Below are 244,854 nucleotides of genomic sequence, written 5' to 3'. Positions count from 1 at the left end.
ACAGTACAAACCCTGGAAATTTGTTTTAAGCGGGAAAAAAATCATAAATGTCAGGACAAATATCAAACTACAATATAAGATCCTGTTGGGAGTGAAATTCCAGCAGCTCACTTTGTAGCCAGGCAGCCTACTGCTGTTGATCTCTGCTCTTTCATTTGTGCTGTTGTTTCAAAACGTGTCAGATCAGAGATAGGCCTCCCCAAAGTAGTGCTTTGCCTGCTGCATGTACACAATCTGCTCTCTTTTCCTGAGGCGATTAATCTGAATAAATCCCCTCAAATCCCTCTCCTCGCCCTCCCTGTCTGTGTTCCTGCATGTGTCCTTCAAAATCACAACATAACAGTAAAACTCTCCGTCAACGTGTCTTTTTGTGGGATCTCTCCGGGCACATCAACGCTCTCATTTTTTAACCTCACATGACACCCTGATTCCGTCCACAGCTCCCTCTTGCACGGTTAACACCCTACATTGTTCTGGCCTCAGTGAAACAATGGAGGTGGACAGAGGGCGGAAGGATGTGGCTGAATGCCTCAGCATAAACCCCTGGAAAAAAAAAGCCTCACGTTGAAAAGAAACGAGTCCAACCATGAAGTCACTCGCGCCCAAACTGTACTGTACTGTACATCCTTACATAGAAGTGAATGCCATGAAAGACTGTTGATGTAGCTTCTAACGTTCCCAAAAAATGTTGAGGATGAGTTAGCTTGAATGAAAACAGCATTCCAAAGGGAATTGACTTTTAACAGGCCTCTTCCTCCCTCTTCCTTGAATAAATCCCTATTATATTTTGTTATTTCATAAGAGCAAAAAATGTTTTGAATCCAAATGGGGGCGCACAAGCTCCCCTATGAGAGCACATGGAGCTAATATTTACCCTGATGCCTTGTTGTTTTCCTTAAAGTAGCTGAGATTTGCAGTGGTAGTGCCACTGACCGACTAAGCAAACCGTCACTTTTTTATCCTCTTCTCAAACCACCGGTATTTCTTCCGTGTGTAAAGAACCATTGTAAACAATAGTAGATGAAACCACAAACATTTCAGATGCAACCTAACCGCGAGTATACACCACTCACGCCATTATAAAGCATTACGCTTCCGGATTACTCACTCAAAATAAAACTGATGAGGTTGAAATAAAAAAAACTCAATTGAAACATCTTACCATTAAATTTCAAAGCCCCTTTTACATAGTCAAATATAGTTGTAAAAATAGTGAAGATATTTATTTTGGAAATTAAGAGGAATAATTTAAACTTATTCTACAATAAACGATCGTTTCACACAAAACACTAAATTGTCTCTGCCTTTATTTTGAAGGCTGCACTGACCACTTCCGGTAGCCGTTAGCTTGACGCCAAGCTCGGCGCTGAGCGGACACAACCGTGAAAGTGTGGGAGGCAGACATTGTTGTGGTAGCATCCCAGACCAAGAGGCTGAACAGAGATGATGCTCTTACTGTAAGCGAGTAGAGGGAGCGATCGATTTTGGTTTTTATTTTAATCTGAAGAATGTTCCGTTTGTGAGACAAGCTACAAAAGCTGCTGCATTGTACGCGAACTCGTCATCCTGTAGCCAGCGCGTAACGGAGTTCATTCAGCCGGAGAGAGAGCGAAGCACAGCCTGATGAGGCGATGCCAGCGACGTAAAAAACACAACATCTGCAGGGTGTGCATCCAAGGCTGCTGGATCAAACCTCCGTGGATCGATCGGGCCCTCATACAAACAGCACAAGGAAACCCAGGAGGCGATTGTTGCCATCAAAATACAAGGAGAGGAGGTAAAATCAGGACAGTTGTGTTGTTTGAGGCCTTTGGAGAACGCGGCTTGCTGCTGAGGGGATGACAGATTGACATTAACGGGGCTTTGCGGTGCATCTTCATAATCAACCTCGTTAAGACATTTTCACAAGAACAATCAGTGGGTTCAGCCCAAAACAAGACTGAGGTCACACTTTGTTGAAGGCAGTCTCACAAATTAAGATATTGCATGTTTCTGCCATGATTTGGCCTCCGGTGCTGTCGTGATTGCACACATGACATCTGGAACACTCTTGGATGCAGATGAAGATAAGAAAATGTTGAAGCGTTTGCACTGAACATCAATCTACATCTCGGCTCTTTTGTTACATTCTCAGGTACCCCTAAGGTGAAAGGTTTATAAACAAGATGGGCAGCGAAGGCGAGGTCATAAATCGAGAACTGTCAAAGATTTCAGATGAAGATTTGCTCGCATGCTCCAAAGAAGAGCTGGTGAGCCGGCTGCGTAAAGAGGAGTCGGATAAAATATCAGCTCTGATCCAGCGAGGACGCTTGATAAAAGAGGTAAATAAACAGCTGCAGGGACACCTCCTCGAAATCAGGGAACTGAAAGTCATCAATCAGCGCCTGCAGGAGGAGAACGTGGAGCTGCGGGACCTATGCTGCTTCCTGGACGACGACCGACTCAAAGTGAAGAAGCTGGCCCGGGAATGGCAGCTGTTCGGGCACCACGCCGCCAAAGTGATGCGGGAGGACCTGGGTGGATACTTGAAGAAGCTTGCTGACCTGGAGCGCATGCAGGACGGGCTGGTGAAGGAGAACCTGGACCTGAAGGAGCTGTGCCTAGTCCTGGAGGAGGAGTGTGTGAGCAGAAGTGACTCCAGCCCCGGGGGATCCACCGAGCTCAATCTGCCCTGCATGGTGGCTCGGGACCTGGGGGATGGAAGCTCCAGCACGGGCAGTGTAGGAAGCCCAGACCAGCTCCACCTGGTGTGCTCACCTGATGACTGATGGCAGGCTTGGTTAAGCAATCAAGGGCTTCTCTCACTTGAATGAGAAACCGTGGGAGTTGATAGGGACAGAAGCTTTGTCAGACTACATTTAAAATGGTGCAAAAGCATAAGGGCCTTCTGAATGCTGCAAAGATGTGAGTGTCACCAGGTTTTCACTTGACAAAGATTCTACCACCGTGGACATTTTCAGGACTTTACAAAGACATTTCATAGATGTTTGCAAGATTATAATGTATCAAAATTTTACAGTGTTTTTTCTAGCAGTCCTTCTGTTTTGGGGGAAATTCTTCCTTTTCATCGGTCTGTTGTTGAAAAAAAACGGGACCAAAAAGTGGGTCACATATAAATTTATCTCATGCACTGGACTAGCCTACACTGGCAGACGCCTTTTTTCTATTGCACTGGACAACGTTATCATGAATCTTTTAAAGGTAGATCTAAAGATTCATTTCAATCCAGTTTTGAGCCATATTTAGTCCACTGAAGTCCAACAGCACTGAAATAGATTTAAAAAGAAAAAGAATAATGAAACTATTTGATACTTTTTTTTGCTTAGATGCCCAATAAGGTGTAATATTTGCACTCTCTTCCTCAGGACAGGATTGGAGTTGCCATATGTGCATGAAGTATGTCACACTTTGTAAAGGCCTGTTTAGCAGTCTGTTGTGAGGCCCCTTCAGGTTCACTGTGGGTGGGGCTGATGGTGCATGATGCACACGTGCTACAGCCGGGGCAGAGCCAGCACACGGAAGAAGGTTTTGGATCAGATGTGAATGAAAGATGTCCTCGGACCTCACTCAGAGCTGGACTGGACAAGTTCTGTCCCTTTTCTAAAAATCAGACTGGAAACTCTTTTTAACAAACTGGAAGGTCTACAGGTTTGAAAGATTTCTTTCAAACAGAGCTGTTAAAAATTCACTTGTGTTACATTTTTTATGGCGTTGTTGTTGAATCACCATATCACAGTATGTTTAAAGCTGCAACTATCAGCTTTATCCTCTGTTACTCATGCTTTGTATTTACCCCGTAACATTAGGAATTATCTTGACTTGACCCTTCTTGATCTTGATTTACCTGTATTAGCTAGCATTACTAACAGATTTCAGTTTAAATCATAGAAGATGCACATGCATTAGTAAAGCTTTATTTTGTCTTTAGCCGTTATTGGTTGGCTATACTCGTAGTGCATTGAAGAGCTTTAAATACAGTGAGTATGATGACACTGTGTGATTTTGGACCTTTTTTGTGTGTTTGACATTGCAGTAACAAGCGTTTACATTGACAAACAATGACAGATTGATTTCTGCAGTTTTGACCTTCATGTCTGAATCGACTTTGTTTGATTGATGTTTCCTTCGTGTCATATGGACTAATTTTATGGATGTTCATCAGTTTTATTTTTGGACCCTATTTGCTAGAGTCTGGAGAGCTGAAGAGGGCAGTAATGCTTTTATCCACTTAGCAAGGCTCTGACTTTCTTTGACAGTAGCATTCACTCAGAATTTTTTCCTTTTATGCTCTCTAGCTCTCAATCTGACTCTCATTTTGTCTGTATTTCCCTCTCTCTTGCCCCATTTTAGCAGAGTAGCCCAAAACCCTCAGAGCCACGTGTGTAAACCAGAGATTGACTTTACATTTTGGAGGAGCAGAGATCCGTGTCCATTGCTGGGGAGCATATAGCTGTCTTTAGACTTTGTAAGTGCATAGAGCAAACATTAAATCCCTTAAGTGAGAGTATCTGTCAAAGGCTAAAATTTGAACATTTTTACTATACATTTTTCTATATTTCATTTAGATTAATTATTAAATATTTAAAGATCCAGAATAAATCATTATATCTTCAGTTAAATTAAGTTTTTGTATCTTCAACAGTGATAAAGTCAGTTTATGATAGAAAAAAAAAAGCCTCACACTGGTAATACAAAAAGGAAAAATGGAGAATTATTACACATTATGACTCATTTTTGCTGAATAAAGCATCAAACAGTTGCTGGTTATGTTCTATCAATTGACAAATCATAGAAATGAATTCTTCTGGCTTTGTGTTCCGGTTATACTGATGTCTCTGTGTTAAACTTTTTTATGGACATCTTCAGTGATTCTTTCTTGATTAAATCTGTTGTTATGAAGATTCATGTCAGTCTAATCACATCCTGCATTGGTTTTTATCATTATTAAGCAAGAAATAGATACAATACACTTACACCCATCTCACAGCTGTGAACATTTTCCTTTATTTCTGTGGAGTAGTACAGCTTTGTCAAAAGGTAGTAAGGCACTGCCCACCAAACAGGTTCACTAGTCTGAAACATTACCAAAAATATATTAGAATTTGAAAAATAAATAGACAATTCTATCATCTGTATTAACTCCTATGGTCCAGCCTTAGTGGTCAATAGTTTTTATAGACAGTTTTAGAATTCTTTAAAGATTTTTATAAAAATAAGGACCATTTGTCTCTAAGTTTCCCTTAGTGCCAACATTAAAAAAAGTGTTACACAACTTGACGTAACAATAAAACAAGGTGTTTAGCTAAGCATTATAATGAGCTATCAATACATTAATAAAGTTATGTCATTGTAGGCTCTCGTAGTTCTTAATACATTTTTTGCATGCAATGCTTTCATAATAAACCTCACACATACTCATTCTTACTCGGTGGCTTTCAAAATTAGAAATAAGATAAAGACTCTTTTTATCAAAAGTATAAAGTGTAACATTCATGTTGTGATAATGCCACTAGTTTGCATCCCATCTACACACACAATCAGGATGAAATGAAGCAGATGCACACTGCTCATTTTGAAATGGTTATCATCAATTTCATTCCCACTATGTTTCCCACAGATGTGTCTTCCAAAACACACTTTGACTACAATCCAAGGGAACATTAGTGTTCTGTCAGAGTGAACATCACTATAAATCAAAGGGTGAGGATAGTTGGAGAGTGCAGAGAGTGATCTGACTGGTCCCCACTGCTGCTGCTTCGGCGATGAGCTATCCCACAGGGCTGTGGAGCTTTGGACTGAGAGGCACTACCCTGTTGTGATGAAGCATGGGAAGAAGTGGAGGCACTGGCATCCAGTGGGGCTGAGGGATAAGTAAAAACCATACTGGCTGTGAAGGGTGTGAGAGAAGGAGTGGAGGTGAGGACCGGGGTGTGGAGAGATTCGGATTCAGTAACAGCTGTAGATGAAGAAGATGCTGCAGGCTTGCTCGGGATGGTTATTTTCGGTTTGGGCTTCTCCATCTTTGTTGACATTTTGGTTGAGGGTCCAGGTAAAGAGTGCTCGGGCTCCATCTTGATGCCACCAAAAGAAGAAATTGATGAACGTGGGTCAGAATCAGAATCAGAGTCCTCTATTTTACAAATGGGACGATGAGCCTCCAGCACCAGCTCCAGCTTGTCTTTTTCCTTTTGTAGCTCAGCAATTTCCTTCTGTAAACGGGACTTTTCATCCTCCAGCTGGTCAGTCTCCTACACCAAGGGAAAAGAGAAACACACATTATAAAAAAATAAAAACATCTAATGCCTAACTGAGGCCAATCCCAGCATTAATGTGATGACATTTGTGAAATGCTTGCTCACATTTTGCAGTGTGTCAGTCAACTCCCGGCGGCGATTGCGGCATTTTGCTGCTGCTAATTTATTTCTCTCCCTTCTTACTCTACGTCTCTCCAGCTCTTCTTGGGACAGCTTTAATGAGACAGAGAAGAAAAAAGATTAAGATACACAAAACAGGTTGATTGATACATTAAAATAGCACGTTTAAACCTTTGACTTCATCTCTAGTCTAAAGCTTGATTCAAAACTGTCTTTCTTTGGGCTGATTTGATTTTTCATGGTAAGTACAGGGGACGTGTGGTAAGTTCAACACAGGAGAAACACTACCACCATGTGTGTGCCCTGAGTCATCACAGCCATGCTCGGCAGAATGGTTTTGAAATCTCTGAGCTTTTGTAACGCCTTAACTCTGACTTCATTTGACTTCGCCTTTCTGAATAATTGCAGTTGATCCAATATTTCCCGCCCTTTTGAGGTGATGAGTCACACTCAGACCCCAAGCGGTGACTCAGTCTTGAGTCACAGAAAATGACTTGCCCCTCATGAGTCACATGACACTCCACTTCCTGTACCATGAAATTACAACTCCAGGAATGAAACTGTGACGGGATGTGTGCCAACGTGTGCCTGATGAAAGCAAAGAAATCACACTGACGAACATGACAAGGGCTCTAAGGGTTAGTATTGGTCTGAATTGGGTCAGTTTTACATCCCTGCCATCTTGTTTGACAAGTAACTTTGCTCAGCTAACAAAAAGCAGATCTTTGCAAACACTGTCACAGGTGATCATTCACTGTGTCAACACTGACTCAAAGTAAACTCCATCTAAGAACATAAACAGTGTGTGCTTGTTCATGGAGGGTCAATTTCCTTTTTTAAAAAATTCCTTATGAATGGAAAACATACTGCATCAGATAACATAGTTAATCAATCATATCCATCCCATTTCTTCATGCATGCATTAGTTGTGTCAGTCCAAAGGAAATTGCACAGTTGAATCATCATCATCAGGATATTACACACCAGTGACACAAAATTATGGGCCGACTGGCCACATCCTTGCTTTGGAAATATATAGCTTAATATATCAACTGCATCTTTTTTAACAGCTAAAGTGCTAGTAATCCACATCTGTCTTGTTTCAGATTTTAGTTTCTTACATGTTCGTCATTCCTGCGCCTTGTGGAAGCAGTAGGGTTTGCAGCTGCTCTGATGACACCTGGTCTGAGGTAATGTGAATGTGAAGGTAGTGGACCCAACGGGCGAGCCCCTGAGAGGGTTGGGTAGGGTGGAGCAGGCGATCTTGAGGGGCCTGGTGGATGCATAAGGGAGGGCTGGACCAGCCACTGGAGGTCCTGGTTGGTTGTGATGGCATTGAGGCTTGGTACAAACTGACTACTGCCAGCCATTGTGAACTTCTGGGATAAAAGAGAGAAAAGCAAATTTTTATAACAGCCTGAGTAAAATGCCAATATGGCAACATATTGGCTGCCTAATGTGACATAGTTATCATAGTATGATTTATTACTGTATCTTGATTTAAAAAAGTTGTGGGACCTGTATAATATCATTTGGTATTATTAATTCACTTCACCCCTTATTATAGGGAATGGTAGAAAAAGTAGTGTAAAATAACAGGAGCAATAACTTATAATAGCCTATCTGAGCTCTAAAAAAAAGAAATAAAAGTAAAAAAATAAAAATGATGATCATTATTCTTTCAATTGTATTTGAGATAAACTTGCTTTCTTTTTGTGAAGAACAGTATGATAATAGTTTGAATAACAGAAATCTATATAACCAGCATCGTTTCAACTTTACTTGTCACTTTGGTTTTACTTTGTACATTTATTTTTCTTTAAGAATTGGTAACTCAAAATAATACAGTTCACCTGCCGTGTGGAATAATCTGTAATCCTTGTTTCAAAGAGAGCACACCTACCTGCTCCTGTTGTGTGGTGGAGGTGCTGGTGCTTCCCAGAGATGTAGTGTTTGCCCCGGAGACGCTGCCTGTGTACGCCGGGTTTCCTCTCCCTTGACTCCCAAAGTTTCGATACATCCCGTCCGTTAAAAAATACTGAGAAAACTGAACCAAGCTGTGATAAATAAAGAAACTCTAGTTCACTTTCGACCTGACTGGTGTGTGTCAATTCAAACTTGGGGCAAGCCCACCTTATTGCGGTAAATCGGTAGAGTCCACACACGTCTGCCTCCAAGGGGGAACAAGGAAGGAAATGTCGCCTAACTTTTTTTCAAATTGCCTTAAAACTTCCGAATACGACTTTCTGTACTTCCTCTCGTCCTGAGTCATACATCCACAAGCCAAAGTCTGGGAGTGATTGTGAGAGTGTAAAGTAATAAAGCGGCACTATAGGTACACCACGCCCCTCCGAAGTTACGGGAAATAGTGCTGTCTGGAATCTCTCACGAATGTTACCACGTGCTGAGACGTCATTGACCATATTTGGTGAGAGTTTCCTCCAGAGAGCAGCAGATGGAATCCCACAGAGCTCCCATAGACCGGTGTGCTCGAAGGTTTCTGTTCTGCGATGCACTTATTGAATTGTAAGACACTTTCATTCTCCAGCATCAACCTCACAATACTTTTAAAGCTAATTCTAAGGTTGTCGAGTAAAAGCCCAACTTGGTGATGTTCATAAGAAGTGTTTTACGTAAATTCATTGACACTTTCAAATTTAAAATATAAAACTTCGTAAAAGGACATTTTCCTCTTTATTATTCTACTTTAAGGAGCCCAGTAATTTTAAATAGTATTGCTATTATTCTAACACTTAAAGAGGGTTGGCCATATTTGTTTTAGCAACAATTAAATTTGTGCGACAGCTCACATCTCAGTTATACTTTTCTGAAAAGAGAGCTGATTATTATTCACATTTAAAATTATATGATAAATACAATAAAATAACTTTTATCAATATTTTTTTCTTCATTTAAACACATTTTATATAATTTGTCATGTAAAGCTGACACTACATTTCTAGTTGCAATTCATGGACCCATTTTAAAAGTTAAAAATATCAATAAATAATAATGCTTTGTGTTTTTCACATTGCTGTTGGTGACTTGCTTGTGTTGATCTAAGATAAGTTCTCTTAATCGTTTAATACTCTGATGTATAAATCTCTACTATAAGTATCATCAAACTGCCATGTCTCTAGAGACAAAGACAAAATTGCTGCTTTAATACTCACATCCTGAAAATGAATGCTGATGAAGGGTGAAGAAGCACATATACTTTTCAGTGAGATAAATTCAACATGAGAATAAGGTTAGGAATGTGTACTTAATTTTGCTGAGGTTTTTGGCAGTCACTCTCACTTCACAAACCACATCAATATGCATGCATGCCTGTGGAGATGAGTCAGTCAGTTGCCACAAAGCTGCTCAATTATTTCACCATCCGTTTCAACGACTGTTTTTTACTTGCAAGCACATTATAGCACCTAGTACAGATTCAAAAACTGCATGCAGTAGATTGAATGGGCTTAGTCTGACAGAACAGCTGCTGACCTTGCAGTCCCTAAGGACAGAGTTCCCGGCAAGGCCTGATTTCTCAGAGCTGCTGACTGTTATAACAGTGTCTCACGTTACTGCTAATTCTTCTCCTAGGAATAAGGATTGTCACCTATATTGATAAAAGAGTCAACACAGTTTTTTAAAAGGACAGTTTCTGTTCCACAATTTGTTTTGAAGAACAGGTGAAAAATGTGCCAGTTCATTAATGATTCCCAGCTCTATAGAAATAGACATTAAACTTGAAGTATCAGTTTCTTCATGACTTATGTATGAAAAGAGAGACAGTGAACAAAAACTGCCAGGAGCACAACATTTAACAAAGCCCAGACCTGTTAGTCATCAACTCATGAGACAACTGAGTCTCAGTTTTCACAACTCAACAGTATTGCAACCTATAACAATAAAGAATCACATGCAGAGTGTGTTTTCAACAATAGTGTGGCATCAAATGAAGGGTTTGTAGGGTAAAGGTGAACGTAAGATGAGTACTGCTTCAGGAATGCAATGATGACACACTTTGTATGTCCCTAACCATGACATGTCACAACATGTTGGACAACTTCGTACCCTGATAACCCTTTCATTTATCTAATATCTATTTATCTATTTTTAAATTATCATAATTACCTTTTTTTTGTCAAGAAAGTTTTGCTGTTCATGTGCTCAATTGGATTAATACCACCAAGTTTTGTGTTTTATAACCACAAACACAGTTATGAGTAAGCTGTTGTTTTCTATTTTCCCCTACATTTTCCCTCCAAAACTTCACATTTTTTCTGTGAGGGATGAAAGAAATTGAGATTCCATTACTGTTAACTCACCTCGATGAATCTCCACATGTATTCACAAAACTCACCCACAGATACCCACCCACTCACCCACCCACACACACACGTGCTTCACAGAGCACAAGGACAACCTGATGCCAAACTGATTTGGTTAAGTGGGCGTTGTAATTATCTACTTAGTACCATGGACACACCTTTGTCCTATGATGGTACAGTGCAGCTTTGAACATGCCTGTACAAAGACAGTTTTGATGAGATAATAGTTTTTAAGGTAATGGTGACGTACAGTATGTCAGCTAGTTTAAAATATAAACAAAGGATAACTACGTTGATTATGATAATTGAAAAACTATGACTTAAATGAAATGAAACCGTTTTGTTGAAAAAATCGGATACATTTCTCATACCAAGATATGTGTGTTATTGTTGAGCCATGACTGATATTGCTACAACTTGGGGAAAAAGTTATTGTAGATGAAAGACGCATATATCATTAAAACCGTACACTGTCAATATGATAATAAAGTAGTGTGAAAACAACTCCTGAATTATTCTTTTAGTTTAACTGTTTAGTTACAAGCAAATAAGTGTTATAACTGCAGTTGGTGTCATCACAGCAATGTGGCTTGGTGGAGAAGATTTCAATGTTGAGTAAAGGGTTACTGTTGAGATGTTTACTGTTACAAATTTACCCAAATGACTGTTCCGTCGCCTCAATTTAAGCACCTTCAAAGACTTGTAATGCCTTCTTTAGCAACGTTGTCAGTTAAAGTTCTTTTTCCACCCCCATACACTTCAAATGGACAGGAAACTGCCATGGACGTTAGTCTCACAAATGTTAGTACAGGCAATCCAAGTTGTAGTGTGTTAGTATAAGAGTGCACTCTCATGATGTGTATTTTTCACGGTGTGTACTTACACCGTTTGCTGCCACGCAGGCACACTGAAGACGACCAACCACCGTGGATGGGTGGGATCATCCAGAGCAGTCTGATAGCCACGTAGCTTGCTAACATCGTTAGCTGTGTAGGTAAGTGCTTTAAATGATTGTACACTCTGTTACTGTAGCAGTCTATGCCACAGAAGTTTTGTGGACATTTAAATTCTGTGTTTGATTATTATTGTGTCATATGTGGGACTAAGTTGGTTTGCTGCTCAAGATAAGTTGTTGATTTAGCTTGTCTTGCTAGGTAGCTAGCATCAACTGGTAGCTACAGTGGTTACCGTTTAACAAGTTTACACTGAACGTTTGCTGGATAACCAGTTAGTATGAGCACTAGCCTCTTATTTAGCATCGATAATGTAATGCTTTTGTTCTAAGCTGTGACATTATTTTAGATATGTATATGTTTACCAATCAAGATGGATCCTTAGCCACTGTTAAGCGTCCAATATATCGCTAATTTGTTATCATTTTTATTTTAGGCTAACGTCAGCAAACGTCAGCATGGAGCTGCCACATCACGGGTACCGAGCAAGTAAGTTGAAGATACTAGTCACCTTCAGTTACTATATTTGAAAAAAATAATACATATAAAAAAGTCAACCAACCAGCCGCAGTTTTAACTTCCTATTTACTTTTTAAAGCCAGACACAGCTCAGCTAGACTTGTCATATGAGTGGTGTTATCCATCAAAAATGAATTTCAGCTTAACACATACTTGTGCTTCTAGTAGGGTGATTAGTGAAGAAACACACCCCAGATCTGTTTGTACTAATGAGTTACCTACTACACAGTACCTCAAATTCTAAAACCAAAGCCTGAAAACTAATCGGCAGCAAGAGGCAGAATATCACTCATATCACTGGGGCTGCCAAGTTGGCTATAGTGTTTTGTTAAGTTAGGCCCACAACACCTCAGAGAGGCTCAACAGTTGGTTCTGGCGCCCCAGAGCAACCTCCTTCCATTTCAGCTCTCATAAAATCATAACCATCGCCTGAAACACTTCAACTGATAACCTAACCTAGTTAGGATTGTCACTTTCAATGGACCCAAGCTCTGTACATGCAAGCTCCAGGTACTAGCAACGCTGATGCTACCTACACTACCCTAAGTCACCCTGAACTCCTAAACCCATCAGAAAGAGGAAGAGTATGCAGTCAGAAGTTAGAAAGGCAATGGGAAGGCAGAGCTAGGGCAAGGGGCTGGTCAAGGCCAGAATTCTTCCCTGCCAGGCTAGTAACTTTGATTTTTGAGGAGAAAAGAAACAACTCTTCTGCTGTCTGACATTCCTGGACTTAACATCTGACCTATTTATGGGTATATTTTTCTTACCTGTGGTATACACAGAGGTAACAATCATTTGTCAGTATAATACAATCCAATTCAAAAGCACCTTAAGTTAAAGTCTTAAAAGTGCAAGACTTGATTTAGTTAAGAGTTCATTTTGATAGGGACAGTGTACAGCTGTTAAGCTGTACCAGTTTACTAATTTATTTATATTTGTAGGCCCTGGGCCTGAGACAAAGACAATTCCTCTGTTATTAAAATCAAACTTTACAGAACAGCAAATGTGATGTTAATGTCAATAGTGTCATTAAATGGTGCTTTTGTGGTTATTATGAAACTACACAAGTTTGAAGATAAGAATGCAAGATTTACATTGAAAGTAACGTGCAGGACTACTGTCAATGACACCAGTACAAGTGGTCTCAAAGCAGTGACTCAGCAAGTCTGATTTGATGGGAAGGCTGTAAATTGAAAATGAACAATATCTAGCACCAGCATTGTTGGAATTCAAACTAAACTTTCTAAAAGAATCACATAAAGGTGTTTTACAATAAACTACATTTTCAGTAACTAATATGCAATTCAAAACAATTTCTTTAAAGTTAAAAAGAGTTAAGCTAGATATAGTGAAGAAACTTTTATTTCTGTGTAGCTTAGGGAAAGACTTGGTGTTAAAGGATGTCTTTTTGATAAGTTATTAAACAATGATCGTAAATAACAGCATTAACTCATATTTTTGTTGTGAATATTGAGTAATCACTTAAGTAATTAAAAAAACATTGATACTAATGCCCTTCATGATTTCTGTTGTGTCTACCTTTTTCACAGCTAAACCGAGAGCTCGTGCAGCTCCCCCCACTGCAGATTCTGTTCTGTTTGAGGACACAAGCGCTGCTGCACCAGCAATGAACAGTCAAGGATACTACACTCCTGGGTACAATATGGGAGGGCCTTCAAATGACATGCAGGGAGGTGGTGGTATGGACAATCTGTTCGCTGACCCAATGGCCAATGCTGCCATCATGTACGGCTCTTCAATAGCCAACCAAGGAAAGGATATGGTTAACAAAGAGGTGAGAAAAAAGATCCTCATAAAGTTCTTTTGGATTTGGAACAGAATGAATGGAATGGAAGGTGGGTCAAGGCTTGTACCGGAGCATTTGATACCTCTTTATCATCAAAAAATGGGATCGTAGTAGAATACCATTTACAACACATATCCAAACACACCTTGAGGACATAAAGAGCAGTCTAATGAGGTTCTAGGCTTTTATGTAGCATTTTTTTTAAGAGGCAGACAAATCCAGACAGTGACATATTTTAAAGGAGGATCCAGACGATAAGAATCCTGTCAAATATTGCTAAAAGTTTAGCTGTTGAAATAAAGTTACCTTTGTCGCACCGTATGATATTTTTTCATACTTTGGGATTTCGTAATAATCTGTTTTGTTTTTTTTGTTGTTGTTTGTACCAAGTTCACTTTCTAGGATCAACCCTTTATTTTCTCATCTTAATCTACCGATCAGTACTTGAAACTTTTCCCCAACCTTTTTATCCAGTTCTAATCAAGGGTACAAAAATCATACAGAATAATGTATCAAATATAGGCCACACCACACATATGGCAGCACATTATATATCATCTATAAGAAGTAAGAATTACATTAATCCTTCCAACACCTACCAAACACTGAACATTCAATACAGCATTGAATAAATGTACAGGCATTTGTAGAAAAAATAGATGAATGAATGAGTGAATGAATGAATGAATAAATTAATACACACAGGGGATGGGTGGGGGGATTTAACTTATAGTTATGCCATTAGCATTACCAGGAGTAAAAGTAAGGCGGACCAACATTTTTACTTTTAAATAAAAAAGAATAATTTGCATCGATGTGCACACAGTTGGCACATGAAGGAAACTGATGTTGCTCTACTGGAATAGCAACTTTGTGAAGGTTTTGAAAGCACTCCGTGTCCAGCCAGAGTGATTCACAAACCTGAAGGCACAGCCCCCTTTAAAAATGTAAATGACTCAACATCATCTATTAACTTTGCCAGACTGTCACACCTTGTCTACGAAGTTAATGTGTGTACTTTTTTGCCTTTCAGATCAGCAGATTTATGTCTGTGAACAAGCTGAAATATTTCTTCGCTGTCGACACCAAATATGTAATGAAGAAACTAATGCTCCTCATGTTCCCATATATGCATCAGGTAACCAGAGCTACTTGATATCCAAGCAAATACAGGACAACACAAAACATCAAGGAGTTAAAGACAGCTTGATATCTTTTTGTGTTTCGTCTTTTCAACTTCTTATCATATTGAAACCATGCAAGTAAGATAATGAGCCATCTTATCACTGCTCAAGATAATTTATGAACATTCTAATGCTGGGACTGACGCTGTGGATATAAAAGCACATTGAGCTCATATTCTCAGACACTTTAACTCACTGAGATTAGAAATTGTGTAACACTACAGACATTCTGTGCCCTGATAATATTTGAGCTATGCAGAGTGCAAATTGTAGAGATGTCAAACATATAATGTACCTGAACATGGTTTCTGAAATGTGTGGTTTGTGCAAAAGACCTCCTCTGTTGTCATTATGGACAAAACAGTACCAGTGAGGCTCTAAGTTTAAGACACTGGACATGAGCACTGAAGTGAACTTTGAGTCAGTCACAACATTCACTGCTACTCCTCCAGAGCTTCTGTATTTGATCTTGTAGTAAAAATAACAAAGAGCATCATTTGTAAATGTGAAACTTTGAGTGATTCACTTTGTCTCTTTTTTTTTTTTGTAGGATTGGGAAGTCCGTTATCATCGGGACACTCCATTGCCACCTAGACAAGATGTGAATGCATCCGATCTTTACATACCAAGTAGGTTTTTTTTATTGGTACAAAGTTTTCAGTGACAGAGCATTGAAGAATACTTGTGTTAAGTGTACTTTTACATCTTTTAGCAATGGCTTTCATTACCTACATTTTACTTGCTGGAATGGCCCTCGGCATTCAAAAAAGGTGAGTAATTCTTCCTCATATTGTTAATGGTATGACTCATAACAGTTACCCTTGTATAACAAAACAGCAGTTAAAAATGGGGTTATGTATTGTTCTTCTGAAGGTTCAGCCCAGAGGTCCTTGGTTTGTGTGCCAGCACTGCCCTCGTGTGGATGATCATCGAGGTGCTGGTGATGTTGTTGAGTTTGTACCTGATGACAGTACACAGCGATCTCTCCACCTTTGATCTTATCGCCTACAGTGGGTACAAATATGTCGGGTAAATATCATACCATACTTCAGATTTTGATCCTGTTTTTCTGACAGAGAAGATCAGAACAGCAGTTATGTATATTACTTATTCTAACTCTAAAATCAAAATTAAGTGAGCTCAGAGGCAAAAAGGTTCCTTTGTGTGTAAGTGTAAATGGAGCTTATTAAACCACATGCTAAGTTCATGCAAAGATGATGGTGAGACATTGTAAGTACATTACTTTTTAATGTATTTCACTGATGAACTTGTAATCTTATATTTCTCTTTCAGGATGATCTTCACACTGTTGTGTGGATTACTGTTTGGCAATGATGGTTATTTTGTGGGCCTTGCCTGGTCCTCCTGTGCCCTTATGTTCTTCATTGTAAGTTTTTTGGTCTTTATTTACAACACCCAGCATGATTAAAAGTCTTAAGTTTGTGAAATGCCAAAACCTCATGACAGTCACCAATGTAGAGCAGTGCCATTCAGAAAGTAAGCTTATTAAACGACCTTGAACAGAAATTGCTGCTTAAAGCCTGCTTAATCTATGGATTGTCCTTGACAAAATTTTGTAATGAAGTTGTTTTCTGTATTGAGTATTCCACATGCCTCCTGACAGAACAGTGAAAAACACTTCTCCATGATTGAATACAGCTATTTATAGTTCCAGATGCAAGGCTTTGAATTCCCTAACCACAGCAGTATTGTGTTTCTGAAAAGTATCATATTTTTAGTTCATAAGTTACTGATTGTCTTTGTTGTTCCAACAAATTAAGTTCTGTAAGCAGGTCATATATTACATATTCAGATGTTTTAATTAGTGAGTTCAATTTTAATTGAACTTTTCTTTGATGGTTAATGATACAATCCTGAAAAAACAACAGACCTGACACACTAAGTAAAAAGGAGTAAACAAAGATCATCATATATCTGTAGGCAACTGTATAATAAAGTGAGTAAAGGGTTTATACCTCAGTGCGATAAATAACCCAGGATAATTAAATATGATTCTGGTTACCTTAGCAGTATCACATGTTAGACCACATCTTGAAACAGCTAGCATAACTTTTTTATAGTTATCACTACGACAAAGGAGTTTACTGCTTCTGACCTAGAAGAGTCCACAACTAATGCCCGCCCTTGGACTGTCTCATGTCCATATTTCAAGAAAGCAACAAAGTCAATTTTTCTAAAATATTGGAATTTTTCTTTTGATGGGGTTGGCCTCTTAACTTTTTTTGAATCTCCTTTTTTAGGTGAGATCTCTGAAAATGAAGATCCTTCCCTCTCTCTCCTCTGACACCATGGGAACAGGATCAAGTGCCAAACCTCAGTTTCGCCTTTATATCACCGTGGCGACTGCAGTCTTTCAGCCCATCATCATATACTGGTTAACCTCACACTTAGTCAGGTGACTGGGAGAAATGTAATGACCTAAAGTCCAAGTGCATTGGACCCAAAAGATGTGTTTGTTGAGTGTTTGTACACCTGCCTTTATATGCTCTTTTTTCAGTAAATACTTAATAGATGGTGTTTCACTGCAGCGCGTGCTGAGTTTGTCAGTTGGACATGTTCAAACTCAGTGGTTTCAGTGATTTAACCACAAAGTGTGACAGAAAATGGTTCATCTGAAGACGGTTGTCTTCCACAAGTGTATAGTAACACAAACAAATGCTTATTTTCGGCCCTTTACTTTCAAAACAAGGGCTGTCATTGTTAGATCTTTTAAATAAGAAAAAACTCTGATTCAGTTTAAGTTTTCTTTTTATATGATGTCCATTGACATGCTTTCAGTATTTACACACTTTACACACAGAAATGTACGTTACACCAGTGATTCAAGTGCCACTTTCCTGGCTTGGTAATGTTGCATTTCTCCCGTTTCTCTTGTGAGTTCTGGATTTTATTTATCTCCATTTGACAAAGCATGAAGGTGTTTGGATATTTTGTAGAAAAAATAAATATATTTCGCTTTGTGCATTCTGTTCTCAGAGTCTTATTCTTTTCAATTGTTTGCCTTTGTAATAATTTGATATCTGAGATGGTGATAATGCTCGATGCCAATAGTCGCGGACTGGACCTAACAAATAAGAAAAGTTCAGTTCAGTATCCAAAGTCAAAGTAACTGAAATAATGAAACTTAATAGGTTAGCATCGTTTAAAGCAATATAAATCAACAAAAGTCCACCATCAGAGAGAATGAATGTTTTCTGTAACATATTTATGGATAAATTATAGATATTTGCCAGTTTTAATCATTTCATTTGTCTCAAATTCACCGTTGTAAAGTTATATTTCTAAATATTGTGTAGGCTACCTAACAAAGTTTCAAAGCGTTATTAACCTACATTTGAACGGCTCAAAACGAAGAGAACATTCAGCACTGGATAGGTCTGTGTCTTTATTTACTGCTGTGTCAGCCAGTGAGCTTTACCCTTCAAAGTATAACACTGTACAGTATTTTCACTGTCGCTCTACCTCTGCTCGACACTTTTGCTTGCCCCGTAAAGTCGGTGTACGCGCTCGGGAGCGCGCACCACGCAAAGCGTCCTATTGGTTTCTATGGAAACCTCAGACAGCAACAGAAGACGACGCGCGAGGAGTCCTACCCCGACACAGGTTTTCAACCCCAACTTTTGATCTTTAACTTATCAAGTAGATCATGTACATCTGAAGATCCATTAATCCTGCCAGGATTTTCCTGTTGGTTTTTCGGTGAGTTTCTCGTTCATATTTGCAGTTAAAGCCTTAGCTTAGACCACCGAGTGTTACCTGTGAGGGGAAAAGACGGTGATGCTGACTAAATGAAACTTTATATTGTTCCGCCATTTGCCTACTGGACTGCATTGTAGAGCCATGTGGCTTCGGTCTTCGCTAGCTTTATAGCTTCGTTCATTTCTACACTGACTGTGTTAAGTTTGTTTAAAGCGTGTCTCGATACAAGTGCATATTTATATCTGTACCTGTGAGCACCGGTGGCTCTGAGAGAGCTGCACCTGTCCACTGTTTAATCTTTGTGTCTGAACCTGAAAGAGAGTGAACTCTGAACTATCAAGTTAGTGGATGATCACCAGAGGGGAACACAGAGCTAACATTTCACAGAATCGAGGTTAGATAGCCTACCTTTTTCCTCTCTCAATGAGTGACCAATGTAAAAAACATTTTCTTTTGGTTTGTTACGTTTAGATTACAACTTAGGAAAAAAAACAAAACACAACAAATACCCTACATTAATTCTGGAAATTTATGAATTTAAAGTTTTTGTATTTAAAATCTGTACTCAGCAGCACCCATCTTTAAGCACACAAAACGTCGTGTATCGAAGTGTTACTCGATTTTAAGCTACATTTATTTGCATATGGCAGTTTTGATATGAGCAAGGATAATTAAAGCACAAGTCATTTTTACCAAAATATAATTGGCCAAAAAAATTATTCTGTGCACCCTGAAAGAGATATGCGATTAAAGACATAGGTTGAGGTGCATTGTGATTGATTAACCGGATTAGTTTTTTTTTAATCATGACTTCTGTTGTATCTTTCCACAGTGGCACAGTTGAGTGACCCCTGAGGTTCCATCCTGGGAGGGAGATGGAGAATAGCTCTCACACACAGCCTCCCCAGACACAGTGTCTTGACACTTTCGAGGTTTCGCTGCCTTTCTATTCCTCACCCCAGCAGACAAACTGCCGTGTTTCACTCCCACTCTCCCCTGTATCATTTCCTTCATCCCCTTCCTCATTTTCTCCAACAACAGCAGATTCTAGTCACTCCTCCCCTCTCTCACACTGCACAGCTTCTCAGTGTCCAGAAGGAAAAAACATACAATGCCTCAGTCCAGAGACCACATCTGACCAAGATGACCTCACCTGCCTCAACTGGCTGCATCAGAGGGGCAACCTACTGCCACTACAGCCCCTCCCAAAAATATCACTGCCTCAGCTAGAGTCATCGCAGCCTTCCCTACCTCTGCCCCCGGCCCCGTCCAAGCCCCCGTATTCCTTCAGCAGTCTGATTTTCATGGCAATAGAGGACTCGCCTGACAAGAGGCTGCCAGTGAAAGACATCTACGATTGGATTGTCAACAATTTCCCATTCTACAGGACAGCCACCGGAGGCTGGAGGAACTCTGTACGTCACAACCTGTCCCTGAGCAAGAGCTTCCGCCGCATTCATAGGGACAAGAGCCAGGTGCAGATATAACACAATAATAGCATCAGGGTCATGTAATAACTGAAGGAGTTGTGTTTATATTATGTGGCAAAGGATCAAGTGTTTATATCTGAGGGTATCCATTACCCTGAAATCTCCTCAAGCAGCACACAGATACCAGATGTGATGCTCACAAGACGGCAATTAAACTGCCCCACAGGGAAATTATAGCCATGTAGTCCACATGTGTAGCAGTAGTTGTAGGGTTTCATGTGTCATTGTCACTTAACGTTTCTGTATTTGTAGTGTGCACGTTTACACATAAATTGTGTGTGTGTGTTTGTGTTTCAGTCAGTGGGGAAGGGATCTCTCTGGTGTGTGTGTCCAGAGTACCGGCCAGGACTCCTTGAAGTGCTGAGGAAGACCCACCGTTATCACAGCACCAACAGCAACCTGATCAACAAGCCTGCACTGTTCGTAACACAGTTCATTTCTACACCACACACTTTGTTAACAGATTTATTAATCTGTTAACAAATTAATTCCTTTAAGTTTAGCAGGAGTATTTTCTATTCTAAATTTAATTCAAAATGTATCGATTCCTTGAAAAAATAAAATTTTAACTCCGTCTTGTGTTGAAATCAGTGTTTAAAAAGTTGCCTTACTATCTTCCCATGTTGTGTGTAGACTGGAAGGAGCTGAATTTGGGACGCCTGCTGTTTGCGATTCTCTTGAAATCTCAGGTTAGTGATAAAGTTGATAATGTTGATCATTATTAATAAACATATTTGAACTTTAATGAAAAATTTTCAGGGTGCTAGTGCTTTATTTATAGAGTAACAGCCCTCTGTGACATTTTTATTGCACGCAGTTTTTCTGCCACTCTGCAGCTTTCTCAGCATGTTCCTGTGTTTGTGTTCTGTCCACATGGCAACAACCTTTATTACCTTGGCAACAAAGCAGTAGCCTAGCTCTGCCCCTCCATGTGCGTTTGTCTTATTTGAGAGCCTGAGTGAGCCTGTGCTACATGGGCTCACTGAAGTATATGACAAAGGCTGTTGAGCGAGGCGGTATGGAAACATATGAATATTAATGTTATGTCCTCCCTTTCATTTTTTGCTCTCATGCAGATCCTCTCTCTCACACCCTCCTCCTCTCCTCGCCTCAAACGCTGACCATTGATAACCCGTCTTTCTCTGACAACCCAACATGCCCTCTGACCCCGGATCACGAGGAGCTTGTCACCATGGAGTCAGTGGACTACCAGCATGAGGAGATCTGTGAAGAGATGGAGAAAGACCCTCTGAGTGATAGCGGGTACATTGAGTTACACTACTATGAGTCTCAGCAGTACCTGGTGCTGCCAGGTGATACAGAGCTAGACTTGGAGACCGTAGAGATCCTCCAGCTGGATGCAGAGGCTCAGGAAGCTGCTGGGTCACTGCTGGACCTGGCAGGAGGAGGATATTAATATATTGCATCAACAATCACACCTACAGCAACATCCATTTATAGATCCATTTAAGACACACATTCATACAAACCGTTTGAGATAGGGATTCATGTCCCACAGTCTCACTGATAATAATGCCTGGACATGATGTTTGTAAAGCAGCTGCTTCTTTCTGAAACACTGACACTGCCCTAAAGCTTTTTGTTTTTGTAGCTAATATTATGCAATAATAATGCATTTACTGATAAGACTGTGGATCATTCTCATGTATTCAGGCACTTACAATGCAGAGGATGACTAACAGAGTCCTGACTGAAGAAGTTGGTAAAACTGAGACGTATGGTTAAAACTGTGCTTTGAGATTTCAAGTATTAATACAGTACAAGCTTTATCAAGTTTGCAAGATTTCCACTGTGATTTTTTAAAACATGAGTATCAGTCTCAGGGGTTGAAGTTCTGCTTCCAGTTCAAGTAGAATTTATATTTTCCAATCTACTGACTATTTATACAGCATATAAACTTGTACAAGAAGAAATAACAGCTCTCTAGAGGCTGAGCAGCAAAGGGAATCACATTCATGTGATTGATATTTTGGTACAAAGACAGCTATCTGAGAAATTCTTTGCAATGATTCTCTTTTCTTCATACTGTTTTCAATGGATGCTTCAGAAGCATAAAATATTCCAGATAAACCTGTGTTTAATTTATTTTATCCTTCTTAACACTCTAATAGTTGCATACTCTGAAATTTTTCTTGTCAAAAAGTATGTTTTTGTGATTCTATATGATTTGTTATTTTCGTTGCTGCAATTGCAGATTGACAGCAAAAGTGGGAGAGCACTAAGTTACAATGTCTGTTTCAATGTCAGTTTCATGTCAGTCAAATTTTATATTTTAATCATTCCACTTAATCTAGTTTAAATATCCTGTAGCTTCCATGGAAGTCACAGTTTTCTGTTAACTTTTTGGGTAAATTCAGGTTCATTGGGGTAGTTTTTGTAATTCCACCTTGCAATCATATGAACCACAAAACAATCTGTGATACATAAAAAATTGTTTAATTATTTTTTAAAAGTGTGCTTGACCTTTCAATGTAGATTACACAAAATGTTTTTTTCTTGACATGTTTGGTAATTTGGGAAGGCAAGAAAATTTCCTTAATATAAACATAAAGAGACCTTGACTATATATTTTATTCTGTTACATCTAAACATCATTACCTAAAGCTTCCTGAGATCAACTTCTAGGGCTGTTTTCTTAATTTGCCCCAATTTACCCAAATCCACCCTACCTTTTGGTATATTCTTGTAACTAAGATGAAAATTTGTTAATTAACAAAAATAGAGTTTTATTAGAGTTGTAAATGAAATTGTTGAATTAGCGCACTGCCATTTAAACAACTTATTTCTGGTTATGATGGTTTCTTCCTATATATTGTATGTATTTTCAAAAGCTGTTTTTTAATGTAACAATAAAATATCTCATGCTAATGATGTAAATGAAACTTTGCTCATATTTTATTCTGAAAACTTTAGGGATTTCTCCCTTAAAGTGTTGCTGGATTTGTTTGAGGATTTTTGTCATGTGTCCTGTATCTGCATGTGTATATATATATATATATATATATATATATATATATATATATATATATATATATATATATATATATATATATATATATATATATATATATACATATACACCACTAGAGGGCCCAAAGTTTAAGAGAGAACAGGCGACTCATCGCACGGCCCGAGGAATACTTAAAATCTTCGTAAGTGCTGAGAGGTTAACGTTATTAGGTAACAGTGCAGTTTCATCCCGCATCTACAATCCAGATATTATGTGATAAACGCAAACCATCAAAAGTTATCGCTTACAAAACTTTATTTCCGTCTTCGTAACTTTACTATAAAAAATTCTCATACAGTTTTTGAATTTTAGGAACACTGGGTAATGTTGTTTTTGTGCACGTTAAATTAAAGCAGGGGAACTACAAAAGACTACATTTCCCACTTGATGACGCGCGAGCCAAAGACGGAAGTGCGTTGTTTTCGTGGTGGAAAAAAGTTCTCACAACTTGTTTTCATGCCAGTGTAGAAAAAGTCACGCTTCTGTCTTTTGTGGAGACTCATGAGGTTGCTTTGAGGCATTTTGAAGACGCCCAAGGTAAAATCCGCGTTTCATTGTTCTGCATTAGCAGTAGCGCTTTTAAGCTCATTCCGGGATTAATGCCGCATCTTAAAAGACGTTAGTTTCATAACAGTGGTTTCCTTGGCAGAAATGTTTGTGTTTAAATGAGACAAAAAAGTAGGATATTTGCAATTTGTATTTATCACTTGTTGTTGCCTTTACTCATCCACTGAGCTTTTTGAATCGTTTCTGCTTTACTTGACATCTTTAGCATAGCTATTCTGGTCCAGGCAGGCAGTGCCAGCCCTGCTAACATCGCTGGCAGCGTTTAGTGGCTGTTGCTTAACAAGGAACATCGCTTACAGAGAAGGGAGATCACAATGTAGTTAATCCGCCGCGGTGTATATTGGCAACAACAAATGGACAAGATAAGAAAACATGTTACAGTCAGTGCCCTAGGATTTCTTTGATTTTCACTGCATCAACTCGGTTCAACACACATTCACAGCACAGCAATGCCAGGCATGCTGCTGTGTGCCACACCTTTGAAGGTGGAGTGTTTTTAGTGAAGAAAATGAAAGGAAAGGTGGGACAGTGAGCTCTGGTTTTCATACTATAGACAAACTGTTATGAAAGCACCGCCCTGTCTTACTCATCTTGGGAGATGAGATCCTCCTCACAGAAATACAACAAAGGAGTGCATTGAAACTGCCAAAATGAACAAAGTGTATTGGAGATAGCATGCTCAGTTCACTCACATGGGGCAAACAGCATGACAACCTCATCGTATCCAAGTCATCTTCACACAGAGACAAAAATTATGTCCGAAGGGGGATGATTGCATGCACCAATTTTCTCTAGATGTGGGCATGATCATTTCTAGTTAAACAAATACTGAGTGGGTTTTTTTTCCATCTAAATGACAGCTTGGACATGATGACATAAAAATCTGCAGCATTTGTAAAATACTATTCTTGCTGTTCATTGATCAGAGTCTCTGTTTTGAAATGTCCAGAATAAGTGACACTTCTACAACCAGGAGTAACGAATTAACAAATTAAGCAGTCAATTTATTGTTGATGAAAATGTGAATAATGTATGCCCTGTGTGTTTTTGTCACAGGGACCATAACTTTATAAGAATGAAGGGGAAACCAGGCCCAGTTCAGATCGTCTCAGTGTGTAAGGAGGATCACTCCTTTACTTTGGACACAGAAGCTTTGGCTAAGGTTCTGTTGGCTCCTGAGGTCCGGGACAAACATGTGGTGGTGCTGTCAGTGGCCGGAGCTTTCAGAAAGGGCAAGAGCTTCCTGCTCGACTTCATGCTCCGCTACATGTACAGGAAGGTGAGTCAAACTCAGATTCCAGTGTTAGTGAGACACACTTCTTATTTTCATCTTTGCAAAAGTTATTATGAGGCAATAATGGTTGTTCTGATTCTTTTTCCATTCAAAGTTTTAAAAGTAAATTTTGAAACACAATACAGAACTGAGCTCAAGTGTAAAATCCTTGGCCCATGGACCAAAACAGGAAAATGTCTCCACTGCTGTAAAACTGTTTGTCAACCTTGTTGGATGGATGTACTTTGAAAGTCTTTTGTTTCCAACTAGATTCCCCTAAACAGATTGAATTTATTTTGGTACAACACAAAGCATGTAAAAACAGGTTAAATACAGTTACCTTTTTTATGTGATGTCATTTATGTAGTTGAATTGGGGTGGTTTTGATTATTTTCATACCAAGATAAGTAAAAGTAGTATTTGTACACAGATGAGACTTTCACCAGACTGACTGATAATAAATTTATTCATAGTTTTGCTCTATTTAGGTACAGAAATCAGAAATACTTTATTAAACCCGAGGGGATACTGCTTGTGTTATTGTGTTGAGTAAGGTAGACCTGTGCAGTATGAGTTCACTTTATCACTCTGACACTCATAGGCCACCACCTCTTACCTTAAGAGAACTTTTTTTATGCTGGGGTCTTGTCATGTTTCTAACTGACAGCAGCTTGAAGACAGAGAGGTCACAGCAGGTGATTCTGTCTTGTGTTGACGCCTGGGAACCCAATAAAGTCACCTAGACTCAGGGCTGGTAATCCTAGCACATGCCCCTCCCTCTTGCAACATGTGAACTGACTAGTTTCCTGAACAGGTAATTCAGCCATTAGATACTAAAACCAGAGGAGTGAAGGTTAATTCACCTTAAGATAACCTCACCCTTAGCATCATATTTAATGTTCTGATGGGGGAACTTTTTGATTTCATTACATTTTTATTTGCTTTGTTTGCTTTAGTGCTACGATAGGTATTAGTTATTTTTTCTCACAACCTTCCCACTGCAGCAGTCTGTAAAACACGTCGATAAGAATTCATTATGCCCTGTTTGAGTTCTCCAATTTAATTATGTCTTTCTGTGTTTAAATTATGCATGACAGTTGTAGCTCTTGTTAATAATTTACTGTAAGATGTCTGCTGCTCCAGTGCTACGTATATTTTTCTGAATAGTGGAGAGAACATGATAAGGCACGTTTCCTCATTTGAAAAAAACATAGGGTTTCAGGACAAAGCCCCAGCCTGCCCCTGACTGATCTAAAAATGTGTTTCTTCAGGGTGATGCAAACTGGTTAGGTCGGGAGGATGAGCCGCTGACTGGATTTTCTTGGCGAGGCGGTTCAGAGCCAGAAACAACAGGCATCCAGCTGTGGAGTGAAGTTTTCCCCGTCACAAAGAGTGATGGGACAGAGGTAACTCAGTTATATATTTGTTCATATATGCATCATGTATAGTCCTGTGTGTTGTGTGATCACTTTCACTGAAAAGCAAAGAAACTAAGAAAATTAGAGTATTTGGATCTGTAAAGTTAATTATTTTACAGAAAAATATGTAGAGACCTCTATGGTACTTGATTCAATGACTTCTTTTTGTTTCCTCAAAGTTTATGTCATTCTAAAATCAATTCTGATAAGTTAAACTTGACACGTGGAAGCAGCTTTATTTTAGCCCTGCTCTATACATTTTTATCTCATACTAACACCCCTCACCCACCCCCAATTGATTTAGATTATAAGTCAATGCCATATCAGTCCTATTCTTGATTTAGTATATAAAAAAATCTGGCTACAACCAATGTTCACACATTGCTTTTCTCTATCTGCACCTCTAGGTGGCAGTTGTGTTGATGGACACTCAGGGAGCCTTTGATAATCAGTCCACAGTGAAGGACTGTGCCACCATCTTTGCCCTCAGCACCATGACCAGCTCCATACAGGTGGCTGATTCCTACTCGTTACTGTTTTAAACATTACTAATGAACCACTTTTTCACCTTCACTGATGTAGTTCTTCTTTTCCAGATCTACAATCTGTCTCAGAACGTCCAGGAGGATGATCTGCAGCAGCTACAGGTGTGTTTACATAAGTTTATGAAGAGTCAGCTTGGAGGAGTGTGTTTGTAATGTGATTCAAAGCAGCCGAAGAAGCATGTCTGAAATTGAGGAGTGTGATATTTTATATGGTATTAATTTACTTTCAAGACAAGGATTTTAAAACTAAGGTCCTAGATTAAGGTGTTTCTGGATCAGATTCTCAGGTCTGTTTTGTGCTTTTTCTCATATTTACATCTGATTGTTATTTTTCTAAATTGGCTGCCTTTTTTTCACAGCTGTTTACTGAGTATGGTCGCCTCGCTATGGATGAAATCTTTCAGAAGCCCTTTCAGGTAGAAGAAAGCCCCAGAATTTCAGATCTAACTGCTGGAGATGTTTTAGATAGTTTTTGAATTTAATGTAATATATAACACAAAACAATATTTTTTCCTCTGTAATGTAAAAATGTTTTCTTCCTTCCTCAGTCTTTAATGTTTCTGATCAGAGACTGGAGTTTTCCATATGAATATCCCTACGGGTTTCGAGGAGGAAATGATTTCCTCGATAAAAGATTACAGGTACTGAATACTAATATAGTAGAAAGTGATAAATACTCATAACAGATCATAGATATTGAGTTTCACCTTATGTTTGGGTTGATCTTTAAAGGTTAAGGAGGCCCAACATGAGGAGCTGCAAACAGTGAGAGAGCACATCCACTCATGCTTCACCAAAATTTCTTGCTTCTTGTTGCCTCACCCTGGGTTGCATGTTGCTACCAGCCCCTCTTTTCAGGGACAGCTCAATGGTAAGATCTCCTGTTTTCTGCTATAAATTGATTAGAGTAAAAATAGAAAAAAAAACTTTTGATGTTTTTCTTGGTGTACCATTTATCAGAGGTGGCACCAGAGTTCAGAGAGCAGCTGGAGAGCCTGATCCCCAAACTGCTGCATCCAGATCGTCTGGCTGAGAAAGAAATCAACGGAAACAAAGTCACCTGTCGTGGTCTGCTGGAATTCTTCAAGGTAACATTTTCGTCATGTGTTTTTTGTAACTTCTCTTGAATTGTTTTTATTCTTAACATCTATTTTTTTTTTTACCAGGCTTACATAAAGATTTACCAGGGGGAGGACCTGCCACAGCCAAAAACTATGCTCATGGTTTGTATTCATTCATTCTCCTCCTCTCATTCTCGCTCTCTTCATCTGACTTTGTTGGACACATTTTTTAACATGAAACTTGAGCACCATGTATCGCTGCATATTTATTTATATCTATATACAATAAGAAAAATGAGATAAGACAAGAAATGTTAGCTCTAAAATTTTGTTTGCTGGTATGAACAGGGTTGAAATAATTATTTGATTTGTCTTTTTTGGTTTGTTTTTACTTTAAAATATGTTGTTTTATCTCACCAGGCTACAGCAGAGGCCAATAACCTGGCAGCTGTGGCAGCAGCCAAAGATCAGTATTACAAGAACATGGAGAAGGTGCGTTCACCTGTATGATCTGTGTTGCTAACAGTATTCTGTTGTTAAGTTTCATCAAATAATTCTGCTCTCCCCTTTTTCTCTCCAAGGTGTGTGGGGGAGACTTGCCTTATGTTGCCCCTGAGTCTCTGGAGGAGAAACATCACTTTAACTTCCGAGAGGCTCTTCATGCCTTCTCTTCCACCAAAAAGATGGGTGGACAAGAGTTTTGTGATCGCTACCAAGCACAACTGGAGAAGGAGTTGGAGGAAATGTGGCAGTCATACGTGAAGCACAATGAGGTAAGAAGCTCCCCTCTTTAAATCATATATTATCTTTTATTCATCTTGTTCAACCTGTTTGCACCAGACATGCCTACTTTCCAACCCAGTCTGAACCCTTATTTCAAAATAAGCAGTTATTCCACATTTAAAGAGTTTCATCAGCAACTAAAGATACATCTGACTTGTAATTGGCCCTAATAGGTTAAATTACATTCAGTTTTGTTTATGCAGTATTAAATCCTTTAATCACCTGCTCTCGCTTTTTCTTTCAAGTCCAAAAATCTCTTCAGTGCATTCCGCACACCGGCTGTGCTGTTCGTCCTGGTGTGCCTTCTCTACGTGCTGTCAGGTGTGCTGCTCTTCATCGGCCTCTCGACCTTCGCCTTGGTGTGCGATTGTACCCTTGGATTGGTCATGATGTCCATGCTGACGTGGGCCTTTATCCGCTACTCTGGTCGGTATCAGAGTGTGGGGGGAGCCATTGACCAGGCTGCAGGAGTCGTTCTGGAGCAGGTGAGAAAGTGTGAAATATTGTTCTCTGGTGTCTGTTCTGTTCAAAGCTGCTCCTTTTGTTATAGTAGCTTTTTTAACTGTATTAACCCATGACAGTCACTAGAGGGAGTAGTTCAGACTCAAGCACACAGCACTCCCACTGTAGAAGACTGCACCAGTAATAGACTGTTTTAACTTAAGTGTGTAGCATCACGTGCTGTGTCACATTCAGTCAGTGAATAAAAGCATAGTGACAGTCTTGATTTAAAATGCTCCCTCCATTCATTCAGACTCTGAAAGGTGGTGGAGTACAGGGTTGTAGATGCAGAATAACACAGGAATAGAGAAATACCACACACATTTTTTCAGGCTGGTTGTCAGTTTCTGAAAATATTCAGTGTATAGCTATCAGAGCAGGTAGTTTCCTGTTGCAGTTTGTTTTGCACAAAATGTATTCCTAACTCTATGAGAAAGATGATAAAGATTTTTTTTTTAGTGTCAAATTCTGTATTGATAATGGAGAATTGACATGTAGCATTTCAAACACATGCAACTTTATCCAGAATCAGCAAAGCAAAGATGGAGAATGAAACAAACATTAGCCATAGTCTACAAAGGGCGCTCAAAGTTGGTCTTTGACTTAACCTCTGGTATTAAGTCGAAGCAGAAGTGGTTTGTCTGATAGAAAACCACTTTGCCTTACAGGATGTGATACATGACGCTCAGAGGAGTCAGAGAACTAAAAACACAGCACAGAAAACGGAAGTCAGTAAATGTCGTAAGAATGCATTCAGTGAAAAGACATCTGTTCTTCCTCCTTTGCTTTTAGGCTACGGTGGTGTTGAACAAGTCGAAAGGTGCCATTGACCAGAAGAAATCCAGTTAGAGGACCTCTGTACGTCATAATCTTGATGCAATGCAACCAGCAGACAACACAAGCACACATTCTGCACTAAAGCCTTATCATGCCTCCCACTGAAACAAACAAGCAGCTGAACTGTTTGGTACAAGGTAAAAAAAATGATGCCAGTTCACCAGCATCTTTATTATGCACAGTACTACACCTGATAAAGTCCAGGCCTGGATTTGTTTGATCGGGGGCTCAAACACCCACAGCCCTCCTACTGGTTTGTTATGTCTCCAATTAAGACTGCCATCAGTTTACAAGTTTACAATTGGTCTTAAAAGACAAGTCAGTGTTTACCTTAAAAATACAAAACACTTCAGTTACTGTCAGCTTTTAATGCTACTTAACTTTTCTTTTTATTGTTCTGTCAGGAGCAGTGTGGGTATTTTTCAGACAATTCCTACTGTCCATCTTAAAAAAAAAACTACCTTTAGAAATGCTGACTTTCAGGCTCAAACACTTCTATGTGTTTCTTTGCGTCTATATTTTTTTTTACTTTGTGGCCTTAAATACATTCCATACAGTTGGATTTGCTTTATATCTGATATAAACTTACATATCTAAAAAGGGTGAACTGTCACTACTTTTAAAAGAGGAGAAGTTACGCAGTTTCTTTATTGCTCTGTAGGTTTTGGTAGCTGTATCTAATGAGAGTTCAGTAGAACCCTATTTGTTTCAATGCTTCGCAGCTTTATTTGATGGATTTATGTTACACTTTTTATATTTTGGTTGTATATCCTAAGCTTCTACAGGTGTTATGTATAAGAACTTCTCTTGTGCAAAGTTTTTCAGCTCCAAAGATTAAGCTTATATAGAATACTTGGAGATGTATCTGAAATAATACTAAGCAGAGTACTTGCCTGATCAAAACTAGCAGCCAAAGAGGTAGCTTTAAAGAAAGCCATAGATATTGTGTTTTGATCCAGTACCATTATCAATTAAAACTACAGTGTGTGGTGTAAACCCCATATTATAATTGCACTTGATGAGTAGTAAAAACCTAAAAAACAAAAAAAACAGCTCTGACGGATTTCCCCTTATTGATACATTTCCTGAGTTTTAGAAGTTTGTATGCAGTTACTGTACACGTTTAGCACTTTTACTTCCCTGGTGAAATGCCAATAGCAACTGTTTGTAGTTTGAGCAGTCAGATTTTTCACTGTTTTGCAGATTCTCAGTCTCTACAGGTGTTTGCATCTGATCATAAGTAAACCGTAAAAAAAAAAGAGAAATGGACCACTCGTTTTGATCCTTATTGATATCATAAACTGTGCTTGATACACTTAGTTGTCAGTCCAGCCTAAAATAGTCACACCATTTGGGCGGAAACGTAGTCCACAAGTAATGATTGCATGACATTAAATGAAATCACTAACTGAAAGGGAAAGAAGTACATATGGGGACTGACTTTTTTTTGTCTAAATTCATGTTTATTTGCAGTCGTTCGATCAACCTGATGATTTATACCCCTCACCAGTCACATAGAGAATGATCATGTAGAGGTGGACCATATAGGAGGTTTATTTGGCTTAAGGTTTCTGTAATGGGGCCAGACAGAAACTGAATCCAGCATTGGATCAAAAGACTGATTATAAACTGCCATGCCTTCTGTCACTAAATACAACATATGGCGTGGATTTAGTTTTTGGAGTTTTTCAGTTGCAAGAAAATTGTTCAACCTGAGACTGTAAATTGCATTCCGTCATCTGACTTTGTTGTGTGCAATTCAATAGCTAGAGATGTGTTTTCTTTACTTAATACAGGATGTAAGTGTTAAAAAACAGCTTAACTGTGCTTTAATTTCACAACAATTCAATGATGTAAGTGTAAGTCACAAGCATACAGGGCCAAACTAGAATTGTGAAAGAAACGAGGATAAGACCCTCTTGGATTCCAGGATTTTCGGCCATCCTAACACATTCCATGTCCATGTTCTTTGTCCTTCCACATACAAAGACAACAGATGTTATACAAGGATTAACTTTTGCACTTTTCCTCCTTCTTGGTGCTTTTTCGCACAGCTTGTTACAAGATAGATAAAATGCATGCAATATTGTAAAAATGGTAATTTACTCATGTTTTGCAGGGCTGTGGTGGCCTTGACTTGAGAAATGCTGTTTTATAAAGAATAAACAGAGCTTTAAACTGATCACATATCTTCTATGTGTATCTCTGATATTTTTTTATTTATTTAATTTTATTATTATTAATAGGTTATTTATCTTGTTAGACAGTGGAAAAAAATCATGTTTTTTCTATTTTATGAACAAAAACCACTGCAAGCAAGGCCTTATTCTTTTGCTTCAAAGTGAAAAGGATGTTTTGTATTTTCAGGTCTATCAGGACACAGAATCACCTGCAGGTTCACTAAAAACCTTTGTCCGGAGGTGGCTCATACTCCTCATTGCACCACATTTTACACAAATTTTACGATTTTCTTGGGGGTTTATTTTCATTCAGAGATTCAATTGCTACTACTTTTCTGCAATAATACATCCTGATTCATAGCCAATAATACATTAAATAAGTAAATTACCCTCAGTTAAAAAAACTCACTAGTCAGTGCAGGTGGTAGGGAAAAGCATACATGCACTATACCCATGTAGTATTATTTAGATATATTATCTAATGAAAAGTGTATAGATATGGCTGTGGCATGTAGACTACATTTTCTTTTTGTGTTTTTGTCTGTTCATACTGTCAATGTGGGTCACAGTTTACAGGCCTCCTGTTTACAACCTCAGCGCTGTTGCTTATCATAACCCACATGCACCATCATAAAAAAACAACACTGCTTTCGTATTTGACTTCAGCTGCGACATTAAACCAGCCGCATTTTATTCTGCGGATAACTGTGTAGATTCAGCTCCCTGCACAATGTGTCATTCTTGAACCGCATCTTCCTCTTCAGCTCGTCTCTAACAGACTCTCTCATCCTTTCTCTGACCCCTCTCTGTGTGAGCCCTTTTCTCCTCTCCACGAGATGCCGTGTACAAAAATCGGCTACAGCGAATTTCGTGTCCCTTGTTTCCTTATATGGTGATCAGCGTCGCGGCTCGACCCTCCTCGTGCTGTGAGCGAGGCGCGTGCACTGACCGCCGCCGCTCACCGTTCGCTTCCATATTTGGAAGTGAGTCCAACAAAAACCCCACGAAGGGGAGGAGAGAGAGAGAGAAAGAGAGACAGAGAGAGAGAGGCAAGGGGAGAGGAGAGAGATGGCGGAGAATTTCCTTCCATCCTGAAAACCGCTTTGTGCCTGGCTAGATGCGGGATTTAGGTGAGACAATCAGGATAACAGCATTAAACAGAGTGCGCCACGAGTGTGATGAATAACAATACAGTACTATCTAGCTTCGTCATGACTGTAATAGCGCAATAACAAAGACTGTTCATATTGCGTTTAAAAGGAGGTTGCAATATAAACAAAGGAATAGCTGCATACCATCATGAAATATGTGGTCTGACCCACTGCTTTAATCTTTTTAATATTTGTGGTAATTGCAAGCACTAACACAGCAATAAATCCTGAACATTTCCATCATTAGGAGAGATTTGTAGATTTGCGAAAACATCACAGACACATGTTCCCATCATGCTCCCTGCTCGTCATTTATTGGGTTTGTTTAGTTCACGCATGCAGCCCGTTAACGTCAAATAAATTAGATAATTGCTACCAACATAACACTATAATATCTAGGGAATTGAAGAGAAAAAAGAAAATACGAAAAAACAATTCTGTCAGAGAGAAGCGCAGGATTTTAGGAGATAAAATTACGTTTATAAAAATATGTATATATATTTATTTTTTGGTCTACCTTTTTATATTGGAGTATAATGCATACATTTGGTTAAGGTTTATTGATAAGTGGGTTTATTTTTCTCGTTCAAGTGATAGCATACATGGTTTATAACAAATAACGAAGCATAAACTCTAACAGCAGGTCAATTGTGGTTGGTTGACATGCGCTCGCGCGTGTGCACTTTCCTCACGCAGGCGCGCTCCTGTGCGCGTTCACTTGTGGTTTCAAGTGTGTGAGCGAGACCGACAATTCATCATCGCAGTCCATTCAATTTCTGCTTGACGCTGACCTATTCAGAGCTACAGCTATGGTAGGTGTAACGCTGTTTTTATTCTCCTCGATGTATTCCTGATGTTTAGACGAGTTTATTGAAACGTAATATCAAGAATTCTCTGATCATATTGTATTAATATTATGGGTGTTTATCTATATGGCATCAAACGTAGCAAGCCGGTTGAGTGCCGCAGGAGATCCTGTTAGCGCCGAGGCTAAATAGCTCTGCTGTCCGAGAGACTGGTCAACAAACGATGCTTTCATTCAGGCCGCATTTAACGTTCGTTACAATCAGCGAAATTAGGGAGCCATAGACCTACACATCGAGAACAGTGAAAATACGTCCGAGGGTACCCGTTTACTGGCGCCATTTCGTTCTTCTTTTTGTGTTTCGCCGACAACAAAAAAAATAGCTGAGAAGCAGATCGTCCGTTAACCCTCACAGCGTTGTCATGGCGCTGTTCAGTGTTCTCACTGCATCATGTTTCCGTCATTTCTCCCCTTCGCGTCGATGAATAACGGCGCAGCGCTGGCAGGTGCAGCAGCGCCCCGGGCTAACGAGCTAGCGGTATTGTTGGCTGATGCAGTTCCGTAGCAGAGGCAGAAAATGACATCCCTTTATGGATGGAGCTTGCTGTGATTTTCTAGTTCTTTGTCTGTACGCAGCTCCCTTGCTAACATTATTTATGACGCTGTCTGATTCAAGGGTTCAAACTAGGTCACTTTTCTTCTTCAGTGACGCTACATGGAAAATTTTAGGGTACAAAATCGACTTGCTCTGTGGTACTAAATGTGTGAATTGTCCACCAAACTGTTCCGCTGAGCAGTGCTTTGCCTTATATAGCAAGCTAACGCACACATGTGCGTGTGTTGCATTCATGGCCCCACCCTGAATTTGGTGCAAAGACCGATTCGTTTTCCACTCAATTAAAACGGTTCTACAATTTGGATAAATTTGCTGCTGTCTAGCTGCTTTTTCTTTTTTCAATGTGTGCATCAGGATGCTTCGATATTTGACGGCATTTTCATCATTATGTAACCCTGTGTGAATCTGCTAGCTACAGCTAACGGGCCGCTGTCTGAGAAGCCCCATACTGCGCATCTTTTTAGATGCGCATCTAATTCGTCCATACAAAGCCCTCCATACACACAGCACGCCCGTCACGCCATCAGGCCCTTACATTTTACCAGAAGGGTTTAATGAACGAATACCTATGTTCTTTTATACAAGATAGCCATAAACTAATGACAAGGCGTGTGTATGCCACAAAATGGAGATCATGGGTCTCTATTTGTGTACGATCCTTTATTTCAAGAGGCTTTATATTTTTGCCAAACCATACATTTTACTGAAATAGACGTATGATGTTAATTGTCTTTTATCATTTGACCAACATTGTTAACATTCTTACATAAAAAAAATCTGCCAACATCACACATTCTGTTTTCAGTGGAAGAGTTCAATAGAAATCAGCCTGTCTGTGGCTGAGACCTGCCTGTCTGTGGCTGAGACCTGCCTGTATGAGGCCTGCACAGTTAACTATTTCTTTGTGTAAATTAATTCTAGTCTTCACAGTTAACATTGTTTGAGTCATTTGACCTGAAATGCCCTTTAAAGTTATTACTCCTTGAAATCAGGCCAAGCAAAGCAGGGTAAGGGAGAAGTGGAAACGGGTATAAATGTTTAATGAGCTTTACCAGTGAAAATCATGTTTGTGTAGCGTTACACCAGACATAGTCAAGACCTCTGAGGAATAATACACTCAGACAAATGTGTTGTGCTGAGTCTGGAAATTTGTTAACATCAGCACATACACATTTATACCATGACTCCATATCACTGATAGGTGGTATGTAGAGAATGATTAACTTTATTAACTCATTGATTACTACTTTAATACCCTGAGCAGACTCACACCCTGAGCAAACATTCAGTGCCACAGATCTTCTTTGCACTTAGGTTCCTTTTCCGTCTTCCTGCCAAGTCATTTCCTCCCCACTGTTGTCTCTCTTTTTCCACTGAACCGCTGCTGTGAGATCGCAGTTTCCCTCCATCTTGTCCTGAGACTGCAAATTTCAGTGATGTTTTAAACAGAGTCAGAAGACTATGCAAGAGTCAGAAGACCTGATTGGGAGTGCTTATGGAGCAGCTGTGACTCCGCGACGTGACTTGTATTCTGTGTCTGTACAGAAGCCTCATTGTCTGTGACTGAACCCTGCACCGAAACTCTCTGCTTCTGGCCACGCCCTTAACCTCATGGTCACCTTTGTGGTAGAGATACATGGCTACTCCCTTAGCTCAAAGAAGGAAGTTGATATAAAGTTTTATAACCTCGTGCAGTTTTTGAAATCAAGGATGTCCTGTTTTGCATGGCGACAGTAAAAATAGCACTTTTACACCAAGATGAAGCGTCTGTCTGAGATAAAGAGATCACAACGAATTAGAAAGACGGAAACTGCAAAGCTTCTCTGTGAAGCGTAAAACTCAGTCATGTGAGACCTGTGCTGTGTTTATATCTCAGCTTCTGCTTCTGCATGCCACCAACCACACACGTTTGCATTTCCTCTGCCATTTATATTGATTTCATTGTTCAATGTAACCATTACATTTAGGGCTGTCTGATGGCTGTTTCTTTATTTTGATTAATCATAATGGTCCATGGCAAACTTGTAATTAATCTCAAATTAGTCACAAATTTTAAAATATTATAAATGCTAGCTGTATTTACATGTGTATCTTTCTTTATTAGGTTTAAAGTGCTGAAAGTATAACATGGCAACTCAAGCCCAACACACTTTAGCATCGCTTAATTTGAAAACAAGGTAGTGTCCAACTAAACACCTTTAAAGGTTGAATAAACAAACACCCCCTTTTTTATTTAGAAACTTAACACATAATGACAGACGCATGCATTTCAACAGACACACTGTACAAGAACAAGTCAGTTTGCTCGTCACTTGAGGGGAAAGGCCACAGTGGATAGTTTGGAGCAGAAAAGCCTGGACAACATTGGCGAGGAGGAAGAAGAGGAGACTTCTCTGAATCAGAGTGTTTTCTCAGCTTCCCATGGTATCAGAAGCTTGATGCACTCGTGGTAGCTCAGTTCAGGTTGGCTGTGAATGCAAATAACTTTTAATATTATTAAGAAGATCATCTACCAGGGCTTTGAAGCTGAACTGACCACTCACAAGACTCATTTTTGTAGGGTTTTGGTTTTGCTTGCCCTCTACAGCATCACCGCAGCATTCGATTTTGAGCTCTGTTTATGTTCTGTCACCAAGATGTGAACAAACAGTATTTACACACTAAAAGTCAACTTTAGACAGTGCTGGAGATGTTGTTTTTCCCTTTGGGTTCCCTACTTCTGACCAAAAAAGAGACTTAAAAGGGCAGCTCTAACTAGATAATCAGTTTAATTTCATTTGGACCGGCTGTGCTTACAATAACCTAATTATCAGACTACACAACTTAACCCTTCCCCTCAAACACCTACACGTCCAGCAGATGTCAGGGCCGCACCTTTGTGTTTCAGTCCTCCTTATCAGATGTCCTCCCACCAAACATTCATTTGTGTGTGAGTGTGTGGAAGCAGCGGTCATGTGCTGACCTCTTGGCCCTTACCTCAGCCTCATGTCGTCTGTGTGTTCTGTACGGATGCTGTAGGATTTTTTAAGATGAGAGCCACTATTCAGTTGTTAAGAATTATTACCACTGTGAATTTAAACTGCTTTTATCACAGTGTCTATTCTATTTTCCCTTTCATGAGATATTCAAGTTGATTGATTTGTGTGATACGCAGAGCAGCACCCAGAAATATTTAGTTTGACATCACTGAACTGAAAATCTGCCCTAGTTTAAAAAATGGGAAATTTGAATCACAATGGTAGACAAATGATAAACTGATGCAACCTTTAATGCATTATTTTCTTCTTTCTCTTTTAAAAGAAATGTGTTGAAATATTCCCTTTAAAGAAACCAAGACCATTCTAACACATCCACCTTTACAGCAATATGTTATCTTCTTAGAGCAGAAATAGCCCCTGCAGAGTGAAGTCTGAAATTTATTAAGCTCTAAACGAACACATTGTTTTTCTCCCCAGGCCTCTGGTGTGAAAGTCACAGATGAAGTTATCGCAGTCTTCAACAACATGAAGGTGCGTAAGGCTCAGGCAAACGAGGATGAGAAAAGGAAGAGGAAGAAGGCCATCCTGTTCTGCATGAGCAAGGACCTCAAGAACATTGTTTTGGATGAGGGCAAAGAGATCCTCCTGGGTGACCTGGGAACCACTGTCCATGATCCGTACCAGCACTTTGTGAAGATGCTGCCCCCAGAAGACTGCCGCTACGCCCTGTATGACGCCACCTATGAGACCAAAGAAACAAAGAAGGAGGATTTGGTCTTTATCTTCTGGTGAGATCCAAAACTTTAGGGGTTTGGGTCTATCATTGAGAAAAAATTTGGCTAAAATATTTTTCCCCCCTCTTAGGGCCCCAGACAGCGCTCCCCTGAAGAGCAAGATGATCTATGCCAGCTCAAAAGATGCTATCAAGAAAAAATTTGAAGGTAAACCACAGGCAGGGTATACCAAGTCTATGACTGTTTTCCAAACCACCTACTACATACTACATGTGAATGTAGTATGTAGTTGGCACTGCATATTGCCTACTGCTTTTGCATGTAATATGACTGTTGTGTTGTTTTGTAGTAAACTACAACAGCTGAAGGATTTTTTTTGCCTTTATTATGAACATACAAAACAAACTATGGGTGGATCTTGGCATTTTAGTTATTTTGTTGGTCATATCACAGCAGAATCATCATATTTGGTTCTTACTCTTGCACCAAAATTTAGATTGTTCATTACAAATAAATCTGGAAGGGTTTGACTTTTTATTCTTACAGCTGATTGAAAAAACACTTCCATATGATCCATGTATGGTTTTCAAAAAAGTAAATCAGTGGTTTATATGGGTTGTAATTCATTTTTCAGAAGTAAACACCTCTTTCTGAGATTTCAGAGTTTAGTAGGCAGTTTAGAAAACAGCCTTTGTTTGGGTGGTGGAAATGCTCTTGGTCACAGAAAGAAGCAGTTGCAGCTGGTTCCACCGCCCCCTTGTGGACAACAATAGTACTTCAAATTTTGTTACAGTACAGCTTTTCATCTTGAACCTAATACTCCTTATCTGACACATCTCCATGGCAGTTTCTTGTTTTTCTAAAATGAGCCGTTTTTAACACAAGTATTCCTCCAAAAAAAAATCTTTTTAAGCTGTGCCAAGAAGACATCCTACACCATACAAGGGAACATGTTTGTCCATGTTTGTACCACACTTTGATCTGTCATATCTGGAGCTTTAAACAACATGTCAGTGAAGGTGCTCTGGCATTCTGGCCTTGATGGTGTGTGCAGAGTCATCACACAGGACTTGTGGGCTTTTTCCCAGGTGTCCAGTTGTACATATCAGCCATGATCCAGTGCTAATGCAGATGCTCCTTTACACACAGAAGCATTCAGAGTATTAATCAATATGTATTCCAGCAGACCTACAAGTCCTGTTTGTGTTTGGACAGACCTTGTCAATTTTGCTGCTTCCATGATGCAAACATTAGACATTTGAGGTCTTTTAAAAATGTCTGCCTTTATACGTTCTTTTTTTGTGTTGAAGATTTTCAGTTATATTTTATCATAGAATTTTAAAGTAATATTCTCAAATTTCTGCCAGCTGATACAAATCTGATACATCACCAGCTCCTGTTGACCCTTGAGCTCCTGGAACTGGCAGCAGGAGATTGTTGTTTGCTGTTGATCTAAGATAAAGTGGCCTGACATGTGGCACCGTTGAGTGCCCCATCCATAAAGGATATGGTCCTCATCACAGCAGTCACTGGTTCAACTACTGGTCTTGACTCTGCAGCATGTCTCCCTGTACTCTCAATTCCCCACATTTCCTCTTTGGTTTTCTGTCTTTCTTTTCTGTTCAATAAAGGTGAAAATGCCTATAATAAAAACTTTTTTTTTCTAAAGGATTATAAAACTGTCCATTTTCCACCCACCATGTTTTTCTTTTTATTTAACATAATCCAAAACAGGCAAAAAAATGTTGACACTGGAAGACCATTTCTTTTTGTAAGGTTGGGTTTGAAAATGATATTGTGCTCAATATACATTTGTCAAACAGTAAGTTCCCAACATGGTCCATTTACTCATGTTTTCCACTGCAGTGATGAAACTGTGACATTTGTTTCTATCTGTATAATTACTTTGAGATTAATTTTTTTTTTCCTAATTCCAGGTATCAAGCATGAGTGGCAGGTGAACGGTCTAGAAGACCTCAAAGACCGGCACACCCTGGCAGAAAAGCTGGGCGGCTCGTCGGTAATCAGCCTGGAAGGAGCCCCTGTATAAATTTTGCCCCTCTTTCTCCCTCTCTGGTCTCAATGGAGACCTTTCAGACACATCTGTGGGGTTTAGCTGTTCATTCCAGTGTGATTCGGAGCAGGGCAAAAGCAGAACCAGCACTATTTTGGGGACTTTGGGTGGGATATTGTGGGTGGGTTTGGGGTCAAGTGACAGACAAAAAAGAAAAAACAAAATTCCACAATACAGACTGTCATTCCAGTTCACGAAACAAAAAAATGAACAAAACAAGAAAAAATTATTGAGATACAACTGAGGAAGGATGATGAATATAAACTTAAACACGTATTGTTCATGTTTAAGGACAGAGTTCTGTTCTCTTTGAGTTCCATTTGACTGAGTGCAGAGAAAGGGACAGGCATGAAACTTAAGTTTCCAACCACTGAATTTGACAAAAATATTTGTTCCAACTACATTTTTTTGCCAAACTTCTACAAACTTAGTTTTGTAAGTGTGTGTAGTTGAGACTAGGTGTAGTATGAACTAATTCCCTATTGATTGCACAAGGTGTATCAAACCTGCTCGGGGGAACACGGTTAGATATACATTTTTTTTTCTTTTTTGTTTTGTTATTCCATCGTTCTTTATTCTTTTTTTGAACATGCAAAATTCCAAAACTTGAGTGATTCCTTTTATTTCCAGTTCTGGGTCAGAAAAATATGGCATTTGATGTAGTAACAGACAACATTCCTTGTACTTGTTAAAACCAGGATCCTCTTGATTTAAATCTTTGGTGTTATGAAGGTCTGATGGGGAGCGATGTGTATATGAAGGACCAGCGGTCTGAGTTTAGACTGATTATTGAATGGTGGATGTTTTGTATCGTCTCCTTATCTCTAATAAAAAGCACTAAACTACTGACTTGTTGTGTACTTCGCCTACTTATTTTGTGAAACAAAGACTTGAGCTGTTGGTCTCTGTAACACTTCAGGATGGCACATATTAAACTCTTTTATTTCAAAGACGCTCAAACTTTACTGCATAAAAAGAAATTATCTGCTCCACTACTCAGGAGCTTCAAAACATCTACATCATCAACTTATTGTCTGCTCTTTGAAAGAATTTGACTAAAATAAGATTACTGTTGTATCTCATTGAAATTTAAAGCAGTTTGATCAAATATACTATTGCTGGATTATGGGCGACCATAAAATAAAATATTTAAATCTAAGAAGTTACCATGTGATTTTCTTCTTTTATTTTGCATTTTAATGCAAACACGAGTTGTAAATAGAGTCCTGCAGCTCTGGGTTCATATCAAACCGGAGCAGTATTGTCTCTGGTGTTCAGGTTAATTTACTCTGCAGAAATTCTCTTGACCACCAGAGGGACTCTGAGCACCACTTCTGAAACCAAATCAAGACTCCTCACAGTGTGTTAGAATAAATCTCTGTTTATTAAAATATATCAGGCATTTGTCGAAAATAAAATTAAAACTCTCTCATAAGTCCACACCACAAGAAGAGCAAACTGTCTGCTGGCACATGACAGGAAAAAAGGCATCAAGAGCGTCCCAAAAAACTGAATGAAGTGAGTGATCCTAGAAGAGCTTTGAGAGTTTTAAACCATTTCACCCCCAAAACAGAAAGAGAGTGGGAACACATGTTGAAACAAAATGTAACTCCACAACTGGAAAGTAACCTGGTGCTACTCACAGAGACACAGACAGACACACAAAGTAAAGTGTTTTTCCCTCTTGTAAAAGTGGCTTCAGTTATTAGCACTGTGGAAACACTGACTGAATTGATACTCTGACTGCAGACTTCAGCACATTAAAAGATGCCACAGTGATGATGTCAGAGATTAGAGGAACAACGTTTTACACATGAGAGAAATGATGAAAGACTGGGTATAAAAGTATGAAAGGTGAACATATCAGTGTGTGCTCTTTGCAGTCATTGTGCTTTTTTGTTTTTGAAAACTTCCTCCGTCCTAGTCGTGGACACAGTCAAGCCGGTTCCCATGCACCCAGTAACAGATCTGAGCAAACTTCAGAGGAGTGAGCCGCACAGCTACATTATAATCCCGATTCTCCCCATCAATCTCTAACCACTGGTGTCCGGAGAAAATCCCGATGACTTTCCTCTCCCAGCGCTCTAAACTGTTGTCCCACACTCTGCCATACACCCCTGAGCCACTCGCTCCAGGCCGGGCATCACAGTGCTGGTAGATCAAATCACTGGACTCTTCTTCTACTGGACAGAATCTGTACACTAGCTCTCCAGATCGGTCACTGTCAAAACCAGAGAAGTGGATTCTCTTCCCTGCCAGGTCATCAGAAGACGGGGCCACAGACATGCGCATGAAAGGACGCCGGTGAGGCCAGCGCAGCTCCAGCAAGGCATAATCAAAGTCCATGCTGACCTCCTGAGGACCCTGGATCCAACCTTTTGGTACACGGGTACGTTTCACCCTCACCCAGCGGATCACAGGCTTCTTGGAAGATGCGGCGCTGTCTTTAGTGCCATTGGTGGATGGAGGAATCAAGAAGCCCACCCTGAGCTTCCTAGCTCCCTTCACGTAATCCTTTCCATCATGCACACAGTGAGCAGCCGTGAGGACGTGCTGCTGGGACACAAGAACTCCAGTGCAGCCAGTGGAGATTCGAACAGCCGTAGAAAACGGGTAATCCATCAGGAAGTTGTTACCTTGGATGTTAAAACGACCGTCTGCTCCGTAGATCTGCCTTCGCACACGCCTGTGTCCCAGCTTTAACCTCCTTGGTGGGGGGTGAGCTAAGGGACCGTCAAATTCCTCCTCATCCTCCACATCCACAGTAGTGAGAGTGCGGGAGCCGTCGGCATACAGCGTCTCAAAAGCCAGCTTCTCCTCCAGCTGCTCCTTCTGCTCTCCTCGGTGGAAGCAGCTGGAGTTGCAGTGGGTGCTGAAGTCCAGCTGAGTCTGAGCGCTGAAGCGAGAGCGGAGGAGAGGTGTCGGCTGGTGAGGGACCAGGATGGGGACGTGAGCAGGAGAAGAGCGAGGTGGGTGCAGGGAGGACAGGGTGAGGGGGATGAAGAGCTGGATGAGCAGGAGCAGGTGAGTGAGGAGGGAGCTCTCACGAGGTGCCATCATGGTGACAGGAAACACTGCAACCAAATCAGAAAAACAACTTCTTACACAAGTTCGACAAGAAAACACCAGTGGAAACATTTTCACACACATATAAATCCATCATAAATCTTTCCCTGTTGATCAATGACTGTAAATCAGGGCTAATGCTGATTCGGGTGAGGTCAGCTTGCAAAATGTATTTAGAAAGCTGAGTTTCATGTGGTGCTGTAAGGCAACAATGGACTTCTTGTTCTTACATCATAGATTACCAGGGAAATAGGATTTCAGTCTAGTTGAGACAAACAAGTGCTTTAAAGTTGGTTTGGAACAAAACGCGAGGAGAAGTCCAAAGACTGGAAAATGTTTGATTAAAAAGGAAGCAAAGAGCTTACGAGCAGAGCTGAGTTCAAAGTACACAGTGGAAAGGTCAACTTTCTGAAAGTAAGAGACATTTTTAAAATGAAAAGTGCAAAACACAATCAAAAAGATAGATACCCTGCTTTAATCCAGACTGAGTGTGTGAACAGGACGTTGGACGTTTACAGTAAAAACCCTGCAGTCTCATATTTACCAAAGCTGAGAGCTAAGACGTTGTTTTCCGTCAAACATTAACTACTTCTCAGTTCGTTCAGAGCTTTCAGGGCAGATTAACAGGCACAAGGAGATACTTGATCCCCTCTCAAGTCTGTGGACCCTGAGGCACTCCTGGCACGAATCGAGCAGGTGTGTGAAAAGTGAAAAGAAACAAGTTGAGGCATGGCTGAAGAACAGAGGGTTATATTAACAAAGGGCAGGGTGGGGCCTGTCCACACACCTATGTGCAGCTCCATACAGCACCGGGTTTCTCCCAAAGATGATATGTGATGTTCTCTGTAAGCAGGGGAATGAACAAATCCCTCTCTGTGTTAATGTGTCAGAAACATGACAGCTTTGGAGAACACTCAACACAACAACTGAAGTGGAGGAAGAGGAGAGAAGGGGGTTTGTGGGTAGACTTTTAAAAAAACATACTTTCAAAATATTAAGCTCTGCTGACCCTGCTGTGAAGAAGCAACGCCAAACCATCTTTAGCTTTAAATGAAACACATCATCAAACATTAAGACACAACTTTAAGCTCTTAAACCTCCTCCTCAGGGCTCACACTGATGAAAAACACTGGAAAATGACACAGAAGGCATCTCTGTGCAAAATAACATGACTTTGTTGCTGCAGTTCTTTAGTAGATGATGGTGTAAGGCAGTACAAGCCAACAGACTATTTTTAGGAATTTTATAGCCCTTTAAAAAGAAGAATGAAAAGTCTACGACACAAATAACACAGGCAGGTATTCAGATCAGCCCAGTGTGTTGGTGTGTGGTATGAGAGACTCTCAGATCAGCTTGTTAATGTGATCCAATCGTGCCTCACAGAAATATGCAGCAGAGTCAAGTGGAGTTCAGCTTTCCTTAACATCTGTTAGACAACAAAGTTGCACAAGTTGCCTTTGAGTTTAAAATGAGAGTCATAAATTAGCCTAAACAGCGTGAACAGAAGAAGAAACATCTAACTCCCTCAAACACAGATCAGATTGTCAGCTAATAAAAAATTTTATGATTTGAAGCATCAGTAAAAAATTGTCAGAGAGAGGTGACCCCATTGCAGTCCTACACCCTACCCTTTAGAGTCCAGTACCTCCAGATCAGAGATCAACGGTCCGCGTTTACATCCCAGTCAGGTTTTCTTCTCCATCAGTCAGCTCCTTCGGGATCATTCCCCCAGTTTTCCTCATCCTCTCCGGTGTCAGGTGGGTCGTCCTCTCCCTAACAGACGCATGCTTTGTTGCTGTGAATGTCCGGAACCGTCAGTCCCACTTGTGAACCCCGCTCAGCTCAGACAGGGAGCCTCAAATAAAAACTGCCCGTGTGAAAAGAAGTGTTTGCTCTCTGTGAAGCGTCCTGCTGCTGCCTCACGGTCCTAACGTCCCGCCCTGTCTCCTCCTCCTCCTCCTCCTCCTCCTCCTGGGACTGTCTGCCTATTGAGAGGACACAGCCAGTGTTTGACCACTACAGTGACAGAGCAGCTCAAATAAAGCTCATTTTAAATTATTTATATCAAACATACACAAGTCTTCACGTCAAACTAATGAACGCTTTTTATAAAACTCATTGAGCTAAACGCTGAAGTTGAATAGCTGCCACGCTAGCTAGCTTAAACGGAGGTAATTAGCAAACTTTTGAGTAACAAAGAAACAATTTTAGTTACTTCAGCTTATTTTTAAAGTGCTTCACAAACACAAAACATACAGCAAATCAACGCAGAGAGGTAAAACTCATTGAGCTAAACTCTATAATTGAATAGCTGCCATGCTAGCTAGCTTAAACTGTACAATAAGTACACAGACTAACCAGTTAGAATTTAGTGGTGATACGTTGAGGTTTGAGTCAAATTTTACATCCTCCTGTGGACAAAACAGTAGGCTATATCCAGCATTGCTGCTTAAAAGATTGGAATCACTGGCAAATGTCTTTGCTTTCCAAAGGGTAGTACAGTTTAATGCGATTCAAAAACAGTTTAAATCAATTTCACAAACAGTTAATACGTAATCCACTGATTTTCTAGAGAATAATTCACATTTTTGCACAGAGGCCTATCATTAGCAACTGTTGGTCCTCTGCGTCATTCTCCTTGAGATGCTGCTTCTCCAAGTTATTCTTTTTAAAAGGCTAATTGATTATTATAACCAGGGCTTGACATTAACTTTTTTGCTCACCAGCCACTGTGGCTAGTGGTATCCACAATTTGTTGTTGGATAATTATGTTCAATATGATTAAAGCCGATGATGACATGCTAAAGTTTACTTCAAAAAGATTTACAACCTCTTTAAATGTAAATGACCCCTATGCACACTCAAAACAAGACTACATCAATGTTAAAATCCACAGGTCCTTAATCAGGTATTCAGCTCTGATAAAGTTGTGTGTAACATTGTGCTCCTTTCATATGAAAATATGCAGTCTATTAAGACATAGTAATTAAAATAGTAGTTTGTTATTGCTTATAATAAAATGGAAAAGGGGATTAATTGAACAGATAAAAACTCAGCAAGAGGCACTGTCTGCTTAAATATTTATTAACGATTGTAATCAGAAAATCATTTCTTTTTTCATGAAAATGACAATGAAGAGAGGTAGATTAAATTTCCTCAGAGCTTTCATAGTCAGAGTCATCTTTTGCTTGGCTCTCTGCTCCATGTTTGAGATAAAATTCAACCCGCCAAAGTGGCCAGTGGGAGCGGTGGTGTTACCAGCCACTGCCGAAATCCACCAGCATTTGGCCGGTGTTAATGTCAAGCCCTGATTATAACACAACTGAAAACTTTCATACTGACAAAGGAGCACATAAATAGCCTGGCATTCTGTGGGTTAATTTTTAGTGTTTGGTTGTTAGAAGTTTACAGGCACAAAAAAAAAATCCAGAAATAAAGAACTCTTGTCAGAGACCTGTCAGTCCATGTTGGACTCAGAAACGAAGGCCATTCATTGCAAGAATTATCTAGGAACTGCTCCCTCCAAAGAGCAGCGCCATCTGGCTCTAACATTTGTGAGATACGGATGAAATGAAATGATACAAAAACAGTGCTGAATACCATCAGTCAAGCATGGTGAAGGCAGTGTGAAAGAAAGTAGTCACAAGGTTTTGCAATGCCATGTGACACCCTGTCGACAACACTTGATTGGAGCCAATTTTATCCTACAGCAAGAAAATGATCCTAAACCCACCTCCAGTAAGTGTCAGCAGTATTTAAGGAGCAAACAGTCAGCCAGAACAGTCTGTATTAAAGTGACCAGCACAGTCTCTGAATCTGAACCCTTTTAAACTATTGTGGGAGCATCTTGTCCTGATGGTACGGAGGAAGAGTCTATCAAGTCAATCCATCTTTGGGAGATGCTCTGGAAAGCATGGAGAGAAGTCTCATCAGATTAAACTGACAGCTAGAATACCTTGAACATTTTCTATTCTGATTAATTTCATGAGTGTTTTCATGGACAACAAGACATTTTCCAAGTGATCTCAAACTTCTGAGCATTAATGTAATAAGTAAGCTGTTCTTTTTTGACAGCCAAATGCATCACCAATGGAAAGTATGGTTCATGGCCTCATCTGACACCTTCCCTGCAGTAGTGTATTAAAACGTACTAGAAATACCTGATGGAATATACTGACAGAATATTGTCGATCATGGATTCATCTGCTATTGTTTGACATATTGTCAAAGAAATTAATTTTCTGTTTCATATCCAGTGGAGACCTCCTCATTAGGGCTTTAATCTTAGTGTTTGAGATTGCCAAAACCAACTTTTCAGTCTGAACTTAAGTTCATTCCTGGGGCGTTTGCAATGCAGACTTTTCATTAAACACTCCAATTGTAACGAGGCTTCAGGTGCTTATTTTACAAAGAAAATATGTGGCAGTCAGCATTATTGAGCCAAGTTCAATCATGGAGTTTTGTTACATCTAAGAAATTCTCTGGCCTTGCAAAGTCAAGACTGCAGGAAAACTGAGGTTTGTGTTAAGAAAGTATGAATCTGAGGCACAACATTGCCATGTTGTTTAAATTAAGTCTTAACCACTGCAACATTTTTTTGTCATTGGTCTTATATCTCAAAAATATTCCAGCATTAAATCCATGAATCAACTGTGTGATGCTAGCCTCCTCTTTATGACACTTTTAGTGATCATAAGTGTTGCTGTTATTCATTAGCTTGGGCATTTGGCGCTTTTATTCGTCGCCTTGAGCTACACCCAAACAAGATAAGTCTTGTCTCCAGCATGACTGTTTTCAAATTATAATTATTGCCAAAAGCTATGACAGATCAAGGTTTGGACCAGCGTGTGTTCATTCAGATGGCAGCTGTCAGGACTGTTGGGGCATGTTGGCAGCAGCATTCACCTATCCTCGTCCTCAGCGGTCTTTCATCCCTCATTCAGGATCTCTGAAAACCTGTGGAATTTGAGAAGCTGTGCAAGTGACCCTCCCACTGGGTTTGTTGAAGCTTCAGGGGTGCTGAAACAGAGCTTCCAGTCACAGCGACAGTGCTTTCAGGAATGCTGAGGAATCTCCCAACAACGACACAAGTCAGGCTTTTGGCACAATGTAGCCGCTGTTGTCCTCAGAGAAAAATGGCACCCTGGAGGAAGCACCTACCTAAACCTGCTCCTGATCCCTGTAATGACATCTTCATCTGGTTTGGGTCTTACGCAGCGAATATTGATGCTGACAGATTAAGTGTCAGCTCTGTTCCTGCAGAAGTATGGAGGAAATCATTGTGGATTTAAAGGGATGTAGCAGGCAAACAGCCAGAGAGGTGTAAATGTGTAACTTTGTAAGCATGCTGTGTGTGATGATGGTATCACTGTCTGAGTCTCTGCTACAGAGAGCACAACAGGTTCCTTATGTGTGTGTGTTTGTGTGTGTGTGTGTGTGTGTGTGTGTGTGTGTGTGTGTGTGTGTGTGTGTGTGTGTGTGTGTGTGTGTGTGTGTGTGTGTGTTTGGCGCTGAGAAACTTGGCCTGTGTTTCTCTGTGGATTCCTCTCTTTCCGTCCTCTCCTTTTCGCTCTTCCTCGCTCTGCTCATGTTATGTTATTTTCCAGTGCTGTCAAAACATCTTGTGAAGAACTGTTCCTGGAGAAGTAGCTCAACCTTTTGGGAAAAAGAAACACATTTTTTTTGTAAATGAGACAAGTATTGATAGCTTTTTACCTCCTGTACTGTAAGGACTGAGCTAACTCATGACAGTCTCTGACCATGATGCAAGTCCAGCCAAAGCTCTCTAATAAACTATCACATCATGTTGTGTTAAGCATGTAAAGACCAAGAAGTTCCTTAACATCATATTACACTAAAAAAATAAAAAAAAAAGTTGTCTGCCAAAATATGACAAGCATGTGAATCAATGAGCGTTAGAAAAGCTGGTATGTGATCTGGCTTTTTTAGTTTCCAACCACCATGCTGAACTAAGCTGAGTAACAAGAAGGGATCAAAAACATATTTCACTAAAACACCAAAAGCTGATTAATCAAACCAGGTGTAGCAATCTAGCTCTGTTGCAATATTTTATGCTTTTTTTTCAGCTGTATGTTAATTCTGTCTTAATTTAAGTTTTAGTGACTACTCGACAACTACTTCTGATACAGCACAATAACAAAGTGGTTTTGGCAAGAAATATTTATTTAAAAGTGTTTCTTTCATTAAATAAAAATCCACATTATTACTTTACAATAGAGGAGAAGTTTAAAAGAAAAGAAACATACGGATTTAATATAATAAAACTGTTTTGTCCTCTCTTTGGCATTTCAGTCCTGCCTGTCCTCCAAGTTTTTTTTGACTGTTTTTCAGTAAAATATTGTTGCATTTATAAAGTCAAACGTCAGCCAAGAGAGGGGTTTTTTCCATAAAGTTGAGCTAATACCTTCAGGCCTTTATTTTGGTCAACTATGTCGAGGCTTCCTCCGCAAAACCTAAACTCCTCAGTGTATTTTGCTCAATGTGTCAGCTGGTGTGAATTGATGTGTACAGAAGGACATCTTCTCAAGATTAAAAAACCCTTCAAGGGTTTAGTACCCCAGCTGCCTCCTGTCTGTTATACGGTAGATTAGCGGTTCCTTGTCTGACACGTGTTTTGAGGTTCATTCATGGTTCAGTTTTCAGACAAAGCACCTGCAATATATTTGACAGTTTGAAGGAAAAATCTTCCCTAAACTGTTAAAGCCAGCTGGTGGTAGTATATCTTTCTTTCTGACGGTGGTCATTCAAGACTTCAGGCTTTGCCTCATTATTCCACTCAATGATCACAACAGGATGCAAGCATTTTGTAATGGAAAATAGTAAATAAACAAGTCAGACAGGTTTCTTGTCCACACACAGGGCTAATACAGCGACTCACATGAATTATTTTGGACTATAAATCTGCCTGGCTTTCATTACTTTGCCATTTAAGAGGACATGCAATTGAACCCAGGGAGAGCCTCCAGATGAAAGAAAATTCCTGGACTGAGAATCGACCCCGTGACACGGACACACTGCTTCCTCTGTTTGATGGTGAAGTTTGTTTCTCTACTGATCTGCAGACCACAAACTCCAAATCACAAACTGGGCTCATTTGTACACAGACTCCAGGTATTGACATTTTATTGGTCATTCTTTGGGGATATGGCAATTACTGGCTTTACCAGAACATAAAGCTATAACTGCTGCACTCAGCACTGTTTGAGTTTCTTGTCTTTAAAAACAAAAAATTTGCGAGAGAAGAAAAATGATCAAAACCTGGTCACCTCTTCACAAAATAACCCTGAGCACCTCAGATCAAAGATATTCAACAGAGTGACTTTCACACTGAGGTCCTGAAGGTCAGTGACCCCCAATTCTCCAAATTCTCAGCATTTGCAGTCACTTTCTCTGTGACATACTCGCACGCTCACACTTTCCAAGATGATTCATTGAGAAAACAAAAAAAGCGCCTTGAAGAATCACCTTTTCCATCCAGAGGAGAAGCGCCTGTCTCATTTATTAACATCTGGCCACTGTTCTGTGGTTATTAGTCTGTCACTGCATGGCTTAAGAGAGAAGAAAACGAGTGAGGGAAAGTGAAAATAAGAGCCAGCAGGTTAACAGCTGCCTGAGTCTCTTGTGTTTAGCTTTCGCCACATTATTTAATTTGTAGGACTCTCTACTACTGCATGTATGATAATAACTGGTAGCTGTCATGGCTGAGCTTGTTTGGGGAGAGATTAACGTGGAGGATTCCTAATGAATGACTTCACGCTGGGTATGTGTGAGCAGGCATACCTTAAATTTCCATGGCAGTATTGCTGTGGCATTGAGCACAAGTCAAAGCCTGTAAAACTTGCTTTAGGTTGTCATATTTGAACAGAGACCAAGTTAAAGAGGTCAGTATATGAGGAAAATGCTGTTTTGACACCAACATGGTGGCCTGGACGATGGAAGTATGTGTGACATGATATATGACCCAAAGTTCCTGTAAGCAATGGGGGTATTATTCACTGAATCATGGGTTTCTTAATCTGATAATTGCCTACACATTCATATGGCCATCTGAGCCTCGAAACAGTGGATTTAGCCTCTCTGAAACAATCCTGTCGCTCTTGACCTTCTCGTCCCAGAGAGCTGGAGCCTTTTCAGAGGACTGTGAACACAAAGAATGTCCCCTTTCTGCTCTCCAGTCGGTGCACCAGTCTTTCATGTCCCTTTTTTTTCCATCCAGATATATTTATTGCTTCTGCAACCCCTGTCCCTTTCCATCAAAAGCCTTCCCATCCCATCTGTGTGTCTTCCATCTCTCCTCATCAGCAGGTCAAAGCAGTGCAAAGCACATAGTTTCCACATTTTCCCTCCCCGTGTTGTTGCAGCACTTGATAAAAAGCTTCACGTTTGCCAGGATTTACCTAAGTAGACGTGATATTTTCCTCTCTGATAAATCTCTTATCCTCCTGTTGAGAAGATTCCCCTCCTGCCGTCAGTCCCTGGTGCTCCTGCAGGGCCTTGTGGGTACGTATTCATCCCGACTTCCCCTCCACATGATGTCATTTCAGTTTGGCAGAGTGAGCTGTAAGAGGGAAGAAAAAAAAAAAAGAGAAAAACACTGTTAATAAAAACAGAACCGAGGAATGCAAAGTGACTGCAATGTAATCCATCAGGAGAGGTGGAGAGTTTGTCTTCACAAATCTTGAACCAGTCCAGGCAGACCAAAGTGTGGAGAAGAGATTCTGCTGCTGGAAGCTGTCCCAAACAGGGATCTGTCGTTCCAACCTCTGGCGTCTTTTCACAGATTTAAAACATATATCTGGCCTGGATGAATGGAAAGGATAAGGCATCTGTTGGTTAAATCAAGTGATAAAATGCTTATATCAGACCCTGGGGTCCCAAAGGTCAAGATAAGGTCCCTTTTTAGTGGTTGTGAAGTTTGTCACAACACTGTTTTTGGTAGAGGCCTCCACAGATATCTTTTAATAATGAGACTACATTTGTGAAAGAGATTTCTCAGGGCCGTGGTGTTATTGTGAAAAAGGGCCAAATTAAGTACACTGGCATATTGTGTGAGCTCAAACAAATGTAAGCCCAACCCTGTGGTCTATGACTGTAATGTTTGTTTGGAGTCGAAGTCTTTTTATTTAAAATATTATTCTTTCACTGACCCCAAACAAATCTTGACCCTGGAAACACCGCTGCTCAATTGGGAAATTTAAAAGGCAAATAAATCTCACATCTTCGAATCCTCATGAAAAACTTTCCACAAAACTTCCCTGCACAATGAAAAGATCAGTGCCAAATATTTGATGGGAACTCAGGAACGACAGGCACGACCCAGTTGTGGGTTGAGTATTTGGGTTATTTAACTGATACCAGAGGAGAAATTACACAGGGAATACTTAATCTTGTGAGGTACGAGCTGATCATTGATACTAGAGACAAAAAAGACGAGTCTACCACGCTGACAGTTGAATTAAAAGAATCTGGAGGCCTAGACGGCCTCGCAGCTGTTACATATTGTGGAAACTGCAAAATGTCTGAGCCTCAAGTAGAATGACAGGGCCTATTCAGAGCAAAGCCTTCATCAGTCCAATATGGTTTTAATATCAAGAACTCATCAAAAGAAGCTGTGATCGAAAGACCCAACGTGGGCAACAGCACTCAACCATGTGAGGAAGATAAATCAAAGCTGTTTCCATGGAGGGGATAGAGACAAAAAGAATTTGGGTCATTTGAGTGGAGAACAAATCTGCTGTAAAAGACAAGGCAAATAGACCTAAATATTTACAGCCTCAGAGCGAACATTCCCGCTGACACTCTCCTGCGTCAGGCTCTCGCACAGAGATAGCTCAGGCTCAATAGTAAGTTTGACACTGGAAAGTCACTTACCTCCCTCCTGCATATCCCTGTTTGAAACATTAAGTGTGTTTGGTTTGTACTCTCTTCATCTCTGAGAAATCCAAACATTTTTCACATAATCTTCAGCCATGCCTGGTTGTGTCTGTCTTTGGTGCGGCATTCCACTGAGAAGATGTGTCTCAGTCACATTTGTTATCTCTTATTATGTAACCTGAACATGAATGCTTGGAATGAAAGAATTTGAAGCAAATAGAATAGAATAGAATAGAATAGAACTTTATTGTCATTGTAACAAGTACAACGAAATTGAAATTACAGCAGCAATCAAGAAAACAAAAGTAGGAAAGTGTATAGAAAGGGCAAAAAGGTCCATAAGAAAATAGCTGATGACAGCTTGTCCATCATTCTTCAGTTCAGCCAGCCTCCAACTCCACAGGGTCCAGAACTGAGCTTCTTCAGTCATACTCCATCTCTGTCTCCTGGATCCTGTCTGCTCACAGCAGGTGAAGCTCTTCCAACATGGCGTTGGTGTCTGATGTTAGCTCCGTTAGCCATCTCTGTGAATGCCATGATGCTCCCTCTGGATTCTCTCTGTTGCTGGGTTAGCATGGCTAGCTCGTCCATCTTATTGCCGATAGATCTCATGTTCCCAATAACAATGGAGGGAAGGACAGGTCAATGTTGTCACTTCTTAGCTCACACCAGAGAACCAGCACGTCATCTTCACTGCCTTCTCCTCACATCAGGCCTTACACCAGTTAGCATTGACATGCTACAGGCTGCAAACAGCTGAGTTCACATGTAAACAATGCAGCCATTGTTACATGAAGGATCTCCAGACAAACACAGGAGAAAAAGTAGTAAAAATATCACTGAAGCCACAAAAAGTTTGGTGTCCATGACCAACAAATGAGCCATACAAAGTAATGATCCACTCCAAATATAAAGATTACGAAAAAGAGACGAAAAAATTACAAGAAACGGACAAAGAAGAGAGAACTGCTGTAAAAGGCAGCCATAGCCAACAGGACAGTGCCTAGCAAATCTCTGAATCTGGCAAAGATTGGAAAAAGGTATTATTTTGTATCCATAATTTGTAAATAATCCAATTGTTACTGCCTTCACACAGATAAATGGTAAATCAGTGATAAGCTTAAAGTGCATTTTAAGACTAATATGAAAGTCAGTGCCAAAAGAGGTGAAAGTGCCCCTGGACAAAGTCTGTAAATAGTTGTTGCTAGACATATTATTGAGGTTGCAGGCATTGCCAGCACAAAGAAACAGGCTTAAAGGACAGAGGCCCTTACTATCCTATTAGCAGCTATCAGGTCGACTCATAAATATTTTCTGGCTCTTAAAGGGGCTGTGAGGACAATCCAGAAAAAGGTTTTCCTGGATAGAGACACCTTATCTCTATCTGGCACCCGCTGTGAAGCAGATAAATAGAGAGCAGATCTTCTTTTTAACACTACTTTTCTTTGTTCAAGACAACTTTTTACCAGACACAAAATAAGAAGGAAACGTATGAATTTGATGTCAAATAGTGCTGTTGTTTGAAACATGTCAACAAGCAAACTCTGTAAACTCAGTTTGTAGTGTAGTATGGTAACCTGCTATGTTTAGCACTACTCACAGCCTGGGGCTCTGAGACGCGTCTGTAATGTTAGTGAATCCTGGTTATGTCCTGCCAGTGCTCATCTACTAACCCCAACCTCATCAAGCAGAGCTAACATAGCCTCACTCTTCATTTTACTGATTGACTCTTAAGTTTAAACAAACCACTGCAGAAAAACTGCTGCATGTGGGTTGGAAGCCTTTAGCTCGTGTTTTAGCATCAGTCAGTGTTTTAGCCTGTAGCCAATGCTCTATCACTCTTCTGTTTAGCCTTTTTCTGCTCTTCTGTCCTTTTTCTTTTTGCCAGTCCAGCTTGAGCGTCCTCCATAACTTACAAAATAAATTCGAGATACCATTTTCAATAAAGAAAAGTTCACATATCTCTTTTTACTGCTAAACTGTGCTGGCAGTGCATTGTCAAAGAAATTTTACCATTGGTTGAGTTGTCAAAAAGAAATAACTGATTTCGATGGTTATTATCTCAAGTTTAAATGCCAATTATAAAAAGGGAAGAATATAAAACTTTAAGCTGCAGCGCTGTCTGTGTCCATTGTGTCCTGGATTGTACCACATTCCCCCCAACAAACTCAATTTTCCTTTAAGTTAGCAACATTTCAAAACAGATGCCAGTCTGTTTTCACTGTATTTCCTCTTGAGTCAATCAGCTCCTTGATGCACTGATTCCAGCTGAGGGGACACCTGAGTTCCGAATGGAATGCTCTGGAATGTTCTGGAATGTTATCACTGCAGTTATCTGCTCCAGAGAGCTTCCAAAGTCCCCGCCCACATTACAAGGCGGTTGCCTAGTAACAAAGAAGACCTGATACCAGCCACTCTGTGAGTGAGTGAGTGAGTGAGTGAGTGTGTGTGTGTGTGTGTGTGTGTGTGTGTGTGTGTGTGTGTGTGTGTGTGTGTGTGTGCGTGTGTGTGTGTGTGTGTTTGTATTTTTTACCTCAGAAAAAAAACACTCGTCAAGGTTTGTTTGTGGCTGTGCTTCAGTTCAGGTGTTTATTTGAATGTTTGTATAATTTGTGGCCCTGAATGTTTAAAATCCTGAAGCAGATGGAGATGAACCAAACACAGCTCTGCCAAAAAGTGCTAAGCAGCTGCCATATCTCCTCAGTATGCTGTTAGCAAAACACTAATTTTTGCAGAAGGCAACATGCAGAATTAATTTGTCGACACTGCTCACCAGCAATGTACAACAATGTTCATAATCACTGTCAGGCTCCTTGTACAGCCTTTCCAAAAACATACTCAAAGACTTGTCCCTGAATTAAGACAAACAAGGCCGACTTTTAGCCTGACACACCCAACCAACAAACAAATTCTGTTTGAAACAAAGCAAAGTTTTCAGAGCATGTCCAGCTCTTACTGCATTCCCCATGTGAAATTAAAGCATTGAATATACCTCATGACCTTTATTTAACAACTCGCTCTGCCAGAGCTGAGCATGTGAATAGGAAGCTGAGTGAGCCAGAATCCTGTGCTGTAAGGGTTGCATCGTATAAAAAAAATAAAAATAAAAAAAAAGGAAGCGAACGCGGCTTCTCTCCCTGCATTCTTTCCTTTATCAGGAATTCACTGAGGTTTGGCTGAGGGATTTTTACTGGAGCCCTTTCCTGTTCGCCTGGGAATAACAAGGTTGTCCATTTGTTGTCCCTGTGAGCTTTGAACAGAGGAACCGCAGACTGGGCTTTAAAACTGTCCAAGTGCTTAGGGCAACCACGCACTCACAGTTTAATCCTGTAAACACTGAATATCACGCAGAAACAAAGCAAGCTCCCTCTCTGAAAGTCTGAAAAAGAGCGCTGAGTGCCATAGAGCTCATAATACTCCGTATGCTGAATCACCACAAGCTTGGGATCAGGGTTTTGTCCCCCTGAATGGTTCCCTTTTCAGCTGTAGATAGATTGATGAAGCAACGACGCTCATAATTGGATTCCAGCACGGCACATCTCTGCTCTATGCTCAGCTGGAGCTTATTGTTTTTAATTCACGGCTGATTGGGGTCTATAAATCTAACAGACAGGAGATGGCACAGAGATTTACAGCTCCAAAATGATATCAAGGTCAAGACAAAACACATTCCAGTGACAAGTGTTTATTGTGAGCTTCTATCTGAAGGATACCCACAGCCAGAAGAACAAAAAATGCCTGAGAATCTTGGATAATCACAAAAAGCTTTGCAAGCACATGTCTGTTTATAATAAGTGGTAGAATCCAAAACACTGCATGAAAAGCCAACAAAAACTTGGAGAAAACATCAACTGTGTCTGACACCAGGGATCCAGTTGGATGAGACTCGGGAAGAGACGTCCTGTACCAGCACAACCAGTAAAAACAATTCATGAAGGCCTGTGCCTTCTCCACTCTTCTATTTGTCTTGACTTACCAAACACTGGACACATGTGAGCTTTCACTGTCCTCTCCCATTTCACTCAATGGCTTCTCAGTGACATAATGATTATGCAACCATGATAAAAAATTACAACCTGTTATAACCAATTCCCGAATCCCAATCATCTGAAACCAATTGTTCCTTCTTCTCCCGGAGCCCTGATGGCAGCTAAAGCTGTGTGGTGGCTCAGTCCAGGCAGCAGGACTCAGATAACAGACAGTTATCACACAGAGGAGAAGACAGAGTGGGCGAGGGGCATGTGAGGCGACTGACATGGTTAAAGTCTGGTCTCAGTACAGACAAGGCCCAGCTGCAGCTGTGTGTCCTCACGTTCAACTCCCATCCACATTCAGATTAGCAACACCATGACTCAGCCAAGACCTGCTCCCACTGACACTTGGACAGAACTTTACAGAGATATTCACTTACACAAGGTTCAGCTTTTATTAAGTTACATAACTAAGCACAACCTATCTTCTCACAATGCAGGATGAGTTGTTTACACTGATTATGGATCCACAGCAAGAGGTGCTTAAAGGTCTTCTAAGATTGTTTGATACATGAAGAGCCCAAACTTAAGAGCAGTTGGGACACTAAAATGTTGATAAAAAACAGAAACAGATGGTTTGAAAAAAATGAAAGGCTACAAACCAAAAGCTGAAACTCCTTTTTGATGCCAGCAACACATTTCAAAAACAATTGGGACAAGACAAACAAAACAATAAAACTGTCAGTGTTATGACTGGACCCAAAAAGAACATTTAAAGGTAGAGACTACAGAATTTTCCTAAAAAAATAAAATCTCAACTTTCCAGGCATTATCCTGCTCAATTGTTACTTCTATGTCTCTACACATGTGTGTCAGTGTCTGCCTTGAACCCTCTCCTCAGCCTGTATGTTGATGTTTTGGTTGTATCAGGATGTTTTGGGTGGGGAGTTAGCGTGGTTACTTTAGCCAGTCAAAGCACTCGGAGTGCCAAGTGACTATGGGAGTTGATTAACAGGTGGAAGAAGCTGTCCTGAGCAGATACAACAGTGGACATAGCAAAGCTCAAGAAAAAACAACCAAAGTGAAACAAAACGGCAAACACAACTTTCACAGCTTTCAGGAACTTGGAGGTCAGAGACTGGGGGTGCAAATAATTCAGCAGTTTGTAAACAAAATCCCTGAGCTTGGATTTTAAATGTTATCATTTATAGTGTACAACATCATTGATGGATTTAAAGAATCCGGAAGAATCTCTGAACAGAATATCCCTATAATGGATCATCCTGGTCTGGAGGTCTTCGGGTGGCACCATATTCAGACATGACTCTGCAGTGGAAATCACCACATGGGCTCAAAATCACAGCACAAAAACAATGTCTGTTGACATAGTTTGTTACTGTATCCACAAATGCAGGATAAACTGTGACACATGAAAAGGAAACCACGTATAAATCCAGAGATTCCACTAATTTCTAAAAATCCAAATTTGATAGTCTTTTTGGAAATCATGGATGCCACATCCTCCACTAAGAACAGAGTGGCCATTCAGCTTATCATTAGCACATAGTTTAAAAGTCAGTATAACTGTGACCTTATGGGTCTGCATAAGTCTGGGTGGGCACCATTAATGCTGAACAATAAATACAGGTTTTGCCGGCATCCAGTAACTGTCCTTTTTTCAGGAAGGACCTTTTGTAGTACAGAAAGAAGACACCGGAGTACATTTAGTTGGTGTTACAAAAGCAGGGCTCTGTAGAAGAAGAGTCCAGGTGCTAAATAGGCCTCGGTCCGTACTGTACTCTTGCAACTAAAACACATCACCAGAGCTGCAAGGGTATATTAGCATCACTTTGGGACATAGGAAGAGTGAAATTCTTCTGAACTGTACTCCAGGTTTCCAGAATTCACCGTGTGATAGGCTTACATTAGGCATCACAGAGTGTAGACAGAAACCATTGAGTTTCATTTAGAGATGCTGCATGATTTATAAAAAAACTTTGCAGGGTGCCTTACATTTGAACTGTTCCTTTTTACGTTTGACATCACAGAAAGGCCACTGTCTGTCTGCCTGCTAGCTTTTGTCCTGCTCACAGTGTGTGTCCCAGTCCCCCTCTCCTCTCATGCAGAGGCCACGTCGCCAGAAGGTGCTGATGAATTAAGAGCCAGTGACTTGGCAGCGTGTTGAGTGACTGTCAGCTTAAAGAGCGCCAGTTCACGAACTCCACCAGAAAATTGAAGGAGCTCCATTCAGCCGCCAAGTCCCCGGTGCCCTCTAGTCACCCACAACAAACACCCTGAGGACACACGGAAACCTCAGAGGGTGAAACCTGAGCCTGGCTGTCATTAGTTCCCTTGATAGTTAATCTTTTACTGTCATGAAAGATTGCATAACCATGACGGCATTTAGCGCGAAATCACCTCGTAAAAAGCTAACCAAGAATGTCCGTTCTTCTTCTCCAGCGCTGCTTCACAGTTGACAGCTGCCTGTAACGGCTCCCACGTGCAACGAGAGGCGTCACTGGAGCAGGCACGAGGAGACTGCTCAAGGTCTTATTTCCGGTTAGGAGGACACAGGCCAAGAGGTAACACTCTAAACCTGCTTTTCTGAGTTGATATACTATCTGAAATCCTTAAACAAGTGATTACTTCTCCTCACAATGTCTTGGGTCATCTTCTAGACATCACACAGCCCATAGAGTGCCATATTTAGGACTAAGGTGTTCAAGTTAAAAGGTGTCTTTGCAGTTAGTGCTCACCAAGGTTATAATAGGTTTGGATTTGTCATTATAGTTTAGTTTTAGTTAGTTTTGACATTTTATTTCCCATTACAGTTTAGTTTTAATTAGTTTTACAGCGGGCATTCTAGTTTTTATTTAGTTTTGATTTTTGCAACAAGGCTTCGTTTTAGTTAAGTTTTAATTTTTTCATACCTTATTAACCAGATGCAGGATTCAAAAAGGTCAGAGTAAATATTTTGTCATACTGTTTATTTTCAAGTCCAACATAGTGCTCACTGCTCAGTCAATGCTGATACCGAAATGTTGGCTGCTGCCTTAAACACATGAAAATAATATTAACTTAGTATAAAAAATATAGGCATCAATTATATAAAATAATGTTGACATAAATTACATAAAAATAATATAAACATAAATTATAAAAAAAATAATATAATTTGAGCTTCAATAAATAAAAACTTGGACTCTGTAACAATGAAGGCAGACTCAAATACAATAAAAACTTGGACTCTGTAATAATTAAACTATTACAGATGCTCTAATTCATTGCTCCACTACGTTTCGTCGCAGCACAGCGCACAGCCAGTCAGTGCAGTAAACAAGCTCGTCCCTATACGCCGCTATGATGGTGCTGGGCAGCACTGACAACTGCCTAAAACTGTCTATAATTGGTTGGGAAAATGTGTCGGATCAATTTAAATCCTAAAGGCTATTAGTATTGTCAAAAACTATAACTAAGGGAATTTTGTCTATCATTTCAGTTAGTTTCAGTTAGTTTTGTGAACACAAGATACAGTTTTAGTTTACTTATCGTTTTTGTTTTCTTTTCTAGTTTTTATTAGTTTGAGTTAACTGCAATGTATTTTAAATTTTAGTTTTAGTTTTTAGTTTCATTTTAGTTAACTATTACAACCTTGGTGCTCACTTGTTCTATTTATCAGCAAATGTATTAATGAGAAGACTAAGTTAAACTGAACAGTTGTTTGTTATTGTTAAACATAAATAAAGTTATCAACAAAAGGTTGGTTTAACCTGTGTCCTGCCCTGTTATCAGATCACATTGGCACCAGCAGCAGAGGTTGAACAGACTGTTCAGGACAAAGTCAGTGAGCTCTTTCCCAACTAAATCATATCTCTGTCTTCCTGTCTGTAAAGCAAAAATATGGAAACAGTGAGTGAGTTAAGGCACCACAAGCAAGGTGAACCTGCTGCCTTTAAATCACAGACCTGACAGCTCTATAACAATGGACTCCACCTGACCTTTCCTTGTTGCTGCTCTCAGCACTGCCGGAGCTGCTACTGCTGCAGAGGAGTTTGAGTCTCTAGAGGAGCTGAATTATAAAGACAGAGCGTCTGTGAGCAAAAAGAAAAACAGAAATCAAATCAAAGTACAGTCATGATTATGACTGATCCCATCTGGATGTTTATGCTGTTATTGCAGAAAGGATGTGGGGACAGACTCCCTCCTGTCACAAGAGGACAAAAGCTTGATGAGGAACATGCAAACAAACACAAATATGGAGTAAGAGTGTGCAAGCGGATGAAGAGGAGGCGGTGGAGCTGATGTCGTGTGGTTACTGAGCCATGTTGTTTCTTTTAAAGAGTCGCCCAGACGCCATGTGACAGACAGATGGAGCGTTAAGTCATGACTCACTCAGACACTTGATGTAGCGTTGCAGTGACTGAGCATGCTGAAGGAGGACAGAAACTGAAGACTGCTTTCTAAATAATGATAGTAACATTGTTCTGTTTGATGATATAATGATCAAAAAGACTTCTCCTCCCTACTGACCCCCTCCCTCCTCTCTTTGTAAGGCCTTCACAAAGAGACATGGGACTTATTCCACCCTCCTCTCTTAAGTAATCCTCCAAGTTCAGCCTTTCTCTCTGTCCTTTCTTCTTGTTTGGCTGTAACACTGGGAAACTCCAAACCATATCCAACAATGTCTTTCTAAGTCAAGTGGGTAGAAAGTTAACATTCAGCGTCGTCTCTCAGGAGGACCTGAGCAGCTCCCAGCTCTCTGTCATCTGATACTCCCTCATTGAGTTGCAGGCGGTGTAAAATTCAAACAGGTCAAGGCGTGGTGAGCCCGAAAACCTGAAACTGTGCACAGAGGCTGGATATGAGACACACTCCTAACAGCCTACATGAGATGAGCGTGTGTCCATTTATAAATCCGCCTCACATCGCTGGTCTCTTTGACTTTGAGTACCAGGAGATGTTAAGGTTCCACAACATATTTTCTACTCCCCACATGGTAAACGGCGCGTGGGAGCGAGTCCAGGTATCTTAATCCTCATCACCCTCGGGATTCCCCACCAAGAGATCCCATTAGTGGGGATAAAAGCTGTAATGTAGTCCGGGGAGGCTTGATGGACTTCTGGAGCTCTGAAACCCCCACAGACCAGCAGTGACCTCCATCTGATCCCTCACTAACTGGAATTACAGCTCCAGCTCCAGCGGGCAGTGTTAAAGACCAATGAACTGTAAAGCATTTTGATGTCTTAATGAACAACATACACACAGCAACAAGTCTAATAAAGAGCACCTATAAATCTGAAAGCACCAGCAGGACTTACAGATGCTGGAGAAACAGCTCCTAACACTTACAGTGTGAAGGAGTCAGACTCAGATGCTAAAACTTTGATGAAAATGAGGTCTTTGGTTGGAAAATGCTGTAAAAAGTGGCTATGTTTCATGAGATGTGTTTTTATGAGAGGAAACCCGAGTCCTGCACGTTGGAACTGAGGAATTTAAATGCAGAAAAGTGTCTACGTTCTCCTCAGACATAAAGAAGCAGCACGTAGACTTGGGTCAGCCTCTGGTGTCACTGAGCAATAATCACACACAACGTGAACATGAGAAATTATTCCACAACTGGATCCAGAGACCAGGAAATGTATTCACTTTAATGATGTCTGGGAGAGCGATCAGAGAGGGTGTTGGAGCATGAAAATGGAGAAATTAGAAACACTTGAACTTAATCGCAGAAATCCAGGAACAAGGATGAAAAGAAGAGGTCCCCTCACATGATGGAGTCAGCTAATGATCAATAATCATGGTTGTGTTATTTATGAGACCGGGCAACATGAAGCACCAGTGAAGGAAAGACGCCTGAAGTCCTCATCAGTGAAACACAGATTACTCTAAATATAAAGGATCACTTTAATGAGAGCAGCTCAGGTTTCTGATCCAAGCTGTTACATCACTGCAGGTTAACAAACAAACAGTCAGAGTTAAAGTGCAGTGACTGAAAATCTCTGAACCACTCTCTTCATGTTTTGGCTCCAGTTCTCCTGTATGTCATTACTCTGGTATGTTTCCTCTTAAGTTTATTTTGTGCTCTTCTTTTAAAGTTAAACTAGAGACAGAAAGTTTGCTCACCCAGCACTGTAAAGAGGTCAGTTGTCCTGGCTAAACAATGAGGACACAGTTTCCTGAGCCAAGAAATCCCAGAATTATGTTACTGACTGAAAATGGAAAGATGTGAACGTTTATGCAACATCAAACCCAAATAACCAGTCTGTTTGAGTGCCAAAAGGAACCGGTCAATTAGACACTGGACACCAGCACAAAGTCAGTTAGATACTTTGTGTTCAAGAGGGACTTTAATTACTCTCTAACTTTTTAATTTCGCCGGGTAACAAGAGTATGTATTGCTTCATAAAATTATTCGACCGAGGGTGTGCACAGACTTTTTGAAAGGAAGGAGTGGAAGTTTAAAAGAAGGCACATACAGCACAGTCTCACCACCCAAGAGGGCAGTTGTACTATTTTGCCTCCCATTGGGGGCTGACTGTACCCCCTGCACACCACTGATTTGAGGTGATATTCTCAAAAACAGCCCTGATTAGCTAAAGAATTTAAAATTACTGCTTTATTTTAGTTTTTAACTTTTTATTTGCCCAGCCTCTCGCCCAATGACAGCTGGGACAGGCTCCAGCCACCTGCGACCCTGAACAGGATAAACAGTTAAGAAAATGAACGAATTGATGAACTTTTTATTTAGAATACAGCAAAGGCACTTTGTGGCAAATCCTGATTTTGTTTCATGTTTTTTTTTTTTTTTGAAAAGGAAAAGAAAATTTAAAAACACATATTTTGTCAGTTGTCTTAAGTAATAGGAGTAATATTAGTTTATGGTCAGGCCCAGTGTTGGGGTCAGAGCTAAGTGAGGGTTAGACTTAGGATTGGGCCTAGTTTTATGTTCAAACCTATGTAGATTAACTTTAAATAGTAACATTTAGGGGCTAAAATTAACTGTTTTTTTTTTTTTTTAAATATAGTTTGTTGAGGTGGATGGGATAATATCACAATTGTTTGGATTGAAGATATCAGATGAGAACTGAGTAAGACTTCCTGTGCCAGAGAATCAATAAAATGTTTGTGTCTTTTCTTGTAAACAAGTGGCGGATATTTTCCAGGACACTAATATTGTTGTTAAATCTGCAGCTTCCAGAGGTAAATTACATCTGTCACATAAAAAGAAGTGACCTGACCTGGCCCTCAGTGCTGAATGCCTCTGTTACAGAGCCCAGTCATGGACCTGTTTCCCCTGTACGAACACACACCTGGTCAGAAGTCATCCTTCTTGGGGAAAACAGTGTCATTTTCCCAATTAAGACCAGAGAAGAGGTGTGGAGATGAAGAGAGACAGCAGCAGCTTCTGGAGTCAGCATGAAAGCTGTTCATTTGTGAACGCCCCGCTGGGTTAATTCAACCCCTGCATGAGTGTGTATGTTTTCACACTGTCCTACTGAACTTGTTCATTTCAGGCCGCTGAAGACCTCTGGTGTGGAAAAATAAACTCAAAGGAATGCACACATGATAAGACACCATGACCGCACATTCACACTTTATTATTAACTCTAAAGACACTACTTCCTTTCAACTTTTTGTGGGTCAAAAGAAAAGTCAAACTTCTTCGATTAAATGACAAGAATCAGTGGTTTCAGTGGCCACTCTGTACTGTATGTGCATGTGTGAGCGTTTTCACAGCTGCTTTTCATAAAGGAGGAGCTGGCAGATAGGAAAACGTCCAGAAGCAGCGAAGGGAAGAAAGGATTTAGAGGCCATAAAATAAAATAACATAAACCGCTACTCTGTTGATTCAGGCGTTTACTCACTTTCATCAGTCGAACACCTGAAGCAGACCAAAGATTCGCTTTGAAGATACCATCAGGATTCACCCTGAAGAAGAAGAAACACTTTTATTCTTTCGGCAACGGTTGATCCATGTGCTGGGTTTCATTTATAAATGTAAAGTTTAGAAACAGCTGAAATACCTTTTTTCGTCCTTAAAGCCTCAGTGGGGAACGTGAGTTGATGTTGATTTCAGCGCCTCCTCTTGGACAAATGTCATCCTATTCAAGCCGCAGACATGGAAGAGTTGAAAACTGCAGTTCAAGGAGTGAGCAGAAGCACCAGAAACAACATGTTTACAGCCTGGTTCGATGTACAACTTGGGTCTGAATTGCTCATTTCTCAAAAGGCACAAACTGAATGGTTTGAATTTGAAGATGTTAAAGTTACAAGTTTTGCTGACTTAAGAGCTAAACTGCCTTGATTGACAGTCAAAACGACCAGAGCTTGGCCTATACTCTACCTATTTGCCTCATAGAAGATTGACTGAAGTTGAATTGTTTGAGACGGTTATTTTTGCTTGTCAGATGTTAAATGGTTTGATTTTGCTTTTCTGTTCTGTCCTTGGTTTCTATCTTTTAATCTAATAGATGTTTAGAAAAAATAAGTCCTCATAAGAGCAACTTTAGTATGATAATACTTTGACACATGCAGAGCTCAGAAGGTATTTCTTTCCTCCAAACTGTGGGACGTATCTCTGCTAAAATGACAGATAATCTCTCCACATCAGGACTAGAGGGAGGCTCAGTATCTCAGCCCTCCAGGGATGCTGGTTGGACCACAGATCATCCATTAAACTGACAGCACATGTGCTCCAAGTCGTGTCAACCACACTTAAGTCATTTACTCTGCAGCGGCTCTAAATGTGGTGGATGTAAGTAGCAAAGGTTTCGACAGGCTGCTTCCCTGGACTCTCATTCAACGTGTCCATCACTTCTGTGGTCGGCTGCTGCTTACACATGGCTTTCTGTAAACGGAGTCAGTTCAGATAAGAACAAGTGGAAAATATAAAGAGACATTGCATGACAAGAATCTTTAACACAATAGAAGGTTTTGTGGAAGTATGCTGAGAAACATGTGGGTTGACTGCTCTTTTCCTAACTCACACTGCCAGTGTCAACTGGAAACCTGGACTTCTTGCAGCTACACGTCAGGAGCGGATTCTTGAGGCCGACGGGAGGAAAGCTGCTGAAAATCAGTTCAACACAGAAGCCCTGACCCAATTAGCGCAACACTGGGACTCTTTCAGCTCACTTTGAGTCTTGTAGAAAGTTTTTTTTTTTCATTTTCCTCTTCTTCTTAAATGTATGCTGTGTCATTAAGTTGTAACAGCCAGATGTTCTTTTTTTAATCCAAACTGTAATGTGCTCATATGTTAATTTAGTCATTGTTTAACTTTAGCTTCTACCTGTGAATTATACACAGCCAGAACCACTTCAATCCACTTCAGAAAAGCTCACCATGCAGGTATGTAAAGAAACAACGCCACCTAGTGGTGAAGAAATTAAACTGCGTCAACATCATAAACCTCAGTCAATGAGATGATTTTTTTTTTTAGCAGATGTGTTTAACAGTCACTGATTTACCCCAGATCTTCTGAAATTCAATATTTATGTCATGAAACATCTATCTTTCTATATCTACCTAGATATCTACCCATCTTTACATGATTTACTAAAACCCTCACTTTAGTCCCTGTCTGAAAAGCTTCATTTCTGCTACTGTACTCCAACATTTTAGGAGTCTCCTTCACTGTTGCATTTCTCTTTTTTTCAAATGACAACCTTACCTTTTAAAGGAGACTCATGTAGTGGTGATTCCCCTTTGGAGAAAATATCACACTGATCTTAACAAGTTCTTGTGTGGCTTTCTGAACGAACCGTTTAGAGCAACCTGCAGCCTCATCCAAGGATTACTCAAGCACATTACCTCACACTTTAAAACTTTGGCCAATTTCAGTTGAGTCATCTAACATTTCTAATTTGATATGTGCTTTTCAAACAGGAGAAACATATAATACAACCTTTCAAAAGTTCCTGCACAGCCAAGCAGTAAACAATAGGAAATGCTCTTCCATTGGTATTAGATCAATGAAAACTTCATGTTTATAAAACACCTGTGATAACCTCCCATGGAAAAATGCTTGGGAAGGATTTCAGCACAGTTTGTGAAGTGAAACCCAGCATTTTTCAGGAATAGTCAAATTTAGACAAATCAAATGTTAATTTCACAGTAAATATTAAAAGTGTCAGCCATGTTGTCGACCTGTTAATCCTGCTCAAACTCTCGGCAGCAGAAAGTGAACGAATGAACTGAAAGCACAGAAGATTTTCATCATCTGACCAGAGCTATTAATCTAAAATCACAGGGTTTTTGTCTATCTATGCATATTTTGCAAAAATTGTACAGTAATAGACAGGATTGTAAAATTCAGGAGTGCAGTATAAAGTGTGTTGTACAGGTCGGTTACCTCTGAAGGCCCTCTGTCATCTACATCATGGGAATTCAAATCCTGTTTCAAAATGCAAATGGGCTTTGTTAGGATTTGAATCACAGGATGGATGTTAAACTGGTTGGTCAGGTAATGAAAAGTCTATCTCACACCTGTTTGATAATTAACTTTTATGCTTAAAATAAGAATAAATTCTCAGGTTTCAGCTTCTTCCTTTGAATATTTTCCCTTTTACCCCAAAATTCAGACAATGAGAGTAACAACTTCCTCCTTTTCCTGTTACGAGAGGAAAAAAGACGCAGAATTATTTGCCTTATTTAAAGATTTATTAATTTATAATACAAGCTTTAATGTAGACCACATTGTATTTTAGTTTTTTTTTTACATTTATTCATACTGAGCTAAACTTCATAGCAGTGACACTTATCGACATGAACACAAACCAAAGGACACTCAATGGAAGGAATCAAAAGGTTTCCATCTGTTTCTGAAGAAACTGAGCCCATCAACACTCCCAGTGCACCCCCTTTTTTAAGACCACATGCCCTCACTAGTCCTCATACAGTATGCCACGTGCATCACACACCCTCAGACACACTCACACACAAACTCACCCACACTGAAGTTGAACAAATACCTATACACAAGATAAAAATTGATATATTTAAATTTCATTATTAATGATATTACTGAATTCCACGATAAAAGGCAAACAAGAAGTAAAGACAGCATCCAAATGAAAAAGGAGGTGAAACACCACCTAGATTTTCCTTTTGACTTCATCCAAGTGGGAGAAACACTCCCTCTTCCTTGTTCAGCGTCCAATAGAGTGAGGGAGAGTCTCACGTCGACATGCCCCCTCCCTCTTATCTTCGACTGCTTCACCTGTACGTGTTTAACTGGCCTGCCGCGTTTACATCCGACAGTGTAGTCCTTTTAAGTCAAAGCCGGAGACACACGAGCAATCCATTGAATCCTCTGACACCATCTTCGCAGAGCTGACAGGAGGTCCAGCACCTTGTGCATCCCCTCAGGTGTTTACACAGCTCCTCCAAAATAAAAGTCCTTTCTCCATTGGTCCAGTTTCAGGAACAAACAGGCGTTAAGGTCATGGCACTAATGCCACCGGTGGTGCTGATACAAACCAATCAGTTCAGTCACTTAGTCAGCGAGAGGCAGAAACAGTCTCATGAGGAGGATGGCACATTTTCTACCATGAACAGGAACAAAAGTCTGTCCCTCTGACCAAGAAAACAGAATTAAACAGAAGCAATCTGGGGGAGAAGGTGTAATGAAACACAGTAAACACTTCTGGATTAAACTGGTTAAGTGCAATGAGAGGGTTAACACCATTCAGTACGACCTGGGGAAACATCCATAAGATTTAGTAGGGAAGGGTAATAGCCCACAAATCCTTAAGTCCTTTGTGATAATTCTTTGTCCATGACGAGAGAAGAGTTCCTGACAGCTCTGGAAAACGCATCCAGGAGCAAAAATGTCCATGATACTGTTCAACATCATGAGCTTCAGAAATTAGATTAATAACAGCAAAAATCTTAACGTATTAGGGCTTAAAGTCCAAACAAATTGGCACAAAATAAGGACTGGTGTTCCACCAGAGCAGGTATCAGCCCAAACCATCTCTGTGATTCATTTCTAATCCAGATCTGACAGGATGACAGGCTGGAGAGAACGAAGTGTGTGTGTGTGTGTGTGTGTGGTGTGTGTGTGTGTGTGTGTGTGTGTGTGTGCGTGTGTGTGTGTGTGTGTGTGTTTTTTTTATTTGTCATGTGTCTGTGTGCATGTGTGCGTGTGTGTATGTGTGTATTTCTGTGTGTGTGTGTGTGTATAGTTAGGGTAGGGGATAAAGCGCTGTCATGTCAGTTGCTTTACAAGAGTAGGCAGCAGTTGCTCTCTGTGGTTTTTTCTCTGTTCCTTTGACCTACAAAATTAAGAAACAAGACACGTGAGGTGAGATTAGAAAAAGCTGAAGTGTGAAGAAAGCAAAAATCACTCTGCAGAGTTTCTTTTTTGGGCCAAGAAGTGTGAGCAACAACAGCAACAATTTCTAAGAAAATATGTATGAAAGCAACTCAGACAGTGCCTGAGCTTCCTATTGATCCAAAACCAAAGTGTTGTGTTCTCTCACGCCGTTCTTACTGTTCTTTGACAGCAAAGAAAACAAAGATTAGTTCCTTACCATGAGAGTTGGGCTCTGGAAGAGTCTCTCTGGCAACCAAGTGCATGACAGTGGTCCGGCCCGCCGGCAGTTTTAGAGCTGTGAACAAAGAGAGGATTTATTGTTTCTGTTTTTTTTTAGATAAGTATTTTCCCCTATGATCCTCTCTTAGCAAAGCACATATTACAGTTCTGACACAGCTCCAGATCAGATCCACAAGCTGAAGGCTATCGGGGTGAGTTTATGTCTCTGTGAAGTCAGTCCCAGCCTCTAGTCACATCTTTGCCCCATCCTTTTACAGTGAACAGGCAAAGAGCTTGATCAAAGTACGTCTGACAGACTTTCATCACTCAGTTAATCTCACTCCTTTCTTTACCTGCCTATAGAATAGAGCATCAGGACTTTCAGAAACCTTTTTTATGCAAGACCCCAGTTTCTGATATAACAACATAGATCCTCGTCCCTAACAGGAGGGGATTTTCTTCAAGTTTTCAGGTACTCAGAAAAATGATCCGAGTAGCTAAATGTATTGAACACATTCAGCAATCAAAGTCAGATGAGGGATATTTACAGCTGTGATTTAAACTCAGACAGCTGTCAAGTTAAGGTGCAGTGGTAAAAATCTGGATGCTCAGTTTGTACTTCAGTATTTATCTAATTTTTCTTCCTTTATCACTTTCCTTTTTTTAGAAAGTGAGGAGGAAGTAAAGCATTTTTCCTATAGACAATGGTGAAGAAGCTACAAAATCCACCTCGAAGGTTGAATGTGTAAAGGTGGCATCAGCTGTGTTTAAAGTTATGTTGGTGATAGTGCCTCTGAGCAGAGACAACCATACCTCCTAGGGTAACGTTGCCATGGAGAAAGCGTCCCTGGAAAATGAGGCGCAGTATGCTGGGACTGCTCACCCTCTCCTCCTCCCATCCTGTCACAGAGTAGAGAAACATGACATGACACACCTCAGCCACACCCAAACTGATTCATCAGGGAGATTCTGACGTGTCTTTAAAATCTAACACTATCAAAGATATATCTTTGAATCTAGTAGATGTTTAGAAATCGAAGATGGTATCTTCACTAAAAAAATCGCAAGAGTTTAATTTTACAGCACAACACTGTAAGTAGAAAATGATTTTAAAAAAACCAACACACATTCAGACCTCAGCTGAGTGACAGCAGCTGTGACACCCATTGATAACCTTTCAGAGCCAGACTTACATACTGGCTTTCACAAAATCTTCCAACTCTACTCTTGTATAGCTTCTTTTTTCAGCACAGGACAATTTGCTCTGTCAGAGGAGCTTATACTGCTTACGTAGATTAGCATCAATACAAGATTTTAGCTCTATAGAATAGACTTTATTTCTCTAAAGAAATGAAATCTGTGAATCTACAGCACTTTAAACTGATGGTATCAACACATACCTGCAGGCCAGTTTTCAAACACGTGCTTGGCGATGTCTGTGGCCGAATCATTTGGGGAGAAAGTGAAGTCTTGGGTTTTTCCACTGACCAGGATGAGGCGCAGGTGCACCTTTAAAGACAAACAATAACAGATTAACCTTCGTCCACAGAAACGTCACATCAGTCAACACAAACACCAAACCTCCAATTAAGTTCTGCTTCTTCATTAGTGGTGGATGAATCCCTCAACTTCCTCTAACCTCTTCAGACATGAGGTGACCTTCACAGGGCTGTGAAGAGACAGGCATTCCAGTCTAATTAGATTTATCCACCGCAGATCTCCACCCTGTGACTGGGCCACTTCATTCACTGAGAGCTTACACTGAAGTGAGCCCCTGTTGCCAGAGACGACAACAGATAAGGGTGGGGCTGCGGGGGGAACACTGGCCCTTCAGTTTCAGGGCGCCACGAGCCCCTCTCCGGGCTGTCAGCCTAATGCGATAACCCCAGGTGTCCCAGACAGCTCTGGGCCACGTTATTAAATTTACATGGCCAGTGCATAGCCCCGAGGGGGACTGTGCATATGTGTGAGGGAGGGTCTGTAACAGCAGGATTCCCTCCACATTTTATCCTCTGGGCACTTACACAAACTAATCTGTTGAAAAAATGTTTCTTGTCCAAAATGCCTTCAAGGTCTATGTATGACTAGAACATCATGAGAGGCATAAAACCATTACACCACACATCTAAAGAGCGCTCAAACAACTAATCAATAAATGATCAGCCATAAAGATCTGCACCGTTCTTGTTAATAAAGCTGTCATTAATTTTTTATAAATAAAATGCTAAGCAGTGTGGCCTGTTCCTGCTTTTTCTGTGTCTAATGAGGTACACCAAACAAAGACATATGGACTCTCCAGACCACTAAAAGTATCACAACTGTCCTGAGGAGCTCTGACAGACCAAATAATTAGAGAAAATGTGGGGCAGGAAACTACTGAAAGTTAATAATCTGATAAATTCTGCCAAATTAAATCCAAAACATTCAGAGAACCCAACTAAAAAAAGTTATGACACAAAACAAATGAAAGCACTAGATCAAAAAACTGACTTCAGTCTGAAATCTTTTTGGAGTTTGAGTAAACTCTAAAAAACACAAAAAGCCAAACATGCACATTAGCACATTCCTTCAAACGAAAGTCATATCTTTATTTAAAAAGAAATAATACTGTACAGGGGTCTTCTACATCAGGTCAAGTGTTTGAAAAATAACAACAAATAAAGCCAGGGAAAAATAGACCAAATATTAAGGTCCTTTAAAAACCGAAAAATCCTCTAACCTAAATTATTGATTCATTTTTTAACAAAGTCATCTAATTTATGCAGCAGCAAGTACTGTTCCTCATTAATCCATCATTTCCCGTCAATCATTCCTGTACTCTCAAATATTACTATGCGAGAAAGAAAAACTCATCTAATTTTTTGGGGAGTATATATCTCCACCCAGGAGTCAGAACTGACAGGAGCGACTGATTTCCACGCTTCAAAAAGGTAGCACATGAACTTTCTTTGGCTCACAAATCACAGCAAAGAACAAAGAGACTTAACCACGAGGTGTGACGTCAGGGAGGAGCAGCCCTGCTCTCTGATCTGTTTACAAATACAGTCCTCCCTTGGTGGTCCTATGCCCTCCCTCCCCCTTTCCCTCCCCCTTTGAACTGAATAACCTGAATGTGGGGTTACATACCCATGTCATCATTAACAGGCTTTGCCCTCATCCCCATCCCTATCCCTTTCATCCCCTACAAAATAAAAACAAAGTCAAATCTGCCTGGTTTCTCATGGCAACATCCAGTGAGGTTCTCCAATCCAAAGAAAGTAAATCCCCTAAACTGTGGTGTATCGCTTGTTTTAAGGGTTAACCGAGCTACAAACAGCTTATCCATTCTTGATCTTGGTTTGGTTTCCTAAAAACATTTGACCAACCACAACACTTATGATCTGGGGTAGCTGCCAAAAGAGATGAGCCATCAAGTCACTTTTTGCCTTGTTGTGCTGCTTTCACCTGACGTAGGTGTTCAAGATGAAACACTTCATCTTTGTTGTTAAGTGTATTTTTATATTCTGAGGCGGTGAACATATGCTTTAACAAATGTGTTTTAAAGCACAACACTAAGCAACACAGCAACACTGAGATTTATCTGCCAGCTTTAAGCCAGATCAGAGAATTTTTGGTTCAGGTTTTGTCTGACCAAAAGAAAAGAAGAACATAAAAGCAGAACACAGCTTACCAGCCATCGATGCTTGTTTGTTCTCATTATTTTTTAAATGTTTCACATTTCGTTTTTTGTTTTCAGTGTAATGTATGTATTTTTGTTTTCTTGATTCTTGTACAGTGTCTTTGAGTACCTTATACAGCACTACGTAAATATGATGACAATCATATTGAATTTATCAATCAAGCAGTGATCCCCATAATACATTTTAGGCTTAAAAATGTCAAACAGACAAATAAACTTCTAGGTAGTGATTTATCCTTTTCTTCAAGGGAAATAACGTTCAAAAGTATTTCTGCAGGTAAAACAGACAGAGGTTTGGATTAGAGGTAAACTGAATCTCTATTTAACTAATACTTCCCTTTCTCCCCTGTTTTCAAATGAGTGATGTCCATTCCTATGGTGGGGGAGGACGGTGACCAGGATTTATCAAGAGGCTACAATCAATTGGCGTCTAAACCTTGAAAGGAAAGTAGGGCAACGTTTTAACTGAGATTAGACAGATGGTGTTCACAGGACAGCAGTCACTGTCCTGGCTAAGTGTTAGTGCATTGTGGCTAATCCATGATTCCCCCTCCTTCCCTTGTGTTTAAACTGAAAATTATTTGAGCTGAGGTGAACATTTATGCAGAGTTATCACTATTATAGTCAAATAAAACACCCCTCGGCACGGAGTCGACAGACGGTGATAAACACACGAGTGTTTTTATTGGAACCTCACTTGGAAGAAAGGTGATAACCCCTCAGCCACTTACCATATCAAGATCCCTCTGAGTGGTCATGGCTCGGTGAGTGTGAGGGCCGTGGACGTGGATCAGAGAGGAAAGGACTGGTGTGCTTCAGCTGCGGGAGACGGGGCCAAAGCCCTGACACAAACAACACAAACACTGTGAGGCTGCTTCTCACTGCCTGGCACCATCACTGCACTGCATAATCCATTATCCAGAGAGCTAGCACCTCGCTAAGGCTACAGTCTGCATCGGAACACTTTCAGTCAGACACCGAACATACACAACTATAAAAACAGACTCACTGCATCACGTATGAACGCATTAATGTAACAAACGTAGCTTGTCTGTCTTTAAAGCTCATTATCCTAGCCCCTCCAGGATTCTGTTAACGTTAGGCTAATGACGCTAACAGGCTAACGTTACTTATGTGGTTTGCTGTTAATCCACCGACTAAAATGAATAAAATAGTCGATATTGCTGTGGTGAGACACATATCCCGTCAGAGCACTACTCCGAACATCGAGTTTCGTCCTGACAAATGTCGAAGCTAAGCTCAGCGATTTGAGAAAGCCTCTGCTATCCTTACCTATAGCTAAACTATTAGCCGCTGTCGCCTGCTGGCTGCGGACACGCTGTAAATGCACCTTTTAGTCCTTCCCACCTTACCTGCATCTGATAAATATGAAGAAATCTTGCATTCAGTTGGGATGAAGAATCTGAAGTGTGAGTTTTTCAGGTAGAAACCATCGAGTGTAGACTGAAATCGTTGACTGTGGGTATCGGTAGCTAATGGACGGGAAGACGCCGGATGTCAGCTGGTTGTAAACACAGGGAACGACCGCGCAGGCGTCTGGGAGTTGAAGTACGAAACTAGTCATTACAGCTTTGAGACGAAATCAATCATGTTTTTAGAAATTATCTACTCATATACATTCAGTCAAAACTGTGTTTCCTATATAATGCACTCAACGTGTATTTAAGCTTACAGTTAAGTCTACATTAAACAATGTGCCCAAATGTTATAAGATAGAGGGATTATTTAGTGGCCTGGAGGGTTTAGGGTCATGTTGTTGGATTTCAGTATTCATCAGCATTTATAAACTAACACCTTAGACTGAGGAGACTGAGGTCGTTTGAAGTGTGCAGGACTCTGCTGATGACATTTTATGACACTGTGGTAGCTTCTGCTCTTTTCTACGCAGTGGTCTGCTGGAGAACAGGGAGAAAAGAGAGAGAGAGACAGAAAGACTGAAAAGACTGGTCAGAAGGGTCAGTTCTGTCCTTGACTGGTCCTTTGAGTGCCTCAAGGAGGTGGGTGAGAGGAGGATGCTAGCAAAACTTTCAACCATTATGGACAACCCTTCTCACCCACTGCATAAGACTACGGGGTCTTTAAACACATCCCCTCAGCAGCAGACACCCACCCTATAAAGAGGAGCACTACTGCTGGTCATTCTTCCCATGTGCAATAAGATTCAACATCATCCTCAGCTCATCTTCCTGATGCTAACATTACTAAACTCACACCGTTATGTCATCCATAACACTATTGCATGTCTTTTTTTTTTACACACATTTTTATTATTACTACAACTTTTTTTTAATTTAAAACAAGTTTTTACATATTGCAAATCCTTTAATGTTAAGTTTTCATTACTGTCTTACTCTATTGCAATTTGTTTCGTTCTTTTATTTAAGCTGCTTTAACAAAACAATTTTCCCCTACTGGGGATCAGTGAAACAATATTTTGCTCTAGTCTTCTCAGGACTTGATATCTGAGGATTCCCTCTGTTTTCTTAGAAGTTTAAAGGTGTTGATGCCACCAGAGATCACATGTAAATATACACACATAAGGGGATCCAACTTGTGGGACACAGGGATGCAAAACAAAGCAAAATGTTAACTTCTACATGAAACAACTCAGCACTGGTGAGTTTGGTCCTTTCCAGTGCAGGATCCAAGCAACATTTTGTTTCTGGTCTTTCAACCTTTAAGTCTGGTGTTCAGAGAGCACAGAACTAAGTAAAGTAAAATAAACTACTATCTCATCAGGCAAATATACAAAAAATATATATGGAAGCGTTACATATAATAATATCACATTAAATAGAGTTACTGTGCAATAAAGGACATAAAGTAAGACAGCCTACAGTAAGATATGGTAAAGCCGGTTGAAAATAAAGCTTTTTTTTTTAACACACACACACACACACACACACACACACACACACACACACACACACATATATATATATATATATATATATATATATATATATATATATATATATATATATATATATATATATATATATATATATATAAAATAACAATAATAAAAATGAAATTAAAAACTCTAGAGGTCTGTCAGCCCCAAAACAACCGGTATTTACAGAAAGATAATCATTAACAGAACCACACTCCATATTTAGAATAACAACTCTTATCAATTTGTAACTCCTGATGTAATTACATAATCCATGCCAATGAAACAAAATGTCCAGAGATCTTCTGTATCAGCACTAAATTTGACCTTTGCCAATATAAACTACAGTTTTCTCCACAGCGGATCAGTGTGATAAAAAGGTTGAATCACATTTGACAAATGTTGTTGTTAAAAATACAGTTTGTTGGTGTATTGGCCTGATGTGTCAGTTTAAAATCAACTTTTATGCTTTGGTGTTACTCAGGATTTGAGAGTATAACTTTAAAAAGTTGCATGTAACACTAGAAATGGCCATAAAATTATTTAGATGTATAAGTACTTACATAGAAGTATTTAGGTCAAGTGCTGGCGCTAAAATTCTACAGTATAAATGACCTTTATGATTATTGCAATATTTGTTTAAGTTACTGAGTGAATAAAAAAATGAAAAGTTGGATTTCCTTAGATTCTTTTTTTCTTCTGCTGCAGCATAGGTTACAAGATGACTATGATGGGGATCTAACCGTTTCGAAGCAAAGATTTGATTATTTTCTAAATATGGCAAAATGTAATTGTAATCGGGTTATTAGTTTATCTGTTAATTTAAATGACAGTGGTACTATATGATATAATGCTTATTTTTTTATTGACCCTTCTGTTCACAACATTCTGGGAGACACCACATCTTTACCACAGCTATAATGACAAGAAACAAGCTGTAATTTTTACACAATTTAATTTATTGTAAATTCAACATATCAGTAGCCTACTTGATCCTGAAAATTTTTATAAGACTATTTTGATTAACTATGTATGGTTTTGCTGTCCAACTGGTGTGGTCTATTATTATCACTACTGTAATTGTCAGTAACAGGCTACCTTAAATGCACTTAGTGTGACGAGGACTTAGCACACTTTTTAAACTCTTACATAATGACCAATTACAGGGACATGTTGCACTTACAACCGGTGTTTACGCCGATTCCATCACATGAATGACTTCGTTTCCCAGAAATCCTCTTCGCGCAGGCGCAGAACGTGTTGCTTGACAGTGGTAAACAGACGTCAGAAGGGAGTCTTCGCCTCGAGTCAAAACAAAACAAAACAAGTCAAAAAGATAGAGAAGAAGATGATATTTGAGCGGCTGCAACGATAGAAAGTTTGGCGGAACCTTTCACTGATCAAGAATGGCTACTTAAAGGAAGTTTTCGGGAATATTTCATGGACTTTTCCGCGGATAGTAAACTCTGGAGTAGCAAGAGCTTAACCAGCTAACGTTACGGTGGCTATCGTGCTGTTTTCAAAGTGCGGCGAGCTGGAGCCGACAGACCTCTGGAGCGACAAAACTTCTCTTAACACCCTGGAATTCGCTTTCTAGTTCGTGTACAGGGACTGCGGGGAGAATATCCGCTGGGCTCCGGGCCTTGGTGTAGGGCTTTGACGGGCGCTTCTTCGAGCATCGTGTGCCGCGGCAGGAGTGTGGAGAAACATGGCAGATGGTGACATGCGCCTGGCCGCAATGTGGCGGATCGTTCAGACCTGAAGCACGGACTTTACTAAGGCACATCCCTGAGTTATTTTACCGGTGTTATTGAAACATCATTTAACCCGAAGCTTGAGCCAATCTGTCTTTCATTGTACGGCACAGGGCTTTGGTATTTTTTTTTTTAGTTTTTGTTGTTTGTTTTTTTACAGCTGCTCCAATATATAGGCCAAAGAGACGGCGACGGTCATCGTCTCACTGCTGTTTTAGATTTTTTTTTCCAGACAAAAGCGTTTTCAAATAGTCAAAGGTTGTACAAATTCCTACTCGGCGCTGGTTTAACCCGAGTCTATTTGTGGGTTTATTTCAGGATATTTTTTAAAGTTTTGGTTGAGGTTTTGCGGCTTGTAGAAAGCTCTGACATCACGTTGTTTACAAGTGGAGACGGACAGGGGCTGTCCTGAGAAGCTCCTTTGTAACAGTAGCTAGTTAATCCCTGCTGGTGGTCTACACACTGCAACCATTTTTAGTCAAACCCTGGGTTCATTTGTGTATGAATTGACATTTGGTACAAAAAAAAAAAAAATCCAGAATATTTTAAAACTTTTGAAACTTTCAATTTTCACATCAAGGGGATCCGTGCTGAAGAATCTGTTTACAACCATAGCTCACTCAGAAATATTTCCTTTTTTTCCGACAGGAATGGAAATATTTTATATCAAAACACTTGGAAGATTTTGTCGTTCATCCGAAGGTCAGCGCAAACCTCTGTAGATCCAGATGTTTTGGTGCTCTTTGCCACTCTGCCACTTTTGTTTTTTATTACGTTCAAACAAAGAGACTCTTCTCCATTCTACATAAATCGCAAGGTTTATGATAGTTACTATTAAGGAGATTATTTGGGTTCCCTAATCTCCAATCTGAGGATTAACCGAGGCCATTGGTGTGTCCAGATTATTACGTCTCTTTTCTAGGCCTCTCTGTTTACACCCCGCAGTGGCTCAAGCATATTGTTTTTGTCAGGACGTATCGTCCGCTCAAAGTGAACTGTAATTTTTTAAGTTAGATGTTTTAAGTGGTTCACCTCTTCGGTAGAGTGGACGTTCAGAGGACCGTCATGGAGGACTCGCCAGTGCCCCCGATTGACCCAGATTTCGAGCCACAGAGTAGACCCCGTTCCTGCACGTGGCCCCTGCCTAGACCGGACATCTCGGTTGTCAAACCGGAGGGGGCGGATGGCGCTGAGTCCGCTGCTGGGACCCCGCCCGCGGATGAGGAAAAGCCCGAGCCACAGCAAATCGCCTCCGAGCCGGAGAAGGCTGCAGCGGCAGCGGAGGGTGGGGTCGGAGCCGGTGTGGGCGGAGCCGGCGCGACGCCCCGTAAAGGATCATCCCGGCGCAACGCGTGGGGGAATCAGAGCTACGCAGATCTGATTAGTCAGGCCATTGAAAACTCACCTGAAAAGAGGCTGACCCTGGCACAAATCTACGAGTGGATGGTGAAAACTGTGCCTTACTTCAGAGACAAAGGAGACAGCAACAGCTCAGCCGGCTGGAAGGTAAGACAGTGTCAGAGTGGTGTTCGTTTTCACTGCACCTTTCAGGAGACGGAGGATCACTAAGTGTCTTTACTTTATTTTTAATTAAAAAGGCATTTCTGTGGCTGTACAGTCTGAGGAAGTTCAAATTCCATTGCAAAAAACTTTTCTAATTTAATTGCATGACTCATAATAATATTTATTATTGTTTTAATGGGTAGCACTAGTATTGGATTGAAGTGTAATGATGAAAATAATACGAGGTACAAAAAAAAATAAAATAAAAAAATAATAAAAAATAAAAAAACATAAATAAATAAACAAATAAATAAATGGAGTTCTTGTGATTTAATGACAATGTTGATCAATGTATCAACATTTGAGAATATGGCACTGAATCTGCTTTAGTTTTGGAGAACTGATTTATCACTCTTGCATCTCCAAAGGTGTTGATTTTGCAAAGATTGAGAAGCAAATGAAATGATGTTTACCAAGAGGAAGCCCTTGTTGTTTTACAGCTAATTTTTTTCATTCTTTTCCTTTTCCTTAAGAATTCCATTCGACACAACTTATCACTCCATAACAAGTTCTTGAGGGTCCACAATGAGTCAACAGGAAAGAGCTCCTGGTGGATGCTCAATCCAGAGGGAGGGAAAACTGGTAAAGCGCCTCGTCGCCGGGCGGCCTCAATGGACAACAGCAGCAAGCTGCTAAAGAGCCGTATGAGGGCCAAGCAGACCAAGAAGGCAGCAGCAGGTGGCTTGGGAGTAGCTGGAGGGGCTGATGGCAGCACAGGCTCAGGTGGGGCAGATAGTCCTAATTCGTCTCAACAGTTTCCTAAATGGGCAGTAAACAGCAGCAGTCCCTCGTCCCGTGGAAGTCTGGATGATGCTGACATGTGGACCACCTTTCGCCCCCGTACCAGCTCTAATGCTAGCACACTTAGTGGACGCCTGTCACCCATTCCTCCTGTACAGGAAGATGACGATAATCTGCCTGAGGACTCTCTGCTGGGGAGGTACGCAGCCAGCAGCTTAACCCCCACCCTCACAGAGACCCTGATGGAGGAGCTCGATCTGATCGATGGCCTCACCTTGATGACTGGGCCGCAGGGAGGAGCAAGTCCCAGCACAGCTCCACCAGCACCTCCCACTCCACTGCCCTCTGCCTCCACTCTGCTGCCTCGTGGCTCCAGCTTCCCCTCCTTCCATCAGCTGCAACCATCCAGCGTCCCACAGCCCCCCTCACATACTGGGACCCAGGCCTCCATTTCTCAGTGCAGTCCTGCTGGCAAGGAGCCGTCAACCTTTAGCAACTCCCTCTTCAACCCCATGCCCCCCTCCAGCTCTCGTGGAAGCAGTCATTACAGCACCCACGTCCCCTCAAGTCTGGAGGCGCTGCTCACCTCTGACTCCCCTCCACCCAGTGATGTCATGATGACCCAAGTGGATCCTCTCATGCCCAGTCCCGGAGGGGTGGGCCTCATGGGCATGGGATCTTCAGTGGTAGGCGTTGGGTCCAAACCCAACCAGCTGCTATTGGGTAAGAGCCTTAAGCAGAACACAGTGACCCCTATGGGTCTGCAGGCCCAAATGCAGCCACAGCAGCACCATCTTCACCACCAGCAGCAGTCGCAGCACCACCAGCAACAACCACAGCCACAGCACCAGCACCAGCATCACTCTCCCATGGGCTTAGGGATGATCCTTTCAGGTATGTCTCAGGACCTGTCACAGCTCTCTGTCCTCAAAGCCCAGCACGCCACGGGGCCAGCTGTGGGCTCACATCACGGGGCGCCTGTTGCCTCAGCCAATCCAAGTGTGAGTCTGCAGGGAATGAGTCCTTTTGGAGCTCCACCCTGCTTCCATCCCAGTCAGGACCGCCTGCCCACAGACTTGGACATGGACATGTTTACTGAGAACCTGGATTGTGACGTTGACTACATCATCAACAGTGACCTCATGGACGGAGACGGCATAGACTTCAACTTTGACCCCATACTGCCTGGAGGCCAAGGCTACCCGGCCACCACACAAGGCTCCGCCCACAGCTGGGTGCCCAGCTAATCTCCCAGCTGACCACATGGTTAGCCAGGTACACGACATATAATTCTAATGTTTGTGTAATTCTTAAAAATGTATTTCAATGTATGTTTTTTTCACTTAGAAACTTTTAAAGATTACAAAAATGTGTAACAGAGTGGAACGCCAAAATGTTTGCTCGCCGGATGTTTACTTCTTTTAGCCTTTAACTTATAGGTATTTGTCAGTGACCAGTCATAGTTTGAAGTACATCACTTATGTAACCTGATTTGTGAACCAAGTCAGCAACACCACCAGTGACAGGTTTTTATCATCTTGTCTTGCAGGAACTAATCTTCAATCAAGATAACCTCACTGAATAATCGATGCATTCCTCCTCCCTGCTGGCTGAAGATAACTATTTTCAAATACGATGCTTCTCTCAGACTGTAAAGACAAACCCAGACCTCACCTGTGTCATGTGCCAAGACATGCAGGGACAGGGAGGAGATTCAGGCTACTATGCACAGTTTTTTTTCTTTTTTTTTTCTTTTCTTTTTGTAAAATATAATCCAACAGTTTGGCTGCTCGCCAGTTTTTCTAAACCTGAACTGATAATGTTTAAAGATGTGTGACGTAATATTTTCAGAGTGAAAAGACAAATCATTGAGTACCCATTGCCGGGAGTTGTTGTTTCAGTTTTGTTACACCTTTAGGGTGGATATACGGTACTTGATGGCTTTGGTATCGACAGCTCAGATATTTTGAGAAGTGGCCAGACCAAATGCCGCGTGATGGCCTGTGTGAGGTTCACACAGAAATGAGTTTCACCTTAGGGAGTCTGAGGGATGTTTACCGTGCTAAGAGCAAATGGAGGTTAAAGACCAGATGACTGGAGGTATAAAAAAGTAGGCTCAACATCTCACTTAGAATTTGCATCCAGCTTTAAGTTTGTAATTTAAAGAACGTGATGCTTTTTTTTCTCCAATAAGGTTTGATGATTGAACAGTTAAACAGAAGATGTTTTTGCACTTCGGCATTTTTGGTGTTTTGAGGTAGACGTCAGTTAGAGGGTGTGTTTTCATTTTTTTCATCTTTTTAAATACCTGATGTGCAGTTAATCTAACAAAATGAAGAAATGTGATTGGTGAATTTTTACACGGGGCATTCAAGGGTTTAATGTATTTGCCAACAAGTGATTGGTTGGCCGAGTATTATCAGATAGCAGTATGCCTCCACATTCAAATGCTCTAAATGTACGTTCTTTTCTCAAGCATGTGCGTCTCTTAAAGCACTTAGGCTTTCTGCGACACAGGAACCCGCAGAGAATAATCCAGGTTAGGTTAAACCATTTCATTGAAAGAGAATCTCGTAAAACATGTAATGCACATGTTGCACATAAACATGATGACACACTATGCAGATCTATCAGGAGAACTAAATGAAATCTTGAAGGAAATTGAAATCACTTCTTGAAGGGTTTGATACTTAATATTTTCCTGATATTTTCACGTGTGAGAGTTTTTGAGGGCTTCATGTCAGAATATCCTCTCACTTTAAATATTCAGTACTTCAGTTATACAGCTCATGAACTTCCTTCACTGTTTAACAAGTGAAAAAAGAATATAGTTGATCATAGTTTTAATATACAGTTGAGATGGAGGTGATAAAGGAGATATTAATACATATGAATATATTACTAATAACAGGTGATGCTTTTTTTTACATTGGAAGAAGAATTTTCAGATAATTTCTAACGGTAATTTTCTATACTTTTATTTTTGTAAAGGATGAGATGCATGTAGATTTTTTACATAACCAAAGGAACACTAATATTAGCATTTGCATGGCATTTAGGGAGCGCTTGGGCCTGACACAGTATGTCAGTGTACATAAGCTTTGCAAAAGATGCACGCAACTCAAAAAATCTTGACTTTTGTAAGACGAGTGAGGCAAAGTGTATCAATACTTGACCATTTAAACTCAAATTCCCAAACCATCTGCCTCATTGTTTAATGCAATAATCATGCAACCAAGTAATACAGAAGAGCTGAACTGTGGCCGAACTCAGACGAAAAAAACTCTTATTGTATTCTCATCTCAAGACGAGACTAACACAACTGTTACCTCTTAGGGTCACAAAGAAAGAAACTCGACAGGAAACTAATTCTGCACGGACATGATCAGATCTTGTGTTATAAGCAAAGAAACAACATATTTATTTTACACATTTCCCTGTTACTGCAGACTGGAAATCAAATTTGAAATGCTTTTGTTTTCCTGGAGACGTTTCGGTCAAGTTGATCTCAAATTTTACCCGTTTTAGTGAAATGTTTTCTAGATCTACAGCAGCCTGGTATAAGAACTAACTTGTCCTTTTTTAATGCCAATATTTAGAACACTATAGCATGATGTTTCTCTGTAGCAAGATACACTTTATCTTGTCATCTTACCCCCTTTAAGTATTGTTTCTTGTTTGTATTCAATGACTTTGTTCGTACCATTTAAGTGATGACAACTAACACCCCTGCAGTTGAACTCTTTATGTTCATCATTTCACTGTAGCTATGTGAATATTTTAGCCTCTGACTTGTAAAAAGCACTCTTTTTTTCACAAATGTGTTTTTTTTTGTTTTTGAATGGTGCTAGATGTCATCTGTGATGTATCCAGGAGTACGCCATCATGCAAAAGCGTGCATATCAGGTTCTTATAAATTCCCTGGATACAGCACAAAGATCTTGATTTGGTGTTGAATGGTGGCACACAATCAGCAGTCTTTCTCCCCCCCCTTTTGTTTTTACGTTGATAAGCATATATATACACGTATAAACATGATCTCTTTGCTCCAACCCCCAAACTGGTGACTTAGATCTGGAAACAGATGACCAGCGTGTTAAATTGCATGATTATTTCTTATTACTCGAAATCATAACATGTTACTATTTTAGTAAGTTGTATACGCAACAACCCCCCTGGTGTTATACTCCCTTTGTATTCCCCCTCTGTGTTATTTTAACTTTCTACATATGTTTTTCTTCAATTTTCTTTGCTAGAAATTAGTCACTGTAAGTTTGCTTTGACATTTAAAAATTTCCCCATTTAAAACAGCATTTTACTTTTTGGCAACAGGTGGGTTTTTATATCTTAATTTTCCCAAAGGGGAGGGAGGGTGGGGTGGACAGGGAATGCTAAGTTGTGCATAAGCCAATTATGTTTGTGGATTTTAATTAATGTTGATAGTTTCTTTATTTCTCTCTTTTCCCCCCTTCAAGTTTTTTTCCTTCTCTTCATATTGTTAAGTCAGCCAGAGATGACAAACAGTTCTGAACAGCAGAAATAAATTCAATAAACTGTTTAACCCACTGTTTCTGACTCTTATTGTATTTTTAAAGGGACCATGAATGATATGGTGCAGTGGTTTGTGTTTTTACCTCGCAGCAAGAAGCTTCCTCTTTTGAAACCTTGGTCATGCAAAGTTTGCATGTTCCCCCTATGCATATGTGGGTCCTCTTCGGCTTCCTCCCACAGTCCAGAAACTCTCACAGGTTGAACGCTCTCTCTCTGAATTGCCTTTAGATGTGAGTGTAAGAGAATGGCTGTCTATCTGTACATGTTAGTCATGTGAAGGACTGGTGACTGTCCAGGCTGTACATACCTTGCTTCTCACCCAGTGAGAGGAGGAACGGATGATATTAAAACAAACAAAAGAAATATTGCCATTTAGGACCAGTTTTCTTCTGCAGTACAGATAACAGTCAAATCATCATAGCTATGAAACAAAAGCCAAAAAAGTTTGAACAGAAATATTTCTTTTTGAAATGTATCATTACAACCATATAAACAAGTCATTGTTATATTTAAATGTGAATGTTGTGAGACACAAGGACAGAAACATGAACTACTTTCAACAACACTTCTTTATTCAAGAGTCAAACCCTGCATCTGTTTGTCAGTGACTCAAATGTTGAACATGTACCGTGTCAGGATGACTGCCTCAGGGAGCAAACCACCTCATATCACCCTTCTCTTTCTTTGAAGAAGATAAAATCACAGATTTTGATCAGATGTGACTGTGTTTGGTAAAATGATGGGCTCAGTGGAGTTTGTAAATGTTGTTTTAGAGCTTTTTACATCACATTCATTTTGTTTTAGAGATGTTTTAAGTCCTACTTTTGAATTATATGAAAAAAAAGGTTCATCGGCTGACAGCAAACTTAAATTCTCTGGACGTATCAAGCATTAAGTTTTTTTAAATATAGATCTTTAGGGGTGTGATATGTGCTGGTGTTGAGATGTGCTCGGAAGATGCAAAAGGCTTTATGAGACAAATTTGAATATGATTCAAGTTATGCTAACTTCATTGAATACATACTTTGACCCTCTGCCACTGAGGGGCGCTGTTGTCCAGTCTCATCTGAAAACAACAAACACAGAGGCTGCATATAGAAGCAGCTTTGCTGTAATACAAAATCCATCACTGCTTATGTGCCATGTTTGTCCTCCTACTTCTGTACCAAGAGCTGCTTCACATATTTTCATTAATTTAACCTCAAACTTCAAGTTAGATTTCATTTCACACCATCTAATACTCCTACAGGCCGTTCAGTTTGTGATTTGAGTATGAGTGAAAAATAACGGACCAGACAGCAACATCTGTGCTACACCCACAAACATGACTGCTACACCAGAAAAAACTTCATACCATACTGAAAATATTTTGATGCACTAGATAAGATTATAATTTTTTGGATCATTTGTATTATCAAAACTAGTTCACACAAGCGAATGATTTAGATGTGCTGTTTTCCAAAAAATGTTGTTGAAATCATAAGATGCGTGAACAGTAAAATAACAGCCCAGGAGAAATATTTGGTGGAAACAGGTCAGACACCAGACAGTAGTGAAAAAAAATAACAGGACACTTTATTTTTTTCATAGAGCTTTTTATAGAAAACATTTCTTCACATTTTTCAAAAAGAAAAAAACACTTTTTTTGTTTTGTTTTTCAACTTGTTCTCTTTTTTTAAATTATTTTTTATCTTTAAATAATTGTCCTTTTTTTACTGCTCAAGTTGAACATTTTCACATCCATCTGTGTCAAAGGCTCTTCGCTGAGTTGCTGGGGCTTGTAGAAAGTGTCTGACTGAAAACACGGGCATTCACAGGCTCAGTAATCTTAATCAGAACTGGTGCAGACCAAGTTTAGGAAAAGAAAAAAACAGTTTTCCATTCATGAGGGGAAAACCACAAGTCACACCAGCTGAGTGTTTTTATCTGCAGAGCCCGTATTCAGCCTCCAGTAGTCACATCCCTTCACTTCAGCAGCACTCCAGTCAGAGCCTTAAGGCACCTCTGTGTTAACAGCGCTTTGCTTTAGTCGATATGCATCTCAGTTTCTTCTCTACATGTCCAAGTTACTATTGCCTAACTCTAAAGAGTCTGTCGCACCTCTACATCTGTACAGGTGGCAGCACAACAAGCAGGTCCTACATCACACCCAGAATCTTAACAGAAGGACTCTAGAATTTACAAAACTGTAAAAATAAACTTAAAAAGACAGAAACAAGAAGTGTTAACGGATCTTTTTTCTTTTAAACACGTTGTTTGCTCTGAAATCTGTCCGGTAGATTTGGACTTGATAGTCAGCTTTGATACAACTCTAAAAAACAATTTCCACACAAAGCATGGAGTGAAAAAACTGTACTTGACCTTAACTCATGGGCAGTGCAGCTCTGCCTCTGGACTTTTTTAATCTTTCAATTCGTCATCAAGGTTTTAAAGAGCTTTGATCTGATTTTCAGTCGTTCTTTTGATCATTTCTCATCTTGCTTTGATCATTATACGAACAAAAAAAAATCATTCTGTAAATGGCTCAGTTTAATTGTTGCTCTGTGACCTTTTAACTTAGTTTCAGGTTGTTATACTCTATTTGTTTACCCTCACAGTTTCTCCAATAGTTCACTGAAATATCTTGGAGTAAGTGTCTTCACTCAGAAATCTGGGGTATATAGCAAAGTCTGAAATGTTCAGAGACAGACACTAAGAACTTCTGTTACATGTCGTACAGTGGAGAAGAAAGGCTTCAGACCAAACACTGTGTATCGTTTTAATGTCCACTAATGAGCTACTTAGCATTATAAATATATAAAGTTTTAAAAAAGTGCTTATTAAAAGAAACTATGGTGATGTGATAACTTTCAGCAGAGTCACTGTTTGTTCTTGTACAGCGATAATACGAAATGTTGGGGGAGCAAAACTGTTGTCCTTTGAAGTACATTTTTAAATGTCGTCCTCAAACACCGACAAGGATTGTCCAAAAAACGGCCCTTTGTCTCTCCACTAAACATTCAGTGTAGACCTGTAACTTTTAGGTTTTTGGGGGCAATCGGAGTCAATACAAAGGGACTGAACAAAAACGTAGTAAGAGTATTGGCCACTGCAACACACTGACTGAACTGGAACAAAAAACAACAGGTAGGAACTAAAACAAGTCTAGTTAATGATTGCACATAACCTTTGAGAGCTGAGATGACTTCACAACAAGCTGCTAGAGGGGGAGACGGAGGAGAAGGATGTGGCACATCATGGTATAAATACATTAAATCTGGAACAAGGAAAAAGGAACATTCATGAGGCACAGCTTCAGACTGCAAAGGTCTGTGTCCTTTGTGCCGCTCTCCCGCTTTGCCGTCTGCTGCTCAGCTTCTTCATGTCTCAGGGTCTCTCTGTACCGGCGGAAAGTTATCGCTTCGTGCCTCTCAGGGCTCTCAGGCGATCATGTACTGGGTGATGGCTCTCAGAGCGTAAAGCAGCTCAGCCTGCAGCCGGGCCTCCATGATGAGTAAATTCACATGTATCTACAAGAAGGTTAAAAAAACATGAGTGAGACTGAGTGACAGAGATGTTTGAGGTTTAAACATGAGAAAAGTCTGATTGTTCATACCCGTTCTGAACTCTTTAGCAGAGCCCAGCTCAGCGGGCACACTGGAGTTTTGGTGGCATCTGGAAAGCAGGCTAAATTCTTTATGTACAGCTTCAAATCTCGCTCCAGCAGCTGATTCACTTCTCCGTAATCATAATCATCGTACCTGTGAAGGAGAGGAGAATGTTTCACTACTGAACACAAAGAGCAGAGTTTTTACACCGTGGAAAGAAAGGAATGATTGCTCACCGTATTCCTAACACACAGTGGATGTAGTTCCAGATCGCCCTCTTCAGGTCAGGACTGTGCAACGAGGGGAGGGTAGTCACACTCCTGAACCGGTCATCCAGGAGGTGTCCGATGTCTGAATACAGCCTGTTAACTAAGGAGAAGCCGTGGTCCTCCCATGAATAGTCCTGCAGAGCAAATACAGCACAGCTTACAAAATGACTCCTCAAACACCCAAGAGAAGCAGTGGTTCCATAAACCTTCTGACCTGTCCAACCATCGTAACAGATTCAACTTCTTTCCTTTTAGAGCCCTGTTTTTTTTTGACCCCTAAAAGTCATAATCACCTCAGAAATGCAAATTTAGCTCTAACATATCTGATTTTAAATTAATTCATCTAAATGCTGTGAAAGCTTTCAGGGTTTCATAGAAGGCAGCCTCATACAGAGATCAAAAGCATTGACTGTAACAAGTATTAAGCCTCCAAATGTTTCAGGTATCCCATTACATCATGACCAGCCAATCAGAGAGAGATTTTCCATTGGTATCTGTCACCTGCCTCTTGATAAATTCATTCCGCATTGTCCTCACCTGAACTCTAAACACTTGAAAGTGGTCCTCCTCCCTGCGAGCAAACTCGTGATAGCAGAAGTTGGGATCTGTGATAAAATGAGTCGGGTCTGCGAAGCAAATCATCTCCTCCTCTTCCTCTGTGTCTAAAAAAAGACATGATGAAAGCACATCAGAGGACGGGGGAAGAAGCAGGGAGTGAGCGTAAATAAGGGTAACGAGTGGTAGTCAAGTTTCACGCCATGTGACTTAGCTACCTGTTTGCTGGAGTGTTTGGGTCTGCAGGAGACGCTCTTCTCTCTTCTCACACTCCTCCTGAGACTTCTGGATCCTCTCCTTTAGACACACCATGTCACAGCTGGAGTCCAGGGACTGTGGACAGAGATCAGGAAAAATTCAGAGCTGGCTAGACTAGAGCTGGCATTTATTGTGCCAAGAAATAATCTGCACCTATATTTGTCATCATAAAATGTGTGCTTCTTTCGCTTTGTGTGATAGATTAAAGAATATCAGTAAAAGCATCAAAAAGGTAAGAACTTGTGAAACAGTGTTTTCTCTTGGTTCTTCTCAGTAGCTTTAAGCTGAACAAAAACAGTTTGTTTTTATTACCCGTCGTCGTGTTTTGTGTTCAGAAGGAGCAGCAAGAGACTGAGGCACGTTGGTGTTGCCGTTGGCAGCATCAAATGGGCAGAAGGTCGGCGGGGTACCGTTGGGAGATTTGGAGAGAGGGACAAAGTCTGAGTCTGTTTCACAGCCAACTACAAAGCTGCAGAGGGCATGGCAATGAGCCAAGATCACCACGGCTTGAACTAGCTCAGCTAGGGACCAGCACTGCCCGCCTGACTTCAGCAGAGTCTGGAGGATGAGACAGGAAGAAGAAACTGTTTCAGCTGGCATCCTGAAAATGATAACAGGTGACTTTTTGATTTCGTCTCCACACACAACAATTCTCCAGAATTGTTGTGTGTGTGTTGTGAGTTGCTGTACCTGGATGTCTGAGCAGGCAGTGAGCCAGGGTTGATGAGCCAGCACCTTGTTGATGTGGTCAAGGAGACGAAGGCGAGGGGGCGCCGCCTCCAGACCCTCTAGCCACAGAGGGTCGCCACCCACCCTCAGAAACTGAGCAGAGTGCAGGTACACCAGGTAGTTGCAGTGATGTCGCGCAGCAGCCTGGAAAAAATAAGAAAGGAGAAGTTTAGCTGAGCGATTTGGGAAACAAATATTCAAGTTGGTTATTATTCAACTTAAAACAAAACTAGTGTGACCCCTAAAGAGGGAAGGAGCACACTTCTTTGTTTGTTCATCTACAAGTGCAACGGGATGACTACAGCAGCCTGGTGACTGACCATGATGGCAATGTAATGGCGATATGGCAGTGGCAGGGGGCCGTCCATGTACAGGATGTAGTGCTGTGTACGCAGGAAGCTCTCCAAGTACTGAGGGTGAGAGGCCATCTGCTGGGAAACAGCGTCCACGCTCCCCCTGCTAACCAGAGCCTTCATGAACAGCAGCGACACTCGCTCCTTTTCACCGTTCACCATCACCTGAAAGACACCGACACAAACAGGCAGCTGAAGATTTGTTTTTGGAGGTTGAGGACAGGTTGGGATGAAGAAAATTAACAAGACACTTTCCAAGCAACATGTCTCCTAAAATCAGTGACTCCAGTATGACGTTTTTTTTTGTTTGTTTGTTTTTTTAAATTACTGAAGTACACCTGCATAAAACTGACATCTTTGTTTTGAAAGCCTGAAAATGTGACTCTAACAGCTTGAGCTGGGAGTCTTCTTACATTCAACAAACAAATAAAATAATCTGCTTATCCAAGTCCTGATGCGCAGATAACCTAACAAGGAAAATCAAAGCAGTTTGGGTCCTGGAAACATACATCCAATCAAGAACTCTCAGTGATGGTACTGGAGGTCTTTGTGAACACTGAACGTCAACCAGTAGAAATACTAGAACTCATTTTGTAGCCAAAGCAGGCTGGCTGTGGATCAGGCTGGACTTGTCCACACCATGTGATGGCTCAGACGGCACTTTGGACAGGAGTCATGTTCCACGCCTAAATCAGATGAAGACAGACTCTCATGGAAGAAAAGCCGCCACAATGCTGTGATACAGGCGCCGCCAGCAACAAAGACAGTCTTTATGTTATTCTTTCTCTGAACAAGGCCTGGGCGATAAATCAGTTTCACCAATAAGTCGAGTTTTCTTTAAAAAAAAAAAATGGAATTATTTCTCCCTCGCTATTGCACACCTTTTGTACCCTAGTAAGCACTGATTTCTGGTGTGTACAGACTGTAACAGTAAACTAACAAAACAACAGAAACCTGAATTTCATAAAAATGTTCTTGTGTGTCTTTGACATCCAGCACCTTGACGGACACATGTTCCTTTATGGCCCATATCATCAGCCCGAAAAGTTTAATAAAAACTAGACCTCTCATCAGCAAATGTTCAAATCCCTTTCCTTCAATACTCTGTTTTATATCAGTCACTTTTCAGGAGTTTGCTTAAAGATGCAATGAGGAGGACCTGTTATTATTGGACTGCCCAGTAGGGCTGCAGCTATCGAATATTTTAGTATGCGATTATTCTACTGAAAATCCCATCAATTAATCGAGTAATCAGATAAAATACATTTTTGTTTAATTAAAGAGCAGTTATTTTTCGAATGAAAATTTTTCTCTTTAAGAAATAGAATTTTCTGATATAAAATGTCAATAAGAGCATTTGCTTTGGTAGCTCCAAAATTTGTAAACACACTCTGACACATTTTTTGTGTCTTGTACATCTCAGAAAATGTTGCAGCCCCAAATGGCACCCGTTTCGTGTAATGACCTATTAGTCTCCAAACTCCAGAGAATAGATTTGTTGCTAGTTGCTAATTTGTATAAGAGGTAGCTTGAGTGGTCTGAAAACTCTCTTAATATGGCCTCAGCTCTATTTGAAATACCACTCTTTGATCTTCTTAAAAATTTAACGATTCCTCGAGGCGGAGAAAATTACTCGAGTATTTTTTGTAATCCAGTACCTCGAATCATTAGAGGAATCGTTTCAGCTCTACTGCCTAGCCACCTTCTGACCCAGAGTCTTAAGCACACGGTTGTAAAGACGTGACTTTTAACAAGACTTGTTTGTTTTTGAACAAACTTTCTTTGTTCAAGACTACTTTTTGCCTGATACAATGCGACGAGGTAAGGTCATTTATCAGAAGCTACGTAGCACTGTTCTTTGAAACTTGACAACAAGCACACATTGTAGGTTTGTACTGTACATCACTAGCCGGCTCAGTGTAGCGCTACTAGTAGCCCACTTTTAATTTTTGCTTATTGGTCTTAATTAAAATTACAGGTTTAATGGGCTACAGCTTTAACAAAAAAATAAAACTAAACTAAAATAAAGCGTTTCTCAAAAAATCATTGCACTACAACTGAATAGTGCTGCAAATTCAAAATGTTTAAAAAGAAGCTGCTGTCAATGTGAATGTAAACAAGTCTTCCTCCTTTAAAACTACAAAGTGAAGTTTTTAAAACAAAAGAACAGCTGAAACTTCAATTCCAGGAGTGAATAACAGGTTACTTTTATTAAGCTTTGAGTTCTCTCTGTCATTTGTACTTATTGTTTTCTTTAAAGGTAGGGAAAAATCGTCAGAAATTGGAAATAGAATTTTATGAAAAAATCTGATTTTTATTTTCAAGCCATATTGCCGAGCCTTTCTCCAAACTTAACAACCCAACAAACAGTGCAGCTCCATGATGTGAACATGGTGCTCTGTTGAACAGGTAGACACTTCTCTGAGCTTAGTGTAGATGCAGTAAATCAAACTCAGATACACCTGATGACTTGGAGCTGAAACTAAAGACCTAAAGTTATCCTTTGTCAGGGGATTTTGAAGTTCGCAGGAACCACTGATGAAGAAAAAACTGATGTGAAAGTTGCCTTGGAGACGAAGCTGCAGCAGCAAAGAAAGTGGATGAAACCAAACACACAAATGTGGGAGGGAAAGGGGTGAGGTGCCTGAAGCCAAATGAAACAGACCCATGTGGGGAGGGAAGTTTGCTGCCCTGCCCCTGTAACCATTTAATGCCCCTCTTACCATCATACAACGGCCTCTAGGAAAAGGTGTTTGGGGAATCGGTGTCGGGCGAGGGCTCAGTTCCCCTGAATGTGAAACCTGAGCGCTCGGCACTGATCAAAGCCAAATGGTTTTCTGCAGTTTGGGCTGTGAATCTTGGCGCAGGCTTGTTTTTTAACACTTAAAACTGCAATCGAGTATCATCACCATTCTGTCAAAACACAGACTGAGTCTCAGAGTCACAGACAGAGTCTCATGTGGAGGGGGGTGGATGGAAACCAGCACACCTTGCTTCATTTTCTTGGCGCTCAGCCTCATGTTTATGTGGCTGGTAGCTCCTTGTGGTATTTCACTCTTCCCTGCAGCGGATGAGGGTTTCCTCCTGATCCTCTAAGAGGCTCCACCTCTCGACCCATATAGAGTCAGATCTCTGCAGACACACTTTACACATGATGCACGGACACATTCAACAAACTCATCTCTGGCAGATGTTTACGACTCCAATATCTTATTGCTTGAGTGAAGAAAAAAAGCTAAAGAGGAACAAGACCACTACAGAAACAGTGAGCAAAGGAGGAGAGCATGCTCGGCCACTGACCCTCACACGTCAGCTGCCGTCCACTGGGAAATGCAGAGTGCTTAGAGCACACAGGTGCCTGCCAATCATAGAGCCACCAACAAGAGCACATTTACAGAAGTACCTCTCTGCAAACACAAGAGCAACTGATTAGTATGCTGAGTTGCAGAATCTAGGTTACTGCTTGTCTGTGAAAAAATGGAAGGTTTTGAGAGGCCAACATATGACTGAAAACATGCTCAGAGCTCAACTTAAAAACACACTGCACGTTTATTTCCAGGTAGGATTAAAACATCTGATCATGATTTGTCCAATTACTCAAATTCAACTCTCCAATCAGTTCCTTATGCAAATAACACACATCACAAATCCCCTGAGTTGGCTGTTCAAGGCATGTATGTCCAAAATGTTGTAAATGTTACCAAAAATGATTTGTGTCTTTTATAGATGACAACAGCAGTTTCTAAAGTGAGTACAACAAAAGATGTAGTATTAAATGTCAGAATCAGAGTTGTTTATACTAGGGATGCACCAATCCCAATCCTGGTATCGGGTATCAGCGCCAAGGTAAAAATAGTTTTGGATTTGTCATTATAGTTTAGTTTTATTTAGTTTTGACATTTTATTTCCCATTACAGTTTAGTTTTAATTAGTTTTAGAGCAGGCATTCTAGTTTTTATTTAGTTTTGATTTTTGCAACAAGGCTTAGTTTTAGTTTAGTTTTAGTTTTTTCATACCTTATTAACCAGGTGCAGGATTCAAAAAGGTCAGAGTAAATATTTTGTCATACTGTTTATTTTCAAGTCCAACATAGTGCTCACTGCTCAGTCAATACTGATACCGAAATGTTGGCTGCTGCCTTAAACACATGAAAATAATATAAACTTAGTATAAAAATATAAGCATCAGTTGTATATAATAATGTTGACATAAATTACATAAAAATAATATTAACATAAATTATTTAAAAAAAACAATATAATATGAGCTTCAATAAATAAAACCTTGGACTCTGTAACAATTAAGCTATTACAGATGCTCTGATTCATTGCTCCACTACGTTTCATTGCAGCACAGCGCACAGCCAGTCAGTGCAGTAAACAAGCTCGTCCCTATACGCCACTGTGATGGTGCTGTATGGCGCTGACAACTGCCTAAAACTGTCTAAAACTGGTTGGGAAAATGTGTTGGATTAATTTAAATCCTAAACGCTATTAACATTGTCAAAAACTATAACTGAGGGAATTTTATCTATCATTTTAGTTAGTTTCAGTTAGTTTTGTGAACACATGATACAGTTTTAGTTTACTTATCGTTTTTGTTTTCTTTCCTAGTTTTTATTAGTTTGAGTTGACGGCAATGTGTTTTAAATTGTAGTTTTCAATTTTAGTTTCGTTTTAGTCAACTATTACAACCTTGATCAGCGCCGATCCAGTCCCTCAAAGCTGGATCAGCTATTGGTGGAAAAAGATCGGTCCAAACTTGACACTAAGGCTAAACTATGATTTAGTCTACAAGGTATAAAATTTTACAACCAAATATTAATTTCTATAAATTCTGATGCATTTTTCTAACCAAACTTCTGTTTAACATTTAAACACTTATAGTTTAAATAAATATTAACTTCAGTAATTCCATATGTACTATTTTTTGTCTTTTACTCAAAACATTACCAATCTTATCCCACAGTGGAGTATGCAGGTTATTATTTAACACCGGTATCGGATCAGGATCGGTTGGTACTCAAAGCCCAGGTATTGGTATCAGTATTGGGACCAGTAAAGCTGGATCAGTGCATCCCGAGTTTATACCCGAATCTTTCTATATATGTCATCGGCACTGATAATGTTGCTATCCTAACCACAAACACACATCTTTCATGAGCCTGTTGCTAATTTTTGCAGAGGTATAAGTATGGATGGGTACCGAACCAGGTACTTTTATAGGTACTGACCGAATTCTGTCAAAAGTACCAGGTACCGATTCACATAAAATCAAAAGGTACCATGTTCAGGTACCTAAATGCATCCTTGTGACTGTTAAGGAGTGGAAAGTTGGGGATTTTCCATGCTAGGTATGAACACAGCATTGTAAGGTAATATATTGTCGAATAAATATGTTAAATTGAAAAAAATTATATTTTATTCATAAATAAATTGATATTTTTTTTACCACATGAACACATAAGGTACCGAAAATTGTTACCGTTGAGTACCCGTACCGATTGCCAGGTACCGGGTATCGGTATCGTTTCAAATGTGAAAGGTACCCATCCCTAGATATAAGCCTGTGCGGGGTGTTAAAATGCTTTTTGAACCACCAAATCATTGAAAACGTCAGACTTTTATAGAAAAAAACAGCTTTCAAACATCTATTGAAAATATTTCTCTCTGGTTTCTTGTATTAAAAACAACAACAGACTGCTCAGATCTCACTGAGGCCGTCACAAAACCTTATCAAAATGGGACATCATGAGCACAGGTGTTCACCCAGCTGAAGGCTAAGCAAGGCACAGAGGGTTCCTTGAGGGATGAGCTGCTGTATCAGCAGATTACAAGGAGCTCCAGTCATAAACTAAATACACATATACTAAATTATAGAGAAACCAGTACAAATAAAAGACACTCGTGTCAAAAAAATGATTCAAACATAAAGTTATTTAACAGACCTTTTCTTCCTTCTCACCTCCAGCTGAGACGCAAACAGTCAGATAAGCAGCAACACTTACCCCTGTGCAAAGTGGGAGGGCAGGATTTGTCATCACTAGAATCACACAATGAAAAAGAGGAAAGTAGTGCTTTGTGCAATCTCATAAACATGTCTGGACAAATGTGACAAACACAAAGTCAACGTGAAACAGGAACTACAGTTAATGGCAGGAAATGACAAATCCTACAGCTTTGACCGAGTCTGCTGACACTTTGACAACAGCTAAATAACAGCTCAGCTAAAATCGACTGTCTGACACGCACATATAGCCAGTCTATGAAGTTTTTCTCAGCTTTCATATCTGACATTACCAAGATATCAAATCAAACCAGATATAGCCCGAGCAGGTAAAGTCATATTCAGAAAGGTATTTCAATACTTTTCATGGATATGCAGCAAAAAAAAAGTTTTAAGTAAACATCTTTCCTCCAAACAAAAATGAAAAACAACAGACACGTCATCTGATAAGGCGATGCACTCCTTGTTGTCCTCCCACACGAGGAAACAACCGCTTGAAAAGAAAAATAATCTGCTAACAAGCCTGCGTGGGTGGATTTATAAAACAAAATGGAACAAATCATCAGAAGGCAACCGTGTGTGGTATTACAAAGCACATTTTGATCCAAACAGTCTGACCGAGCACATGCACATGAGGGCTTTGTGCACATAAACCTATTGATTCTGCATACAGTACGCTCAGCAGCAACTGATTTGGAAACAAAGCAATTTCTTCCTGGTAAACAACAAGCTTCAGGGTGACAAAGCGAGACGGATGTGTTGATATTAGAATGCTGCCGTATTCAAATCACAAGACCAATTCAAACTTGTGGCTAAGTGGCAAAAGATCCAGAAAATAAACAAGGGACAGGAGGCTGCTTGTTGGTAGAAATGCACAGGTGCAGATCATTTGACATTCAAAAACAGAGAAAACAAAACAAAAAAGGCTCACAGGAGAGGTCATTTGGTTATTGATCGGAGAGGAGCAAGAGGCATGGATGAAATGAAAAACAGGGCTGACGTCACTACAGGGAAGAAAGGTAAATGGAGACAAAGACAGGCTTTGATGGCAGGCTGACAAGCAAAACAGTGGCTCTGTGCAGGCAGAAAGAAGACGAAGAGGAAGGAGATGACACACAAAGAAGTGAGAAAATGATGCCAGCAGTCCTCCAAGGGTAAATGTGTCAGCTTGAGATGAGACGTGCATGTGCACATGTGCACATGTGGTGTGTGTCTGTGTGCATGGTGTTGGTGGGCTGCAGGGGGCGGCTGCAGACACAGGAGGATGACATTCAATCTGCATTCCAATTGAGCCTGGAGGGGGGGGTCCGTCCTTATCGTGCACCGGCGTCCTGGCCGGAAACACAGGCAGCTGGGGGTGGGCAATTTTTGTCCTGCAACCTGAACTCAGGGAGTAGCGCAAAAACAAACCAGCTGAAGCCCAAAGATGTTTGGAGAAGGGAGGAGAGGAGAGGGGAGGGAAGAGAAGCTACTGGGCAGGACGGCGCATACAACACGACCAAGACAAACAAAACACTGTGCTGCAGGATGAAGAAAACAAGACAGAAAAGTGAGGCCAAATATAGTCAAAAGGTGACTGGACCTGTCAGAAAACACGGCTGGCAGCAACAACAAGCAAGAAGGGTGTGGATGATCATATCAAAGGCTGGTGCAAAATATTTGGTTCTTGTTTCAGGAACCACCTTTGGGGTTCAGGTGCCTTAAGTAGCTGTAAACTTGCTGGGTTAATTATTGTAACAGCACTGGTCTCAAGACAATACTGATTGTACAAATAATTAGTCAAACACATGTACAAACACTGTCAGTGGTGATGAAAAAAAGAAACCAAACAATGCAAACTGTATTTGAAACCACAGTAGGGAAGTTTGAATCCCTAGCTGCTCACATTCCTCCCTGTTTTGCTCCATTTCTGGACTCTGATCTGCAGCAAACATGTATTTCTGGACTGCACTACTCAAGACAGCGCCCCCCTTCGGTTGCAAAATGAAAAAGCAGCGACACAGGAGAAAAACAACTTTGACTGGCAGTCCAGTTCAGCCAGCAAGAAAACAGCACAATAAAAAACAGGCCAGCGTAAGATATATGTTAGACCTTGTGCAATTTAACCTCTGATGTCAACAATCCTTATAGATTAGAGCTAATCCGTGCCTTGTCAAACCCCTTCTTCGAGAATATATATGTTGAAGAAATGGCTCTGCATTGCTTCACAGCCAACAAGCTAATTGACTGACACTTTCTCCAAATCCTCAGATGATGTCATCGTCAGGCTTCTTTTCATACTGCAACCGCATAACCTACACTGCATACAAGCCTTAGTATTTCCTCAAATCTGCGCCAATAAAGAATATAAACTCGTCAGAATAAGCAGCAGAGAGAACAAAGCCAGTCATCTTCACATTACAGTACAAATACTGTAAACGACACAGAACATATGAAGCCCATATTTCAGGATATCAAACGTTCATTCACTAACGGATTCTTAACGTTTAAAACAATGACGACGTTAAATGTCAGTTCAACGACTCGACATGAAAACGTTTCTTGACGGAGAAGGGACAAAAGCACTCTAATGTGGACTATGTCGCGTATGTCTTCTTTAATGCAGTGAAAACTATAATACCAATCCATGCCTTTCGATATACTGGATGTTGGCTAAGTTAGATAGCAACCGTTCGAAGTTTTAACGGCCACTTCTGCTCATCAGCTAACTGCAGCCGCTGGTTGACACAGAGTCAAAAAAAAGTTTGGAGACTTGAAGAAGTGTTAACACACACACACTCATCATTTACAGCTGCCCCAAACTGTCCCAACGGATATTTAAAAGCGAAAAGATCCACCGACAGCGAGAAATGAATGCCAGAGGTGGTTAAAATAGCAAGCTCTCTTTCTGACAGAATATAACGCCGTCGGTAAATGAATGGATGTTACTTGGGCTATCAAAATTAGCTGCTAGCTTTAATTGTGTCAAACTAACTACAGCTAACTCTTTTCTTCTTTGTCAGTTTTAACCTACCTGCTTCTGGACTCGCTGGTACTGGGTTCTCAGGGGGTACTCCATTTTATTCGTACAGAGGATCATTTTCCAATAAAGTGTGCTAATGCATGGATGCGGCTCCTTGTCTTTTTTCTTGGTGCTTTCTAAGCTAGCGAACAAAAGGCAGCAGAGAGGCAGCCGCTGCCTGCGAGCCAGTGGGTCTGTAGGTGGCTGCTGAAGACTGGGCAGGCTCAGAGACAGAGAGGGGGGAGAAAAGCTTCCCGCAGCCGGGCTGACAGCTCCAGTAACAGTGTGTCCAATCAAAAAACGGGAGGCGGGGCTGACGGCCAAATGCTAATGAACATCTGCAAACAACAGCGCAGAGGGCAAGAAGAACAGGTTACAGCAGTGACATGGGGTCAGACTACCAACTCCTCTCTGACCCCAGGAACGGGACAACTTGTCAGGGAGAAGCACATTTCTGTGTGCCCATTTTAGTTTATTTATACAGTTTACTGCAGAGTGTCAGGTCAAATAAAGCAGAATCATCCTCCTGGATTACCTGAATATGATAAACTGGAAATGTGCTGCCTTGACACACACACACACACACACACACACACACACACACACACACACACACACACACACACACACACACACACACACACACACACACACACACACACACACACAAGTGTTCCAGCCTCTTGTGACCAAGATTATAATAGTTAACTAAAAAAAAACTAAAAACGAAAGCTTAAATTTAAAAAACATTGCAGTTACCTCAAACTAATAAAAACTAGAAAAGAAAACAAAAACGATATGTTAACTAAAACTGTATCTTGTGTTCTCAGAACTACAGAAACTAACTAAAATTATAGAGAAAATGCCCTTAGTTCTAGTTTGTGACAATGTTAATAGCCGTAAGGATTTAAATTATTCCACGTTTTCCCAACCAATTTTACGACAGTTTTAGGCAGTTGTTAGTGCTTTCTGGCACCATCATAGCGACGTACTAGGACGTGCTTGTTTACTGCACTGACTGGCTGTGCGCTGTGCTGCCACTAAACGTAGTGGAGCAATGCATTAGAGCATCAGTTATAGTTTAATTGCATGTGAGTCTGACTTTAATTGTTTTTAAGTCTGTCTTTCTTGTTAGAGTCCAAGTTTCTAAAGATTTAGGCTCATATTATATTGTTTTATATAGTTTTTGTTTATAATAATTTTATGTAATTTAGGTTAACATTATTTTTTATATAATGTATGTATATATTTTTTATATTATATATATTATTTTTTGTGATGAAGGCAGCAGCCAACAGTTCAGTATCAGCATTAACTGAGCAGTGAGCACTATGTTGGACTGGAAAATAAACAGTATTACAAAATATTGACTCTGACCTTTTTCAATCCTGCACCTGGTTAATAGGGTATGAAAAACTAAAACTACACTGAAACTAAACTAAGACCAAGCCTTGTTGCAAAAATCAAAACTAATTAAAACTAAACTGTAATGGAAAAAATGTCAAAACTAACTAAAACTAAACTATAATGACAAATCCAAAACTGTTATAACCTTGCTTGTGACAGATCCAAGCTTAAGTGTCCCGATACACTCATGCAACATAAATTGGTGTCTGTTTGTTGGACACCTTCATCTTTAACCTCCAGGCGTTACTATGAATGCAAGAACAATGGTGTGTGTATTGCAGAATACATTCAAGATATTGCAAGGTAGATCATGAGATTTTGCACACTGAGCATCAGTGTTTTGCCTGTTTCTAGGTAAAGAAAATGGAAGTGCAGGAGATGTAGAACAAATCCATCACCTCAAGATTTTGAAAAGACTGCAGGAAATGTACTGCTCTAATGGGCTGAGCTGTACTCCTCTTCAGAAGGAAGCTAAACTTTAGGTGTCAAAATCTGTGCACTTTATATGCATTGCTACTTCAGTGAGAACAGTGATAACCTGGAATGTGTCCTACAAGGTGTAGCAGTATGACACCGGTATCCATAGACTTTTTGTAAAGAATGTATAAACTTAAGCTTGGAAGAGAACATAGGAGCCATGTGTCATCATTTTTCAGCTGGATTATTGACTTTATTGTATCACATCCAGATTTAGACCTCAGAAATAATTTACCATGCATCACAGTCGTTTTAGATGAAACAGGTCAGACTCTGAAGACTTTCTTATGTTCAGGTTGTAGATCGGGTCATAATCATCCCAAAGTCCAAAACAATATGTCTCATTCATGTCATCCTAAACAAACAAAAAGCATTGATCAGTGTGAACCACTGCATTCAGGCTGGTTTGATTGACCCCCTACTTTGACCCAGTTGTTCCTTTTTTTAAATAGACTTATTCAGTTCACTCTTGCATGTCTGAATGATGAATGGAAAGTTTGTTCTTTAATAGATATCATAGAATTAAGCTGTTTTTCTGCCAAAGCACAGGAATCACGACTTTCCCATCAACTCCTTTCAGACTACTCTCTGTCTTCTTGTGCTCTCTCAGTGACCTTTGGATAACAAAATCAAAGCTCATGTGTATTGTGGCACATCTATCAAAGGTACAACTTTGTCATGTGAATGGCCTGTTTGTGTTGAGCTCATGAGCGGAGCGGCATGATATACAACAACTTCAGGACTCTGTACAGACAGAGATTTAACAATGCAAAATAAAAAAAAACAGCTCCAATGTCTAAAATGCATAGAAGTTTCAGTGGAACTCAAGGCTGACAGAGTCACTGTGGGGAGAAAAACAAGAGACACTGGACTTGTGTCTATTTCTATTAGATTAACATGAAGTTTCCACAAACATCATGTGAACCATCCTGAAGTGGCAGGCAGAACCAGTCCAAACCAGATTTCTGAAAAGTTGAATTGATTCGGAGAGTAAACATCACAATGTTCTGGGTTTGAAACTCCCAACTTAATTTTTTAATTCATCTTCTTATTTCATCCCCCAAATAATCAAAAGTATTAAAAATAAAATTGCATAATGACCTTAAGTTGATCTTTAATTTGGTTTTCCAGCTGTCTGACAGACAAAATGTAACTGCTAAAACATACAACAAAGAAAACCTGTAAAAGGTATTTTCTAAGATGCTGCAGCAGGTTTGCCAGTTTGGCTTTAAAACTGGTGGCCACAAAAATGTTGTTGATAATAAATATCAAAGCCTAACTTATAACACCAGAAGCCCAGGACCTGGCTTGAAACCACCCTGGAAAACTCAATTTAAATGTTTGAAACAGTCAAAAGCATTTTAGAGATATCAGAAACAGCATTACAGCATATTTGTGACATAATAAAGTATGTGTGTTTCACTGTGTGAAAGATGCCCCGTCAGGTGGATTTTTTTCAGTCTGTCAAAAACAACCACTTCCTCAATTCATCTGGTGTGGTTTAACAGCTGTTTAGTTGAACCACAGATTCAGAAACGGAACGTTGCAAAGTTCAGAGGAAGACATTTAAACATTTGTCTGCCGTCGCACCTTTCTCTGCAGGGAAGATCCCAAGAAAGTTTCTGTATACAGTGATTCCTCTTTCAGAGATAAAATTTGGGGGCTTTCCAGAGAGGAAGTTAGTTTCTGTATTGTTTCTCTTCCACAGTAGTGAATTAACCTGAAGTACTAAAATATTTTCTGTATGAAGCTGCCTCAGATGAAATCTATACCAAGAAAATTATATCGAAGAAACATTAACCATTTATACTGTTGTGTAACTTAATGATGGTGAAACCAATCATCAGCTTGACATACCTGGTTCTATAAATTTTAAAATGAGCAGCTGAAACTTTCTGTCTGAGCAACATCTGAAAGAAAACAGACAAAAATATTTCATACTGAACACGGCTCAGAGGTCAGTCAAGACTACGTGCTGCTTTTCACTCATCACTTCCTGTACCAATATCTCTTCTGATGAAGAAACTGTAGGTCAAAGAAATGATGAGCCAACACTATTGCACTAAAATGAACAACTTGCCTAAACTGTGCTTTGTCTCTTCATTTGGTGATTTTGTTAACTGAAATGTCTCACAGGCTACAAGAGACTGAAAAGGATCTAAAAATGTAAAAGGCTTTTCTTTCTGAAAAAAGTCAAGGCGCCTTAATAGAAATGGATGTATTTTATCTCCATAAAAAAATATCAGAGAAATAAATGAACAGAAGAGTCACCCTGATGAAGATGAGCTCAAGCAGTGGATTATCCAGGTCAAGAGTTTCAGATCTTTAGTATAAAGAAAACTCAAGTTGTTGTCTTTACTGCACAAACATAGCCCAACACTTTCAACTTTCTTTGAAAGTGATTAATGACTTTACAACCCATGAGCTGATAGTTCTTTTTTCTAATATTACAGCACATGAACAAATGTAACGTATGTGGAAATAAATCAAAGCACATATTAGTGCAACAACAATGTCAGAGCAAAGTCTCTTCTACAACAGCTATGCTAAGTAGTCCTGTAGAATCAAAATGTCACTGAACACCAAGAGCTTTGTCTAAAAAGTTTGCAAAATGCTTCGGCTGTCCAGGCTGGTAGGGCTGAAGGACAGAGAGGTCCATGGTCTTCAAAGTTTCTGTCAGGGTGCTGAAAGATTAAAAAAGAAGAACTGTTAACTATTCTTTGAGCTCTGTAGCCTCACATGTTTACTCTATACATATGAGAAACACACACCTGCATGTGCAGTACAACAAGTGGGAGTCCATGTGGAGCTGCTGGGCCAGCTCCAGCTGGTGGTTGTCCATCAGTTTGTCATTTACTACGACCAGCAGAGGCTTGCCTGCTCCGAGGGCCTCCAAACAACTTCCTGCTCCTGAGGAGGAAAACAAGATCCTTATTCATGGGTGCAACTTAAGCCTGTCTGAGATCCTGCAACCACTGGTTAGTGTTCATGGAGTAAACAACATCATAATAAACACTTGGTTGAAAAACAAGATGTATAATCCTTTCCTGTTTTAGGTAGTTTAGCTCATATTAAGGTCAATCTCGACTTTTACTGAAGTTTCATAAGTGTTTTTACAGGTTATTAAATGGTCAGCTAAAATGTGAGCTGTGAGATATTTTGCACAGAACGAGAAAACACTGTGACAGACTTTTACACAATTAATATTGAATGAGGATATAAGTTAAAATTCATAAATGCACTTTTATTTACAGTTAATCTATCATTTTATACATTTTATAAATGCTTGTGTTCATAATGTCTCGCTCTTACTCAAAAATACCTGGAATGGCAGGGATGTTTGATGACTTGTCATCAACTGGATTTCTCTTTCCCTTCCTTTCTCCACATAAATGACCTCAATTAGTCTGAGAGCAGCTTATAGCTAGCTGTGGCTTGGTCTGATTGGCCAAATGCTGCATGCTGGGTGTAAATACAGGGCACTTGTATCAGTATTCATGTGTTGCATTTCAGGGAGATTTCTGTCATGTGTTTATTGTGCTTGCTCAAAAAAGATGGGGTTGAACTACAAAACCATTCCTATGACACATTAAAAACATGGTCGTCCATGCCTTCAGCGCTTCATCCTCGTTTCTGTAAATATTGACTCTGGCCAGCTCCTCTTTGTGTTCTTGTGTGCCTGTTGTTCTGTTGAACTGTAAATCCAGCCAACTGTCTTTTCACCATCCTTTAGTAATCTCAAAGTAATACTGTAACAGGTCACTGATTACAGAGATGTACAATGAAGCAAGTTTGAAGTGGCAGGCCTTCTTTTTGTTAGCCGGCTTATAAAAAATATTAAAACCAGAGATAAAAGGCTTGAAACATGGATGTTTCCCTGTGTTGTCAAAGATTGACAAAGAGGAGTTCCCATTAAAGAGTCATCTGATTTCACTGAGTGATCCACTGCTACTAACAAGATGAATAGAAAGGAGTAAACAATAGAAAGCTGGGACAATTAAAATGCTATTGCAGCAATGACAAGAAGAAGATTTAAGAGGGATTTAATTTTCTTTCATCACAAACTGACTCGTTCAGGTTCCTGCAATGCAGGCATGATGGATGTTCACAGTCTGTGCTACTGTAACTGCACAGCTTTGTTGAGGTGGTTTAAGTAACCTACAGTTGAACATGCTTGGTAGTATAATTCATTCCCTTAACTGAATAAAATTATACTACAACAAAACAAGATGAGAAAAAAAACTTTGAATGATGTTTTTGTTGTAAGAGTAACCTACTGTATGATGCAATGTGTCATCCTGTATCAAAATGTTTGTTTTATGACCTCAGGTGGCCTGGTGTTTTCACAACCTGCTGTATCATGTACCTGTTTAATGTTTGCACAATGATCATATGCCTGTATTTACTTTGAATTATTCAGTCATCATTACTGTCTGAGCTGGCAATGACCAACATGAGACAGCCGGCTTTTGCAGTACTTCACAAGAAAATGTGCATTTATAACAAAACAGTTATATGAGGTTTTGGCCCATGTTGCAGGATGACCTGAGTTTGATAAAACAAAATAATTTTGTGAAGTGCTCAGAGGTGTGAGTGAGTATTGTTCCAAAGCTTTTGATATCACACTCACCTGCATGGCTGATGACAAGGTCTGCCTGCTTCATGTCCTCTGCTATTGAGTCTTTGAATCGAAAAGCCTCAAGTTTGACATGCGGACAACTATCAGCCTCTGGAAGAACGGATCCTCTTCCAACTTGAAGAACCAGATGCTCATACCCACGAGCTTTCAGAGCCTGTATCGAAAGACACGTTATTATAAAGATTCTCAAAATTCACTCCTTACGTTTATCATCATTTTACATCAAATCACTGTGTAAGATGATTTTTTAATCCATATTTTCACACTCAAGACAAAGAGCTCATCTAAATCATATGCCCCAATGCATCTCGGAGAGCATCACAGTTTTATGCTCATCTTTTTCATCCTGTTGTAGGATATAGGACATGGGAGATTAATAGTTGTGCTCGTATAGCAGCACCCTCATACAAATGCACGCAGAGGTTGAGACTAGGGATGCATGATATTGGATTTTTGCCGATATCCGATATGCCGATATATCTGAACCCCTTTTGGCTGATACCGATACCGATAATCACAAGTTTTTTTGTTTTTTTCACTGTAAAGAAAGCTGAGTCTATCCTGTACTGGCATTTATATGTTACTCTTATTGTCTTATTATTTGTTTAAGAAACACATAAAACAAGACAAAAAAACATTTGATTTTACCATAAATAAGAAATGTATTATTTTTTCAAACTCAAGACATTCAGTACTGAAATACAGAAAAATAATTTCTTTAGATCACATGAACTTTAAATGTACAATGTGTCTTTAAACATAACCAAGTTGCATTTGATTATTTTAGAGCTACTGTAATAATCTGGTGACAGACACAGAGCTCTGCAAAGCAATGAAGTGCAACATTTTATGTAAGGAGCTTATTTTTCAGATGGAAAATAATAATAATCCTAACTGAGTAGCACCTTATCGGCTGTGCATATCTGCAGAAATTTTCATATCTGCGGATACCGATAAACGTGTTTTTAAACTTTTATCAGCCGATACCGATATTGTGCCGATAATATTGTGCATCCCTAGTTGAGACATACCGGCCTTTTTTTCTTTTCTTTTACAACAAGGAAATATGAGCATGCAAGAAACTTTTATTTCATTTAAAGATAGTAGTTTTCATAACAACTTTTTTTCAAAATCACAATAATAACTGATATCACCCAAATGGCCTTCATTAATAGTTTACGTACCCTTGAAAGTTTGGCCTGATAATAATAACATTGGTTGACACCTGAACTCTGCAGTCAGCTGCTTTTGTTAGAGAGCCAGTTCAGTGCAGACAGCCCAGGCTCAGTAAGAGATAGGGGAGGAAGCTCTACTAACACTGTTTTTGGTAGAGGGGGTTAACCAGGAACCAGTTATGGTAAACAGTAGTCTTTAACTTCAACCCATTTTTCATGTGCAAGGACCTTAACTGAACGTATTTCTTTGATTATAAACATTGTAGTTTGCCACACTGACTTTACAGTTTAAGCATTTCAATAGTAGTTATAAATACACAGAAAAAATATAGTTTAGGTATTCTTGTTTAAGTTTTCTTTCCTGCAAGCTCAATGCTTAAATTAAATAGGAAAAACACAATATCCCATAACCCTTCTCAATTTAGAGACAACTTATTCCAGTAATGATAGTTTTCTGCATTAGCTTCGTCTCCAAATCAACCGCCGTACACACCTGAACGGACTCTGGGCACGTGATTGTTTCGATGAGATCATCAAAGGATGTAGTGCCAACTGTTACAAATACTGTCTTCATGTCTAAACTGAGTCTGGAGAATTATTTGGACACTTTATAGCCTTTCCTGGCTCGGCGTCATCCCACTGAGGTCTGCAAACACTTCCGCAACAAACCTGGTGACGTCATCGGCCTGAGCGTGTTACGTACCGTGCTGCCATCTAGAGGGCTGGAGCTACAACAGCTCACCTACATGATGGAAAAATATATATATTTCTGTGCTTCCTTCTGGATTTTAAGAAATGTGACACCTATGACAGCCAGGAAAGGTTCTTGTAAAATAGAGAGAGAATACTCCTTTGATTTCTGTGCATGAGGTAGGTTGGGCATTTACCTTGTGTTGACCATATTCCATTTAGCGACGGTGATACAGTGTCACACCAGCGTCCTTTTCAGCAAGCCTTCAAATCAAAGCAGAACTGGATGCAATAGATGAAACCAGCAATACCAGAAAACCTTCCGACAAAGCCTCACAAATGAATCAGAACATCATTAATGCTACTGGTCAAGTTTTCACTTGACCTCACATAAACCCAGAGGAAACTTCTGATGAGCTTACTCTGGCGCAGGTGGGGCATTTACTGCTTTATTTAGTTTCCTATCATTCTAAAAAAAAAAAAAAGAAAAAAAAAAAAAGCAGAATTTGATTTAAAACTGGCTTTTTATTCTTAAGAACAGCTGAATCCAACCTAGACCATTCTATTAAGTTTTCATCAACATATACATTGTACAAAGATAGTAATATTTTGTTGCTTCTGAACTCTGCAGGCAGTTGTTTCTGTTCACAGAGCTCCAACTACTGGGTGTGGAAACAGATGAAACCAATCAGGAACCAGGACAAGATGCTCAACATGAGATATTTCTCCCTGAAAGACCCTGGACAAGGTGAGGTGACCCTGCTGATTCAGAGCTGTTAGTCCCCCAACCAACACCACTGCTGTCACACAGCAGCTGCTACCAGAAAGCCCAGGCTCAATGAGAGGAAGATGAGGCAGCCCTGTGCTCTTCTGCATGTGAAACCTGCAGTACAGCATGATGACAAATGCAAGAAAAAAGCTTGCAAAGCAATAACCAACTCAAGTGCGCTGTGCAAGTCTGCTGCATGAAAACATACAGCAGTGCAGCCTGGTTCTTCTTGTTTTTACTCTTTGGGGACAGGGGGAGCCAGCAAGTGCAAAAATGTCTATAGCTGTAGTCTCATGGGTGTGCAAAAGCTTGACTGAGCAAATTGCTTTGTTATTATAGGTTTTGGTATTTTTAATCATCGACTTAAAAGCATTAAACATTTGAATGATTCTCATCAGTAGGAAGAAGTAGATGTTTTCAAAGTAAAAGACAAGGGTGGAGCATTAGATAATCAAACTACACTAAATAAGTTCAAAGAACTGCTTTAAATTTGTGAATTCTGTGTAAAACCTCTCACATGGCAGCAGGTATATTAAATCGGTCCATGATCTCTGCATTTCTCATGTATTGACTATGAAGTAACGGGCTCACTGTAAAACAGATCAAAGAAGAGACGGTCAAATGCTGTTTAGAGTAATAAAATCATCTAGGTCTGAAATAAAGATTTCGTAAAGTGGGTTAACCATTTATCATGAGCTATTAATTATTAGCCAGTGTTACTTATGGTAATATAACACCAACGCATTGTAAAACCAGAGGACTAAAATTTGTTGTTTTGATTGCTGATGCCTTATTAAGAATCATCATAAAGAAAGGTTTTGTTTAAAGACACTGTTTAAAATACAGGTCATGAGTAACAGGAGTCAGATGCATTTCTCCAGCACTAAACTTCAATGGTCATCATCATTTTACAAGTGAAGGATTCAGTGTCATTTAAAGTGATGTAAAACACACAAAAGTCCCTTTTTACAGTCAATGTTTGGTTTTCTGTTCAGGGCTTCTGAAGAAACAGGTGACTTAAGGACACACCTCTGTAGACTCTGATATAATAACAAGTTTATAAACCAAACAGCTCTTATGTCAGAGGGTTATCTAACAATGACAGTGGAGTTATTATCATTATTTTCATTCCTACGAATAGTCACACCTTATTGTCACAATTCATCCTCCAAAAATCATGTTCTTATTCTTACAATTATTTTTTTTGTAAAACCTGCTGAAAATATTCCCCTGAAGCACAAGGAGTTAAAGACACTTTCACATATCTCCAGCTGTTAAGGCAATGGTAAAATTGTAAGCAAAGAGCTTCATACTTTCTTATCAAGCAGATTTGGAGCAACATTACCATATGTCTCTGGGTCCTGTCTGCCAATTTTCAGAATTCAGGTCTAGTATTTGAGCTTTTTAGTTTTGGTTTGGTTCTCCACCATGTCCTCAGTAAACACGAGTCTGTAGCAGCTAAATGCTTCACATTGTTTTAAGGCCAGACAAAACTTTCACATCTGTACTCATGAGAACATTTTTAGAGACTGCTTCAAAAATCTCCTACTTTAAGTATTCAAACCTTACATCTTTTTCTTTGTTGTCAGTCTGTAGATGTATAGTGGGAGATCACTGAGCATACACTGTATATGAAAAGTCAGGATATCACATCACAAGCTTACTGTGGAAGCCACAGCTTGTCCACAGCCTGTGTGTTTGAGTACGGCTAAAATGTCTACCGTTTAGTGCTGTGAGAAGGGAGAGGAAATAGAGGACTTTTTTATTTACACAGCACAGCTAACTGCTTTATAGAGAAACAGAACCACATGAACAAAAGAGGAATAACTTTTTGTTATTGATTAATCTGTGGATTATCCGGATTAGTTTTTCTGAGTAAAATGTCAGTCCTGTGATACATTGTCTTTTGGGGTAGAAAACAAAACACTTAACTGATAAATCAAACCAGTTAAGAATTCACTTCTGTTACAGTACCATGACCATGTTTACAAGGCAAAACTCCTCTTGTTTTTGTTATTGGTGTCTGAAGCCAAAATGAGACAATGAGAGTTTAAATCATTGGAGATAATACCAAGTAAATGCTGACACTGTTAAAAAAAACAACAAAAAAACAAACAAAAGCAGAAAGGCCAACATGTTTATTACCAAACAATGACAGCTTTTCATCTTTGAAAACAGAAAATAAAAGAAACATGAGACCAGGGTGCAACAGAAATTGTTTAAGGCTCTGTTAAATCCTCAGCTTCAAAAAACAAATGATGTACCATGAATCCTGAAAAGTCACAAAAAGCCAACTAGTATAAAATCAAAGGTTTAAAACTGGCTACCCATTGTCATTAGTTTTCAATAAATAGGTTACAATACGAAAAGGAAAAATACAAAGTTAAATCTGATTAACTCCGCCAGAACTTTTATCAAACCACATTGCAGCAAGTTATTGAATGAAAAACGGAAATCAGCGTCTCCTGAATTTAAAGCAACACACGTCATATAGTCAAACACTAAAATATGCACTGTGAGCTTCCTTTGGTCATTCCAAAATCATTCTCCCACAGAGAAAACTGAAACTGGAAGACCTGCGTCCACACGGTTCATGCCTTGTAGAGACTGACAGAATTCAGGATAAAAATAGTAAAATGGCTCTTCCTTATCACTTCAAGTGGATTTAGTAGAACATTTTTCAATTTAAGCATGCATGTTTCGGATGAGTTTAGCTGCTTCAGGCTCCTGCCATCATAAGAAGGTAAATTAAGGTGCAGCAGAGGGTGCTGCTGGAGAAAGGATTACTTGAATTAAGTTTTTAAGGTTTCATTCACCCTGTCTTAGTTTCCTCGAGCTAAACCTGTCAGCTTGTGTCTCACACACTGCTGTCAGTTGTGTCTATAGAAAGAAAGTTTTACACAAGATTCTAGAGAAAATGAGCAGTGTGCCTGGGCAACAAACTGGATGAGTTTTAAACATGCATGCTTAAAAGTAAAAATGTTTCATTAATATGAAATACTTTGTCAAATTCAAAACTTGAGACATAATACAAGTAATAATAAGGTATATAATAGTGATTAAAGCAGCTTTAAAAAGAAGCTGCAACCTCACAAACACTCCTGCTTATTATCTCAGAGATACTTTTGACTAAAAGATAGAAAAAAAAGACTGAAATTCACAGATGGCCGTTCTTGCTTGTTAAAAGTCCTTCCGTCTGACTCCATCCTGGGTCATTTCCAAGGCCGTAAAGGTTGCAGCAGAAAAGTCTCAACAGTTATGATATCAAAAATAGAACCAACGTCTTTTCTGCAAGATGCATCGTGAACAGAAATCTTACCAGCTATGGTAAGTTATATCAGTAGGATCAAATGTCACGTAGTCCTCGGGTTCATGGTTCATCAGAATCTTTGTGGTGATCCAGACATAAAAGTGGATCTATAAACAAGAAGACAAGAACAAAACAGCTCAATACCACAGCACGTTTAATAACTAATTCTAACATGATTATCTGTGCAGGCAGCAGGCAACTGAAGCAACATCTGTCACAGAATCTTAAGTCAACTTCCTGTTTTTACACAGAAGCTCCTCTTTAGGATGTCACATTTTCTCTCGCTTTCAGAGTTTACTCTCTTCAAGTTACTGCTCTGTTAGTTTCGACTCTTCAGGCTCTTTTTCTTCCTGGCCCTAGAGCTGTTCTTGCAGTTGTGTTCTTCATGCCACATACTTTCTGTGATCCTATTATAACAAGCTAATTCAACAGTTTTTTGCGCCGCACGGCACCACCCACACGTCGTTCTCACTTCCAACCAAACCTCTCTTCTGCCTTACACTGCTCTGAGACTACACAGTCATCCATGTGACAAATTTCTTCTCAGCTTGTGAGCTGAATTTACACAGACACTGCAGTTACATTTTAGCACATTTTGTAAAATTAGCGCACTGCCAACTGTGCTGTGCTAGTGAGTGAATGCAGCCATGCACAAGGAGAATAAGAATGACAGTGCTGGTACCTCTTCCTCACTGCACCACACAGGCTGTGCAGCACTGCTCCTGCTTCTCCGGCAGTGTGGAATAATTCATCTGTCGCACAATTTCTGCAAACAGCTCGTCCACCATGGTCTTGCTCTTTGCAGAAGTTTCAATAAAAGGACAGCCCCACTCTTGAGCTAGAGCTCGCCCATCTGACCCAGCGACCTCACGTTCAGACTCCAGGTCTACTTTGTTTCCAACCAGGATCAGCGGCACCTTCTCGAAACGCTTCACTCGCACTATTTGGTCTCGCATTGGTCTGATGTCCTTGGGGAGATAAAAAAAGAGGATGAGAGTTTGCAGCACTGGTACAGAGCATTGGTATACTACAATAGCTGGTCACTACACACATCTCTCAGCAGAGTATCAATATGTATCCATTGCATTTAGAAAAAAGGCAGAGTGCAATGTAAAATATATCTTTTAACACAGGCAATTTAGTTAAACAAAGCATCAACAAATAAGATTGAAGTTTCACTTCCAGCATTTAATACATTTATGTTACTAATCTTCCAATAACAGAACTTTAAAATACACACCTACATTTTTGAAGTATGTAAAAACTGCCTGTGACTGAAATCTAAGATATAAAGTTAAGTAATGCATTAGGAACATCTGCTTTATACAAAAAAATACATTTAGAAGAATTTTGTTAGTCTTGATAAAAACTGCTCTGCATTGCATATGGTACAACTTCTAAAACACCCCAGTTGAAGCCAATGATGATTGAATGAATAATGATTCTACCAGTATAATTGGCTTTAAATCAAGGTCATTAGTATTCGTTTTTTTCCATCTTTGCACAGATGAATTTCCTAGATGCTGCAGGGCTGTGATTCACAGTCTCCGCCACCTGGTAAGAATCACACCCTATCACAGTGTCAAGATGCTCTACTGGAACGCTTTGCTTGTCTGTCTGTGTTTGGAAATCATGTGTACCAGGTGACCCTCAGATCACATACCTGGAATGACTGCTGGTTGACCAGGCTGTAGACCAGGATGAAGCCCTGTCCGTTCTTAATGTACAGATCTCTCATGGAGGCGAACTGCTCCGTCCCCGCCGTGTCTAGGATCTCTAGCACCGAGGGAGACGAGTCCACCTCGATCTCCTTGCGGTAAAAGTCTTCGATGGTCGGGTCATATTTTTCGATAAAGGTGCCTGTGACAAACTGGACGGTCAGCGCGGACTTCCCGACGCCGCCACTGCCCAGCACGACCACTTTGTACTCTTTCATTGGGGCAAGCACGGCGGGCTAACTTAGCAGCTAACGGTTTAGCCTCTCTGCTATACTCGCTCCAGAAACATTTATCAGGCCTTTGAGAGCTAACGAGCAAACTACAGACTTGCAAAGTGATTTCTCGCCCTTCACACAAGTCCAGATATGCAACTCATAGCAGTTTTATTTTCTTCCGTTGTGCGGCTTCTTGAGGAGGAAAAGTTGATGTCGTTCACTCTGGTGTTAGCTAACGTTAAAGCTAGCTCTGTGCTGGCTGTGTTCACGCGCTCCCATGCTCGAGCTTCTTTATATTTGATCTAATGAATCACAAATAACAGGGACTCATCCTGATACTAACGCAGAAAACACTATACTTTTTCTTCACACAGCATGCCAGCCCACCCTAACAAACTAGCCCACCGCTGGGTAACGTCCCTCCGCTTGGGCCCGGTTCTGGTTCCGGCCCGGCCCGGCGCCTTGGCACCTGAATGTGCTATCGACCGAAAAAGCGCAGAGTCAATATTGTCATCCCAGAGTCCATTTGTTACAGTTTGGTGTCGCTCCAGATTGTGTTTGACTCGGTGCTGAGCAGCTTAGATCACAGAAAGGAAACCTTTTTCTTCCTCCTGATTTCCTGAAGCTAAAAACCTCGTTTCCGCTAACGACAACACAACTTCCGGTGGAATTGCCTTCAAAATAAAAGCCTCATGCAGATGAAATTCTGGATACCACAAATTGGAAACGTACTGAAAGCATTTGAATGTTTCATTTATTTATTTATTTATTTTAATATATAAAGTTTGAAATATTTAAAATGGAACACCATGCACACATGTTACACTGACTTAATAAAACACAAATGGTATAAATACATAGTACAATAAAATAAATAAATAACAACAGGACTGCCAGAACCCTTTCAAATTTTCTGTGTTGACTTTGTCTTTTCCATTTGTAAACATACTGCATGTCTTGAGCCGGTTCAAGAAGTAGTGTGTAGAGATCTATTTCTATGTCAGGAGAACAAGGTTTTAAGCTACCATCAGTCCTTAATGCAGAGCATCCAAAGATGGACAGGTTGTGGTTGGGTTCACTGCCTATAAAACATGCGTCTGAAAAGTATTCAAAAATTGAGGGCTAAAAGTAGCACAGCACAGGGCTGAACCAGAAGAGATGTGCCAGAGAATTTTCAGCAGAACAGCACTGATTGTATTAAGGGGACACTGAAGGAAAGATTTGTGTTTAAACTTAAACTGTAGTGGAAATTAATGGAACAACCATGAACCTGCAACATTGGTTCTTCCCAGGATCTAAAAGATATAATGCACAGAAAGTTCTTTATTTGTATAGACCAATTCATAGGAAACTTTCCTAACAACATTGCAGGCCCAGGATTGCTAATGTTAAATTATTAACAGAGACCCAACATTAAGATAAGATAAGAAATCTTGACCCACAACGAGTTCAGCACTGTGCAGCATTTATCAAATTACAATGACAAAGGACAAGCTTCCCTTTAACGGGCATAGACCTCCGGCAGAACCAGACTCATGTCAGATGGACATCTACCTCAACTGTGACAGTCAGTAGTTTGGCATCGTGACAATAACAGTGTGGCTTTCAGTAGCCGTAGGTACTGACGTCTGGCAGGTCCACAGCAGCAGCAATGATCCAGAGGAACCTACAAGACAACATGAGGAGCTTCTAGAAGTTCTATGGTAATAACTTTAATAAGATATTAAAATTAAAAGTTAGACTGATAGAGAGAGAAAAACAGGAGCTTTGTGTGTCAGTTCCCCTAAGCAGTCTAAGCCAAGAAACAAGAAATGTACGTTGAGATCCCAAGAAAACCACTGGAATATACTCACTGTAACTCTAATATAGTGTATTTTGTTACTAAATACATTTTTAAGGTTGGCCAAGTAGTGGGCAGGTGGGTGAAATTCATCAACTGCAATGTCTTTGGTTTTAATTCTGCTCAGGATACATTGTGATGATTGCAAAACCAAGAATTTGGTCTTTTGAATTACATCATTGTATGATAGATGAAGAATGTGCATATCTCTTTACAGTACAGATTAAATAACACTCTGCAAAGCTGCAGTTTTAAGTCCAATATTCCAGAGTACTTGAGGTTGATGCGAAAGATTTTAACCTTTTACATTAGTTAATATTACATCAAATATTATGTCATATACAAGCATCCCAGTTTGAGAAAGATATGAGATGACTCCTTTAAAAAGGTCATGAAGAGATACTACAACACACACCAGAAGAGCATCACAGTTAAGTGTTTATTAAAGGTTAAACAGAAATTGCAGAAATCATCATAGGCACAGTAACTTACTCTTAATAGCTATACACAGCAAAATAAATTGGCATGTAGCACAGCAGCACATACAAGCACCACAAGCAGATAACAGCAAGTGAAAGGATAGATGACAGCAGTCACTTTGAGCCCGTCCTAGAGTTTCAGGGAGAGTTTTTCATATGGCTTAGTCCTGAACAGTCTTTGGCCCTCATCATCTTCCACAGGCTGCCATTCAGTCTGAGAATTTACCCAGTTTAGTACCAATTCACCAACAGTTTTTCCATAAAAGGTTATGTTAGACACAAAATACAAGTGCCCTTTAAGTCAGTTTAAATGCAGAATATTAAAGAAAAACCACACCTTGCATGATAAAGGCACGATAACAACTAATCCATTTGAAACTTAGCATAAGAACAAAATCACAGTCATATTCACATGTTGGTGCCTGGGAACTCATAGTTTGATAAGTGCTCTGCTTGTATACATTCCCCCTCATGTGGAGTCAGAGGGCTGTGAACTTCTTCACCAGCATTACTCAGTCCATCCACCACTAGGACAAGTGCCATGGCAACAAAATCGCTGGCTCAAACAGGTACTGAAGAGCATTATACAGCATGTCCAGGAACAGAGCTATGCAAAGGTGTCACATCAGATAAAACCAGGTTGTTTGCAGTTTTGCCCTAAATCCTGAGGAGAATTCAGATTTATTGTTGTTTTGTGTTGACAACAGTGACGACAGGGAGCAAAGAAAAACTCACTCAATAAAACCAAAATTAAAATGATTTTAAACCCTGTGAAAAGAATTGCACATCTAAGAACCTCAATAGTTTGACTTATAAATCTGCTCCTCTTTCTCTTTTTTTCCAGCCAAGCTCTTTTATTCAGCAAACCCTTTGTTTCACTGTAGATGCTGCAGATGCATTGGTATGATCATAATGCAGTTGTGAATTTAATATCAGCAGTGATTTAAGACACAAACGCCAGACTGATTATTTCCTTAAAACCACCTCTGGTGTTGACGTACCACTGGACCAAAGTTTTTCTAGTCTCTACAGAGCAGTTTTCTCAGCCAACCATCCAAGGTTCAGAGCAAGACAATGTTGTGATCGGTAAAGCACAGGGCTCTTGCAACAAACAAACAAAAGGACAAAGCGATATATTTATGCTGCAATAAAATGACAGACATACTCATATAATTAACAATACATCGATTTGATTTTCATCTTCTCTTTTATCTATATTTATTCAAAATAAATTTTGAGTATTTGAACATAGTTATGTACATAAGTGCAAACAAGGTGAACGTTACACATTCGTATACACCTCAGCAAGGTACGACATCACCCAGCACAGCTGGGCACAAAGAGGCCTCTGGACCACCTTCTCGGCCCAAACTGAAACAGATCTTACTAAATGAAAACTCACACACCTCCACACACAGGAAACTGAGCGAGTCCAGTCTGCAGGAGAGGAGAGAGAGTTACTATTTATGTAATCAAAGAAAAAAGGTGAAGCTCTCTCTATAGTCCAAAAGCCTCTTTACCTCCCTGACAGATAGGTGTTGGCTTTAGAAGCCAGAGTCCATTCTTAATGCTCAAAAACACCATGTACAAGAAGAAAACAAGAGAGATCAAAAAAACAAAAAACAAAACAAAATAAACACCTGATCTCCCCTTAGGACCTTTGGATATATCAAGGATTTCAGTTTCATACAAAATAGTGAATCACGTCCCAATAACAAGACAAACTAATTAGACATTCCCTTTTTCAATAAGTTAGTGTTGTATGTCATTTCAATGAATGTGAAAAAAATCACAATTAGGATAATAGAAAGGTAGCCATGTTGTCATTTTGTTGCCATAGCAACAGCAACTATTACCATTAACAATGACTCCATCATTGTATACAAATGATTTAAATACTATTTATATTTTTCTTGTTGGTCTACACAAACTATCAACTATGTATAAATGCGTTTTTTTATTTCCATGCTGAGTTTTTTATGTCTGATAAAAAAAAGTTTAAATAAGGATTAATACATGTCACTTTCATACATGGCTATCACATCTTTATACAGTGAGCAGGAAAAAAGGCCCTTTGTTTGTGCCCGGGCAACATAAGAATGCTCAGGGTCAAATAACCCCCCACATGCTAAAGGATCTGGTCACTGCACACAATGGTCAGAGCATTTTGCATATTCCAGACTAACTCATGTCCATATGAGAAAAAAATACAACAAGGCCCAAAGAAAACCAAGAGCCAGACAATGACAGCAGGAAAGAGGTAAAAACAGTTTGTCTTCTCACTGATATCCTCTTGTGCATCAATGCACTTAAATGATTCAAACTCCCACAGGAGGCACAATTTCATAATCAAGTATTTTGTTTCTGGTTTTTGTTCCAGCTGGACAGCAGTCAGTGAAGGCAAAATGACGTGAAGGGGCAAAGAGACGAAGGCTCAAGGATTACTTGGCTGGACAAAGCTAGTCTTTCAAAGCTGTAAGATTCAGACTAACTCATTTGTCTTGACATTCTTATCATTGATTTCATCAAAGAGGAGAGAAAATTTGGGCTTTAATCAAAGACTCTTGGCCAAACCTTTCAAGAAAGAGAAGTAAAGGAAGTACTGTCTGTACTAAATACGATAACAATGTACCATAACAGAAATACAACAGGCCACTTAAAATGTTGTCTGTCATGTAGAGGAATTCAAGGGAAGTAAGTGTTTTTTTTCATTGAAATGATGATGGGAAAAATAAGTTATCTCTCCCATGTCAGCACACATGTTAAGCTTGAACCAGGAGGCAGCTAGTTTATAGACTCAGCTTCAAGGATAGAAAGCTAGGTGTTTATTTAAGTGGCAGAAAGATAGGCCAATTTTGCTTGATTATAACACTGAAACATACAGTTAAACCAATTCAAAGTGAACATCAGAGTCGGACCCGGGTCAATACATGGGAAGCCAGTGAGGGACTAGTCCTTTTCGCAGCAGAAGTGTCTCCCACTGGTCAGTCAGTCAGTTAGTCCAGACTTAAGTTTATTTTATTTCCATCAAGTGGAAGACAAAATAAGTTTTTGCTGTACCCACTCCAGACTATTAAAATGTTCACAGGGGCATCTTGCGCACATTCAAAAGTTGGGGTACTGTAATATACTTGTACTGTGTACTGTGTACATAAGTACTTAAAAACAACAATTCTGATTAGGGATGCACGATATTATCAGCACAATATCGGTATCGGCTGATAAAAGCTTAAAAACACGTTTATCGGTATCCGCAGATATGAAACTTTCTGCCGATAGGCACAGCCGATAAGGTGCTATTCAGTTAGGATTATTATTTTCCATCTGAAAAATGAGCTCCTTAAATAAAATGTAGCACTTCATTTATTTGCACTGCAGAGCTCTGTGTCTGACACCAGGTTGTTTCAGTCGCTCTAAAATAATCAAATGAAACTTGGTTATGTTTAAAAATGCATTGTACATTTAAAGTTCATGTGACCTAAAGAAATTATTTTTCTGTATTTCAATACTGAATGTCTTGAGTTTGAAAAAATAATGCATTTCTTATTTATGGTAAAATCAAATGTTTTTTTGTCGTGTTTTATGTGTGTTTCTTAAACGAATAAGACCGTCACAATAAGAGTAACATATAAATTCCAGAACAGGATAGACTTAGCTTTCTTTACAGTGAAAAAAACAAACAAACTTGTGATTCTCGATATCGGTATCGGCCAAAAGGGGTTTCGATATATCGGCATATCGGATATCGCCAAAAATCCAATATCGTGCATCCCTAATTCTGATCAATATTCTTAGGGTAAAAGATATTTCTACAGGTAGCCATTTCAATAATCTTTAAATAGTGAATCCCTTTATTAGGACATGCCTGTCTGTTGGAGGGGCATGTATCGAGTTTTTGCTTTTGATGAACTCATCATGCAGTAACATTGTTTAAAGAAACTACATTTAGGGGAACCTGGGATCATATCAGTAGCATTTACATCTAAACTAAGATGTGATCTGTTGTCTTTTCGACATACCTGTGTATGCACACAACTCTGTGTTTCAAGTCTTTACATGAGCCAGAAGACAGCACAGCTGTCTTGGAGAATGAAGTAGCAGAGGTGTGTTTTATCTTTATTTTAGCGCTGGTGTGTCCGTAAACTGAACTGACAGCAGTGGTTTGAGTGGACTCCAAGCAGGCACATTAGATTCTAGATATAAAAGTTTTTTTTAACCAGGTTTCTGAAGTCTTTACGCCTACGGAGTAATTCTTGAAGACATTTGGAAAACAAAATTTCACATGGTTTGTGCTGATTGAAACAATCAAACCAACTCTTTACCAACAACCGTGGCTGCCGTTCTCAGAGTGTGACAAAGAGCAGACACTGCTAGAAAAGACAACACATTAGAAACTCCACCAAGATGCTTTCAAAGTTCTGAGCTTTCTCCCTGAAGAGTCATGAAACATGAAACTCTTGTGCCGCTCATTTGATCCCAAAGCTACGTAAAGAAGACAACCACACAAACCAGCTTTTCCAAAAAACAAAAACCTTCTCTTGTTCTCAGAGGGAGAAATTGATCCTAGGGACTTATTCAGGTATTGCATTTAACCAGCGGCTCCTTGCATAAACCACCATTTGGCACACACTGACTTTAGGCACAATGTCAGGCAACAAATCTCGGTCCCATCTGGTCCAACAACTCTGACATCTGATAAAAGGTTTCAGGCTTTAAGTTTTAATTTAAAATCAGATTTTGCTTTGATATTTTGGTTTGTGGCTAAAGTAAAGACTTGCAGTGTGAAATTTAGAGTAGTATGTCTACGCTTGCAGATTGTCAATCTTTTGTAAATCAAAAAAAAGGAAACATGATAAACAAACCTTTGTTTCCAATCATCACACCTACCACTATCCTTCACCACCATGAAACGACCTCTGAAATTCAATAGTTTAACAATATTAACTCCTTTTTATATGATATGTTTTCTTATAAGCTCTTTTTTATTTTGTTAAACTAAGATTTCTAAAAATCTCCAAACTCTGTCTATTCAATAAAGAGCAACTGTATATGAATTTTTGGACAGTTTGTAGTTTTTTAAGGTCGCTTCATGACATTCAAAGTATTCCTCATTTGCTGCTAAGACTCAGTAAGGACCAGATATATTATAAAATCAAAGACTTTATAAAACACACTTAAAGTTTATGATGGAGCATATTTTTAAAGTGGCAACCACTGTAGTTATTGGACTTATTTTTACAATAAGAGCTATAAGCTAATACACAGTATTTGTGTAACAACAGATATTGCCTTAAGTTACAATCAACAAAATCCTCCATGGTTTGCTGCACAGTGTGTTGAATTATTCGGGGAAACTTTGTCTCCGCTGCAGCCGAGCAGATAAATCAAAGGCACAAATAAACTAATGATGACTCACTGACATTTCATAAGGCAATGAGACCATCAAAACAGACTGAATGATAAACACATTACAAAATAAATGTACATTAGTAGCCAAACGTAAACAGGACATGATATGAAACACTCTTTCATTTTGACAACACGTTGATGGTTGTAGACCAGCGACAGGTCTGATCCTCTCAAAGTTTCTGACTTTGGAACAGTAAAATATGTTGGGTCGCCTCATGTGATGGCTCCGACCCATAAAGGGCATGTAAGTCTTAAATGTATGTGTTCGTGTGTGTGTGTGTGTGTGTGCACGTCTGCTGCACTTTTAAGGTGAGGGCATGTATGGCTGTAGAAGGAGGGAGCTGTATTGCTCAGCCTGATCAGGTCACACTGCATCAGGATGGCTGCATTAAATCAACAGTAACTTGTCTGGGCTTGTATTGCGTGAACCTTCGCAGCTGTCAATCAGTGGTAATGTCGTATTAGAAGTCTCACACCGTCACTCGGTCAGTGTGTCTGTAGGTGAGGCACATGTTTGCTGCATTCAGATAGATGACCGCCCCTGGTGGTTTAACTTGGGTTTCGGGAAAGGCTTACTGAGTTTAGCGCCACAGGAGCCGCCATCAGCAGTTTAGGGACGGGACAGAAATGAGTTTCCATTGGGACGCACTGGAGCTCCATCGACTCGGGAGTCAGAAGCTCTGAAGGGTCTACTGGAGGGGAGAGAGAAAGAGGGATGAGAGGTGGAGCAGACACAAGGATGGAAACCTGCAGTAGAAAGTTAGTATCAGTGTGTTTTGCATCAGTCAGTGTTGATATTTCTTCAAGTTTTAGGAAGGAACTCAGTTATAAGAGGCTGGTATATTTACAGATGTAAAACCTCATATTTTGTGTCCATGGATTACACAGAGAACTGTGACAGATGCTGGTTTTTACGCAAAAAGTACATTAGAATGAAAACAGCTCCTTTGAGATTTCTCTCAGTATACATCCTGTTTTCATTTGCTCACATTGCATCAGACTGAACAGCAAAGACGGATGAAATGTGAACATAACACAGGTGACACTGAAACTCTGACCTGATGAGGAAAAAGACTTTGAACAGGACTAAGAGTTAAATAAAAAAAGAACTGAAATGAAAGAGCAAACCTGATTCGAGGTGGCTGATTCAGCGAAAGGAACATTGGTGACGGGGGTCGAAGCCGACGAAACAGTGGAGGTGGTGGCACCGTGCATCATGGGAACTTTTATTCAGGCGAGTCAGACGACAGACAGAGGACGAGGATGTGGAGGGCAAGGGAGGGGGACGGGGACGGGGAAGGGGAGGGGGTGGGGGAGGGGACAGGAATGATATGGTTACCATGGCGTAATGTGTAGGATCAAAAATCATGGCACAAGTCAAGTGATACTGCCGGGATGATTTTCAACAAGAATCAAGACACATGCAAAAGAAATAAGAGATAAAGTAAAAAAATGCATATTCAATTAGCCAACCAGCTAAAAACTGAAGAAAAATGCATCATCTCAGCAACAAATGATCCTCAAACGAAGAAGGCAACACACAGCCATACAATCTGATCAGACTGAAGGATCTGATTTATTGTATTTATATGGACAGAGCATGTGTATGACGGAGCAAATGGTCTGTAATAAATACAAAACCAGGAATGTCACAGCTGTGATCTGACAAACCTTATTTAGGAAAAAAAATCATGTTTTTCTTTTAAAGTCAGCTGTAAACTGCATCTGCAACTCATTCACTGACTGAGCCGCTATCCTCATCATCCATAAAATACTCATAAACCCATGACTGGAAAAGGCTGTGAGGCTTGTCTGCAGCTGTGGACAAAGGAGCATCCAAAGCTCCTGGTGTTCATTGTCAATTAGCAGACACTTGTTTTTATTTACAACCAGGACGCAGATAAATTGTTAGGTCACCCAATACTTCTGAAAAAAAAAAAAAAAAATCACTCAGAGCTATGATGTTTCTTCCTGACATCCTGGTCTCTAAAGTTAGCTCAACTCTTAAAAGTCATATGACCACTTTTCTGTGCTGCTCACTGTTTTTTTGGGTCAGCTCTACAAAAAACAAGAACTCACACAAATCAATTAAAACGACAAACCATTCATAAGGTTAGAGAGCTACTTCGCTGTCTTGTTGTGGGTTCAGAGAAAACACGCTTTTGGTTGTATTATGGGAAATAGAAGCTTTAGGATCTAACCCCAAACCGCCACAATGTTTTGACCTGTGCTGCTTCGATTTTGTAAATCCTAGAAATTAATGGACCCATTGTGCTCAACAACTAGGAAACTCATTTCAAAAAGCAAGCATGGTCCAAGAATCTGGTTAAGTCTAACCAGAGGCAGAGTTTAACATCTTCATTTAATATGTTAACATCTTTTGTCTGCCTCTTCAATTCTCTGAGCCTATTTCTAAAGTGACACATTACTGTATTAAAGGTTGTTATAAAGCTACTAATTTCCTAGGTGTTTAAACTGGAATTTAAATTCCTAGCCATCTGAAAACACTCAAAAACAGGCAAAACTGAGAAAAATATATTCAAAGTGTCAAATCTTCTGATTGTGACTAACAGCAGCAAAGCTAACAGCCTTCAGGCCCCAAGGTTGCAGGTTATCGTCGACACAGACCACTTACAACTTAATCTCTGATTATCAAAATACTGCCAAACCATGTCTTATGTGTGTTTACCTGCCACAAACAGGTAAAAGAGCATTATATCATTATGCTAGTAACAATTAAGCAGAAATATTGCTCTAGTTAATGTCAGGTGACTGTGCTACAGCTCAGACAACACATAACCCACATCCAGGGCCTCAAAACACTTAAAAAATGTATCATTTGTTTAAATAAACAGGAATTCTGGTGCCAACAAAGTGATGCTAAGTGTTGACTACAAATACATCTATTATCATAATATTTGTGTGCAGAAGTATTATTATTATTTAAGGCCAAAAACAAGTCAGGTAATGTATAAGAACAGACAGCCAGACACAGATACATACTCTCACTGGTATAAAACAGGGTAATGTTAACACAATGCACGACTAACACAGGATGTTAATGTGAAAGCAGACATGCTGACATAATGAAACAGAAATTAGGCTTCAAAGGCGACAGTGGGCTGAAAGGTCTCAAATAAAGGTCTATTTCGAGGTCACACAGTATCTCACCAAAAGGTTTTAATATACCCCTGTATATTAGAGCTAAGATGATCTCAGCTTCAGGTCACAGCCTGCTATTTCTTTTATTTTATATTGTTGATGGCAGCTATTGTTTTCTGATTCTGTACAGGATAGTGCATGATAATATGATCGTATTTAAATGTCATTGAACAGAATTGCTTTTATGTGATGCCATCTCTTTTTAGTCTTTCATTTTCCTTCTTTCTCTGTGTTTTAGTCTCTTTTCCTTTTATTTGTGTCTCAGCCTTTTTTATCCTTTTATTTGATGATATTTTTCTTATCATTTCAGCTCCATCTTTTATTGACTGCTTATTTGTTATTTCAACAGACTGGTGTCTTTATTTACTTTTAATTCAGATTGTTTTACCTTGCGTCACACTTTTAATCTCTTTATAGAAATCATTTAAAGTCACTGTGTTATTGTTCTATCCCTGTTTCATCTCAACTATTTTATTTTTCTTTTATTGGTCCTCATGTTCTCTTTTTAGCTGCAGTGTTCCTGTATTGTCTGGGTGCTTTTGGGGTTAAACTGATATATGTGTTGTGGAACTTTCTCAGCTTCATTTTGCTATTTGTGTATGTCCTAACTGTTCTTTGATTTTAATGAACCTGTTCTTTTTACCTTGTGTTAAAACTCTTGTGCTTTGTTATCTTATGTTCCTGACTGCTGTCAAATCACTTTGTAAACTAATGTTTTTAAAGGTGCTATACAAATAAAGTTTATTATTATTATTATAACTATTATTATTATTATTGTTCCCTTTGCTCTGAATTTTACTCTGCTTTAGATACAAACTGTGAGTAAAACTGGAATTTTTAATGTTAGAAACTTTACATTAGGAACATACTCTCACAGGCTCTCTTCCTCCGTCACATGCATATCACATGTGGCTGACCTATTAGTGGATTCTGAAGGCCCCACGTGCAGAGACAGATGAGAGCAGAGGAGAGGACGGCAGGAGAACAAGAAGAAAACAAAAACACAAAAGCAAAAAGTTGGGACGGGTGAGCCTGATCAGGTTAGTGCAGGCAAAATGTACGACTGCTTATGCCTCCTCACTCACCACTGATATGTTTACGCTTACCATGAAAAGGAAAGGCCTTTTGTGCTGATAATTACATCCCATGTGACATCATATTCGTTATAAGCATGAAAGGTCATTTTATGCCACTAAAGGTGCAAGTTTTCCACAATTTTTCATCAGGAGCTTCATCTAATAATTCTTTTCATACTGTGCAGCCATCTAATCTAAAATATGTTTTCAAGTAATTTAGAAATAACTGACAATTAATTCTCCTTTCAACTGATAAATAATTCAAATTGTTTCACTACTTTAAATATCCAATTAATTTTTTTATACATTTATGACCTCCCCAAAATCTAAATATCATGCTGTAGTTCAGAGCTCATCTGGTGTCAGGTTGCAGTGAGATGTCTGGTTTGACAGAAAACAGCAAAAGAATGATCAAAGAAAACCACAACATCAACAAATATGATAAAGAGAAGTACGACTAGCGCAGGTATCGTCTTTGATCAGTCTCAATTTAGCTGCCTGCTGCTCCTTTATGTCATCAAAGGCTTCTTCCAGTGAGAACAAACACAACTTTGGATTTTTTAAAAACAATTAATGTCTATTTCCAAACCATGCACCAGGATCGTCATGTTACAAACGTTTTATCAGCTCGTCATCACACATCAACACTGAAGCAGGTGCAAGCGACACAACACAGGAAGGTAAGCATGTTTTGATAGAGTGGTTAAACAGAAGTTACTATCCTAAAATAAGACCTCATAGACACAAATACACCTGTCCACACTCTTGCATTTGTTTGCAAATCCAAATGATCACTTTAATTCAGCTACATGTGAGGTACACTAATAAAAACAGCAGTGTTATGTTTCAGTAATGCTTGTGTCATTAGAGGCTCACCGGTGGGGATGAAGGCTGGTTGTTGGAGCTGCATGTTAGCCAGGGCCTGCTGGTAGTGAAACATACTCGGGTTGAAGACAGTGGCAGCAGCTCCATTGCTTTTCTCTAAGATCTGCCTTTTTGGATGTGTCTGCATGGCGCCTGGAGGCAGGCCATGCTGTGGAAAGATAGAAATGAAGAAAAATAGAAGAAAAGGCTTTAAATAATGGGGGAATATCAATGTTATCCCTTAAAAAACACCCCTGCAACATCCTGTGTAGTCTGTGAGAAAATGTACAGTCATCTCTGCATGGAAAGGTGAACATAAGATTTATGACCACAAGGGGGTGCTGCTGTATCTAAGACTAGCTGATGTAAAACAGAACAGCAGTCAAGCCAAGAGCATGATGGGATTGCTATGATTTCATCCACTGATCAACATTTCTGAAAAAAATTGAAAGTGAGAGCAATTTTTTCAAAGAATGGTGAAACATCACCCAAAAAAGCCAGCCACAGCAATAAAACTTAGAAAAAAAATCACATTATGATGGTTGTTTGTTTTTATGCGAATTGGTATCTTTTTCAGACACTGTCTTTGAATTGTATTCATTTCTTCATGCACTGACAGTGTTAACAGCTGCTCAGGAAAGCCAGTTTTAGCCTCTGTAGCTCAGTCACTGAGAGTATGGGCTCAGACGCGTGCACAGTAACGACATTCATGAAAAAACATAATCCCCAGACAACATCATCAAATTTCATGCTGCTTGAGGGACACTGTGCTACCCTGATTCCTCATTGCATCAGTAAACAAAATACAGGTACAGAACAAGAACATCTTCTGTTTCCCTGCTGTGTTAAGAACATGAGGTAAAGGCTGATTTCTAGCTCTAGAGAGCGTCAGGTATCGGTTAGTTTGTATTTCCTAGGGTTCAATGTAGAGTAGAAAAGTTGATAAATTTCACATCCATTGTACTTTCTTTTTATAAATAAAAGAAAGAAGATCTTCCATAGTTTGGATTTAAAAAGACTCACCAGAGCTGTGGACGCTGTGTTTTGAGTGGCCTGGTGCTGGGCAGCCTTGATCCTGGCCTGCAGGTGAGCCGGGGGATGGAAGTACTTGCACTTGTCTCTGCTGCAGCGGCCTTTAATATAGTCCATGCAGACAATGACTGAGTTTTCGCTGCAGTCTACCATCCCAGCCTCCAGGGGATGAGCATAGCGACAGTCACTTTCACCCCGTGTGCAGTTACCACGCTGAAATTCTCTACAAACCTGGCAGGACCCAGCAGAAGCACTGATAAACATTCACCTTTCACCATACTCTGGACAAACATAGAAATAACAACTGTACACAGGCCGCATACCTCCAGCTTGTCTGTGCGCACATGTTTTTGTGCTGAAGTGCCGTTGCCCATGGCTGCCAGGCCGGTGGGACTCCCAGGAACCAGCAGGGGAGTACTGGGCAGCAGCTCAGGCATCAAGCCCATGCCTGGGCCCATGTGGCTCAGATACGGACTGAACGCCATGCTGGGACTGGTTGCCAGGGAAGGCGTCACTGGGAATGTCGTCTAAGAGAGAGACGAGGGCAGAGACGTGAGAGACAAAACAAGTAATGGCAGAGCGTTTTCTTCTTTAAGAGAGGATTTGATTGAAGCTTAGCTAGAAAAATACTTTACATGGAGTAATACTTTTACCTTATTCTAATGAATATCATCCATCTTATCTTTTAAATCTATTCCTTTTAAGCTTTTATCCATATTTCTTTTCAACTTTTGTTGAAAAGCTTTTAAACTATGTTATGTTTGGCGTCTTTGTGTGTCTTGGAAGGCACCTTTAAATAAAATGTGTTACTGTTATTAGACAGTATACAAACATAGCTCACACTGCTCATAAAGTAAAAGACAGCTGTGTTAGTTTTTTCTAATTCAAAGCATTTATAGAAACACTGCATTAAGTCCTGATTTAAATGTGCATTGCTCACGATGGGCTGCAACTGTGCTCCAGGCAGCATGAACTGCATCTGTTGAGCCAACATGGCTGCTGCTGCTTTCTGCTGGATCAGGTTGTTTCTGCCATTAATCTCCAGCTGTGTTTTCAGGTGTGGTGGTGGGTGCAGGTATTTACAGTTCTCACGTGTGCAGCGTCCCTGAGGAGAGAAGAAAGGAAAGATGAGAGAGCAAACAGGCAGGGTGACAGCCATCAATGACTTCACCCTGTCATAAAAACAAAAATTAGGCAGCACAATGACTCACAGGTAAACCTTCAAATCTCACTGAGGCAACTGTTTAGTTAAACTCATTCATATGATCCTCTAATTTGACTAAATACCAAGAATAAAGCTGTTTACTAAGCAAAACTGTTCAGCAAATACTGGTGAAATGAAGAACTAATGAAGTCCCAGGAGACTGTATACAGCATAATTCATGAGAAATAAGAAACTACATTCTGCTCCTCATTAAAAAAGTCAACAGAAATCTCACTAACAGGCAGCCAGACAAAAAAATTCTCATGTGTCTTTCATAAAATAACCAGGACTTGTTTCTCAAGCTGTGACGGCTGTCACATGTACCATTACATGACAGGTGGAGTGTTTGAACAAGGTTTAGATTTTTCCAGAGTCACAGCAGAAGTCAAATAAGTGTCCCTGACAAGAGATAAAAGCTAGAGAGTGAAAACAGATGTTCAACTCTCACCGCCTGTAAAGACTGACGACCTTTCCAGACCTGGTTTTAATCAGTCCGACGAATGAGCTGCATTACATGTAAGAATGTACATGCAAGAAGCAAATAAATTCAAGAGGGAGTTTGGTGCAAAAAAACGAACTTAGTGCATAATAAAGCATTTTACAAACAGCACCAATAAGCCTTACTCTCTCACTTCTTCAACTGTAATTTACATAAACTTGCTGTCAGACTGTTTGCAGAGGTCAAAATGTAGAAGAGTTTAAGCATCAAGATCCCAAAGTAGGAATTTAAGACTAAAACACACCATGAAATGCACAATTTAAGTATCAAACACAGGTGGCAATAGTTACATTTTGTCTTCACATTTTATCAATATAGTCAGCAGTTTGTTTTAATTTCTGAGGTTGAGTCATTTAAAAGTATTTTACAGGTGTGTTACTTACAGAACATGACAATGCAACATTTTGAAGCATTGTGGTGAATCTTAAATCTTTCTATATGAAGGAACAGCTTTAATGTGTTCCTCTGTTGGACACAAATGATTTATTCAGGTTTAATATTTGTGGGATGCAGAGCAGGACTTGCAGCTCGAGCAGCCGAAGCCTTTTTATTTGTCTTGTAAGCAGAGCTTTACTTGACACAGGCAGGCTTTAACAATGATAACAGAAGGTTTAAGTCTAAGATATAAAGCTCTGGATTTATTTATTTATTATTGTGACTTCTATTCATACTGTTTCATCTAGACAAAATGTCTCATTTTCAGGAAATCTTGAAGTTGCCCCGATTAGCATGACTGGGTTTCCCTAAAATAAGAAGCCTGAATCACTCACTAATCTAACTATGAATACAAGATGTTTCATACAGATGGATCAACAACAGCAGCTTTCATGTCTTGGTATGAATTGAGGTGGCTTAAACTCTATGTTTTAGTCAGCTGAGGCTTTTTACAGCCTCTGCCAGAAATCCTTTAGATTCTAAGTAATTTTTTATGCTCACTTTTACTCGCCATCTTTGGCTTCCTGACAAACATTAAATCAGATTTTGAGCCATTTATCTAAAAGCAATTCATTTTACCCCAGACAGTCTCTACAGCAGTGTCCTTCCTCCCTGTTAACGAGCGTGGGGAAGGTGAAGATGGTGCTGCAGGAGCACAGCTGCAGGAACACTGCAGGTCAACACACACTCAGAGGAGGAACTGCAGTCTTCATTAAACCCCCGGGCAGACAGCAGCTGTCTGCCCCTGCAGAGGAGCTGTTAACTCGCTAAACTACCTTCACCAAGACACTGACACACACACTATGTCATCAGACCCCACCCGCACCTTGTTGGGTCATCACGAGCTGAAACAGCAGTAAAACAATAGAAAAAAAGGTGAAGTGACGTCATGGTGCAGAGACTCTGACGGTGATGGATGATGTCATGCAGAGAGGAGGACACAAAAAAAGAGGCAGAGGAAGTATGCAGGACGGGGAGAAACTGCATCGCTTCATTTACCGTTACCCATGAGGGATTTAAACAACCTCAAACAACTATAAAGGTGTATACGAGCAAACATGCAGCAGCCTGAAAAACGGTCAGGATGGTACACAGGCTCACACAAACACCCTCGCCCACACTGGAGCAAGCTTTGCGTCAGCGAGCTGAGTGTTTAGGGATGAGTCTGTAATGAGAAGCGATTCCCATGAGTCCAGACAGCTTGCTCAAACTCAGAAAGAAGAGTTGTTATTGATGAACCCGAGGGTGCACTTTGTACATAAGACCTTCAAAATAAAATAAACATACAATACACTGTTTTTGTGTTCAGTGGTATGGACATTGAGTCTTTGGAAAAACTGAAATCTGGTGCAGAGAGGGAGGCCGATAAAAAATGGTGTTGTGGGTCAGGAATCTCCTTTCAGTCACCATGGCAACACACTACGCAACACAGATAGAGTTCCTGTTGGAAAATGATGTGCCGCTGAAGCACTCATGGAGAAGACCGAGACCGGACAACAATAAACAGGAACAGTCCTCAGACGTTCTCAATTGAGAGCTGTATCAAACCCATCTGCATAAGACAAACATGATGTTTGGGTAACACATGTGATACCTCATGACTTATGCTAGCAGCGTTATTCCATACATGGGACTGTTGCATAAATAAAAATTAAATGTAGCTCAGGCATGACTGTCCTCAGTAGTTGAGCCTAGAAACATTACATTTACCAAATGCTGAATAAAATATGGATGAAACAACAGCCCCCATAAAGGGAAACCAAAACATGTAAATGCAGTAAAGTGGTTGTAAAGCCCTTCTCTTCTGTTTTTCAAAGAGGAAACAGGTTTAACTATAAAATATTAATACAGTTCAAAGAAGTACAGAATATGTTTTCTATCTGTGTGTAAATTTTAGCAGCTTTTCTACATGGAGTCTTAGTCTTTATTAAAAAGAATACCAGTTAATTTTAGTCATGTTAGACATTTTATCCTCGTGTAAAGAGTCTGTTTAACTTGTGTCACATCCGTCATTCATCAACTCCTGGTAAAAATGGTAAGGCACTCTCCTTTACATCCACAGTGCACCTAAAGCAGCTCATTTCAGTCACAATCAAGTTCAAAACTGGAGCAAACTGCAAATAGCTAAAAAACTTAATGTGTGATTTTCAGGCCTGAATGTCATTAGCGCAGTTTGCTTCGAGAGTTCGACCTTGAGGCAGAGCAAACAGCAGGGGAAATGATGAGCACCTCGCTAAGATTTATTAGCAGCTGATGAATCCCTCATTTCTCTCTTAAAGGATAAGTTCGGTTTATACAGCTTTTGCATTGTTTATAGAATGAAGTAGAACAAAATACTCACCCGGAAGGCTTTCCTGATCCAAGCAGTGCTTCGGGAGATATTTAGATCCAAAATCGTGCAACGGACGTCCGTATAATAGGATCCATCGGGGCATAAACAGCGCCGCTCCTAAAACTACATTAATCATCCAAAAACTCATGTTTTTCACCAATATTCCATCATGGTCCGCTCCGGGTTAGTCCTCTGCTGCAGTCTGTGTCACTCCAAACATCGTTGTGTAGCTGTAATGACCTCTGAACTAACGAAGACTTTGTTTACCTTTGCCCCTCCGCACATGTGCAGTACTCTCTGGAGAGCTGACTCCACTTTCTCCTTTCTTTGAGGGGCAAACGTAAACAAAGTCTTTGTCAGTTCAGAGGTCATTACAGGAGCGGCGCTGTCTGGAGTGACACAGACTGCAGCAGAGGACTAACCCGGAACGGACCATGATGGAATATTGGTGAAAAACGTGAGTTTTTGGACGATTAATGCAGTTTTAGGAGCGCCGCTGTCTATGCCCCGATGGATCCCATTATACGGACGTCCGCTGCACGATTTTGGATCTTAATATCTCCCGAAGCACTGCTTGGATCAGGAAAGCCTTCTGGGTGAGTATTTTGTTCTACTTCATTCTATAAACAATGTAAAAGCTGTATAAACCAAACTTATCCTTTAAGATGTCACCAGTGTAGTATATCAGCACACTTCATGGTCTGCACTTTGGTTTCACTTTTGTACAGCTGGAGGAGATAAGGACATGTTGTCAATTTTTATGTTCACTGGATAATAAAATAATAACAGAGTTTGGATTGGTTTAAACATTTATGGTGATTGAAGGTGACTCACACATGGCCACTGTCTTTAATTATCTTTTTATTCTTTTCTTTATCTTGTTGAGTTAGTTTTATATATTTCTTGTGTCCTGATAGAAATTAATAAACAAAGTATTCATCTGTTAATCCAGAATACTGTGATCAGTAATGATATCAGTGGTCGGTTGCAGCATCATGATGTCACCCTGAAGTAACAGCGCTGTTGAATGGTGGGCAGATGTGACGTTTGCACTAATCACCTGAGATGACAGCAGTGTTTTTTAACAAGGTAAAAAGAACCAGGCAGGGATCTGACCCCTGCCTCCCACCCCTCTTGCAAGTTCAGACCAACCAGACAGTGCTAATGGAGGAGCACTAGGGAATGACAGCGGCTGCTTCATCCCAGGCTGGAGATGCCAGATATGGGAGGGACAGTGAGAAGGGAGGCCATTAGTAGATAAATCCATAAAATTAACAAAAGAGGGCGGGGTGGGCGGGGAGCGGGAGGAAGAAGTGATGAGTGTCTCTGTTAGGGACAGAGCGAGGTGCTTCTTTTTTTTTTTCTCTCCATCAACCAAAAACAATGTCACAATGTTAGCTGAAAATAATCATGAACGACAAAAAACACTGATGTAAAGAGGTGGTTGTTGTCGTATTGTGCTGGTACTAAAACCCTGCTGCAGTCTTGAATAAAGAAAGCCGCTTTGACCTTCGACTGTCACCAACTTCTGTACTTTTTTCAACCAACAAATCACACCCCAGGCTTTCAAAAAGTCACCTATGGCTTTAATGCTTGTTCACTGCCTTAAATACAAAGATACTCTCCTCTTTCTCCCATCAATGAAACCAGCACAGAGCCAGGCTGTTGCTCTGCGCTAAAAACAGCCGTGCCACTCAGGAAGATCAAACTATCCAATGGGTATGCACTCCTGTGCTGTTGCTAGGCCCCCCTCTCTGTTTCTCTCCCTCTCACTCCCTCTCGGTCTCCCTCCTGCTCTGGAGGACATAACACAGAAAATGGCTGAATAATAAATTCTAACTCAATAAACGAGGAGACAGCAGCTGCACTCAGACAGAAAGCCCCTTGTCTGGGTCTCACTTGTTCTCTGCATGAATACTAGTCAAGAGAAAACCCTCGCTCGAACACACATGGATACACACACATGACAAAAACAGTCACTACTCCCTTTAGGGCTGCTGGCAATATAACCAGGGTACTGATAAGGTACAGAAACACACCATCACTTTTTCTACGGTGCGTGAGGGGATCTGGTGTTGTGGTTGTGTGGTGGAGGAGGGAGGAATAAAGTCAGCAGACAAGCTGCAGTGACGGAGAGGAGACACAGGTGACGAGCCCACATCCCGAGAGAATGGGCAGACAGGAGAGCAGCGATTACACCGGGGTAAAATGCAAACAAAACACAGCTTAATGTGACTATATGAGTCACAAATATAGAGTATAACAGGACTTCCATCTGGGTTTACATGAGGGCTAGGCTGTTTGAAAATTATTCAGTGGACACTGATAATCCTCAATTTAAGAATAAATTCTGATGTTTAAATTCAGTCTTCACTTTAACTACCTAGTGGTCAATACTGGTATTAATTAATCTATCTGTTATATAATTACATATTTTATCTTGGCACCACTATCTCATCATTTTTTAATTTCTATTTTGTAATTTTTTAAAAATTCCCATTTGCAGGCTTCTAAATATTCAATATTAATATTGAACATTAGCATTACCTTACTAAGCGAGTTGTCCTCATCTAAAGCATTTGTGTCCAACACGGAAAAACCAATAAAAGCTTGCAGCTGATTCTGAATGTTGGGTAATATTCTTCTTTCAAAGGGATTTCATTTGCTCAATACATATGGAAGTGATGCCGATACATCTAACATTCGAAGTCTGCTATAACAAAGACAAGGATGACTCCCTAACAACAAAACAACATAATGCAGGACCTGCAAAAGCATAAAGACATTTGTCATTAGAGTATTATGAAAAAAGGGGCCTTAGAGGATGGTACGGTGACATTGTGGGGTAGGACTTTTCTGGATGTCGTCTGGCTTAAGACTTTTTCTGAGTCATTCAAATCAACATCTTTACACTAAAAATCAAAACATTACACATCATGTTACCTCTCATTAAAAAATCTACGTTACCCTGGTGTAATAGAGAGGTAACATATCCTCTACCCTTGACTGATGTCAGTAAAAAATTTAGTATTCACCTCATGTTCATAATTCTCCCTGACAGGTTTTTGTGGAAGATAATTGCATTGACAAAAAACCTGCAACACACTTTGGTGACACTAAGATATAACAAGTTTCCTTGTTCCTGAATCACAGTGACACATAGATGATAAGAGAAGCAGATTACAAAATTACGAGTTGTCTAAAAAGGGTGAAGAGTTTTGAAGATGGATCAGCTGAGACAGCTTGAGTTTTTAAACCTTTCCCTCTGAAATACTGAAGCTAAATGTGGAACAGAACTTTCCCTGAAGGCTGAACTTTTCCCCTTTAAGGTGCATTAATTTTAATATTACTCCAGCAGGGGTGGGTAATCTTATCTATGACAAACATCCTCCCTGCAGAAAACACAATAAGACAGCCTGTGTGTGATGTGCCTTTAAGTGGGCAACTTGTTTGATCATTATGAGCAAAATGAGGGTAGCTAACTTGACAAAGCTGACGAAGCTGACAATGCGTGTGTCCAAACAAACCAGATATCACATGGAAATGACTGATAAGTGTCAGCTCTGTAGAATTGTTACCTTGAGAGAGTCAAAGCAGGCGATGACTCGGCCATTCTCCACATGGCAGCTCCGGGAGGGGTGGGCAAACTTGCACTCGGCATCAGACCTGGAGCAGGTGCCTCTCTGAAACTCGCGACACACTTCTAGGGTCAGCCATTTGGTGTCCCGTCCCATGGTCATGCTTACAGCCATCAAATGCTCACAAACACTGAGCAGCGGTGGAGACCGATGGATGGAAAAACTGTCTGATGAGAGCAAGGGTGACTAATGGTGATGCAAGAAAAAAAAGTCCCCGGCAAAACAGAGGAAACAGGAGCAAAAATATTCCTCCCAAGCGCAAATAGGCAGCACGTCCTTTTGGTAGGTTTATTTTAAGGGATGTTTATTAGCTCTTCCTGGGAAAAGTGGCAGCTGACGTTTCGGCCCTGTGAGATAGAGGGACTGACTGTGAGCAGAGGCCAGCTCTGTCTCAAAGAAAAAAAAAACAGGCTACTCTGAGGACATCACTCTGGCATGCTTGCATTTGTGACAAGGCGTCTGTGCCTTCACCTGAATCAACCAACACCCTGGGTAAGTCTGTTTTACATTCACGTCAACATGGCCAAGGCTGAGGGCACTGTTTGACTCTTTTTGTTCAAATGGCCAAAATAAAGAAGATATCTGTAGAACAACAAAAAGCAGAACCTTATGGGGAAAGCGTCCTTGCTCTGATGAGACGAGGTGCCGGCTAGCTCAGGGTTTGTAGCAGCTGCAGCTCAGCAACGTGGGATGGATGACTCTGTGGCTGTCAGGATAAAATACAGCCTCCATTCAAGGCCAAACACACCGAGCCTGTCCTGTGCACATCCAGCAGTCAGGCAGCAGCTCACAAGCAGCAGCAGACGACACAGCGCAGTAGGCACTTTAAAGTTCCACTTCCTCTTCTTATACCAGTCCCTGTCTCATCCGCCTCATCGGTGTTGATAATTCTTCTGTTGTCATCCTCCTGAGTGACCCCTCTCCTGCACGTCCTTGCTTGTTCTCTGTAAAAATAAAGAAAGTCAAACATTAGCTCAAAGCGTTACCAAAACACAAGCCTGTTGAGGCGAAAGACTCATGAGCTACAACCTTGCATTGATAGATTTTGTTTAAAAGAAGGGGGATGAGGACCAAGAGGCACGAGGTTGGGCGGGGAAGAGCCAAAGAGAATCAAGCGAGGATAAACAAATAGGAGAACAGAGCATACAGGAAAGAGGGAGGGAGGGAGGGAGCAACGAACAGGATAGGGCAAGCTATGTCTTGATAAAGTGATACAAGAGAGAGACAGAGAAAATCAGATAGAGAGATGACGGGGCTTGCAGGAAAAGCAGAGATGTCACTTGGACTCCCTTGAGCCTACGGTAGCTAAAAGTAATAGACAAACTTGTAGAGAAGCAGTGTCCTTGAAATTGAACGCCTGGCACATGTGGGCGACATAGATGATCCCCAGACAGTTATTAATGTGTTGGGAAGAAGTAGGAAAAAGAGAGACAAGGCAGAGAGAGGGGGCAGTTCTTCACAACTGCAGCTGCTGTACTCAATGCAATGCCTCAGCCAATCAAACAGGGTCTTACAGGCACACAGAGCACTTCAGCACCCAATGGTGAAGCAGTTTCCACAGCAGCTCCTCCCTCCGCAGAGCCCATCCTTGTTTTACCAGGCTTATTTCACTGGTACAGCAGAGTCATGGCTGAGCCACATGCTAGTTTTACACTGAGCGACAACTTTTGGCTCACTTCAAGCAGCTTTGTCTCCACAGTGGAGTGAGGTTAAACCACCGTAGTGTGATGGAGGGAGGATGTCTGCTGTCTGTCTGCTGTGTGGCTCCCTCGCAAGGAGCAGGGTGACGTGTCAGGACTCTATCTGAATACAGATCACAATCAATAAGGAGGCTCAGTAAAGAGACACAAAGAGGAAACTACAGGGTAGATTTCCCCGTAGAAAGCTAAGTCCAGATGATGCTATGAATTATTTAAAAATACAGTGAAAGGAAGGCTGTCCTGCTTGTCACAGATGACATAGAAGTAAAGTAATACACAAAGCAATTCAACAATAGGCAATATGAAGGAGGGGAGGGGTACCAAATAAAGGGAGGAGGAGCAGTTTGGATCAGATATTATCAGTCCCTGCGTCTGATGGCGGCAGACACAGACGGAGAAACCAACAGGGGGGGAGAGTGTGCAGGAACGTGTGTGTGAGCATGCAGACAGACAGCCCAGAAGGAGGAAACTGCAGTGGAGTGAGAGAAAGGGGAATGGGGGGAGGTGGGAACTGAACTGATACACCAACCTTCAAACACAGGAACAAAGACACATCACATCCCCCAAATAAGAGGAAGGAATCAGAGATGAGCAGGTATTGCTTTGCTTGCTTAACCATCCTGCTTGTCTGTGCCTCCTCCTCTTCCCTGCCCACCTACGGATCGATGGAAACTTTTCTCATGGGGGCGAGACAAGCACTCCTCCAGCAGCTTTGCCTGTCCTGTGTTCAGTTCCACATCAGGCGCCCTTTGCTTACGCACACCCTGACAATGCGGCTCGGCAATGAGCGAGGAGCATCATCAAAATGCTCCTCAGCAACACTCCTCTTTTCTCTGCTCACTACAGCCACACCAGACACCAAATGGCGCGCAGTTGCCATTACAGCCATTCTTGGAAAGATGCACAGCGACACTGGCTCTCATCCAGAGTCCGGCTGGTTCACACTGCACCCTGTACCTTTGAATATACACAGTAACGACCTCGAGCTTGCTGAAATGTACTATTGCTATGCTATCCAGGACTTTCACTCTGCCTAACATTTGTTTGAAGATTCCTTGATATCAGTGCCCTTGACCTCTATCAGGGAATCTACAGACGTTTTAAGACAATGAGGGGAGTTTTAATTAGAGGAAGTGCACCAAGCTGTAATGTACCACATAGGGCCTTGTGTTGGTTAGAGCATGTTTCTGAACAGTCAGATCAGCATATAAAAGCTGTTAGCAGGCTAGTAGGACAATTTGAAGATATGCTGTATAATAAGTTACTCATGAATGTGTGAAACTACTTAACCCGGGAGCATTCTGCACTGACTGTCACTGAATTAAAAATATCCGTCAGAGCAGCTTTGAGAGTCTGCACGTATGCGGCTTAATCATTCCCACTAAATATGTAAACCCTCTTAGTTTACACATTCTTTCATGCTTGTAATTATCACATATACGGTTAAACCTGTAGCAGGAAACAAAAATGACAGAATAATCAGAAGGAGCAACACAGTGAGGGAAACCATCTCCAAGGACAGAGAGGCCAGACAAAGTAACACTGATGCTGACGAGAATATTTGTATATTTTTTCATAAAATATTATACAATATTGACACAGCGATGACTCTTAAGGGAATGCCATGCTATCATAGTTCTTAGGATTAATTGATTCAGGACAATGATTGTCTCATGATGAAAATGTGTTGACAATCTTTCCAACAGCAGACTGACTTTACCACCCATAATGCCACATTGCTATCACAGGCAACTCCTTTATAGCTTTTCAAACTGTCACACCGACTGCAAACAAAAGCAGTGTACGCAAAAAGCCATATTAAGCATCCACCCTTTCTTGCTAACCACTGGCTTCAACCAGAAGCCCAAAAAACCTGACCACCAACAAGGTTATCAGATAACAGCCTATGGGTGCCAAGAGACTTTGACAGCTCCTAACAGAGCAGAGCTAATGCACAAGGAGACCAGGAGCTACACTAGCAAAACAAAAAGCTGAGGGAAATATCTTGTTTTCAACAACATGAAGTTTGTTTCTCTTGCAGTTAAACATTAATAAAGAGCTTTGTTAGAGAGGGAAGTAACATGCTTGAGGCTGCTTTATTTTGCAGTTGCAGCCCACACAGAACTGCCAGAGTGATGTTTCTCACAACACTGGAGAAAGGGTCAGAGCTCATCAGTAACAAATATTAAAAACAAAACGAAAATGCTTTTTACAACTAGCACCAGAACAGAGCAGCTTGTAGGGAGAAAATGAGTGCCATTATTAATTTGGTTAATTTTCTTGAATACTAACTCCTTCCAAAAATGAATCCTGATATAATACTTGAACACTGAAGGAAATGGAATATATTAAACCTGGGATGTTACATTTATTACTTTTTAAAGAAAAATAGCAGCAAATCCCAGCATTTCAGAAGCCAACTAACCAATCTATAGACTGACAAATGCTGAAAACAGTAACCTCGGGATACTCTTCAAATTTTGCCTCACAGCTGTATTGTTTTTGTTACAGAACATTTTGTACATTTTGAAATAATCTTGGCCCAGTTAACTTCTCTGACCTTTGTGATGCAGCACAAACAGCCTGTGCTTGGATGCGGCATGGTGTACAAATATAGAGTGCCCCAGTTAAAATGGTCCTTATGTTGCTGCCTGTCCTGCAGGTGTCTGCAGTATGGAGAGGGGCTCCAGCAGTCAGTGGGTGAGGGTCAACATGTAGGTGGAACAGGAAGAGGGGCGAGTATGGAGGAGACAGATCTGGGTGGCTGCTCTTGACTCCTGCGCACTGCGTCCCTCATCAAACACAGTGCACCAAACGGCCCCCGGCTGTGTAACCTTCGCCGAAGCTCTGATGTCTGCATTATGGCTGGTGAGTAGGCTGGGTGCCACCTCGACAGGAAGCCGCACACCTCACCTGCTCACAGTAAAGAATGGCTGTACATTAAAGTAACTACAGAGTGTTTGTCGGGCAGACTGTGCCCATTGAGAGACGTAACCCTCAATACCAGTTCTCTTCTCAGATATTTCCCTTTGCTCATTGTTGTAATCATATTAGAGGCAGGAGACTGTCATTCTAATTTCCAGCAGAGGCTGAATTTATTTATCATTAGTGGTGTAGAAGCCTCTAGTTGTAGTTTAGTTCTGTTTCTTAAGTTCAAAAGCATCAGACATCAGTTGGGGATAATCATGCCGTAGCATTAAGTAAGTTCAGAGCTGAACTACATTTTCAACAGTGCAGTGAAGAGTTAAGATTCAAACAAAGCTAAAGTGCAAAAAGGAAGTGAAAAGCTGAATAAAATGGTACCGTTGCTCTATTCTGTTGCACTTTAATCAAAGGTAACTTTTGAGACACCAACAAAAGAAAGCTGGATTTATTTTAAAAAGTATTAATAGATGCTATAAAAAAGTCTCCTAGGCTTTCCTTTATTTTGGGACAAGTGAAATGAGCTGGAAGACCAGTCCATGGAAGCACACTGGTAAAAGCACAGCAGTGCATCTGAGACATGGCTCACCCTGTCCTACTCACTTTCTTTTCTGATCTCGTGTGACTGGTTCGCCAGCTTTAACCGCGTATTTGCCAAACCTTGTAGATAGTTCTGCCTCCTGTGAATCATCCTCACCAACTAGCAGTCAGAAGCATGCTCTATACTACAGTCACCTTGGTTGCATATTTATTATGAAGATCTAAATATTCTAATAAATGTTTTTTGGACCATTACACATAATTTGAGTTCCATAATTAAAATAAATTAAATCAAAAACATTTTAAACACTTTTCTTTGACGTACAAAAGTATGAAACCAAACTAATAAGCCTTTGAACGATTAAGCAAGTGCACACTAAAGCTAGCTACATGTTAGGGATGATACTGTCTGCAAGAAGATAATGATTTTCAATAATTATAAATTGTAAAAATAAATTGTAGATTTATTTTTAAACTCATTACATTTGAGTTCAGCTGAAAGCACTGAGGGGTTGTAAATTTTAGTATCAAAATTAGTCAGTAATTAAACACAAAGATCTCTTGAGTTAGAGTATAATATAAAAGCTCTTAATTTTAAGTAGTTAAGGATAACATCAGGAGTTGACTGAGCTATCCAACAGTCCTCAAAAGTCACAAAGTCTCAATGTTTTGAAGAGAAGGCAAATGACCTTGCAGCAATATTTATAACAAAAATCATGCAGCTCAGTGTTTTGTACCAAGGGGACACAAGTGTTGATTTTAGCTTTAGAAATACACTGAAAAAGTCTGTGTCACAGAAAGAAACCAGATGATTGTGTCAGAGCTTTTCCTCTACAATTTGGGGTTTTCCCCATTTCTAAAAGCCAGTTGGTTTCCTTCTTTGTGGCAGAGAGTTGGAAAGAAGTAGTGATAGAAACACAACCATGCACTCTAACTGAATACAACTCAATAACTCTTCCAAGAACAGTGACAAGGACATGTACTAAGCGAGGATAACCTCGCTGAACAGGTGATTGGTTAAAAAGCAGAAGGTGGGAGATCCATAAATCACAATGAGAGTGAAAGCCAGAAGCCTGGAGGGAGCAAAGTAATTAGGTTAAGTATCAGTAATCCTTTCATCTCATTAAAGCACCACAGTTCCCATTCAGACAAACACACAGCAAACCTATCCCATCAAAGTACAAAAGACTTGGAACCACAAAGTTTAGTGCAGGGTATTTTTTACAAGGACGAGTGAAATCTTATCTTATTTCACCATAATACTATTATTAAGCTGTGAGTTTTGTATCCCAGTTGAGAGATCACAAATAATTTTTTTTTTTAGTCAAAGTTCTGTCAGCATAAAATTTTGATGTATTACTGCTAAAGTGCTACTATATGTTTTCATTTGGACCGTAAAAGACTGAGTACCAGGCACCTTTGTGTGTGTGTGTGTGTGTGTGTGTGTGTGTGTGTGTGTGTGTGTGTGTGTGTGTGTGTGTGTGTGTGTGTGTGTGTGTGTGTGTGTGTGTAAGAGAGAGGCAAAATAAAGACAGGTTGTGTGGGAAATGTGGCAATATACCTGTGTGAATGCCTGTTCGTCAGTTCATCACTGTTTATATTAAGTAAAGAAGAACTAGCTAAACTGGTGCAGAGTCCACAGCCTGCAGGGAGCATGAACTTGTCTTAACTTGGCTGTTTATGTCGTTAGAGATTGCAAGACTATGGTGTTATATCCACCTGATGTGTGGTTACTGTATGTTGGCAACAAGTGACAACACAGTATATACCATGGTGGTTTAAGTGTCTGACCCCTGGGGGTAAACAAGGACAACACTGCCTCCCTGCACAGCAAGCTCGAAGGCTGACTGCAAACCCTGCAGACGTGCAGACAACCAGGAAGCAACCTGCAGGTGTTCAGTACTTCTAACACGCCTAATTTACCCCAAAAAGTAATTTTACATAGATATTTTGGCGAGTAAATTCTTGCATGACGCTATCACCTCATTGAGAGCCAATAAAATCCTGCGTATTACATTAAACCAAACCCTTGTGTGCAGATCCCAGACTTGAATGTGACCGCTGGTTACAAGATTACTCGTACACTTACAAAATACAGCCGTCTGCCCCCAGCAGATCTGTACAAAGTGGGGAAACGTACATGTTATTACTGCCAGTGTGTTACAAACGAAGTATACCCGTTTTTCAACAATAACAAAGGCAGGGTTGGGATTCCACGCAACAGGCAGAATAAAAATGTTACAGAGCTGCAATACATGAAAAAAATGTATAACTAGGAAGAATAAATGTGGCTTCCACCTCAACTGCGCCAGACGTGCTCAGCTTCTTACCTATTTACAGTCCAATCGGATCCTGTCTCTGCTGTCTTCTCCCGAAATTGGCGTCGGTTAAATTTCAAATTTTAATGGTTACTTGTAATAAAAAAAAGCACACGTCCTCTTTCGTAAACAAATCGGTATGGCTTCAAAGTGAACTAAGATGGGCGTTTTCGCAAACTGTAGGTAATAAAGAGCAAGTGAGAAACAAAACGTGTCAGCGCCGCGGAGTGAGAAAAAGAAGAAGCGGGGTCCGACCTGCAGCTGAAGTGTTCGCTGCAACTCACTGAGCTCGGCTGCAGCTCTGACTGAACAAACAGCGGAATAACACATTTGAAAAAAAAACAGAGGGAGGGCGAAATGTTGAGGGAGGAGTTGGGAGAGAAAGGACGAGAGAGGGTGTGTGTGTGTGTGTGTGTGTGTGTGTGTGTGTGTGTGTGTGTGCGCGCGCGCTTTCGTTTATCAGGTAACATCATTAGCAACCGGAGAAATCAAAGTCACGACACAGGCACTGCAGATATCAAGGTAGGCTGCCATTAGCAGGTATGCACAACCAATACCTCAGTGTTGCGCGCGCACACGCACACACGCACGCACACACACACACACACACACACACACACACACACACACACACACACACACACACACACACACACACACACACACACACACACACAACGACTGACGCATTTTTACTGAGGGTAAGAGTGAACACAGATTCTAGCGACAGTCTGCACTTCTATTACGACAGGCCGCTGCCACTTTAAGGATGTGATAATAGGTTAGCTGTTTTGTTTTTGCGGGATATATGATGCTATGATATGAAATTTGATAGCAGTAATTAGTGTGTTAAAAGTTAACAGATAAGGGGAAAAAAGCAAAAGAGCTGCATATTTTTTGATTAAAAAAAAAACTCATCCTGCTGCCCTGTATCCAGTCATTTGCCCTTCAGCCCAATCAGCAACTTTCTACATAAATAAACTCATCCTCTAAAAAGACAGTATCTTGTCATAGTGTTTACTTTTAGGGTGACTTCATGCCACTCCTCTGAGTACACCCTCCTGCCCCAAAGAAAGTATAAAATACTGTAGTTAAATGGAAAAAAAAAATGCAAAAAATATGTCGTGAAATTTGAAACTTTTACATCTATGACATATTTAATTTGAGCTATAAATAATATGAGGAAACTCATAGTGTAAGAAATTCTATTCCAACAATTTATCCATGCAAAGTGAGGAGATGTTTGTGTTCAATTTTCTTTACATGCCCATGTTGTTATAACGATAGAAAGGTTTTTTTTGGCGCAATCATCATTATAGCAATTAAAAACGTCATAAGCCAGTTAACTTTTAGATATTTGACGCTAGCATCAACTTAAGACTAAATTGGACCAATATTAGTTGTTCAAAGGAACTTTGAAAGCACTCCTTAACAACCCAATAACCTCTAGAAAGTCTTTACTATTTTCATGATGCTTCTATCAACCTCCCTGAGAATCACATTGTGAAAATTCAAAGTCAACATAATGCAGTGATGTCGCTACCTGGGTCGAAGAGGTTTGGTTGTTGTAACATTAGCGCTCCCTGCTGGTTTCTTAGAGATTTGCAAGAGCAACACAAAAGCTTGAAGTCTTTTGTGCAATCAAATGGGACAAAGGAGCCAGAGAAATACTAAGAAGACGCCTCTGGGAAGAAAGGACGAAAAAAATAAAATAAAATTCAGGGAATGTAAAAAGATTTTATATAAAATTGAGACTGAGAACACATTCAATATCTTACAAGTTTAGCAGTTAATGCTACACATTGAGGTATCTATAACAATTCCACTCTTTTTCTGTAAATCAACAGATGCTCAAAACCACAATTACATTTTAAATGTATGTGTTTTAGACAAGACAACAATTTGGCAAACATATTTTGTAAATAATGAACAGTAGTATATTAACATAGAAACAAGTATAACGTTCTTTTAAACATCTAAAATAAACACTGCCTCACTCAAAGCTTAAACAGCAGAGTTCGTATGTTTTTAAGAATCCAGGATAACAGTTAAGAAGGCCCAGGTGATTACTTTAAGGTAAAAAGCTGCACTTACCTAGACCAGCCTCTTTTTTCTTTAAGGGAAATCTATCCATTTCATTGAATGTTAATGATGACAAAGGAATACAATCAGCATCAATAAATAGATGAGTCATCAAAGACTGCTCATGGTAAGACAAAAGATAACTGAAATGCTTATTAAAAAAATAATAACTTGGTTTCATTAAGACAAACAAGGCAGAACTTGGCACACTAATCATTAAGACACCCAAATGCTTGTACCCACCACTACCACTGTTCCACGTTGTCCATGTAATCTTGCAGAGTGCTGTTCTCATCCAGATCCCACCATTCTGGAAACAGCACTTCTGACTCTTCACTGTCTCCCCCCACCTTTCCCCTCTGCTGCCCTTCAGTTACTACAGAGCGCTGGTCAGGCTGACGGGGTGATTCAGTAGGCTTCAGTATTTGCCACCCTTGCTTTGTCGAGAGCCTGCTACGGAGACGCCTCCTCTCTTGCTGCCTCCTCGCCCTGGCCTGCCTGCGCTCCTGCTGCCTGGCCACCTGGAAACGCTGCAGGAAAAGGTCACGGGCATACTCGTACAGCTCTACATCCCAACGGTTCAGCTTGAGAATTCTGTGGTCTGTCTCAGCAGGGACCTCAACACTGGAGGCACGTGTGCCATTGAGCTGTGTAAAGGGTGAAATGAACTCCAAGTTGAAGGTACGTTCAAACAGATACTGGGTTTTACGCTGGTACTCAGTCAGTCCAAAAAAAGCCATGCCAATAAGGTTGCGTTTGGCGCTCTCTAGGAGTACAGCCCACCGCTCTTCCTCATTCATGGCAGAGACGTTGTAGCAGCCCACTAAGCTGAGATCAGCCAGCATACGGGTCTGCCGGTTGTTTGCCAGGTTGTAAGGGCAGTCCATGAACTCCTGCAGGGTGCACCCCGACCAGTCGTCACCTGAGTAGCAGCTTGGCAGCTCAGTCAAAGTGGGTGATCTTCCATCGCACACATGTAGGGAAGCTTTCCACGTAGCACCACGTTGCACATGACGCCATTCACTCAGGTAGCGTGACACAGGGTCTCTTAGGATGGTTATATAATAGTAGTTCCTGCTGTGGAGAGAAAAGGGAAATTGGGTTTAAAATAAGCACTTAAAAACTGAAACCATTTTCTTTAATTACTTATCATGATGCTTTCAAAATACATCAAAGGAACTGTACCAATCTATACAGATGTATAAAATCCAGCAAACCATCTATTATACATGATTTTAACGGCTTGCTTCAAATTTCACATAATAAAAAGCTGTCCGTGATAAGATTTAAGGTACGTTTCACTCTAAATCACACATTAACAATACAAAGTCTACTTTTAGTACTTTCAGTGAGAAGCTTTATCATTAGTAGAAACAAAAATCTGAAAATGTTACTTACAAGTGTTCAAGTTGTATATTTATTAAAAGGACTTAGCTTGTTAAATATGTAATGTCTGTGATCTAATAACACTTAAATATCATTTAGTTTGTCTAATGAACTACGAAGGACTACCTGCTCAGTACTTTCTTTCTAATTTCTACTCATAACTGAAGCAAATTCAGAGCTTATAGCAGAAATAATAGAAATGTTGTGCCCGTCCCAAGCACCCCTCTACGCCTACCTGGGCATACTTTCGGGAACCTCTCGTGAGTCCATGCGTGACGGGACGCAGCTGGTCAGCTCGGTCCAGTCCGCATGGAGCCCGCAGCTCCAGCCGGTGGAGAAACGGGAGAAGAGCCAGGTTTCCTTTTTACCGGGACGGAAACAGGTGCATTTCTTCTGGCCTGCGTGACACTCGCAGGGCCTTTCCAGCTGTATATTACGCACCAGGTGTCGACCAAACGTCGTGCCACCAGTTTTCTGAATGTGAAGAAAGACTATGACATCATCACCTTTGATGTTGAAGTCGACATCACGAATTAAATCTGCTTTGGTGAAGTTGAAGCGAGGAACAAAGCGAACCAGGGCGCCGTCTTCTGCAATATACGGATCCTTTTGGAGCCCTGCACGGATCTCATTGTCACTGCTCCGAATAACTGTTGCACGGCCGTCCTTAAACCAGGACACCAGCTGATGAAGCAGCTGGCACTCAGACTTGCTCGGGCATACATATTGGATTGTAATGACGCCAAAGAGCAACACCATGAGCAGGGCGATTAAGAGTCTGTGGTGGCTGCTGCTGGACCTTTCATCCATCTTCTCTCGACGGACAGAAAAACATACCTCAGGCTGTCCAGACCCCTGCCTCGGCCGGGGGACTCGGATCACTACTTTTGCGTGCGACCACCAAATGAAGCGAAAACAAAAACAAAGCAGCTAAGAGCTAACGGCAACTAGCCAGACTGTCGACAGAGTTTTAGCAGAAAATGATAAATAAATGATTATAGTTACAATTACAGAATCCAACTGTGGTTGAATATAGTTGAAGAATATAGAGATAGCATGTGCGGTTGATTCAAAGTAGTTTATGTCTTACAGCAGTAAATCTGTGCACTGCGCAGCCATCGATTCTTGACCTTTCTTCCCAACAGCCACTGCGTCGAATGTAGGCGTGGAGATTACGTCACAGCGTATGCAGAATTAAAGACCTACCAATCCCGAGCCAAAAGGAAGCAAAGTTCATGTCATGATTGGTCGAACCTTTTTCATGTTTAATCTCCTATCAGTTATCGATAAAACGAATCTTTATTAACTTAATTGTTGATACAAAGTGATGTATCATATAAATCTTGTTTCATCGCCGAAATAGCTCAGTTGGGAGAGCGTTAGACTGAAGATCTAAAGGTCCCTGGTTCGATCCCGGGTTTCGGCATTTTAGTACATCGTGACGCTGACCACTTCACGACAGCGAATCAAAGACGGGTTCGTAGTTCGAAGCGTATTAAAATGTGGAGCGATAAGTCATTAGATGGGTTCGAACCCGGTCTGTGCTTCCTAAGTATCACCAAATAGTACCGTTAAAATTTGCATGCACGAACCTAAACACTATGTTGATATTTAACTATTACCTAATCTGTTTATAGTTTCAGATATAATGGCTGCTGGGTTAAGACAATGTTTGATATTACTACCACAGGTAATTCAACATGCGTAAATATGATATACAGTGTAGTGAAAAGGACCTAAGTGACTTTGAGCAGATGACTTTATGTAATTGCTAGATATCATGTAATGATAGATAAACAGAAATATCTTCGTGAAGTTTAATTAAAACAAGACTTTCTGAAAAACTACTGACTCGCACTTTCATTGTGCAACAAATGTAAACACGTGCTTTAATCCAGCAGTGTTAAACAGTCTTTTTGCGTTAATTTTGGTAACCAAATGATTGTGCACAGGCATTACTTGTATCTCTCAAAAAAAGAAAGTTTTCTTACAAAAGTTGAATTACTGACTGAAATGTGAAGAATTTACTGACTTTCAGATGGACAGCTGGAGCTGTTATTCATTTTAATATTTTTTCATTCGTCCCGTTTGATCTTACCATTTTAAAATTACAAACACTGTGACACGTGTGTTTTTTTGACTTAGTAGCAATGAGTCATCAGTGGCCTACACAGCTGTATATGCGAATGTAGCAACCCCTTCTGCCCAGATCTCGGGATATTTTATATTATATATATATTTTATATTTGTTAACCCAGTGCTGCACTCGAACCCCGCTCCGGAACGTCTGTCTGTATCTAAATCGTTGCAAACTAATCGTTTCCCATTATTGATCCTAATGTTTGTCAAATGCCATTAAATGGATTTAAGTAAATCGCAAATAGTATGTGTATGTGAGTTCCGTTGAAAAGGTAATGAGCAAGTATGGGGCTTTTCTTTGATTTTTTTAAATCCATGATATGTAAAACGTGAAATATCGAAACTCCAAACAACAGTTCTACATTTGTCTCTTTGATGTAGGCTGACTCAGGTGATTGACACTACCCTTCAGCATTGGCATTTTTAATCAGTCTGGGTCTGTCTGCAGGATGATTAAATTCTCTTGAGCATGCGCTGATCAAAATGAGGCCAGTTGGCAAAAACAGACGTCATGCCGCCACGGCTGCGTCACTGCTGGAGGAATTTCTACCACTTTCTACCAATGATCGTCCATTGAATCAGATGAATCACACTGAACAATAATCGGTCGACTTTCCAGTTACTAATAAAAAGGGAGTGGCAAATAACATGATCCACTTTTTTATATGTATAATTATCAAATAGATTTATGTTTTCTGAAAATTGTAATAGTTTCAGATAATGTTTTTCTAAGCAATGTATCACCAAAATAGAGTCCTCTCTCACAATGTCTTTGAATACCATTACTTGCAGGTCAGTTCTTATGATATCCGTGTAGAACTTAGGATCTTGCTCGGACCACATTTTTGACAAATCCGTTAATGCCTCTCCCCGTCATTAAAATATCGTGCGAACATTTCACCAAGAGCAAGGAGAAAAAAAGGAAAAAAACCCCACTGTAGTTTCATTTTGGTCCCTGAAAAAGCGACAGAGTGAGATCTCAACACATTCCATCCTCTCTGTTGTGTAACGGCTGGAATGCTGAGCTGCGACGGACTGGTCCCCGCCCCGATATCTTTAAATACCCACTACCCTTGACAACCGCTGCAGGAGGGAAAGCCACTGAAGATGTGCTGAGTTAATTTTGTTTTTGTTTATCTTAGCAAGGTGGATACAGTCACTTTTCGGACTTTTCTTGACTTCTAACATGGAGTTGAACCGGCGGCTCTTGCTGGCCCATTGCACGGCTCACGCCCTGTCGATCGTGGCGGGCTTGCTGGTGGTTGTACCCATGGCTCTTAACGGCTCCGCGTTCAAAGGCCGTTGTGCACTCTTCTCCACCGGCTACTGGAGGACAGAGAACCGGGCCGAGATGACTGGGCATCCCGGGGATGTCTCACACCTGGTTGTGCAGCAGTGGGGACCACCTGCAGCTTGCCAGTTCGCCACATTTGTCGGTATTTTCACTGTGCTGTACGGTGCAGCACAGGGTTGGAGATGTCTCTTCTATCTGCACGGACGACATGATGAGTGAGTTCACTGGCACATCTCCACTGACCTAATTTTCAAGTCAAGTCTTGTCTTGCAGTAATATTAGATCGGGGATCAATATTCATTCTGATGAACTGCACTAAAAGTTACATTACTTGAGTGTTTACATCGTGTTGCAGTTTATGTGTACATATGAATATTTTAGAGATATATTTGACTAATTTCGTTATTTCGAATTAAATCATAAATCATAAATATGGAAAAACTTAATTAAGCAATTATACAGACTCTACCTGAACATTTATGATAAATATGATAATATGAACTGTTCTTCAATTCCTTAATGATGTATAATGAAAATCTTTGACACCTTTGGTACTTAAACCCATAGCTAAATAAGACTTGTAATGCACAACTCTGAGAGAATTTAAGTTGCAGAGTATTTTTTACCTTTAACAACACAACATTACTAGATGTGAATACTATGTGCCTAACACACAGGCCTTATTGTGTGTGTTTCTGCACAGCACCCTGTTCTCATCCTTCCTGACAGTTCTGCTGAGTGTGTGTGTACTCTTCCTGTCTGGAGGGGCCAGCGTTATCTTGTCCCTGGGACTGGTTTCCTGGTGCGACACTGTGACTGATGACAACACACGGCCTTACAGGTGGAGTGTCTGAAGATAACCTTTGTCATTTAAAAATATCCTTAATGTTGATGATTAACTTAAGCATCTTATGATCGTAACTTTTCTGCATCAGGGTCTTTGACTTGCTCTTCTTCCCTTTCACTGTCATAATGCCACTGAATTTACATTTGAAACATTATTTTATGAATATGCGGTTTAAAGATCTGCTATGAGTCTAAATTGTAGTGAATATCTTTTGATATGTCTTCCAGTGTTGATCATTTACTTAGTATGATACATTACATATGTCATTCTACGAATGTGGTTTCTCATCATCCTCATATTTGTGTTCAGCTGTGCAGAGTCAGAGTCTATTCCACTGTACCTGGATGTAAACACCTCCTCTTTCTACACAGAGCTTAATCTGGCACAGGTAAGATATTTTGAAAAATACATTGTTTACGAGAGAAAGTCAAGACACACGTTTTTAAAAAAAGATGTCAGATAGTTAGAGATGAATGCTGGTGAGATGAAGATTGCTGTTTCTGCTTATACATTGTATAAAAACCATGCATATACTGTACAATATATTTAACAGATCCATTTGAATGGCTGCAAATCAACATTTGTTTATTATTTGCCATCATGACTGCCTTTGTTCCCTGCTCTTCAGTTTATTTTGTGGTTTTCATGGGCCTGTAAACAAACCCTTCCCTCTTGTCCTCAGGTGTCTCTGTGGTGCGTGACTGCGCTGTGGCTAACTCAGTCCATCCTTGCTTTTCTGAGGCTGTACCACTCCCACAGCCAGCACATGAGTGGACCGTGTCGTCCCAGAGAGAAGGAGATGCTGCTGGGACATAGTCCATCTGACAGCCGCTCTCCGTCACCTCCACATCCTGCTGTAACACCCACCCTTCTTGTCTAACAAGTGTGTTTGTGGAAGTAATAGGAAATCATGCACATTACACTCAACTCTACAGTTCTCAGTATTGTCAGTAGTATATTGACGTGTTTTAACTTTAATATAAATCACCGTCTTCATGACAAAACTTGACCAATACATTTTTAAAAGTAAGAGGAAAGGTCAGTAATGCCAAAGATTGGTGTGCTCAGGTTGTTATGATCCAGTTTTACTATTTGTAGTTTGTAATTGTAATTTGTTCAGGAAGCAACAAACCAATTTTTGCCAAATTGGAGAAACATTTTTCTCATGATTAACCCGACTAGAGATATCGGCTGATTCAAGTTTTATTATGTTTCTGAAACCTCAAATTCTGTTACTCGCAGGCCTTTGTATTATATAATGATTCAGCAGAGCCTACATTTCTTTCATTACGTAACATTACCATCCATTACCTCACACGTTTATCTCAGTGGGGACCTCTTTGTGTGCTTAATATATTTAGGTTCCTGAGCACAACAATTATGACTTCACAGTTATTTTTTTTTAATGATGAAAATTATTGAAAAAAACTTTTTAAAAACAATATCCAAAAGACCCTTTGTCCACCTCATGTTATAATGAAAAATAGTTTGTTTGTTTTTTTTAACTCAAACTGTAACTTATATTTCTTGACATAAGAAACATTGATCTAATTGCATTGAAAATCAAGCATGAGTGGCTGAGATAGGAAAATTGCTGCAAGTGCTGTGTTTCTAGCAGTTACATTTTATTAAACCCAGCATAGATTAATAGATAGCAACAGATTCAGCCCTTCTAAGGGTAAAGAAACACAAAATTATCTGCTCAAAACATAGCTTTAATGTGCAAGACCCCTGTTGGGAAGAAAAGGGATTTCCTGAACCTTTCTTCTGGTCTGTTGGCAATTTTTGTTGCTTCTTTCAGAATTACATCTTTTAATTATACATGAGTTTTTTTCTAATCAAAAAACCTGTTACAAAATATTACTTACATAATAACTAAGAGCTATAACTCTTAGAAAGCAGGGACTTATCTCTGATCTGTTTGGGAACAAAAGGGATTTTGCAGAACAAAGGGAACACTTAGCGGAATAACTGCAGCACATGTATTCATATTTTTTCAGGAGGGGTTTGAGATTTACCAAATGTGCATGTTTGTTTACATTTCTTCTGATGGTCCTGTCCTCTTCAGGGAGAGTACATGTCTGTTGAGCGTTCTGAGTGTCATATTCAGATGTAGCACTGAAGCCTTTACTGTGAAGCATGTGGTGAGAGAAGGACTGAGCCACCATGTCTGTGAAAGAGGCTCACTGTGTGAGCATGACTTAATATTCTGTTGTGTAATGGAAAAATCACTGTCAATCCTCTCTCCTCCTATGACGGCAGTTGTTATGATACTGTTTGTGTGGACACAGCCATGATGGGGCACAAAGCAGGCAACTTCTATTCAATTTGATACTTGGTAGTATGAGAAATTGGAGGTGAACCTTAAAGAATCACAGATGTTTGTCTGAGCTAAAAAAATGGCAGTGAGGAGGAAAAAGGTGTTCTACCCTCCCCTTTTTGTCTATTGAACCAAGTGGTGGTAATGAAACACAGACAGTGGAGCGAAATATCTGAGGAACTGAGAGATGGGTCAGTAATTTTATGAGAAGATAAATGTAAATTTGATTTTTTTTTTTACATTAACTGACAATGGCTACACTTCAACTTGTTGTACCTTTATGTGTTTAACATTTCTGTACTTTTTGTTTTATGTGTTTGTAGAAATAAACATTTTCCAAACATGATTGTCAGGTATTATATATATTTTAACTTACAAAAACTTAAGAATGCATTTCCATCCATGCAGCTCATAAAGGGTCAAGTTTTAATCCTTTCAAGGTAGATTTTGAAGATTTGCAAAAGCTAATTGCTAGTTACCTAACTACTTCACATCCACATTTTGTGAGCCATTTTTTTCTCAGAAGTACCATTGCAGAACTTAGTTGTGCATTAGCAACAAACAGTATCCCACTATCCGACCAATTGGCAGAGCTGTGTCACTTCCAACAGGACTGCCTCCTTGGTTTCACCCAAACAGATTTTCAAGGCATCAATTCCGTGTAATTTTCACTACCAACCTCCATTAATATGACCCCGAACTGCATAAGATGAATCCTGAATATATATACATATATATATATATATATATATATATATATATATATATATATATATATATATATATATATATATATATATATATATGTATATATGTATGTATATATATATATATATATATACCGTACAGGCCGATAAGTAGATTTTGTCTCCTCTGGGTTTTTCCCTAGGGGTAGCTTTATTTCAATGTTGCAACATTGAAACAGAATGCATTGCAAGGTCCCTCTCAAAAAAGTCAGAATTGTATATAACTACCACATATGATATTCTTCCCCAAATATCAGATTTTTTTCTGTTACTAAAACTTAATTTGAGCCTGGGAGGGCTGAGAGAGGAATTTAAACTTCAGGCTATGCAATGCTGTCAATGCAGCTTGTTGTGAAAACATCAAATTGCATCATCAAAAGACAACACCTTACTGAAAGTATTATTTTCTGGGTCTCTTTGACTTAAAACATTTGATGTGTAGTTTTTAAAGAGTTTGATTCAGTGATAACAGGAGGATGAATATTTCTCTTTTTTCTTTGACATCATTGGAGAAACAAATATCTGTTTACCTCTCAGTACAGTAAATGGGTAAATAGAATCAGCTGTGTTCCACATTTTATATAACACAATTAAGGATAAAACAGAATATGATCAGGCCCACTGGAGACATATTCTTTGGTATATATTGTTAAAAACTAAAAATAAAAAAATTATGGTATGTCCTTTCTAGGGATCATACATTGCATTCAGAAAGTATTCCAACCCCTTTCACCTTTGTTCACTTTAATGTAGCAGCCTGATATTACAGTTGGTTAAATCTATTTCTTTTACGTTAATTTACAATCAGTACCTAATTAAGATAAAGTAAAAAAAATAATAATATTAGGAAATCTTGCAAATTTTTTGAAAAAGGAAAAACTGAAATATCACATTGGCATAGGTATTCAGACCTGTTACTTTGTACTTTGTTGAAGCACGTTTGGCAGCAATTACAAAAATATCACTTTTTTTCAGAGGTTGGGCCACTTTAAAGTAGAAATAATTTGTAACTTTTTCATTATTCTAAGATAAAATCAAATCTGTGATGTCAATTTCTTAATTCTATAAAAAAGGTTTGATCTGACTTTTTCCACTCTAAAATTCTAAAAACTACTGATGCCAGAATGTTGTTTTGTCACTGGCCTAACATCCTGGTAGGTTTGTTGTCGAGAAAGAAATAAGCTGAAAAATGTGTTTCATCCATAGTTTGTACAATACACTGAATCCATTTTAATTTTCCTGTTCATAAACGTGAGGTGGCAGCAGAGACTCCATGTACCAACATTTGAAGGGAGGAAGAAGAAAATAGCCAATTACAAATTAGGCCACTGTGATAAATCAATGTTTTGAGTCCAGACCAAGCGGCAACCTCTGATCTAAGAATATGCCAATGCAGAAGTGCTAAAATCTGCTGTTTCTTGAGTGTCTGCTTTAGACTGGCTACAGACGCACTGGGAGTCACATACAAACCAAGCCAAAAAAAAGCTGTTTTCAAAGCAGAAATTAACCTGTTCACAGCCTGGTTCAGATGTTGCAGGTATGTCGTCATCTCATCTGAGACCTTTCCAGCAGAAGTCCTGCCACACTACACCCACCGAATTGATGAAACAAACATGAATGCGATTATAAAATATCTGTCACATGAAACCCAAGTGCTTTCTACATTTATTCTTAAACTAACACCCAAGGCATTTCACTTGCTGATATACAGATTATCCTATATCAGATGGCTGAATAAAAATCATTTTTTTTTATTCAGACCAAATTTCAGTTGCTATCAAACTCATTCTAACATTCAAGCATGTTTAAATAGGAAAAGAGAAACAGTTTTATCAAGAGCAAGATTTTGACACTACATGTTGAATGGCACTTAGTTTAAGCATGAAGTGGGATGTGTGATAACTGCGATCAACAGGAAACAAGTGAGCATGTTATAATGCACTGTCAAAGATTTTAAAACAGAAAGATGATCTCAGGAGAGAAAATGTATGTTTAGACATTATTGCAATTTTACAGAAATAGTCAGAGAGCAAGTCTTACAGGATATTTTTTCAGTGCCTCAAAAAAACAAAGCTGGTAGAGAGGATTTGATTTTTTTTCCCATTTATTCTATTTATCTATTTATTTTATTTTATTTTATTTTATTTTATTTTATTTTATTTTATTTTATTTTATTTTATTTTATTTTGTCAATTCAAAGGTTGGTATTAGATATTCTGGTCCAAACACCTGACCAGTAGGTGGCGGAAATGCACCATTTCATTGTTTGCCAACGGCCAAAGAAGAAGAACAGGAAGCCGTTGCTTTTCGCTTCAGTTTGAATTTGAGGTGCTGGAGAGTCGAGCAGAATGAGGTGCAAGTCGGACTTAACTTTCTAAAACAATGAAGCTAACGGAAATCAAGAAGCTGAGGGTGGCGGAGCTGAGGTCCAGACTTAAAGAACTCGATTTGGACAGCAGGGGTCTGAAGGCTGAGCTGGTAGAAAGACTGTGGTCTGTTTTAGCAACAGAACAGAAAGGTAACGACGATGAAGAACTACCACTACAACATGAAACATCAGTTTCACGTTTGACAGCAACAGAGACAGACCATGTCCACACTTCATCGTCCTCACCGCCTGCAGAAACTGAAATTATTGAGTCGTGTGAACCCAAATGTGTTATAACGTACACGGACTCTGCCACGCAGACGGAGAGTAACTCTGGTCCGCCAACATCACAACACAGCTCTGAGTTTATCACAGAGTGTGGGTCAGAGTGCCAGACATGGGAAGAAGGGGCAGAAGATCCAGAAGAGGAGCAGAGAGGTCAGTCATCGTCAGAGGACCGAGGCAGAGGAAGGGCTTTCTATGAGTTTAAAGAGGAGATACGATACAAAAGGTGAACAGAGCTGGGTAACGGTCAGTAGAAATGTCACAGCATGCGCGTTGTACATCCAAGAATGTTGAATGTTTTTAGAAATGTTTTCCACCGCTGACCCTTCTTTTAAAGAGGTGTTGTTATCAGGCAACATGTCTTTGTCTCCTGTAAACCAGAGCCAAGTCACCACAACCTTCACTGGGGAGAGAGCAGGCAAAGGAGGCACATGATGATAAAGTCAGACTAAATCCATGTAGGCATCAAGATTCAACATTCAAACAGGCCACAAAGTGCATGAACATATGCAAATGGATTATTTTCCTTGTCTTACTGTTTTCTCAGATGACTCTCACCTCCACTTTGAGGCAAGCCCCGATGGTGAAGGTGGGCGGCCACGATTCTGGGAGCGATTCCCGTTACTGTGGTCAGGCTGCAGGCTCACCCATGGGGTGCGACAGGGCAGGGTGGGCTTTGAGGTGAGGCTAGAGAGGAGATTGTTGACCTCACAGCCTGGGGAAGGTGCAGACACAGACTTTTATGGACTGAGAGTTGGCTGGTCAGTCGCCAGCAGCTCTCTACTGCTGGGTAAGGATTTTATTCATCCATTCTCAGAGAGTTTATGTCTGGTATTTTTATGTTAACCCTAATGGTTTCTGTCTGGTTTTCTTTCCCTATTTGTTCCAGGCGAAGACAAAGTCTCCTTTGCATATGACAGTCATGGTAAAAAAGTTTCAGGTGGGAAGGAGGGAGACTTTGGAGAACCTTTCTCAGAGGGAGATATCATTGGCTGTTTTGCTGTGAGTAACCGTTTGTCTCTGCTGTTATGTTTCTTTGAAACTTTCCTGGCATCTTGCTTGCTACTTGTTGGTTTTGCTGAGTTTAATATTTCCAATTTCAATTGTGTTCAAGTCTTTCTCTACAGACGGTGTCGTTGAGCTCTCCTTCCTGAAGAATGGTCGTTTCATGGGTGCAGCCTTCAACCTGAGCTCCTTTGAGCTGCAGGGTGAGGCCCTGATCCCTCACGTTCTCTGTAAGAGCTGTTCATTCAAACTCCACCTGGACCACACAGCCCCTCCCTGGTACCCCAGTCCATTTGAGTTTTCACCTCTGGTATCTCTTTCTTGTGGGGAGAGGGTACGCACCACATTGGCTTCTGATACCAGTGCACAGTGTGAGGTGAGAGATGGAAACTCGGTTTTAAACTGTATGGGAGATCATCAGGGTTGTTAAGATCCGTCCTTATGGGACCAAGTTTTATTTTTCACTTTTGACTTTCTTCCTCCAGGTTTTGCTAATTGTTGGTCTCCCTGGTTCAGGGAAGACTCACTGGGCTCAGACTCACATAATGCAGCATCCAGAGAAACAGTACAGGCTGCTGGGCACAGAGGAGCTGCTGGCATGTATGATTGTCAGTTAAACCTGTGTTCCTCACTCTCATATTTTCTGTCTGCATTAAAACAGGTTTCCTTTTTGACCCACTGATCTAAAAGTGTTTCATGTGTGTGTTTGTGTGTCTGTAGAGTGGTGGTCAGAGCGACATCAGGCTGCAGCAGGCCTCTCAGTGTCTAACTGAATTGATCAAGGTTGCTGCTCAGACTCCAGGCAACTACATCCTCGACCAGGTAGCACTTTACATTTAATGTGTATCAATTTTACGACTTCAAAAGTGTCCCATGAGCTTGATGTGCTAGTATTGGTGTGGTAGAACAAATTGATTTGAGAAGTCATAGACAGAAGTTAGATGGTAAAAGGACCAGTACTTATATAGCGCTTTGTTGGAGGTTGGAGGAGGATTTTCAGCTAGTTTCATTGATGATCAGACACGTTACCTTTGTACCACTTACTAACTCCAAAACTACTGGAGGATTAAATGTTCTTTACAGACTCAGTAAAACATCTGTCATGTTGTCTTAGGAAGAAATAATCAATAACTGAAGCCCTGCCTTGTAAAATACATGTCCTCAGCGTTCTCACCATGCTTCTTTGTCACTGCTTTGTTTCCAGTGCAACGTCCTCTTCTCTGCACGGCGTCACAAGCTGCAGCTGTTTGACGGCTTCAGGCGCAGAGTAGTGGTTGTCTTTCCTTCAGCAGAGGAGTGGAGAAGACGACTGTCCAAACACCAGACGGAGAATCTAGAGCAGATCCCAGAGACTGCTCTTCTCAAACTGCAAGGTCTGATTCATGTCTTAGTGAAAACTGATTCATGCTTAAAAACACAAATGTCTAAAGCAACATTTTTCCTCATCACCTTGAACTGCTGAGGAACTTAAATCTACAATATCTGCTTGCAGGAATAACTGCTTCACTTGCAAACTTTTCTTTTTTTCTCCAGTCAGCTGCAGTCTTCCGGAGCATCACAGCGATCTGCTGGAGGAGCTGCTGTATGTCGAGCTGCCTCAGGAACAAGCACAGACACTACTGCAGGAGTATAAGTGTGAGGCTCGAAGACTGCTGCCTCCCATCCCCACACAGGAGAAGAAGAAACCCCGACTTCACAAGAAAAGGCCCTACACTCCCGGCCCTCCACCTTCACACAGGTTTCAGTGGACTGGACATTATGGTGAGTGGGACAAATGATAGAATTGTCTCTGGAAAACTGAACAAGGATTGGTGTTGATTTAATCTGTATCTTGACAGGGTGGAACAACACAGCCTTGCATCCATGGAGGCCGCAGCCAACATTTGCGAGTGCTCGGCAGCTGTGGACCCAAGAAAACCTACAAACAAACAAATTGTCTCATCACTGAGAGCTGAAGCTTTGACACAGGCTTGACAGTTATTACCATCTCTATTTATTCATAAATCTGCTTACAGGGCAACTTAAAGACTTAAAAAAGACTTAATGGTAACAGGGTGGTAAATAGAAGTCTCAAAACGCTGAATTCCCCAGATAAAAGTACTTAACTAAAAAAATAAAAATGCTAAAACTTGGTGCAAAGAATCTTAAATCCCTCTCCAAAAATGTGTTGTATGAGGGCAAAGCCTAAAAAACGTTTAGAGAAATCTTGGATCCCTGTGGAGTTGATAAAATATCCTCTCTTTTTTGAAACCGGGGATTCCTGGCAGTGGTTAAAAAGGTTACAGGTAAAGAAACCTTGAGCAAGAATACAACATTGTTTGTGTTCTTGCAGAGACAAGCATTTTATCATCTTAGTTTATACAAGATACCTCTACTGAACATAAGCAATTCACTGCAGAGATAATCAGTTTTAAAGATTTGACAACTGTTTATAAAAAAGTAAAAATCCAACACAAATTAGACCATTTTGGGTTTTTTATTGGAAACATATTTCAAATGTGATATTTTTTATTTCTTGTACAGTTTATAAAAGTTTTAAATAAACATGTTCAAAAGTTTTAGCAGCCTTATTGGTCAGAGTTTGAAAACATACAAAGAATAATAAAAACCCAGAGCTCTCCTGACATGTGTCTTTTTGAGTTTGTACATCACACATTTTTTTTTCCTGATGTGGTGGGTCCTCTGCTCGTGTCTTGTTCCCCATCAGGCTTCACAGCCTGATAAAGCAGCAATGCGCCTTTGGCTGAAGGACACAACTCTGACCACAGTGGGCTGTGTCTGTCTAGCTGCCACACATCCTGCAAATTTCAGAAAGAAATGTGCAGAAAATTTTGGAGGTGCAGGATGTAAATAGGGTATAGATAATAAGGCTTTAATCCAGATTACTGACCTTTATGCCGAGGAAGATGATGTCTGTAGACTCACTAGCCTCTGCACCTCCTTTCCAGTACAACTCCCTGACTTCATTTGATGTCAAAGAGCAACTGTGGATGCAAAGGTAAAACTGTCTGAGTCACTCATCCAGTTTTTGTGGTGGGGTGGAGAATGTTTGCTTCCTCAGATCTCATATTTGTAAATATGCAACAAGGTCATGTGCAGCTGATTTTGGTTAAAGGTGGATCATTTTATTATTCATTCAGGCTTCATATGTTTAACTCACTTGTCAAATTTAGGGTTGAAAACTTTAAATGCTGATCAGGTTTACACCTAAGAGATATTTAAGAAGTCTCTGACATATTCTGAAAAAAAAAGCTATCTCTTACTTTAATCTATTTTCTTTTCCTTTGTGTTATTTGTGGTGATGTATTTTATCTTTTCATTCATCACCCACTGGCTCACCTTTAGTGATCAACAGGAAAGCACCAAACTTTGATAAAACACAGATATTGAGTCTTTATTTCCTTGAAGGAAAAGTACCTGACGTAGAACTCAGCACTGGGCCTGCAGGCGCTGGTGTGATTCAGGGCAATGCCCATCAGGACGGGCTCTTGAAGGGAGCTCAGAGGAATATTTACCTTCAAAATATAGAAAGAAAAACAAAGAAAGATTAGTTACCTGTTTCAGTTTTAGAAATAATTTTGCACTTAAATATGACAGATTTTCATCATGGCTCTCTTTTCTTTATGTATGCACAACAAAACGGTCATGTTTAAACATTGAGAAGTTCAAGATACATTCTTCAACTTTTACAAATACTGACTGATTTATTAAGGTGACAAGAACAAGCACCATTTAAAAAAAATTAAAGATATTCAGTTGTACTTTGAGAAAGCTGCAAACGGACATATTCTACACTAAAACAGAATTTTGTTTTGGTCGTTTTATAGTTTTTTACTCGTCCTATCTACAGGTGACTAAGCTCATCTCTGTAAGACACAGGCCTTAGAACAAATTAAATACATCATTGAAAATATCATTAATTAAATAAATAAACAAATAAAAATGATTATGAAAAGGATTTGGATTTGGACTTTTTCATGATTTTTGATACTAAATTTAACATGTTTGTACTCAGTGATTTGTGATTGTTTTAGCCATGCTAGGCTACACAAGGCTGTGACTCTGATTCATTTATTAACTTACAACTAATGAGGAAAAAGTCTGCCTTTTAGAAAAGCAGTCACAGTGTTTTTATTTCTGTTGAGTCTTCAGCACCTCGCAGCATCTCATAGTCATTTATCAGTGAACCTCTGGGGAGGACAAACTCACCTCATCTCTGATTTCTGCATTGACAGATGAGAAGAGCTCTGAGATGACAGCCCACTGCTGCATCATGTCCACACTGATCAGCTCCTCCTTCACCACACAGCCCAGACGCTCACACACCACCTGAGAGGACAGGGATGATATGACACAGCACACGAGAACAGTAAAACAAACATGTTTGGCAGAAAACAAGAAAACAGGGGGGCAAAAACAGCCATCTTTTAATGATGAAAAGATGGAAATCATAAGATACTACAGCACATCATGGAAAAAACATCAAACATAAATCATGGTTAAAGAATAGGGCTTAGTGTGCTGTTACAATAAACCTGTGATTATAATTTTAATCTTAAAAATTACAAACTGAGGGGAAAAGATGGTTTTCCTTGCTTGCTTGCATCTCACGATATTTCTATACTAAGCACATTTTTCACCATCCTAACTTAACTGTATCTGAGTAAAGGCTTTTATATTAATTCTAGAGAAAAGAAACGTCTAAAAGAAAGGGGCTTGGAAGAAAGGCAATAAAACACGAACAGCAAACAGTCAGACTGCTGTCCCTTCTTTGCTCCTCACCTTTGGCTCTGGGTGACCTCCGGGTATGTCCAGGAGCCCCCCAGCCTCCGCCACCTTCTGACTCCTCCTAATCAGCACCACCTGTCCATCACTTGTACACAAGACTGCGCCCACACCCAGTGGCTGTGCCAGCAGCGCCAGTGGATCCCCAAACTCCACCTCTCCCTGTCGACACAGCTCTGACGCTTGACAGGACCAGTTTGTTCCCAGGTAGTCCTTGTAGCACGTCAGGCCCAGCCTCAGGGTGAGGAGCGGCTCAGTCTGTGGATCAGCTGTGGTCTGTTTAATGCTCTGTTCAGATGACACCTGGATCTGGGTGACTTCAGCCTGATCCACACATCTGTTTCTGTTGTCAGCATCAGAGAAAGAATCACTGCTACAAAAAATTATTTTTGTTTTGTCTAGTCTCTCCTGATTCTCTGAACAGTCTGGTAATGGGACTTGAGGTGAATCTGTGCAGGTTGTAGATTTAGGAGACAGAGAGACTGATGAGTTACATGCAGAAGAGGCAAAGCAGAATGAGTGGAGTCTGAATTTGGACCCATTGAAAAGCCACGGCTCTTTGGACACCCGCTCTGTCCAGACCTCTTCTATTTGACGCTCCAGAGCAGGGTCTGTTCGCCTGTTAAACCTGAGGGAATCAAACAAACTTTTCACATCACTGTGATTTCTTTGCTCCTAATCAAACTGCAAAATGTTGTATTTCATTTCATTGCACTGAAAACATTACAGATGAGATAAAAAAAAAAAACTCAAGAAGTGTCTTTAATGTCTTCAAACTGTAAGTCCTGTATTCCCAATGCCTTACATGTTGCATTTACCCATCTCACGTGTGTGTATCACATGTTTTGCCAAATAATCTTATGAATAACCACAGTGTTCAGATGTCTAACCTCTTACCTGTCAGAGAGCTCCACCTGCACCTGAGATTCCTTTAGACCCCTCCAGGTTGCACAGTGCAGCAGAAGTGACACCTCTGAGTCCATCACCTGTTACTGGGATGTCTTTGCAGGCTTCATTTATCTCCTTATTAAAGAGGACAGAAACTTTTGTTAAAATAAACAGACATTATCAAATTAGTCACAAAATAGACAAATTGTTTTTTTAACCAACATTTTAGTTTACAACTTTTTTTCATCTTTTGTGCTTTTAACTTTTGGTATTTACTCATAAATGATTTTCTTTCAGTTTAACTTTAGCTTTGTTTTTTTCCACTCCCTCCACGCACATTTATTCATATTTGTTTTAACCTTACAGGTCTGCATGGTTTTCTTTGTGCATACCCCTCTCAATAACACTTGTACACTCCCTCTCATGTGCAAACAAAATGACCGAGAAAACACATTCAGGTTTGAGAGGACGGGAAACATTCGTCATGTGATTCATTTATAACTCCTAATCCAGTCACTCCAAACAAGTCAAACCTCTAAATACCAAATGGTGAGGAGGAAATAAGTCTTAAAAAAAACTCTATCATGTCCTCAAAAGTATATGACAGTAATACAGTCTTAATTTGTGTTATTTGAGGCTGTCAAAAAGTCTCCACATCAGTGTGTCTTGCTTTTGCTTGCTGGCTGTTTTGCAGCACAGTTTGGAATTGACATTTCTATTTGTAGTTGATATAAAAAGTGTCAAATGGCAATGTTTTCTCTAGAAGTGAACATTTTATATAATTTGAGACTCTGAAGTGAAAACCATCCAAATTAGGTTGTGTACTGTTAGATTAGCTTTGATAATTTTACATATAAAAATGTATTGCAAATGTAATACAAGAAAAAAAAAAAGCTTTATGGCTCTGTGAAAAGAGCCACATGGGATATTTGTCAAATGATGATGTTTAGTCTTTAGCTCTTAATTTTACTATGGTGGCCAAAAGTATTAGAAGACTTGGTATATTTAAGAGGTTTTCAGTTATCACAGAAATCGAATGAAATGTATGCAAAATCATCAATAAGCTCTGTTAACCATAACAGAGCCACCATACAAAGAGTTAGGTTATTTTCCTTGCAAAAAGGAAAATGAAAAATAAATGACTGCCTCCCTTAAATTCTAACCTCTACCCCCATTAAGCATTTGTCTAGTTGGAGAATAAACTGGACAGATCTTTTGTAGATTCAAAGGAAAGCCTTTGCTACATTAGTGTTGGTTCTCAGGAAATATAAAACTATGCAGGAGAGATGTGCTGTAACTATGGCAAATGCCAGACAACCCACCAAATAATAAAGTTAAAAGTGGATAAAAACAGAAAGATTCCCTTTATCTGATATTTGGTATGCTTGGAGCAACCATCTGCATGATAATGACTATGAAATAAAACCATGTTCTGAGGCAAAGGGGTCAATCTGTCAGATCTGTCAGGTGTTGTGACAATTTGTGCACCACTGTACATAATTCTGTAAATCAAACAAGGATGACTACAGGGTTAGCTTTCTAAAGTGAACTACTCCACTGATAGCAGCTCAAAGAACTGACAAATTAGGTAACGAAAACTTTCAGTACACCTTGCAGCAGGCCTGGGCACACAGTTTACACTGACACCGGACACAACTTACAACTGAAATATTAAAGCCAACTGTTATTTTTTTCTTATTCAGCATGAAAAACTATCAACACCGTTGAACTTGTGCCAAAAGCTGTAGGAGAGTTAGTTTCTTACCTTCATGGACAGAAACCGAGCATTTCAGGAAGAGGACGCAGAAAGTGGAGATTATAGTATCTTCCTCTTCCCCACCGCAGAGTAAAAACTGCTCATCATCACCACCCAGCGAGCTAACAACACATAACAGATAATCCAGGAAGGATTTAAAGCAGTTCAGTGAATGAATAAGGTTTAAAGAGAGTTAAAAATGCGTATTTTTTCTTAAGTACGCCTTAATATTTTAGACTTTGACATTTCTGTAACAAAGTATTAATTCTGTATGTTAGACAAGTAGAGAGTTGATTTGGAGGAAACAAACACGTGCAGGGGCGTGTTTGTGTAGGTGTCTATATGAAGCTAACGGTGACCGACCCTCATTTCCGGTACAAACAAAATAAAGGCTTGGCTGTTACGGTATCCTGAGTGATGTTTTTCTGTTTCAATCAGTGTTTCTTACAAAAGTTAAAACCAATGGCTTTAGTGATAAAAATGTTAACATGCTACTGTTTGTGTTTTTGAACCCCTATTTATTCTGGGGAGAGAGATTTTTTCCTTTTTTTGTTGGGTTTTATTTTTTTGTTATCTATTTGTTGTTGTGTTTTTCTTTTTGACTTTACAGAGGGTTGCAAAATCATATCAAAATGCATCACTCAGCGAACGCATTGCTGTTTTATTTACAGTATAAATCTTCCAACTTCCGGTTTCACTCAAGCTAACCTGACTACAATGCCTTTATGCAACCGCCCAAAACAGTACAACCAGTTACTGTTATGAAACAGAGTCCTGCTGGTATGTCACCTTCCTTTGCTAAAGTTTTTGCCTTGTTCTTATCGTAATTTAATGGTGTTTTTTTCGGACGTTTGTTCTACATATCTACGTGCTCACAGATAGTTGCACATGATAATTCTAATCAAACGGACAGAGGTATGGACGGAATGCTGGGCACGTAAAGCTAACCCGGCTAGCTGTAGCTCATCTGCTTTGGTAGCAGAACAAATTGTTCCTACTGGAAACTCTTTGACACCTGTCTGCTCTTCATTTTAACCTTTAATTCTTAACGTTATTTATGTATAACCTAAGAAAGTAAGTAGTTGTAATTTGGAAGTGTGTGAAACCAACGTTTACTTAAGTAACAACACGCCCCCAAGAACGATGCTGCATGAAATCAGAGTAGATAAGACTTTTAACTGCTCTGCTTATTTAAAGAGAGGTGTTGGGTCGGATAGTTAGCAAGTGAATGAAGATGTCTTCATTTTTTTGTCGAGGGTATTTCACTTACCTTTCCCTCTATTGTTACCCAAAGGCAGATAACGTGTCAACAAAAGAGGTGCAACTGCTGACAATATCAATCCAATGGAAACACACTGAAAAGGTAAAGACAAGAGGAAAGGAATGCACCATTGTAAAAGAGCAACACCTGTGCTACACATTTTAAATGGTGTCAAGTCAAATGAAGATGTCATAAACATTGACAAAGGATGCAAATGGTTGCAACTCTTAAAGGCACCTAAAAAGCTGAAAATTGATGATTCTATGGCTTTCTGTATGAAAGCAAATTACCTATGTTTTAATTTAACCAATCAACTGCCTTACCAAATATTTCCACTTTCTCATTGTTAATGTCATCCAAAATGATTGAATTACATAAAATATCAACAAATGCAAAAAATTGAACATTTTTAAAGCTCAAAGTACCATTAAAATAACATAAAGTTTTGATGATGCCTTGATTTCAAACGCCTGCCCACATTTAATGATAACTTTCCTGGTGTCAAACCCAGGTCATATCTTGTTGTTCTGTACAGGTTGTCCGTGTTGAAACAAGAAATTTACCAATCATGCAGTTGGAGGCTCAGCTGCGCCTATGTCAGAGTTGTCTGCGGTGTTACAAGACTGGGCTACGCATGCTCTCACAGAGCTATGGGCACAGGTTCACTTTTTTATTTATTTATTTTTTTTTACATATCTTAAGATATGTGTTATAATGTGTTTTAATTGTGTCTTTTTACACACAATGTGAAAAGAATTGCTTTTCTCTCCTCAGAAAAGCTGTGAACCACTATGACCTCCTGGGAGTCAAATCTGACGCCAGCTTGGAGGAAATTAAAAATGCATTTTTTGACAAATCCAAGAAGGTAAGTTTCTTATTGCTATAATAAGCTATACATTTACAGATGGAACATTTTTGGCCACATGAGGGCGGCCTTTCACAGAGAAGTTTTTACATCCCTCTGTTCCCACAGAAGATTTCCTGGCTGTTTGTTTTCACGTTGTGGCTTTCAGTGTAAATAAGGATGTGCATGTGTATTTACACTGTGGTTTTGGCAGAAGTGCAGGGTGAGACAACTCAACCTTTAGAGAAAATAAAACAAGGTTATGAGGTTCGTTTGCATGCAGTGGGGTTAACAGAAAATGAAAACCTTTTTAAGCTGTAAACACAAGGATCCAGATGAGCTCATGCCTGTTTCTTTGATCATTTAGCTGCACCCAGATAGCGACCCATCTAACCCAACGCTGCACAGCCAGTTTGTGGAGCTGAACGAGGCCTACCGAGTGCTGAGCAAGGACACAAGCAGGAGGGAGTATGACTTCAAAATCAGACATCCATATGGTGGGGGCCAGGCCTTCAGATCTACCTCCAGTCACACCAGCTATGGAGCCAGGTGAAGATGCAATCTGTCAGCTTGTGCTTGCTCATTAGTCTTATGCAACCTGGCCTAGTTTCATTCAATATGTGTGCAGGGGAAAAGAAAGTCAAATTTTGAGGAGAGAACAGAGTTTTTTTCTTGAAAAATATGGCCTTATGGGATTGTCCTCCAAGTGACTGTCTCACATGCTGTCCTCATGCAGGCTGAATAACTAAAACCTCAACCACTGCAGAATAAATCTGCACATTCCCAAAAGAACGATCACTATTCTTGTTCAGAGGTTGTTGTTGATTTAACATTCCAGATGCTACATCTATCAAGTATGCAAATTGGCTCTTTATGATGCTTCTGCATAAAGAACTATGGCTTTAACTTTGCCTGTTTTTGTCGTCTATTCTGTGTCTGCTCTTGACATCGCCATTTAATCACAATCCTGCCTCTTTACCATCAGTGTGGATCCCCAGGAGAGCATGCGTTATTGGGAGCAGTTTCGTCAGTCTCAAGCGCAGGGCATGACAGCAGAGGATTGGGAGAGGAAGAGGAGGAGGAACTATCGCCTGGTGGGCTACTGTGTCATCACCATGTTACTCAGTGTCGGAGCCCATATCATCTTCTTTAGGTAAGGGAAAGATGAATTCAACCTGTACTGTGTCTTCCTTTATAGCGGACCCTTTAACTGCTTTTTTTCATAATTTTGAAACATTTAGGAAACAGTTCAAAGGACAAACAGTGAGCGATACATCAGAACGAGAAAGAGAGGAATTTCTGCAACAATATAGCTGTAGAACAGTTTCTCTGTTTTTCTACTAAAAAATCACATCCAGATGAGCAGGATTGTTTTTACTCATGCCTCTGTGCCATGTGTCCTGACACAAGTTTCTAGCCTGAGTCCATGTTTGTTTTTACACACTGACTCTGTATCACTTCTGTTTGTGGAGATTCATGTCTTTATGATCTGTCTGGCTGTTTTAACAGCTGTACAAACTCATAAATACAACTGAACGTACAGAGCTGCCAGCAGGGAGACACGTTTTTAGGTCAACCATAGTTATTGTTTACTCAAACCTTTGCTATGATTTTTTCAGGAAACTGGAAGAGGTTCACAACAACTTCATGGATGAGAAAGATCGAGTCATCACAGAAATTTACAATGAGTCCAAAGAGAGGGCCAGGTAAGTGCGGGAACCTTAATTTGATGGCACATTTAGCTTGTATAACTGGACTTCTTTGGCTTCTTTTCTTGATAACAGAGCTGAGTTTGGCTATGTTTTCTGTGCTGTTCCACAGAGTCAACGGTTTTAAGAAACAGACAGAAATCCTGCGACAGAAACACGCAGAGTTTCAAGAGAAATACAAAATCCGCAGCAGTGGAGAGGACAAATAGGAGAGACTCCAGCTGTGCTGAGTGATGATGGGATTTGAACTGCCTGCAGACTGAATGTGGTACAAGTTTTAGGATTTTAAAGTGTTTCTCACTTATTTAAAGATGCCAATGCAGTCAATCTGTCCTCCACTGTGAAGATGAAGACTCTTTGGTGGAAAGAACACAGTTTCACCACTTTTGTGATACTTCACCTCTACACTGAACTGTATGTGAAGACAGATGAAGCTTTTGAAGATGGTTTTTGAGTATTTGAAGTGATGTGACTTTTGAAAAGATTCTGTCACATTATGTCCTCACACCTCTCAGAGTCAAACAAACACTGTAAAAACGCTTCTGATGAACTTTTAGGAGCCTGTTATTTATCGTTCACTGAACTTGATAGTGGTGATGAGCCAACACAGAATGGGACAAACTGCAATGTCAATATGTTAAATACAAAGGAACTCGTGTGGATTACACTTTAACATTTAGAGGCTCTGCATTTGGAGGGGATTACGGTAAGGATCAAGTGTTATACAAAGTCAAAAGTACCACCAATAAGGTTTTTGAAGGGAACTCATTGCTCTGCTGGTTAACCAATGACAACAGTGGATCTCACCTTTTTGACCCCTCTGTGCAGTCGGTGTGTTTCATGTTGTAAAAGGTCCTTCATTCAGAATACAGACTCCAGGAGAGGTCAATATGAAGACTTAAGAAAGGGAGTCTTGGCAGATTTTTTTATAATCTAAGTGAATGTAAAGGTAGTTCGTGAATGTGGCTACCTTAATCTGCTACCATTTTGCCTTTTAGTTGTTACACATTAGAATTTTTTTCCCCATTTTTGACTGCCTTATATCCCTTTGCCCAAGGGGTGCCATCAGGATTAAAAGATCAACTTGTTCTCATCAATCATTACTCTGTTTCTCTCATTCACTCATTTGGTTTTGTATTAAACAATCAAAACTCTTTTACTCTGTTTCCTTTTAATAAGCAACCGCACAGAAGCGTCCACACAGCTGTGATTGGTTAATTATTTATCTGCCTGCATTCAAGAGTTTATTTTCCATTATCTCAGTGCTCAGCTGTCAAAAATGTGAATTCATCTTTTAAACTTCTCATTGCCTTTTTATATCTGCACATTATGTTAACTCAAAACTGACATTACAGATTAAGTTTCATTGTTTATTTGCATATTTATGTTCACATGAAAGTTATGAAACATTTCATAAGGTCATCCTGAATACTTGATATTTGTTTGCTGGTGACCTCATGGAAAAGAGGCCTTTTCAAAGTGAAGTATGACTGTGGATTAGTTGTAGCGCTGCTTTGAGTGTGCTTAGTTAAAGAGAGGATATTGTTCTTTTTTTGCTCTTCGGCTTCTTGTCAGTGGCGGCCCCTGTCCTGAGCCTCTGACAGGAGATAACACATCCATACGTGCGTTACTTACGGGCACCCTCACCCTCATGTGGCGTGTGAGTGCCCTGTCATAACCCAAACACTCAGGAGTAACTGACGGCATGCCTACACACACACACACACAAAAACTCTCTCACACACATTTAGGGTTCATGCAGCAACAGTACAAAACAAGTAATAACACTGAGTCATATATCTTCAAGCTAATTAACTTCAATAAATTGTAATCAAAAAATGTTTCCATCACAACTTGCACGTTTAATGATCCATGTCATGTTTCAGCAGGTGAAATTCTCTGCACTAACTAAAAGACTGAGCATGCAATAAAAGCAGTTATTTGAAGTAAATGTTATTGAAAGCTTTTAACAGATTTTCTCTTGTTTGGACTAAAATTAAATTAAAAGTTCTTTCCACAAAAAGCCCTGTTGAGATTTGCTTAGAAATGACACATTCAGGAGGGAAAAAGTGAACCATTGACAGTACGATACTGAAACCACACAATTAAACTCAAAGCCTGTTGGATAATCTGATTAGTTTTATAGTATGATTTTTTAGTCTATAAAATGTAAGATATCTCAAACACAATTTGACCAACTTAATGTCAAAAAAAAACATTTAGCTAAATTTTTAAAGAAAGAGGAAATCAAAAGAAAAGAAAGTAAAAGAATCTCTTCAATTTTGGCACTAAATGACTTGGCAGTTGGATTGGCAAAACTTGCAGCTTGAATTTGTCTGTCATATTTCTGTTAAGTCCTCGTCAACAGCACAAAGCCCAAAATGGTTTAATTTGAATCAGAAGACATACGCGTAATGTTATCGTGGCACCTGAAGCCATGTTCCCTTCGTAGCCTACAATGGGCCCCTGGAGCCCCCCTGACCCCCACTTTGGGGCCAGTCGAGAGAGTGCACCTGTATCCAGTGCGCGTGTCCCGTTTGGAAAAAGTTGGCAGCGCAATGGTTACGCTGCGTGCGTCTCAAGGGCAAAGGAAATGAGGAAACCGATCACAGCAACTAATGAGGACTGCTACCTCTCCAAACCTCTTCGTGTCTGTCTGCTGCTCTGCCGGCTTCACTGGAGCTGCGCTGCCATGTCAGTGCAGGATGTCACTGTAGTCATGTTTTTAAGAGGATAAAAAACGGGGAAGATGCGCCAGGAGGGGAAACGTCACATTTTCAATGGGAGCGACAGTGTGGAGAGACTGTGACCGAGCCGGAGAGACGAATATGCAGCACGTCGCTCCACAGCGGCGAGTATCTACTGGATAAATTACCTTTTGACTGAGTGCTCATTATTTTTCAGCCACACAGAGGATTTTGTTATCGCAGCACGTTTTAACGGGAAATTGGGTGATCCTCCTGTCACGCCACCGGACCCCCAAGGTTTCATGGGAGACTGATCCTGCTCTGAAATTTAGATTGGAAGGCATCATCCAAAGTTTAAATAAGTCCGATCCAAATATCAGGATCTTGAGGTCATGGTGCCCCAGTGGCATATTGAATTATTACTTATTGTGTATGGGTGAAAAGATCTGAAGGAGGGTGAAACGGACCAACCTGTGACTCTACCAATTGACATCACAGAGTCTCAGTAGAGTTTTGATTGGCCCCAGGGATTATCAAGACAATTTTTAATCCAGCAACATATTATTAATCCAACATTGAGGATGCCACCCTGGGCGTCCTTTCAAGGAAGGGAGACTGGAGAATGAAAGCGAGATTTCTGCGTATATAATCGGACGCAGAGCTGTTGAAAGGACACCATCGGACCTTCTTCTTTTGGACTGGTCCAAAAATATTTTTGCGTGCCCCTTGGACTCCTGCACAATGGGGATTATGCTTCAAGTTATTCTAGGAATGTTTCAATTCCTGCTGCTCACCAGAATACCGACGTCCCATGCCAAGGTACGTATAAGCCAACGTATTTTACCCTAATGACTGCATGTTTGAACTGGTGAGATGCCTGTCTACTGCGAGTTTCGGCGGATTTTTAACCAGGTGACATCAACGGTCACTCGATTAACACGAAGTTACACGAAGTATTTAGAATGAAAAGGTTTAATTAAGAACATGTGGGACTTTGAGGAAGTTATATCTGAGGTCAACACCTGTCAGCTCAGGTCCAGTGTCAGAAATGTCGCTGAGGTTAACTGTCCAGCTCTAAGTGTGAACCTTCATGTTGGAAGGCTACAATCATTTTGAGGAATTACTTTTGGGCTGCCAGGTTGGAGACAAACCTCCACCAGCATGGCGTTTGGCCTGACGTTAGCGTAGGTTAGGTCTACAATTTGAAACACTTATCTGTGGGAAAAAGGCAAGAAAGCAGCCAGATCAATGATTAAACTAATAACAAACTAAATATTAAAGAAATCTTGAAACTGTTGAGATATGCTGAATTTCGTCCTTACTGGCAGGTTGTCGTGGAAATATCCCAGTGTTAGCTTAAGTTACTATAGATGCAAACAAACAGCTTTCTAGCAGCTAGAAAACAGCTTTTGGTTTTAATTTGAGCAAGTTTGCCTTCCTGCATCTTTAAAGGAAATAAAGAGATTTAATTTAGTTTCAGTGGTGATAGAAACACTGATCAGCTTTTTTAAACTATCTGAATGAGCAAAGCTAGTCATTTCCTCTCCTTCTGCTAAGCTTGGCAACTGCTAGCTAGCTCTATCAGAGTTGTGTTGCTAGTTTATCTATCTATCTATCTATCTATCTATCTATCTATCTATCTATCTATCTATCTATCTATCTATCTATCTATCTATCTATCTATCTATCTATTTATATATATTTATATATATATATGTGTGTGTGTGTGTATATAAATGTGTGTATATATAGTGATAGAGAGACAGAGAGCGAGAGACAAACAATGCTTTGTTCGATTTATTTTGCAGTAATAGTGGACACTGGAGCTGAACTGACGTAAATAAAAAGGACAGAAGAGCAGAACGAAGCTAAACAGGAGGGTGATAGAGCAGGGGCTAAAACACGGGTTAAGCTGTTTGTGAAAATGTACCCACCTGCAGCAGTTAAACTGCAGTGGCCTGTTCAAACTTGAGAGTTAAGCTCTTCTTGGTGAGGTTGTAGTTGGTAGATGAGCACTGGCAGGAGATCACCAGAGTTCACTGACGTGAAGACCAGTCTTGGAGCACTGAGCTGCTGGCTCTTTCACAGATAGTCTGGTACTAAACTAAGTCTTCTAAGTTTGTTTGTTAGATGCCAGTGTTAAACTAAAGCGCCATGTAACTATGGATAACACATCATCCTGTCGCTTTGTACCCACCCTTGTTGTCTTGAACAAAGAAAAGTTGTGCTAAAAAGGTTTGATTTCCTCTTACTTGCTTCTAAAACAATGCACACCTTGGCAAGAGTCAAGTCCTTTTGACAGGATGAAAGTGCTCATAGGAAATGGAGTCTTTAATTTGGAAAACATGAACTTTTCAAGATAGTCCTTACAATGCCTTTAACGTGGACAAAAGGATCTGACAATATATTTTAAAACCACTGGTGTAGAAACAAAAAAAACGCTGCACTAGTATCAAGTGAACTGGATCCATTTTTGTACCTTTTAAGGTTACACTTGATAATTAAAGGGGTTATATTAGTGTGATTCAAAAACAGGGTTATGGTCATTATCATTAATAAGCAATGGTTGTCCTTATTGTGACATCTGGACTTGACTTCACACACTAACAGGGGCAGGCACGCTTAGATTGACAGAGCTGCATCATGTGCTGCTTTCTTTTATTTATGTCTGGAGAGTTGTATCAAGAACAGGCTGTGCTGAGCAGCAGTGTGGGATTCAGCCCTGACTGTGTTACTGTATGTTTAGTGATGCATCATCGTAGACACTACACAGCACACAGCAACGTGTGCTCCAAAAAAGCATCCTCACCTGCTCTCAGCTGCCGACTCTCACTGGAGATTCTCCACTCTCATGCCGTCTGTCAGCACATTTGAAAAAGGGGTCACTTTTTTTTAAATCCAGTGATGAAGATCAGTATGGGAGAGATGATGTGCAGTTGTTGGGCACACAAACAGAAACACACACTCTTGTCCCATCTGTACAATTTGCTTTAGTGGAGACTATGAGCTAGACAGAAGACAATACTAGTGCAGATGGCGATGGGTTGGCACTGAGAAGCATGTGTGTGTGTGTGTGTGTGTGTGTGTGTGTGTGTTTGTGTGTGCGTGTGTGTGTGTGTGTGTGTGTGTGTGTGTGTGTGTGTGTGTGTGTGTGTGTGTGTATATAAGTATATGCCAGCTCCTTGCAAATGTGGCAGCCAAAAGAAGATAATCTTATCCCAATCGAAAAGACGCACAGAAAAGACACACTTACTTAATTCCACATCCTAGCAGTCACAAAATGGCCTCAGTCCCAGCTTAACTCAGAATCAGTGTGGGTCTACACTTGTGTGTGTGTGTGTGTGTGTGTGTGTGTGTGTGTGTGTGTGTGTGTGTGTGTGTGTGTGTGTGTGTTTTAAAGGGGGTGGAGTAGTTGAAAAGGGGGCAACTGGACAAAGTCTACATTCCCTTACATGTGGCCTTGGTTGTGTCACTGTCTTTCTCTCTCTCTCTCTCTCTCTCTCTCTCTCTCTCTCCCTCTCACACACACACACACACACACACACACACACACACACACACACACACACACACACACACACACACACACACACACACACACACACACACACACACACACACAGACCCAACAGTGAGAGCTATAACGTGCAGTTTCTCTTTCTGTGTTTTTTATGTTGTACAATGAATATTAACTTCTAATTTGCATGTACCCACAGTAAAATGTGCCCTCAGGTTTATATAACATGAAAGATAAAGTCTGTCACCTGAATGTTTAAGAAGTGTGTTCTTAAATGATTAAGAAGTAGCTTGTTGAACTTCTTTTCTGCATGTAGCTAAGTTCAGCCCAGTGATTCTCCAGCCCAGAGGTAGAGTCCAGGGGTCATAAGGTATGGCTGATAGTTAGATGATGAGAAAGTTTCTGGAATCTCATGATATGGGATTGTTATGGGTAAAAATCTATTGAATTAACCTCCTGAGGAGTTTAGGTTGAATGAGAGGCTCAAACTACACATGGTTACAAGCAAAAATGTTTGGTAAATACTATAGTGTTTTATTGTGTGTGCTGTTTTTAGGAGTTGGGTCAAGCATCCGTGTTTAATGGTGTTTCTTTTGCCAAGAACTGAACCTGTGAGCAGAAAACAGCCCAGTTGTAAGCTTGTTTTATTCAGTAACCAACAGTTAATCAAAACACCTGCTCCGTCTGGGTAAACTTTTAACTTGGTGCTTTCAAGTGTCTCTTTTTTTGAATGTTAAATTTTCATATTTCAAAGCAACTATAGCTGTTAATATCAGTTGTTGGCTAAAGCTCGAATGATCATGTTTTAAATGTACAGTAGCGGCAAACTTTGCGTGAAATAAATGATATCAAAACAACTTTATTAGAAATCTTGAGTAGATGCACTTTTTTCCACAGTAGAAACCATGAATTTATCTAAAGGTTAATTTTATGTAGTAGTACTATTGTAAAGTATAATATGTAGAGTATGTGTGGTGCTTGCTTGTTTGTTGTTTGTTAAGGATTTGGCTTAAATTTAGGAACTCATTGATTGGTTAATTGGTAGGTCATATGGATGGGGCAGAGTTATGGGATGATGTTTTATTTTTGAAGTCACCGATAACCTTTTGTTTGGCGTGAATAAAAGAAGGTGATGGAGCACGGGTCACCACATTTTTTGTCGACTTTTTTCTTTGGATCACTGTTTATCTCATTAGTTAACTGTTTACATTACAATAAGTTTGACATCATTTTTTCATCAATAAAAAGTCAAACCTTTTTTTTTTTTTCGGATTCATGATTCAGACACAATACTAGGCCCAACGATACAAACTTAGTTTTACTCCATGATAAATGAATTGATTTCTGGACGCCATTGTTTACCTTTTTAAACAGAACAGTATGATTTCTGTTGCATAATTGTTTAAACCCAGTAATCTGATTAGACAAGACAAGTTCCTTGAGTTCTGACATAGAGCAGATCAACAATGACTGTTAGGGGTTTTCCAATTCTAGCTAAGTTCTGGGACTAGTCGTGTTTAAGAGGCAACATGATGAGCCAACAAAACAAACAGGTGAAAACATTGTGATACTAAATTTATTTAACCCCACGACTTCAATATAAAACAGGAAAAGTACCCAGAGAGCATAGAACTCTGCCAAGCATATTGTGGTTGTCACGCAACACTTTAGTCCTACTTTAATGTTATACTCCCCTTCAGCAGACTGTCTGCTACAATTTGGTGTTGGTTGCAGGTTTGTACGATAATTTGTTACCTGACAGTGTTGAAATTATGATGACCCAGTACATATTTCATATTCCGTATCTTAGTATCCAGGATATTGCCAGGATCTGGATCTTACTTTTACATCTGTCAGAAATTATAGTGACATTGTTTTATATTCTATTGCAAAGCAATCTGACCATTTATCGTGGATTTATGTTCACATATGGTGAAAACGGCCTGATCTCACAACAATAAAAAAATCCCTTAAAAATGTCCTGGATCCAGACAGATATTCAAATCACCTCCAAAATTCAATCACTTCTTCCTTATCTCGTTTTGAACATTTCCTGAAATTTTCATGAAGATACAATCATTACTTTATGAGTTATGTTTTTCACAGAGAAACAGACAAACTCTCCCAAAAACATGACCTCCTTGGTAGAGGTAATCAGTGTTACTCTGCATAATATAACCATCAAAAGGTTATGAACGTGCCAGACTGTAGGCTTTGACATTCTGCTCATGCTTCATATCCACATGTAAAGTTTTATAGTCTGTGTCTTATTCATTTTTATTTTTCAGCCCTCTGCGCCGGGAGTGGTGGTCAGCTGTGGTTGCAGGGGCATGCCATATTGGTTCCTGGTGGAGGTTGGTGACACCCACCCCTCCTCTGGGGCCTGTGTTGGGCTGCTGTGGCTGTGGCCGGCTCTCTGCTCCTGGTGCAGATGGCTCCTCTAATGGTGCTTCCTCCACTGGCTCATTTGTAGTCAGCCTCATGTACATAAGTGTGTGTGTGTGGTTGTTAACTGTGGGTTGTATTTTTGTGTGGGCAAAGGGTGGTTGGGTTGTAGGGCACGTTTATTGTTTTTAATTTGACTGTAAAGCACTTTGTGTTACATCCTGTTCACTGCCTGCAAATTCACAAACAGTTGTGAACAAACCCAATGGTACATCCTCATGCTGTCCTCATGCAGAGCGACTAAAATTGTTTCAAACTCTGTAAGTAGCTGAAATGAGGGCAAAGGTAGCAGGTATAATGTTTTTATTTAAAGGCTCAAAAAGACCCATGGGTCACATTTGTGCAGGGAACCTTTCATAACAGCCTTAAATGATTGTTTGATGCAGCAGGTCTGCTGTTAAAATCCAACATGTCAGTGTGTGTCGTTATTAATCATTATAGTGGATGAAGGTTATATTTCACTACTGCATTGTTGGTTTGACTGGATGTTGCTTTTCACAGATTTTTGAATTTTAAAGACTGACCATGAATGAATCTGTGATTGCGATCGATCAGCTGTGAGTAAGAAAGTATTTGACAGAAAGACTGGTAAACAATAGCTGAATCCCAAGTGCACTTTGTGTTTTAATATAATGTTATGTATCAAAGTCTTTAATTCTCCCTCACAGGGGTTATGCAACAGGTGAAGTTAGCTTGGAAAGATTTTTGCTTCAATTTTTACCATCAAACTAGTTTTCATGATATAATAACATTGTGCATAAAGTAAAGATAAAATCACAGGAATCAGCCTCAAGAAACATGAGCTATGTCTGAAGTAACTTTTTACAAAGCTATTGATTTTCTTTGGTTGAGTTCAACATTTTTCCCCAATTTTCCTCTTTCTAAAGTCAGATTTTGTCAGCACTCTCATGTTAGATTCTAAATGTGATGAAACAGACTAACTTCAGCAGTGATAATGCTTTATGGAGGCATTACTTTTCACATTCGACTGTATTCCTCCCTGCAGCTCGCTCACTGGCGGCCAGCTGACTCCCCAAAGTCCAGGGAAGGTCGAGAAGGTATGCTGCCTGTTTCTGCATGGATCTTGCTCTGCTTTTAGAATCAGATGATAAGCTGTATTGATTTTTTTTTTTCTCTACCAGTGAGGCGGTGGTTGGAGGTTTATTCGCGAAGTGGCTGTGAGCCTCGGGACACTTTGGTTGAGGTCTGGCAGGAGTTGCCAGGGGAGACGCACCATCTCTTTGTTCCATCCTGCGTGTCGGTGAGGCGATGTGGCGGCTGCTGCTCTGATGAGGCCCTGGAGTGTGTTCCCTCGCTCACACACACACTCACCATGGAGGTACACACATCACATGTTGTTACTACCTTCTTTACTGCAGATAAATGAGATGGTTTTAAAATAATATTTTGTATCATCTGTGTTCAGCTGATGAGGACCTCCTTCATGAAACACGAGCTCATTGAGTTGCCTTTCATTGAGCACAGTCAGTGTGAGTGCAGGTAATGAAACACTCTTTCACTGTCTGTATTCACGGATATGCTGTTGACTTGTTGTTGACTGACTGCCTCCCGCCTTTATTTTGACAGTGTCTGTTTTTTTGTGTGTGTAGATTAAAAGCAGAATTCCAGCCAACACCTACAACAAGGTAACACATTTAGTCTTCACATTTTACTTTTCTCAAACTTTTCCTCACTATTACTCTCTTTGATTTCCTTTTGATGATCGTGCCTGAGTGAGTTGCTGTCTTGAATTCTGATACTCAATCATCTCTAATGACTTTACAAAGCCCTCTCTGTTCAGCCCCGTCCACTAAAGACACTCTTATGATTCTGCTGATGGTGTTTTGATGAGGAGAAGGAAGTCAGTGGAGCATTTCTGTCTCAGCAGTTCTTATAAAACCCAAATAGCTGTGGCGTGCTTGTCTATATTAATTGGATATCAGACACTCTGTCTCATATTCTTTTTCAGTGGGTTGATCACTTGAGTAGATTTGACTCTTCCTGTAAAGCAAAACACAAAGAATCAATATATTCACATCACCAATATAATACACAATGTGCCAGAGTTTTCTTTCATTAAAAATAGAGAAGATTCAACAGGTCTACCCCCATTTAATCAGAGGGTGTTCATCAAGTTGCCCTTGTGGTTCACTGTGCGCTCCATATAACAGGGCTTGGTCTTACTCCCGCTCTTGGTTTCATGATGGTCACATTATCACCCCTGCCTTTTTTTGTCCTGATTACTGTGCTTTAACCATAAGGTAAAGAAGACTGAAAAAAATGATAGAAACGACAAAAATCCTTTTGAAATTTACCATCCCAATTAAAAAAATAAGTTTTGATGCTGAGTGAAATGTTGAAATTTAAAAGAAAGTTATTGCATGCAAATGAATTAAAGTCAATACTGAAAATGGGGCAAAAACACAATATTTTAACTATTTTTTTTGTTTGTTTTTGCTGTGTAAAATATATGTTGTTCATTTTAAAATCAATGCAAACAACATAATCTCACAAAGTTAGAACATTTACAACAAAACACTAACACTTACATAACAGATAAATAACAAGAGGTTTAGCACTCTGTGACAAACTGCGTGAGCAAAAAGTTCTACTGTTTAAAAACCATGACGTCATTAAAAACAACCATGACTCTGTCTTTGGAGTTACTGAATAGGTTCAAAATCACTCCCTAAAACCAGAACCACAGTCTGTGAACACAGTTTGTTGCTGCATCTACGCAGGTTAAAATTGTAACAAGCAAACGTGATTGAGATTGGTGAACTCTTCAGGACTTAAGCCCATTTCAGATGGAAAGAGGCCAAGAGGGAAACTGTTTCGTGGTTCGATTAAATATATTTTGTAGACCCTACGTTTTCCCCTCTAAAAAGAGCAAAGGCGATGGTTTGTTAGCACAACCCTCTGACTTCCTTGGATTTGGATTATGGCTTTAAATGCTGTAGATTTCCTGTAGCCTGTTCCAAATGTGTTTAAAGCTCCAGTAAGGAGTTTTTAGCTGACTGTGAAACAGATGGAAACAAATATTGATATCTCCTTATGACTAACAAAAGCAAAGAAGACCATCAGCGACATGACAGATTGTTACAGTGGGATTGTTTTTCATGCCTGAAACTGCTGACGTGGGTTTGGTGTCACACAAAGTGATTAACTCCAAGCTGCCGAAACAGCATTTAGTTTCCATTGCAAATTTAATGACGGGGTCAAAGAAAGAAAGGAAGAAAGAAAGAATAAACGAAAGAAAAAAGATGTAGAGAAGAAAGCAATAAAGAAAAAAAGCCAGAAAGAAAGAAAGAAAGAACACCAGTATGAAAGGTATAAAAGAGGAATAAGTAGAAAATACAGAAAAGGAAGAAAGAAAGAAAGAAAGAAAGAAAGAAAGAAAGAGAGAAATAAGGAAAGAAAGAAAGAAAGAAAGAAAGAAAGAAAGAAAGAAAGAAAGAAAAAAGAAAGAAAGAAAAAAAGAAAGAAAGAATAAACAAAAGAAGAAAGAAAGATGTTGATAAGAAAGAGAAAGAACAAAAGTCAGAAAGAAAAAAGGAAAGAACAACAGTATGAAAGGAATAAAAGAGGAATAAGTAGAAAATGCAGAAAATGAAGACAGAAAGAAAGAAAGAAAGAAAGAAAGAAAGAAAGAAAGAAAGAAAGAGAGAAAGAAAGAAATGGACAAAGGCAAGAAAGAAAAAATCATATAGAAAAAAATGAAAGAAAAGGTGAAATAAAAAAGTAAAAAAAATAGAAAGAAAGGGAAAAAATGGAAGAAAAAAGATAATGACAGCCAGAAAGAAAGATGGAGGACTAAAAGACTACTTACAGTCACTTTACTCACTGGATGAAATCACCAGAAGTAAAGTTTCAATCACAGGTGTTGATGAAATGAACCCAGATGAAAAGTCACAAACAGAAGCTTTAATGCTGCGTTATGAGAGTTTCTAAAACAGTGTGACTCTGTGTCACAGAGAAACTTCAAAATGACTGGAATCAAGAACATCAACTTTGATGGTTCATCTGCATTAGGCAACTAAATTTGAGCTCTCTGTTTTTTTTGATCAGGCCTCCAATTTGCAGATATTAGAGGATTAAAACATGTTTGAGAATAGTATTGGCGAAGATAAAACTGTGTTTAGATAAATATGCAAAGTGATTAAAGCCTTCTGTTCAGATAGTGTTCAGCTGAACACTATGACAGGAATGTTTCCCTTTTGTCCCTGATGTTTGTTTGTGACCAGACAATCATACGACTGCATCTTTAATGTTTATGTCCCGTTGCTTCCTGTTAGGATGAGGACATAAATAAAGGATTCCTATGTATGTGTGTTTACGCAGTCTTTATCTAGTTCATGGTTGATGTGTCAGCATGACGCTGTTGGTTTAGTTATATCTCTACATGTATCACACAAATGTTCCTTGTGTGTCTTTATTGATGTGTGTGAAAGTTTTTAAATGTGTGTGAGCATTATTTCTATGTGCTGTGTGTATGTGTGTGTGTGTGTGTGTGTGTGTGTGTGTGTGTGTGTATTTGCCCCCTCAGTGATCTGTGTGACTCTCTCCCAACATCCCCTGGGACAGTCCGCATCCTGTTGTCACCATAGTGATGATTTTATCTCCCCTGCCATGTGCTTTCTCACTGACTGACGGAGCAGAGTCACGAACCATGATAGCAAATTAGAGCCCCGAAAACATCAGCAGCAGCAGCAGCACAGGCTGTTAATAATGTCAGAGCTAAGCTGGTGAACACTGGCTCCATAATTTGATAGTGTTTAATACAGTTTGTAGCAGATAGGATTTGAACAGAGAGACAGCAAAGTCAAACAAGGACAGGCAGAGATACAGAGCCAACAGTCATACTGAGGATGCAATCGAGACATTTACTCTGAGTATTTGGAGACTGTCTGTGCAAGACCAAACTCATATCATTGATTTGAGATGTTAATGCTGTTTTTCTGATATCTGCAGACCTTCAGTGAAGCCACCAAGAAAAAATAAGAAAAAGGAGAGACAGAAGACATCTGGAGGCTCCAGAGCTGTGTGCGTATTATATTCACCTTACACACGTGAATGTTTTAACCTCAAGTCCTGTTTTTGTTTACTACTCAGTATTTTCCACTGTCAGCGTCAGTTTGACTATTTGGATTACAGGGGAGAAACTGGGTTATCAGGGTTTACTGAAGGTTCATTTGTTTTACAGCCAAAGCATTCAAGGACTCTCTCTCTTACACACACACACACACACTCACAAACACACACACAGACTTACTGATGTCACTCTATGATGTGTTTCTAATGTCACTGGAACATTACGTGGAGAAAATGTATATCTTTGAGATTTTAATCATAAACCAATGACATCAAAAAATCAGACTCCCAATCAGCAAACATTTACAGGGTTTGTGATTGCAAGTCATGGAAAACTTTTTATCTGTATATAACATACCCTGCAGTGGTTTACAACTCAGCGTCTGAAGGAAAATGGAAAACATTAATCCTACTGTTAATCCACTTACTTAAACTTAACTCAGTGAAACTTGATTCTCCACTCTTTGAGCAAGTTTCACGCTTATTACTGTTAATCTGCCAAATCTAAACCATAAAAATCAAAGTGACTGCCAACTTTTATCAGTCAGACACCCCGATACATCCATTAATAATGGGTCCTCTCCCTGATTGAAAACATTTGGTTTACAGTGATGTGTGGCGTTGACTCACAAAAGAGTATATCAGTCACATTTTAGGACTGAAATGATGATCCTGTAACACTGCGATATGAGGGAAACAGCAGTTTAGTACCTCTGTATCTTTCAGGGAAGAGTAACAGAGTAGGCCTCCTCCTCCTTCTTCTCCAGGCTCGTCTTCCCCTTCACTTTGTTGTCAGTCGTTATCCAGTCAAGGGGCCAGAGGTGGCTCGGCTTGGGTGTGATGTCCCTCACCACCCATCCATCACTTCTAACTGCCTTTATTCAGGCACTGGCAAGGGTGAAATCTGTTTAATTTGCTCTTAAATGCCACCTCCTCTATCCATGCCAGCGGCAGGCGTGGTCATCAGGACCTGAACAAAGATGGCCCGTCTCTGCTTCATTAAGTCACTTCATTAAAGCCGCCAGCCTCCCTGGAGGACTGAGGCAGAACCGGCTCCAGTTAATGGACCAAGAGACGCAGGCAACTTTCTCAGAGCCAGAGAAAGTTGCCTGCGTCTCAAGGAGAAACTGGAGGCCTCATGAAGGCAGCTAAGTGACCATAGCCATGGAAACGGGACGAAAAACGAGACGACAGAAAAAGCAGAAAGTTTTTCTGCAGCTAAAGAAGTAGTATCCCACATTAGTCACACGTCTCCCACACAACGAGTGGTGTTGACTGTGTTGGTCTGGCACTGCAGGTTTTAACAGGCTGGCATTTCGGTTTTTGCCATGCTCATGACATGAGCTAGCATAACTGGCAAGGCAGCGGTATCTTTGGTACCCTGAGACGCTTAACAAATCCCTGTCCTTCACTGCAGCACCTGGTGGTGTTAAAATTGGATAAAGTGTCTCAGTACTTATTGGACTGATTGTCAGAGAATTTCTCAGTGACAGTCCAAGAAAAGTTAAACAACATTATTAGGTCACATATTGAATTTCCTTCAGCTACAAAACTAACAACAATCTTACCAGCCTCTGTGCTTGGTATTCAGTGTAAAGCTAAATCCAGGATGGTATCTTGTAGAGCAGAGACAACATGTTGAAAGTCTTTGCTCCTCATGTTTGTGTCGTCTTCGTGCTGATGTCTGATCTCAGTTCAGTCCAGCCTAACACAGCTGTTTACATGGCTGTGGATCAGAGATGAATGAGTGAATTAATCCTGCAGCTAACTTCACTACTCCTCTCCCATCCAGGACCCTTGATCTCCCACCTCTCCCTCCACCAACCTCACCTCCTCCTCCTCCATCACCCCCTCCAACCAGCCTCTCTCTCCCTTCACCTCCGCCTACGTCCCCGTCTTGGAGGCCCAGTTGTCACCCCTGCAGAGGGAGGAAGTGGGTTTTGGATGAGTCGTCTTGTCTGTGTCGCTGCACCATCAGAGCTGAGAGCTGCAGCCGGAAAAACCGGCGGCTCAACCATCAGCGCTGCAGGTCAGTCCATTTAAAACACATTAAATATCCTACTTACTGTGTTAGTTACTGAATTTATCATATTCACTAATCCATTTTCAAACACAAGAGTCTGTTACTTAAAAAGGACCAAGAGGAGCATACAAAAACAGGTACACTACAAAAAAATGAAATCTTATCACATGATTTTGTCTTATTTTGGAGAGAAAATGTCTTTTTAGACTTAATATGAGCCAGATTTACCCGACTAGTCCAGAAAAATGCCTTGTTTGAAGTTATTTTAAGACAAAAATGAGGTCTGAAATGCTTGTAACAAGTTTAAAAAGATCTGCCAATGGAAAAAGAGAAAAGTTATTTGTATTGAGACATTATTCTAGTTTTAAGCAAATTTTCTAGCATTTTTTTCTTTTCTATTGCCAGATTTTTTTTTGCTTGTTACAAGCAATTCAGACCACTTTTTGTCTTTAAATGACTTGAAACAAGACATTTCCTAGACTGTTAATTTGAACATGGCTCATATTAAGTTTAATAAGCCAATTTTTAGTTAAAATTAGACAAAACACGTGTTAAGATTTCAGTTTTTGTACCTGCCAATGTTTTATACTAAACAGGGATGCTAACTGGCTTTGATTCTTTAACCCTTTATGAACTACCATACCAAGTCTGCCAGAGCAAATCTTTATGTTTTTACATGTTGTACTGTCATTTTTTGCATAAAACTTTTGCTATACATCAGTACAACCCCCATATTCAAAATTTTAATTAAATGTGTTTTTGTCTAGACTAAATAAATTGCTAAAAGGTTTAATAAACTATATAAAAAAATGAATATTTTAAACTTTTTTTTTTAATTACAGAAATGTCAGTTGTATCCTTCAAAGTGTGCTTGTGAAGAGCATGATTATGGGTATTCATCATAGGGGGGCATGTGAATCACCAAAGTCTGGATTGTGATGTTTCTGTTGTTTATGCTTTATACTGGATTTCTGAAAACACATTAGTGGAAGGAAACAGCGCTATAGCATATGTTCAAAAGATAATATGAAAGTGTAACTCTACAGATTTTATATCTAAAAGGAATGATTGATCCAATCTGTTTTCAAATCTACTGCCAATCAAAATGTAATATGCAAGACATAGCGTTGGCGCCCGCTGGTTTTACCTTCACTGTTGCCACAACGCCGCCGCTGTGTGTGTGTCTCGCTCCCTTTCTGTGTGTGTGTGTGTGTGTGTGTGTGTGTGTGTGTATCCCTCTCTCTTTGCCCCCCCCATCTCTCTTTACTTCTCTCTCCTCTATCTGTCCCTCTCTAACCCCAACACAGTTGAGGCAGATGTCTGTCTAACATGAGTCTGGTTCTGTCCGAGGTTTCTGCCTGTTAAAGGGAAGTTTTCCCTTGCCATTGTATCTTGATAAATGCTGCAAAGTCCTGTACTCATGGTGGGTTAAGATGAGATAAGACTCCTTAATTTGTCTTGATGTTGGGTTTCTGCTAATAAGATTTTATTAACATTTACAGGTCTAGACCTGTGAATGTTTTTGTAAAGTGTCTTGAGATAATGTTTGTTATGATTTGGCGCCATACAAATAAAGACTGATTGATTGATTGGACTCTAAAGGGTTTATAAACTAGAAACCACAAATTTACATATGCATAGTCATTTATCATGATAGGAGGTGTATTTTAATCCATTTACCACAGTCATGTGACAGACATTTTCCTGAAATGTGTCATTGTTTGCTGATATCTCTGCGTCTGTGTCTTTTTGTTTTTGTTGTTTAACAGAGAACTTTAATCTCTCTTCTCTCAATCGTTTCAGGTGTGAAGCCATGAGGACTTGATGTGTTGGTCCACTTCCCTTCGCTTCCTTTACTCCACCATTAGCCCTGTGGATTCATCACCCCACTCCCAGCATCAGTGCCCCTTAAAGCACACAGGACCCCGGACAATTATCGGAAGTAATTAGAAGCACACATGGGAACCTGTAGAGGCACTTTAGAGTAGTATCAAGTGCAGCTTTACAGCCTGAATATAGATATACGTGTGTGTGTGTGTGTGTGTGTATGTGTGTGTGTGTGTGTGTGTGTGTGTGTGTGTGTGTGTGTGTGTGTGTGTGTGTGTTTGTGTGTGTGTGTGTGTGTGTGTGTGTGTGTGTGTGTGTGTGTGTGTGTGGGTGTGTGTGTGCAACCAAACATCTTATCACCCCCTCTCAGTCCACATACATGTACAGACATGTAGAGCTACAAAACGCATCCTGTGAGTGGAGGGAATGGAGGTACCAAGTGGCAGCACAGTGGTGTTCATGAGGAAATACATTTTTCCTGGAGCGAGGAGTTGAGTGTGTGACTGCTCTGCTGCGGTCTGGAGGTTGGAGAGCTATGAGGTCTTCTGTTCTGCAGTTAAACTTGTAAGAGAACAATAGAAACTCTCCTAATCTACGGCTAAACAAGAACAAAAGAACTGAGGAGGATTGGATTTCAGTGGAAGTTTTTCTTTTCTTCTTTAAGGACAAATTGCACATGGAGGTGAATTCCAGGTTGAAATAAAGGCCACTTTTTGTGCAGATAATCTAAATGTGGCCACAAATGACAGATGGACACTTCCACATGGATATGGGACATGCACATGAACTGGCACCCCAGTGTGCATGGACCTATAGTCTCACTGAATGCTGGGAGGTGAGTGCGTCTGTGTGGTCTCTGCACTGAAAGACCCAGATGGGATATCCCTGCAGCCGTTCTCTCTCATTCAAAGTGTCTGACCACGGGGCTGGCTCTCCAAGCCGATTTCCAGCATTTGTTTAATTTGGGCCTTTTGTCTCCATCTTTCTTGGGCTCCTGGATTGAAAGCAGTCGCTTTGCCTCTCTTTGCGTCTCTTTTCGGCAGTGAGGAGAATGACAATAATGAGGGGGCTGGCGGCTGTCCACTGCTTCACACACAAACATTCACACTTATAAAGCCAGGAACACAGGCGACACTGCTAATGCAGACACACACAGGCTCCCTCTGTGTGTGCTATAGCAGGCACACACACACACACATACATATTTACATACATCATGCAATGTGAAATGGATGCAGGTAGCCATAAGCTTTTATTTTTCTGTAAGTCAGTAGTTTATACTTACAACTTCCTGTAAAGTCTTCATTTGATATTGTATTATATGCCTCTGTTTTATATTTTATTATAATTGCTTCAAGATGATTGAACAGATATTGTGTATATTGCAGAATGTGTCTTTGTTTTGTTTGTGTTCATCTTTAATCCATCTGCATAAAGAGTCACGCTGGGTGGCCGGCTATGAACACAGTTTGCATCTAAACCGATACCCAAATGTATTGAATTCAGAGAGGGCTCACACAGGCCACAAACAGGAGACTATATACATTATAATGTGTAACTCAAACAATCAGTGGGGTAGCGCTGTCCGCCGCAGAACACACAAACTAAGCAAACAGCCTTTCCCAGTGCACTGAAAGGAAAACATAGCTGTTTTTGTTGCATGTTAGAGCCGGGATGGAAAGAGTATTCATTTGGAACATAACTTGTTTATATTCTGACTGGATCTCACGGTTTAACTCCATGTTAGTTCATGACTGCTTGGCTGCTGGGTGGGCACAGGGATTTGAACTGTGACCGTTTCAGAAAGGATGAGGTCTGGAGCAGCTTGTCAGTCAGCATGGTGAGCTAAATCCAGAGCTCAGAGGACCCATAATGGCAGGTCACACAGTTTAAACACATTTTTCACTCGCATTCAAACCTTTGTCTTGTGCTCAGTTTTTTGTGGAGAACATTTAACCCATGGCATCTGAGCTACACGACAAACAGTAGCTTTGAAAGTCCATGATTCATGGCCGTACTCTCCCCCAGATCCATATGATCCTGCTGATTGACACAGCGGTCCAGAGTCTGAATTATTTGTGTCAGCCTTGTGTGAAAGAAGTGTGTTTCGGAGGGTGCTGTGATAAGCTCTGTATTTATATTTCCTGAGATGAGATTTTTTTTTTCACGCTGAGTCCATTGTTCAGTGCTTGTTTTTACTGTCGATCAATGCTTCAATCACTACCTCTATATCACGGCATATTAATGACCAAGTATAAGAGCATTGTTGTTACTGTCTCTGTGTTATTTCAGAGCTTGTGTAAGCATTTTTTTTTACCTTTAGCAATAAGCATAGTCTTGAGTGTCAATATGTGGAGCTATAGCAGATTTTTATTGATGATTGCTAGTTTAGAGGAATCTATAGGAGTTTTCTTTGTACGTTTTCAATAATCTGAAGGGAAACTGTCTTATAAGAGGAGGACTGAGCTGGTCCTCCAGGTACAGACCAGACACTGTGCCACAATGTGGAATAGGAGAGGATTTCCCAGCGCGTTTGTAGCCTTTAGTGTCAACATCCTGCCTTGATAAGAGATGAGATTGATACCACTCTTATTTCTTTTGTGTAACTATGAGGCAAAAGGTGCCAGTCATTTAGCTTAGCACAAATACTGAAGCAGAACCCCAGGAACCTGCCTGGTAATGACCGAGTCTTGTTAGCTCTGTCTGTTTAAAGACCTGAGTGTTCTTTCCCTGCACCTATGTTCATGGTCCTACCTGTCTTGGTGATAATGACTCCTGTAACTAGTTATAAAGTCATCTGGTGTTTCTGCTCTTCAAGTGTTTAATCCATGTAGAAACAGAATAATAACAACAAGACTCTAAACATTTCTGACCAGCAGAGAAGTTGTCACTGCTCCAAAATAAGATATAGCCCAGCATGCTACCCAAAAACAGATTGATCTTTATACTGATTTAAAAAGAAGGATCGAAAGTAATTCTTAATAGGCTTGAGAGATGCTGGTAGAGAAATATTTGTGCTGGTTTGCTGTTTCCACTTATTTCCAGTGTTTATGATAAGCTAAGCTAACTGGTTGCTGCTGTGGCTTGATGATTCACTGTACAGACTTGAGTGTAGGAGTGCTATCAAGCTTCATCATCTTAAAAATAACCCTTCCCTCCAAATTTAGAACAATCCTTTATGGATTTAATCACTTGCAGCTATTAAAGCTTGAGCATTTATGATTAAATTTTCCCTTGATAAAATTGCATTCTTTCAAAGTTTTGGGAAACACAGGAGTCCCTAAACCTCAGTGAGAACTAAACCTGTTTGGAATTGCAAAGCACTTGCTGCACATTGGAAATTTGCAAGAGAAAATCTGTGGGAAGCAGAAGTAAAGGAGCAAATGAACTCAGACTGAAAAGCTCCACTCATGCAGGTGTGTGCGACATATCAAAGACATTCCACCTTTAAGAGTTGTGCTGCTGAGATAAGCTTTTTGTGAGCTCCTGCAGCTCTTTATGCGACTAAAAGTCTTTCATTAGAAATCCTTTAAAAAGCATTGGCACCCCAATTTTTCAGCATCACAACTCTGTCCAACATACATCTTGAACATATTAATATCCCATTCAAATGTCCTGATCCTGTGTCAGTGTCAAACATCATGCTATGTATCTGTGCAATCTACAGTGTTAAAGCTAGCCGTGTCTAGCCTCCAGTCTTAGCCTATAGACACCCCTGACAAAACGAAATAACTTTTTATAATCTCTAATATCCTGCCATGACCTTGTGTATGACGTCGTGCATACTGTAGAAATGTATTTGTACTTCATATTAGCTGTACCTTTGCCATGAATCTCTTCTCTGCAAATACATTATACTACTGTAGCCTATCTATAAAGAAAAAAACTACACTCTTTTTTTGCTGCTACACCATTTGTGCCCTATTATCATGTATTTGTAGAAAAACAATGCAGTCTTATGTTGTATTAGTATATAAATGCCAATTACTAGATTCAATGTCCTCATTAAAGTGTAAACTGCATTGTCAGATGTATTGACCAGGATACAACCGTGATGTTACAGATGTTATTAAAGGAAATGTCTTATTTTTCATATAAACCTTACTGTTTTCTTTTTGTCACTGTTTATATTTGCTGCTGTCAATGTGTAATGCCCTCATCTCCCCCACTGCTTCATGTGAATCTCTCCTTTAACGCTAATGAAAGGTAAACAGACTCTTTTGATTACAGTGACACGCGGGGAGGCTGGCACAGAAAGGATGTGCGTGTGATGTAAGGTGGTGTTATGAGACATAATATTGTTGCCTCCTCCTTTCATTGGTGCTGCTGAGTCAGAAGCTGGTAAAGTACAAAGGTGTGAGGACACACACACACACAGACACACACACACAGACACACACACACACACAGACACAGACACACACAGACACACACACACACACACACACACACACACACACACACACACACACACACACACACACACACACACACACACACACACACACAAAGGGTGGCAGTGGCACCAAGTTCATTCAGTCAAGCATAGTAAAGAGTCATTTTGATGCTACATTATAAGTCTCCTCTAAACCATTATGGAGGAAAATCTTTTTTGGGGGCTGTTCTTTTTTTTCTAAAAAACTATAAAAAGTAGTTTTACTCTGACTTCAAATATATCTCATTAGCAGATGATATATTGGCACACAAAAGCCCAACCATTAACTACAAAAATATAAAAAAATACATTCAGTTGAGTCCTTAAAACATGGTGTTAATTAACGGACAGCACTACATATAACTGTCTTCGCACCAAGGGGCAACATCACATATTAAGTACTAAAAGTTGCAGTTCATTGGGAGTCCACTTGAAGCTGTCTGCGGAAAGACCAGAAACCACATACTCACCAATTCAAAAAAGCAGACTTTTACAGCCTGTCTTGGGTCTGAACAGGTGATTTTTCTACAGGCACATGGTGTAAGGAGGTGAATTTTGTTCTGACTCAGCAGTTTAGATGATACTAAGATCACAAGTTTACCCAATCAGAGACACAGCTCAGCTGACTAACAGGTCTGGCATCCTGTAGCTGTAAGTGAGGAGGCTCATAGCCTTGAGTCAGCATCACCAGTGTGGAGTAACTTTATATGATAATCCGAAGACTGACATTATCTCCTGTCACATTTTGTTACATTTCATCACATCTTGACATGTCTCTACACTTTATGTCATATTACATCACATTTATCAAAGCATCACGTTGTGAAAAGGAGTGTAAGATGTTACAGTATTTAACATAACATTACCTGACTTGATGTTCACTTTTTGTTTTATGTTATAGAAGGGTCAGTGTAACTCAACACTAATTATACTGACCCAACAAAACTAACCAATAGGTCAAAAAATTTGATTTGACCCTATCTAATCCAAGAAGCAAATGGTTTCCATTCAAGTAGCTAACTAAGGTAGATCTCTATCAGCACACTGTACATAGAGTGAACTTTTTATGACCTGTTATCTGAAATATGAAACTTGACAGTTTAGCCAATTTAGAGGCATGGCTGACTTGACTGACAGTTGGGCACACTCTGGCTCAACTCTTCCTTTTTTCATGCTAGGTCAAATACAGTTAGGTTGAGTCAACATTTCCTATATGACAGCCTTAGATATTAGGCTTCAGGACTCTGCTTGAGTAACACATGGTGACACGACGGCAACTTCATCCATGCAGCACACAGTCAAAGGACATGACATGACATAAAGATATGTAATTTTACATTACATTATGTTACAGGGTGCTTTAGTTGTCTGCATAACAGTATGTTGTAGGAATGCTACATAATGCAGCACAAGCATCAGAACTTAACTTATAGCAACCATCTGAGAAAATCTACCGACTTATCTCAGAAGTTCCCTAATTTATCATCATTGAAGCTTCAGAGGAGGTCCCAAGTTCAACCCCAGGTTATACTCTCACATGTATAAGAGTTAGTAGTTGTAAATCATAAGTATTATGTTGGTGATTGGTCCAATGTCAGTTCTTGATGGTGATCCCATGATAAATTCTCTTTTCCTCCTCTTGGAGAGGAAGAAAGAGGAGAGAAGAGGAAATAAGAGCTAAATGCTGCTGCCAACCTATCTGTCTGGAAGGGCATTATGCCAGTACTAAATATAGCTGCAAGATTAGGGAGAAAGAGACAGAAAGAAAAAAAGACAGTGAGTCATGCACCATGATACAGAGAAGATGCCTTTACTCTAAAATCTGCCTTATAAAGCCCTGCGGTTGTCAGAAATCCCCCAAAAGTGTCATCCTACTGGTGATTAATAATTGAGGAATCTCTGCAAGGACTGTCATGTGCTACTTTGGATATCTCACTCTATGTTTTCTATACGTGTACTATTTGATGCCCTGGTGCCTCTCTCCCAGTCTGCTACCCTACATCCCCATGCAGCACTCACTCCATCTATCTCCCTGGCTGTCTGAATCTCTTCTCTTGTATCAGGACTTCCTGTATTTTTTCACCTTGCTTTCTCTGCGTTCAGGGTTGTGTTTGTCTAATAACTCCGGCCCTGGTTTCCTCCCTGCTTTTGTTGCAGCAGCTGTGTCGAAGCAAGTGCTGTTCGCTATCTAGCCTGCAAGTGTGTTTTGTTAGATGCTATCACCTCTTGTGTGTGTGTGTGTGTGTGTGTGTGTGTGTGTGTGTGTGTGTGTGTGTGTGTGTGTGTGTGTGTGTGTGTGTGTGTGTGTGTGTGTGTGTGTGTGTGTGTGTGTGTGTGTGTGAGAGAGTAAATGAAATGATTGAGAGAGTAAGAGAGATTACGTTCAGTTAGAACAGTACAAAAAAAGAGCCATGTATGTTTGCTGGTTTTTCAGTTAACCTGACAGGAAGGTGAGTGTTTTGTAAAATGATGTGAATACAAAGCTTTAAAAAAAAAACATCAAACAGAAAAAACAAAAGGCGTTATCTCGCTCAGAAACATGGACCTACAGGCTGTCAGTCCATTTCACCACGTGGGAAAGTATCAAAAAGTCAAACAGCTTATTATATTGAGTGTGAACAAAATAGTGTCAGTGGGACTTGGTCCTAGATTTAATGTTGGGCTCTTAACTTAACAATATAAATGCAAAAGCTTAAAGCCTACTATTAGTAACAGGTAGGATATGTTTGTGCTTCTTTAAGGCTCTGCTTTAAGCTAATTATTAACATGATCCCACTGACAAACATGCCAACGTTAATCATGTATGTTTAACACAGTAAGTATAAGATTTTAGCATATAAGCGTGCTAATTTTTTTCCTAATTAGTGATTAAAAAAGGTTAAGATCAGGCTAATGATAATAGCATTGACTTTAATGGTTTGAGTCATGTATCAAATGGGTAACTTTGAGCCTAGATCACTGCACTAAATTCCATTTATTAACCCACCCATCAGTCAATATCCATCATCCACCTTACCATCCATCCATCGTTTTGTTAAAGGTTGGTGGTGTACAGAAGGCACCCTAATAAAACAGCTGGAACCACCTCAAGTGACTCCTTCTTGATTTCTAAGGCTGAGCCACGCTGGTGTTTGGAGGAAATTCGTCTTGGCTGCTTGTATCCATGGAATCAATAATTCAACATTAACCCAAAGTTCATAACAATAGGTGAGGGTTCGAACATCTATGGAATGGAAAATTACAAGCCTAACCACTTCACCAAGACTGCCCAGCCTGATGCCTACAATACCACTCACCAATCTGCCTTTGAGTCTCACACTTAACCCTTGCTTAGGAACAAGGTCCCAGGATACCCCTTCACTTGGCGTAGAGACTCACTCCCCACCGAAAAATCAATCAACTAATTCAAGCAATCAGCAGAAAACCCTTGCCTTTGGTTTTAAGTTTCTGTTCCTTATTGCTGTTGCTTCAATTCTTATGGCAAACCACCCCCTGCCTGTTTGAGGTCCCACCTGAGGATGTTAAAGAACCATGTCATCTGTATAAAGTAGAGGTCAATTTTGAGACCCTTTTCTCCCAAGCTGCTCCTCAAGACCCTGCCACAAAGAGCACAAACCTACTCTGGGGAAAGGGCAACAAGGTTGCAATAATAACGACAAACTGTCTGAAATGCAAAACACACAACAGGATGAGGATGAAGAAAATCTAGTTTTGTATGTCTGATTTTGAAGGAGAAACCCTTTTCCCTGCATTGATGTGGGTAGGTTTGTCCAGAAAAGCAGTTTATGTGTGAAAGCACAAGGGGGTTGTTTTCTGAGACAGAGATAAGTACTGTGGATTGAAGAGAGGTATAAAGGTGTGGGTGGGTGTGGGTGAACAGATGAGGGGTGGTGCAGGGCATTAGGTTTGGCTGGGGTTTTTGTGGTTGGGGGTCTAGCAAGTGAGTAGGTGAGGACATAGTTGTGGTCTAGGCATGCTTGATCCTGTCAGGTAGAGGATGCGGGTACCAGGAGGAGTGATTGGAGATCAGAGAGGAAACTGGATGTTATCTCCCTCGCCAACCATACCTGCAGGTCGACTCACCTGAGGCAGCAGCCAATCACCTTCTCCTCATCTATGTCAGTCTGCGTATTCCGCCTTCTCTCTGCTTTTAACTTAAGGGTTCATTTCTCCTGAGTCGACATAACATCACTAATGACACATTGTGCCTCATCTCATCAGTCTGAGTACAGCTATCTTTTAAAGTGTCCTTTTGATGATGCTACAGGTGCATTACTCCTCTCCTGGTAACAAAGCCTTAACGGAACCTATTTCAACTTTTTTTCTTACCTGATTCTGATATTTGAGCCCCAACAGACTTAAAATCTGTTTTATTTGGAAGGAAGTCCACTTCTGTCTCCTGAGTAAAATTAACCCGGCTGGTCGCCAGCTAATCGAGGACTGACACAGAGACAGACACAGAGACAGTCAACCATTCACACCTAGGGACAATTCAGAATGCTCGTAGAGAACATGCAAACTCCACAAGCTGGGAATCGAACCGGTGACCTTCTTGCTGAGAGGCTCCACCAACCGTTGCCGCACCGTGCAGCCCCAGGCCCCAACCACCTCCCTGGAAAAGCCAGAAGAACTAATATACTGATTAGTACCCCAGTAAAGATAACAAGGCTGGTAACAAACTTTTAAAGTAAAATTAACGGATGCAGAGGGATGTTTTTTCAGACAGTAGTGTAGATAAAAGGTTCTCCCAGGAAGAGGCAAGTCAAGTATCAAGGTAGAAGTCCTCAAAATGCCCCGATATCCAATCCTTACACCATACTCTGATGTTCAGAAAATGCTGAACAGTATTTAAACATGCCTTTAACAGTTAAATGTAACAGTGTTTTCTTGACTGAACATCACACAGAATCCTTCCTCACTAACAAGCAGCACAAGCTCTAATTGGAGCTCCCACTTGTCTCCACTACTTCTGAAGACAAAGACACTATATTGTTTATACCTTACATGGTTCCATTCGCAAAATTAAAAAATAATATTAAAATGATAATCAAAATGATTAAAAAAATAGTCCTGTCAAAAACCTGTGTTTTAGTCATCACATAATCAGAAAACTTAATCTTTTTCCTTTTTTTGACAACCATTACATGGGCTTACTGTAACTTGTTCAGCCTATAAAATTACCACATACCTGAGGTTATGTAATTTTTATGAAAACTGTACACAATGTACAGACAGGGAATGTCTGAGGGTCATTGCAGGCCAATATAATCATTCTCTGATACAGGGAATCCCTCATTTATAAACAAAAAAAATATTTATAAAATGCTTAATAAAAAAAGCTTTGCACAATAAAAACGTTATTCAGTCATTACAGTATAAAAGCAGCTAACATAATTCTAACCCAGGACTCTATTATTGAGCTGTTGTGTGTTGTACTTAAAATAATGTTGTATTTAAACGCATTGTCTCTTTTCACGCAGCATTAATTAAACTCATTAAAAAAAAATCAATACAAGATATTTTAGTGTATTTTAAGGGGGACCTCTGGTGGTGACATGTTGTTCCTGCAGAGGCTTTCCGCCACGGTAAAGTCGACGTGGCAGTGACGTCACTACCGGAAATGACCCGGATCGGAACTTTAACTCCTGGGTTGATTAGTGTTCACCAGAAACATCGAGGGCTCACCAAGTGATGTAATCCCGGCTGGAGTGAGTTGGAACCGTTCGATTTTCGTCTTTTAAGCAGAACTAAATATTACGCGGTTGGAATACATCGAGTGTAACCAAGGTAACGAAAGTTAAACCGTTTTAAAAACGCTAGATCACGTCGCTGTTGCTACCGTTAGCCAGTGGTTAGCCGCCGGTCAGGCCGCGATCAGCTGTCTGTCGAGGTGGGCGGCCTGTATACACACAGATAATGTGTTTTTGTCTAGTTTAGCTGTATATTACAAATATTATTCTGTTTTTGTTCACCTGTTTGCTGAAACAGTAAACCACGCTGAACCTCTGTGGCTGAATCGGCCCTTCGTCGTGTTGTTTGTCATAGAGAACCAGGTTAGCTTTCGCTACCGGCTGCCTTTTTTACACCTAGCTGAACCAGCACGATCAAACTTTGTTTTTTTGTTTATCCGCCATGGTTGGGTTCGTCAACATAGGGAGCTATTTTTTGTTCCAACGTCTTATTCTTTTTTTCGCAGACATGTGTGTACGTGTATCCGCGAAGGATAGCTATCCTTGGATGTGAGTCCGTCACCACTCCGTGGGATCGTTTATTTACTTCATCACAGTCCAGAGGAGAAGGACCCACACCCCCAGGTGGTAATTGGTCTGTTGACCTCTCACCGGCGGCAAGATGACGTGCCGTGACCGGACTCTCGAGTTCCAATCGGCCTGTAAATCTCTCCAGGGCAGACCGGTAAGTTGGAGCAGAGCACCTGTCAATATAACTATAAAATCAGGATAACAATATTATGTCTAATGTACCTTCTCCAGTTTAACAGTTTTTGTTTTAGATCTTTGGTGACAGTCATATTTTACACCAGAATGAATTTCCGTGTTAAACTTTTGGTTTCTGTTCCTTATTTTTCTTCTTCCCTCTTTATCCAGTGTTGATCTAACTTTGTCATGCAGAACCTTTTGAAAACGAATAACATGAACGGAATTGGTTGTCTTTAGTTTTCTTTGCACATCTTGGATCAAGAAAGGCTTAAGTATTTGTTGTTTCTTTTGTTTATCAGACATCACATTATCTTATCTGTCATTCTGAAATGGATTAGTGTATCTATTATGATAAAAGGTGTGAAAGGCAGCCAAGAAGATATGCCAAAGTTTCTGCCTATATTTTTTTATGGCAGTAATTCTGGTCTCAGATGATATGCAAGGGTTGATGCAAAATAAACACCTGCAAAACAGAAATACCACAAACTATTTGAGAACATAGTTTGCCTGCTATTATGCTGTGAAATTTGTTTTATTAGAATTAAGACTTATCAGTGAAAATGTATTGCCATCACAAATGTATTTTCAAGGGAAGCCTGTAATAACCCCCTTCCACAGTGCTTGTTGAGCATTTGTGTGCAAGTGTCAAGCTAGCTACCCATGGATTCACTGTTGCTGACTGTAGTCACTTTACATATAATGAATCTTATCATGTCATGCTCTTTTTATTTTGTATCTCCCCCAGCAGAATGGAGCGCAGCCCAGTAAACCCACTCTTAACGCCCTCAGGCAACGCAGTGACTTCACAGTCATGGCGAAGTAAGATTCTCATCCAAAGATTTTTTTGAATGTTGTTGTTGTGTTGATTTTAAGCGTTGAACTATTTGTATTCAGGCTTTTTTTGTATCAAGTTAAGCCTCTAAAGCATCATAAACTGGTTGCCTGACTGATCAAAGACATACTTGGCTTGCATAGCAGTATTCAAGCAGGAAGACACAACATTTAGACTAAACTGTTAACATTTTTCCTGCTGGGAATTTAAACCTGTGTTACCATGAATATCAAGTAGCACTAAGACGAAATGTGTGCTTAACAAAGTGCTCTAAATTGTTTTCTGTTTTCTTGTAGGAGAATTGGAAAAGACCTAAGCAATACATTTGCCAAACTGGAAAAACTCACTATTTGTAAGTGTTACTTTTATGGTGTCGTTAAACTGCTCAATCATATGGTTTGTTTGTCAAAACACCACAAGTTCTGACATACCTGCTGTTTTGTTGATCTTTTAGTGGCAAAAAGAAAATCTTTATTTGATGACAAGGCTGTGGAGATTGAGGAGCTAACTTACATCATCAAACAAGTAAGTAGATTCTCCTCTGAGATTCAACTTTTAACAAAGCAGTATTGTATAATCCTGTTTCAAGATGTCTAATCATTTTCTCCCCTTTGTTCCCGTCTTTAGGACATCAACAGTCTAAACAAACAGATTGCACAGCTGCAGGACTTGGTGAGGTCCCGTGGCACTCCAAGTGGACGGCATATCCAGACCCACTCTAACACCATAGTTGTGTCATTACAGGTAATTTCAGTACAAGTTTGACTGTGATACACACATTGAAGCCAAGTGCACACAACTTAGAGTTTGAGGCTGTTTCTTCCACCTTTAAATCAAGCTGTGTAGTGTCAAAGAAAAAATGAAGCTGTACATTAATTGAAGTAATTTTGTTTATTTTTGTAATGGAATTTAAAAATGTTAGTAGTAGTTCATTGCTCTAATATACAAGGCTAAGTTAAGCGGTGCCTTGTTCAACTTTGTTTTATCTGCTTTTGTCCTCAGTCCAAACTGGCGTCAATGTCCAATGACTTCAAATCAGTGTTAGAAGTCAGAACAGAGGTGAGAATTGTTTTGGTTTTACTCTGTCACTAATCACAGAAGATTTCGAAAAATGTTGGATTTAGGTTTCCCAGTCCTTCATTAAGTCTGTTGTTTCGTTTGCAGAACCTGAAGCAGCAGCGCAGCAGGAGAGAACAATTCTCCCAGCCTCCTGCCTCGTCTTCTCCTCTGATGGCCAACAACTTCAGTAAGCTTTGTCACGCCTTTGCCTCATGCTTGTTCTCACGCACTACGATCTTTACAAGGGTCTTGTGTTAAAGTAAAGGCACCAGCAGGCAAACACAGCATGCTGTTGTGGCTTCACACAGGTGTGTTCACTCTTTGTGGAATATTCTGTCATACTCAAACAAATTAAAGCCGTTACATGGTTTGAACTTTTTAAGCATCAAAAAACGGCATTGAAATCAATATTGGGATCGAACCTTCAAACCAACATTGGTTCCATCCATGTACTGTGTTCCGACCTGATTATGTACATCCTTCTCAACATTCATATTTAAAAAGTATTACCTGAAACTTTCATATTTGTTGTTAATTCACCTTACATGAAAGTCTTCCTGGTTTCTATAGAGTGAGCACACCATCAGATGTTTCTTCTCCTTGCCTTGCTGAGTTGCATTTTTTGAGAAACCAATTGCTAAAAGTTTTCCTTCCATAGACCCTCTGGTGAGCACAGGAAGCTTATAGTACGTTTACACCAAGTGGTCCAGTTTGGTTCAGTACGGTTCACTGGGATTGTACTTCTGTGCCCTTCGACACTCCATTTAGGAAACAGCTTAATTTTCAGTCCTGCGTGTGTTACTGTTCACACTGCTTGTGTAAAGCCAGTAGCATTCGTCTCAGATGCTGAAAATCTGCTGATTGGAAAGTGACTCTTTTCTATGAGTTGCACATGGATCTTGGCCAAAACATAGAAGAATGATACTTTGCATGCTTCATCAGCCACATTTATGATAAAAGAATGGAAAAGACTGCATGAAAGCATTTATGGTATACTTTTAGAAGAAAAGAATGGGTAATTTTTTTCTGTGGAAAGATGCCCCTTTTTTACATAGTGCTTTTATTTTGAAGGTGTACTTGGGTTGATTATTTGGTTAAAGAAGTGACTTTTTATTCCACCCTGCAGTGGAGTGGGGAAAAATTTGTCATGAAATTCATTGCCTGAGGGATGCTACCAGGTCACAGGTTTTTTTTTTTTTGCTTTCTCATCCACCTCTGTGCCCCTCTCTCGGCTCAGCTGGTGTATGTGTTAAACACCCCAAGACTTCACGACAAGACCAGCCCTGACACCTGTATAACTGACAGTCCTCAGATAGGAGTAAAAATGTACATAACACGGAATCAGTCAATCAGACTTTATTTGTGTAGCACTTTCCAGACATGATACATTTAACACAAAGTGCGGTACATATAGACATGATTCTTTATGGTGCAAAATTTTTATGACCATTGGAGTGCAGTGTGTTTAAGTTCAAGTGTTGGGTTTTATGCTAAGTCTTCCCACTGAAAGGTGCTAAGAAGGTAGACAGTAAGGGCCACTGGTTTTGGTATCTTTCCGAGCTTTTGAAAGTTGACACACCAGTAATTGCACACCGTACTAAACCAAATAGCTTGGTGGAAACACAAATTCCTGTGCTTTTAATTCATACTCTTACACTGCCAGTAAAATGTTTATAACCAGTAGACATAAGACACTGTACTAATACATAACCTGATATGAATATTGAGTGGGTATCCTGTAAAAATGTACACATAAAATATATGGTAATTGAGGTGCCACAAATATATATATTTTTGAGGATGAGTTCAATTTTATTATTGTGAACTAATTCAACTGCAGAGAACATGTTTTTTAACTGTCCAGGTTTAGCATGCTGACCCTTCTTGGGGTTTGCATGAGACAGTGTTACACAATCCTGATCAGAGTGCTCACCAGGATTAGAGCTTTAATCCAAACGACTCTATCTTTTTGATATCCGTTGAGGTAAATTTACAGAAGAAGAAAAACTGAAGGTTGTCTTCTAGTTTCACTTTCTCCTTGTTTTCAGTTATTCATATGGACACTGAGCCAAAAATGCCACGAATGAACACAAACATTTAGACTGGCAGTGTACTTTTCAGATAGCTGTTGTCATAGTGAACTGCTCGAAGTCTTTGTGAATGATTATAACTGTATTTGGTCATTTATAATGCAAAAATGAAAAAATATTTTAGGGAGCCGCAAAAAAGGGGCCCAGGAGCCGTATGCAGCTCGCGAGCAGCGCTATGACTACCAGGGCAATACAACCTCAAATTTAAAAGGTATTTCCCTGGAACGTTTGAATCTCCCAGCGGGTATTACTAGATACTGTGTGTACCCGCTGGAATTTTTACCCTCTTCCACTGGGAACTTTTGTCTGATCTTGTTGAACATGCACATGTGTGTTTGTCTTTTGCTTTTTGTGTCTTCACAGAGAGCTCAGTTCTGATGCAGGATGAATCTAGGAGTATGGGGGATGTAGCCATTGACATGGACTCTCAGACCAATCCCATGCAACTCCAGCTTATTGATGAGCAGGTAGACTGTTGTTATAAATTTTCAAAGTGAGGCAGTCACAGTTGATGTAGTATGTTAAAGTATTTCTTCCTCAGTCAGAATAATGAATTCACTTTTTCCACTTTGTCTTCACAGGAATCGTACATCCAGAGCCGAGCAGACACCATGCAGAACATTGAGAGCACCATTGTTGAACTTGGCAGTATATTCCAGCAGCTGGCACAAATGATCAAAGTGCAGGAGGAGACCATACAGAGGTAGGAGGGAGCTAAAAATGGAAAAACTTGAAGAAAAGAGAGAGCAGTTCAGTTCACGTGCAGAAAACAGAATAAGAAAACAGGAGCAGGACACCCTGATATAAATTAGCTCAATTTACAACCTATGGTGGACTTTCTTAAATTACCACAAAAGCTAAAATAAGGAGATGCAGCCTACTTTTGTTTTCTTGATTGCTGCTGTGGCTCCTCCTGAATTTTCCCTTGGGGATAAATAAAGTATTTTCTGTTCTATTCTACCTGTAGACATTTCTTAATGGTATCTTAGTTTCAAATTTGCTTATCAAAGAAGTAGGAAAAACAACTTGTTTAAGGTTGGGCACTGGCTCTCGACCAACCCTAGTATCTAGTCAGTCCAAGAAATAGTTCCAACAAACGCCCCTTTACAACTTCTTCCCCATACTCCCTGTGTTCTGTATAGATGAGGCACAGATTGTTAGCTTTGGATGAACTCGGGCTAGCTGTTTTTTCCCTTTTATTTCCAGTTTTATGTTAACTACCTCTAGATTTATCCTGTAAATATTTAAGAACATATATGTGAGCAATAGATTTAATCTTTTCATAGTTTGCTTTCTTTCTGTTTGATGAAGCAGTCTAATTCCTGACTTAAGGCAGCATTATTATCCATTTAATTGATCCCGTGCCACTCTCTCCCTCAGGATTGATGCCAACGTTGAGGACACCCAGCTGAATGTGGAGGCTGCCCACACTGAGATCCTCAAATACTTCCAGTCGGTCTCCTCTAACCGTTGGTTGATGATCAAGATCTTTCTCGTCCTGGTCGTCTTCTTCATCGTATTCGTCGTCTTCTTCGCTTAAGGAGAGGAGCAGCAGCTGAGTGGGGGCAAAAAGCACGCTCAGCACGGGGAATCAAAGCTGAAGCTGGATGAAGAAAACATGTCCAGATAACATTTTTGAAAATATCTTTGAAGAAGACTTCTAAGAAAACAATGGTTTGATTGAGACTTTCTGATAAATACAGACTATTTGATTGGTCCTGAGCCACAGACTCTTATCTTAACTCGACTATTCAGTGAAGGGTGAAGATGTCGAACTCTGTTCAATGAAAAAATAACTTATCTAAAATCCCCTTTTTGTATAGAGAGCAGAATGTGCTCTGAGTTGTTTCATGACCTAGTATTCATAAACATTTAATCAAAATGACTAATTTTATGGTTTGATTCTGCAAACTGTCTTTTTAGTTTTGGTTGATTTTTTTTTTTCTTGTTCACCCCCTTTACCACAGGTCATCCATTATTATTATTGTTATTTAAAGCCAAACACCAGAGCTGGCGTTTCTTCTAAGACATTTTTCCTAAGTTTTCTTGCTTTTAATTGAAGAGCATGACTTTTTCAATGACAGCTCTCCCTGCATTACCCTTTAGCAATGATGTGGAATATTTGTTTTATTCAGACAAATTATGTTTTGCTTATAAAAATTTTTGCCAAATGGGTACTTTTATTGAAGTGTTACAAAACACTGGTTTTGGTCCAGCATTATAAAAAAACAGCAGAAGCCAGATGAAGTGAGGTTTACTGAAATATTTCAGGCATTAACTGTAAGAGAGGACGATGATAACTTACATTACAAAAAACTTTTTTGAATGAAACTGCTGGTTTGAGAGTTAAGAAAATAACTGAGTTTGTCCACAACACACAAGTCAAGTATCTGAAGAGGCTCCAGGTTTGACATCAGAGTTGATGATGGGGTTCGGCTGGCTGGTCGGAAATCCAACTCTTATTGACTCAGTCAGCCAGATTCCCTGGAAGCTTCTGATTGTTTGACGCCGTTGTAGCAACCGATCCCTTCTTCAGCTGTCCAGTTTACCAGATGTTGTTTAAATGACCACAGCTTTTATGGAGAAATACTTTTTTTCTTGTTTTTTTCCTGCATCCTTTTCTGTTTTAGCCAAATGCCTTGACTTCACTGTATAAAGTGCAAATAGTAAAAAAAATGATGTATTGATAAGAAAGTGCATATTAATAAAATATCAATGGGCTACTGGAACTTAAGCTTGAGATTTTCTGGGATAAGAGGATTAGTCAGCAGTGATATAATTAGCCATGCTAGGCTGAGGGCTAAGGCAAGTAAACAGGTGCCAAGCTGGTGCTGTTCTCTGTGATAGAGCTAACAGACACACTAGAAGGTAAATGTTATTTATTGATTTAGACTTTACTTTAAGATTCTGTCTTAAGTTCACAATTAACTAATGAAGGTCCATTTTTTTTAGAAAAAAACAAACCTAATATCGCAGTGCCTTTTCAGTACCTCGTGTGCCTCAGAACCGACATCATTTGGCCACAGTCCAATTGTGCATTGCATCTGAGCTGTTTCACAACTTAATACCAACAACTAAAGGAAAAAAAACAAATGTGTCAAGATTTTATTTGTTCTTTTAGATGCATCACCTGTATTACATTCCACAAAGAAGATTGGATAACAAGTGATCTGCATCATAGGTACAACAAAGCTCGATGATCTGGAGTCAAAGCATTAATGTACAGACGGATTTAGCTGAATCTCCCCATCATCCTATGCAAGAGACCGTTGTCTTGGAGGTTTCAAATATGTCAGGATCAGTTCTGGAAGGTCCTGGTAGAATATCCAGCAATAGTTCCTTAATTGGTTGATCCAACACTTTCCTCAGACCAAAATGTAAAAAAAAAAACTATTAGATGGTTGCCATATTGCACAGACTATTGTGCCTCCCTGAGCATCTATGACTTCTCAGATAACAGCTAGCACAACAGTTGGGTTTGAATGTTTTTTTAAACCAAAACAATGATTCTAGCATGGCTGGCTGAAGACTTGCAGTAAATGAATTATGTAATGGATCTTTGTAGAGCCAAGAAATCACTCCAAACCAGTTCTCTGAAGTATTTTAAAAGAGGAAAATTTACTAATGGAAAATAGTTTCAAATTAGCTGAATTTAAAAATTATTTCCCTTTTTAATGTGCTCTGTGTTACCTCCCCTCCTTCCACTAAATCATCCTTACTCTATCCACCCCTCCATTTTTGTTTTTATTTGGTTGCTGCCCTCCTTCCTGTCCTGGTTCCCCTTCCTTCCACTATCCTCTGTGTTATCTCCCCTCACTCCTTCCTCCCCTCTCACCCCTGGGCACTCTGCTCCATAGGGCTGATATCTGGCATGCTCTTACTCCTTCCCTTCCTCGCCCTGGTCTTGATGGCTTCCTCCTCCCTTTCCCCATCCTCCTCTCCATCTATCCAATCCACCTCATGCTGCAGGTCACCCCTGGAACCTAGAATGCTGCTGCCCCTGAAGAACTGCCCTGTGTGGAACTTTGTGCGGAAAGTGATGAAAGAAAGACTTTTGCTGCGCTGCTCCTTTTCAGGAAGGTTGTCCTGCAGCTGTACTTCATCGTTTCTGAGTACCTCATCCACACTCTCGCGTAGAACTGAACGAAACAACCGGGGAACCTCGTGGACCTCGGGCTCCATCTGTGACACCAACCTCCTGAACCTGCAATCAGAGCAGTGACGGATAGTTAGAAACAGTATGATCCAGAATAACACATACTTACAGTATTACAGTCAAAACGTTAAATACAGACAAAGTCAAGCAAGGAAAAAAGAGTCTGGACACAGTCAGATGAGTCTGTGGGATGTGCAACCAGGCAACAAGAAAGATGTGCAAGTTAAGGGGTCTGAATCCATACCATATTACACTGAACCCAGACAACTGCAAAATAGGAAACTGGCATCTACGGGAGTTTTTACCAGGAACTTTTCATCAGTCAACTATGTGTTTCTTTTAATGCAAAAGAAAAACGATACAGATGTTTGGGTCCTGCTGTGAATTCCTAGCGGGGGTGCATATACAGCAAAAGGATGTCAGGGGGTGACATGCGCCTTCCAAACTTTGAAGTTCGATTTGCCACCCCTGAAACAACCCTACCCTCAAATACTGTGATATGATTAGTTATTTTCATGACAGGCAGGAATTATCAAAACCAACTATCTGGTCTGTGCTACAACAGGCTGCCACAAGCTTTTTAACAGCTTAATCTTATTTTGTCAACATCTTATATTATTTCTTTGGATGTACATAATCTTTTAAAGTGACAAGTCTTTTGACTTGTACATGCTGCCGGTTGGGTTATTTTTCATAGTTAAAAAAATGCAGGGTGGTTTAACATTTGTATGCAACCTAGACTTTACTGTACATAGATATGATGAGTGGGAACAAAAATGGGGGTAAATAAATGCAGTTCGTTTGTGTGTGTGTGTGTGTGTGGGCATATACTTCATGACAACCCTGCAAATCACTTCTTCAGTTTGGTCATCCCAGTTCACTTCTGGTCTAGACTAGATTAATTACGTACATTTACTTTTTATGTGTGCAGCTTAATAATGACAGGCTTGTTATCAGTTTCCAAGGTGTAGACAATAGTTTCAAGGCTCTAGATTGAAACTTCTCTGGTCTTTATCTTCATTCAAAATTCAGCAACACTTTAATTCCTGTGCTGCAGTCTCTCTCACCTGACAATCACAGGGCCACACTGTGCAGGGGGGATCCTGGCACAGAGGTCCTGAAGTTCCAGCAGGTCATTGGGTGTCAGCTGGAAAGGCTGTGGAGTTGGGTTACTGGCCAGCCAGCTGTAATCAGCTGTGGAGGAGGAGCTGCGACGGCGACGCCTACCCTCACTTGCCCTCTCCAGACGAATGCGTTCAGTACGTTTCACCATGGCCCCTAACTCCAACATTAGAGTATTGGTAACTAATTCTTCACTGCTACGCTGACCCGGCACTTTGGGTTCAAGAGAGAAGACAGCGGACCAAGGAAACATCTGGAAAAGATATACATTAGTTTAGAGGATGATGTCAACAGTCAGAAGAAGAAGACAAACTGATATTCTTTATGAGGCTGTGGCATTTATAAAATATAACCTACCAATGAAGTTTTAACGCTTCAAAATTACATTACAAGCATAAGATCAATTTGACTTTAGCAGTTTATGGAGGATTTGTTTTGTTATTACATTAGGTGTAGGCATTTAATCATTAATAACTTCACATTTCAGAGAACTTCAGCTTCAACACTTAAGTGAAAATTTTAAACTACTGCAGTAAAATATTACTCATAGCAGGCATATAGGACACAAGTCAAACCCAGAAAACTTGTGACTAAAACAAATTAGCTACCCTTAGCAGGACTGTTATCTTATGGCATTTCTTTTTGCACCAAATGCTCTCAGAGGGGTAATGGTTGCCTTACCTTCAAGGAACTGTGTTCACAGAACTCCTTTAAGACAGAAAATCCACCTGATACAAAGTAAAGCCTCTATTAGTAGCCAGATGAACAGCAGGCCTCCATGAAGAACAAAACTCCTCCAACTCCAGCTACCAGCCTGCCTACTACCTGGGATGGACCCTGCAGACAAGCACTGTACCTATGTGAAGGACAGCGTGTGTCTGTGTGTATCTGTGAGTTTGGGATTGAGAATAAATGTAATCCTGTATTAATAAAGAGCAAGTGACGAGGAGAGCTTACCTCACACCTGGTCAGGAGTGTGTTTGATACAGAGTTCAGGTAAGGTGTTTACATAACGGTGCAGCAATGATGGCTAGTAAAGCTAGCTTTGGCTGGTATTGCTTAGTTTAAAAGCCACAGGTAAATCTATAAAACTGTTTTAGCTCAATAGACCATTCAGACTGGCATGGTCTTTGTAAAAAACTGTTTCCACAGGGTCTGACAGTGCCTTTTTTTCCAGAACACATGTATTTTTAACTCCAGGCATATTTGAAATTAGCTTAGTGTTTGACTGAAAATGATCTCCCAGTTAGCAGACTCTTATCTTGCAGGGACATCGGCTATTACTAGACTGTAATGGCAAACATTACACTTAGATTATATAACTATAATCTCTCTTTTTGTCCCACACTTAGACACTCTGTCTGTCCCAATGGCAGGGAAGTTTCTGGGTTTCCATAGCACTCAGCACTGAGACAACAAATCCCAGATTATATACAAATCCAGAGCCTGCTGGAATGAGTGGTTATAATGACTGTTATAATCTAATTACATGTGGCTACAGTAGATGCTGGTACCACTCTAACTAGACAGGGGTGGGTGTGTTACTGTACATGTTTATGTCACTAAAATTTCTTTTAGTAAAATTATACCACAAACATGTTGGAAAGGCCCAAAGTGGTATTAATAAATATGCATGCATGAAGAATGCCTCTTTTGTAGAGAGAGAAAATGTGTAACAGGTGGATCAGGGTGGGCGTGATACGGTGCTGAGTGAATACTTTTTACATAGCAGTAGAAGTTTAGGACTTCAAAGAGACATGCAAACAGAAAGAGGTAAAGATCTGTGCAAGGAGCCTTGAGGTACAAAAACAGATGGGGACAAACTGTTTCCTGTTAGAAAGATAGAACTACAGCACCACTGAGGCTGAAGTAATCAGAGAAGCACTGGAGGGTATTGCAAAGGATATTGTATTAGAGGCTGCAGAGGGGCCAAAGAGGGTGGGAATGGTGGTGTGACCCAAGGCTTTAGAAGGTAAAGGGAAGTATATGCAACATAAGCTACACTACAGACACTGGGATAAAGCGAGTCAGCTGAGTTTATACAACAAGCAATAAAGTAGAAGGTGCAGCAAGGGGCTCAAAGTTGATTTCTGCATGCTGCCAGTAAATTAAGCTGAGTCAGGTAAAACGTTTGTTCACTTGTCGGTTTCAGAATGTGATGGCTAATATTAGTCTTTTTGTCACCATTTACATGTTGTCTACTTTGAAATTGTAAGGCAAATGTAAAAATTTTATTTATTATTATTATTTTTACTTCATTTTGAAACCTAATCGCTGAAAACAACTGTGTATGAATGGATGAATGTAACACTTCACAATAAGAAACTAAAACGCATTATAAGCACTGTAAAAAAAATTTACCCTTATAAAAATAAAAGAACATTAGTCAAATCTGTCGACCAAGAGATTAATTTATTAGGATTAGTTTCAAATGAGGTAATTCAAAACTCATCCTGATGGCTATATGTATTACGTCACACTGTATTTGGTATGGAACAGTGATAGTATTTCATTTTATTTAATTTAGCTTATTTTTCATTCTCTTTCCAATACACATGTAATTATACAATCCACATAACTCCGTTAGCTTTCCATTTTTTCTGCTTTAAAAGTGCAATTTGATACTACGGCAAGATGAACGATATCATGTTCGTTTGTTTGTTGGTGGAATCACAAAACAATAAAAAAAAACACAGTTTGACAAATATAGGCCGATGTCCATCTAAATTCTTACAGAGCCAAGAAAAGAGCTCATGTAATCATCGGTTATTTTATGTTATGAAGTGAAGGGATTTGGAAGAATACGTTTTGAATTTATCACATTGAAGTACTTTACATTTTTTTTAATAATCATTGTGTTTGTAGTGATGCATTTTGTCGCTAGAGGTCACCAGAGATACGCATCGCGCCTCGAGGACCCAATATCCCAAACGTTCCCCTGCTACGTCATCCACCGCTGCTCCGCCTCGTGCCACAACGATTCTGCTTCTGTTTGCCTGACAGCTGCACGAGACGCGCGGCGTATTGTGTCTCTAATTAGGACTGTCAGTTGCAGTCAGTTGTTAGCTTTGGTTCTTCGTAAAACGAGCTCTAACCCTGAGAAAGTAGAGGACTGGAGACTGTTGGATCTATCAGACAGCTGTAACGAAGCACTACCACTGCTATGTGAGCAGCTCTGGTCGTGTCTGGCGCTCTTTGTAACTCCACAAAGTGAATGGTGAGTAGCTGAAGTGTGGGTTTAGCTTGTAGCATCATTGCTAGGATAGTTGTCAGTCTGGCCGCTCACGATACTAGACACTGACAAGGCGTTAAAAAGGCTTTCCCTGCCAATACATGTGGTCTGATTTAACTGACTAGAGGCGCTCTAAGGACTGTGCTAAAAATTCGACCTTTTGTTCTTCGATAGTTATCAGTTGTTGTGCTCGACCTCGTGACCAGACATTGTTGCGGGCACAGGCCAGCCGGGGTCCGGCTCATGTCTGCCTCCCCCCGCTGCTGAATCAACCTGCTGTAAGCTATTTATTGAACTTTGATGAAAGAGAGCATCTTTGGTCTGTCTTTCGATCAATTTACCAGGGCTGGTGTGGACAAGATGTAAGTTGTAGAAACAAACACCAAACACCTTATTGTTACACATTGTCGATGTCAATTTATCATTAAGATGTAAGTGTTTACTTTGATACTAACACTGTCATAGTGTATAGTGATCTTAACATCAATGAATGTGTCCTTCTATGTTTTACCCCTTAATGTTGGAATCTAAAACATTGTCATAGCTGTTATCTTAATGATGTTTTTTGTTAGGTAAGAACCTCTGTTTAGCCTTCTGATAAATGTCACTGTACCTATCTTTTATAAAGCCAGTTGTTTCTGCATATTTCAGATTATAAAAAACACTCTTCATTCATTTTTTCAGCAGTTACCTCATTTTATATTTACTGTACAATAACATTTTGAGGATGTCAGAACCATGTCATGGAGCAAAACTACGCGGCAGAAGGTCATAAGCTGGAATCAAGGAAAAAATGCAATAATACTATCGTTATTTACAGTAACTTTAGTTGGTCAATGTCAGATTCACTTTCACTAGATAGTAGCAACAAAATGCATGGATAAAGTTGTGAAAAAAGGTTTTCAAGTTTGTATGCAAGAAAAATGCCTAATTATTTGGCACTGGTTCCTCAAATAGATGCAGTGCAGTTTGGTATAAACAGACACAAAAAAGAAGAAAACAAAACAAAGAGCACAATATCTAGCCTCCTCTCTTGCTGCTCAAGCAGTGGCTGTAAAGTTGTGTATACAGCCTTTACATTTGTTATCTCAGTGAAGTATGTTTGCTATTCTTGTTTTCAGGAAGAAGTAAACATAGTGACACAGCCGGAGAGGTATGACAGAAACTCTTGACTAGAGTTAAAGCCTGGAGGCTAAAGAGCGTGTTAAAACTGAGTTAACTACCACAGGTTAACCTTGAATCAGGCTTTTCTTCATTCCAACACTCTCACTTTCATTTCCGTTTTGTATGGGTGTATTAGTTGGTGTTAATGCAAACATTCAAGATGCTAAGCTCAGTGTGAAGAGATAAAACTTGTGTTAACACAGATGTTAATTTTTATTTGAGCAGGACACTCAGTGGTTCCAAAACTTCGACAGAGAGAAGGGATTTATTTTCTGCTTGAGTTCCTCTTGGAGAGAAGCAGGCAGTCTGTGTTGGAAAACACTGAGTCACAGCTGCCCAGTGGTAACAACCAGTGTCTCCCAAAGGATCAAGGCCTTAGCAACAAAACATATTCAAGACAGGGCACACAGCTGGAGGAGCAGACGATTAAAACAGAGTTTAGAAATGTGTAATATGGCTTTGCTCCTCTGACATAGCATGAATTGATACAGAATACCTCCACCTTACTCAACAGGCCTGTCGTCCCTTTTATTTACAGACTGTGTTGCTGGTTTCTTCACTCCAGCCACTGACTCCAATGGCTCCAGGACTGTGTGACTGAGGATCTGTTGAGCAGGAATAGTACAGGTCAGCTTGTGCATTTTCTCACTAATGCCAGAAATAATCAGCCACCTCTTTTCTGAGTGATTTCTACAAAATTCACTTCTTTTTTCAATACTGTGCTGATTTTGTTTTCTAACATTGCTTGGCCAATAGAATGAGCTGGGCTGAGGAGGACTGGACAGTGGGGCTGTCAGGGCGAGTTCTGCAAAAAGTGAAGGAGCTGCAGGTCCACCAGGAGCGACTGTCCAGAGAAAGCAAGCAGAAGCAACTGCAGCTTGACAACATCAGTACCAGCCTGGAAAAACAGAATGCAAAGGTAAAAGTAGCCATGTTGGTTTGACTCTACAACACATGAATGTTCATCAATAAATTTCAGTTGTTCCCATTCTCAGTTGTGCCCTCTGTATCTCCTCCTTTCCCTGCACAGCATGAGGAGGTGCGTGGAGAGCTCCAGTATGTGCAGAGGGAGCTCCAGAGTGCTCGAGATGAAGCCAAGGCAGCGGTGACCACCAGGGAGCGTCTGAACCAGGAGCTTCAGACAAAGCAGGCCCAGATATGCTCATTTGAAGGCCAGCTGGATGCTGCTCGTACACTCAACAACAAACTCACCCAAGAAATTAAAAGGTTGACTGCTCCATTTCAGATATTACCTCTGTGTTGATAATTTACTCTGTTGGGGGTGGTACAGTTCTTTACCGTGCATATATTTAAGCTTTCACGATGATTAAACGTATTTGTAAGTTAAATAGTTTAATTATTTTTTTTATGCCTTCATTGAATTCTCTGTTTACTTCTCTATCCTCTCTTATTTCCTGACAGGCTGGAGGCAGAGCTGGAGAAGCTGCAGAATAGCAGCAGGTCAGCAGATACCACTCTGTACTCCACACCCTGCTGGAATGCATCTTCCCCCTGGGATCATAACGGTACAGTCCTGTAGCTTTATCTCTTCCATCTTTTCATCAAGCACTGTATAGGTTGGAACATTAAATGGAAACACTCAAAGCCCCAAATGAGGAGAGAAATTATAAATAAACTCCCTCAGCTCTTGACCTTTCCCATCTCTTCCACTCTCGAGGGAAAAGCTGTTTTTTTTCCTTCTCTTGTTATTAAACCACTTGGGCTCTTAACTGCTGTTGTTTCTGAACAGCCTTGGTTTTACATAAGAAGTCCAGTCCAAATGCAGTGCTTTTGTCTTACAGGTGGCAGAAAGGAGGAGAGGACGGGGCACAGAGATGAAGGACAGAGCCGTGCTCCTCACATCAGGGTAAGTACAAGAATTTTTTTATGCTAAAGATTAGAGTGTTAATTAGCTTAAAGCAGGAGTTTTTTTTTTTTATTTGAACTCAATTACTGTTCGTACAACTGAACTTCTGTCAAGCTAAATAACTAATTAGTTATAAACAGTGATATGGTCAGACCTCATTTTGTAACACCATAGTGCCTGGACAAATCAAGAAGTTGATATTAAAAGTGTATCACACTTAAGTAGTTTTCATGACAAGACCAAAATCAGGTTAAAATAGTTAACATCACGGCACTGTGTTACTTCCCCAGACTGTTTTTACCCAGCTCCCCAAACTCATTAGAACTTCCTAAAAACCTAAAATTTGGAAGATTACAAAAACACATTTTCTGAGAGAAACAACTCAGTTATTTGCTGCAGAAACCCCGATCCTACTTTGAGCCCTAAAGGGTCCTTCATGTATTGCACAAATGATTCTTAAAGGAGCAGATCTGTGTATTTTGTCTCAACTTGAGTTATTAATCAGTGACTTACCCACTAAAACAGTGTGACTCAATGATTGTTTTGATTACACTGAATGCATTTTGACTGCATATCAGATAATTTTTAAAAGAGTTTGACTTTTCAGTTTTCATGCTCCTTTTAAGTGTTTGTGACAACTGTAAAATGTGTTTTGTGTTCAGAAAGCTATATTTGAACTGTATGAGTCATTTGTAAAAAGGATGTCAGTGCAAGAGTGTGAAGCATGAACTCTTGTTCCCTGTTGTTCCCTCCAAACTGAACTAAAAATGCTCCATCTGTTCACGCCCTTCTTTGTCTTGATCTAATCATCCTGTCCTCCTTCAGCAAAGACTCCAGTTCTCAGAAGTGGCCACAGTTCCATTATCACAACCCCAACACAAGAGCACACCCTACCGCCACTCAGCCAACCAACCAGATACCTTCTCAACTCCCTTGGCTGCGTTTCCGTGGGAACGGGATGACACAAGGCCAACAGCTAGGAGAAAATCCCCATCCTCTCTCCATCCCCAGACTCCCTGTGTTGATTTCGTCAGTCAGGGTCAGCTGGAGCAGAGGGCTTGTGAAAAGGGGACGGATCACAGATCAGAGCCAGACAGTGAGTAGGGATGCCAAATGGTACTTTTGATAATGTGGTATGCTGAATGAACAGCAAAAGTCTTTGACCTTGCACCAAGTCAGCAGGACTAAACAAAGATGTTTCACTCACTGCTGTCTTCCATTTGACTGGCTATAATTGCCCTTCATTGTGAGGTATAAATGTCCTGTTGCATCCTTTAATTTCAGACATTTGTCCCAGTGTTCATACAGGGTTGGGTTAGAAAACACTACCCCTCACAGATCCTGCTGACATCAGTCAGTGCTGTTGACCGGCCTTATGTCAACAGGAAGGCTGTTTCAAAGCCTGGAGGTCACAGCAGTTAAAGCTAGTCACAGCCGGGCTTCAGATTTAACTGAGATGTGGACGGAAAACTCTAGAGCCAGAGCTGTAGCCCATATTAGTGTAGGTTTTGGGAATAGATACTACTAGTGCTTTTTTCTTATTGTGTGATGTCATCAATTTCTTCTACGACTATGTTTTGAGTGTGAAAGTATTTAAGTATTTTTGGCACTACAAGAAAAAGGATGGATCAGTATATGTGCCTGTGGTTCATTGTGTGCTTCTTAAAAGGATCTGTTGACAACAACTAAATACATTTTCGGTTATTAAGCAATTTTAGTTTAAGCTGAGTTATTAAAGCAATTGATTAAATGTTGATATCTTTGTTTGATTTTAACTTCTGATAATGAGACAACTACAACATAAGTGAAGCAATGTGACCAAACTGAATCTTGTGTTTAATCCAAACACTTCTTACACAAGACTTTGTGTAGAAATCACTTGCTCAGCTGGAGACTCCTCCGCTTGCTTCCAGGCCAGCTTCATGATCTAAAGTGCCTCTCAGTACACTTTGTAATTGTTATATAACATTCCTCTCGCTCTCCACACTGTGTGTGTGTCCAGAGAAAGAGTGGGACAGTGCAGTGTTAAAAAAGAAGCCTCTCTTATCTGCTGGGACACAGATGTGGAAGAGTGGTGTTTCTGTGTTTATATTAAACCGGCTTTTTCCCTGTGAGCTTTTATCACTCCTGCTATCCCCCTCTCTCTGTAAACATACCTTGTTGTGTATGTTGCAGCAGCCCTGCTTTACTACAGCTGTGCTGTGAAATTAAAGGAATTTGAAAATGATACAGGACAACATATTGGGCGGACAGGGAATTGATTTAATCCATGACTTTGGAAATCTGCTGCCTGACATCCTCAGGCAGCTGCTGTGGTTGTCAATAAAACAGTCTGCATGGATTGACCTCAGTTCTGAGTTACAGCTGGGTTGTTGATTGTTGGTGTTCAGAATTAGCAGCATACTTGGTCATAATGTTTACGTCCATTATGGCCTGTGGGTAATTTTTACTTTCTGATCATTTCTTGTGAAGATGACAAACATTTTTGGGGATTTGGTCTTCACCAGATCACCTTAATGAGCTCTTGTTAACCTGTATGTCTCTTTTTGCCTGTCCATCAACCAGTTTCTTTGTCAGAAATGCAAAGTCGTGTGTCAGCCCTGGAGGAAGAACTGTCCGTTAAGAGCGGCACTTTGAAGTCAATGCAGGATGAAATGATGCAGAGAAAGAAGGAGCTCAGTGCCAAAGAGCTCAGCATTCAGAGAGCCCGTGATGAGCTCAGCCTGGCACACACACGCATGGCACAGGAGAGTGAACGGGTAACTAACACACACTGTTATTTCAGACGTGCAGGTGAAAACCAACATATCTGTTACTTTGTAAAACAAAAGACTGTATCGTCTGAATTATCTCAATAACGACAAATGAATAATCAGATACTTCAAATTTTCTTCAGACTTTTATATCAAGCAAACCAATCTCTTAATCAGTAAATACTCTCTTTGTGAGAATAGTAACAGCTTTTCCCCAATTTAAAACTTCATTGTTTAAGTAAAATAAAAAAAGATTTTAAAAATGTATTGAAATTTTCAAGCCACTGATCATGAAAGTGAAAATTATCAAAATTGTCTTGCTGTCTGGACTGAGAAGGTTTTTTTCTCTGTTTGTGACAGGCATCAGGTTCCGAGCAAAGACTGAAGCAGCTACAAGAGGAGCTGAAGTGTCAGAGGCAAAATGCAGAGAGCAGCCGATTGCAGCATCAACAACGCTCAAAGGAGCTGGAGAAACAACATCAGAGGGTAAGAAAGGATGGAACAGACTGATGTATGGAGATGGAATATTGAGGCAAAAACAATGAAAAACACTCTAAGGACTTTGGTAAAGTTTCCTTTGTTCAGTTTAATGAAGAATTCACAAGTATATAGATCAGTCAGAGAAAGAGACAGAAGGCAGAAAAAACACTGTGTTAAGAAAGAAGAGGTGCAGGTCTTAAATTACCTTTTTAACCATTGATCTTTCATTTGTGTTTTTAAAAATCCACTCTGGTGGTTATAGGTTGATGATGATCAGCTACTAAGTAGAACAGGCTAATTAGCATCCCTTAATAAAATCTAATGACTAAGGGCTTATTCAGACCTGGACTGTTTGGTCCACTTTAAACGGACCAGGGTTCGTTTCCCACGCTGGTGCCGACTTGTCATGCAGGTGTGAATAGACACAAATGAACCCTGGTTCGGACCAAACAACCGGACCGAGACCACCTCAAAAAGTGGGTCTCGGTCCGCTTCCAAACGAACTCTGTTGCGGTTGGTGGTTCTCCGGTGCAGGTCCGAATACAAACCAAGGTCCATCCGAACTAACTACAGGATACATGCGCCTTTTGGGCCTATAAAGCCACCGTAACCTTACCGTCTTTGGTTCATACCTGATCCTCCGTCTTCCGTTTAGCCACCCTGTTGCTAGCATGTTGTGGGTCAGGACACGCAGAGCATAGCGTCTCCTTGCTGCGCGCATTCGTCTTCGCTGTTCCAAAATTTGAAACGGTGTTGTTAAGCCTTCTTTGAAAGAGCTGCTCTTGTAACTGAAAATGATTTTGCAGCACTAATAAGAGCACAAACACACATGTTTACAACCATTTCCGGGTCTGTATTCTGTGTGCCGCCCTTTGTCAGTGCTGTCCAATGAGAGCACCGATCGTCACACATGTGGATATGTTTACAGAATATAGTCCACTTGCAAAAAGTACAATCTGAATACGAACCGCACCAAACGAAAAAAATAAAGTCCGCTTTTGGTCCGGACCAAACAAGTGGACCAAAGGACTTTTCTGGTCTAAATACAGCCCTAGACTTTTTTGTTTGTGTTTGTGTTTCTAAGGATTTGACGGAGCTTCAGAAGGAGAGGCAGTGCCTAGAGAAGCAGCATCAGCAGGAGATGAATAAGCTCAGCCAGGAGCTTCAGCAGGCTCGGACGCTCCATAATACCCTGCAGGCTCAGGCTGATAAGGTAAATACATGCCTGGAATGAACAAATCATGAGTCACTTACACAGAACAACAATATGTTTTACGACAGTCTTATCAACCCTGGAAACTGAGGAGAAGAATAATATTCTGTACTACCTGTTTTGATACATTCACGTGCTCTGTTTTCTTTCATCTCTTTAATATTTCTCTTTCCTGCTTTATCAGTCTGTCTTTCTTTCCCCTGGAGCTGATTTTATTTGTAGCAAAGGTTAATAGACTGATCTCACTGCTTTCCTCAGGCGTCCCTCTTGCCTGTGTTGTTTGCTCTCACTCTCTATTTCACTCTCTTGCTCTCTTGTGTTTATGTTTTCCCCCACACCTGCTTTCCTCTCCACTTCCTCCTCTCCTCTCGGTTTCTCCCCAGTGGAAAGGTTGAGCAGCGAAGGTAATGACCGTGTGACTGCATCTGACAGTGCAGAATAATTTTGGTTGTGGAAGCATAAAACATAACTTGTGTGTGAGAAAAATTCTTACTCGGAAAGGCGTGACGGCATGACTATGGGATGAGGGTGGACTGTATGAAGGTGTTGCATGAACTCGAAAGAGGATTTTGTGTGATATTGTTGACATTCTGTCGTCGTATTTTTTACTTTCTTGAATTCTGCCACATGCAGGAATGCTGCATACTCAGTTCCTTTGCTTTGAAATGTGGTTTTAGATTATTAACAGTGAGCATTCATTCTTACAATACTGTGTCTTAAAACTTCCTGTAAGCTCCGTTTTAAAACACACTGTTTTATCTTGTGTGAACTGATAAGGCTCATGGGAGTAAACACACAGCTTGTCTTAACCCATACCACGTGCAGAATTGGAGACGGTACACTGCTGATAGGAGAAAGAAAGAGTATTTGCCTAAAATCTTACAAAAATACTGGAAAAACCAGAATCCATCAAGATGTTGTCCCAGAAAACTCAATAAATCATTTTGCTTCAAGAAAGAAGCATACATGTGCACAGTTCCCTACTGGATCTCTTAGTGGTATAAGCTACTGCTACTTTTAATAAAACATTATGATAGCTTAGGGATACTGGACTCATATGTAGATTTTAGTTTGACTGCTGGTGGGAAGCCAATTATCCTAGATCTTAATTACTATTCCTCAAGAGGTGTCTAATGACAACCCATTAGACACGGCTGACACTCCTCATTAATCCTTTCCCTTCACTGATCCTGTCCAACAACCACCTTTAATTTCTTTATTCATTCTGTATATGTCAGTATATGTTGATCAGCTCCACCTGTTTATAACACAATTTATCTTCAGTGCTCTCTGATGCTGATTGTTGCTGTTTTCTAGCAGATGCTGAGTTACTGTGTCTTTTATCAGCTGTCTCTGCAGAAGCAGGCATTGGACAAAGAGTTGGACTCAGTGAAAGAGAAACTGAAGTGGGCAGAAGGACAGCTGCAGGAGAGCCAGAAGAAAGAGGCTCAGACACAAGCCAAGCTGATGGTACACACACACACACACACACACACACACACACACACACACACACACACACACACACACACACACACACACACACACACACACACACACACACACACACACACACACACACAGGGCAGGGATAGTCCAGAGTTAAGTGACTCAGGGTCTGCATTCATCAATTATTTATTGGCTGAGCAGAAAGTAGAAAATGTACCCTTTAAATTTTTAAACAGCATTTTAATCGCCCATATGTTGGTTCAAAGTATTGATTATCATTAGGCTTAACATAAAAAAATGAGTTAATATTGGCGTCTCCAGCCACCCAGCTCTACAGACATTTCTACCATGTGATGTATTAAAAAAGCTGTGAATGAGATTTAATTAAACTGCTCTGCTTTAGCACAAGAAAAGCTGATTTCTTCTTCATCTGAAAGTTGTAACTTGCATTGAGACCAAAGCTTGATGCAGACATACTTCTGTTAATGATATACACACCATTGTAGTTTGTCACAGTTGATGCCATGTTTACCTGACTACGTCATCTGCACAAGCACAGCTTTATTTGCGGCACATTTGCCTGTGGTTTATCCTTGTTGTGACACTGTTCATATGCAGCTCTCTACACTTAGGCCTTACATGGTAGCTTGTTGTCTGGAAATCAAGCAGCAACTTTTTCTAGTCATGTATGTTCATTTAATTAATGGTGTAGAGACTTCATCAACGTTGAGATAAATCTCTCTTAAATCAAAGATTCAACTGCAAACTGATCGTGCCAGCCCATCTTATCATGTATGAATTCAAATAACCTAATTTGTGAATTTGATCCTTGTATTAGGAAGCAGTTCGGGACAAGGAGGGCGTGGCAGTGAGTCTGGAGCAGAGCAGAAAGAGAGAGCGAGCCCTGGAGGAGGAGGGGAGAAGACTTAGAGAGGAGCGAGCTGACGCCCTTCGTCTTCTTAAAGAGCTACAGGGTGAGGAGGAAGCAGTGGGTGGACGAATCCTTGGGGTTTTTTTCAAGTCTCGATTTGTACTAAGAATATTCAAGCTCATGCAGAACTTTTTAAACAAAGCTCCTTGAAAAGAGATTTTCTCTGGCTGTCCTCCACAGGAAGGTCTGAGGTCAAGAGTTGGTAGAGATACAGTGGCTGCTTGCTGAAACACAATCCAGCAGGGCAAACACATGTCAAAATGAGGGCTTAGGTCATGTGTCTTTATTTGGACCTCTTTTTTGTTTTTGTGATTCCCTTTTGATTAATCCAGCCATGACACAAAGATGGATATAAATAATTTAAATAAGAGGCTAAATTTTCATTGTCCACTTCACCTAATGCAGCACAGCAGGCCTATTTCTCCTTAGTATAAATAGTTCCTGTCTGCCCCCTGCTGGACAGTAAATGCCATTCAAAATACAGTAGACTGTTTTTAATACATATTCTTTCATTATAAAAGTACATTATTTCTTCTTGTTGTTAACAATTCTTCCTTCTTTTAACTCCAGAGCAAAAAGCTTGCCCAGCGTCTCCTCAGCAACCTGTTCAGTTCTGCCCTGTCGGACACAGTTTCTCCTCTCAGCCTTCTCTCTCTCGACCATCCCCTCAAACCAAGAAGCACATCTCTGCCAACGTGGCAGAGCAGAAGAGGGAAGAGGAGAAGAGAAGGGAAGAAGTTACAGCATCGTACCCCCCTGACAGGGAGCCTGGAGAAGGCATTGACTCTGAGCACATCTCCAAAGACTCTGAGTGTTTACAAAGAGTGGGGCACGGAAATAATAGAAACGATCAGGAGAGCATAGGTAGAAATGAGGGCGACGAAGCATTCACCAGTTCCTCTGGTTCTACTACTGATTTGCCCACCAGAAACTCTATAACTGGTGGTGATTGCAGTTTTATGTCGTCTGTTGAAAGGACACCTCCTCTTAACTCTGAGAAAGCCTCTGAAGATCTGAAGAAAGAGAATGCAGCCCTGCGCTCGGAGCTAAATGATACACGTGAAGAGCTACAGAAACGCCTCGAAGACCTAGAAGCCCAGCGACGGGCTGAGGCAGAGGCCAGGACCCGACTCAAACAGCTGAGTCGCAAACATGCAAGCCAGGTCGCAGAGAAGGAAGATCAGGACAAGGGATGGAGGGCACAGCTGGAGAAAGAGAGGGCTGAGTCTGAGAGGTTGAGGAAGGCTGTAGCTGCTCTGGAGACAGAGATAAATAAAGGAAACAAAGAGAAGGAAAAGAAAGAGAGAGAGGAGCAGGAGGAGGAGAAAAACAAAGACAGGGAAAGTGAAATGATCGAACTGAACATCCAACTGAAGAAACAGTTAGCAGAGGTGAAATCCCAGCTAGCTTTAGAGAAAGAGGAGAGGAAGAGGGAGGAGGAAGAGAGAAACCAAATGAACACAGACAAAAATCAGGAGTTAAGCAAGAACCTAGAGGAGCTGAAAGCTGAGCTGGAGGAAATGAAGCGTAGCAGAAATGAAGACTTGTTGGGAAAGGAGAAACTTTCATTGGCCAACAGCCCTATAACATACCTGACTCTTCATAACGATGAGCTCAACTCCAACATGATCGACTGTGACAACAAGCTCCTCCCTTCACCAGTGCAGCATCTCCTCTTCTGCCAGTCTGTCAACCAGTGCAACATGCTAGTATCCCAGGCCACAGCGGAGCTCATCCAGGAGGAGGGATCAGTGATAGATCCTGCAAACACACATCTGTCAGAGGAGGGGCGAGCAGAGTGTGTCAGCCTGGAAGATGCCAGAAAATCCCTCCTGAAGGACGAGTTCTCCCATGCAGATTTGGCGAAGGAGGTTGAGCGGCTACAAAGGGAGAATGCAAAGGAGGTGGAGCGCTCGAACCAATACCAGTTTAAACTGGAGGCCCTTCAGAGCCAGGTAAAGGAACTAAATTAAAGGATAAGTTCAGTTTATACAGCTTTTACATTGTTTATAGAATGAAGTAGAGCAAAATACTCACTCAGAAGGCTTTCCTGATCCAAGCAATGCTTCGGGAGAAATTTAGATCCAAAACTGTGCAGCGGACGTCCGTATAATGGGATCCATCGGGGCATAGACAGCGCCGCTCCTAAAAATGCATTAATCGTCCAAAAACTCATTAGTTTCACCAATATTTCATCATGGTTTGCTTGCGTTTCTCCTCCATTGCAGTGCCGCTGTTCTGTCGAGTTGTCCTACCCATCAAGACGTCCTACTTTGCGTCACTGCGAATGCGCACAAGTCAACAGCATCGCCGGAACGACAACAGCACAGAATCGTCCTACCGATCAGCTGTTTATTAAGGAAAACGGTGAAAATTAGTGTTTTCTACAACCTAATCGCAATTTCTTGTATTTTTCACGTTTGCGTGCGTGTCGGCTAGCCTTTGCATGACTTTTGTTTGCGTGTCAGCTAGCCTTGACAGGGTATTTTTAACGGTCATATCATCCTACCTGCATTTATCTATGTGGAAGCGTAAATTGACGTTTTTTTTTTCTTCTGCCGAAGCGTCGTACACGTAGATCTATGTGGAAGCACATTCTGACTTCCTGCTGTTAAGTGGTCCATTTACATAAAAAGGCCTTTGAAAAGAACAGAAACTAAGACAAAAGAAATGGGCGGTAGCATTTTCTGACGAGGTAGGACAGCTCGGAAGATAAGTCTGTCATTTCATCCTACGGGTAGGACGATTCACAGAGGTAGGACAACTCGGCAGAACATGTTTCACCACTCTCCGCTGAAACAATGAGCCGTACTGCACATGCGCGAGCAACATGAATGAAACATTTCAGTTCAGAGGTCAGTACAGTGACAACAATATGGGTGGAGCAAGCCGGCACTGCAATGGAGGAGAAACACAAGCAAACCATGATGAAATATTAGTGAAACTAATGAGTTTTTGGACGATTAATGCCGTTTTAGGAGCAGCGCTGTCTATGCCCCGATGGATCCCATTATAATTTTGGATCTAAATATCTACCGATGCACTGCTTGCATCAGGAAAACCTTCTGAGTGAGTATTTTATTCTACTTCATTCTGTAAACAATGTAAAAGCTGTATTAACCGAACTTATCCTTTAAGTTACAGATGCATCTCAAAAATGAGAGTTAGGATTTATTTATTTTTTTCAAAATTTAATGAAATCTCATTGCTCCCTAGGTAAATCGCCAGACAAAGCAGCTAACCACGGCTTTTGAGAAGCAAAGCCTGCACATCTCTGGCCTTTTAACAGAGCTGCAAGAAAAGGAGAGCACCCTCCTCAGCCAGGGAGAGGAACTGCAACAACACAAGCAAGAGCTCAAAGCACTCAAGGAATTAGAAAAAGAAAAGAGGCAGGAAAGTAAAGAGGAGATTGCAGACCAGGAGGATGGGAAACATGAGGGCTCAGGAGAAAAGACTTTGAGTAACCATGACTCTACTTGTGAAATCAGAGAGAGTGAGAGCAGTCAACACAGACCAACATCTGACATGGTTTCAGAACTTCTTGCCCTGCGACAGGAGAATCAGTCTCTGAAAAAAAGAATTGATGGCTTCACTTCTTTAGCAGCCATCACTCCTGCATTACACACTGATGACAAAAATCAACAAGACACGGACACGAAAATCCCAAAGTCGGGAGATGCTTCTGTGTCAGGCTTGTTAGAGCCTAGTAGTAGACCACCTAGTCTACCGGCTGATGTCAACGCTTTGGAGCTGGGAGATGAGGGGACCCTGGAGGCTGAGAAAGAACAGGAGCCAGATTCTGAGCTTCAGGTCATCCGTCTTCAGCAACAGGTGGGAATGAGTTACAGAGTTACTTACAAAGGCAGCAAAACTGCTTACGAAAAATAATTTAAGATGAAGCTGATATTCTTTGCTTTGGAACAAAATCCTAATTTTTCCGATGAATTTATGCAAATGGTGTGATATCTCCAATACTGTCCCAGGACTAACTCGTTTATCTTTTTTATATCTTTTAAACTGATATTTCAAAAGTCTGTCTTATCTTTTCACTTCTGTCCAGGTGGTGGAGCTGCAAACAAAGCTACGCTGTCTCTCTGAGGAGACCCAGCAGCAGGCGGAGGAGCTTGTTATGTGGAGACTGGCCTCTCAGCCAGCCCCAGCATTTGACGACCTCAACACAGAAAAGCAGTCTGAAAGCTGGGATGTGGTGTCTGCTGTCAGAGAGTCCCAGTCTGACCAGCAACAGACTCACGGGATGAAAAGGGACCAGGTGAAGGCTCAAACCCAAAACCAGTGTGTCCAGGAGAGCCCTGGTAATGTGACAGTGATCAGGGGAGATGAGGTCCTCCTCTCCAGCTCCTCCAACAGACTGCAAGGCCGCATGTTGTTCTCAAGGTAATACTGTCACACCAGTAATGATAAACTTAACTTACAGTTTACACATTTCCTCTTAAGGAAACAGATTGCGGGGGTTAATGTATGCATTCTGTTTTCTTCCTTTGTTTATAACAAGGCTGCAGCACAGCAATTTACCTGAACCAAAGAGTCTCAGTCCCTATAAAAAGACTGCCGCACTTCAGGAGCACAACCAAGTCACTGCCAAAGTCAATGAGGTAATTTTTCTCATGTTCACTTAATCTAAAAGAAGGCGTGAGCTCCAATTTTACTTTCCAGTAATGCACAGTTTTCAGGCTCAAGATATTTTACTGTAATGACCTGAATATAAGACAAGGTTTTTTTCTTGTTGAAAATAAAGTGAAGAAGTGATGATGCTAATTTTAAGATAATGATGGCCAATGCAGCAGAGATGTTCAACAACTGTCAGGCAGACAAAACCAGGAGTGACAGAGTGTAATGACCAAAGATTGTACGTCCATAAGGAATGTCTGAAAAATTTTGACTGTAAAAGAAAAGATAATTGCGGTCCTCAAAGCAGCTGACAGGAGTGTGTAAGAGTTTATTACTGAGAAACATAACAAAGGCACGCCCATTACAAATTACATTTGAAACACAGATCTTAGTGATTGACTTTGTAGCTTTAAAAAAAAGTAGTCTTCATTATTTAATTGATTAATAGTAATAAAAAAATAGTAATAAAAAAATAAAAAAAATATTTACAAAGTAAGTTTTGGTTATCATTCTTTTTTCTGAAGATTGGTCTTGAAAAGGGGAGGGTCATCTTATATTTCGGGTCGTCCTGTATTCAAGTCAATACGGTATTAATTCTCAGTAAAGTATTGTGCACTTTGGTGCAAATTACAGAGATATTGCCATGTTAAAATATTACACAATTCTTGTTAGGAATAAAACAACACGTTATGTTTTGATGTTTGCTTGTTGTTGCATAAAGGTACAAATGGTCACGTTTTCATCTTCTATCTGCATCCACAGCTCATTGTCTATGTAGAGGCCTGAACTGTTTGTTTTTGTTTTTCAGGAAACAGAAAAAGAAAACTTGGACATTAACGTCTTGCTTCAGTCAAATATTTACCAAACACAACACAAAGAGAAAAAAGGCTCTGAAGTAATCCAGACATCATCTGAGAAAACGGGTCAGCGAGTCACCAAAGATTCTCACGTATCAAATCAGACCAGAGCAGCAGGGAGTGATCTGAAGAATCATGAGGCCAAACCAGAAAGTTCCAGGGAATCTAATAAAATTAACACCACCAGTGATTCTTCTGACAGACCTGTTAGGACAGACATGAAGAGCACCAGCAGTCAAACAGAAGAGGGTCTCTATCTCATCAGTGCTCCAGCACCACCTGAGCTCTACAGTGCATACACACAGACTGAGGAAGAGCAGGAGGAGGAGGATGAAGAACCAGTGGAGTCCCCCCCTGTCTCTCCTGTGCCACCATTTGAAGGGGCAGATGTGGGAGACAAAAGGTTGTTTTCAGGTTCCTTTCCCATTCCAGCTGACCCAGCCCGACTGGCTGAAAGGATCCGCCGCAACAGGACGCAGCTGTCTGCCGCCTTTGACGACACCGAGTACGAGCCCTACGGACTGCCGGAAGTGGTCATGAAAGGTAACCGTGCTCGCTGTAACAATGAAAGTGACAGGCTAAATCTTCAGGCTGGAGTTTAAACACGCCACCAGATGTTTTTTAACCTTTATGTAGATCTCATTCTCTAAACAAAGAGCTATTTTTGTGATAGACAAACAAAACAGAGGATCCCGTCCTGTGTTTGACAACCGCCATGAGAAGCAGGGTGTGTCAGAGTCTTAACTTTTAAAGTGTAGAGTAAAAGTTAAGTGGTGCCTCTGAGACACTTCTGTGCTCTTTATTTCTGAGCTGTCACACACTACCCTCTACCTGATGTCCTCCTCTGTCTCCTCTCTTCTGTCCTGCAGGGTTTGCTGACATACCCACTGGTCCCTCGTGCCCTTACATTGTACGAAGAGGCTTGTTAGGGACGACTGTTGTCCCCGCCCCTCAAAAAGACACCACACAGGAGGAAACAGATTAAAAACACAGCTTCAGGTGACATCCAGAGAAAACAGATCAGTTATCTGGTTGGTAATTCAAAGACATGTTCTCTTAATTTTGCAATTTTTTTTCATTGGTCTCCACAGATTGACAGAAATGTCACTGTTCGCTACACAGAAACTCTCCAGTCACCAGCAAACTGATTCTCAGACCAGCAGATGAGCAGCTTGAAAAAAGCGTCAGTCTCTCACGAACTCTTCTATGTGTTGTGTAGGTCCCTGTGCCTGCACTGGCCGAACAAACGCCTCCTCTAAAGACGTTAAATGTCTTAATGGTCATGAGTTTATCCTCTAATTACTGCGTGGAGACTCAGCTGTCCATCACAACACTCTCTCTTTACACCCAGCCGTATATTTAGGCACAGAGGTAGTGATTTAGTGGTGTTTGTTGATCTTTCTTAAGATAAGAACTTCTTTCCAGAAGGACTGTTTAGTTTGTAGTAATCCTAAATTAAATTATCTGTCTCCTCTGTGTGGAAGAAAACAGTGCCTAGTTGATGCTTTTCTAAACAAGACATGTGCGACTTGTTTTCCAAAAGGGTGAACCCAAGTGAGGCCTGTTGTGAGAATATGAGATATTTTTGATTTCTTTCTGTGGATGATTTACGTATGATTGAAAGTGTTTGAACAGAGAGCTGGTGTTTACAGAAGTTGTGTGAAAGTGTAGCCGGTGAGATGTTAACTGTGATTATGAACATGTGTGTCGTCATCCTGATGTTACTGTTTGTGTGTGTGTGTGTGTGTGTGTGGGTGGGTGTGTGGGAGAGAGAGAGAGAGAAAGAAAGGGGCAAGTGTTTGTCTATGACTCAGTCTAACCTGAGCTGGTTTCCGCTCCATGTATGGTGATACACACTGGTCTCCCTCTCTCCTCCGGCTGCTTTGCTTCTCCGTCTCACACTAACAAGCACTCACGGTTTCGCTCTGATACCAAAAACTGAACATTTAAAGCTTTATTTTATTAGCACAATAATTCAGTGTGGTTCCTGTGTTTGATCAGATCTAATTTATTTGATATGATTATGATACTTGCACATTTGTTACTGAGCCACAGACGGCAGTAGCTCAAGTTTGTAAAATGATTTAAAGATGAGATGGTCACTTAAAGGAAAGATCTTTTGCTGCATCATTTTGATTTAAGATTAAATTATTAACCTTAAACAATACACTTGAAAGACTTTTGGAGGTTTCGATTAATTAAATGTAAATCAAACCTTTTTGTCACCAAGTACTTGTTTCAGAGACTAGATGACCAGGGGGACTCCCTGGAGAAGGTGCCAAAAGCTCAGGCCTTTCATGCTCATGTGCTAAAGTGTTGAAAGGTACCACTTGTCTCTTTCCTGTCAGCATGTGTAACTCTTAGGTTAAGCAGTAACATTAACAATACTAAAACAGAAGCAGGCAGCACTGCAAATAGGGAAGCCACACTTTCATTGGCCTTTTTTTTTTTATCTCAGCGTATTTATATATTGTTTTGAATCAAACTTGAAATATTTCTCTTTATAATCTTTGAGATATCTTTAGGTGTCCTTTGAGATTTCTTCATCTGATTATATATTTCAATTGAGCTAGTGGATTGATTTTTTTTTTCTAGTTTACACTTAGAGTTGAACTTTCCAAGCCTTTACTAGATGCCATCATTGCCAGTCATCTGCCATATTAACATCCTTACACACATGCACACACTCTCCCCTGCCTTACAGTTGCCTTCCTTTCTCTGGGATCTGGCAGTGAAGAGTTGCTCCTGGATTCTGTTCCAGCTGAGCTCAGTGTGTTTTTACTACTTTGTTTTGGACACTTGAAGATAACTGTATCTGTGTTTTTGAGTTGAGAATAAAATGATTGCTCTTGGCTCTGCCTCCTCTAATTAATTCATCTTGAAGTGTCTTTAAATCTTTGAAGTCTGACTGCAAACTTTGTTTTTCATATTTAGGTGTGAGATGAGTGAGCATCCTGGTCCACTGATGGGTCCTCAGAGTGTTAAAGATGAACATCGCAGTTTTATCACATAAGCATTTCTGTAATTAACAATGTCCTCTCCCTTTTGCCTTTAGGTCATAAACACTTTAAAAAGTCTGAAAGCTTAGAAGGAGAGGAGATGGGTCAATAAATAAGACAAATGGAGTAGTTCATCTCACAATTCAGTTCATCCTCAAGCAGAAAAATGTGTGGATCATAACTGTCTGTGAAGAAACAAGTGTCTGTCTTTACTTCCCTAAAAGACAGAAGGAGGAGGACAGAGTAGAGCCCCCCTCTCATCAGGAAACTCCAGGCCTCCTGCTCTTCCCCTTGCAGTGACAGCACTTCACTTCATTGTCATGCTCCTCCTCTTTGTCGTCGTCCTCTTCCTCCTACCATCATCTCTGCTCTTCTCTGCCAAAGTGATCTAGGGTCACTAGAATGGGGAAACACCTTCCAAGGAGAAAACACACATGCACTTTGACAACACACACACCCACATGCACACACGGAGAGATCCTCCTCTGAATGGTCAGAGCTGCACATGCTGCATGAGACAAACTGGGATGGAAACATTTCTCCAAACTTAAGGTAAGATGCAAAAATACTTATTTTTAAAACTTTTGTGGAACAAGATTTAACTTTTTGTATCATGCATTTTTGCTTAGTCTAAGACTTGTGTAGTTTCTTTTAAATTTAAAGTAACCAGCAGTAGACCAAGAGTGATTTAAAGAGACATCTCCACCCCTGACATGACAGAGGGTGCAGTAAACTCTCACATGGAGACTTACCCTAAAATGATGTATACTTTAAGATTTATGAACTCCAGCTGTTTCTCTCCTCTGGCGGCTTTGCGTTCTCATGAGCTCTTTGGGGGTTTTGCTGCAGACCATGGAGCCCTCCACAGTCCTATGATCATTTTTTGTTCGGATCTTTCCCAGAACACGAGATGTAACCTGTGATCTCCTGACGTCAGTGTGAGCTCATTGGAAAAAAGAAAAATACTTCAGGGAGAAAAACTCATTTTATGGAGATTTAGCACAGCCTTCGTCTCCATTAAATCATCCATATGTGGAGGCTTTTCGGTGTTGGTGAGAGGCGGGAAACGGATGCTTACTGGTGGTACCGACTGCTGCGTTCATGAACATGCGGTAAACACTGTAAAATGCAGCGTTTTTAAAATCCTCTTTGGAATTACTGGACTAATGTCATTCAATTAAATCATCATTGTTTGTGTACATCTTATAAAAAACACAGTTATCAACATTACACTTTGACCTTACTTTGACACACAGAGCAACTGACACTGGTGGTGACCCTGTACTGAATTGTTCCTAGTTTTTCCAAGTGAGTGAACACGATTTTTTTTTTTTTTTTGCTGAAAATGGACTCTAATAAATAGATTTTTAAGAGGTCATCATTCCACTCGAAAGTCAGTGGTTTATTTCCCTGTTTGCCTTAAGCCTGTGATGCTGAGGACTTTGTACAAGTAGGGTGACCATATTTTGATTTCCAAAAAAGAGGACAACGGCACAAATTCAGACATGCTTCTTATATTCTCAATATCTTCACTGCCCCGTGGTTACTCCCGTCTTTGGAAACACCACAGTACTGGATTTTTTTGAGTGCTTCATGAGTGACTTCAACAGAATGGGGGGCTTTTACACCTAGAGATGGGTACCGAATCAGGTACTTCAAAAGGTACCGACCGAATTCTGTCAAAAGTACCGAGTACCGATTCATGTAAAATCAAAAGGTACCACGTTTAGGTACCTGAACACATCCTTGTGACTGTGAGGAAGTGAAAGAATAGTCGATTTTCCATGATGGACATGAACACAGCATTGCAAGAGTATATACTGAAGGATATATATGTTAAATTGAAATATATATATATATATATATATATATATATATATATATATATATATATATATATATATATATATATATATATATATATATATAATATTGTTAAAGAAATTGAAATTTTTTACCACATAACTACAAAAAAGTACCGAAAATTTGTACCGTTGAGCACTGGTACCGATTGCCAGGTACCGGGCATTGGTACCAGCACTCCAAAACTTTTTAGCAACGTCAGAGTCCGTTTTTAGCAAGGCACTGGTGCAATCCATGGACCTGTAGCTGTTGTGGTGTTTTACAGTATGAAATGCCATTGTCATGTCATGTTTTTCAGTGTCCATGTGAGCTTTGAGATCTCCAGCACCTTTATTGGACACTGAGACATATGTGCCAGCTTTGCACACGGTATACTCTGCCTCCCACTTGTCCCGATCGGGACGGTATGTCGGAAATTTTTTTTTGCAGTTCATCTGTGAAGCTGCACTTACGCTTAGGCATCTTCCGTGCAATACAGCTCCGCTGTCTAAATAGCCCCGTCTTCTCCGCTCTCCGTCTATCTCTCTCTCTCTCTCGCCTTCTCTCTGACCCTCTCACTCTCTATGCGTGTGTGTGCACGCGCAGAGCAGACCTGCCCACAAGGCAGCCTCTCGGTAAGTGATGCGCGTCATAGTATTGTTTGCAAGCGCCGGTCAATTTACGGACGTGCGTAATGGTCCTATGAAAATCAGTGAACACCGGACATTTTCTTGAATTTATTAAACCCGCCCGGACACCCCGGACAGGACGTAAAAAGTGGACATGTCCGGGCAAAAGAGGACGCTTGGTCACCCTAGTACAAGCAGCTAATATTTTAGTGAAAACATTTTCAGCTCAAACAGCAGCAGCAGCAGAAACTGTCACAGTCACAGTTACAAGAAAAAAAACCCCTTGCATTCATTTCCTAAAGTCAGAAAAACAAAAACAGTTTTTTGGGAAAATAGTTAGAAATGTGGGAAAATAGGTCAGTAGGAACATAGGCACGCTCCCAATCATGCCACCTACGTTTTATTTAAAGGACTATATCCATTGGACAGACAAGAAAAAAAACTTAAGCAATATTTAATAATGACAATAAAAGGAGTAAGTCAGATTGTTTTTCTATTTTTGTTCAGCGCAATTTGGTCTGATATGTCTGAAACTTTTACCTTAAAAGTAAACTAATATTAGCTTATGTACATTTTCTCCAGGCCTTCTTGTCTTACAGGGGCGTATTTAGTGGTTTGGGGGCCCGAGGCAAACCCAGTCAATGGGGCCCTCCATGTCCTTGTAACTCATCTTCCTCAGAGCTAGACTGGCCTTCCCTGGGTCCACTGTCTCTTTCCCAGAGTCAAGGCATGAGACAGTGCTAATCTTGTACATGGTAACTTGACGCAACTAAATGCATTTCCTCAAGTTCTGTACTTTAGTTTGATTTTGAAAAAAGTTAATCCGTAATTAAGTCCACTTTGTCCTGGATTTGAAATCTTTTATGGTCAATTGACAGCTTATTTGTCCCACAGTGGGGAATTTAAAGAGTAACAGTGACAAACAAGAAAGTATGAAGTGAAAAACATTACAACAGGTAAATATTGGAAAAATAATTAAGAAAAAATATGTAAATATCAAGCACAACATAAAACTGGAAAAAATCTACTGAAAGATGTGATATTTACAGTTACTGTACTTTTTGGTAGTTATTTTAAAGGAAATGTATTTTTATTTGACCCCCTGTCCGGTGAGTCATGTTTCCAAAAAAGAGATTTTGTACAATAATCTTTATCACCAACTCAAAAAGTTTGATTTTGAGAAAATTATCCTGTTTCCTGGGCTAGATAAAGTCCTTAAAATCCTAAAAGTCTTCTATGTTTATCTCAGATCTCAGAGCAACATTGTTTTTATTTCCGACTTGGTTGAAAATAAGAAAAAAATGGGGAAAAAGTGTTTCTTTCCTGAATCAAATTTTCAGATGTGTTGTAACATGGAATAGCCCATTGAATAAGAAGGGAGGGGGAGTACCCAAAACAACCATTAATGATTAAGCCTTTTGATGTATTTTGAAGCATGTGAAGTAAGATTTAGAAAAAAGAAATGCTTTCAATTAAAGAGAACTTCATAAATCAGTTTTTAAGAGATGCTTTGGGGGCCCCTGGGAATCTTGGGGCCCCAGGCAACTGCCTGTGTTTGCCTAATTATAGCTCCGCCCCTGCTTGTCTAACAGCTCACCACATGATTTATCCCCCCACCTGTCTCACTGTTTATCTTTAGATTAGATCACCATCCTTCTCTAAGCCCTCCCACTCACTCCATATCTTAGCAAAATATCAAAATATGCCAGCACAGGTTTAGATTGTGATAACTAATAGTGTCTGTCAGTGCTGAAGCCAGGGGCAGAGAGCAAAACAAACCCAGGCCAACAGTCCATTAGCTCAGAATGCTAACAATTGACCGACTCTGGAAAATCTCAGGACGTTGTCAAGATCCACGTGTGGCCTGGAGTTTGACCCAGAGCGAGGAGAGTCTAAATCTTAGTCCTCTGTGTGTGTGCTCATGGCTACCTCAAAGGCACACACAGTTCAAAGAAAACATGAAGATAAGAGGTGAACATGTTTTCGATTAATGTTAAGATGTATGGTAGCTTGTGAGAGCAGGGTGGCCTGGTGTGTGTCAGACCCTCTGTGGTTATTATGACAAACTCCCTCCAACGTGAACTCTTTTTTAACACCACACATCCTTAAACAGAGACAGAGAGGATCCAACTATAGCTGCTCTGTTCCTTTATGCCCTTCTATACTTCACATATGTGTGTGTATGTGTGTATCCAGACAGAGAAACTCCCAGAGTCCTTCAGTCCTGAATGCTGATAAAACTTGAGAGCAAAGAAAAAAGGGGACGAGGATCCACTTGAGAGGAACTTTCTCCATCATCTGACGTGTTAAGATTTGACATGGGATGAGCTCCTGACACCAGTGACTTGAGGTACCATCTTTACCCTCATGAAAAGTTTCTTTATTGATCTTACAGGAAACCACAATAAACCTCCAGTGAATAGCTCCTTTCAGTACACATTGCAGTAAACATCGCTCTGTTTGACTGTGATCCCACTGGTTGCACTTCTTAACACACTGTGCTTTATTTCTTTTCATTCATATTTAAAGAGAAGCTTTTTTTAGATTAGGAAGCTTTGGTTTTTGATGTTTTTTTTTTTTTTTTATTGGAGTGAGTCTTTGCACGTTAAAACCATCTTCCTCTTAAGTCACAAATATCAACGGTTGAGGGGCTCCCAGAAGAAAAGCTTTTCATGTGACACAGATGTATAGGGTAGTTACTTTCCCTTCCCTTGTTACAATTTCTGGTTATAAACTGTTTTTAATATCATTCTTTCCATAACAGAAGAAAAACACTCTATTACTTTTTTTTGGACAAACCACCTTGGAGAAAAGAGCAGGGAACATGAAGCATCAGACTTAAAGATGCAGGAGAGACAGTATGAAAACTTGTACAGCAGGAGAAAAACATAGGGAATGTCACAGTTAATATGCACAATTCAATACTTGTATTTTTATGGCAGGTCATTTCATCAAAGCATAACTTTATTGCGCAATCAGGAGATTTCTCTCCTATCCTGAAGGCCTACTGTTAACCCATCTAAGGTCAAATGATGTAGCTTTTGCTCTGCTGTGTGTGTGATAAAGGAAACTCTTGTGACTGTGATATCCTGACAGTAGGTTTTTCCAACATAAAGCAGAACAGCTGCAGGTTTATGGCCAAAAGATTCCAGGTATAAAAAGCTTTGTAGAACCATGCAGATGATGGTGAGATGTGCTAAACGTATTGTGTATAAATGATAGTGTGACGGGGGAGTCATATTTTATTTTTGACTTTCCTTGCTGTTTGGAAATTCTCATACTAAGTAGTGGCTGAGAATCAGGACAGAGAAAGCCTACAGTCTTGGTTTTGTGCTTTCAGAGAAGATTGTTTCCATAAATACTTAAGTTTCATAAACACTAGAGCCTTTTTATGAGTTACAGTTGATGCCTCCTTACCTGAATTATGGGTAACCCCTTATTTATGAGCTCTTCTTAAAATATTCTAAATAAAAACTCGTCCATCATTTAAAAATCTGGTTTTCAAACACTACGTTAGAGAAAATGTTGTTGATTATACTTTTTGACGTCACGGCTCCTCTTCACTCCTCTCTTTTCCTGTCCGTATCTCTTCAGCTATGACGCACAGATGTATAAGTTATGTCTTTCATGTCTGTCAGCCTTCCAAGAACACTTAAGTGTCTGGTTTACACACGTGTGTGTGCTTGCACAAACAGCACCTCTCCAAAGGAACTTCCTGTTTACAGCCAGCTGTGCCCGTGTACATCCTGGCTGACGGCCACCACAGATCCTGGCCTCTGAGCTCTGACCCCTAACCCTGGAGGGGAGGGGGGGTCGGCAGGGAGAAAATGCGGGGCACCACCCTCTTTGCCTTGCTGACAGGGGTCATGCTGTACCTGGTGATGGGTGCGCTTGTCTTCCGCACCCTGGAGGCTCCCAATGAGAGTGCAGCTTATGAAAAACTGATGGCTACCAAACAAACCTTCCTACAGAATAAATCCTGCATCACTGAGGTGGACTTCCAAAAACTTGTGAAGGTATTACTGGACACAGAACCCAAACTTTGACACAAGCACAAAACACCAACAGCTTTAAACCTTTAGAAACTCAAAAACTAGGCCAGTCTGTTACTCCTCTCTTTTTTTGCTCGTTCTGACTTAACTTGAACACAACAAACGCATCCCTTTAGGCTAAACGTAATGCACTTTTCTATCATCAAACTTGTTTTTTATTGTGTAATCTATTTGTTTAAAATTCTATTTAGCTGAATGTTGCATCACATTTTAACACATATCAAACTGCGTGGCCTTGCTCAGGGGACAGAGGCCAGCAGGAAGGAAGGCGTTAAAGGAGAGACAGAGAAATGTATTGTACAGTTTCCAGACACTTGTTTTTTTTTTTTTTTACATTGTTTTTCTCCTTTTTATTTCTGTGACAAAATGAAAACTCTTGGTAATAACATTTGTAAAAATGTGTTGAGCTTGTGATGAAAACGATTGAAGTTCAAAGCATCCCCTGCAGGGAGTGGCGTATGCAGTGGAGGCAGGTCTGGATATGAACAGCCTTCCTGCCAACTTCACCAGCCGCTGGGACATGGCCTCTGCTTTCTTCTTCTGTGGTACCATCATTACCACCATAGGTAGGAGGGACTTGCCTGAGGGCTTTACTTCAAAGATGATCTGAACATAAAACCTTGTTTGAGCTTCAAAATATCTCTTCTTTATGATTATGTTGCTGAAGACAAACACTGGGCCCATTCTTACCTTTTTCCACTCTGATCAAGGACAGTTTTACTAACTTTGTCTTTAATATGAATCATCCAGGTCCCTGTGCTGTGACTTCAAGCTAGCTGCTATAACATCAAAAAGGGTTTTATCTGAATGCATGCAACCTAATAACTTCATCATCAAATTTTCAGATGATACCATCATCTTGAGTCTTTTGCATGCTAGTGACTGCCCCTCTGTGTATTTTAATGAGATAACTTGTTTTAAGGACTGGTGTGAGAGAAACAATCTAATCTTAAATGCAACAAAAACCAAAGAGATGGTTTTTGACCCAAGGGGGGTACGCAAACATGATTCAGTGATTATTGGAAGCAGTGTCATTGATCAGGTTGCCTCTTACAAATATATTGGTATTGTCATGAACAATTTTTTAAAATGGACAGATCACGTTGACTTCCTGTACAACAAATTATATTAAAGACTGCATTTCCTCCGCAGGCTAAGACTGTTTGGTGTCAGGCGTGAAATCATGTTGATTTTCTATAATGCCATCTTCGAAAGTCTTTTGAGATATGGATTGGCAGCTTGGTTCGGCACATTATCCATCCAGAGTGAATCAAAAATCAGTGGACTGATAAAATCAGCTATGAAGGTGATCGGTCAGAAAGACCACCCTTCTCTCCAGTCTGACTTTGATTGTGTCGTCCTTAACCAGGCACAGAAAATTCTGAATGATCCTTCCCACATTTTTTTCTCGGGAATATGAACTTCTGCCTTCAGGGAGACGACACAGAGCATGCAAACCCAAAACAAATCGATACAAGCTCTCGTTTCTCCCAACTTCCAAAAAATCTAATTAATTCGTCCTTGAATTGATATATAATACTTGTATATATATATTTTTTGTTAGCCTACTTATTGTCACCAGTCACTGACCTGTTATTTATTCCACTTTTATCCATGGTTTTATTTTCTACTTCTTATCTATTTTTTCTTCTTTAACTTGTTTCTACTATCTATCGATCTATCTATCTATCTATCTATCTATCTATCTATCTATCTATCTATCTATCTATCTATCTATCTATCTATCTATCTATCTATCTATCTATCTATCTATCTATTTACAGTTACTGTAGTGTAGACACATAATAAAGTAACCATGAAGCAATAGACTGTGTAATAAATAGACGTAGTCTCTGTGACATCATCCACCTGTTTCTGAAATGGAGATTTGAAGGAAGTCGTAAGCAGAGGTCACACTGGAAATGGGGCGGGCTTTAAGCCTCAGCACTAACAGCTATAGGGCGCCTGTCTGTAAATGAGCTGAGTTAGGCCTCTGATTGGGTAAACCTGACATCTTAATATCTTTTAAACTGTAGCGTTAGAAGAAAAATCACCCCCATGCATTGTGTGCTGTTGAAAAAGAGATGTAGAGATTCAGACTGAAGCTGTAGCACTTTGGATTATTTTTGGATGGGGGGTTGCTGCTTGCTGTAAAAAGCCAACCGTTGTTTTTTTTATCTTATTTTACAGGTTTTGGGAACCTGTCCCCTCGGACATGGTACGGCCAGTTGTTCTGTGTGTGCTACGCTTTGGTGGGCATTCCCATGTTTGGCATACTGCTCGCTGGGGTGGGTGACCATATGGGCACGGTGCTGCGAAAGGCTGTGGCAAAGGTTGAGACCCTCTTTCTGGTGAGAAGGATCACCCAAACATGATTGTATTAACTTTCCATGATGAGCTCTTACCTGGCTGAAGTCTCATGTTTCACCTTCAAATGAACTGTCATGGTCTGAAGTGATCATGGTCTGATGTCCGTCTCTCCCTCAGAAACGTAAAGTCAGGCCAACCACAGTGCGTGTGATCTCTGCAGTTCTCTCCATCCTGGTTGGCTGCCTGATCTTTCTCGCAGTTCCTACTGTCGTGTTTCAGAAAGTGGAGACATGGACCTTTCTGGAGTCGCTCTACTTTGTGGTCATTACCCTCACCACTGTTGGATTTGGAGACTTTGTACCAGGTCACTGTAAACATCCAGTCACACATCTCAGACGTTACAGAAAGCAGATTGTTGTGAAGCACTTGTTTCTAATCTGTGGTTAAAACCTCAAGAAGAAATTGCAAGGTGGTTTTCTTATCTGTACCCTTGAGATGAGTAAACTTTGAACTACATAAAATTTTCCCTTTTTAAGATGTTATTCACATTCAAAAGGATAACAAGGTTCTTGTGTTGTGCTCATCAATGCTTAGATAACTGAATCTGTAACCAGGTTTCAGAGAGTGGGTTTCATAACATCTTCTCTTTTTTTTAACAAACCTGGCAGCAGATACTTTGATATACTGAGTACTCTTCTGTAATATGTTTTCTTTAGGACTGCTTGAGGAGTTTGAAAAGTCTGCAGCTGCTCATAAGCTGAACAGGTCCCTCAATATGAACTGTGAGTTAAACATGAGCTAATGAATAATTTGTCTGTCCTTCTGCCTGTGCGTCCAGGTGGTGGTCGTAATGGTGATATCCTCTTCAAGCCTCTGGTGTGGTTGTGGATCGTGTTTGGTCTGGCCTACTTTGCTTCCATCCTTACCATGATCGGGAACTGGCTGAGGGTGCTATCTAAGAGGACTCGTGCTGAGGTCAGGGATTTTTGGCTCTAGGCGGCTGTGTCTACCAGAAGATGAAGATTTGTACCCAGTCATGTAAAGATGTTTGTCCCTCTCTGTCTTAGATGGAGGAGTTGAGGGCCCACGCAACAGACTGGACCCAGAACATCCAGAACATGTCAATGGACTTCCGGATCCCAAACCCTCTGGAGTTCAACGACCCGTTCCTCCTGCAGCGCAGGCGCTGGAAACGCAGTGAGCGTCGCCGCATCCGCCGTGGAGCTCAGGGCACTCTGGGACAATGGGTCAGAGGAGGATCTGAGAATGGGCACCTGCCAAACCGCTGGGCCGTCCTCTCCAGCTCTATGAGCCGGCTGGAGGTACATTCTTCTCTTGAGAGGGGGACAGTAACCAAGTCCAGACCAGTGCGGGTCAGCACTGATGGAGGGGCCTCCAGAGCAGGGCCCAGAGTGAGGGTTGACCCTACTGTGGGTCTGCAGGGGGAGAGCAGGTCGTTACCTCACCCTTTAGCCCGCTCATTCTCCCTCCCTGCGGCTCCCTCCACCTTAGAGATGGACTCAGTAGGTGCAGCGGTGCAGGGAGGATCTTTTTCTGGATCAGAGTCTCCTTTTGACTCCAGATCAGACAGCTCTTCAGTCTCTTTGTCCTTCGTGGCTTTGCGCAGCTTCCAGCCATCCCAGGAGGAGGGAGGAATGAGAGCTGCTGACATCGCTGTTTGTCAGGAGAAAAACAAAGTGATCCCAGCAGTGGAGTGTGAACCTGTACCACACATTACCCTCCAACATCCACCTGCTCCTCTTTTCCTCCGACGCTCCTCCTCCCCTCATCCCCCGTTTCTTCCTTCTTCCAGCAACCCCATCCTGTTTCCCTCAGTTCCCCTCAACATTGCCTCCTCATCCGGCTGCCAGCTTCTGGATTTCTTTGGAGAGAACTTGGCATACATTGACGAGTCGTCAGACACCCTGAGCGATCGTGTTCAGGCAGCAGAGGAAAGGAGGAGACGGCCTCGAAAGCCCAAAAGGAGGAGCATGACGAGGCAGCTGCCACACAGGCTGAGCCCTACGCAGCTGAGGAGGCCCAGCAGTGACACACAGCCTCCATCCAATCCCCCCACACCACCCCCAGACTCTTCTCTGTCAGACCTGCCTCCATCAGAGGAGCAGACAGGCTCACACTCAGAGACTAACCACACACACAACGCAGACAGAACAGACTGATCTACTCCCAGGACTTCAGACTCTGACACCCAGAGAAAACGAAGACAGCTTTTTGGCTTCAAAACATCAGCACAATCCAACACTTAACCCAGACTGAATCGTTTCATAATTCAATGATATTTTTCTTCGGATTTTGAAAAAGTATTGATGACTAAAGAGGTCAGAGCTAGACATGACGCTTTGAGCTAAATGCTAACGTTAGAACATGAAGACAAGGGATGCTCTTGTTTAACGGGAAACGTCATGGGGTCAAGAAAGCCTTTATAGTTTTGTCACCGGGCATAAATAATACCAATAAAAAAGTAAGATTTTCCAGAAAGTTGTGCCTCAAAGTGCTTCTGTTTGTTATCATCACAATCTAAAGCAAAAGCTTGATTTTTTTTATTTGATATAAAAATACATCTGACAGTGTCAAGATAACTGTGAACAACTTTAATGAGCTGAATACCTCAGATGAAATCATACCAGACCTCCATCATAGATCAGCCTGTTTAATGACACACGATTTTATGGCAAACAAATCAAAGAATAAAAAAAAGACATCTTCCTTCAAACATCATAAGCCAACCTCTTGGTGGTGCTAGAGAGACAGTTAAACATTGAAAAGAACCTGGCTCATGATGTATAATGAACAAATATCTGAGGATATAACAAAGAGAAACCAAAGTGGATGAGTCTAACAGAGGGTATTGATGATTAAAGACACTGACAATAAATAAAATCATGCGTTAACATTTTGTTGAACTAAATGAGAATCACATTGGTCAAAAGAGCGCTCAAGTTTTCTTTAAGATTTTTGCCTTTTTTTTTTGTCTTTTTTTTAAAATTGCAAATTATTTAAATTCCATTTTTATAAAACTTTTTAAAACATTGTTTTTTTTTTTAGATTTTTGAGAAATTTTGCAAATTTTTGAAACTAACTTTTTTGTAAATTTATGACACTTTAGCAATATAAAAAAATTAAAAAAATTGGATTTTGCAAATTTTGCACATTTTCTTTTTTTCTTTTTTGAGTTTGCACATTTTTGAAACTTTCACATTTAAAAAAAAAACCTTGCAACTCATTAAATTGCATCACTTTGGCAAATTTGTGAAACATGTGGCTTTACAAATTTTTCATTTTAAAAAATGTTTTTTATTTATCAAAAAATATTAAATAAAGACGCCACATGTACAATTTTATTAACACAAAAAAACTTCTTGTTTAGATAATCATTTGCTAGATTTAACTATTTTAAGAATTTTATCCACTTTTTGTCTTTATTATGAAAAAAAAAGATTTTGTGGCTCCTGGATGACTTCACTCCAGGTGAGCTAAAGAAAAATGGCTCCAATGGAAATGAAGGTTGCAGACCCCTGCTCTAGTTATTACAGTCGAGAGGGTACTATAAAAAAAACAAACAATGCAAAATATTAAAGCCTTACTTGTTTTGATGGGTGTCATTTATTCTTTTAGTCTTGTTTTAATTCATCAGAAAACAGGATGTGTCTTGCAAAAAGAATCAAGGGTCACAAGTAGGATCATACTGACAGCAACAAACAGGCGTCAGAGTAAGAAATCTTACACGCTCTGTCTCTTTAAACTTTGTAAACCTTGCTTCTTGTCGAAGACCAGCGACAACTGGTTCATGAAACTGGTTTTTAAGGTTAAAGGTTAAAAACCGTGACTATCTTTGGCCTTGTGTTCAAACACTTGGTCCATTATGTTACATATTTTTGTGTGAGTTTACCAAATCAAAGAGCTGTAAAAGCAACACTTCACCGACTTTACCACCAGGATTAAACGTCACCGTTAACGTGATCTTGCTTGCGGCTTATTTACCGTTTAATCGACAGACAGACCTTTGACAGGTGAAATAATAATGTGCCAAAGATGTAGGGAAGAAGTCTTAAAGTTTAAAAGAAAATCATCTCTTAAACTTTTTTTGTGGGAAATAATTTTTAAGGATGACAGAAAGTCAGCCTGTAAACACACCTGTGACTAATTACTGCCTGCCAGTGCTGTGAGAATGGATTATACATTATGGGGGAATAACAATCAAGAGATACTGATACGCATTTATATTTTCACATACAACTCGTTGCAGAGGTCTTTATCTGGGCTTCAGTGTGTTGCAGAAGATGTAAAATAACCTGAGCTGTGAACTCTGAGTGCCCTGAATGAACCCAGCTCTCAGTGGATTTGGGATAAACACTGAGTTCCTACTTACGCAGAACCAGGACCTACTACAAGAAGTTGCTGTGGCATCCTGCCCTCCACCAGCGCCAAAATAAATAACCGAATGAATCCAAACTCGGATTGAGACTCCCACATATTTTGTCATCTGCTGACAGAGGGCTGGAAGCGGAGAGATGTTCACATGGTGCTGAGCTGCTGTGCTGACCGACACCCATCAGCATTACTGACATTTAGAGTGAGAATAACAATAACATTGGAGGATGTTTTGATTTTGTTTTTACATTTTTTTCATGGGCTTTTGAACTATTGACTTACCTTTAGATTGGTTTCTCAGATTGCTCAGGTGTGAGGATGTTGGCAAAGAGTAATAGATCAAATTAATAGTCCACAAACAGAAAAACAGAAGTTTCTAAAGACAACAAAAGAAAATGTTCTGACTAATTTATAAAAAAGAAAAAGAAAGTTACACATTGGCATCATTCATCATCATTTGAATCCAAGTGTTGATAAAGTCAACACTTGGTCTAAATATCTCAAGGATACATTTGTTTATGTCAATCTAAAAGTACAAAATATACTCTTATTTTGTAGTACGCTTTACCCAGTCATCAAATTTTGGATTCAAATGGTTACAAAGGAAAATCACAGCATAAAACAAAAAGAAAAATGTCAATAACAAAGCAGCCACTGCCACTCTAATATTTACTGCATAGTTCAAACCTGGGGTGGTAAGATAGCAGTTCTTGACCGAGCACAAGATCTTTTCCTCTTTTTGTAGCTCTATGGGATGTAACATTCACAATACATTTACATTTTCTCTTTAAACTCCTTACTTGATATAACATTCACTTAATTTGTCAATAACAACCCAAAAAACCTTCATAAACGTTTATCCCAATTTAAGTTTTGACATTTATGAATAAAACCCTGAGAGAGTTCTTCTTCTTTTTTTTTTTTGTTTACAAATGTGGAAACTTTTTTTGAATGACCTCCACTGTCAACTTTGCAAGAAGTTCAGCTCAACTCATCTTTACTCCTAAAAAGAGAATAGAAATGTCGCCCTCCTCTGTTCAAAAAGAGAACTACACCCTCCTGTGGGTTTTGCCTCCCTGGTGTTTTGTCCCAGCAGGGCCTCAAGTACCCCTCTGGTCTCCAAGTTTGAGTGCTCGAGGAATATGGCTTCAATAACGCTGCAGCCACAGATTGGTATCTTCTGTTTCCTCCTGTGTCTCATTACCGCCGTGCTGCTTGTAAAACGTTGGTTTTGTTTTGTGTTTGTGCTGTCCTGTTGCCCTGACAGCTGTGTTTTAATTTAACTGTCGGAAGCAGATAGGAACGATTTCAATCCAGTTGTATTGAGTAAAAAATGTGACCTGGAGCTGAAATGTGAAACCAAAATGATGAAGGTAAGGAATGCATTTTACAGCTGTTATCAAAGGCTCTTTAACATTTTTCAGTCTGTCAGTGAAGAGTAAGTGGATCCAGGAGCAGAGCCATAAATCATGACATGTATCCCCATATGGAGGTTAAAAAAGCGGGATGTATGTATATTTGTATGTATGTGTGTATGGAGCGCTTTCAGTGTGTATAGGATCTATGTGAGCGCTCCCACTGGGGGTTAGAGACATTGACTTGCCTTATATATAGAGGTGTGTGTGTGTGTGTGTGTGTGTGTGTGTGAGGGTCAATGTGCTATCCACAGCAGACTACCCCTCCCAAGGACAGTGGGACTCAGTGTGAGACAGAGCAAGGCGCTGCACCGTGGGATAAGTACAGGTTGGATATAGCAAGGGGTAGTTAAGTGCAAAAGACTAACAGATGCTGGGGCTAGTTTACTCGGGGGAGGGAGCCTCACCACAAGTCGAGCACCAGCACCTCGTCACAACACACACACACACACACACACACAGGGACACACGGGCACAGTGAGGCTGCATTCTCACTGTGGCTCAAAGACACAAAAGCAATTTTACTGCGATGGCTGGAGAACACTTTGTATCTCTTTAAGCTATTTCAGTGGCAGAAGCAGCCAGAATAAAGTCCTCTTTGGTATGGTAACACATGCCTACCAGTGATAAATTTAACTTCTGGAAATTAAACAGTTGGGTCACAAAAACAACACACACCACACGTGCCCATACACAAGTTACAATAATACAAACCGCAATACGTCAGTTTGGGCATCAAGTCATGCGAATACTGTTTTTGTTTTTTGGACTTCTGCTTTCAGGCTGATACACCAACTGTGAAAATAACAGCATGCAGTCACCACTCTCACAAATAAATGCTACTAAAAAAGTTATTCAGCAATGCTTAATTTCATCATTGTGACATAAAAAGGTTCGATAATGCTGAAAGCTTAAGTTTGACTTCAGTAGGAAAGTGGTTTACCTTTCTCTATCTCAGTGTGGTGTGTTTGTTAGATTCTCGGGTCTGTGTAAATAAAGTAACAA

General features: G+C 40.2%; 23 protein-coding genes and 1 non-coding gene across 35 annotated transcripts; 14 read left to right on the top strand and 10 right to left on the bottom strand.

The window, feature by feature from the left end:
* The first annotated feature begins 1,353 nt into the window (after positions 1–1,353).
* Positions 1,354–5,020, top strand: ccdc85b (coiled-coil domain containing 85B). The gene is made up of 2 exons (XM_074674556.1): positions 1,354–1,777; positions 2,135–5,020. The coding sequence occupies exon 2, from the start codon at positions 2,166–2,168 to the stop codon at positions 2,766–2,768; it is 603 nt and encodes a 200-aa protein (XP_074530657.1). The 5' UTR covers positions 1,354–1,777; positions 2,135–2,165; the 3' UTR covers positions 2,769–5,020.
* Positions 5,021–5,053: 33 nt separating this feature from the next.
* fosl1a (FOS like 1, AP-1 transcription factor subunit a) lies at positions 5,054–8,711 on the bottom strand. The gene is made up of 4 exons (XM_074674554.1): positions 8,278–8,711; positions 7,496–7,753; positions 6,360–6,467; positions 5,054–6,248 (listed from the first exon to the last, which is right to left on the bottom strand). Exons 1-4 carry the CDS (start codon positions 8,392–8,394, stop codon positions 5,694–5,696), a joined length of 1,038 nt encoding a protein of 345 aa, XP_074530655.1. The 5' UTR covers positions 8,395–8,711; the 3' UTR covers positions 5,054–5,693.
* Positions 8,712–11,541: 2,830 nt separating this feature from the next.
* On the top strand, positions 11,542–18,113 carry yif1a (Yip1 interacting factor homolog A (S. cerevisiae)). Of its 2 annotated transcripts, none has more exons than XM_074674903.1 (9): positions 11,542–11,690; positions 12,086–12,138; positions 13,719–13,963; positions 15,009–15,113; positions 15,710–15,788; positions 15,872–15,929; positions 16,033–16,188; positions 16,453–16,546; positions 17,421–18,112. In XM_074674903.1, the coding sequence occupies exons 2-9, from the start codon at positions 12,108–12,110 to the stop codon at positions 17,577–17,579; spliced, it is 927 nt and encodes a 308-aa protein (XP_074531004.1). In that variant the 5' UTR covers positions 11,542–11,690; positions 12,086–12,107; the 3' UTR covers positions 17,580–18,112. The 2 variants fall into 2 exon arrangements, with proteins under 2 accessions (XP_074531004.1, XP_074531005.1); XM_074674904.1 differs by having other exon boundaries at positions 11,553–11,686; positions 17,421–18,113.
* Positions 18,114–18,543: 430 nt separating this feature from the next.
* Positions 18,544–23,073, top strand: LOC141793654 (uncharacterized). Its single transcript, XM_074674469.1, has 5 exons — positions 18,544–18,879; positions 19,712–20,354; positions 20,667–20,788; positions 21,003–21,058; positions 21,446–23,073. Exons 2-5 carry the CDS (start codon positions 19,755–19,757, stop codon positions 21,784–21,786), a joined length of 1,119 nt encoding a protein of 372 aa, XP_074530570.1. The 5' UTR covers positions 18,544–18,879; positions 19,712–19,754; the 3' UTR covers positions 21,787–23,073.
* A 718-nt stretch (positions 23,074–23,791) lies between these two features.
* On the top strand, positions 23,792–32,069 carry LOC141793127 (atlastin-3-like). Its single transcript, XM_074673537.1, has 14 exons — positions 23,792–23,937; positions 25,024–25,246; positions 26,512–26,646; positions 27,066–27,170; positions 27,255–27,305; positions 27,563–27,619; positions 27,752–27,844; positions 27,936–28,074; positions 28,164–28,291; positions 28,370–28,426; positions 28,685–28,756; positions 28,846–29,037; positions 29,293–29,532; positions 30,341–32,069. Exons 2-14 carry the CDS (start codon positions 25,043–25,045, stop codon positions 30,395–30,397), a joined length of 1,530 nt encoding a protein of 509 aa, XP_074529638.1. The 5' UTR covers positions 23,792–23,937; positions 25,024–25,042; the 3' UTR covers positions 30,398–32,069.
* Positions 32,070–33,671: 1,602 nt separating this feature from the next.
* Positions 33,672–41,772, top strand: cfl1 (cofilin 1). Of its 2 annotated transcripts, none has more exons than XM_074673539.1 (4): positions 33,672–33,695; positions 38,593–38,903; positions 38,980–39,056; positions 40,787–41,772. In XM_074673539.1, exons 2-4 carry the CDS (start codon positions 38,641–38,643, stop codon positions 40,897–40,899), a joined length of 453 nt encoding a protein of 150 aa, XP_074529640.1. In that variant the 5' UTR covers positions 33,672–33,695; positions 38,593–38,640; the 3' UTR covers positions 40,900–41,772. The 2 variants fall into 2 exon arrangements, with proteins under 2 accessions (XP_074529640.1, XP_074529639.1); XM_074673538.1 differs by lacking the exon at positions 33,672–33,695 and adding an exon at positions 34,375–34,528.
* A 516-nt stretch (positions 41,773–42,288) lies between these two features.
* On the bottom strand, positions 42,289–45,926 carry prss23 (serine protease 23). 2 transcript variants are annotated; one of them, XM_074674254.1, is made up of 2 exons: positions 45,618–45,926; positions 42,289–43,997 (listed from the first exon to the last, which is right to left on the bottom strand). In XM_074674254.1, the coding sequence occupies exon 2, from the start codon at positions 43,981–43,983 to the stop codon at positions 42,844–42,846; it is 1,140 nt and encodes a 379-aa protein (XP_074530355.1). In that variant the 5' UTR covers positions 43,984–43,997; positions 45,618–45,926; the 3' UTR covers positions 42,289–42,843. The 2 variants fall into 2 exon arrangements, with proteins under 2 accessions (XP_074530355.1, XP_074530354.1); XM_074674253.1 differs by having other exon boundaries at positions 45,635–45,926.
* A 22,565-nt stretch (positions 45,927–68,491) lies between these two features.
* On the bottom strand, positions 68,492–75,626 carry ubl3b (ubiquitin-like 3b). The gene is made up of 6 exons (XM_074674830.1): positions 75,442–75,626; positions 74,800–74,910; positions 71,790–71,898; positions 71,203–71,289; positions 70,388–70,465; positions 68,492–70,129 (listed from the first exon to the last, which is right to left on the bottom strand). Exons 2-6 carry the CDS (start codon positions 74,824–74,826, stop codon positions 70,077–70,079), a joined length of 354 nt encoding a protein of 117 aa, XP_074530931.1. The 5' UTR covers positions 74,827–74,910; positions 75,442–75,626; the 3' UTR covers positions 68,492–70,076.
* A 2,613-nt stretch (positions 75,627–78,239) lies between these two features.
* On the top strand, positions 78,240–85,598 carry foxo4 (forkhead box O4). Its single transcript, XM_074674261.1, has 3 exons — positions 78,240–80,242; positions 80,773–82,315; positions 82,590–85,598. The coding sequence occupies exons 1-2, from the start codon at positions 79,802–79,804 to the stop codon at positions 82,285–82,287; spliced, it is 1,956 nt and encodes a 651-aa protein (XP_074530362.1). The 5' UTR covers positions 78,240–79,801; the 3' UTR covers positions 82,288–82,315; positions 82,590–85,598.
* Positions 85,599–88,736: 3,138 nt separating this feature from the next.
* sesn4 (sestrin 4) lies at positions 88,737–100,587 on the bottom strand. The gene is made up of 9 exons (XM_074674468.1): positions 100,362–100,587; positions 91,310–91,507; positions 90,951–91,133; positions 90,573–90,818; positions 90,221–90,335; positions 89,985–90,109; positions 89,415–89,581; positions 89,187–89,331; positions 88,737–89,100 (listed from the first exon to the last, which is right to left on the bottom strand). Exons 1-9 carry the CDS (start codon positions 100,425–100,427, stop codon positions 89,011–89,013), a joined length of 1,335 nt encoding a protein of 444 aa, XP_074530569.1. The 5' UTR covers positions 100,428–100,587; the 3' UTR covers positions 88,737–89,010.
* Positions 100,588–102,430: 1,843 nt separating this feature from the next.
* Positions 102,431–108,717, bottom strand: LOC141793291 (UDP-N-acetylglucosamine transferase subunit ALG13). The gene is made up of 4 exons (XM_074673849.1): positions 108,541–108,717; positions 106,864–107,026; positions 105,005–105,143; positions 102,431–104,917 (listed from the first exon to the last, which is right to left on the bottom strand). The coding sequence occupies exons 1-4, from the start codon at positions 108,619–108,621 to the stop codon at positions 104,806–104,808; spliced, it is 495 nt and encodes a 164-aa protein (XP_074529950.1). The 5' UTR covers positions 108,622–108,717; the 3' UTR covers positions 102,431–104,805.
* A 2,953-nt stretch (positions 108,718–111,670) lies between these two features.
* On the bottom strand, positions 111,671–115,399 carry rap2c (RAP2C, member of RAS oncogene family). Its single transcript, XM_074673848.1, has 3 exons — positions 114,480–115,399; positions 113,499–113,784; positions 111,671–112,923 (listed from the first exon to the last, which is right to left on the bottom strand). The coding sequence occupies exons 1-2, from the start codon at positions 114,750–114,752 to the stop codon at positions 113,506–113,508; spliced, it is 552 nt and encodes a 183-aa protein (XP_074529949.1). The 5' UTR covers positions 114,753–115,399; the 3' UTR covers positions 111,671–112,923; positions 113,499–113,505.
* Positions 115,400–116,996: 1,597 nt separating this feature from the next.
* mbnl3 (muscleblind-like splicing regulator 3) lies at positions 116,997–144,591 on the bottom strand. 3 transcript variants are annotated; one of them, XM_074673418.1, is made up of 8 exons: positions 144,212–144,591; positions 136,660–137,663; positions 129,552–129,716; positions 128,935–129,138; positions 128,603–128,842; positions 127,592–127,748; positions 123,606–123,700; positions 123,031–123,169 (listed from the first exon to the last, which is right to left on the bottom strand). In XM_074673418.1, exons 2-8 carry the CDS (start codon positions 136,831–136,833, stop codon positions 123,167–123,169), a joined length of 1,038 nt encoding a protein of 345 aa, XP_074529519.1. In that variant the 5' UTR covers positions 136,834–137,663; positions 144,212–144,591; the 3' UTR covers positions 123,031–123,166. The 3 variants fall into 3 exon arrangements, with proteins under 3 accessions (XP_074529518.1, XP_074529517.1, XP_074529519.1); XM_074673417.1 differs by lacking the exon at positions 123,606–123,700 and having other exon boundaries at positions 116,997–123,166; positions 144,212–144,590; XM_074673416.1 differs by lacking the exon at positions 123,606–123,700 and having other exon boundaries at positions 116,997–123,169; positions 144,212–144,589.
* Positions 144,592–145,923: 1,332 nt separating this feature from the next.
* On the bottom strand, positions 145,924–148,798 carry hs6st2 (heparan sulfate 6-O-sulfotransferase 2). The gene is made up of 2 exons (XM_074674109.1): positions 147,903–148,798; positions 145,924–147,358 (listed from the first exon to the last, which is right to left on the bottom strand). The coding sequence occupies exons 1-2, from the start codon at positions 148,475–148,477 to the stop codon at positions 146,527–146,529; spliced, it is 1,407 nt and encodes a 468-aa protein (XP_074530210.1). The 5' UTR covers positions 148,478–148,798; the 3' UTR covers positions 145,924–146,526.
* On the top strand, positions 148,799–154,555 carry LOC141793415 (transmembrane protein 179). The gene is made up of 4 exons (XM_074674110.1): positions 148,799–151,315; positions 151,804–151,941; positions 152,257–152,335; positions 152,630–154,555. Exons 1-4 carry the CDS (start codon positions 150,993–150,995, stop codon positions 152,825–152,827), a joined length of 738 nt encoding a protein of 245 aa, XP_074530211.1. The 5' UTR covers positions 148,799–150,992; the 3' UTR covers positions 152,828–154,555.
* On the top strand, positions 149,021–149,093 carry trnaf-gaa (transfer RNA phenylalanine (anticodon GAA)). The gene has a single exon. It is a non-coding gene; the product is annotated as a tRNA-Phe (tRNA).
* A 2,709-nt stretch (positions 154,556–157,264) lies between the features above and the next one.
* LOC141793442 (heterogeneous nuclear ribonucleoprotein U-like protein 2) lies at positions 157,265–161,139 on the top strand. The gene is made up of 10 exons (XM_074674154.1): positions 157,265–157,892; positions 158,048–158,124; positions 158,214–158,456; positions 158,556–158,668; positions 158,781–159,047; positions 159,157–159,279; positions 159,392–159,493; positions 159,876–160,044; positions 160,205–160,432; positions 160,510–161,139. The coding sequence occupies exons 1-10, from the start codon at positions 157,396–157,398 to the stop codon at positions 160,617–160,619; spliced, it is 1,929 nt and encodes a 642-aa protein (XP_074530255.1). The 5' UTR covers positions 157,265–157,395; the 3' UTR covers positions 160,620–161,139.
* Positions 161,140–161,190: 51 nt separating this feature from the next.
* Positions 161,191–167,418, bottom strand: nudt22 (nudix (nucleoside diphosphate linked moiety X)-type motif 22). Its single transcript, XM_074674155.1, has 8 exons — positions 167,371–167,418; positions 166,110–166,222; positions 164,354–164,479; positions 163,454–164,084; positions 162,881–163,000; positions 162,089–162,186; positions 161,562–161,655; positions 161,191–161,469 (listed from the first exon to the last, which is right to left on the bottom strand). The coding sequence occupies exons 3-8, from the start codon at positions 164,437–164,439 to the stop codon at positions 161,320–161,322; spliced, it is 1,179 nt and encodes a 392-aa protein (XP_074530256.1). The 5' UTR covers positions 164,440–164,479; positions 166,110–166,222; positions 167,371–167,418; the 3' UTR covers positions 161,191–161,319.
* On the top strand, positions 166,747–171,784 carry dnajc4 (DnaJ (Hsp40) homolog, subfamily C, member 4). 2 transcript variants are annotated; one of them, XM_074674158.1, is made up of 8 exons: positions 166,747–166,880; positions 167,395–167,463; positions 167,873–168,021; positions 168,136–168,226; positions 168,573–168,754; positions 169,191–169,358; positions 169,825–169,911; positions 170,027–171,784. In XM_074674158.1, exons 3-8 carry the CDS (start codon positions 167,930–167,932, stop codon positions 170,121–170,123), a joined length of 717 nt encoding a protein of 238 aa, XP_074530259.1. In that variant the 5' UTR covers positions 166,747–166,880; positions 167,395–167,463; positions 167,873–167,929; the 3' UTR covers positions 170,124–171,784. The 2 variants fall into 2 exon arrangements, with proteins under 2 accessions (XP_074530259.1, XP_074530257.1); XM_074674156.1 differs by lacking the exon at positions 166,747–166,880 and adding an exon at positions 166,890–167,015.
* Positions 171,785–172,444: 660 nt separating this feature from the next.
* Positions 172,445–191,574, top strand: vegfba (vascular endothelial growth factor Ba). The gene is made up of 8 exons (XM_074674451.1): positions 172,445–173,420; positions 179,570–179,621; positions 179,706–179,902; positions 179,990–180,063; positions 180,174–180,209; positions 183,535–183,606; positions 185,447–185,683; positions 187,481–191,574. The coding sequence occupies exons 1-8, from the start codon at positions 173,343–173,345 to the stop codon at positions 187,500–187,502; spliced, it is 768 nt and encodes a 255-aa protein (XP_074530552.1). The 5' UTR covers positions 172,445–173,342; the 3' UTR covers positions 187,503–191,574.
* A 5,976-nt stretch (positions 191,575–197,550) lies between these two features.
* On the top strand, positions 197,551–205,080 carry stx5a (syntaxin 5A). 6 transcript variants are annotated; one of them, XM_074674654.1, is made up of 13 exons: positions 197,757–197,829; positions 197,928–197,992; positions 198,136–198,353; positions 199,122–199,195; positions 199,505–199,560; positions 199,663–199,733; positions 199,836–199,952; positions 200,211–200,267; positions 200,373–200,454; positions 202,482–202,568; positions 202,721–202,824; positions 202,939–203,060; positions 203,738–205,080. In XM_074674654.1, exons 3-13 carry the CDS (start codon positions 198,291–198,293, stop codon positions 203,895–203,897), a joined length of 993 nt encoding a protein of 330 aa, XP_074530755.1. In that variant the 5' UTR covers positions 197,757–197,829; positions 197,928–197,992; positions 198,136–198,290; the 3' UTR covers positions 203,898–205,080. The 6 variants fall into 6 exon arrangements, with proteins under 6 accessions (XP_074530754.1, XP_074530756.1, XP_074530753.1 ...); XM_074674653.1 differs by lacking the exons at positions 197,757–197,829; positions 197,928–197,992 and adding an exon at positions 197,551–197,647; XM_074674655.1 differs by lacking the exons at positions 197,757–197,829; positions 197,928–197,992 and adding an exon at positions 197,560–197,726 and having other exon boundaries at positions 199,125–199,195.
* A 1,108-nt stretch (positions 205,081–206,188) lies between these two features.
* Positions 206,189–207,888, bottom strand: LOC141793022 (protein RD3). The gene is made up of 2 exons (XM_074673331.1): positions 207,581–207,888; positions 206,189–206,561 (listed from the first exon to the last, which is right to left on the bottom strand). Exons 1-2 carry the CDS (start codon positions 207,886–207,888, stop codon positions 206,189–206,191), a joined length of 681 nt encoding a protein of 226 aa, XP_074529432.1.
* A 2,714-nt stretch (positions 207,889–210,602) lies between these two features.
* LOC141793375 (uncharacterized) lies at positions 210,603–229,031 on the top strand. Its single transcript, XM_074674026.1, has 19 exons — positions 210,603–210,852; positions 212,570–212,658; positions 212,788–212,950; positions 213,062–213,258; positions 213,454–213,557; positions 213,834–213,898; positions 214,724–214,994; positions 216,464–216,657; positions 217,012–217,137; positions 218,216–218,344; positions 219,692–219,814; positions 220,632–220,767; positions 221,295–222,679; positions 223,941–224,555; positions 224,785–225,119; positions 225,238–225,337; positions 226,162–226,753; positions 227,080–227,209; positions 227,302–229,031. Exons 3-18 carry the CDS (start codon positions 212,789–212,791, stop codon positions 227,193–227,195), a joined length of 4,650 nt encoding a protein of 1,549 aa, XP_074530127.1. The 5' UTR covers positions 210,603–210,852; positions 212,570–212,658; position 212,788; the 3' UTR covers positions 227,196–227,209; positions 227,302–229,031.
* Positions 229,032–235,507: 6,476 nt separating this feature from the next.
* kcnk4a (potassium channel, subfamily K, member 4a) lies at positions 235,508–240,495 on the top strand. The gene is made up of 6 exons (XM_074674027.1): positions 235,508–235,696; positions 236,181–236,298; positions 237,923–238,083; positions 238,220–238,406; positions 238,881–239,017; positions 239,110–240,495. The coding sequence occupies exons 1-6, from the start codon at positions 235,508–235,510 to the stop codon at positions 240,220–240,222; spliced, it is 1,905 nt and encodes a 634-aa protein (XP_074530128.1). The 3' UTR covers positions 240,223–240,495.
* The last annotated feature ends 4,359 nt before the right edge of the window (positions 240,496–244,854 follow it).

The sequence above is a fragment of the Halichoeres trimaculatus genome, unplaced genomic scaffold (genome assembly GCF_033239565.1).
Source record: "Halichoeres trimaculatus isolate MK-OKI-2021-1 unplaced genomic scaffold, fHalTri1.1 fHalTri1_scaffold_7, whole genome shotgun sequence".
Lineage (NCBI taxonomy): Eukaryota > Metazoa > Chordata > Actinopteri > Labriformes > Labridae > Halichoeres > Halichoeres trimaculatus.
The sequence above is the reverse complement of the archived record's forward strand: the minus strand, read 5'-3'. Positions and strand labels throughout refer to the sequence as shown.

Excerpts from the sequence above, each read along its gene's own strand:
- ccdc85b (XM_074674556.1), top strand. The coding sequence starts at position 2,166 with ATGGGCAGCGAAGGCGAGGTCATAAATCGAGAACTGTCAAAGATTTCA.
- fosl1a (XM_074674554.1), bottom strand. The coding sequence starts at position 8,394 with ATGTATCGAAACTTTGGGAGTCAAGGGAGAGGAAACCCGGCGTACACA. Across the intron at positions 6,468-7,495 it reads GGCGCAGGAATGACGAACAT|CTGTCCCAAGAAGAGCTGGA; the intron begins GTAAGAAACTAA and ends GTCTCATTAAAG. Across the intron at positions 6,249-6,359 it reads TGACTGACACACTGCAAAAT|GAGACTGACCAGCTGGAGGA; the intron begins GTGAGCAAGCAT and ends CCCTTGGTGTAG.
- yif1a (XM_074674904.1), top strand. The coding sequence starts at position 12,108 with ATGGAGCTGCCACATCACGGGTACCGAGCAA. Across the intron at positions 12,139-13,718 it reads ACATCACGGGTACCGAGCAA|CTAAACCGAGAGCTCGTGCA; the intron begins GTAAGTTGAAGA and ends CCTTTTTCACAG. Across the intron at positions 13,964-15,008 it reads AGGATATGGTTAACAAAGAG|ATCAGCAGATTTATGTCTGT; the intron begins GTGAGAAAAAAG and ends TTTGCCTTTCAG.
- LOC141793654 (XM_074674469.1), top strand. The coding sequence starts at position 19,755 with ATGGAGAATAGCTCTCACACACAGCCTCCCCAGACACAGTGTCTTGAC. Across the intron at positions 20,355-20,666 it reads TTCATAGGGACAAGAGCCAG|TCAGTGGGGAAGGGATCTCT; the intron begins GTGCAGATATAA and ends TTTGTGTTTCAG. Across the intron at positions 20,789-21,002 it reads CTGATCAACAAGCCTGCACT|ACTGGAAGGAGCTGAATTTG; the intron begins GTTCGTAACACA and ends TGTTGTGTGTAG.
- LOC141793127 (XM_074673537.1), top strand. The coding sequence starts at position 25,043 with ATGAAGGGGAAACCAGGCCCAGTTCAGATCGTCTCAGTGTGTAAGGAG. Across the intron at positions 27,306-27,562 it reads ATGATCTGCAGCAGCTACAG|CTGTTTACTGAGTATGGTCG; the intron begins GTGTGTTTACAT and ends TTTTTTTCACAG. Across the intron at positions 28,427-28,684 it reads AGCCAAAAACTATGCTCATG|GCTACAGCAGAGGCCAATAA; the intron begins GTTTGTATTCAT and ends TTATCTCACCAG.
- cfl1 (XM_074673538.1), top strand. Across the intron at positions 38,904-38,979 it reads GATTTGGTCTTTATCTTCTG|GGCCCCAGACAGCGCTCCCC; the intron begins GTGAGATCCAAA and ends CCCCCCTCTTAG. Across the intron at positions 39,057-40,786 it reads TATCAAGAAAAAATTTGAAG|GTATCAAGCATGAGTGGCAG; the intron begins GTAAACCACAGG and ends TCCTAATTCCAG.
- prss23 (XM_074674254.1), bottom strand. The coding sequence starts at position 43,983 with ATGATGGCACCTCGTGAGAGCTCCCTCCTCACTCACCTGCTCCTGCTC.
- ubl3b (XM_074674830.1), bottom strand. The coding sequence starts at position 74,826 with ATGACCACTCAGAGGGATCTTGATATG. Across the intron at positions 71,290-71,789 it reads GTTTGAAAACTGGCCTGCAG|GATGGGAGGAGGAGAGGGTG; the intron begins GTATGTGTTGAT and ends ACTCTGTGACAG. Across the intron at positions 70,130-70,387 it reads TCCAGAGCCCAACTCTCATG|GTCAAAGGAACAGAGAAAAA; the intron begins GTAAGGAACTAA and ends TTAATTTTGTAG.
- foxo4 (XM_074674261.1), top strand. The coding sequence starts at position 79,802 with ATGGAGGACTCGCCAGTGCCCCCGATTGACCCAGATTTCGAGCCACAG. Across the intron at positions 80,243-80,772 it reads ACAGCTCAGCCGGCTGGAAG|AATTCCATTCGACACAACTT; the intron begins GTAAGACAGTGT and ends CTTTTCCTTAAG.
- sesn4 (XM_074674468.1), bottom strand. The coding sequence starts at position 100,427 with ATGATCCTCTGTACGAATAAAATGGAGTACCCCCTGAGAACCCAGTAC. Across the intron at positions 91,134-91,309 it reads GCCATTACATTGCCATCATG|GCTGCTGCGCGACATCACTG; the intron begins GTCAGTCACCAG and ends TATTTTTTCCAG. Across the intron at positions 90,819-90,950 it reads CTGCCTGCTCAGACATCCAG|ACTCTGCTGAAGTCAGGCGG; the intron begins GTACAGCAACTC and ends CTCATCCTCCAG.
- LOC141793291 (XM_074673849.1), bottom strand. The coding sequence starts at position 108,621 with ATGAAGACAGTATTTGTAACAGTTGGCACTACATCCTTTGATGATCTC. Across the intron at positions 105,144-106,863 it reads CCTTGTCATCAGCCATGCAG|GAGCAGGAAGTTGTTTGGAG; the intron begins GTGAGTGTGATA and ends TTTCCTCCTCAG. Across the intron at positions 104,918-105,004 it reads TTGTTGTACTGCACATGCAG|CACCCTGACAGAAACTTTGA; the intron begins GTGTGTGTTTCT and ends TTAATCTTTCAG.
- rap2c (XM_074673848.1), bottom strand. The coding sequence starts at position 114,752 with ATGAAAGAGTACAAAGTGGTCGTGCTGGGCAGTGGCGGCGTCGGGAAG. Across the intron at positions 113,785-114,479 it reads TCAACCAGCAGTCATTCCAG|GACATCAGACCAATGCGAGA; the intron begins GTATGTGATCTG and ends TATCTCCCCAAG.
- mbnl3 (XM_074673416.1), bottom strand. The coding sequence starts at position 136,833 with ATGGCTGTAAGCATGACCATGGGACGGGACACCAAATGGCTGACCCTA. Across the intron at positions 129,717-136,659 it reads CCTGCTTTGACTCTCTCAAG|GGACGCTGCACACGTGAGAA; the intron begins GTAACAATTCTA and ends TTCTCTCCTCAG. Across the intron at positions 127,749-128,602 it reads ACACAGCGTCCACAGCTCTG|CATGGCCTGCCTCCAGGCGC; the intron begins GTGAGTCTTTTT and ends ATCTTTCCACAG.
- hs6st2 (XM_074674109.1), bottom strand. The coding sequence starts at position 148,477 with ATGGATGAAAGGTCCAGCAGCAGCCACCACAGACTCTTAATCGCCCTG. Across the intron at positions 147,359-147,902 it reads GTTCCCGAAAGTATGCCCAG|CAGGAACTACTATTATATAA; the intron begins GTAGGCGTAGAG and ends TTCTCTCCACAG.
- LOC141793415 (XM_074674110.1), top strand. The coding sequence starts at position 150,993 with ATGGAGTTGAACCGGCGGCTCTTGCTGGCCCATTGCACGGCTCACGCC. Across the intron at positions 151,942-152,256 it reads GACAACACACGGCCTTACAG|CTGTGCAGAGTCAGAGTCTA; the intron begins GTGGAGTGTCTG and ends ATTTGTGTTCAG. Across the intron at positions 152,336-152,629 it reads CAGAGCTTAATCTGGCACAG|GTGTCTCTGTGGTGCGTGAC; the intron begins GTAAGATATTTT and ends TCTTGTCCTCAG.
- LOC141793442 (XM_074674154.1), top strand. The coding sequence starts at position 157,396 with ATGAAGCTAACGGAAATCAAGAAGCTGAGGGTGGCGGAGCTGAGGTCC. Across the intron at positions 158,125-158,213 it reads TAAAGTCAGACTAAATCCAT|ATGACTCTCACCTCCACTTT; the intron begins GTAGGCATCAAG and ends CTGTTTTCTCAG. Across the intron at positions 159,280-159,391 it reads AGCTGCTGGCATGTATGATT|AGTGGTGGTCAGAGCGACAT; the intron begins GTCAGTTAAACC and ends GTGTGTCTGTAG.
- nudt22 (XM_074674155.1), bottom strand. The coding sequence starts at position 164,439 with ATGGACTCAGAGGTGTCACTTCTGCTGCACTGTGCAACCTGGAGGGGT. Across the intron at positions 163,001-163,453 it reads GAGGTCACCCAGAGCCAAAG|GTGGTGTGTGAGCGTCTGGG; the intron begins GTGAGGAGCAAA and ends CTGTCCTCTCAG. Across the intron at positions 161,656-162,088 it reads AGTGCTGAGTTCTACGTCAG|TTGCTCTTTGACATCAAATG; the intron begins GTACTTTTCCTT and ends TTGCATCCACAG.
- dnajc4 (XM_074674156.1), top strand. The coding sequence starts at position 166,989 with ATGATAATTCTAATCAAACGGACAGAG. Across the intron at positions 169,359-169,824 it reads GCCCATATCATCTTCTTTAG|GAAACTGGAAGAGGTTCACA; the intron begins GTAAGGGAAAGA and ends TGATTTTTTCAG. Across the intron at positions 169,912-170,026 it reads GAGTCCAAAGAGAGGGCCAG|AGTCAACGGTTTTAAGAAAC; the intron begins GTAAGTGCGGGA and ends GCTGTTCCACAG.
- vegfba (XM_074674451.1), top strand. The coding sequence starts at position 173,343 with ATGGGGATTATGCTTCAAGTTATTCTAGGAATGTTTCAATTCCTGCTG. Across the intron at positions 180,064-180,173 it reads CACAGTCAGTGTGAGTGCAG|ATTAAAAGCAGAATTCCAGC; the intron begins GTAATGAAACAC and ends TTGTGTGTGTAG. Across the intron at positions 183,607-185,446 it reads TCTGGAGGCTCCAGAGCTGT|GACCCTTGATCTCCCACCTC; the intron begins GTGCGTATTATA and ends TCTCCCATCCAG.
- stx5a (XM_074674653.1), top strand. The coding sequence starts at position 198,291 with ATGACGTGCCGTGACCGGACTCTCGAGTTCCAATCGGCCTGTAAATCT. Across the intron at positions 200,268-200,372 it reads TGTTAGAAGTCAGAACAGAG|AACCTGAAGCAGCAGCGCAG; the intron begins GTGAGAATTGTT and ends TTTCGTTTGCAG. Across the intron at positions 203,061-203,737 it reads CAGGAGGAGACCATACAGAG|GATTGATGCCAACGTTGAGG; the intron begins GTAGGAGGGAGC and ends TCTCTCCCTCAG.
- LOC141793022 (XM_074673331.1), bottom strand. The coding sequence starts at position 207,888 with ATGTTTCCTTGGTCCGCTGTCTTCTCTCTTGAACCCAAAGTGCCGGGT. Across the intron at positions 206,562-207,580 it reads TGTGGCCCTGTGATTGTCAG|GTTCAGGAGGTTGGTGTCAC; the intron begins GTGAGAGAGACT and ends CTCTGATTGCAG.
- LOC141793375 (XM_074674026.1), top strand. The coding sequence starts at position 212,789 with ATGAGCTGGGCTGAGGAGGACTGGACAGTGGGGCTGTCAGGGCGAGTT. Across the intron at positions 213,899-214,723 it reads GCCGTGCTCCTCACATCAGG|CAAAGACTCCAGTTCTCAGA; the intron begins GTAAGTACAAGA and ends GTCCTCCTTCAG. Across the intron at positions 225,338-226,161 it reads TCACTGCCAAAGTCAATGAG|GAAACAGAAAAAGAAAACTT; the intron begins GTAATTTTTCTC and ends TTTGTTTTTCAG.
- kcnk4a (XM_074674027.1), top strand. The coding sequence starts at position 235,508 with ATGCGGGGCACCACCCTCTTTGCCTTGCTGACAGGGGTCATGCTGTAC. Across the intron at positions 238,084-238,219 it reads AGGTTGAGACCCTCTTTCTG|AAACGTAAAGTCAGGCCAAC; the intron begins GTGAGAAGGATC and ends TCTCTCCCTCAG. Across the intron at positions 238,407-238,880 it reads ATTTGGAGACTTTGTACCAG|GTGGTGGTCGTAATGGTGAT; the intron begins GTCACTGTAAAC and ends CTGTGCGTCCAG.